General features: G+C 39.2%; 2 protein-coding genes and 1 long non-coding RNA gene across 7 annotated transcripts; all 3 read left to right on the top strand.

Moving 5' to 3' along the window:
• The first annotated feature begins 2,357 nt into the window (after positions 1-2,357).
• Positions 2,358-24,230, top strand: mbd2 (methyl-CpG binding domain protein 2). Its single transcript, XM_037265498.1, has 7 exons — positions 2,358-2,831; positions 6,190-6,349; positions 10,305-10,445; positions 10,876-10,966; positions 11,038-11,215; positions 17,322-17,464; positions 23,678-24,230. The coding sequence occupies exons 1-6, from the start codon at positions 2,722-2,724 to the stop codon at positions 17,437-17,439; spliced, it is 798 nt and encodes a 265-aa protein (XP_037121393.1). The 5' UTR covers positions 2,358-2,721; the 3' UTR covers positions 17,440-17,464; positions 23,678-24,230.
• Positions 24,231-67,420: 43,190 nt separating this feature from the next.
• Positions 67,421-286,699, top strand: dcc (DCC netrin 1 receptor). 5 transcript variants are annotated; one of them, XM_037266286.1, is made up of 29 exons: positions 67,421-68,027; positions 136,256-136,618; positions 141,784-142,071; positions 148,151-148,301; positions 148,846-148,982; positions 169,733-169,887; positions 170,485-170,605; positions 190,996-191,155; positions 201,598-201,752; positions 202,112-202,260; positions 203,292-203,430; positions 209,057-209,106; positions 221,278-221,419; positions 223,204-223,314; positions 223,960-224,154; positions 226,195-226,290; positions 229,603-229,775; positions 230,815-230,953; positions 236,229-236,336; positions 238,511-238,705; positions 238,811-238,843; positions 242,122-242,187; positions 247,933-248,095; positions 251,914-252,143; positions 252,228-252,344; positions 257,192-257,341; positions 261,314-261,622; positions 275,614-275,762; positions 281,838-286,699. In XM_037266286.1, exons 1-29 carry the CDS (start codon positions 67,910-67,912, stop codon positions 281,925-281,927), a joined length of 4,452 nt encoding a protein of 1,483 aa, XP_037122181.1. In that variant the 5' UTR covers positions 67,421-67,909; the 3' UTR covers positions 281,928-286,699. The 5 variants fall into 5 exon arrangements, with proteins under 5 accessions (XP_037122181.1, XP_037122180.1, XP_037122179.1 ...); XM_037266285.1 differs by having other exon boundaries at positions 229,537-229,775; positions 251,914-252,137; XM_037266284.1 differs by having other exon boundaries at positions 229,537-229,775.
• On the top strand, positions 77,629-83,625 carry LOC119131654. The gene is made up of 3 exons (XR_005099693.1): positions 77,629-77,839; positions 83,270-83,271; positions 83,611-83,625. It is a non-coding gene; the product is annotated as an uncharacterized LOC119131654 (long non-coding RNA).
• Positions 286,700-286,989: the final 290 nt, after the last annotated feature.

The following is a 286,989-nucleotide window of genomic DNA, read 5'->3' as shown; positions in this document are numbered from 1 at the left end:
TAGATTATGAAGCCGTTTTTCAAAGTCAATTTTTAATCTACAACGGCATTTTGTCTGCCCAAATAAGTCTTCCTTAAGGTACAGAACAAATGCCCAAGACTAATTTAACGGCAAATTGAGATCTCAGCAGAATGTGTTCACGAAAGCTGTAATAAAGAATGATTGGCGCTCACCGACACTTTTATATCAGGGCTGAAGAAATCACTCGAGCGTCCGTCTTTTTCATATGCTCACAGGCATATGATTATGACATGACTACGTGTTATGTGCAGCCATTTTTGTTTTTGTTTTCAATTGTAAAAGTATAACGTCAGGGAAAAAAAAAAAGTACAGACAGCTGAGAAATCTACTCAAGTACAGCCACAGAGTTTTTGTCCTTCTCATCACGGGCAAATTGCACATAGTAAAGTCTCTCTTACAGGGCCAGTGAAAAACATCACTGTGGGGCCCGCCACCTCAGTGCAGCAAATATAAAACCCTTTTTTTCCAAGGGTCTCTGTCAGTCATGGCCACTCAGAATTGTCATTATCTTTTGGGTCCTTACTGTACCCTTGTGGCTGTAACATCTCTGTGAATGTGCTTAAATGGTCCTACCATGATCTGAAAAAAATGGCTGCGTACCGAGGCCCCCAATCCAACCTGATTACCTCAAGAGGTGCTGTGAGCAAAAATGGGCTAACCAGCATAGAGTTGGGCGTGCCAAACTCGTGGCATCATATAAACAATAATAAAATGTGTACGTGCTGCCAAAGGTGCATAATTATAATGAGGAAAGTATGTAAATATGTGTATTTTCCTTTTATTATGTTTTTACATACAATTTATCTTGTGTGCAATATCTCGTCCTTTGTCTCTCTGCACTGCTTTTTCTCACCTCACTCCACCTGACAGCCACTTCCAGCCATTTTGTAGTTTGCAGTCAAGCCACTACATCAGTCACAATCATCTCTCCCCTCACTGCCAGAATGTTTTTTATCATTTTCATGCAAGACTTTCAAAGCATTCTTACTAAGATCAATCTTGCGTTCTGAATGCCACCTGTTCCTGATAGAAAATGGATTTCAAACCTCTGTGGATACATGTGTCATTGGCACTTTGGGTATACACAAACCAGGCCATCCATAAAATATGATTTATTGGGATGAGGTGCTTGAAATTGGACTTCATTACTTTGTTTCCATCAACTGTCAGTCGTTGTTATTGTCTCCATTGGTTGGCCGCGTGTGGCAGGTAGCTGGCCAGTAGATGTTTTTTTTCCATCTTGGCTGGCCGAGGGTTCCATTGTAAATTGTGTTGTTCCAGTACAACAATAGAGAAGCAACTGGATCTTTTGGACTGTTTTGGGGGAGCAGTCGTGAATCATACTGTCATACACATGTGCGGGATTCACAGGAAAAATAATGTTGATAATCGTGGCCTGCACGGTGTTTGGTATGGAGGCTTACAATGCCCAATTTTTTTTGCATGTAAGTTAAATTATATAATTTATATAAATGGTGTACAATGTAACCTTCTTTTTAAAACCAAATTGTTTTCCATACTATAAGATTTTTCTTATAAATATTTATTGAGAGCTTGGCAGTTCATGTAAATGATGCAGGAAAAAAATGCTTGTTGCCTATAAAATACTTTGGTGCATCCAAAATGCAAAGCCCTTTAGGGTGGTGGGAGATGAGATAATAAGAAGATTATGCAGAGGGAAAAAAAGGCCAAAAGATGGAGAGTGAGAAGGAACATAATGCTATGAATTATGGACAGTAAATTTTATGACTACAAATTGAATGCTGAGGGATCATGTCTATGAAAATTATTCAATTGTGATAGTGGAGGAATACATAGGATTTGTATTTTGTTTTAGTTTGTTTGTTTTTAGTGCATACTTTACAGTATTTTTCCATGTACAAACTTGATGGGACAGTCCTGCCTGTCAAGGTTCCTCGGCTACTGTAGGCCCCTTTTAACCTCTCCCATAATGTGACGGGTTTGAAGCAAAGATGAGAAAAATGAGGACAGTGTGGTCACTCTGGCTATTTGTCCAGGCACCATTGATCTCTGCTGTAATCATAATAATTCACCCCCAAACAAAATGTATGTATTTAATGCCATGGTCATTTATTGGCCAGTCTACAATTTATTGATTCATCAAATAATTTGTCTTAATATAGTAATATTATTGTCGTTTCCCCTAATATATGCATAAAAGTTTCAGAGCTGTTAATGGATTTGCATTTTAATAGGCCGACAAAGTAATTTTTAAATAAAAACAGCAGGCCTTAGTTTTTTTCCCCCGTTTTGCGTTTGAAGTCCTGCGGTTGTTGTGCAATTGCTTTGAAAGAGATCAAAGTGATTGGTCGCTTTCAATAGAAGATCTCAGAGGGAGCGATCGAGCAAGATAGACGTCACAGGCTCGCAGCTTGCCGTTAGCCCATTTCGGACCTCACCGGACGTTGATTTATTATTTCGGGAGGCAAACTGAAGTATATTATAGAGAGAAGGTCGTTTCATTCCCGGCAGCAGACCACGCGGTGCACTTTTCTTTCACATAACACAAAACAAGCAGCCAGGGTGGAGGCAGGGCGAGCCGGCATAACGTAACATCTGTGACGTCAGCGCTTGTTCCGCCGGGTTTGCCGTCTCGCCTCCACAGTTAGGCTGGAGGGCCACTGAGCGAGATCAATTGACTTGAACGTATCTGAATCCTGAGATCGCTAGTGTGTACTGATGGAGAAGAGGAGGTCGGACTGTCCAGCTCTGCCACCCGGCTGGAAGAAGGAAGAAGTGATCAGGAAGTCCGGTTTGAGCGCTGGCAAAAGCGACATCTATTACTACAGGTACACTAGACTGCCCTTCTTAAAGTATTGGTCAGTTATCAGCCACAGACAAAGTGTTGGGTCCCCATGACCTGCTATTACGAGTTAACATCTACTGTAAAGTCTCAGTCATCATAATGTTTCAAATTCTAAACAGTCCCAGCGGATGATGATGAGTCGTGTAACTATTGAACTATATTATTACTTGCCCCTTCTGGATCAACACGTGTCGAGTGTATTATGCATGTATATACTGTGTATTGCGCCACTGCCTATCATTGTGTCATTGAATGACTGCATAAACTTGTCCATATACACTACCCTGGTATTAGCGTCATACACTGACTAAGTGGAATACTTCCTGCTGCTGACATTTCGACCCAATTTTTGCCCAGCTCATAAATGTTGCTCCAACTTTATAGATTCCAAAAACTCTACTGCAATTATCCAGCAAGGTTTTATTTTAAACACAATTTATTATTTAGTGGTGTCAAATTCCTCACTCATGTATTACTAGCAAGTAAAAAGCAAAAACAGCTGACCATTTTGTAGGTAAACTAAAGGTAATGTAGTTATAATTAGACATTATTTTTATAATCAATCCTAAAAGTAGATCTTGATACAAACACAAATTACATTTACCAAACAACGACGACAACATGGACAATAATGAATTCAAAGGAGAGCTGTGAAGAACAGCTGCGGTCACTTCCTGTCAGACTCAGCTCAGTTGAAAGCATCTGGGCTATGTCACTTCCTGTAACCTGAAGTAGCTCATGAGCTGTGTCTTGGCTTTGCTTTCAGTTTGGTTTGTAATATGACTCATCAGTTCCAGTCAGCAGGTTGACTTACTGGAAGAGCTGTGAAACTCAACCACAGCCCATGGTGTCGGCAGATTTTTTTTCACGTTTTAGTGTTAAGATTACCTCGAGGGCTATTTTGTTCATTGAGAAGCTAAATTTGTCCAAAAAAAAAAAGAAGGAACTATGACATGAGGCAACATTTTAATACCTGTTGATTGGTTAGTTAAATTTGATGAATTAAAAACAAAACATGCATGTTGTGAGGCGGCTCGGTGGCGCACTGGGTAGCACGTCCGCCTCACAGTTAGGAGGGTGCGGGTTCGATTCCACCTCCGGCCCTCCCTGTGTGGAGTTTGCATGTTCTCCCCGGGCCCGCGTGGGTTTTCTCCGGGCACTCCGGTTTCCTCCCACATCCCAAAAACATGCTTGGTAGGCCGATTGAAGACTCCAAATTGTCCCTAGGTGTGAGTGCGAGTGCAAATGGTTGTTTGTCTCTGTGTGCCCTGCGATTGGCTGGCAACCGGTTCAGGGTGTCCCCCGCCCACTGCCCGATGACGGCTGGGATAGGCTCCAGCACTCCCGCGACCCCCGTGGGGACTAAGCGGTTCAGAAAATGGATGGATGGACATGCATGTTGTCATACATGGTGCAACAGTGATCGAGTGCCTGGCATGTCTGCCTCTCAGTTTATAGGTTGGGGGGTCGAATTTGGGCCCGGGAATTCCTATGTGGCATGTGCACTGCCCATATTCTCCCTGTGCTTACGATTCTTGCTTCCTTCCCAGAACACAAGTTAGGTTTTGTGCCTTCTTGTTTTTATTTTGTGTTGTTTACTTGTATGTAGTATGTCGTGTACTATGTCTTGTCACCGTGGGATAGTGGAAACGTAATTTCGATTTCTTTGTGTGTCTTGGCATGTGAAGAGATTGACAATAAAGCAGACTTTGACTTTGACTTAATTGTAAACTCTAATTGGTCACCAAGTGACTGATTAATGTGAAGGAGGTACTGCTTTGATGCTCAAGTCTGAATTAACACATTTGTTCAAATTATTGTTTTAATGTTATTATTGTGATTATTAATAATCATTTATGTGAAGATACTAATCATGTTCATGATTTCTCTCACTTATTAGGTGTCCATAATGTACATAACTGGTGAGCCATCTGTAGAACAGGTCCTTGGGGGCTACCTGGTAACTCCTGCTCCAAAATTGCCATTCATAAGAATTAGTATTTTTGTATGTCAATATCCATCCATCCATCCATCCATCCATCCATCCATCCATCCATCCATCCATCCATCCATCCATCCATCCATCCATCCATCCATCCATCCATCCATCCATCCATCCATCCATCCATCCATCCATTTTCTATACCGCTTGTAAATGGATTGAATTTATATAGTGCTTTTTTTTTTTCTACACCACATGGTGCCCAAAGACCTTTACAATGCCTCACATTCACCCATTCATACACCAATGGCAGGCTGCTGCCATGCAAGGCACCTGCCAGGTCCACACTTGAAACAAATTGGGTTTCAGTGTTTTGGTCACCAGGGTTGAGGATCGATTCCACAAGCTTTGAGTTGAGAGGCAAACACTCCCACTACCACTGAGCCATGCTTGTCTCCATTGGGGTCACGGGCATGTTGGGGCCTATCCCAGCAGTTGTACACCTTGAACTGGTTGCCAGCCAATTGAACACATCCACACTCATCTACGGGCAACTTGAAGCGCTCAATTGGCCTACCATGCATGTTTTTGAAACGTGGAAGGAAACCGGAGCACCTGGAGAAAACCCACGCAGGCTCAGGGAGAACATGCAAACTCCACAGGCAGGGCAAGAGCTGGAATTGAACCCGTACACCCTGAACTGTGAGGCGGGCATGCTAACCAGTGTTCCACTGTGCCGCCTTGTATGTCAGTATGTGATCTGATTTTTTTGTTCTTTAATAGAGTTCAGATGATTGAGGGTCTCTGGCATCTTTTACACAGAGATTCCACAAAAGTATTGAGTCACAACAGAAGATGTGTCAACAGGCTACCTTTCCTTTATTTTTTTTGTTTGTATTTTTTTTACACAGAACCCAGCGCAATTGAGGATTACAGCAACTCTTTGCTGAAAGCAGACGATTTATTGTGATGTCAGCGCAAGCTCTAGTGTGACTTATAAAATAGTGTTGGGACAGTGATCGTGCTTTAAACACAGCAAGGTGGGAAAAGGCAGTCCCATGCTTGAGCATTAGGATTTGTCTGGTCAGCCACTCCAGCAAATGCCAAAGCATTTATGTATAGGGCATTCTTCCAAATTCTCTTCTGAAGGGGAAATTTTGGCAATGTGATGAGGTACCTCAATATGGTGTCAATGCCTTTTTTTAAGGAACAAGCAGAAAAAGGCTTGAAGGCTGTGCATCTATTAATGTTAGTTTTTGAATTTTTGCGTACAAATAATCAAGAAATTTGTGTCTAATATCCATTTTGTGAACCATTCAATTTCAGCAGTTCACCAGATCAAAGTTAACCCAGTCAAATGTGTCCTTCTGACATTCTCCATTTGTCTTTATGTATTTAGTCCTACAGGGAAAAAGTTCCGGAGTAAACCTCAATTGTCCCGTTACCTTGGAAACAAAGTAGATTTGGCGTGTTTCGACTTCCGGACGGGGAAGATGATGCCTGGCAAACTGCAGAAGAACAAACAGAAACTCCGACATGACCAACTGAGCCTGGCAAAGGTAATTCGGATTGAGTTGGCTGTTGTGAGTGGTTCTATAGCTGCGTGTCACCAGATTATCAGATTAGCACTTTCTTAGTGCTGAACCAAACCATTACATAGTACAAATCTTTGATCACACATGATCACACATCATTCTTACTCAACACACTAAAGAAAAAGCTGTGGTGGATAAATTTATCAACTGGTGTGACACGCACCTGCAGGAACGAAATAAAACTAAAACGGTAGAGACGTGCTGCTTGATCTCAGAGCAGTTGGTGGCCAAAGGCTTTTGGATATCTATGGCCAGGACATCAAGCAGGTGAAAGGTCATGACTCGTCAATATTAAAAAGGCTGTGTGAAATGATATACCGTTTAAATCCACACACAGGAAATCGTTCAAAATTACATACAAGGCATTACACTTTTATCATGCTTTAAACCCTGCGTCTTAAAATGTGACACTGTTAATTCATGAATTTTTACTCATGAGCCTCATGCCAATAATTATTTTTATCACATCGGATCTATGTAATTGCCAAACGTGTCTCAGTGGACTAATAAAACTGTGTAAGGTTGCGCTCCAGCTGATTGATATGAAATCTGTCATGGTTTACATAGAACTTTATATTCAGATTAGGATGAAACTGACCGAACAGGCTGAAAATGCCTTTTATATGTTCCTATTCTGATCTGCCGTTTAAATGCATCACTACTATAATCACAACAGCCATTTTATAGTCATGTGACAGTGAAATCTATTCTTGCACTGTATCCCAGTATTCCCGTTGATTACCGTGACAGCTGCAGGCAGGAAGGAAGGAAGGCGAAATTCCTGCTTTACACAGCGCAGGTGTAAAAGTCTTGGCGCTGAAAGAGCTGTGCAGTGCTGTCAGAGTGTCCTTGAAGGGTGGCTCGCTTTGTTCAGCATGGTTGACAGCTTGGCATTCACACCCATTTGCCCCATGGTGTCAGATGGGTCAGGGATGATTACACTGTTCTTGCTAAGGTTTTTGGTTTTTGCTGTAGTTTTGTTTCAGTATTGGTGTAAATATACTTTATATAATTATAATAATGAAGTACAAAATTGGTTTTGTTACAACACTACTAATCTTCTGCTTATTTGTGTTTGAACATCAATGGCCCAATTTCAAAGTCAAAGTCTGCTTTATTGTCAATCTCTTCACATGCCAAGACACACAAAGAAATCGAAATTACGTTACCACTATCCCACGGTGACAAGACATAGTACACGACATACATACAAGCAAACAACACAAAATAAAAAAACAAGAAGGCACAAACAATGAACAATGAATAATAACAGTGATGAATAAATAATAAATAAACAAATAACACAATAAATAAGAGGAGCAAAACGGAGCAAGTGTGCATACAGCAGACAGTCAGAATATAGCGCAACCTTCAGATCAACAGTCTTTTTGGTGATCTTTTTTTTTTTTACCCTGACCCAAAACTGATCTAGTATGGTCAAGTTTGTGATTTGGGTAATTGATTTCAACAACTCTCCTGAGAAACCGTCACCGTTATGTGGGCTTAAGACTGGCACTAAATACACAAGTTTGTAAATGTAACTATGAAACAAAAATCACTTGAGAAGATTTGAAGTGCACACTGAATGTACCAAAGCGTATGTTTTAGTTGGAAACAAAACAAAACACAACTTTAAGTTATCTTTTAACATCTTTGTTGATTTGGCTGAATGCTTGTCCTTGTAACGCTGGATGTAAAATGTCATAGCGCCCTCTAGTGGCATGAGGAAACCTCTACAGTAGCTGTAGCAGGTCTATTTCCAAATCGAGCCAAATCGACTGCCTTTAACTTAAAAGCGGTATCATATGCATTTCTTTTGTCCCCCATAATGAGGGTTTGTGTATAAAAGCTTCCTTTCTCCAGGAATGTCTGGCTTGATCTCGTTCTGTCTCTTGTTCGTGTCAATTGTGCGGCACTATTTGCCTGGCGGATGGATATGCAGTCAACACACCACTTTTCTCCCCAGTGATCGTGTGTCTGGTTACATATCCCTCCACCCCAGCAAAGCGATGCCGCACAACAGCGGTCCACTACCTTTTTACTAACGAGTGTATTAGACATGATGGCACAGTATGCACTGGTTAGCACGTCCGCCTCACAGTTCAGAGGGTGCGGATTGGATTCCACTCCCGGCCCTCCCTGCTTGGAGTTTGCATGTTCTCCCCGTGCCTGCGTGGGTTTTCTCCAGGCACTCTGGTTTCCTCCCACTTCTCCAAAATATGCTTGGTAGGCTGATCGAGCACTCCAAATTACCTGAAGGTGCGAGTGCGGATGTTTGGTCGTCTCTGTGTGCCCTGCGATTGGCTGGCAACCGGTTCAGGGTGTCCCCCGCCTGCCCAATGACTGCAGGCATAGGCTCTTGCACGCCCGTGACCCCTGTGGGGACAAGCGGTACAGCAAATGGATGTATGTATGTATGTTACAAAAATCACGAAAAATCCATAGATATGCCGCACCGGACTACAAACCGCAGGGTTCAAAGCTTGTGCAAAAAGTAGCGGCTTATAGTTCGGAAAAAACAGTACACTCGTATAGGAGTTACAGTAACTATGTAAAGCCATTGCCCAAAAGCAAATTGCCTTTACAGTTTAACAAGCGAAACAAATTGTCCAGGAATTGATTGTTTATGTTCCAAACGATTGTCTTGGGGGTCATTCTACTTGCTTGAGAAGTTATTACACAAGGTCATAGAGCAGCCTTCCTGTCACTTTTTTCCGGTTCCAACTTTGATGTCAGGCATGTGTGCTGACATGCTTTTAAACACGTACGCTTCGGGTGTGTTTTGTTTTCTGTCTGCACCACAGTGTGACTCTGTGTGTGTGTTTGTGTGTGTACATGCACGCCCAGAAACAAAACATGAGCAATAAGGGAGTTGAAAACTTAAAAAACAGGAATGAGTGTTTCTGACACCCATCAAGATATGAAAATATATCTTATATTTTATAGTTATAGTTTACTTGGTAATCATGAACACTTTTCCCAATAGTGTAATTATCTAAGTCGATACAGATTCTCAACAATAAAAAATGTACCCTACTGAGAGGAGAGCCACGCATGGAATGCAATGACTTGCACAGTATATCATTCAGAACATATTCAGACCACATTAAGTTGTTTATACATGTGTTATGTTATATGTAACATATGACACCGCAGGAAAAAAAAAAAAAAGAAACATCAAACACGAACACTTAAATCATTTTTTTATTCCAGGTATAACCTCAGCACTACTCCACTGTGCACTTAAGGATTTTTCCTTGCTCATTGGATGTTGAGAAAATCATCTATGTCCAGAAGTTAGTTTAACAAACTACATCAGGGGTATAGGTGCAGGGTTCCGAACTAAGTTGTACTTGGAGCGCAGTGGCCACTAACCTGAAATTTTAGAAAATAGAAAATTTGGGGCTGTAAATTTGAAGTTGAAATTGCAAAGTGAATATTCATTGTATTGCTAATAAATGGGCTGTATTGTGGAGCAGAAATTTGTCTGCAAAAACCCTTCCCCCACAAATATTACATTAAATAAAATAAAAAAATCAGCACATTCACTTGTCAATATTTTTAAGTTGATAAATTGATTTGCACTGTCAAATTTTAGGAGCAGAAAAAGAACAAAAAAAAAGCACAGAGGCTTTAAGGTGCCAAATTATTGATTTAATGATTAAATGTGTGTTTGGTTACTTAATGTAATTTCAGGATTATTTTATTGAGAATGCAAAAGTAACGATAGGGCATATTTTTGGTTATTATACCTCGAGTGTTGGTTTATAGTCTTACTTATTGTTGATCTGATCCCATACTTGATGTGTAAATGTAGATGAGTGAGGATGCTAGAACCAAATAGATTTAAGAATAATAGTAATAATGTGCAAGTAAAGTAACACTCTCAGAGACATCAACATTGCCTCATTCTCTGTAGGGAGGTAAGCCTGACCTGAACACGAGTTTGCCCATCAGACAGACGGCATCCATCTTTAAACAGCCCGTTACCAAGATTACAAATCACCCGGGAAACAAGGTAAAGACAGACCTACAGAGAGCGACTGAGCAGCCCAGACAGGTAAGAATGCACATATGCACTTATTCATTTTAAAAACCTGTTTAAGGGCATGTTTGAGTTTCGGCATGTGTTAACATGAATTAAAAAAAAAAAAACATTTTTATTGATTGTATGACTACCTGTATATGTTTCCTATTCCTCATCCAGAATGTTATGTATGGAAACCCTAATAATCATCACATTACATAATTGCCCCTGCATTGAATTATCATTTTATAGATAACTACATATTTCGCTCTCCCTGAAAATTGTCTGGTAAATAAAATAGCAAACAGTCCTGCAAATGCGAGGCAAAATTTGCTTGGTTCAATTTGTTTATTTGTCACTCCTGGGTGATGTTAACTGTAAAACTAACATACCGTCATTTCATAACACTTGAGCACACTTAAGTGTCCATTTCGTAATCAACCCGGTCTCCGTGTCTTTGCAGCTTTTTTGGGAGAGGAGGTTAACAGGTTTGCGATCATCAGATGTCTCACAGGAAGTGCTAAGAACAATGGAGCTGCCCAAAGTCCTACAGAGTCAGTTTACATCAACCTAAACCCAGTACAATGATTTTAGCCTCTGACCTTGGACCTTTCTGCCACTGCAGGTGTTGGTCTCAACTCAAGTGATGACACTCTGCTGTCAGCAATTGCAAGTGCTCTCCACATGAGCTCTGCTCCTATCACAGGACAGACATCTGTGGCAGCCGAGAAGAACCCAGCAATCTGGCTGAACACGTCCCAGCCGCTCTGTAAGGCCTTCACTGTGACTGACGAGCAAATCCGGTAAGAGGCTCAATTTGAATGTTGCTATTACAGTGAACCCTCGTTTTTTGCGGGGGTTACGTTCCAAAAACAACCCGTGATAGGCAAAATACATGAAGTAGAGAAAATATATTGTTACAAAGACTTTTATGAACCTTTATTGTATTTTTAAACACTGTATTGTACTTTTAAATTCTTTTTTTGTATTTTTAAAAACTTTTGTAAACATTTTAAAGTCAAACTGATTTTCTAACACATTCTCCCTTATTTAAATAAATAAGAAAATAAAGAAAATAAATAAGAGTACCGTATTTTCCGCACTAAAAGGCGCACCGGATTATAAGGCGCACCTTCAATGAACGGCCCATTTTAAAACTTTGTCCATATATAAGGCGCACCGGATTATAAGGCGCATAAAATAGAAGCTATACTGCAACAAACTGAGGTTGACTAGGGTTGCGGTATGCATCCACTAGCCAATAACCAACGAGCCCTCTGTAAACAATCGCGTTTCTCAAACGATCTCCTATAAAATGATCGGAACTGACTAAAGTTCGATCTAACGCATTGGTACTACTTACCTATGTTTCCCTTCCATATCGATCCGTAGATTTACTCGAAACATTAACAGAGCAGCCTATTTTGACATGAAATAGCCTGGTACGTATAGCAGCTATCGTTATAGCATTAGCCATCCGCAAAGTACCACGAGCCTCAGCTCGCAATCTCCCATGAGCCTCAGCAAAGTGTAAACAATCGCGTTTCTCAAACGATCTCCTATAAAATGATCGGAACTGACTAAAGTTGGATCTAACGCATTGGTACTGCTTACCTATGTTTCCCTTCCATATCAATCCATAAATTTACTCGAAACATTAACGGAGCAGCCTATTTTGAAATGAAATAGCCTCGCGGGTACAACAGCTATTCGGTGACGCCCCCTGACTACAGTTGCCGTAATGTTGGGAAGCGATGCGACCTTGTAATTTACTAGTCGTACTAAAACGTACTGAAACATTTTGGCAGAGCACTGTGTACAACCAGTATGGATCAACAAATTCATCAATTGATCCATATATAAGGCACACTGGACTATAAGGCGCACTGTCGGCTTTTGAGAAAATTTTAGGTTTTTAGGTGCGCCTTATAGTCCGGAAAATACGGTAAATACATATATTGTTATAATATCCGCACAAGATTTTCATGAACCTTTATTATAGTTTCATACAGTTTATTTTTTTAAACATTCTATTGTATTTTTATACACTTTTGTAAACATTTTAAAGTCAAACTGACTTTCAGAAACATTCTTATTTATTTAAATAAATAATCAAATAAATAAGAGTAAATATATTGTTACAATATCCAAACAGGACTTTTATCATTCTTTTATGAAGTGTAAACGTGTCTGGCTCCTCTCTGCTCTTGCGTGCTGGCCGGCTGACGCGCCCCCACGGTCCAGCGCGACGGCATCCGCACAAGACTTTTATAATTTTATTTTTATACACTCTATTGTACTTTTAAATATGTTATTATATTTAAAAAAATTGTTTTAAATATTTTAAAGCGCAAAGGTGTCACGGCTCTGCTCTGCTCCTGTTGTGCTACCGGCTGACGCGACCCCACAGCCCAGCGCAAGGGCATCCACACACAACGTTTATAATTGTATTTTTAAACACTTTATTGTACTTTTAAACACTTTATTGTATCTTTAAATACTTTTTAAATAGCTTTAAAAATCTTGCTCTGCGCTTCTGCTTCGATGACGCATGATGCGAGCTCTGCTCTCCTGCAGTCATTCCAGCCCTCCTTAAACTTTGTGTGAGCCATGTTGCTGCCTCGTTCCTGACAAAATAAGTGCAAATCAGAGATGCTGCCGATTCTGCTGATGCGAACGTGGAAGTGGAAGAGTGGATACGTAGCACGACTGCGGGAGGCTGAGATAAAGCGTGGATAGAACTGCTCTTGTAAGCCAATCAACGGCAAGGATAGAGATCAACATGTTCCCATTGGTCTCGTCTCCTCTACCGGCAAATAGTGTGCTGTAAAGTCATATGGGCGGACAAAGCCCCATGCTCCAAGTGACGCCGCAAAAAGCCGCGATGCACCGAATATAGCCGCAATATTTTTTTTCATAAAAATCTGCGATGAACTGAGGCCACGATAGGTGAACCGCGAAGTAGCGAGGGATTACTGTACTACGTTGGGGGCTTTTCATATGTGGATTAAAAGTGACATAGGCTTTACAGCTGTGTTTCCCAATGTTTATTTATCTTAGGCACATGCAGTATTTTTTTTTAACTCCAAACAAAAATCTCACAAAAAGGCAACTTCATGGAGAGTCTGGCTGCAGATCAGATTTTTTGCTTATTCTGCAGCCTAATGGAAGAGCATTTAATTGTTGTGCCTGTTTAATTGTTGCCGGCATATCCATCCATCTATCCATCCATCCATCCATTTTCTGAACCACTGTTCCTCATGAGTTCCGAGACGGTGGAATCCTTTTTCGCACATCTGCCTCACAAAAATCAAAACTACAAGCTACATTGTAGTTTTGATTTTAACTCTGGCCTTCCTGTGTGGAGTTTGCATGTTCTCCCTGTGCCTGTGTGGGTTTCCCCCAGTTAGTCCGATTTCCTCCCATTTTTCAAAGTCATGCATGGTCGGCTGATTGAGCACTCCAAATTGCCCGTAGGTATGAGCGTGGACGTGAATGGTTGTTCATCTATGTGTGCCCTGCGATTCGCTGGCAACCCGTTCAGGGTGTCCCCCGCCTACTGCCTGAAGGCAGCTGGGTAGGCTCCCACACGCTCCAGCATGCCTGCGACCTGCATGAGGAGTGGTTCAGTGGTTCAGAAAATAGATGGATGGATGTCCATAAAGATTAGAACGGAAAAAAAGGGTTTCCTCTGTGGAGTTCGTTCCTCACCGGAAACATATCCAACTTACTGCCGGGAATGAGGAACAAACTTTTAACAGAAATGGACGGAACATCCCATACTAGGGCGTCTGGTACTCTTGGCGCACCCCCAACAAAATTGGTCAGGGTACACAATAAAACGTCTTCTTAAAGTCAATAAAACACTTGCAAACCGGTTGGGCATATCTCACATGCACTCTCGAGGACCATGCCAAGAGTGTAATGCTGGCCAGGAAAAAAAAACACTCTGCTCCTTTTGAATCTGAGATTCCAATACCCGACAGACCGTCCTCTCCAGCAACCCTAAATACACCTAACCAGGGACGCTGAGGAGTGTGATCCCATGTACGTATTTGAAATACACCATCCGGTCCCCGTTCTTCTCCGCTCGGGTACTATTTTTTTATTTATTTAATCCCATCCACCAGGGACATGTGGTCAGGGCATGCAGGGGAAGCAGCGTCCCAAAATGTGAAAAGAAAAACTTCACCTATATGTACAGTTAGCCAGCACTGTCACGACTTGCACTAGTCACGAAAATAGATTTCCAAGTCTTGACTTTCTGTCTTGGTGTATTTTTATTTCTGAAGAAATTAATGTAAATTTATGCCAAATGGCAAGTTGTAATGGTGCTTCTACATTCATTATTATAACAGCACCATTTTATTTTGCGTTTTTATTAGCTTTTGTTCTGGTAAAAATACATATTTGATGCATTTATTCAGTAAAGGGTGATTATTATCTTCAATGTCAGCATTATACATTTACACATGTGGACAAAATTGTTGGTAGCCCTCTAGTAATTAAATAAAAACCCACATTGGTTTCCGAAGTAACTTGACTCTGACAAAAGTAGTTTTGTCCATGTGCATTTTTGCATGCAGTAATCCCTTATTTAAACTAGGACTATGTTGAACAGCTGGCTTTGTTTTCACCACATCATCAAACCACATGAAATAATCACAATTCTAAATCAGTATAACAATTAGTGCTCAAGTGAGCACATCCTGTGGTTAGGCCATTTTCTTTAACTCCCTTTTTAATCCCAGTGGATCCATCTGACTGTGCGCCATGTCCAAGTTGCTCCAATAACTGTGTCACTTTGTTGAGCAGGTTGTTTACTGTGGCTTGAGAGCCAACTGCCTGTTGTGGTTCAGAATCGTGCAGCGTGGGGTCAAATTAAAGCAGCAGTCAAAAGTGCATCTAATTAGAGTTGTTTAAAGACAAAACACAGTTGCTGATACAACATATGGGGCAACATGTCACATAACTTCAATGGGGATTGATTAGTTGAATATTGTAAAGGAATATTTATTCAAGCGGTCTTAAAATGTGAATGCCTGACGGCAGGGGGCACTGTGGAGACACACTCGCTCTCACTGACAACTCCAAGTGTGTATAGCTGTCAGTCCAGTGGAGAGGGAACAGCTGGTTAAAGCCATTACAGCAGACTTAGTGGAATATGTCTGTCTCCACTCCTCTCCGCTTTGTAACTTTTCACTAATTTCCTTCCCGTAATTTCTTTCGCCTATTATTTCCTGACCATTTGATGTATTCTGACCTCTGTACTTTCCTATTATCGCTTTATTTTCTCAATTTTCTTTCCTTTACCTAATTTGTTTCCCAAATGCCTTGTCTTCTCCATTTATAACCCCACTCATAATTTCAGTGCCACATATTTCCTATATTTTATGTTTGTCTTCACAATGGCTTTGTTTTTTTCATCTTCATCACTCTTCCTTTTTTCAACCCCTCCTCCTTCGGTCTCCTCTGATATCTCCTCAGTCCCTCCAGCATTTATGCCTCCTGTGCTCCCCTTTTTCTTATCTCTTTCCTCCATTAATTTCCAATTCTCTCCCTCTTCCCCCTCTCCCTCCCTCTGAATGTGCTTGTCATCCTAAATCGTTCTCATTCCTTTTCTCTCTTCCCTGCACTGCTCTTCTTACTCTGCCTGTGGACAGATACTCGTTCAAATTGTTTAGACCAAATTGTCCAGGGAATGGTTAAGTTTCTACTCCATTTGTTTTTCACCTTTTACAGCCCCAAGATATTCTCCAGGACTTGTTCCATCCTTACTTACAATTGTAGAAAACTTTGAATGGGTTTTTCAAAGTTATTTAAAAATATAGTTTATTACAATAAATACAAATGTTTCATCGGTGACAGAAAACACAGTAACCAAATATTTATCGTCAGGCTAGCGAAAGGAAAATACTGAATCGCAGGTACTACATTGAACAATGGCTAAACAGTGAGCACAACAAGCAGATAAAACATGAATTACAAAATAAAAGACTCAATCAAGAACTGCGTGGAGACGAAAGTAAGCGATGCGATAATCCAGTGTCTTCCTTCTTCTGCTGCACCTCTAAATCACACTGATTGATATTGACACCACGTGTGATGCAGGTTGCTTTGCCTATCAATGCTTACCAAGGAGATTGTGGAAAAACAATGACGTGCAGGAAGTGAAAAAAACAACAATTTTATTTAGCTACAAGTGTCAAGCAAACAAACCTCCGGGTATGTTTTTGTTTGTCAGAGAATAGCAGTGAGAATATAACAAAGATGCTGCCCATAGTCAAAGGTCATTTTCTGTAGGGTTTTAATTTTTTTCAATCTCAATGCTCCTCCATTTTATCAGTGCTCCTCCATGTCTAGTTTTAAACCTGTTGTATTTGCTGATAATCTGAAACAAAAGGGAGGTTTTTTGTTTTTGTTTATTTCGGCTATTACATTGTCACCATTCATCACAATTTCATTTCATGCACTGTGTTTACATGACTTGCCGAAATGGGCAATTTTGCGTATCTAGTCCCGCCCTGATTTCAACCAGCAATTTTCATGATAGCTCCATAATTTCACTTTGCTACCACAAAAAAAGTACAAGAGTGACATTCTAAGTTGTATACAGCAACTACATGGTGCTTCTTTTTTTTTTTTTTTTTTGTCCAAGTGTCTGAATAATCAGGATTCTTGAAAGTTCATGATCTGGATATTTCAGAGTTCATAATAATACAAGTTTCTGGTATTGCAACAAAATCTAGGGCATTGCTTGGAATGTTAAGACATAATATAAGCAATATATAATAATGATATATATAGCAATGAACTCTTCACTGTTTTTAGGGTTAGGGTTAGATATGAGATATATATTATGAGATATTATATGAATTCCACTTATCTATATTTATGTTGAAAATGTAGGGAGCAGGAGCTGAAGGTGCAGCAAGCAAGGAGGAGTCTGGAGGAGGCACTAATGGCAAACAGCTTGGCACGGGCTGCTGAAAACAGCAAACAGATGTCGGAAGAAAAAGCGACTTAAAGTCAACAAACAAGAAAATAGACAGGTAAACGAACCGGTCCGCACCTTCCATAATCCATATTTATTATAATTATTGGCATCCTCAATTAAGATGTTTTCTTTAGCTTCTTACAAATTCACTTTTTTTCCCTAAATACTATAGGACCATTTTTTTAAGAGAAAAATTACAACGTTTAAATCAAACGCATTTATTTAGTGAAAAAAAAGAATTACCGCATGAAAAAATATTTACAGTACATCATGTGTGACACAATTACCGTAATTTTCGGACTATAAGTCGCGTTTTTTTTTTCATAGTTTGGGTGGGGGGGCGACTTATACTCAGGAGCGACTTATATACATACCGTAATTTTCGGACTATAAGTCGCGGTTTTTTTCATAGTTTGGGTGGGGGGGCGACTTATACTCAGGAGCGACTTATATGTGTTTTTTTTTTTCAAAAAATTTCAAAAAAAAAATGAAACCGCGATAAACGAACCGCAATGTAGCAAGGGATTACTGTAATTTGAATTTCAAGTGACGACAGCAGCGCGAAACCATCTGCGTCACTCCAATTCATTAAATCCATCAATCGTCCTTTGTCAACAATGCGTGCGCGCCGCTGACGGCTTTTGCACTTAAAAATATTCCACAGGCCCATATAACGATATATAAATTATATATCAAATAACTATTATATAAGCAATAATGTTATCAAACCATCTGTGCACTCTAAATCATTAAATCCATCGATCAAATTCCTCGTCCTTTGTCAACATCGCCGCGCGTGCGCCCTGACGCCAGCCTCGTCGTTATTCCACAGATTTACTATATAACTATATTGTAGCGTTAACAAAGTTCAAGGAAAGACGTGGGTTTGGTAAACGGCTCTTTATTTAACAAAACAAACTTACAGGCGTGTGGCGGCGTGGACGTCCAGCCACGAAAGGGGACGAGAGCTCCATACGATAGGACCGGGCGTGCGTAGAAGCCATGACCGAGATCCATGCACCGTCCTCGGACAGCCACCCGGCTGAGCGCCGGCCCTCGACTTCCATCCACGGAGCTGAAAGGCAGCTCGGTAGAGTAGGACCGGGCGTGCGTAAAAGCATTGTCCGAGCACCATCCACCGTCCCTGGACAGCCACCCGGCCGAGCGCCGGCGCCCGACTTCAATCCACGAAAGTGAAAGAAAGCTGGACGAGTGACGCGCGACGTCGCGCTGCTGACGTCAGCAGCGCGACGCGACGTCGCGGTCGCGCGTCAGCAGCGCGACGGTTGTTTACATAAAGGACAAAGATCGACTCGTCCAGCTTTCTTTCACTTTCGTGGATTGAAGTCGGGCGCCGGCGCTCGGCCGGGTGGCTGTCCAGGGACGGTGGATGGTGCTCGGACAATGCTTTTACGCACGCCCGGTCCTACTCTACCGAGCTGCCTTTCAGCTCCGTGGATGGAAGTCGAGGGCCGGCGCTCAGCCGGGTGGCTGTCCGAGGACGGTGCATGGATCTCGGTCATGGCTTCTACGCACGCCCGGTCCTATCGTATGGAGCTCTCGTCCCCTTTCGTGGCTGGACGTCCACGCCGCCACACGCCTGTAAGTTTGTTTTGTTAAATAAAGAGCCGTTTACCAAACCCACGTCTTTCCTTGAACTTTGTTAACGCTACAATATATATTATCTATATATAGTAGATCTGTGGAATAACGACGAGGCTGACGTCAGGGCGCACGCGCGGCGATGTTGACAAAGGACGAGGAATTTGATCGATGGATTTAATGATTTAGAGTGCACAGATGGTTTGATAACATTATTGCTTATATAATAGTTATTTGATATATAATTTATATATCGTTATATGGGCCTGTGGAATATTTTTAAGTGCAAGAGCCGTCAGCGGCGCGCACGCATTGTTGACAAAGGACGATTGATGGATTTAATGAATTGGAGTGACGCAGATGGTTTTATTAACGTGTTATTTATGTAATAGTTTTTTGAATAACTCTGAATTTTACGTCAGGGCCGTTCTCAGCTCTTAGTTTGTGTTTATGTCACGTTAGCATAGCTATCGTTTAGCCTGTTGTTGCTCGTTCATGACTGTTCTTGGTGTTGGATTTTGTCGAATAAATTGCCCCCCAAAATGCGACTTATACTCCGGAGCGACTTATATATGTTTTTTTTCACTTTTTTGGGCATTTTATGGCTGGTGCGACTTATACTCCGGTGCGACTTATAGTCCGAAAATTACGGTATATGTTTTTTTTCACTTTTTTGGGCATTTTATGGCTGGTGCGACTTATACTCCGGTGCGACTTATAGTCCGAAAATTACGGTATTCTAGATGTTAACACCTTTGCCAACAAAACAGTACTTAAGCTTCTCCTATAATGTTTGACAAGATGGGAGAAAACAAAAGAGGGATCTTCGACCATTCCTCTTTGCACAATCTCTCTGAAGCAGATGCCCAAGTCTGGTCCTCAAGAGCCCCTAGCCAGCCTGTTTTAAGTTTATCCCTACCCCAGCACACCTGATTTAAATGATCACCTCACGATCCTGATCATTTGAATAAGCTGTGTTACAGTGACAGTAACACATTGTTACGGTCCACGGTTTTCATAGCCATTTTTAGTCTTCATACACTTTCAGTATAAGATCAGCTATTACTGAAGTTGCCAGTGGGTTCTTTGTACCATAGAAATTGTTTTGTACAAAAAACTATTTTTAACCCAAAATTTGTTGTTCTTAACCCGCTATTTTAAAAGAGTGACCTAAAAAACACAAAACCACACATAAACTGCACACTTGTTTGTTAGTAGGTTCCCTGCAACCTGGTTAATCTGATTTTTATTTTTCTCCTAATTGAACTAATTAAAATCAGTTGATGTGTGATGTTGTAGACAGAAATTGTGTGTGGCTGTGGCTGTTTGTGTGCGTGCATGTCTCTGATGTTTACTCTAAAAGCCGACAGATAAGAAGGAGTTTTAAAAGCACATTTGTTTTCTGCGGAGGGAAAATAGTCGATTAATGCAGATTTATGCAGATTGGCTGGTTGGAATTCGATTGGGCCGAAGAGCCGCTGAGAGTCGAGGAGTGATTACTAATGGGTGTTTATAACTGGACCAGAGTGGGCAGTGACCAGCTAATGTGTGTCTCCAGCGTTGTGTAACAAGAGTTTTAAATCTTGGCTGTAATCACACATTGTTTGTATCCCGTTGCTAAAAGTCTGCTTGTTGCTTTCTGCTCTTTTACAATATTTACAATTGTTACCATCTGTAATGATTCATAATGATGTGCTCTTGGATAAAAGTAGGTAGCCACGGCACCGTAGCACCATGTACACTAACCCTAATTAAGATATCAGTAGGAATAGCAATTAAATAGTTGAGTTCTGGACTAAATGTGTTTTTTTTTTCCATTTAATATGAACAAACGTAAAACTCATCTTTATTAATAAAGCATTTTAACAACTGTGGCTGGAACAAAGTATTTTCCAAAACCTTAATTAACTAAATGAAATATATTTTTCTAAATAAAATGTACAAGATCTCCCTTTGCATGGGTATTTAACAAACAGGAGTTGCAGACTTTTATTCCCTCTTTTTGCACATGTTCTGTGAAGCAGTTGGTGCATCAGAGAGAGGAGGAATAAGATACAAGTCTCCAAGGACGAGTATACAGGCGCTGAGATCGCAGATGTGGATGGCCGGGACAGCACAACTGTAATCTCACAATCACAGCATGACATCCCTTCACGTTATGAGTTTGAAAGTAAACAACAACTGTAGTTTTCTAACACCTGATAATTTGTCCAATTTTCCTGTCGCGGCGCTCTTGCTTCACTTCATTTGTAGCACTGATTCTCCATCCTCTCTACTCTCCTTTGGAATTATTTTGACTCCACATTGGGGTTGAAGCTCCTCGCCATCATAGAATTATAGACCAATGGCAAAAATAGAGCTTTTGTAAACATGCTGCTGTTGAATGGCACATACAAGCGTTGATACTCTCACAAATTAATGACAACGTTAATGACGTAACAAGATGCCAACTCACAGGTGCCGTCTTTCATCTAAAATTATTCTATATTTATTTTCTGTTTCGAAAAATCGTATTCTGCTGTATAATAATCGCTCATAAATCGTGTTCATGATTCAAGTTTTATTTGAGTTAATATTGCAAAGTTTTAAGTATGATGCAAAACAAGTCAAATTAAAATAATATGATGATTCTCATATTTACTTTTTTTTCAATTTAGCTGCCAAGTGCAAAAACGTTTTTATTTTAAAATGATTTATCAAGTGCAGGTAATTCAAATTAAATGTCTTTCATGACCTACACATTTTCAGGACGTTTTTCCTTGTAGTTTAATTAAAAACAACGCAGATACATGTTGTTTATTATCTTTTACATTGTATTTATTATCTGGGTATGAGCTCCAATTTTATTGAAATTTTAAAACTAAATATTTGCTACACCTAAGTACCATTGTGTCTGATAAAAAAAGAAAAAGAAAATAGAAGTCAAGTCTTAACACACTTAACTCTACACTTAACATTCATTCATGGGTTTTTCATTAAATAGTGGTACGCTGAAGAGAATAAAGCTATTTAATCTTTTCTTTTGACTCTGGGGAAAATGGATTGTGGAAGTTTTCACTCTGCTTGAATTCTCTTTAAAATGTGCAGGCTGGCTTTTTATCTGATCGAGACTGAGATGCCCGCTGCTGACTTGGAAAAGACTGAGACGCTTTTGATAGGAAAACAGTGTCGGATATTCACGCTTAGTGCGTTTGTGTGAGAGGGAGATTATTTGCTTTATATCTTGTAATTTCCAAAAGAAGCTGATTCAGACTCCTGCGGCATTTTTCAGCTCTTAGTAATTAGTGGTTGTTGAGAAGAGGAATTATCTCCTTCAAAAGCCTCTCATAACGCTGATAACTACTGAGTGCATGTCTGCTGTCAGTCATCTGAATTGCCTCGATTGAGCAGCAGATTATCAAGGTTTTGTAATTATTAGGAAGTAATTAAGACTGAGCTGGGGATTGTTGGTCTTAAGTTTGAAATTATTGAAACGCAGGGCCATGAAATTATTGTGCTGCAGCGATAATGGAATATTACTAAAGAAAAACAATGGAGCATTATAACAGAACAATGATGTAGGTTTAGTGGATGCCACAGCTCTTATTGAAAAGAAAAATAATCATCACAAATAAGAAATACAAAAATACTTGCGAAGTCAACACCAGCATGCATTGGATCAGTGTGAAATGTTAGAAACGGTGACTGAAACATAATAGAGAGAGAGAGAGAGAGAATTCAAAGTCAGCTAGATGAGGCATTCACACTCAAATGGGCGCTTTAAATTTAGAGATTCGGCTTGACAGAAAATTATTTGACATGGCACCAAACAGAAAGAAGATGATTTTTATATTTCTAAAGATACCCCAGAGCCAAGCAGTTGTAATTATAGCCCAACCACCATTGTTAATGCACTCATAGGGGAGAAGGTGTCAGAAGGTTAATGGGGAAGCTAATGGTTAGCGTGAAGGCTCTCCACATTTGTTTTAATTTTTTTCCCCTTAGAAGCTAATGTTTATTGTTCTGCAACATCTCTCTAGACTGTCAGTGCTGAGTGTTTTCATTAGGAGTGTTTTAAGCCTCTGAAGGAGTCATTTTGGTCTGAGTGGAGTGTTAAAAGTAGAGAGAAGAGTTATATTCTGAAGCAAAAACAAGGTTCATCGAACATTTACCTTTTGGTGTTAATGGCGGTGTCATGCCGGCTCAACGCCGGTCATGAATACAGAGCCCATAACATTTGTTTTGCTTGTATTTAAGAAAAGAAAAAAACCCACAATAGTATACTCCACAGTAATGGTACCCATGCTATACAAATGGTGAGAACTAAAGAAGGGCCATAGAGACATAAAAAAATGTCTGGACTTAATATTTGTATGTCAACCTGTTCCACATATTTGCATTCTGCAGCTCTGCACAAAACTACAAGATCTCTTGTTCTTGTTGTGTCAATAAATGATACAAATATTTCAGGTATTTATGTGTGCGCTAGCAGTAACATTTATGAAAGAAATAAGTATTTTCATACAATGAATGATTTATTTTAATGATCTCAAAGGAGTGTTTTCTACAGATCACAAAAATGCTAAATTATGTGAAGTAAATGGTCTTTTTCAAATGAAGTCTTAAATTTAAAGTATTGGTTGATTGTAGTACACACAATAAGTCCAATGTATGTCTCTCTCTACAGGGTTCCTCTGTTCACCAGCCTCAGGTTTATCATTCTCTTCATCTGGACCGAAACAACAAACCAACACAATTCGTGCAGCGTTCCTCTTCAAACAAGTCTTTCCCCTGGGTGACATCAGACCGGATATAAAAAGCCTCTCATTAACATGATAACAAGTAACAGTAACTATTGTATATAGCAACAGAGAGTGCTCTGCGAAAAGAGGAAAAAGAGCAAGCCTCTGATCAAAACGTTCCGTGAACTTTTAAAGAAGCTCTTATTGTGTGTCCGTTTCAAACTTATTATAAGTATTTTTAAAATGAGCATCACCCTCATATTAGAAGATAACAGGTTGCAAACTGCTGGACGGCCTTTGCTAACTGCTTAATTTACTCTTCCTGTGCTCTCTGATGATTTTTGATGTCGAAATTTTGTTCACATTCAGGGTTTTTCATTGAGTAATGAATTTACATGAATATGAAAATGAAAATTTATTTAATGCAAATTTTATACCTTGACAGAACAGTCATGTACATTTTTCAGACTGCCGTAAATAAATGATTATATTCGCAAATGTTTTGTCGGTTGATGCATTTACCTGACTTTGTCTCAATGTAGCTTCATTTAAATATAGCGTAACTTGTTCTGGTCATATGTAATATGTATAAAGAAAACAATTGTATATGGTTATGATCAATTTAATACATTTTTGATACCTTATTAATTCTTATAATACATTAATTTTAATATTGTTACTTTTAAACAAACCCACTTATTGAGTTGCAACAGTTTTAATCACACTAATTACATTTATTTTTCCAATCGCAAAAAACAATCCCATTCATCCAAAATGTAGTAGGCCTTGGACATTCTTTTTCTTTTGTATTCAAGACTCTTGCCAGTTTGTTTCCTCTCAACCCTTTACATCCTGATGAGATCTCTTACCGTTCAAGGTCCCACCCATTTTTCACATTTTGTCAACAAGGCTTTCTGAGTAAAACATGGACAGGGCAGATAGCGGCCCGTCTGCCCCTACTGAACAAAAAGAAGGCATGAAATTAATTATTTCATCTTTTATTCAGAAGCTAAGTTTAGGGGCTCATCTCAAGTGTCTTAATTCCTAATCTCCAGGGGTGTCAAACTTATTTTGTTGTGGGCCGCATCACAGTCATGGTTTCCTTCGAAGGGCCATTGAAATTGCCAACCCAAATAAATGTCTGAATGTCTCAAATTATATATAGTGTACGGTACTCAACAAACTAGTGAATGACTAGATGAATAAATAGTTTTCAAAACAGAGACTAAGGAAAACTGTTAACATATTTTAAAAATATGAATGGTAATAAAAATTGCTAGCAATAGATCTATTTTTTAAAAGTGAAAACAATTAGTAATTTTAATATTGCCATATGAATTTGATGCACAATTTGTCTTTGTGGGCCATATAAAATGATGTGGTGGGCCGTATGTGGCCCCCGGGCCGTGAGTTTGACACATGTGCTCTACACCCTTCAAAACACTGGCCCTGACCCGGAAATTATTGTCATGTGGCCATATTAAGAAGCATTTCGAGGAGGTTTTATTAAATCGACGGACCTTTGATGTTAGTTTATTTTTGTCATCTGCTATAAACATCAGAAGACGTAAACATCAGATATTTATAGGCAATAATTGTATACTTTGTACGGTCAATATGTTGCATTTTTGCTGAGCAGAGGTATTCACACACCTCATGATTGGGAGATTACGAGCCATTTTATAATAACACATAATGTCAGGACCAGTGCTTTGGAATAGACGGATGTAAAATCACCACACTTTGTGGGCAGCGGATGACAGATAAAACGTGAACAGAATCTAGAAGAAGAGGTCACTTGTAAAAATCAGACCATCGAATGAGAGATGCTTATTGGATGATCTACAGTGCATTGTAATTTCTAACTGAATATTTTTTGTACGACTTGATCTTTGCTTTTTTTTTCACTCATTCTTGGCGTGATCTTTTGACTCCTCACATGAGTATCGACAGAAGAACCGGGGAAAAAATTCGGTGGAAGTCTTCTAGCAACCCCACTGTCTTGCGCTGTTGGAATTTTTTGTCCTTGGCTAAAAGCAGGCAAGTGGCTTATAGTTTGCACAGCAAAATGTTTGGTATGCAAATCTTCATACACAACACTTAAATCTGGTGCTCTTTTAATAATTTGTCAGTACGCACATGCATCTGTGCACTACTTATGTGCTTCTCTGAACGTGTAGTAGTCTGGGCCTACCCTATGGTCTTCTAATTCTCTTTTTTTTTTTAAAAGAATGTTTGAAGTATGAATAATTTATTGCTTTTATCAAGGTTTATTTAAATAAAGTTGCATATCTGCATAACAGTGGAGGTAAGGAATGTTTTCTAATATTGCATGGCATGTAGAGACTGAGCAATCCCAGACCAAGCAATTGTATTAAACACAGACTGAGCCAAAGAACCTGCCAGCTTCACTCACATTTGCATGTGCTAATGACACCGTGATGACATTTTAAATTCCTGCTTCATTGACCGTGTGGCTTTGCAGACTATTGAACAATTGTTTCAGGGCTCAATGACCAGCTACTTGCACCTTGCGAAATGGACCCATTTGACTTTTCTACTTTGAATAACTTCTTTTCTGAGACATTTAAAAAAAAAAAAATACATCACAAAGCGCTAACAATGACAATTTAAAAAGAAAATTAACATTGATAAATCCATTAATTTTTTTAGGGTCACGTGAGATAATCTGAGTTATTAGGGTGACATGACCACTGTTAACCACTATTACTGTAGTGTTTTTTTGGTGTGCATTCTCACCATATTATCCCACTGGTAATACCCAAGATGCCTCTACAATTCTTGGAATCCATGTGGTAACTCAACAAAGGTAACCAAACATGAAAAAGAAGCACTGTGAATTCTCTATGGATGCACTGTGTAACATAATCGTCTGTAATGTATATATGTAACATAATGACACGTTAATCATAGTTGGATGTGGTTTTCGTAGCATTTTTTCTCTTTATTTACGATTCCAATATTCTACATTCACTTACTGCAATATTTTCAGATTCCTCTTCATAAAAGCTTCCATTTCATCTCTAAACTTTTGTCAAGAGATGGAAAGTAACAAAACACAAAGGTGAGGTGGGCGTTTTACTATACAGTAATCCCTCGCTACACCGCGGTTTCACTACATCGCGAATTTTTTTCAAAATTAAAAAAATATTAAAAATCAAAATAAAACTTTTAAATTGAGGAATTATGGGACGAAAGTGGCCCACACGCCAGCAGAAGACAGGGCGTGGCCACACAATTACAATGCGTACACTTGTACCTTTTTATTAAAAAAATCTTATAATAATAAGAGTTCTAAAAACATACTTAGTCTTGTACCTTTTTATAGAAAAAATGCTATAATAATAAAAGAGTTCTAAATACATATTTACACAATGTATACTTGTACCTTGTTATAAAAAAAAAAAATAAAAGCTGTTCTAAAAACATATTTACAGTATGTGATAAGAATTCGCCATGTTATTTATGTTATTCAGCCGTGCTTTGATATGAGGTAGGGTGCTTTATTTTGAAGCCCGTTTTCAGGCGATACCACTTCCTGTTTCACGTTCGTGCGCATACGTTAAAGTGGTACAGCAGTCGTTGACGATGTAAGTGGGTCGCCTAACAAGAAAAATGAACGATCACATTTGTCTAACCTTTAGGACATTGTAGTATTGCTCCAAATGTTGGTTTACATTCCTTTAGAGGTCCGTTTTCGCGTGTTAGCACGATCGCAAATTAGCATCTTTCCGCTAACTCGTTAGCCTGCCCAGTACTTCTTGTTAACATGTTACACGCACACACGTATAATATTTATATTTTCAATATTTATACAAACTTTTCTGTGTGTTATTTGTACTATTAATGTATTATTTACATGTTTGAAACAATTATTTAATGTTCTAATAATAAAATATGCACTTAAATGGTTTCATATACATTTATTGACACACAAATACAGATGAGCGGGTGACCCTACTTCACCGATTTCACTTATCGTGGGTGGTTTTTGGAACCAATTATCCGCGACAAACGAGGGATTACTGTCGTCCAGTCCATCATTAGAGTTCATCCACAGCCTGAGTAACCATCCATCATCATCAGTCCGTCATTTTTTTACAAATTGAACGAAACTAATTGTCAACTCACCATTACTATTTTAAGCTCGTCAATCATCAAAATCCGTCCATGTTTTTGTAAACTAAATTTCTATACTGCATTTTCCCCACTTCTGCTCTAGAATAAACACACAAGTCAAGGGACGACTGTTGGATCAATCCAGGTGAACAGACAGCAATGGTAGGAGATGAGAATGAATCATCTGATTTTGCCTGAAGCCTGATGAATCACTGCTGTGGGATGTTTGTGCTCCCTGTGGTCTGGACTGGTTGCTCACGTGTCTGTCGTTGTGTGATCAACACTTAGGTATTGGAGGGTAAGAGTGAATGTTTCATCCTTTGCTAGAAGAGTGATGTCTGTGAGTGGTGTGTATATGCATCAGAAATATGTTTGCATTCACATTTCTGAAATTCAAAAGTGACATTTATATAGCATACGCAAAAAGCTTTTACCTTCAAGACACTTACCACGAGTATGAAGCTATTCTCTTCATAATTAGGCAATATACCATACATTTATTATTGCCATAGTAAAATGTTTATAATGATGAACATTTAAAAAACAATTGATAATAGCAACTAGGCCAGAGGTGTCCAAACACGGCCCTCAATGGCCGCTGTCCTGCCTGTTTTACATGTTTTACATTACCAGTTCCAAATGATCTTCTCACAGCAACGTGTAGAAGCTGGATAATAATCCCAAGGTGGACTAGGCAGTGCTAAGGTGCAACAGTCTACCTGAAGGCATGTTTTACAGATTCCTTGATGATTTGATTGTTGCAATGTCTCACAATTGTGTGGAGTTGTTTGGTAAATCAAGTCATTACGGAAATTGAGGTAAACCCAGCAATCAGTATTGGGATTGTCGCTTGACATCAACAAAGCCTTACATCCATGCAGACCTCCACGATAGACAACCTAATATTGATTGCGCTGTGCAAACTTGATCCATTTAGAGTTGTAAACAGAAAATTAAGTGTGCACAGCGCACTGACGTTCTTCAGCTTTTATCAAATGATATCAGTGCAGGAAAATATATGCAATTACAGCACGTAGTATATGTAGCCAACTGTGAATAACAGGAGGGACCTGCAGTGAGTTGTAAAAGCAACAGAGTGGGTGATTGGATCTGTACTACCCTCCCTCCGAGACCTTTACATCGGCAGACTCCTGCAGAAAACAAGTGGAATTATTACGGACCACTCCCATACCAGCCACTCACTTTTCTCCCACCTTCCCAATGGAACACACCACAAGACATTAAAGTTTAGAACCCCAACCCTCAAGAAGAGCTTTACCACCAGGCTGTGGGACTCTCGCCCAAGACGCAGTTTGGTTTAGGGTTGTATTGTAACATGTGTGATACCCAAATGTAAATAAACAATGCCATAGACTTGGTTGTCCTTTGTTGTGCCAAATATAATAGCTTTACTTTGATGATGATGATGGCTGTGTTTTGAAAAGCTGTCCTAACACCTCAGTTTTCAATATTTTACAATGTCAGCATATCAAGTGTGAAATGGTTGCCTTTGCTGTAAATAAGCATAGAGCCAATGGTAACCTCAAAAAGTGAAATTATGATTATGAACACATTTATGATGCAACACAGAAGTAAATAGCTTTTTAGTTGCCTATTTTTGAAAGCTTGTGCAAGAGTGAAACTGTCAGAATTTGTTTGCATCATCACAATTTAGTTAATTTGCATAATAAGTGTCCCCACACAGAATTTCTCAGCCCATGATTTAACAGCTAGGCTGGATGACAATGTCAATTAATGGCTGGAGTCTGGCCATAAAACTGAAAGGAAGCACTATCATGTCAAAGCCAAATGATAAATAGATAAATCTGCATTTTTCACTCAGATAGATAACCTGGAAATGCTGCCATTCAGTGAAGCTAAATTGGAATGTGGTTTATTAGTGTTTGGTTGTATGTGTATGTCTACTATATGCGGCTTGTAAGGCCAGTAATGGCTTTACGTAATTCATTTGTAGTCTGGACGCATGGGATTACCTCTCTAGTCTCCAGAAGTCTTCAATAACACAACAAGTTGCAGATTTGTTGACCCCAGGTAGCTACATATATCCACACATTCACTAAGTTGGCAGCATTATTCATTGTCATCCTTAGAAATAAACACAATTCCATTTTTATTTATTTTGTCTTAGTCAACAAATTGTCGTTTTATTTTTATGTTCATGTTTGATGGAGTAACCCCAAATATAAAAGCGTACACTATACTTGCCTCAGTTAAAGGTTATAGTTTCATATCCCTGCTCAGACCTTTTTGGGATGGTTTTTTGTGTGTGTTTTTGCATACTTTTATGGGATTTCTCAAGGTATGTGACAACTAATACAACTACCGTAATTTTCGGACTATAAGTCGCGGTTTTTTTCATAGTTTGGGTGGGGGGGCGACTTATACTCAGGAGCGACTTATATACATATAAATGTTTTTTTTCACTTTTTTGGGCATTTTATGGCTGGTGCGACTTATACTCCGGTGCGACTTATAGTCCGAAAATTACGGTAACTATTCAGTGCAAAACCATGTATGCTAAGTCTATTGGAAATAAATTGTTCACAAATGTAAATGTGCATGTGAATGGTTTGGGAAACACTGCTAATCTCAAAATGAACAGGTTCAACGTTTATCTTGCATTACCAATGTCGGGATGGCTTTAATAGTTGCCTTCATATACAAGGCAATAGAGTGAAGTGATGACATTGCAATGTGCTAGTTGGTATGAAGATGAAAAGTGGAAGGAAAGTCAAGAAAAAGATTTGATTTTCAAACAAAAAGAAATGAATGAACTGAAAGAGGTGATTAGAGGTAAAAAGATGAGCAAGGGGGTGCAGGAAGAGGAGGCATTTGGGGGAAGGAGATGGAAGAGACAAGGGCAAGTTGCTAATTTTGGTATCTCTGAAGCAGCAGAATCTTCAGGGTCAACAAGCCACCAACAGAACTTTCACACTGTAATGGACAACCTGACCTAAGCATACGCGGCATGAACCTTGGGTGGGGGAGCTTAAGCTGTTCTGTTTGACAAAGCCTCTGTTTCTGCCCGCATTCAATTTTGCATTTGCATTTGGGGCCAAGGAAGATTCTCAACAGGGTTAATGTGTGTTTGTGTGTGTGTGTGTGTATGTATATATATATATATATATATATATATATATATATATATATATATATATATATATATATATATACACACACACACGTATATGGGAGTAAAAGTTTGTTAGCTATGTCTTGCACATCCGTTAACCACTGCGGTTGCTGGTGATGTTCCGAGGCGAGTGTTGAGGAAAACCAGGGAAAAAATAAACAAATATATATACATATATATATATATATATATATATATATATATATATATATATACCGTATTTTCCGCCCTAAAAGGCGCACCGGGTTATAAGGCGCACCTTCAATGAACGGCCCATTTTAAAACTTTGTCCATATATAAGGCGCACCGGATTATAAGGCGCATAAAATAGAAGCTATACTGCATCAAACTGAGGTTGACTAGGGTTGCGGTATGCATCCACTAGCCAATAACCAATGAGCCCTCTGTAAACAATCGCGTTTCTCAAACGATCTCCTATAAAATGATCAGAACTGACTAAAGTTCGATCTAACGCATTGGTACTACTTACCTATGTTTCCCTTCCATATCGATCCGTAGATTTACTCGAAACATTAACAGAGCAGCCTATTTTGACATGAAATAGCCTGGTACGTATAGCAGCTATCGCAATAGCATTACCCATCCGCAAAGTCTCACGAGCCTCAGTTCGCAATCTCCCATGAGCCTCAGCAAAGTGTAAACAATCGCGTTTCTCAAACGATCTCCTATAAAATGATCGGAACTGACTAAAGTTCGATCTAACGCATTGGTACTACTTACCTATGTTTCCCTTCCATATCGATCCGTAGATTTACTCGAAACATTAACAGAGCAGCATATTTTGACATGAAATAGCCTGGTACGTATAGCAGCTATCGCAATAGCATTAGCCATCCGCAAAGTCTCACGAGCCTCAGTTCGCAATCTCCCATGAGCCTCAGCAAAGTGTAAACAATCGCGTTTCTCAAACGATCTCCTATAAAATGATCAGAACTGACTAAAGTTCGATCTAACGCATTGGTACTACTTACCTATGTTTCCCTTCCATATCGATCCGTAGATTTACTCGAAACATTAACAGAGCAGCCTATTTTGACATGAAATAGCCTGGTACGTATAGCAGCTATCGCAATAGCATTACCCATCCGCAAAGTCTCACGAGCCTCAGTTCGCAATCTCCCATGAGCCTCAGCAAAGTGTAAACAATCGCGTTTCTCAAACGATCTCCTATAAAATGATCGGAACTGACTAAAGTTCGATCTAACGCATTGGTACTACTTACCTATGTTTCCCTTCCATACCGATCCGTAGATTTACTCGAAACATTAACAGAGCAGCCTATTTTGACATGAAATAGCCTGGTACGTATAGCAGCTATCGCAATAGCATTAGCCATCCGCAAAGTCTCACGAGCCTCAGTTCGCAATCTCCCATGAGCCTCAGCAAAGTGTAAACAATCGCGTTTCTCAAACGATCTCCTATAAAATGATCAGAACTGACTAAAGTTCGATCTAACGCATTGGTACTACTTACCTATGTTTCCCTTCCATATCGATCCGTAGATTTACTCGAAACATTAACAGAGCAGCCTATTTTGACATGAAATAGCCTGGTACGTATAGCAGCTATCGCAATAGCATTAGCCATCCGCAAAGTCTCACGAGCCTCAGTTCGCAATCTCCCATGAGCCTCAGCAAAGTGTAAACAATCGCGTTTCTCAAACGATCTCCTATAAAATGATCAGAACTGACTAAAGTTCGATCTAACGCATTGGTACTACTTACCTATGTTTCCCTTCCATATCGATCCGTAGATTTACTCGAAACATTAACAGAGCAGCCTATTTTGACATGAAATAGCCTGGTACGTATAGCAGCTATCGCAATAGCATTAGCCATCCGCAAAGTCTCACGAGCCTCAGTTCGCAATCTCCCATGAGCCTCAGCAAAGTGTAAACAATCGCGTTTCTCAAACGATCTCCTATAAAATGATCAGAACTGACTAAAGTTCGATCTAACGCATTGGTACTACTTACCTATGTTTCCCTTCCATATCGATCCGTAGATTTACTCGAAACATTAACAGAGCAGCCTATTTTGACATGAAATAGCCTGGTACGTATAGCAGCTATCGCAATAGCATTAGCCATCCGCAAAGTCTCACGAGCCTCAGTTCGCAATCTCCCATGAGCCTCAGCAAAGTGTAAACAATCGCGTTTCTCAAACGATCTCCTATAAAATGATCAGAACTGACTAAAGTTCGATCTAACGCATTGGTACTACTTACCTATGTTTCCCTTCCATATCGATCCGTAGATTTACTCGAAACATTAACAGAGCAGCCTATTTTGACATGAAATAGCCTGGTACGTATAGCAGCTATCGCAATAGCATTAGCCATCCGCAAAGTCTCACGAGCCTCAGCTCGCAATCTCCCATGAGCCTCAGCAAAGTGTAAACAATCGCGTTTCTCAAACGATCTCCTATAAAATGATCGGAACTGACTAAAGTTCGATCTAACGCATTGGTACTACTTACCTATGTTTCCCTTCCATATCGATCAGTAGATTTACTCGAAACATTAACAGAGCAGCCTATTTTGACATGAAATAGCCTCGCGGGTACAACAGCTATTCGGTGACGCCCCCTGACTACAGTTGCCGTAATGCTGGGAAGCGATGCGACCTTGTAATTTACTAGTCGTACTAAAACGTACTGAAACATTTTGGCAGAGCACTGTGTACAACCAGTATGGATCAACAAATTCATCAGTTGATCCATATATAAGGCGCACTGGCCTATAAGGCGCACTGTCGGCTTTTGAGAAAATTTTAGGTTTTTAGGTGCGCCTTTTAGGGCGGAAAATACGGTATATATATATATATATATATATATATATATATATGTATATATATATATATATAAGCCATGTTGAAAAAGTTTGTAGTTAAAAGTTTAAAGTTTATTATTAGTATATGAAGTGATGTGGTCCATTGGCTTTCTGTTTATTTTGCTCATATTGAGCTATACAGGATCATGTTGAAATCCTAATAAGATTGCACTCTCACAATACCCTGAATTGAAAGAAGACAAACAGCAGTGCTGGGATTCTGGTCAGGTTGGGCTGAAATAGTCAATCAGACCCCATGTCTATGTGCATTGTCTAAAAAAACAAGCTGTCATCTACAGCCACAGTTCTCCTTCCATCCTATAATCAGAGCCTGTTTCATATGTACAAAAGACAAGAAAAAAAACACAGGAGTCTTATTTACAAGTAATTGCATATTAGACCAGAAAAATGTGAACCTATCATATGCACTCAAGGCAAACAATACGTATTAAAACTGAAACCAATTTCTAAAAGTGCATTGACATACACATCAGTCTAGCCAATGTTGAAAAATCATAATTGGATCAGAAATTGAAATTTTATAAAGCGCCTACAAATATTTTTTTTTACTTGGTAGTTCTGATACCCAATTTGATTTTTAAAGAAACGGTTATTTATTCAGTTCAACTCTCAGTGTTCAAATCATGGAGCTATAGCTCAAGACTTTGGATATGTACACAAGTTATTTCAGAACCTTTGCAGAATATCGATAAAACTTCGACATTCCCTTACCATTGTCTGATGACCGTTCTGTTTTTTACGCAGCCACTTGTCCCAAGTGGTAAATAAAATGAATGGCTGAAACCATGACTTGATTGAGCAAATATACGCCAAATACATGTAAACATGAAAAGTTGTTTCCCCCCTCTTCACTATTGAATATATAAAATAGTCTGAAGGTATAGGTCTGTATTTTATTTGTCCATTAAAGTATAACAAACAATAGTTGACGGAATCAAGCTTATTATGGTTCCCTCACTGCTTAAAAATGGTTTCTGTTCTCAAAAGAACCCCAAAAGGAGGTGAAAGCTGCTTGTCACAATGAAGTACAGATGAAGAAAAATATGGCCAAAGGTACCTGATCATAAACCAGTCTTGTTCCTGCCCACCTTCTTGCTCCCTAATCTTCCCTGTAGGAGGTGTTAACAGCCTTTAAAGAATATAATCTTCTCTCCATTCTAATTGGTGCGCTTAACTCTTGTAGAGTTAAGAGTTGGAGTTAAAATGATTCAGAGTAGCTTAGCAGCTTCAACGTTGCGCCCAGGGGAACCTATGTGTGGCAGTTCTGGGGAAATTAGAAATATAATTATGGTCAGCATGAGTGTGAAGCTTAAGCTAACAGGGATCAGCGACACACGGACATACACGCGCACACACATTTGCACAGTAGTTAATAAAAGGAAAAGTACTATATGTAAGTCTAGTAGATTATGTTAATTGTGTTTGACAGGACCTGAGGGAAAAAATGCAAATTAAGGTAACTAAATAGTTAAAAATGCTTTACTCCATGTCTTAATCAGTTTGTGGTTTACTCCTAACAACCTCATCTGGGCCTATTAATAATAATAATAATAATAATAAAGATTTTTATTTTATAAAACAATTATAATATAATAACATAATATAATAATAATAATAATTATTCTATAAAATAATTATCATTATTATAAAACTAGTGGCGGCACTGGTTAGTACAGGTCAGAGGGTGCGGATTCGATTTCACCTCTGGCCCTCCCTGTGGGGAGTTTGTATGTTCTCCCCGTGCCTGCGTGAGTTTTCTCCTAGGTTCTCTGGTTTCCTCCCACATCCCAAAAAACATGCTAAGTAGGCCGATTGATCACTCCAAATTGCCCATAGAGGTGAGTGGGAGTGCGTATGGTTGTTCGTCTCTGTGTGCCCTGCGATTGGCTGGCAACCAGTTCAGGGTGTCCTACGCCTACTGCCCGATGACGGCTGGGATAGGCTCCAGCATGCCCGCGACCCCTGTGGGGAAAAGCGGTACAGATAATGGATGGATGGATGGATGATATAACTAATGGTGGCACGGTGGAGGACTGGTTAGTAGCATGTCTTCCTCACAGTTCAGAGATGCAGGGTTCGATTCCGGGTCTGGTCTTCGTGTGTGGTGTGTACATTGCGTGTTTCCTTTGGGTACACGATACCTCCAACTTTCCAAAGACATGCATGGTAGGTCGACCACTCCGAATTGTCCGTAGGTGCGATTGTAAGTGTGGATGGTTGTTCACCTATGTGTCCCCTGCGATTGGTTAGTGACCAGTTAAGGATGTACCCCACCTACAGCCCAAAGACTGCTGGGATAGGCTCCAGCACGCCAGGCAATCCTTGTGAGGATAAGCGGTTTAGAAAAGAGATGAATGAATGATTGTATTACTCTAACAAAGAGCACTAAAATATACTGAGGTGAATAAAAATAAAGTGTTTATTAAAATTAATACAATTAGCCTGCGTTTCAATTTTGACCTTAATGGAAACATTTGTCTTCAAAGCTTTTAATTGTGTCGCAATCAATTCCACAGTTTAGATGTGACAGCAAGAAAAACAAAGTATATTTCATATAAGGTGAATTTAATTGACGCCAAGCAGCAACATCTTAAATACATGCCGTGTTACTTGTCATAAAATTTGAAGTATCTAATAGTATCTAATTCTAATAATAAGTATCTGGTATTTATTTGTTTATTTATTTATGACTCTATTTATATTGCAAGTGACAATGCCTGATCAATACTAGACTGATTAACAATGCAACACATTTAACAAGCTGATTTCATTTCAAGGATGTTATTTTGATCGTCTCTGGGCATAATGAAATTTGATTTTCAATGATATCTAATTATACAAAGTCAAAGGTGTGTGTCTCCCCTCCCCCCCGGGAGTACATGTTGAAATTTTGAAGACACGGTTCTGGCAGGGCAATATGGTAAATGACCCTTTCCAAGTTGAATCCTATCAAGCTTTTCCGTCTCATCTCTGTCCTGTCGTCATCGTCTCTTTGAAGTGTTTGAATTGCATCTTAAACAGTCTCTTCAATATTTCATGAGCGAATGATTTGATGACTGCTGATGAAGCACACATCTTATCCCCTCCCCCTCTCGTCTATTTCATCATCTTTCATGTCCTCTATTCCTTCTTGGAGAGCAATGACATCATCTGACCTGTCACTCCATGGCAACTGTCAATTAAGCGTTATAGCAGTTGTGTTGCGAACATAAACCAGAGACTGAAGACGATTCTATTTTTGGTGTAATTGTAATTCTAAAATCAACAAAATATGATTATCTTTCTTTCTTATCTACAAAATAAAATGATATTACTTTAAAACTACTTCACTCTTGATGACGACTTCACTTCACCTCTTTTTGTATGTGGATAAATCCACTTAAATCTTTAATCCTGGTGAAACGTTTCTATTATTGAGGCAAACATTGATTTGAACACACCACTGAGGATTGAACTCAAGCAGAATGTCAGTTGTTTTTGTAGTGTGGCTAAACCCCAATAGTCAATTTTAATCTCAGCAACAGGATACAAAAGTCTAATGCTTCACTCGCATTTTTGACTGTGACCAACCACTATGCCTCATGTAAAATGATCTATCAGGTTCTACAGTTTAACACACTGGTGTCAAACTCAAGGCCAGATACGGCCCGCCACATCATTTTATGTGGCCCGCGAAGACAAATTGTGCGTCAAAGTCGTGTGTCATTACTAGAATTGCAAATTGTCTTCACTTTTAATAATATCTTTTTTTTTAAATATTTGACCAGTTTTTACTCGTCTGATTTGAAAATGAGTTATTTGTCAGTTGGTTTTCTAGGTTTTACTGTATATAATATGAGGTGCTCATACATTTATTTGAGTTGACAGTCATAGTGGCCCTCCGAAAGAAGCTATGACTACAATGCGGCCCGCGAAAAAAATGAGTTTGACACCCCTGCTTTAACACATAAGAAATTACCCTTGGCTAGAATGTATTCAATTTACAGCTAGTAAATTTACTGTCCCCTCAAAATAACTACACAGAGCTCTTATTGTCTGAACCGATGATAAGAAAAGTGAACCACACTCTGAAGTGAAAATAGCTCAAGTGACTACATTTATATGCGGTCAATATCATTTTAAAACCTAAATAAAGGAAAAGTGTGGTTGTCAGAAATCCAAATTCTTAGCTTCATCCCAATATTGACTGCATGTAAACAAGTAGCCATCTTTTGCCATGGGGCTCATTAATGTTATCAAGTCTCAGGTATGAATGAGGAACAAATGTGTTGAATTTGACTGCATCGCTCTCATATGGCACTTCATGGCAAAGAACCGTCTGAGGATCTGAAACTGTTGCTCTGCAGAAAAATGACCAAGGCAATAGGAAGTTTTCCTACGCTCTTAAACTCAGCTAAAGTGGCTCCTCGGAATTAGAGGCGCACAACCGACTATTAATTATCTACCAATATGTATTCCCCGAAGCCTTTTGCCTCTCAGCCCCAAACCGACTCTAATTGCTGTGTTTTTAATACAGTATATCGGTGTGTGTATGTAGAATTTGTTCTCTTTCCTCACCTGATATTTTAATAGCTTGGCTGGATTTGACAGGAATAAAGTGAAAAATTAATGCTATTTATAAAGGTGTAATTTGAAAAACTATTTCGAACTCACTAGGAAAAAATGTGCAACATCCTCATCCATTGTAACACTATAATATGGGCTTATCTCACTCATGATGGATGTTCAGTCTTACTTCATTGGGTTCTATCTATTCTACTCGGTTTAGTATCTGCTGACTACTGACTACTGATGGACTGGCCAAACATGCATCCTCAAACAGGAGCACAAGGTCTCTAAATGGCTCTGTGATGTCATAGAGGATCCAGTGGAGCCGTGAAGCTCTGGTGAACACCATGCCCAAGAGAGTGAAGGCGAGCTGTTGTCGTTGACATTGCCACACATCTAATTATCACAATGCAAGAAGATGTAATCTTAATATGCACTTCTGTTTCTTATGGATACATTCCAACTGTACTGCCAGTGGTATGCTAATTTACTGAAAAAATGGTTTGTAAATAACTATAGTCTGCAGAGTCATTCTGTTGTGAAGCTGTGGAGCTCATCCACAATTCAGAACACACACACGCACGCACACACAAGCAAACGGATGATCGGCCATGTGTGGAAGACAGATTACTCCCAATGACACTAGTGTTTACACTTCAGGGATGATTTCAGACTCCCTTTACTTGCAAGATCAACAACACTATCACACTATCGTTTGTTTCTTTGGAATAAAACAATTTGTGGAAGAATTTAACAAGCATGATTTAATTGTTTGAGTATTTAAGCATGCTCGATTAAAATTCCTATATTTTATTGGTTATCTAACCAATCAATACCACTTTTGACATTTTTTTATGGTATGACCCGACCCGACCCCGGATAAGCGGAAGAAGATGGATGGATGATAGTAGGCTATCAATTAGTTTTGTTTATTTTATGACTCCCGTCTGTTGTGTAGAGAAGCAGTTTGTAAACTTGTCTTTATGTCTGCGTGGTGATAGTTTAGATAATTTCTTCTCATTATGTGTAGCTAATCAATAACACTTGTGTAATTCCCGAGCCAGTAATGCCTCTCATCATAATTTGTGTTTTGTTCTATGATCTTTTCCATCCTTTTCCCTGAAGAATAATGGTCCACCCAGCTTTTTGATCTGTAACATTATATTTTGTTGGGTGTTCAAGTTTGAGGCAGACATTTGTATAAAACAATATGGCAAATGAAAAACACTACATTCAACAAAACCAATATTTTCAGTTGAAATAAGATTCATTCCACACGGGCAAATTCCAGATCCATCTATATCACAGGTGTCAAACTCAAGGCCCGGGGGCCAGATACGGCCCGCCACATCATTTTATGTGGCCCGCGAAGACAAATTGTGCATCAAATCTGTGTGTCATTCCTAGAATTGCAAATTGTCTTCACTTTTAATATCTTTTTTTTTTAAATATTTGACCAGTTTTTACTCGTCTGATTTGAAAATGAGTTATTTGTCAGTCTGTTTTGTAGCTTTTACTGTATATAATATGAGGTGCTCATACATTTATTTGGGCTGACAGTCATAATGGCCCTCTGAAAGACAACAATGCGGCCCGTGAAAATAATGAGTTTGACACCCCTGATCTATATTGACACTGAAATGGACCTGAGAATCACCCTGAGAATCAGAACAATTAGCAAAGTTGAAATAATTAACTAAGTAATTTAAAAAAAAGCTCCCACAAGGACTGGACATTAACAACGTAGGTAGGGTAGACCCACAAAGTCAAGAGCTCCTTATTTAACCTACAATTTCATAAAAAGGAAAAAAAAGTACCAATTGTAGCCTTACAAAAACTTGGGCAAAATGTCTACAATATCTTTTAACACTATTGCTGATTCATCTAATATATATTTATATTTACTTCTGAAGTGGATTTCTTTTTATTTCTGGGAAGACTAATTCCAAATAAACACCTGAACATCTTATTCTAACAGCTAGCAAAGTTCTTCAGGTTGATTTATAAAAAAGACAGAAAAACATCATTTTAATTCAAGTACCCAAGTACACATTCAGTAGTATCTTAATTTAGAGTTTTATATGATGGCAAACATTACTTACTTAATGCAAGCCAACTGAATATTTCTAGTGCTGTACTCAATTTTAATAATATGGGCGCCTATCTTTATCTGTCATGTTATATCAATATTGCCATGTACCAGTGAATTGTAAATGGGCTATATCGTACTTTTACAATGTCACCTTATTTCACCATTCATGCAGTGATTAATGATGGTGGCATATGTTGCCATTAATGGAATTTAACCACTCGTTTTCACACTAATGGTGTAGCAATCAGGAGCAAGTGAATGTTCAGCATATCGCTCAAGGATACACTTCATATATGAATATCGGGTGTGGCTTATGTCATGGTTACTCCTGCACAAATCACGTTGGGATCATCATCTGTTGCGTGTTGTTTGAGATAACCGTCGTTGAGCAAGGAAAACAAAATGTGGAGTAACAGTTGGTTCTTTAGTTGCAAGATCTTGGGTTGTTTAATGGTGGTCAGTACACATGGCACTACAGCAGATGAAACAACATCCCCCATTCTCCAAGTCAGAAGCTTTTATACTGTCCAGAAAAGGCAGGAAAACGTCACCTGACCATTTGGTATCTATGTTTATTGGAGATTCACCGCCCTCTGGATGTGTGTGTGTGTGTGTGTGTGTGTGTGTGTGTGTGTGTGTGTGTGTGTGTTGGTCTCTCTTCAAGATGAAAACTTGTCTTCCCCAGATTGGAAGTGAGTCTCATTATTCACATTCAGTAGTAATGATTACAAAAATAATTCAAGTTTACTAAATAAATTGTTTTATAGGTTTGAAACCTATAATTTTCAATAATTGATCATAATATTCCTGCCCTGTAATATGTTAACTATATCCAACTGCCAAGTACAACCTGCCTGACGCCTTGGTTGGTGAGTTACATTATCCATGTGGTGCAGGCTTCACGTTCTCCTCTCGACTTTACTGAGTATGAACTGACTGCGACTTTAATGAATATGACTTCAAAACTGGCTGAGATCCAATATAGCCATTCTCTTTGCTGTTTTTTGTTTTTATTTTTCCAATTACCCAGGTGGGTGGATGGGCAGAGCCTCCTGCAAGACCCTAATTATGAAAAAAAACAAGAAAAAAAAACAGAGGAATAATGCTGGCCCATTATCTACTTGCCATTATTTACCAATGTTAGTGCTTGTTTTGGTGCTTGCTTATTTTGACTTGCTGGATGACTTGTTGTCTTACTTATTTAACTAGTTAATGTAAGAAGTTTCTCAAATGCTTCTTAACTTGTGTTATTCATTTCATCTTATTTTCTTATTTCTTCTTTTTCTTCTTTTATACTTCTATTGCCGTATCTTCTGGATTATAAATTGCTTCAGAGTACAAGCCATAAAATGCATAATAAAGAAGGAAAAGATAAATCACACTGGAGTATAAGTCGCATTTTTGCTGGACATTTATTTGATAAAATCCAACACCAAGAACAGACATGCCATCTTGAAAGGCAATTTAAAATGAAAATAGAATAGAGGCAACAACAGGCTGAAGAATTGCATAGTATGCTAACGTTACATGACACATAAACAACGAATTGAGAACGTGCCTGGTATGTTATCATAACATTAAGAATTATTGAGATAACTAAAGCATAAATAACATACTAACAAATTTACCAAACCATCTGTGTCACTCCAAATCACTAAATCTTCATCCTCTGTGTCACTTTTAAACAACTCTGCTAACTCCGGAGGTAGAAGATGCGGTGCTTCCTCTTCTTTGTCACTTATGTCAGACTCATCATCAGTTTCAGAAATGATCAACACAGGCCTAGAGCGCCCTGTTGCAGTTTAGTGTGAAAATAGCATGTGAAATTATATAATAATGTGTTAATAATTTCACACATACCGTATTTTTCGGACTATAAGTCGCGTTTTTTTTCATAGTTTGGGTGGCGGGGCGACTTATACTGAGGAGCGACTTATATGTGAATCTTTTCACAAATTTTCAAAATAAAAAAAAAATAAAAAATGGAACTGCGATAAACGAACCGCGATGTAGCAAGAGATTACTGTAATTTGAATTTCAAGTGACGTCAGTGGCGCAGCACGGCGGTTGATTACATAAAGGACAAAGATTCGATCACAGGATGACGAAGATGACGAAGGGCCCCACGTACTACCGGCATCATTAGCGGCTTTGTTTGTACACTACCGTTCAAACGTTTGGGGTCACAAAATTGTTTGGGTGACCCCAAACTTTTGAACGGTAGTGTAAATATTATAATAAAATATTATGAATTAAATATTATAAATTAGATCTTATATTTGTATAGGCGGCTCGGTGGCGCACTGGGTAGCACGTCCGCCTCACAGTTAGGAGGGTGCGGGTTCGATTCCACCTCCGGCTCTCCCTGTGTGGAGTTTGCATGTTCTCCCCGGGCCCGCGTGGGTTTTCTCCGGGCACTCCGGTTTCCCCCCACATGCCAAAAACATGCTTGGTAGGCCGATTGAGCACTCCAAATTGTCCCTAGGTGTGATCTTCCTAAGTCCCGCATCAAAAGTCTACAGTTAGTACAAAATGCTGCTGCAAGGCTGCTCTCACGGACAAGAAAATTTGATCACATTACCCCAATATTAGCCAACTTACATTGGCTCCCGGTCCATTTAAGATGTGACTTCAAGGTTCTTCTATTAACCTATAAATCACTGCATGGCTTAGCGCCTTCGTATCTCGTCGACCTAGTTGTTCCTTATGTTCCGTCTCGTAACCTTCGTTCGCAAAACGCTACCCTTTTAGCGACACCGAGGGCCAAGAAAGTGTCTGCAGGGTCTAGAGCATTTTCTATCCGGGCTCCAGAGCTTTGGAATGCCCTCCCAATGGATATTAGGACTGCTACCTCAGTAGAAACATTTAAGACACGTTTAACGACACATTTCTATGACATGGCCTTTAACTAACTTGTAGTGGCCGATTCGGCCGGAGTTTGTTTTGTTTTCTCTCCCCCCCCCCCCTCCCCGGCCGGGGAGGTGGTTAGGTGGCACCCAAGCTGACAGCGGCTATCTGGATTCTCGTGGGCCAATTCAGGTTGGGGGAACTGCAGCTCAACCTCCACTGCCAGGATAGTAGAGGGCTCCTCCGGCAGCCCTTCGCTCTGACTTGGACATCCACTTTTTTGATTTTCATATTATGTATTATTTGTGCCCTCTCTGCATCCATTACAACCTGGTGATCCTGAAAGGGGGATCCTTCCATCTGTGGTCCCTTCTCAAGGTTTCTCATTTTCCCCGGGCAGGGGTTTTTGAGTTTTTCCTTGCCCTTTTGGGAGCTTAAGATCAGGGGATGCTTTGAGAATAATTGTCAATTTTTGTCTATGTGAAGCCCTTTGAGACTGCTTGTGATTTAGGGCTATACAAATAAACTTGACTTGACTTGACTTGACTTGACTTGAGTGCGAGTGCGAATGGTTGTTTGTCTCTGTGTGCCCTGCAAATGGCTGGCAACCGGTTCAGGGTGTCCCCCGCCTACTGCCTGATGACAGCTGGGATAGGCTCCAGCACGCCCGCGACCCCCGTGGGGACTAAGCGGTACAGAAAATGGATGGATATTTGTATAAGATTATATATAATCTATGAATATAAGTATACATATATATTATAAGATTTTTTACACAGAAGATTATATATATAATCTATAAATAATTATCTAAATAAATATATACACTACCGTTCAAAAGTTTGGGGTCACCCAAACAATTTTGTGACCCCAAACTTTTGAACGGTAGTGTAAGTGACACAGAGGACGAAGAGTTTGAAGGATTTAATGATTTGGAGTGACACAGAAGGTTTGAAAAACTATTATGGCTTTTACGCATGCCCGGTCCTACTCTACGAAGCTCTCTTTCACCTCCGTGAATTGAAGTCAGGGGCCGGTGCTCGGTCGGGTGGCTGTCCGGGGACGGTGGATGGGGCTCGGACATAGCTTTTACGCACAACCGGTCCTACTCTACGGAGCTCTCTTTCACCTCCGTGGATGGAAGTCGGGGGCCGGCGCTTGGCCGGGTGGCTCTCCGGGGACGGTGGATGGGGCTCGGACATGGCTTTTACGCACAACCACTCCTATTCTATGGAGCTCTCTTCCACCTCTGTGGCTCGAAGTGCCACCTCCGGGGATGGAAGTCCACGCCGCCACACACCTGGAAGTCGACGCCGGTGCTTGGGGCCGTGTGGCGGTGAACTATTTATGTTATAGTTATTTGATATATATTATTTCGTATAGCAACTTGTATATGTTTTTATCGTTACAGTTCAGTAGTTGTTGGCTCGTTGAACTCTTGTTTTGTTAAATAAAGAGCCGTTTACCAAACCCACGTCTTTCCTTGTACTTTGTTAACGCTATAATATAGTTATATACTAGATCTGTGGAATAACAACGAGGCTGATGTCAGGGCGCACGCGTGGCGTTGTTGACAAAGGACAAGGAATTTGATCGATGGATTTAATGATTTGGAGTGACACAGATGGTTTGATAATATTATTGCTTATATAACAGTTTGATATATAATTTATATATCGTTATATGGGCCTGTGGAATATTTTGAAGTGCAAGCGCCGTCAGCGGCGCGCACCCATTGTTAACATAAAGGACGATCGATGGATTTAATGAATTGGAGTGACACAGATGGTTTTATACACGTGTTATTTATGTAATAGTTTTTTTTAATAACTCTGAATGTTACGTCAGGCCCGTTCTCAGCTCTTCGTTTGTGTTTATGTCACGTTAGCATACCTATCGTTTAGCCTGTTGTTGCTCGTCCATGTCTGTTCTTGGTGTTGGATTTTGTCGAATAAATTTCCCCCAAAATGCGACTTATACTCCGGAGCGACTTATATATGTTTTTTTTTTCACGTTATTGTGCATTTTATGGCTAATGCGACCTATATTCCGGAGCGACTTTCAGTCCAAAAAATATGGTAAATCGCTCCAGAGTATAAATTGCACCCCCGGTCAAACTATGAAAAAAATCTGTGATTTATAGTCCGGAAAATATGGTATACTTATTTCTAGATTTTCATTTTTTTCCCTTCATTCTATTGTCATTTAACTTGGTGTGTTTCCTGCGTGCCTTTTACACTTGACGACATGCAGCCTCAGGGCCTCCATAAAACTTCGACATTGGCCAGAGGCAGAGTGGTTATACTCATGACCGTAGGAAAACAGTGCATTAATTCTGGATCTTGCGTGATCCCTGTTGGATATATTACAGCCTATCTGAAGATCTGATGTATGTGTAATGCAAAAAGGTTCCATTTAAACTCTTAAATCTGACAACATGAGAGCTAATCTACTCATATGTAATGTCTAATCCACATTGATCTGCAGATGATCCGCAGATGAACCAAGATCATGGGATTAAATACATAAATCTTGTTCACCAAAAGTAAATGCACTGGCACATCTGCTTCTTAAACCATATCTTACCCTGAACTTTTTATCAGTGCATACATTGATGGAAAATTGATTCATGAAAATAACAAACAGAAATTTTTAGTAGATGATCATTACGTGTTAAGTATTGTAATTTTACAAGACATAGACATTAGGGGTGTAACGATTCATTGATACACATCGATTAATCGATATAATGCTCTACGATTTATTGGCATCGATGCTAAACGTAAACATCGATTTATATCGCCGTGTTTGACCTCGGACATTAGACGCGACTTTATTTTGAAATCCAGTTCATTGTTGCTTGCTTCCTCTTTCCGGGAGCAGTACGCGGCGTGCTGTGTTGTGAGCAGAGCAGGCACGTGAAAGGGGAGCCGACAACTACGCGGCTCCTGGGCTGGTGCTATGGCTAGTGTCCAAGAAGACGAGGAAATTCGCACTTTGGATTCCAAAGAAAAGATGGCTCAACGGACAATTAAAATTATTGTAAATAAATAGTTCAGTAATGCACTTTAAAGTTAATGGTATTACAAAAAAAGAAAGAATATTCATTTTTCTTTACTTATATGAGAAAAAATATAGGAATTTGATCAAGTTCAGTGTTAAAATAAGCACTTTGTATACTACAATACTCTTGTAATTTCCTAAATAAAGAGTTTGCAGTACCTTGTTGATTTTGCGTATGAATTGTTATAAATCAGGATATTGTTCTATATTTTTTATTTAAAAAAAAAAATATATCGATCGTGGAGCACTATATCGTGATGTATCGTGAATGAATCACAGCAGGCTTTAAGATATCGGCAAATATCGTATCGTGGTTCTTTGTATCGATATGATATCGTATCGTGACAAAACCCGCGATTTACACCCCTAGTTATAACTTGTGGTCAATCAATCATCTTCAGCCTCAAGCTCATCGAATATAGACACAATTGGAATCGTCTTCCGCCTTTCATTGGCCTGTTGGATTTTGTCCCAGTTCTTTATCTTTAATGCTCAGTATGCTAATAATAATCACCAGGAGGCTGCCTTCTCAGTTTAACTATTTAATGTATGCCAGAAAGATCGAGACAGCTGTGGAGCCTTCCTACGCTTATACTACTCTTGGCCGCCCACCTGCAAGAGGCCGAATCTGCCTAGCCAGTGTGATAATGTGTAATTTAGCAATCTTAACTGAAATGTAAACTCATAGAGAAAGGGAAAGCCAGTGAAAGCAAGAGAAGGGTCACAGCACGATAACGGCATAGCTCAAGCTACCAAACTAATCACATGTGCCAAAGACGCCTATTCTAACAGGCCCCACCTCCTGACTCACCCAAACAACAAAAGACACCTTCAGGGTCTCATAGACAGTTGGATCTCTAAAAATCTTGCTATAATCCTTGTGACAAATGAGTTTTATTCCAATATATTATTGTAATACGTATATTGTTGCAAATTATTATTTACCAGCAATTGTGTTCTAATTGGTGTTGAGCGTTTCAGAATGTTTGCAAGGCCACAGAGACATTGTTGGATTTTTGGTCCACAATTTGGGAAGCGCGCTATCCGCGCCTCACGGCAAAAGCCATAGCCACTCACCTGTTATCCAATTTACTCACCGCGTGCTCGTTTTATTTCTTCAGTTTTAGGAAAAGGCTAAGACACCGAAACAAAATTTAGACTTACGCAGGTTGGTTGAGTTCAATCACAATTCTTGTTAAGAAAGCTCTGTTTTCAGGAAAGTACAATACAGCGCTGGGCCTTTCGTGCAACCATGCTCAAGAGCAGAAAGTCTCCATTCAGAAAAGGCAACGTTCAAGGTTCTTTGGTCATCTTACGTATATTCCGTTGCACATGCCAGTGTGGGCCGAGTTTGATGGGTGATGAGTCAGGGGGTGTGGCAAGTTCGCAGGAGATTTTGATTCCATGGGAGTGGGTGCTGGTTCGGTGAGAGCTGGTTCCGTGGGGGTGGGTGCTGATTATGGGCGATTCGGTGTGTGTGGGGGCTGTTGTCTTCCATCCCGTCTTTCGGCCTTGGCGATCACCTTTAGCCGGGTTCTTGGTTGTTTTTCCTGCTGCCGCTCTTCCTCTGGCACCCCGGTTTTATCTCCAAGTGTCCTTCCTGTAAACCATTCTTGCACATACATCCACTTCGCACACCGCTTATTCATCATTCTTTCAATTTTGTCATTTTGTACGGAATTATGTGAGCTTTTGGCTGTGACATCATCAATTTATTAATGTTCCCTGACTATGCAAAGTTTGTACTCACCACTTACCATGTTTTTGTTTGTTTGTTCTTTTGATACTCCATGTACTTGCTTACGTCATCATATTCTTAGTTTAATCATGCTTTCAACCATATCTTTTCTTTGTTAGGCAAAATATTTCCCTCTGTCCAGAACGTTCAGTAGTAATCGAAAACTGGTGTCTAGCATTAGTCAAAACATAAGATACAATCAAGTACTGAACATTTTTAGACGACTTTGGCAGTGTCCGTGATTTAGAAAATCATCAGGCATGCATTAAACAGTTCCTTAAGGGTCATTAAGCTATTCAGGCAATATATCAAAAAACATTCGTTATTTCAAAGTGCTCAGAAATAAATATCAGATCATAAAGTTATAAAAGCCTTTGTCATTACCCCCTATCAAAAATGTCTAGTTATGTCTGCTTTATTGATTTGGTGTGAAGGTATAATTATATGCTTAAAATGTTTCTTTTATTGCTTTAATATGTGAATATACTTGTCTGCTTATGTACTTTATTCAATGAGGTTTGAGCATATCTGTTTTTGTAGCTAGGCAGGACTTTTTGTATTTCGAACCCATTCCGTCAACATCTAAAATGATCATAGTGGTTCTCTGAGTGTGATTGGACGAATGAGTTGGGGGTAGCACTCATAGCGAGTTGATGATTAAAAAGAACATAAATATGTAGCTACCCGACTATAAATAACGGATGCCAGAATATAAATATGTAGCTATCCGACTATAAATAACGGATGCCAGCTGTGCGCATTGAACCTTAGTAAAACCTTACTCTTGGTAAGCTCATATATGTAGTGCTGACTACTTAACTGTCGGTCCGGACTTTTAGCTCAGTGGTCAGTGATGGTGGCAGTGTGGATTCGCAACCCGAGTGGGGCGGCACGTAATAAAGCCACCTGTTACAGTGGTGCTGTGACCCGGACTGGGAGTAAGATGTATGTGGGGTGAATGTAACAAATAGTAACTGTGTGTGTGTTGAAGTCAAACCTCACTTCTCGTAAGATCATAGAGAGTGCTGACTGCTTAGCTGTCAGCATGGATTTTTAGCTCAGTGGTCAAAGCTCTGCGCTCCCAAGCCAGTGATGGTAGTGGTGTTAGGTTCATTCCCAGTGTAAAGCATCAACTAATAAAACCAAAATAAGGTTTTGTTTTTATACCAGTGCTATATGTTTTTAGATGGGATCTATTGGTAAAGTTGTACATGTAAAATTATTATTGACTTTTAAAATGATTTTTTTTTTAATCTAAATTACAGGTGTCAAACTCAAGGCCCGGGGGCCAGATACGGCCCGCCACATCATTTTATGTGGCCCGCGACGACAAATTGTGCGTCAAATTCGTGTGTCATTACTAGAATTGCGAACTGTCTTCACTTTTAATATCTTTTTTTTTTTAAATATTTGACCAGTTTTTAATCGTCTGATTTGAAAACGAGTTATTTGTCAGTTTGTTTTGTAGCTTTTACTGTATATAATATGAGGTGCTCATACATTTTTTTGGGTTGACAGTCATAATGGCCCTCCGAAAGAAGCTATGACTACAATGCGGCCCGCGAAAAAAACGAGTTTGACACCCCTGATCTAAATGATCTTGGAATGGCCGTGAATGTGGTTTCATGTCATGCTGCAGTTTGTTACATATACAAGACACTGTCATAAGTTGTATAGTATTTTGCACATGATGATCGATTTCGATAGTAACAGGTAGGGATGCACCGAAATAAAAATTCTTGGCCGAAACCGAAAACCAAAAATGAGGAAACCAAGGCCGAAAACCGAAAACCGAAACACCGAAAGAAATGATTATGCCAGTTATTAGAACCACAGCATTTATGGCTACATGTGTACTAACCTCACTAAAATCAAGGCATTGCAATAAACCAGTTACAAAAGTATGAAAATATTTATTTAGCACTGACATTACAACATTGCACAATATAAATTCAAATTCAAAAATAAAATGAAATAAAAATAAAATGTTTAACTTGACCCCACTCATGTGTACATTAAATAATAATTTACAGGCTTATAACTGACTGGCCTGCTGAAAGACTGTAAAATTAAATATGTTCTCTTGGCAGAATCACTGGAGAACTTTCTTGCCTTTTCAAAAACGTTTGCCACAGACGGAGTGGGCGTGCTCGGTGTCAGTTTCCTTTTCTGTGTCGCCTTCTTCTCATATTCAGAATGGCGATCGGGATGTTTGGATTTCAGGTAATGAATTAAACCCGACGTGGAGAAACTTTTTGCAGATGCACCCCTCTTGAAATTTCAGCATTGCATGTTTTGCAAATCGCTATCCGTGGGTCTTTCTCTGAGATAGTGAAATCAGTCCACACCGCAGACATGCTGGCTCTTATCCCGTTTTCTCGCGTGCTGGCTGCGCTGTTTGCTCACGTCATCACAAGTTTCGGCCGTGTTGTTTCGGTGATTTAGGTCTTTCGGCCAAAAACCGAAAATGCACTTTTGGGTCATTTTCGGCCGAAACTTTTCGGTGGCCGAATTTTCGGTGCATCCCTAGTAACAGGAATGGGTTGATCAGTTCAATAATTTATAATGATAGTTACACACATGGATATAAGGTAACATGAACACCACCAGTTCCATATGTGCATTCACCAAACCCCTCTTTAGTGAAAAATAAATTAATTTTATTCAAATTCAAGACATCAATGTTTTTTACTGATGCACAAAATAAGCTGTGCATGAACATCACCTTGTTCAAAATACAAAACCAACACAATGCATGAACTCAAAACAAATGACATACCTGCAAATCAGTGTGACTTCTGCTGTTGCCTTTGCGAGTCCAGTTCAGATAGGCGTCATCATGAATTTACACGATAAATCAGGTGTGTTCGGACCTCCGCAGTGGAGGCTCTGCCGAATCCCTGAGACCGACAAACCGATTCCCTAAGTAAAGAATCACTGAGCTACATGTACATGTATTCTGTGATTCTTATGATTCTTATTCTTATTATATTCTTCCATGGGCATAAGCCAACGTAGTTGATTTTTATGATTTATTTTAGAATACATTGGACAGCTACATGCTTTTTTGACTGCCACTCAAATCTGTGATGTACGCACCCTCAAGTCAGACACACTCATTGGGTGGAGCAACCATAAAATTCCCTGTAAAAATGTGGTCTTGCGCGTATTATACTAGACTAACGAATAGTCTTAAGCATTTTTTCCTCTTCAGCGCCCCGTGAAGGTGAAAAAACATTTTGCATTATCATATTGCACTGCAGGCGGCTGAGTGGTTAGCACGTTCGCCTCACAGTTAGGAGGGTGCGGGTTCGATTTCGCCTTTGGCCCTCCCTGTGTGGAGTTTGCATGTTCTCCCCATGCCCACGTGGGTTGTCTCGGAACTCTGGTTTCCTACCACATCCCCAAAACATGCTTGGTAGGCCGATTGAGCTTTTTAAATTTCTCGTAGGTGCGAGTGCGGATGGTTGTTCATCTCTGTGTGCCCTGTGATTGGCTGGCAGCCGGTTTAGGGTGTACCCCACCTACTGCCCGATGACTGCTGGGATAGGCTCCAGCGCGCCTGTGACGCCCGTGGGGACAAGCGGTATAGAAAATGGATGGATGGATATTGCACTGCCTTATCACACTGATGATTGAACCTCGACATATTATATTATCTGGTGAAAAATATTGTTGCCAGTAGATGTTTTTTCAACTCTACATGGCTTTTAGCTCTGAACATGCAGCAGGTGGCTATGAGTTGTTGTTTTTTTGCTTCAGTGTGAGTCTTCAAATATGTTAAACTGAGGAAAGTTGTGCACCGCTGCTCTATGACACGACAGGCACACTTCTTTTTTTATTGATAGACCTCCAACCATGCGTTCATTCATAAAGCACAGTATTCTTATTACTTTTATTGGATTTATTTCATACAGAATATAAAAAGAAATGCTCTTTCAAGCGTAGAGTGTTTGATGGAGCGGTGCGTACATCAATAGTGAACGTGTCCCAAGTGATGATGACACATCTACATTGTGAGGTATTTTCATATGTTCTATTTTTCAAATGGATTATTATGACATTAAAAAGTTTCATAAAAACGAACTAAAAGCCAGCCTCATACTTCTTTTAATGAGGCATGCCTCTTGGTGATTGCGAACAAATTCCAAGGATACCCAGTTGGATGTTTCAGAAGTACAGACATATGTTGGTAGTTAAAGAAATGCGACCGGGAGAATTTGGCTCTAGAATATGTTGATAACAAAGACCCTTCAGCCTTCATCACTTGTTCTCACCAGATGTGTTATCTCATCATTAGATATGCCCTTTTCTACTGCATAGTTCCAAAAAGCACGAGAATGTGGATTTCTGCATACATTATTCATAAAATGTAATCTGATCTTCATTTAATTACGGTTTGATGTTTGCATGGTGCAGTGTGAGGAACCCAAGTGCACAGAAGTAGTAAGGTAAATCTAAAAAAAGTATGAAAAACTATGTGGACCCCTGTGGAAGGTAAACACACTGTTATATTGGCGAAATAATTACTAAACCAAATTAGCACAATGGTCAGAAAGATTAATGATGAATGGAGAAAACTTGTTGCGCTCAATATTCAAGGAGGTGTCAGAGCGTGTCAGAGGGAATCGATCTCTGGCACATGCCAACATATCTGCTGGCAAACTAAAAGTGCACAATTACATAAATAGGTACGTAAAAGTAGAACTCTCCATTGGGGAAGTTACTGCTGTCCAAACAGAACCAATGGTTTGAAATTGGAATTACTGGAAGAAAATAAAAGACTCCACACCACAATCAAAATCTCATACCTGTGAAGATAGTTGGAAAGCCCATCATGGTTTGGGTCCAATGTTTCATGGTGATGATGGATTAAGAAAGCTTGATAAAGAAATCTGTTTTCCTACTCTTTTCAAAACACATTTAAAGATCAATTTAGATGTTTCTGAAGGCCTCACATGATTTTAACTGTATACACACCAACGAGGGCACATGGAAGCCTCCAAGGACCGTATAAGTAGCCCGTGGCCCTGGTCTAAAAATAACTCACCAGGGACGAGACATTATAATTTTCTAGGAATGTTGAGAAAGTGATTATTTGAAAATGTAAACACTGGCAAATATATATATTTTGAAAGAAATAGTGTTATAACACTTACCTGTTTCAGACATCATGATTAGTGTATGCAAATTAATTTTTAAAGGAGATATCACAGTAATTTCACGAAATGTGCTTTTTCAAGTGGGTATCAAACTGGTAGCTCTTCACATTTATTAAGCAAATACAGTAATCCCTCGTTTATCGCAGATAATTAGTTCCAAAAACCACCCGCGATAAGTGAAATCTGCGAAGTACGGTCACCAACAAGAAGTACTGGACAGGCTAACGAGTTAGCGGAAAGATGCTAATTCGCGATCGTGCTAACACGCGAAAACGGACTTCTAAAGGAATGTAAATGAACATTTGGAGCAATACTACATTGCCCTAAAGGTTAGACACATGTTTCCTCATTTTAGAAGTTTTATTTTTACTTTTAAATGTTTTTTTAATTTCGAAAAGAAATCCGCGATGTAGTGAAGCCGCGATAAATGAAACGCGAAGTAGCGAGGGATCACTGTATTCTCAAAAAGGTTAATGACCCTTTGTATGCAGTGTACAATGCAAGGGGGTGGGGGGTTTAAAGAAGATACAGAATGTTTCACTGGATTTGTCCAGTCCCACACACACACACATATACAAACATTTTGAGAGAAGCGATAATCACACAGCTCCTTAAATGCACTTCAGTGGCCGCAAGCAGCAGAGCCAACAGAGCCAAAAAAAGAGGCAGTGAAGCAGCTTTACCTGCATTGACATACAAAAGAGAGACTGCACGATAGCGTTAAGGGGCCCCGATGCTGGGTTACTCACGGAAAACCTTGCATAACCACAAAGTGAACTTTCAGCAGTGCTCAAGTGTACTGATAAAGCTACACTAATTAACCTAAATTCATCTTGTATAGTGGTGATTTAACCTAAATTCATAATGTTAGCTATTAGATCTCCATCACTACTTTAAAAATTGTTTGAGCATTATTTTGTCATGCTAATACAGCTTTATAGCAACATGGACAGACAGCGCAAAGGTTGCTTGATAAAGAATTTACATCTTGCCCTGAAGATTGATATAAAGGAGAATTCATACAATGGTAGAAGCTACCAGTTCAGTAAAGTGCTGTGGTAGACCCATAAAAAATACATCATGCTGATAGTAATAAGATGCTGAATTCACAAGCCAGAGACTTGATATGATGGTGGTTCTGACAGCGTAGTCTGGCATCCAAACCACTGCTGTTGCTTGACAGTGAATTTGGCTCTTCATCCAGCCTTGCTGATCATGTCATGGGACGAAGAAACTGTATGGGGTTGATTTCAGGCAAATTAGCCCGCAAGAGTAGGGCAGGATAGTTCACTTGCGGACAAAGGGAGATAACAGAAGATATACTTGGTTGTTTAATTTATCACTTGAGTAAACACTCTGGAGACCCAACTATTCGTGTTTAAGTCAATAAAAAGTCAATTCTCTGAATTTTTACAAGGTGCCTGCTGTAACACTGAAGTTGTGTTAGGATTGCTACAACTGCAATTCTGAATACTGAACACTTCTGTAAATGTTGCTTTACGTCATCTTAGGGAGCATGGGGGACTACAATTAGGACCCAGTTATGTATCTTTCTGGTGCCTTTCTTTTCCAGTTGACTCCTAAATTATGTGTTACACAACCACAAATTTAAATTAAATCATATTAAAATGACTGCAAAGAAAAGGGCAAGAAACAGCTACATTACAATGCCAGTTATTGGGTGCTTCTTTAAGGCAATGTTGGTAAATAATAATAATAAGCATATATAAAAGGGTCCACACAAAAATGCCATTGCCAATGATCACAAGCTTTATTAATTAACTGTCTCAAAATTGATTCTTGGAGAAAGAGTTCAAAAGACCTCTCACACTTGATGCATGGTGGAAGATTCACACCTGTACAGTGTCAGTGTATATTTTGTACATTGCTTTTGTAGTTAAATAACAGCCATACATCCAAGATACACTCAAAAGGCAGAGGAGATCAAATATGACCTTGTTATTTTTCTCCAAGGATGAAGGGAAGAGAATATTCACTATCAGCACTGATCTAAAGGCGCGAGTGATGTTATCAACGGTAAAGGTGGATTTGAGTGCACAATATTTCATTGCTGGGCTTGCTGAATAAGGATAGCAACAGAGATGTTCCATATTTTATTATTAACAAAATATGTTAAATTATACGGTGGAATTGAGGAAAATAACTGACGTTGTTCTGAAGTGATTGTGGTGAAACTGGAAGAGAGAGTATACGAGGGTGACCAAAAGTGTTGTTTAGACTAGAGTCAAGCCATGAAGACTCAAATGAAGAGGAAGGCCAGGCTGACACCTGTTATGTCAAAATTGGGTAAACTATTGTTTCGTCCAAAGTTTGAGTGCTATTGACAAAACTAAAGCTTGTATCTCACCGAGCCCTTAGTGCAGGGGTGTCAAACTCATTTTTTTCGCGGGCCGCATTGTAGTCATAGCTTCTTTCGGAGGGCCATTATGACTGTCAACCCAAATAAATGTATGAGCACCTCATATTATATACAGTTAAAGCTACAAAACAAACTGACAAATAACTCGTTTTCAAATCAGACGAGTGAAAACCGGTCAAATATTTAAAAAAAAGATATTATTAAAAGTGAAGACAATTTGCAATTCTAGTAATGACACACAAATTTGATGCACAATTTGTCTTTGCGGGCCACATAAAATGATGTGGCAGGCCGTATCTGGACCCCGGGCCTTGAGTTTGACACCTGTGCCTTAGTGTTTGCATGTGTAGTGAATGTTGCTATTTTGTCAGGGTTCCTAAAAGGTTGCAAATAGTAGCAAACGGTTGCAAACTATTTTTTTTCTAGTGCAAAGAAATGTTAAAAATTTGATGGAGACAACAAAAACTGTTTGCTATAACTATTTAAAAATGTCTGGCGAACATCTTTCCAACTGTTGTTCAACAAACCCTGACAAAAAAAAAATTTGCAAGGTGCATTAACCTTTGCTACTCAGTGAGATACGGGTTTAAAGTGATGAAAATTAATCATTTAGAGTTTCACTAATTAATTCTGAGATAATTTTGTTTGTTCCATGGGAGAGGGATAGTAGGGATATCTCAACTATAAGTAACGAGTCCAGTGTAACTCCAGTGAAGGAAGACTAATTGGATCTCCAGTTCTAACAGCTTAAAAAGATATGTTTTTCTCTTGAGAGTTCCATCACATTCATTTGGCATCACACTCACAGGTACAACTTTCTTGCCACCGATGTTTCTGAGCAACGAAGGCACAAACCAAGGCTTTCAGTATTTTGGATTTGCACATGAATTTACCCACAGCAATCATATCAATGTGTTAAAAGCAAATTCAATGAAACCAACACATTGAGTACTGGTTAGACGAGAAGAATGCTTATTTACACCTTTCCCAACATTTCTTAATAAATGAAAATATACTCTTTTATATGACTTTTCCATTACATGTATGTTGAACAGAAAGGAGGTTAAGACATAAGAGGCCCTAACATTGAGAAGACTGTACTATGCTTGATTTCCTCTTGATCTTCATTACCATTTGTGATGTGCACAAAAGAAAAGCACCTGTGTATCGGTAGCGGAGTAAAGGGCAAAGCAGTGAGATGGAGGAGAGGATCTTCCATTATAGATTTGACCTCAGGGTCACACACACACGCGTGCGCACACACAGGCAGGCTAAAGGGAGGTTGACTATTAGGTTGCTCTCCATCACTCAGCCTGCTGACTGTCTCCTACTGATTAATATGCTCTAACTAACAGTCCATCAGTCTCTCTGTCCATATATCTGTACTGTTGCTATATTGTAATTTACGTAAATGTCGCTGATTATGCTCAACGAGCTATCCTGATGTAACATCGAAGGCAATTGGGATTAATGGAGATACAGTATGTCTATTATGTTCATACTCAAGGCAGGTGGGTTTTATCGAGGAAAGACAGTCACGGTTTTTTTCAGCATGAATGACATCAGATAGTATCACACATAGTGAGGTGAGGTTTAAGCTTATGTTAGGAAAAAAATAACATTTTCTTCACCAACTAGACAATGATTCCCTTTTTTCTTTTTAGTTGGCCTTGTTTCTTCTCAATGTTAAAATCAATGGTGGTTTTGTTTGGCAAAACAAAGATTAATTGTAGCATTTGTAAAGACCAGTACGATAATGAACCTACTGGGACAGTTCTAGATTTGTAAGAAGTGGTGCAACAAATGCCAAGACTTCCTGTCAACTGGCAATGACATCACAGTTGCCAGGTCTTAGCCAATCACAGCTCAGCTTCAGAAAACTGGCTAGCCATGATTAATGAATGAGTTGGGCTCCACAGAACATATTACTACACAAAAGATTTTGGGGTTGACTTCCTCCTTAACATATATAAGAAATAGTTCAATTTAATCAAAGCAATCAGGTTGCATGGCCGTTAAAGTTAGATAATTTATTTTGTTTAGACTATAGTCTTTATATTAATTAATGACAAAAGGATGCATAATAGTAATTCAATATAGCACAAAGGCGTTCTAAATTTCAAACAGCTTTCCATTCAGTTGGGTTGAAAAGGTCAGTTGGGGTTGAATACTCTTGCAGCGAGTTGACCATCAATTCTACGCTGTATAGCAATCTCCTCACTGCCACGATGAAGTGGCACTTATTGAAACGCAGTGCTTGGATACGGTTTTGCCATCTTGTTTCTTCTCAAGTTCTACAGAATTTGAATTGACTAAGAGCCTTTCCCTCATTGAATTTTATCAACTTTTTCATGCTTCTCCCTTTGGCTTTTGGCTGAATGCCCTGAGCCTTAAGGTACCCCCACCACACACACACACACACGCATACCTCATTTTTCTGACTTCAACTGCTCTTAAAGGAGATTGCAAGAGAGCAGTAGCCAGATTTAATATTGCAGGAACCGACAGTACAATACATGATCACTCGATTTGTCAAATAACTCAATTTCTCACACATTAGGTGGTATATGCCCAAAACCGTAAGCCTTCCTTACAAACTAAATCTCACCTCTTGCAAGTCAGAAGAACTTGCTGGGTCGATTACAGGTTTGTCCTTTTGTAGGAATGAAATATATTTCCAATCGTTTCGATGCTGCAAGTATGTGGCTGTCCAGCTTTACCATTTGGGACTACTGCAGTGTGTATGATTGCAGACATCATAGCATAGCAGATATTTTCTGGTCATCGCATGAACACCTGCATTTAAGTTTATTTTCAGAGGTGTGATTCATTCATTCATCTACGTATTAGGTCACGTTACAATCTCGGCTACGCCACAAAGATTACCAAAATGAGAGCACAGCATACAGCATTGTACATAGCTAAATTACTCTTTCGAATGTTTGGAACTCCAGTTTCATGTAGACTGAAAATATCTGTGCAAAAGATGGCCAAGAATGTGATATTCTTCAATGTAGAGATTCTTTGTCGTCCTGTTTTTTTAAACATATATTATTTAGCAAATTAATTACATTTATTTATTTATTTATTTATTATTTCATATCATTCATTCTTCCCTTAGCAGCAAATCAAGGAAGCATAGTATTCATGAGCAAAAAGAAAAATCAGCTTTTTCCTGATACGTATAATATGGATGTGCATGTTATTCTTCAGAAATCACTGTATTCCTTTTGTGATTTTTTTTTAATATATATTGCCATTTTTTGGGAGAAAAAGATGAACAGATTTTGATTCTACAGACCAATTGATAATACATATCCTTGAATTCTCAAATGGTTGAATTCTGCTTGCAAGGACAGTCGATTTCAGAAGTTTTATGGTGTGTGGTTACTGGAATACTTGTTGACTTGACTTGATTTACATTATGTTGTTTTCTCTTGGTTTGTAAATGAATCCATCTGGTGTGTGTTCGCGTGTCCATGTTTGCGCGTGCATGTTTGTGTGTGAGTGTGTACGTGAGTGTGTGCGTGTGTGTGATGGTATAAGGGTAAAGCACAGCAACTTGCACTGGCTATCTCACAACACCTCGGAATAACACCAAGAGTCTGTCCAGCTTATCCAACATTACACTTATAATCTTCTTGCTTTAGATGAGAAATTAAATTCAGCCAAACTATAAAATCTTTTTAAAATTTATAATCAAATCAATATGTGTTATGATATCAGACCATGCTAATGTCTCAGAATGTTGGTGGTTTTGAGCATACTGAATGTATAGTAAATAGCTCGCTATGTAATTATTTTATTTTTATATTATGTTGTGTCTGGTCAGCAATTTTAGGTCCATCCTTTGAGCTGACACCTCATTTATTTTCCTTCTTTGCTTCTTCCCTTTCCTTGTCTGTGTATGCGTTTGGTGGGAGCTCAAGGCTGCTTTTTAGTCTGGCCACGTGCGTCTCGTCCACAGCAGCCGGCTGTTCGATGAGAACATTCAGCTAAATGTCTGATCGATAGAGGCTGGCAGCGCTCTCTGCTGCTGCCGCCAGAATACTGAGGAGGAGGGGGTGGCGCCTGTTAACATTGTCGCGGTAATGGTAGCCATACTGAAAATCAGGAACACCTCATGTTTGATCTCTGTCTGTGTCTCTGATGTGTCATTAGGTATTCTGTTATTTGAATTTTTTACGTGATGTGGTAGGAACATTAACAGATGCTGACTAATCTTTACTCTCATTTTGATGTATTTTTTATTGTTTGCATATTTTAAAATTAGAACACGATGGTTCAGCTCCTAGTTATGGTGCAATGCCACTGTTTTTCTTTTTTATTATTCTTGAGAGGTCTTTGATCCCCCTTTTTTTTTTGCCCAGCAGGATGATTTTGCGTCTGACTCATGAATTCTATTTTAAGAATAGATCATCAGCAGAAAACAAAAACATATAATTAATTCACAAGTGGCAAACGGCAACATGAGATTACATAATGCAATATCCATAAAGTCATCGTGCTAGTCTTCAGGGTTCATCAGGGTTCAAAAGGTGAGTTGGAACATCATTTGGGCGAGAGGCAAGGTACAACCTAGACTGGCTGCCAGCCATTCGCAGAGCATACATGGACAGCTATCTTTAATTTACCTTAAATGCTTGCTTTTGGAAAAAAAAATCTATAAAAGCACAGGAAGCGCATACAAACAGAAATCAATTGCTAATCTACCATGCTTCTCCTAAAATAGGAAAAAAGGAAACCCATTTTACTATCAGCACTTACCAGAATGGAATCTTTTAAAATTTTTGTTTATAGTTGCGGTTCTCATTTAATGTAAAGGCCATTTTGAAATCATTGCTTTAATATTCTCCTTTATTCTTCTTTCAATCTGGCATAGGATTTGCAAATCTTTCGTGTAATTTCTACTGGGGGCCCGACGATTTCATTGGGTTGCCAATTAAATTGGCCAATGATGACCCTTCTAACATTCAGCAATAACATCATCGTCAGTTTGTCTGATGTTTGCCCCTTGTCCATACCTTTATGTCCTCTTACCATTCCCAGCAATTGCACACAATAAAATAGTATAACAATTCTCCTTGAGACTCTGCTCAAAAGTTTCAAATGAGAGCCTCAGCAGTAGCAACCATATCAATTAAAAAGTGCAGGAAGGTACCGCACATTTCAAGGGAAAACTGTTCACATGAGCTGAGAATAGAAATCAATAGCTTTGAATAAAACACGGCTTATGACATTTAACTTCAATAAGGCCTCTTTGACGATGCTCTAGTAGTAGCACCAGCAGTCTTTTTTTAAAATTGGCAAGAAACCGGCAGGTTGTCCTTCCTCCACCTACATTCACCTTTGCAGCACTCTTGTTCATCAGATAATCACCAAGGTCTGCAGAAGCTGGATAACAATCCTCATCATTTGAATCAGGCGTTGCAAGAGGGAGACATAGAAGATATGCAGAACACTGGATCCTGAGGACCACAATTGGTGACGCCTGGTCTAGTGTATCTTGTTCATATGTCAAGGCAGTCACATACTGTACTAAATTAAGAGTCAATCTGGTTTAGAACATACTCCATCAATTTTTAAGGAGGGCAAACATGACTCTCCTAAAGAGGACCTGAGCATACTGATGTAAGTCATCAAAAAAAGTACTTGTTATGTTTGGGAGGTTGGTAAATCACTGCTCATAATTGTCGGTAACAGTCAGGAATCGACAAGATCCACGAAGTGCCATGGTGGTGTAGTAATTCAATTCGAGTTCTGAAGAACAAAGAAATGAAGAAACTAAAAAAACGCAAACAATAGTGACACGTGTCTTGGAGGAAGCCCTCTCTTGAGCACTCAGCCTTGCGAGTCTTGAGATTGGAAGTTGGAACACAAGACAGTCACTAATATGTAACCTTGTGAGCCTCGAGGTTTAAATAATATTAAAACATCCTAAGGGGAAAATCAATGGAATGAACAGAATAACAAATGAAGATGACTGAACTAATTAAATAAGCCCATTCCCGTTATGTTACCTACTGCTGGAGAAATTCTAAGCCTCATATTGAACTCAGAATTGCCCACAGTCGGAATGGTTGTTTATTTGTATATATGCCCTATTGATCAGTGAGTAATAGAGATAGGTTCCTTCCTTCCTTCCTTCCTTCCTTCCTTCCTTCCTTCCTTCCTTCCTTCCTTCCTTCCTTCCTTCCTTCCTTCCTTCCTTCCTTCCTTCCTTCCTTCCTTCCTCATCCATCCATCCATCCATCCATCCATCCATCCATCCATCCATCCATCCATCCATCCATCCATCCACCCATCCATCCATCCATCCATCCATCCATTTTCCATCCATCACTTTTTATTGAACAGGTCAAAGAAAGTGTCATTTGAGGCTACTAAAAATGTGCAAGTTGAAACATTGTGTGTCAATGAAAATTGTAGTCTTGTTTCCTTTGACGCAAAACAAATCAGGACATTACGAAAACGGATGAATCATCAGAGAATCATCTTGACAGTTTAATTTTTGTCCTCTTTTGAGGAGCACCTTGAATTTTAGTCATAATGGGCATTTGAATTTATCATTCAGTTTTCGGTATATACTTACACAACAGTTCAAAGGTTTAGGGTCACCCTGTCAATTTAGTGTTTTCCATGAAAACTAACGTAATTGCAGAAGGGCTTTCTAATCATCCATTAGCCTAGCACAATTAGCAAACACAATAGACCATTAGAACACTGGAGGGATGATAGCTAGGTAGATACTGCATTAAAAAACAGACATTTGCAGCTAGAATGGTCATTTACCACATTATCAATGTATTGAGTTTATTCCTGATTAGTTTAAAAAAAATAGCAATTCAAATTTAAAAATAAGGACATTTCTAAATGACCCCAAATTTTTTGAATGGTAGTGTATATTATGGTGCTCATTAACTGCTAAAATTTTCTTTAAGTGAACTATTATACATTGTTAATTTCTTGTAAATTACAGAATTACATTGTGACATTTCTCTCCGTCATGGTTGGTACGAAATAATAATGTCAGACATTTTCTGCTTGCATTCTGAATGAGAATGAAGCTGACCCAATTAATTATCTCCCATTAAAAGAACTCATTAGTTGTGCAGTGCATTTGGAGTCTGAGAACAGTTGATTAATTATTGTAAAGAACATTTTTTGACTTGACTTCCGTTTAAGCCAGTGATTCCCAACTTTTATTGAGCCATGGCACATATTTTAAGTTTGAAAAATCCTGTGATACAGCAACAAATAAAAATTATCCAAAAAGTGGATACAGATGTAATTTGCCTACAAAGTACTAAAAGAATTTTTTCTGTCAGTATGAGTCACTAAATGAACCCAGATATATTATTTATTATAAATGAACAGTTTTCTGATTAATTAAGTGAAATTTGATCATTTCCCATGGCCACTGAAGTGCACTGTCACATTGGTTGGGAATAACTGCTTTAAATGTATCCCTCAGCGCTTTGTCATTTCTGTCCCTCACCTCATCCATCATTGTCTTCATCTCATCATGTCCACTCTGACCATTACTCGGCCGTCCCATCCCAGTGTTTCTTCTTGTGCTTATTTCCTCATAAATGCTGAGGACTGCTGCCTGGCCCGAGATTACTCCGCTTGATCTGGCTTTAAGGATATTTACAGTTGTATGTCAGTAGCTTCTCATTCAATAAGTCAAGCTTAGTTAAATAAAAAACAAGTTTGGCTAGACTTTAGTTTGCCTCAGACACCAAAGAATCTCACCAAATGAATGAATCATTAAAACTTAACAAATTAACGAATTAAAATTGTAATAATGATGCAGATCGGACACATTTATCAGATGACAACCTAAAATCATGTCTATGTAAATGCTCTAATTAGGGACACACGTTCTTTTGAAAATTGCAGATTACCCTTTTTCATAGAATGTGCTTCTGCGTGCTAGTTTTGTAAACTGCTGATATTACTCTCACAACTTGTTATAGCCAGACGTTGTCAACCCCGTATATTCATTGTATTTTAAATAAGATTATTATTATTTTTTGTCTGTTTATGGTGTTTTATCCTATCTTGCACCCAGTATTGATCTCTGTGATAGTGTGCTGAAGTAACATGCAGTGGGGGGAGGGGGGGGGCAGCAGGTAGGGTGGGCTCATGGATTTTTTTTTCTCGGGGCTAAAGGGGGGCTTGACCCATACAAAGGAGGATATTTATACTGTACATTACACAATACCGTCTACTCCAGAGTATTGTCATTACAGCCTCGTGGAACATTACATTGATTTCTATGCTGTAATGAAAATAAGCGAGTGGTGAGATTTTTGTGTCAGTCTCTCCAAAGCAGTGGAATTAGAGTAAATCCTTTACATCAGATCCCCTACTGAAGTGATGGAAATAATTGTTTAGTACCACAAAAGGATCTGTAAGATTGGCAGCATGACTTGCGTTTGACCATGTGTAGGATTTTTTTCCAGGCAATCATGTTATAGTAGGTTCCTTTTTCAAGTTTTGTATTGGGATTTTCTTCCATAGCAATTTTTTTTCTTCATTCGACTCGTGTAAACCTATTTGTTGGTTTCACTTAACAACCTTGGATGCGTTTTTTTTTTTTTTTTTTTTTTACCCTGAAAGCTCTGCAGGTTTGTGCTTTTGAAATCCTTTGGGGAAATATTTCCGTGGACGCAAACCCATTAAAGAGCTTTGCTATAGAGCTATATTGCAACCCGATAAGCGCAAGGCTACCCGCTCACCTCACGACTGGGCTGTGCCTCGCAGCATCACAGCCCCATTGTGCATTGTGAGGGTCAATGCTTGACAAAATGAAACAACAGTTACAGTAAGACCCACCGGCGTGTTTCATAAAAGAAGCCCATATTCATCATTGTCTGTTTTATATTGGTGAGAACGAATTGGTATTTCCCCGACAAAACCTCCCTGCCATCCTAGATATCCACGATACTCAAACAAAAAGCACAAATACACACACACACAGACACACACCACACACCTGTTTAATTTCCCCTTAGACATTAATATCCGTTCAGAGATGAAAACGTGCAACACATGAATTGAACTGCACCCTTCTCTGACATGGCTGTGTTGGCATATCTGAGACAGTCATCTATATATTCAACACATACACACACGCACGCACGCACACACTCACACACACACACACACACACACAAACGCACACACACACTCGCGTAATGCGAATATGTAGTCGAGAAGAATTGACAATAAAATCAAATCAAGGAATTATTGCTTTTTCTTTACCATACATTGTTGACTTATTTCCCCAAGCCTTCAGACTGGAGGAAATAGAATTTTAAACTGTTTGGATTTCTTTCTTTTCAATTCAACCCTGTATTTATCCAGGTAAAGCGGTTCAGAACAGATACTCATTTGCAATGCTGAGTAGCAGCACATAGTAGCAGAGTCAAACAAAGCAAAAATGGTGGTTTGAAAGTATAAATTGACAGAAAGGTCTTTTGTCAGTCTGGAGATGAAAATCCTTTGTCCCAAAGGTATTTGTTCCCCTGGATAAAGAAATTCTGCAACACAGGCAATGTTAGATAAAGGGTGAGGCACTAACATGCTGACATAATCTTTGAATTATGGCCAGAACATCATCTAACGCAGTGTTTCCTAATGTTTATCGAGGAAAGGCACTTAATTTAGGGGAGGTGTGGATGGTGTCCTTTCTGAAGGATCTGACGTTGAAGTAACCATTTACTCACAACATTTATTATTATCACTGACAATGAGCACCATTTCTTGTGTTATGATCATACAGTAATAATGCAATTCAACTGATCATACAGTGAATGTGCTGTTCAGTTCAATTCCATTCAATATTGTTTATATTGCGCCAAATCACAACAAACCTTGTATAAGGGTACTTTACGCGTGAAGCAGGCTTAAGGACTAACTGATCAACAACTGTACAAAACAAACACGCACGCACAAACCTACTTACTACTATAGATATATACTACTATATTCATACATTATGTGTGTGTGTGTGTAAATATGAAATATATATATTTTTATATAAATATATATGTACGTATCTTTTAGTGGTGTCAGTTTAACAGATTATTGACGCAATTAATCCAACTCCCTTTCAATGCCACTAATTAATTTAATTGTGCGATTAAGGCATAATACAATTTTTGCTTTTTTCATGTATTGTTGCCGCAGTTTAACAAAGACACCTCACTGGATCTTGCGGAACTGGAAATAAACATCAAGCACGCCATACTGGTGAAACTAGTCTAGGCTTGTTAAGTAGAGATTTCATCTGTTTTTAGAAATAAAAGCATCTTGGCAAGTGCTATGTTCATGTTATACTGCTGCTAAGCTCAAAACAAACTTTAAAAATGGTTTGTTGCACTATAGGCTGAGTCCTTGTTTACATTTCATATGCATGTTGAATTTTTTTTATATTGCCCAAATTTTGAATTCTTAGAATGGACTTTTGAGGAGCTGTTTTTGTGACTTTTTAAAATTTAAACCAAAAAATGTGTCAAAATCAATTCTCTTCTTCATGTTAAGGGAATCAACATTTGCTAAAATAATGGCACAGAAAAAAATATGTAAAATATATAAAACATAAACAAATATATATATATATATTATAAGTGATTAATCATGATTAAATACTTTAATTACTTGACAGCACTCGTATGATATTTATAAGTGGTGCTTTGATCCTCAGAATGTCTGGTTGAGTCAAGCTGTTTTATTCTTGCACTCGTATTATTCTTGCACCCATATGCGCTGCTGTGACAAGTGAATTTCCCCGGTGTGGGATGAATAAAGTTCAATCAATCAATCAATCAATCAATCAATCAATCAATCAATCAATCAATCAATCAATCAATCAATCAATCAATCAATCGATTCTTGAGCACCACACCACTTTTTCTGTGCATTCAAGACATAGAGTGCTCCTGTGCTCAGCAAAAAACTGAAACAAAACCAAACAAACATTCATTACCGTGTTTTTCTTGGACTTGCTGTCACTTCCAAATTTCACCCAAAACTGTCATGAGCCTCACCTATGGTAGTGGTAAAAAAAAAAAAAAACACGCAAAACTCCCAGGGCAATGACTTGAGTGCAATGACAAAAGTGGTGGTTGCATTACCAATTAAACTTTGAGGTTAAGCAAGGCTGCAAAGTATCATGCAGTGGGCCTCAAATAACCTGCAGATTGTGAGTTTGGGAACCCTGGACATTTTTTTTCTTTTCAAAATAGTGTATTTATTTTTATTCTGGTGTGTTTTGGTTCATTTTAGGGAAAGTCAGTGAGAAAGAATGTGCCGTTTGTTAGAGCGCTTACATTTTGCATGTCCTTCATGCATTGTCAATGCAAAGTCATGTTAGAAATCGGGGATTTTTCTATGCAGTACGACTCACATCGGCTGTCTGGGAAGTGTTTAAATTCCCGCTGTGACCAGAGAGGGCAGGAGAGTTCAGATAATCTCTCCCTGCTGCTGTGCCCTCTACACATGGGCTCCTGCTGCTTCGCTCCGTAGGGCTTGTTCTGTGCTACAACTCCAGGCTTTACCTCCACCCACGTTAGATCAATGGTTGCGTACGGGCTCTAGGTACCCCCCGCCCCTCTTTTGGAGAGAGAGAGAGAGAGAGAGAGAGCGAGAGAGAGAGAGAGAGAGAGAGAGAGAGAGAGAGAGAGAGAGAGAGAGAGATGTCCGACTCTCTCACTCCACTCCACACGTTACGCGTCTCTCTCCGTTCTCCTCGGCAGACGGAGCAGACCTCCGTGAAGGCACCGTGGATTTGAATCCTTTTTCCACCGCACTCAACTGGGAACCCACCGCTGCGTCGTGCAAGGAGTGATGGAGACTCTGCCGTCATAGTTTCTGGAACTTATTTTCTTCTTCAATAGAGAGGAAATTAACTATCTTGCACATCTGTTTGGAATTCACATTTTCTTTTTGGGGAGCCCTAGCCCAACCTGTGTGGGTTAATTTTTGAGGAGACGAGAGGTTCTTTTTCCTCCTCTTCATCCGCCTAACCCAACATCCTGTGGCTCCCGTTGCACATTTTTTTATTTTATTTTAAAGTGGCAATTAGATCCCATAGAGAATTTTCAACATTGCGGAATTTGAGGTTGGGGGTCCCTGCTATTCATTGGGGCTCATCGGGACTGGATCGGGACACCATGGAACTGTTTTTTTTAGGATGTTATGGAGATGTTAGCGAGGTGCTGAGGAGGACAGGAGGACTCAACCTGCTGTTGATCTGCTGCTGTCTCTTAGCTGTTCACAACTCTGCGCATGGTGAGTAAAAATAATCAAATAAATAAATAAATGCGTCAGACAGTGATTGCTCCAAACAAAACGGCAATTTAAAGGTATGTGGTATCTTGCTGTTGGCAATGTTATAATCTTGAGGGCATCTGGTTCTGACTTTTTGGTTTGAGTCTGTTAGACCAGACCAGAGTCAGTCTGCAGTGTCTCACTAATTTTAGGGACATTATATTGGACCTTACCCTGACCATTTGCATGGCTTTGATTGGATTCAGCAGAGGGTGCAGCATCATCAATTTGAGGCTATTTTTAGTCTTCAAGGGGTTTAATCACATTTAAGTGCATGTTAGAAATACAAATCTTCACACAGCTTTCACCAGAATTGTCTTTTTGGAACCTTGTGTGTTTCCTTTATTCGTATTGACCTATCTGTGAATTAAAGTGCTGTTTTCAGGATGGTACTGCACATCTTGCATGCTATTTTTTCTGTTGGTCACCCCCACCTGTCATCATACCCCCATTTGCTGAGTCTGGTTTAGTGGGTTTAGTTCTGTTTTTGAAACACTGAAAATCACTACATTTATAAACATTATCTCTATGCTTAAACACATGATGCTTATTGTTTTGTAATGGCTCTTTGAAACGTTTTCTTTTCTGTTGCAGGTAGTTATACTATCTGGATAGTTTTCAATTTAAGTTGCACATTTTTGCTCCTCTTATTTGTTATGTTATTTGTTTATTTATTATTTATTCATCACTCTTATTTATTCATTGTTTGTGCCTTCTTGTTTTTACTTTTTGTGTTGTTTACTTGTATGTACACTACCGTTCAAAAGTTTGGGGTCACAAAATTGTTTGGGTGACCCCAAACTTTTGAACGGTAGTGTAAATATTATTATAATAAAATATTATGAATTAAATATTATAAATTATATCTTATATTTGTATAAGATTATATATAATCTATGAATATAAGTATACGTATATATTATAAGATTTTTTACACAGAAGATTATATATATAATCTATAAATAATTATCTAAATAAATATATACACTACCGTTCAAAGGTTTGGGGTCACCCAAACAATTTTGTGACCCCAAACTTTTGAACGGTAGTGTATATTGTGTACTATGTCTTGTCACCGTGGGATAGTGGGAACGTAATTTCGATCTCTTTGTGTGTCTTGACATGTGAAGAAATTGACAATAAAGCAGACTTTGACTTTGAAAGAGTTTTTGAAAAAGACAGGTTTAGGGTTAATTTTAAGAAGAAAACGTGCAGTTCAGTAGGCTTGATTTTTTTAAAAATCATTTATTAAGACCCCCTTCAGTCAATACATGAAACTTACATTGTGACATAAAGCTTAGTATTGTTACATAAGGCTAGATGCCTTGCCCAAGCGCACCTAAGCCATAGTTGGCAGGAGAGCCTGATTACTACAACGTATATGTTTACGAGGTAACCTTTTAAGTAACATAACTGAATGTGAATACACTGACTATGTGTCTATCCATGCATTTAGACATGATACCAAATCACCAAAATTATAGCCTTTTTACGAATTACATAAAAAAATGTTAATATCTTGCACTGTTCTTATAATAATCATAGTGCATTTAGGTTATATTTGTCTTGATTATGCACATTAAACTCATCAATCAGTATGTGCTTGTTCCTAATAATATAGGGTGTTAAACAAATGGATGAGAGTGCAGCTTTGAGAGTCTTCTACTGTCGATAAATTATGTCCAAGCACTTTGAATAAGCTAATTGGTGGTTGGAAAGTGTAGCCCCCCCCACACACACACACACTCACACCCTGTTGCCGCACTTGTCTGTGTCAGTGTGTGTGTACGTGTGTGTGTACCTGGGGTGATATTCCTTCTGCAGCTCGACTGTGAAATCCTTTGCTGCATATGTAGCCTGCCTGCACTTATCTGAATAGCCTCTACATCCTTGGACGCACATTCTCCCTCATTCATAATGTGTTCTCACACATGCTGTGCACCAGAGACAAGTTGAAATGCAGTGTTGGGGATTAGCAAAATTACAAGTGTTACTACTTTAACTACATTTCTCATTAATGTGGTTGTAACTGTTGTTTTAAACGTCAAATAGCTTTTCAGTATGGAAGCTACTTTGGTGATCACATAACGTGGTCATGTCAGTTTTCCCCAGGCAGTTCACAACGATAAACCACAAAGCTATTCGAGACCTCCTCGCTCAGCCCTCATCTCCCGAGAATAGCGGGGGTCCACTGTATTTAGCAAACATACAGTAAAGATAAGAATTGCTCATGTCTCTTGCTGACACACACATTCTTGTGTGTCTGTTTGCGATGATTTATAGGGCTGGACAGGCATACATAGTCGCATCACAATGCTTTGTTTACATTGGTATTTTGTGATTTTATATGCTCTGCAAATTTGTCATGGTTATCAGGGTACATTCAGGAATCTGTAACCAGAGGAGGAATGATAAACAGGCTGCGTTCATTTGGCACCTTTCTACTTTCAAAATACTCAAATGCCTCATGCATACATTCACACTATTATATTTGGCCTGTAATGTTGCCATGGGAGGAAGGTGAATGTGTCAGTCATACAAAGATGACACAGCAACAGAATCAATTGAAGGTTCAATATGTTGATTGACGACAGACAGAGATCAACAAGGGGAAATGGGGATATTGGAATTATTCCAGTTTCTTCATGTGGAGCATTCCATCATTCTGGTGCCTGTCCAGGTGTCAATTTTTGATCCGTCATGAACCCAGCAGGAGTATTCACTAATGTATGATATATCCTCCACAGCCATTCCCAGGCATTTCATTTCCTATTCACACCTTGCTTCCAGTATCAAATCCTTGTCAGGCGCGTCAACAAATCACATCTCAGTCAGTTGCACGTGTGCTCATTTGTGCAGCAATACAGATGTATTGTGTACATTTGTTCCCAAAGCGCTGTTTGTTTTTGTTCTGAATGCTACTTGTAGCTTCATCATTGAAGTTTGACTGCTTGTATAGACTTTTGGATTCACCCTGTTTAATCATATTTAGCCTTACAATTTATTACAATTTATTTGGAATTTGACCTACAAAATTATGTCAATTTTGCTTATTGATTTTTTTGGGGAACAATCAAGCTTTTCATTTAAATTTGTTTAAGGAAGCACAATTCAACTTCATTGGACAGATTTGTTTCAGTGTCAGTCTGAGTCTATATCATACAATCATGAGAAATATTCATAGTACACATCTCTGGTGTCCATTTCTTTACATAATCTGTGAGGAAGTCTGAATACAAATACAGGCTTAATTGGGAAATCAATGTTCAATAATAAAACAAACGAACGAACGAACAAATAAATAAATAAAAAAAAAAAATAAAATAAAAAAAAAAAAATAATAATCACTGTCGTAAAAAAAAAATCCCAAAATTGATATTGAATATTCTCATTCATTAAATTCATTCATCACGCTGCAATTATGTGATGCTAAAGCAATCACATCCAGCATACTCACACCCTGATGGAAATGAAACCTAGATCAGGGTTTACCATTCCAAACAAGGTGAACAGAATTTTTCATTGGGGGAAAGGTGACCTGCATTCAATTGAACAGTCCCTCGTTGACTAGTAACATTAGGACTCGGCAAATTTAGAAAAATTACACCAATAAAATGTCATGAAACTATTTGGGCGACAGACACTTTACCAGCATTTTGTTTCACTTAGCAAATAAACCCAAACAAACCAAACCCAGTGTTTCCAGTTTGATGGGAAATGGTTCATGAGCTGTACACTTAACGTTTTGTCTAATAGTGAAGAACTGTTTTCAAACCAAAGATTAATTTCAGTCTGCTACCACAGTGGTGTTGGGAGCAGAAAGAGGACAATCAGATCATCTCTGATGCGCAAAGCAGAACTCCATCCTCCTCAATTTACCTCAAATAATACACAGGCAGTCTCTTGTTTTGCATCTTAGGAGTTTTTGCATGAAACCTATCCACTTTTATTGCCATTCACCCTTGAAGGCATACACACGAGAAGAATAAAAAGCACATGCACGTATGTGTTCCACACAAAAATGACTGATGGGATGATTGTACAAATGTTATCATGGAAATGACTTATGTATGTATGTAGAGCACACGTACGAATTCATGTTTATGCATCTGCCCAATGCCCGTCCTTGTTGTATACACTACTTGTGCAAGCCGACTGTTTCTCGAGTTTGATTATTTCAGGTCAGTGAAGTAGTCAGTGTTAGTCTTCTGGCTGTGATGTCTTTTACTTGGACTACATCCTTCCATCCTCGACTTGAATAACGTGCAAAATTAAATTGCATGCTGAACAGAATCAACAGTCCCTCTGTATGAGGAAATGCTAAAGTATAAATGCTAAAATGAAATGCTAGAAATATCCATTCAGCTGAGGGACATTTTTAATCCAGTGTGGGAGTTGGACAAAGTATCTCCTTGGTCAGCATTTGTTCTTAGTGCACGTTCAGTGAGCTTAGCCTTCCTAATTCATCATTAAACTTGACGAGAGGATTGTGAACTCAGCGGAGCAAAGAGCATATCTTTAGCGTCACCTTCACAATTAACCCTAACACACAACACACGCACGCACACACACACACACACACACACAAATACTGAATCATTGTAGAAATAAATTCATTCAACAACTGATCACTAATAAATAAATACATTTTAATAGCGCCTGCTTCACCAGATGGCACAACCATAGACGGGTGGGTTTGAGTGTCAAGGGCAGAGTCCCGCATGTACGATTGCAAGGTTATATCCAATTGGCGTGGTCAACCACATCACCCGCAAGAGGAGATCTTGTGTATTAACGCACTTTTCACACGTTTCTACTTCAGCCAATGTCAAGGACCATCTACGCCTCAACCGCACGGATTGTAAAGGGAATGAGTGGAGCTGTTTTGGTTGGCTCCTACCCGCAACGGCGCATACGCCCTCATTTACCTGCTCTACTATTTTAAGAAAATACCAAAATAAAACACAGACTGAGCTTTGCACTAAACGTGCACTGGTTACAAAAATGGGGCCTGGAATGCTCCATTTAGATGACTTTGTAACATTTTACTGATGTGTATTTTAACACTGCAGACATCACAACAATTTTCATAAACCTCAAGCATATCACGTAATAATGAGAAAATACTGCTACTAAGAAACATGGAATCATTATATCAGATTTGTTCTCAACTGAACATGCCCAGATTTTACTGAATAAATGAATACGAATTACCCTTCCAAATGGCTGAGAAACACAGTTTAAACACATTGTAAACTTATGAATAGTACATATTGACCTCTAATGTGCATTAGCAATCCCAAATGGTGATTAAAGTTTTCATTTGTAATTATCTTTACAACCGTATTTAGTGTCTCAGAGTAGGTCTAAGCCACAACAGCAAAAAAAAAAAAAAATCAAAGACCAGGAAAAAGAGAGAAAGGTTCCTATTTAACATGTCGGAGGCTCAGACCAAACTGATTATTCGATTTTTTTTTCACCTACTATGAAGACTAGGTCAGACACTTGGGCCTATTTTGTGTTTTTAATACTGCAAATACAAAATTATTCCAAGTTAATTACCCGTACAATGAATGCCACAGGGTCTCTAAATTCAATTTGGTTGTTTGCACGTGCAAAGTAACTTAAATCGTCTTGACTTGAAACAATAACCTCAGACAACCAGAACTTGTGGGAGTTTGATTTCTTTTATGGTGTGTTTTAGATGTAGAAACCCCAGAGGTAGATGTGTTGACTCGACTACAACATGTTGTACTGACTATTAAATGTTCTTCTTACACCAGTGCCTAAAGCATGAAAGAAGCAAATTATCTTTGTAGACTTTATGACTCTTGTTGTTGTAGTAGAATAGAATAGAATAGATCTTTATTGTTATTGTCACATGTACAACGAAATTAAAAGTGCCTACACTTGTGAAGTTTGCGGACACCACCGTGGTGGGGCTCATCTCAAAGGGGGATGAGTCTGCCTACAGGGACGAAGTGGTGCAGCTATCGGAGTGGTGCGGAGAGAACAATCTGCTCCTTAACACGGCTAGAACCCTAGAATTGGTTGACTTTAGGAGGAAAAAAACGGACATTCCACCATTTATCATCAACGGGGTCTGTGTGGAGAGGGTGTCCTCCTTCCGCTTCCTGGGAGTCCACATTGAGGAAGACTTCACCTGGAGCGTGAACACCTCTGAGCTGCTAAAAAAGGCCCAGCAGAGACTCTATTTCCTAAGGGTGCTCAGGAGGTACAGCATCACACAAAGACTGCTGGTGTCCGTCTATCGGTGCTCCATAGACTGTTGGCGAATCTGCTAGTCCTTGATTTAATTGATCTGTAGCGTCTGCCTGATGGCAACAGTTCGAAAAGAGAGTGGCCAGGGTGGGAAGTGTCCTTCAGAATGTTCTGTTTTTTTGAGACAGTGGGTTCTGTGTAGGTCTTCCAGTGTGGGAAGAGGGCAGCCAACGATCTTCTGTGCTGCGTTGATGACCCCTTGGAGCTTTTACACAATTAAAAGTGTAGTTGAAGATGGATACTCAGAAGTTTGGTACTTTGTCAGTGGTTGTTACATGCGACTGACAACAGATGGCACTTGGGGAAGGTGTCATCCTGTCTAAAGGGTAATGTGCGCACTGTTGCCTTGTGTGTTATCCATATGCACAGGTGGGTTTATCGGATGGAGAAGACGTGCACAATGTCAGCTCAGCAAAGCTCACATGAATGTTCTAATCTTCTTTTCTCAGCTACTCACTCATTGTTTGAGTGTAGTTAAGAGGACGCACAAATAAGTCAAATAACCCCAAACTGGCAAAGAAGTTATCATCCCCAGTCAAGAGTTACTGAGAGTGCATGATGATGAGTAGAGCTGTCAAAATTAATCGATTATTCCACAAGTAATCGATTACCAAATCAACAACTAGTTTAATAATCGGGTAATTGTTTACGGGCATTTTTTTCTACATTATAGTTGTCAAAATCCTCTTTTGTCACCCTCTCAACAGTAATTATTCAAAGATTTTTGTAGTCATTCATGATAAAAACTAATTATCATTTTTTCAATTTCAAAACACTTCCAAACGTCTTATATTACTTTAGAAAACAATAATCGCACCAGTAACTGAATCAGTTTGCTGAGTACAACATTAATCATTTTAGCGTAATATTCTCTAATTGTTATTTTTTCCATTATCTAAACAATACAAAAAAAGAGTAAATGGATATATTGGTCTTGTAATACACTTTTAAGCAACATTATTATTATTCAATCTAATAATTGATGGAATAAGCGATTCTAAAAATACTCGTTCATCCATCCATCCATTTTCTGAACCGCTGTAGTCCCCACGGGGGTCGCGGGCGTGCTGGAGCCTATCCCAGCCGTCATCGGGCAGTAGGCGGGGGACACCCTGAACCGGTTGCCAGCCAATCGCAGGGCACACAGAGACAAACAACCATTTGCACTCACACTCACACCTAGGGACAATTTGGAGTCTTCAATCGGCCTACCAAGCATGTTTTTGGGATGTGGGAGGAAACCAGAGTGCCCGGAGAAAACCCACGCGGGCCCGGGGAGAACATGAAATTAATGTATTCATGGGACCCATCACAGCCTGTACTCGCGACTCGAAACACAATATGGACAGTATAAAAAGACTACTTTGGAGGCAAAGTGTCCCAGTCATTCGATTAGAAGGGATGAGATAGTGCATTTTTATTATTGTGTGAAATAATTTTGAAAACGTTTTTGTTTTATATATTATCTAAATATTTCTAAAAATATTTTATAAAGTTTTTGAATATGAGTTATTCATATATCATATGTATTTAAACAAACTCCTGCAAATTGACTGAAAGTGACTGATGTTTAAATAAAAAACAAAAAAATGCAATTACAATTTTCATCATTTTCCCGAGGCTTTCTATAGGACACTTTAGCTGTGTTTAAACACTAAGTATTCCATTTGTGTTTGTTGCTCTTTGGTGACTGTTTCTTTTTTTAAGACCTTCAAGAAAACCCTGAACCCTTAATGCACCTAATGCATTTTGTGTCTCCTTTTAATTTCGGAACAGAAAAGAGCTGTAATAATTCCAATTTAGCGTGCAGGAATACTTAATTAAGGGTGTCCTCTGAACTCAGACAAATGCAGACACTGCTACAAAAACATCAAACTGTGAAGCATCAGGAGTAAAATTTAATCAAGAATCATTTTAAAGCTAAAAGTCCCATGCTGTAAAACATTTTCATTAAGGGCCAGCGTGAATAATAAAGTCAAGGATGAGCCATTGGAGACACTGCAGGCTTTTAAAACTTACAGATGCATATTTCCATTCCCAGCCAGCTATCCATGGACACAGTTGATGTGTGGCTTGGAGAGAAAGATTTTAAAGTCTTTACGCACCGTGTGAGCTGCTGCTCAGGGCCCACAGTGTGCTGCTGCTGTAACAAATGACGTATGTGCCACTGAGGTCTGGGAGGTTGATTGCTGGGCCAAATGAAAAAGACCGTGTATGTAATCAGCACCAGAAGCGAGAGATTAATAATATGGTAAAGTGAAAATGACATAGTAGCTGATGCTCAGCTGAGTTTAATTCAGTACCTCACTCTGCTGGTAGACAGACTGTCATTTAATTTGAGTGCGTGTGCTTATGAACGCAGCACAGCTTCCTTCATTAGTCAGTTGTCAACTTATAGCAAAAAGAGTGTAGTAAGACAAATCATACAAACTGATAGGTGTGTGTTGTTTTTTTAAGCATAAATGTAATTTACAGTGAACATAGTATACGTCATAGTTTTGCCAATCCTTCCTTCGATCTCAACCTTGGCACCCTTCCGTCATTGTCACGCCGGCCTTATTCATAATACAAATATCCGTCTTTCTGTCCACTTATTTTAAAAGCGGTTTCGTCATTGCTTTTGTCATGATGGTCAATCGTTATTCCGATCATAAATAAAAGGAAACTGAGATACAGTGATCCCTCGCTACTTCGCGTTTTGTTTCCAAATTAAAAAAAACATTTAAAAGTCAAAATAAAACTTCTAAATTGAGGAAACGTGTCTAACCTCCAAATGTTCGTTTGCATTCCTTTAGAAGTCCGTTTTCGCGTGTTAGCACGATCGCGAATTAGCATCTTTCCGCTGACTCGTTAGTCTGCCCAGTACTTCTTGTTAAAAAGTTAAAAGTTAAAGTCCCAATGATCGTCACACACACATCTGGGTGTGGTGAAATTTGCCCTCTGCATTTAACCCATCCCCGTGTGATTTTAATCCATCCCCTGGGGGAGAGGGGAGCAGTGAGCAGCAGCGGTGCTGCGCTCGGGAATCAGTTGGTGATCTAACCCCCCAATTCCAACCCTTAATGCTGAGTGCCAAGCAGGGAGGCAATGGGTCCCATTTTTATAGTCTTTGGTATGACCCGGCCGGGGTTTGAACCCACAACCTTCCAGTCTCAGGGCGGACACTCTACCACTAGGCCACTGAGCTGGTATGTTGGTGACCATACTTGGCGGATTTCACTTTGTCGTGGGTGGTTTTTGAAACCAATTATCCGCGATAAACGAGGGATTACTGTATATCATGACGTCATTTTTGAGCACTGTTTCAATGGGGGTATTTAAAAGCACGCGTAGCCCTGTCGTTCAGGCACGGTTTCTTGCGAATGTTTCAAAAACCGTAATTTTGATCTTAACCTTACTTAGCCTTGTGGTCTTGTGACATACAACAACAAAGTCAGCTTTCTTAACCAGTTTGGTGTACCTTTTGAGTGGATTGCAAGACAGGCTCGGCGGTTCGTTCCGTCCCAGCACTGGTTATTATGTTAAAAGCACAGTACACAAAACACAATACTCCCTTAAAGATTAGGGGTAATGCATGCACATCTTCACACATTTAATTTTCTACCAGGCAAAGGGTGTTCTATCGCAATTCTGCCTGAGACACACTGCTGTCAAGTCAACGGGAATTGGAACGCTTCTTCTGTTCTCACATTCCTTTTCTCCTTCCATGCCAAGGTTTCAGAAAAAAATATCACAAAAAGACTCAAAAAAAAAAAAAAAAAAAGCCAAAGGAACAGTCAAAACACAGTCACAGAGTTAACTCCTTTGATTCTGCCTGAAATGAGGTCTCCTGACAAATGATGCAGCAGAGATCAACTCAAGAGGAGAATATCCAATTCAGGTCTGCTGCGGTGCACTAATATACCCATGCCAGATATAACGGTTCAAATGTTCGAAAGTTGTTTGAACTGCAAAGAAATGTAGTTAGACTTAAAATAGTAAAACTAAAATTGGTGGCATTTTACTTTTACATTTTTAAACATCTTTCATGTACTCACTCAACCAGTAATTTTTTTGTTTTGTTTTACTTTTATTTTGTTGCTAAAAAACTTCTGCTCAACAATTCAGCCGACATATCAGTAATATAGCCTCAAAATAACAGCATTTCCCCACTTTTGCCACACCTGCAACCTTCACCCTTCAAACTCATGAGGAAAAACTTGAATGCTCTTGTTTTTTTAAACAAGGAATTACATCAAAAACACGACTCAATGTAGTCCTCAATGTGTATATACACTTAACTAAACATGACAAACTGGCAACTGCTCCAAAGCCAAACGCTCAGTCTGTGAAATCCAAAGGAAAAGTGCTCAAATACTTACCAAAGATTACCAGACAGTACCGTATTTTCCACACCATAAGGTGTACTTAAAAGCCTTTATTTCCTCAAAAACAGAAGGTGCGCCTTTTAATAAGGTGGGCCTTTTTTGTGGATCAAATTCCAAAATCTGTCTTCCGTAATATACCGCCGTAATACGAAAACCCGATGAACCAATCAGAGGACATTACATTTTATGTAGATCAGGGCGGTAAATCAATCACGTACGTACCTCCACTGCCATTGATAAATAAATACTATCGTTTGTGCAAAAAACACAGCATTAGGACCCTCTAAAATGGCATAGACAAAGAGACATGCTTACGAGGCACAATTAGAGCTTTCTGGAAAGCCAGAAGAGCAACGTGACAACGACAAGACAATGACGAGAGGAAACTTGGCATGAACTTGCGCAACTGTTTAATTTGGATACAGAAGATGAGGACTTGGACAGATTTGCGTATGAATATCGATTAACAATAATGTGAGTACAGTAGAGTCCATGGTTAAACAGTAGAATAAAGTACAACCGAACTCACTGTCTTGCTCCCGTGACGTTCTTTTGTTTACCGTAAATCATGGCATGCATGGGCCCTATAATGCGGTGCGTCCTATGTGTGGATTAAATAAAAAACAGACCCCGCAATTGAGTTTGCGCCTTTTAACCCGAAGCGCCTTATGGTGCGGAAAATACGATAATTATCATACTATTTGCCACCAACCAATAGATTTTTCCCTTAAAAAATATTACACCATTCATTCTGGTGTCTGTACAAGTGCCTGCATTGAAAAAGTAACCCCATACAAAGGTCTGCAGTTATGCTGAATAATCAAAAAATTGTGCCTTTCATTTGAGCTTCCATATTCAGCGTTTTGGTCCAAAATGAAGTTTCCAAAACTTGTCTTACTGAAATTTTAATTATCTCAAATGAAATGATCTGTAATTTTAAAACAAAAGCATACAATCAATAAAACAGGTAACATTTGGAGCCAAGTATATTTTAATTAATCATCTTGTTTGTGTTTGTTTTGTGCCTGAATGAATGGGGGGAGGGCACAATAACAAATGCCTGTGAGTAATTTCCAGAAAGATAATTTTGCTAAGCTCTTAGTATTAACGTTTCATTTATGTTTTGTGCTCTCGGCCGTCTATATTTAACATCAGCGACTTGGCTCTGACACTCATCCATTATTCATGGTGGAAAACCTGCATTGCCTGCTGGAGAAGCGCTAAAGCTACCCACACCTTTAATTCTCTCTCATTAGTACCTCTAGAGGCTTTTAGATGAATTATTTGTCCTCATATTCTTACCGGCTGAAGTGATGTCTTCTACGTGAGATTTTCTCCAGAGAAAGTTAGTATGAAACACATCATTCACATTTTTGTGTACAATAATACAAATAAAGAATCTAAGTAATCTTACGGCCTCGTCATCCTGAAAGGGGAGTCCCTCATCCGCTCGTAGCCCCTTTTGAAGGTTTCTCATTCTTTCCCCCCTGATGTTTTTTTTTAATTATTATTTTTTAGTCATTCTTTGCCCTCCTGGGGATTAAGCTCAAGGGACATATTTAATATTTGTCAAATGTGGGATATGTGAAGCCCTTTGAGACTTTTCTAAAATAGAGGACTATATAAATATTTTTTTCTTGACTTGACCGAAAGTTGAATTGTCGAAATCTTTTTCTCCAGCATGGTAGAGACAGTGAAGAAAGATGATCACATTTTCATCCTGTATATGTTAAATGAACTTCATTTGCCTTCAGAGGCGGGTAGTAAAGCAACACACCACATTTTCCTCATTACATTTAATTGAGTTAACCTTTTGGAAAAATGGTACTTGTTGGAGTAGATTCAATGCATCATACTCTTTCTTCATACACAAGTATTTATATTAATAAGGAACAATATTCTTGCTTTGCGACACTAAGCTACACTGAATTTGCTACTTGTAATTGTAGTGCCGTAATGTTGACACGGACGAGGTGAGAGATTCACATTATGCTAGTAGGGTCATCATAAGAAATTGATTTTTACCACTACATGGAACACAAAATGAATTTAGGATGCAACAAAATGATGCTCAATAGGAAAGTAGTGTACTAGAAAAACATGGTGAAGCACACAAGATGAAACGTTGCTGATAAAACAATTAGCTTAGAGTTTTTGCAATTGCTGCCAGGCAGCCTTGGGGACTAATTGCCCGTTTTAAACAGCAATCCATTACAGTTACAGAAAAAAAAGAGTAATCAGATTAGAGGTACATTGATTTAAAACTTAGGTTATTTAGCGGGAATACATTTTTTTTATGTGACAGTTGAGTCCTCACCCTCTTTTAAATCAGTTGGTCTAACAACCCTTCTCTGAGTTAAGTCAATATCTGGTCACAAAATGGCTCAATAGGCTGCCATTGCTCATTCCACATAAAGTTTTTGTCTGCCTACAAGCGAACGACTTTGATAAATGTTGGTCTTAAAGTCACTTAAAAGTCACTAAAAGGGAATGGAGGGTGACTGTTTTGTATTGTACCGTATAAAAACAAAACAATGACTTATTCATCAAAATAGCAGCTATCAGATTAATGTGGTCAGGGTAGGTGAGAAGATTGGAAGGCTGTGCGAGGCAGTGCGCACCAATTGCTTTCAGCGACGACACACTCATTATCTGATGTGGGCGTTTTGCGCATGCCCATTGCTGTCGCTTTACATTACTGATATACATGTTTTATAACACATGTACTGCATATGCTGACGTTCAACAGGCTGTCCAATGTATTTAATGAATTATTAATTAATACTTTTTGCCATATATGAGTGTACACGGTTGAGCCTGGAAAGTACAGATACCTTCATTAGACTTCTATCTATCTATCTATCTATCTATCTATCTATCTATCTATCTATCTATCTATCTATCTATCTATCTATCTATCTATCTATCTATCTATCTATCTATCTATCTATCTATCTATCTATCTATCTATCTATCTATCTATCTATCTACATATATATATATATATGAGGTCATCTGGCAATGACTAGCACTTAATATACAAATAACAGTAAGGCCAAACTTATTTTTATATTTTAGGCTACTCTTCTATTTTGGGTTCATATTTTTATGTCTGACTACCTTGGAGTCAGTGTCTCATCAATCATGTCACTGACAGAAAGAAAACCATGAGCTGTCAAAATAATCCGGGCAGCTGGTGACGTATGGGGGAGCTAGTAGAACTATTTGCTTTTTTGTGGTTAATGTCGTTAATTGAATTTTAATTCTTTTTGTATTTTTCATCATAACTGGTACTGCAATATACAGTATATCTGAAGTTGCAAATTCTTCTTTTACACTTTTTTTCTATTTGATAATTTACTTCAATTGAAATAATGATAAGTTAGAAATTACTTACCAGTTCCTCAGTGGTAGAGTAGTTTATTGCCCGAGTACATTTGAAGTGTTCCCATGTTTTTATTCTTTTGATTGGGATTCAGGCTTCTGGAATCAAATGTATGACACTGCAACAATCAGATAGAGTGGTGCAGTGAGTAAGGCAGCTCACATCGCTACATCAGCAATAATAATAAATAGGAGAAATAACTTTAGAAAGCACCTTCTAACTACCGAGCTGACTCAGCAACACCGTTTATGATGTGCAAATGATCAAATCAGTTTGGTGGACTGAAAATGCCTCGCCTGAAACTTTTTCAGTGGGAACTACGAACAAAAAACAAAACAGCGACACAAGAATCAGAATGTAGCACAGCTCTCTTGGTGTAAAGTGGGAACACCAACTGTTGGCAGCTTTCACATTTATGCAAACGCTCGAAGCCAAATGGAAGAAACGTCTTTTTGCTATCACATACTATGACTTTTGCATTCATTTTTCCAAAAAAGATTTGAATATACAGTAATTAAATCTGTACTTTATAAAAATATACAGTAACTGCATAATTAAATAGAATTCAAAATAATGTATTTATACATTTCGATGCTGCTTTTTCTGTTGTGCTCAACCTTGGCCAGGTGCGATTCTGAATTCCGTTCTTGAGTTCTAAGCCGGACATACCCATCTGAAATGTGATTGCCTGCTGCATTCAGAGTGTGTCCTGCCCCGAACCAGTGATGGGAAACGAAGCTTCAAATTTGCTTCATGAACCTCCTTGCAGCGGTTCCCAACCTTTTTTGCGCCACGGACCGGTTACATGTCAGACAATATTTTCACGGACTGGCCTTTATATAAATATATAAATTAATAATACATTTATAATAAAAACTGCACAAAAATAAAACTCACTATTAAGTATCTGCTCCGTAGCTTTGAGGGCTTGACTGGGGAAGCATGTTACGTGACCGGGACGAGTGTCTTGACCTGAATTAATTGATCTTCGATGAAATTTTTTTTTTCTGTGTGGCCCGGTACCAAATGACCCACGGACTGGTACCGGTCCGTGGCCCGGTGGTTGGGGACCTCTGCTTTAGAGGACACTCTTATTAACATTGGGCTAAAAGTATACTGACTTGCCCTTTTTTAACCCCCTATATTTAAACCAATAGTGACATCTTGAGGAGTCAAAAAAAACATGAAGTTCCATGAAGCAAATTTGAAGCAGTGAGATTCATAACACCAACTCCTCTCAGCTCATCAGTACGGCACTACTATAAGTGAATGTCAGTCGTAATTTTGAAGTGTGTTGAGTTGACTGCCACCATTAAGCGCTTGTACTTCACAACTGTGCTCACAAGTCAAAGCAAAGAAGATGAAAAACTCGTAAATTCGGTAACTGGTATCCGAAGAAGCCCTGGTATGCTGCATTGGATGAATTAATAACATATCTATTCTGCCACAGCTGCTTGCGATCAGAGGGTATTGAGGCTTAGCCACACAAATAAAGGTGAGCTGAAAACAGAATGCTCCATCTCTGAGGTCAGGGAATGATGCATAGTCCACCGTGTTTGGCTGGAATCCAGAAACCTTCAGTGCTTAAACGTTCACCTCTTGTGCAGCATGGCTACCTGATGAGATGAATCTCAACAACTGCAGCGGTTTCATCTCATAAATATTAATTTTGCAAGCTGTGGCGTCATGCAAGAGAGCAGGACTTCACCAGCCCCCCCATCCACACAGCTTACTCCCCCACCATGAACGCCCAGCAGAGCAGTTGGGATTTATAGCCACTTATAAAGATTAGTGATGCGTCCTGCATGCAGCACACACAATCTTGCTCTTTCTTGGTATTTCACGCACACATTACTGAACGGGGACTCATACACACTTAGTATCTCTTGTCAGATGAAAACCTATCTTCATGATGCAACTCCTGTTTTGATTATATACCTTTAGGTGAAAGTATCCCCACAAACAAAAAAATATATATTTTCACGAGACAGCAATGATTTATGTAAACACACACTTACAAATGGTCCCTTCCCCCTCATCTGCAGGCCCAGTTGGGTTGACTTCAGCCATTCTAATGTAGAACACATGTCGCTATTCACGAGTCCAAGACGAGACATATAGCTTGCCGTTGTGCCTCTAAGCATTCATGTAAATCTAGATGTGGCTGGATAATTTGGAGTAAACTAAAAACTATAGTTGTATTGTGTTTGTTCATCATTTTTTAGATTGACTGTTGGTTCAAAATTTTGCTTGACTATTCAAACGTCCAACCGACACATATCTGAAAGGACTCTTTTTACATCCATAGAACATGTGAAAACTAGTGATGAGAAATGAAGCTTCAAATTTGCTTCTTGAACCAGTTATTGTACTTTTTCACTCCCCTAGAGGGCACTCTCTGTTCAACACTGGACTTAAAGTACATATATTGACTTACCATTTCTTAAACTCTTTATTTAAACCAACAATGCCATTTAGAGGCATCAAAAGTACAAGTGGTTTATGAAGCAAATTTCAAGCTTCATTTTCCTATGTCTATGTAAAACAACCTCACATGCAGATGTCGTTATTACATGTACATATTGTATATCATATATCATTACACAAATGTCAACTTGGGGAAGTAACAGTGCAGCTAAATATAATTTTAAGTGAATAGTACAAATGGCGGCTCGGTGGAGCACTGGGTAGCACGTCCGCCTCACAGTTAGGAGGGTGCGGGTTCGATTCCACCTCCGGCCTTCCCTGTGTGGAGTTTGCATGTTCTCCCCGGGCCCGCGTGGGTTTTCTCCGGGCGCTCCGGTTTCCTCCCACATCCCAAAAACATGCTTGGTAGGCCGATTGAGCACTCCGAATTGTCCCTCGGTGTGAGTGCGAGTGCGAATGGTTGTTTGTCTCTGTGTGGCCTGCGGTCGGCTGGCAACTGGTTCAGGGTGTCTTCCGCCTACTGCCCGATGACGGCTGGGATAGGCTCCAGCACACCCGCGACCCCCGTGGGGACTGAGCGGTACAGAAAATGGATGGATGGATGAATAGTACAAATAAACTGGGCTTACTTGCCAACAGGTATACCATCCAGGCTCCACCCAGAAAACTGAAGACAGAAAAAAGCAGAGCAGACAGGCATAGAACACATCATGCAGTTGTTGCATGTGGCTGAAAAATAAAATACTTGATTTTTTAAAATGTTATTTATTTATTTACTTACTGCTGAGTTACTTTCAAGGATATACCGTATTTTCTGGACTATAAGTCGCACCAGCCATAAAATGCATAATAAAGAAAAAAAAAAAAGTCGCACCAGAGTACAAGTCGCATTTTTGGGAGAACTTTATTTGACAAAATCCAACACCAAGAACAGACATGATCAGGCAACAACAGGCTAAATGATACGGTATGCTAACGTTACATAAACACAAACGAGGAACTGAGAACGTGCCCGACTGTGTCAGCCTACATCAACAAATGCTCCGAGGACGTCAGCACCACTAAGAACATCATCACCCGAGCCAACCAACGACCCTGGATGACTGAGGATGTACGTCATATGCTACGAGCACGGAACTCAGCCTTCAAGTCTGGCGACAAGGAGGCACTGAGGACAGCGAGAGCCAACTTGAACCGTGCCATCAGGCTAGCGAAGCGAAGCCACAGTCGGAAAATTCAGGATTTTTTCCACGACGCCAATAACACCAGGAGTATGTGGCAAGGCATACGGGCGATCACGGACTACAACTCACCCTCCCCCCCGGTGGGTGAGGTTGATGCTGACTTCCTAAATGGTCTAAATAACTTCTTTGGGCGTTTTGAGGCACTAAACAGCACTCCGGCAGTTAAAACTGTTCCCCACCAGGAAGAGGAGGTCCTCTGCCTTGACTCAGCCGACGTGTGGAAGACTCTGAGAAGAGTCAACCCACGTAAGGCCCCAGGCCCCGACAACATACCTGGGCGGGTGTTCAAGGAATGTGCAGGCCAGCTGGCTGGTGTCATCACAGACATTTTTAACATCTCGCTGGACCAAGCCAAAGTGCCAGTGTGCTTCAAGGCTGCCTCCATCATTCCGGTGCCGAAGAAACCTCAAATCACCTCATGGAATGACTACAGACCTGTGGCACTGACTCCCATCATGATGAAGTGCTTCGAAAGGCTGCTCAAAGATCACATCGTCTCCAGACTCCCCCCAACATTCGATCCGTTCCAGTTTGCCTACCGGCAGAACCGCTCCACTGAGGATGCCATCTCCTCCGTTCTTCACCTGAGCCTGGCTCACCTGGAGGAGAGGAACACCCACGTGCGGTTGCTGTTCCTGGACTTCAGCTCAGCGTTTAACACCATCATTCCACAACATCTGGTGGAAAAACTGGAACACCTGGGCTTCAGCACCCCCCTTCGGAACTGGCTGCTAGACTTCCTCACCAACAGACCTCAGTCAGTCCGGGTCGGACAGAACACCTCCGATGTCATCACCCTCAGCACAGGCTCCCCTCAGGGCTGCGTCCTGAGCCCCCTGCTGTTCACCCTGATGACACACGACTGCGCCCCCAGGTTCACCACCAATCACATCGTGAAGTTTGCAGACGACACAACGGTGGTGGGCCTCATCAGGGACAACAACGACCTGGACTACAGAGAGGAGGTGGAGCAGTTGGTGGGCTGGTGCAGAGAAAATAGCCTGATCCTGAATGTGGAGAAGACGAAGGAGATCATCGTCGACTTCAGGAAGAACCAGCCTCACCACGCTCCACTGATCATCAACAGCTCAGCTGTGGAGGTGGTCAGCAGCACTAAATTCCTGGGAGTCCACATCACAGACGACCTCACCTGGACTGTGAACACCACAACACTGGTCAAGAGGGCACAGAAGCGCTTGTACTTCCTGCGGAGGATGAGGAGAGCCCACCTGCCCCCACCCATCATGAGGACGTTCTACCGAAGCACCATAGAGAGCATTCTGACAAGCTGTCTCTCGGTGTGGTGTGGAGGTTGCAGCGCCTCCGATTGGAAGAACCTGAGGAGAGTGGTGAGGACAGCAGAGAGGATCATCGGGGCTCCTCTTCCCTCCATTCAGGACTTGTCATCCCAGCGCTGCGTGTCCCGAGCCCGAAATATTATCAGTGACCCATCACACCCCCACCATGGACTGTTCTCCCTGCTGCCCTCTGGGAAGAGGTTTCGCAGCATCCGCTGCAGGTCCACCAGGTTCTGCAATAGTTTTTTCCCTGCTGTCGTCAGACTGTTGAACATTCAAACGTAGCATTCCTCTGCACACTTGTAAATACTGTTTTTGTCTCCTGCACTGTTCACATACTTTATCACTGCTGCACCTTGTACTTTATAATTATCTTATTTCATATTTTTATATAGAATGTCACTTTTTTTTAACCAGCCGAAATACCTCTACATTGCTGAAAGCCGTATGCAACGAAATTTCGTTTTGTACACACCTAGTGTTGACAAAATGACAATAAAGTTCTGTCTAAGTCTAAGTCTAAGTCTAACATACCAACAGTTATTCAAATAACTATAACACAAATAACACATTTATCAAACCATCGGTGTCACTCCATTTTATTGAAATCCATTGAAATCTTCGTCCTTTGTGTAAACAACGCCGCTGCTGACCCTGGAAGTGCATGCGGCACTGACGTCGGACACATCGTCAGTTGCGGTTCCAGTTATTCCACAGGCCAAAATAACTATATATAAACTATATATCAAATAACTATAACATAAATAACAATTTTATCGAACCGTCCGTGTCACTCCAAATCATTAAATCCATCGAAATCTTCGTCCTCTGTGTCAATCTCTGTCCTCTGTGTTATAAACAACTCCGCTGACTCCGGAAGTCAGTGAATGGATTCAGACTCAGTCAGTGGCAGTTCCAATTATTCCACAGGCCTAGTGCAATCTCATGCGGTTTAAATTGGAAATAATATGTGAAGTGATCAACTATACTAGTAAGTAATGTGTTAAGGATCAAGTAATAATTTCACATATAAGTCGCTCCTGATTATAAGTCGCACCCCCGGCCAAACTATGAAAAAAAACGCGACTTATAGTCTGGAAAATACGGTACATATATTGGTGACATAATCAACAATAATAAATCATATTTTTTTTCCCTTAATTTTCCTTAAGATAAGGAATATTCTCGTACTTTGTTGCCAACCTCTTGAACAGAAAGAAACATGTTTGTAATAAGAACCGCTGGCAAATGACGTAATATTATAGCTCACAGCACATTTTATTGTCGCTTTAAGGACAATTTTGTAAGCTGTAAACACAAGGAACGCTGTAGCTCCATAAAAACTGCCATGTGGGACTTGTTGCGGAGCTGACAAACTCAACTCTGTGTTATTGAATTTCAGTGTACATCTCATTTCTCTTGTGGATTCATAATACAATTGATATTGATTCTGAAGACAAATTATTTCGATCATATACTGGCATTTAATGGGAGGGTTTCATTCTACACTACTTCCCTATTGTCTCCATTGGCATTATGGAGCAATGTGGAAAAACCCAGCCATGTTTTACAATACAGGGCTCCCCGGTTGTTCAAAACATGATTATTTGAACCCCAAAACGCTGGTCAAATTAAATATGCGTTGTTCAAAACATTGTTAATTGTGACGTTAGATAATGGCACAGTCAGTTTATCATATGCTTAAAGTGACTGGTTAATGCCAATATATCCCACAATTCCCCATTTTGTTTCCCTTCGTTTTTTGCGAAAAAATGGTAAGGGTAAGGAATCATTCTGCTTATGAGGAAAACATAATTTTGCTTATGTTTGAAGTCATGGTGCGTGCTCGACACTCGCCCGGTCACCAATGACAAATCGAAGCGTAGAGTAGCATGGGCCACTCCGGTGAAGAGCCAAACCCTGCCCTGGGGAACTCTCCTAAAAACCTTGGCGACAAAGCACAACTGTCCATCGGCAAATAAAAAAACCCACCACAATTATTACATGACAAATTGATGTTTATTTTAAGACCACTTATGCCACAGGAAAGTTATTTAGTGTTCAGCACGGCTTGGTTTGTCTAATTGCTGTTCATCTTTTAAGATTACAGTTCCTTCATGTCATTTGAAAAACTTGTCAGAAATTGGTTGCCAAGTGAATTATTACATCCGTAATAACACACTGTTAGTGCTTGAAGTCTGAGACTCCATACAGCAATTTCTTTTCCCCTCTCCGGAGACTCAAACGAGCTGCAATGACATCACTATGTCAATCAGCACAACCTGTCACTCCTCATCAGGATCCAGCGCATGTCACTGAGAGTGTGACCCTTAGAGAACCGGTCACTGTGTTTAAAAGATGAAAATCTTCACCGACCCGGAAAACTTTCATGTCTCAATTTGTTATAACGGAAGTAAACTTCAGAGAAATGTCACAACGGCTTAAGCAGCTACTGTAATACAAGCACAGTAGAGGGACGCCTGCAGCCACATCAGTAGGTTCCCTGCATGTAACATCCAGTCATGATGTTAATTTGCTGCCCAGAGCGGTGACATCAAACGACATCAGCAACAGGAGGTGACACTACAGCTGCAGGATGACGTGGCGGTGACATCATGGGCTGATTATTTCCACTGATGGTGACACAACTTGGATTGCATTCAAATATATTTTTGAGTTGTGCTTTTTTTGCACTTTTTTCATGTATAAAAAGTGTAAAAATGGATTTGGAATTTGCTTCATTCTGTCCTAGATGTTAGTATAAGCTGGGTACACACATTCGGGCAAGTATGAGAATTTTTACAGCTACCGTATTTTCCGGACTATAAGGCGCACCGGACTATAAGGTGCATTCAATAAATGGCCCATTTTAAAACTTTGTCCATATATAAGGCACACCGGACTATAAGGCACACCATTAATGCAATCACAATATAATAACTTGAAATAGTGAAAACAATAACAATATATCAATAATGTTAATATCACACAACACACAAAATAAACATGTAAAGCTTACTTTAAAAAGTACAAAACAAAACAGTCAGATCAGTAAACTTTAAAAGTTAAAGTTAAAGATTAAAATAATAACAAATTAACAATTTTATGAAAGTTGAATGACTTTTTTATTAGATGTATTAAGTTTGTTTTATTGTTGTTATTGTTGTATGAATAAGAAGGGTGATATTAGTGTTTGTGACTGCAGTAAACAGGCCAGGTTGCATCATGTCAGATTTTTAATCCAAATCAAATCATTCTCAATTTTATCTTTTTTATTTCAACTTCAGACACAACAAATTAGTTTATAATCACAAAATAATAATCCATAGTCTTTTTGATTCATGATTCATAGTCTTTAACGGGCCACTTATGATTGATTTTACAACACAATGCTTCAGGCCAGTTTAAATTTAGACGCGATACGCAATTTAGACGGAATTTGGTCCATATATAAGGCGCACCTGACTATAAGGCGCACTGTCGGCTTTTGAGAAAATTTGAGGTTTTTAGGTGCGCCTTATAGTCCGGAAAATACGGTAATTTGACATTTTCATGAAAATTACTTTTCGATTTTCAATTAATTCACTAACCCATCGCTCGTACCAAAACATGTAAAAGAGCTCATTTTTCAAACCCACTATACCGCTTGCTTGCACACGCACTCTCAGACAGCAATGGTATCTCATTATCTGTCTTTCTGACTTGCTCACACACATTCAACATTCATCAACGGGAATGTCACAGTAGTAGGTTTGAATCTTCTTTATGTACTGCAGGTTACTGCTACCCAACCACCCGCCCCCACACCATTTGGTAACAGGCCACAGAGATAGGAAAAAAAAATCCAAACTTCACCCACTCTTTGTGATTAGTTACCGATCAGGAGATATGTCAGCACGCCTCATTGACGAATGGTTGCCGGTCTTAGAAAAATCCGTAATAACGCGTACCAGTCCTTGGCAGAAAAAAAATGGGGACCACTGCTGTCGACTGCAGTACTCTCACAGACACCATAATACTTTTTCGTTCTTGGAGCATATCCAGAATGTTTACATTCTTCATAACTTTAGTGTTTGGCTGATGAATTAAGGGCACAACAACATATGAAAAGCACTGAAACACTTGAATAGTATGTAAATTAACCAACCGGGGAAGTTTTATCTGTGCAAACTTATGATTACTACGTTTATTTGTATATTGCTATTGCAGCATTTGTGCATATTAATAATACATATCCACAAAATTGTATTTCGCTACAAATATAAAACAAATTCGGACTCCTTTGCAATATTGCAGAAAAACGCAAGTAGGTGTTTGTTGCCCCCCCCCTGAAAAAAATCGACAATGGGTGAATTTGTGAATAGTGAAGTGCGGAAAACTGTGATGCAGGGGTTTCCAAGTCTGGTCTTTAAGACCCTATCCAGTCTGTTTTTAATGTTTCCCCGGTCCAGCACACCTGAGTCACATGATCAGCTCATCCGCAAACTTTGCACAACCTTGATCATTTGAACCAAGTGTGTTGGAACAAGCAAAATAGGGGCTTTTGAGGCCCGGACTTGGAGACCCTGGCAAACAATTTGCATTTTTGCACACTGCCAACGTTAGTGTTTCAAACCGGATTCAAATGAGTGGCAACAAATCATTAAACAATAATTAAGAATTGCAAATTATTCTCTGGAGAATTCAAAGACCCAACTGTGCCAATTAAGTTGCCCCCCTTCTTGCTACAAAATTATCATCAGTTGAGGGTGATGTACTGCTCCTCTCAGTTTCTTTGTTTTGCACATTTTGTCCTGTCACAAAAATACTAGTGTTATTGTGAATTTGACTCCGGTAGATCTCAGCCTCTGTTCAACATTTAGGTGACAAACAACATTCAGGACGTGCGAAAATTGATCTACCGTAATTTTCGGACTATAAGTCGCGTTTTTTTTCATAGTTTGGGTGGGGGGGCGACTTATACTCAGGAGCGACTTATATACATATATATGTTTTTTTTTCACTTTCTTGGGCATTTTATGGCTGGTGCGACTTATACTCCGGTGCGACTTATAGTCCGAAAATTACGGTACTTTTTTCCTAAATGTTCAATTTAGAATCCTTTCCATCTGTATCATCTTGTGTCTCCTACCCCTGATTATGCTGTTAATATGCTACTCTCAAAACCCTTGAGGATATTTAGCAATACCAGACATTGGAGACATTAAGTCTGCTTGGTAGCTACAAAAACCTCTTAAATAACTTCACATGCAATCCTAGAGTTGCACAAAATACAATATTCCAATTCCGCATGTTGCCTTTTCTGTGTAATACTGGATTTTTTAGGTTTAATGAGTACGTTCAAGCTCTTGGGGATATCTTTGAGACTTGAGGCTGTTCGTCTGCTTCCTTTGATCTGGATATAGTTGCTGTGTATTTTAAAGGTTGTTTTTTTCTCCAGTAGCCAACAGCATCGGCATCTCCCTTCCTCCTCATTTAAGCTTTGGATGAAATATTGTTGTTGGTTTGGTTTTAATTGAAGCTCAGATTGTAGACTCATTGTACCTTTCATATGACCTTTACTTATCTTGTGTTTTTAGAACCACAATTATGATTTCCAGTGTAGTACAATTGGCACTTCATAACTCAAAGGTTGCCTGCTTTCAGTACCTCCATGACCATGTTGAAGTATCCTTGAGCATAATACTCAACATTGAGTTGCTCTTGAAGGTGCACATATGTAAATGAGGAGAGGTTCAAGTATTTTTAACACCTTGAAGTTAGAACTTCAATTTCTTTTCAAAATAAAGTTTGAAATATCCATTCCTAACCTACCTATACCACGATTCGCAGTTGTGTAATGAGTACCATTTGGATTATTGCAGAACTCACTTTCATATATCACATGGACAAAAATTTAGGGACTGCAAGCCAATCCATTGACTAGTCACTAGAATATACAAGCAATGAAAGGGAAAAAAAATCTATAAAATCTTCCAGCATTCAATGTGACTTTCAACATGATTTTGGAGTGTTTTCTTGGGGCGGGGATTCAAGCTTTTAAGTCAGGCTACTCACAACATTTGTGAAAATGTCTTCGTAAAATGAAAAAGTTTACCTCAAGCTCCGATTGATTAAGAAGTATGTTTCAAGACCACAATTACTTCTCGAAGGCACATGTTCCTTCATATGCAGCTTTTCTCATGACAAATTAGATAGCCTAACAAGATTTTACAGACTTGTTTACTGTGTGAGGCATTAGTCCTGGCAGCTCATTGGCTGCTCTCCAGGTTCTGTTTTACCCAGAAGCTCTTTTCACGCTTCTGTTTGAGAAACACTCACAGTAGGTGACAGAGACACCGCCAGAGCCCGTTGTTGCTTTTGAAGTAACTGTCAATCATTTATCAAAACCAGCGGTGATGTTTGTAACCCCCCCCAGATAAATTCATCCAACACTGTGACATACCAGACCACCACTGGGTTGTATAATCTTTTTCTGCAATAAGGAATTACATGAACAAAAAAGGCATTGTTTGTTGAGTGTTTTTATTTTTAGCATTATGCACTTGGGTACCTGTTCTCCAGTTCTGACTGTGGTAATGCCAAGTGATGCTTTTCATAGGATAGCCACTTGAGGTTTCCTGGCAAATCGTGAATAGTGGTTATAGTGTCAGTGTTGACATTAACATGTCCCTGGCATTCAGGGTATTGGTTGCACTGAGGCTAAAATATGTCATTGCTGTGGTTATGTAAAAGAACAAGGAGTCAAAAATTCAACTCGGTTGGAAAACAGATGGATGAAGCATCAACTGTCAAATCATTGGAACCGTCTCTGGAATTTAGTCTGAAGATTTGTTTTGGGATGTGAATTGAAACAAAGAATAATTCAGCTAATGACTTGATTAAATTTTAGCAATAGATAATAAGTGACTGAAGATGCTATTACAAGAAGTAAAAATTCTACTTTTGTCTTCCACATCCAAACTATTTCATAGTGTTTTTATTACTATTAAATACATGCATAAACAATGCCTTTTAGTTAATAGGACCGTTTGCAATGGGAAATAGATTGTTTAATGAAAATTGTTAGACAAGGTATAGCAAATTAAAATGCACTGTTTGAATTGAATGAAAATGGAAAATATGTAATATTTCTACTTATTTCCCAGCAAATCTAAATAAAATAAACCTAGGCGGGGTTAATGATCCTTGTCTTGCACAATGTTAAAGGCATATGAGCTGCAGATTCCCACAATTCATCGCTGTACCAATATAGAAACACATCATATTTTATAAAAATAATCAATCTGCTCCAGTTTGTCATGAACCAAGCCTCACTCTATAGGAACATGGCTCTATGGGTTGCATTATTTTGGATTGGAACAAGACTTGCGTGTGCAAGCCATTATTATTGCAGAGGTTTATTTGTTTAAACAACAAATATTTGTATCACATCAGTGGCAATGGTAAGGGAATTTAAGAATCCTGATGAATTAAGTTTTGTTTATCTTCTGTATAAAGATCCATGTAAGTATTATGCATTGCGATTAAATCTGAAGGATAACTGAGACAAGCTGCAACGTGTGTGTGTGTGTGTGTGTGTGTGTGTGTGTGTGTGTGTGTGTGTGTGTGTGTGTGCATTAAAAATGCTTGTCCTCATCTCCATGACAATCAACACCCATGATCCCATCTGTCTGACACACGCACATGCACACTCACACTGACTTCATACAGTGCTGTTAGTCACACACAGTCAGGGGGTCATGGCAGATGTTGTGGGACAGAAGAAGAAACGGAGTAGGAGGTCACCATGGGTTTAGCAGATGGGCTTCTTGCCACAAAGAGTACCACTGCACTGATTATTCTTGTGACTACAAAAATGCTTTTTTTTTTCAATACGTCTTTTGGAAGGAAAGACTACTTTATGTCACTGAATTCAATGTTCTCTCCTAATTTTAAAATGTCCACAATATAGATACAGGTATAAACCAAGGTCGCGAGTACCGAGACCGTGGAATTAAGCTGGTTTTGGCATCAATATCTGGTATTGGTACTTGCCATCCCTACTTAAAAACATCTTTAAACAGCGCTGTCCCTTTTAAAAATTCTGTTGGTACAGTAAACAGTGTATAGCTAAGCACACAGTCTCTTAATGTCAGCCACAATATCCAGTTCTATGTATATCTATGTTGCATGAGAAAAAACATGATGTCTCAGACATCTGTCTTCCTTCCTTAAAAATAAATAATATTCACACCAGCACTGACCTCTGACAGGTCACTAGATGCAGGCATGGAACAAGTGAAGTTTGATGACGTAAATGTAGTCCTTTGTGTATTGTCATAGCTCTACAATATTAATTATTTAATTTATTTATATAATTATTTAGGATGTGTATTTCTATACAATACAACCATATGAAGGTGGACATGTTTGTCAGAAGAAACACAAGTTTGGCACTACTTTCAATCCTGACTTAGACTAAAGAACTTTTCTCAACACAAGAAAACAAAAGAGAAAACAACTTTCCAAGATTACAGGAAGCACGCACGCACACACACACACACACAAACACACACACACACACACACACACACACACACACACACACACACATACAGAAATGGGAGGTAACTGGACAATAAACATCTGTTCAGTCTTTTATAAATGCTGTCAGCCTGCCACTCCTTTCTTAACACTGCTACTCCTGAGTGTGTATGAGTGCGTGTGTGTGTGTGTGTGTGTGTGTGAGGGATTAACTGCTGACTTCACTTTGTTTGCCTTTGCTCGCATGAGCGTGTGTGTATGGTGGGATTAGTTGCCAGTTTGTGCGTGTATGTGTGTGTGCTTGTGTGCATGTAGTACAATAGGGGCGGGATGACAGCTCTCTGAAAATGCTCTTAAACCACCGTAACATTTTAATCTCGTGTAAATCATAATTTAATTAGAGAATTTGAATACGAGTGTGTGCGCACGTGCGTGTAAGCTTCTCGCCAGTATGGGTGGTCAGTTTAACTTTTGTTACGCCATGCATGAGATGCATTTAAAATCTGAGTGTTTATGTTTGCGTGTGTGTATTCAGGGATTTTCAGGAATAGAGGATGAAGGAGTGTGCGGTACTTTGGGGATTGGAATTGTGTGTGTGTGCGTGTGTGTGTGTGTGGGGGGGGGGGGGGGGGGGGTTAGAAAGCCCGGCAGGATAGCAGACTCTCATCATACTGCACAGTCTGACCCTTGATCCCTTTGGAGATTCTCGAACCATCTGCACTTTACATATATTACACATTTGCCTTTATTATATCTTACAGTACAGTTACATACCAAACTGTGACATTTACTGTAATTAATACTGCTATGTTTTGCATTTATGGATAATTTCCATGTTTAATGGGATAAAACTGGGTTTCTCTGCACACAAACTGTTTTAAGATGTATGTTTGTTGAGGTTGGTGTAAGTCCAGAGACAGCAGGGGTTTTTCGATCCTCACAAAGCCCAGCAGGACAGCAGGTTACCGAGCACAGTAAATGTGCCAACCTCCTTAAATCCTCTGGAGGTTCTTGTGGCCATCTGCACCTGCCGTTTTGAAGGGCTGTATGTAAAGTACCAGAAGAAATGAAACTTTAAAAACTAAGTTATACCTTCCATTTGCTGTGAATATTGAATATTTTACAATCAAAGGTTTTCATTGGCAATTAATGCACAATTTGTTTCTAAAGTGATATTTTACTTACAATTATATAGTGTGTCTGAAAAGTGGGTGCAAGTGCAGTACAGTGAGACATTTAAAAGACTATTAAAATTAAAATAAATCTGTTGCGCAACCACATTATGGACGGTAACATCATGGATGGAAACTTTGTGGCGCATTGTTGGGAAAACTTTACATGGACCTGCTAGCAAAATGATTTGAAAATCTAAAAAAGCTACACTATGCTATTTCAACCTCAAATGTTCCTCAAGCTCCCATACTCATTCAATCACACATTAGTGATAATGACGTATTATTAAATATATAAATAAATATATAGATAATAAATAAATAAATAAATAAATAATTATAAATATAAATATATATATATATATATATATATACATATACACACACGCACGCACGCACACACCCACACACATACACACACACGTATCAGTGATAGTGTAGTGCTGCATTCCATGTATCCCCTGCAGGTTGGAAGACTGTATGAGTGGAACAGTGCAGCATAAACTAGTGTGTTTTATGAGGCATCTGATGTGCTTCTCCTGATGTGTGTTTTATTGCTCATGTTTGAAACCTTCATGTCCTACAATGGCAGCACTAAACGCATCTGCTGTGCACTTGGAAAACCAACAGGGGAAACACAAGAAATTCATATTTCTTTTTAAAGAGATGACTGATACCCTTGTTCTTGTCCCTCCCTTACATCCGCTGCAGAGATTAGTGAACCATAACAATCACTGTGAAGATTTTACCGCATTTGATAAAGCATACATTTCCTATGCTTTTCTTTATCTGCTTTCCATTAATTCAGCTCCATGTGATTCTAACACTTGCGATTAGAATTCAAGCAGAAGTGTGCTTGATTTATACCCAGGTTTTACATTGTACAATACCAGAAATTCATCCATCCATCTGTACCGCTTGTCCCTACGGGGGTGGCGAGCATGCTGGAGCCTATCCCAGCAGTCATTGGGCAGTAGGCGGGGGACACCCTGAACTGGTTGACAGCCTCTTGCTACACACATTGGTACACAAAGAAACAATAGCAAACAATCAAGATTGTTTTGTCATTTATTTCATTTTGTAGGTTCCTCAATTGTGTTATTTTTATTTATTTTTTCTTTTCGCTCATGTTAATCATGAATTTTAATTCACATTATCCATGGGTTCAGTCCAATCCAGATTGTTAAAATTGTATTTGTACCATGGATTTTTCACAATATCACACTGTTTTGATGTGATATTCCACAGCTATTGTTCCTGCAATATCAATAAGCGTGAGCTAGAAGGAAATCATATCAAAAGAGAATGAGAGCAGAGAATTTCCAAAGTTTGAGATCATTTGCCCATTGTAAATACCTATTCTAAGTTAAATAACTGAATATAATTGAATACAGCCTACTGCTGCTAGTTAGGACAAAATGTGATTCAAAACACTTCATGGTTAGGATAAATGGAGGATGGAAAAAGCTGATGGTGTTCTTTAATTCACTGTAGTGAACAACGGTAACAAAATACAGTAAACACAAGCGCATTCTCAGCCGACTTGCCGATGGTCCGTCACTGAACACACACAGAGGGTAAAGCCGGTGAACAGCTGCAGTGAACAGTATATTAAAGTAAATTAACATCAGGTTGTTAGTCGCCACAATCATGATCCATAAATGAATCGGTCGGTCAGCCAATTCTTCGAGGACAAATACCGTATTTTTCGGACTATAAGTCACGTTTCTTTTCATAGTTTGGGTGGGCGGGCGACTTATACTCAGGAGCGACTTATATGTGTAATTATTCACAAATTTTTACTTGATCATTAACACATTACTGACTTACTAGTATAGTTGATCACTTCACATGTTATTTTCACTTTAAACTGCATGAGGGCACACTATGGCTGTGGAATAATTGGAGCCTCACTGACAATGAGTTCCAATCACTGACTTCCGGAGTCAGGAGTTTTAATGATTTGGAGTGACACAGATGGTTTGATAAAATTGTTGTTGATCTTGTGGAATAATGTAAACTGCAACTGACGACGAGTCTGACGTCAGCGGCGCGCTGTACACGCGGCGTTGTTTACATAAAGGACGAAGAATTCGATCGATACGTAGATTCATTGATTTGGAGTGACACAGATGGCTTGATAAAATTTTTGTTTATATTATAGTTATTTGATATATAGTTTATATATCGTTATGTGGGCCTGTGGAATTATTTGAACTGCAACTGACGACGAGTCCGATGTCAGCGGCGCGCCGCACACGCGGCGTTGTCTACAGAAAGGACGAAGAATTCGATCGATGGATTCAATGATTTGGAGTGACACAGATGGTTTGATAAACGTACTATTTATGTTATAATTATTTGAATAACTGTTAATGTTACGTCAGGCCCGTTCTCAGCTCCTCGTTTGTGTTTATGTCACGTTAGCATACCGTATCGTTTAGCCTGTTTTTGCTGGTTCATGTCTGGTGTTGGATTTTGTCAAATACATTTCCCCCAAAATGCGACTTAAACTCCGTTTTTTTCCCCTTTATTGTGCATTTTATGGCTGATGGGACTTGTACTCCGGAGCGACTTTTAGTCTGAAAAATATGGTACTATTTGTCATCTTCTTCAGATGCTTTGGAAAATTTGCTTTTGCTGCAACTACTCATCCCACCTTTCTGAAAACAGCAACTCTTTATTTTGACTGACTTTTTAATTAGAATTAGAGTTAAATTAGAATTCCAATCTACTAAAATAAAAGTGAATAACTGTACTAAATATAACTGAGAAGAAACACTTCTGCTAAGTAATTTACATGGCCACAGATGGTCATTTTTATATTTCTATAATGGCACTGAAACACTCTCACGAGTGTTGTAAATTGATGATGCTTTTTCTGCTCAGGATATCAGTTGAATTAACAGAATCAGTTTATTGAATGATCCCTTTCTATATATTTCTTCTCTGTTTTCCTTACCTTTGTCATCCTTTCAAAGGGTAAGAAAAAAGTAAAAGAAAAAAGTTCCAGCAAAAAAACCAAAATTTAAGCTGGTAGTGGTTTACAAAATGAATTTTTATTACATGTTGAAAAACAGTTTAGTCCCATTTGCATGCATCATCAATAATCACTGTCGGGGCATCATTTCATTAAAATAGATGCTTTCTCTTGAGACAGCTACGTTACAATGCACATGTTTCTGGATGAATTTCAGCTGCTTAACAGTCACATGGCAGCAGTCAGCTCTGGCTGCAGGTTTTGCTTCTTATTTGGCACGGTGAGTTGGCAGAGGAAAGGAACCAAAATAAAGCAGTTAAATGGAAAATACCAGTCAACCATTATCAGCATTGCTATTAAGCACAGACACGCACGCATACACACACATGCACACACACACACGCACACACACACACATGCCCCCGTACACACACACAAACGCACGCATGTACGCAAACACACACACACACAAACACACACAAGTCCACTGTCTTTTCAACACTTCAGTTGCAGCGATGAATGAAGATTGATAATCTGGTGAGAGAGGGAGAGTGAAATCGAGCAAAGCTTGTCATTCTCTGTGTGTACTGGTGTGCGTGCGTGTGTGTGTGTGCCTGTGTGTCTGTGTACGGGGGCATGTGTGTGTTTTATCACCCCAAACCACTGTTTGTCAACCCTACTCTTATTGGATCAAACTATGAATACATAAATAAACAAGCTCTTCATCTGTAATCACACCCATGCCTCTTGGCTGCTTCACTTAATTATGCATGTTTATGTAAATGCAGAGTGTTGATGAGATAGTAACAGATATCACAGATTGACTCTAATGGATTCAGTGAGAGAGAGAATTAAAGGGCTTGGAGGTGAAGGAACCCCTACCAACAGGCCCACCATGACAAACGCCTTCTCTAGCTGCGTGGGACTCATGGGGATTTTTATGCAGCCTGGCAGACCTGTAATGATGGTGATGTCATTTTAAGCTAATGAACAACTAATACAGTAGATTGGTGGCTGCTGTCAGAGAAGACAGAGTGGATCAAAAATCAATCTGATCCTAAGTCTAGTAACTGAGAAGGCATGATTCAGTTTGACCAAAGACATCACATCTACCACATATTCATATCAGTGTAGGGCTTGCTGCGCGTTTTCCAATTTGGCAGACCGGTGTCCGCCAACTGGGCAGGCTGGCTCAGCAAGAAGAAACGTCTTGGAGATGCGCCTGGTGAGAGACAATTTGGTCGCAGAAAGTCGATCTAAACATTATGCCTGCTAGTGTCGTGCAGGGTAGACAGCTCTTCTAGTGTGATATATTTTATTCATAAATATGTAAGCAGCGAGCGTCAAACCCTCTAAATTTACAATAGGGTGGCACAGCCATGGGGGGTGCATAAGAACTGATCTGTGGTAGGGGACAGACTTACAAGGAGCAACAATTTGATCGCTCTTTTTACTTTTTACCTCATTTTTTATTATTTCGAATTTTGTTACTGAATCAATATTTTATTTGCATATAACATTTATTTAAACATATTCACATTCACTCGCTGCCATGGTAACGAACATGACAACGCAGAGAGGCTGTCTAGGAAGTGGTGAATTTGCATGAGACCCTTTGCTGTGTACAGAGCTGTAGTACAAAATGTACTGTGATTGTTGAGTTTATCCAGGGATCAGTTTTAATTTATGAAATTATATGTCTTATGAATTTTAATCGGATACCCCTGCTCCAGCAAATCTCCTACTAAGACGTGTACCTTGTCACTTGTTATTTCTCCCATCAATATTATCAGTGGTGGACCATTTCTATGGGACTCTGCCTTTCAGTCGGCCTATGCTGCCTCAAGTTAAAATGAGTTAATATAAAAGTCCCTCCATCGCACATATCACTTAAATCACAATTAATCAAAGGTTCCACTGAGACCTAAAATCTTTCATTCCTGTATTTTGAAAGTCGATCAACTTTATGGATATTTTAGTACATCTCCTTGAGGTTTAGCTTTTTGAGTATTAAGAATAACTTGATCACATACTAACCACATATTTTTGTATGCTTTTTGTTAGTGGTATATCTCAAATGAAGAAATAAACCAAAAGATGTAGTTTCAAGTTTTGTGGTGCAGTTCTAAAAGAGGTGTAAGAGAGATATTTATTGTGTGTAAGAGAGAGAGAAAATGAGAATGCAGGCAGATTGACAGACAAATTAGTCTGTCTCCACACATAGAAGACAGCCTGATTACAATCAATAATCTATCAACTACTGCCTGACAAGATGTATTAATCACAGGGCAAGCAAGTGCGACATAAATACACAAAGATGACCACAATGTGCAAGGCATCACATACATCAATGGTGTTTAGATTTCAGGAAGTAGATATTGGTTCAAACTGATGATAAGTCGAGTCAATCGACCTTTTCACCGTGGTGCCACACACACTTTGGAAAGCTGAGAGACTGAGTTTTCTCTGGTGACAGCACTAGTAAATGAACCTATCTATAATATTTGACCATGTCAGCTCAAAATGGCTTGAATGATTATTTTAGCCATTTTTCTAGGAGTTCAAATGCTGCTTGGATTAATGCCATGTGTGCTGTTTTGATGGTGAAATGGATGTTGACTAGAAGGCATCATGTTTTGCTAAATTACTCCAAGTCAACCCAATCAAACATTTCATACATATTTATGATGAAATGCCATCCACAAACGTGATGATGGCGGTCTGGTTCCCAGTCTGTCTATTGATGTGGCTGCATAGCCTATCGGCAGTGTTGCTCTCGTCTCTGGAGAATTAGTTACAAATTCTTATCTCTAACTTCTGATTCATCAATATGATTTGTTTTCCAAGGAAAAAACCCAAACCATACCAACGCCTCAAATTTTGCATCCCAAACCTAGCTTGTATAAGGTACAATGACTCTTTGGTGTTATGCACGACCATTGTGAAGATTAAAGGACACATTTTATCCAAAATGTGTCCAATGAACACTTGCTGAAAATCAGCTCGATTCCCATCAGCTTTGTATGCAAAGCCAATTCTGAGACACTCATTTAGTTGTGTTAGATTTTCTTACAACATATTTCTCAAGTCATTAAACTAAAAGAATTATAAGGAGATTTTTGAACCACAAAGTAGTAGTTTGACATGGCAGGGGCAAATGCAATTTTTGCCATATTACACTAATAGAAAATCCTTGTGATTTGTTTATCTGTCTTTTAATTGGAAGTATAAATTGAAATTTTAGCATTAATACATTGAGTCAAACATAATTGTACTATACATAATCCACTTGGTTCAGAAATCAACAATATATGCATGGACATATGCTTTATAGTGACACATATGGTTTGTGGTTCACATATGTGTCAAGGTTATACTATAGTTCTTGTCTCATCTCTGGAGGCTCGATTTTGCTGGCACGATTTTGTGCGGATCTGACAGAACTACACAAAGCACCACAGCTTCAGCCAACTAACCAGAGCCATGTGTATATGCATACAGTATATACTATTTGAGGGCTGTGCACAAATGAGTCTTAACTCTTTCGATTGGGCATGGCATATTAATAATCGATTTATAATTTATGCACTCTGATGAGATGGTGTGATGTCACGGTAAATATAAAGAAACACACATGGGGAATTTTCACAGTTGGTATCAACAAACTGTTAATGTGTTTTAATTACACTGAGTTGTTTCCATCTGGAATCACGCCAGCTCTTCCTGTGGAGTCGCCATCCTGATCCAAGATGCCTGGACGGCCCCTCCATATGTTGACAGGATGCTTTGAGCTTGCTTGTTAGCCCTCGCTGTCAAAAAAAAAGAAAGAAAAAAACTCAAGGTCAGGCAACGGCTCGTTAGGAACCTTAACAGAAAGACGGATCTTTAATGAAGGAGAGCATGGTAACGAGTCCTGTGAGGGTTGCTTAAATTCTCTTCAGATGTTTTGGAACGAGCCAGTCATGATATCATTCTCCTTAATGAAAATTGTTTTACCACACTGATTTGTAATCATAAGAACCTAGGAAAAATGCACATTTAAAAAATATTTCTAAATACAGTTGACTCTTTATTTTCCTTGAGTTATCTTTTCCTCAAAGTCTGACCAAAAGTGAATTTTATGAAAATGTATTCATCATATGAAATAATGACTCAGTTAATCTTCACCCCCCCCCAAATAATATCACTTTTACTGAAAACGTATTATGATAGTCAACAAAGAGGAAATTGGAGGGAGGAGGAGATGTCTTTGTTTAGTGGCTTGTTGAACAGTCACAATCAATAAATAGTCATACAAAACTTTCAAAATACTTCTGATAAATGATGCTCATTTAAAAAAACAAAGTTTTTATTGGCACGCTTTTTGTGTCATTGAATTCCATTAGAGGTTGCTATGGACCATTTTGCACTGTACGATAACCAAATGTATACATACAAATTGGGACACATTTATGGGAAAATACATCAAAAACCAAATCACACAAAAAGGTAGGACATACACAAACCGAGGTTAAACTGTAATTATTGGTTTGGTTGAACAGTTGCAACTATTTTGTTTGGTTGCATTACCTTCTCACATTTTGTTACCATTGCTGGTAGATATTAACAACACTGGACATTAAAGTTTCTGCCATTTTTAATGAATATCACATGGCCCAGAGACACCCAAATCTGTCTAAAATGCCTCAATTGATGGTTGAAAGCCAACATCCACCCAAAACTGCTATTTGTAGAGGCGACTGTTTGTGTTTGTGACAAGTCTCTTGGTGTTACTCATTTGTGTTTGTCTTTCGCCTCTTGTGCTGCATTATTTATTGTTTGGTGATGAATCATTGTTGAAAAGTGTCTGAAAGCATTCCTGGTTTAGTTCCTTGTTCCTATAAAATAAACCTGAATTGAATCGGGCCAAAATAGTGCAGCTAGGCACACGCTAGATGAGAGGTGTCAAACTCAAGGCCCGGGGGCCAGATACGGCCCACCACATCATTTTATGTGGCTCTCCAAAGCAAATTGGGCATCGACTTCATGTGTCAATATCAAAATTATAAATTGTCTTCACTTTTAAAATACGGAGATATTACATGCAATTGTTGTTAGCATTCATCTATTTAAAATATTTGAACAGTTTTACGAGCCTCTGATTTCAAAACTACAATCAACATCAATTTGTTTATAGTCATAGTGGCCCTCCGGAGGATATTATGACTACGGTACGGCCTGTGACAAAAATTAGTCCAACACATCTGCTCCAGATGATCACAGATGATTCATTTTGTTATAAAAAGCACCTTTCCAATGGCTGGGTTACACATTTCTGTTGGTGGGAAGTTTGTAGCACTGGTAAAACAGTGAATGCAAGACACTGTCACTTGGTTAAGACAAATCACAGGGATTTGTGGCATCCTATGTCACTCTGTTTGATTAAATACACTCGCATTACACAAATGAAACTCTTTGTATTCTATATTTCACATACCTGAACTTTCCATCCCACAAAATGTGATGCTCTCTAGCCATCGCTTCAGAGGGCGTTTCATCTGATTAAGAGGGAGGTATTTCATTAGATCTGCTCTAAAATCAAATAGTTCTGTAATGAAGTGGAATTTTTTTCTCAACGCACTATGACTGAACAAGCTCAAGCTGCTGTAGTGTCTTCAATCTCCCTCTTTTTGGTCTGTCTTCTTTTTTCCTCTCCCATAAAAATGACCGCACAGCTCCCCCACCCATATCTTCATATCCGCATTTACTGCTCATGCTCATCTTACTTCACCTCCCTTTTCATGGGATACCCATGCCCTCTTCTTCTCATTCAGTCAATCGTCCTCCCCCATTTACCAATTTTCCTTCCATTACTTATCTTTTGTTCTTCTTCCACCTCCCTTTTCACCTCTTCTTTTTTAGCAAGAGAACAAATTCTACTACTTCTGTTCCACTCTCCCTCACCCCCCCTCCTCAGGATTGCTGTGAAATAAAAGATTACAGGCAGACGAGTCATTATTTTCAGTGATGGCAGCCATACATCACTGAAAATGCACCAGCGAGAGAGAGAGAGATGAGGGTGGGTGGGTCAAGACTAAACGGGAATGAAGAGACTCTCGTACTTTCCTTTTTCTGTCTTTTGTTTTCATTCTGTCTTTGCTTGGCTTTCCTCTCTCCCTCTGAACCAGTCTGTGTGAAATTAATGGTGACTACCAAGGCTATTATCAAACTCAGTGCGTGTTTGTGGTGATAGAACACAAAAACAAACACAATATAAAAACAGATGTGCAAACTGCAAATTTTTTTTACAAAGTCACTATGGATGTATTGTATTTATTTTTCACTCGAAGTAATTTATATTAGTTATGGAAAGAGGGCAAGGTTGGGAGGACTACTTTAAAAATGTGTTACCTATGGTTATTCTTCAACTGTTAAAAAATGTCATTATAATCTAAGCAACAAAATATAAAACTAATTTACATATATTGTTCACTACTTCTAGATACTCCAATACTTAATTTGCTAAAGATAAAATTAACAAACTATCAATTGAATTTTAGATTTCAATAATGTAGCATTATTAACAGAGCTCATTCAACATTCCATGAGTAAAAATCTAAAAATCACAACAAAGATTTTCAAAAAGACATTATTGTAGTACTGTGACTGCAGTGTGATGACACATCAAACAAATTTTGATGCAGAAACCAGTCAGTTAGTATCTACTTATAAGTAAGATTTGTATTAACAGGCTGTCAGCATAAAGCATTTCTTTCTTTCTTTCTTTCTTTCTTTCTTTCTTTCTTTCTTTCTTTCTTTCTTTCTTTCTTTCTTTCTTTCTTTCTTTCTTTCTTTCTTTCTTTCCTTCCTTCCTTCCTTCCTTCCTTCCTTCCTTCCTTCCTTCCTTCCTTCCTTCCTTCCTTACTTACTTACTTACTTACTCACTCACTCACTTACTTACTTACTTACTTACTTACTTACTTACTTACTTACTTACTTATTTATTTATTTGTTTATTTAACATTTCTTCACTCATTTATTTATTTATAGACTTTTTATCATGTTGACATGGGACATATAACAAATGTTGTTCACATAGAGAAAGACGACGATTTTGATTATTTCAACGAGATTTCAATGATTTATGTATTACTGATCGGTGACTCATCGCAAAACAAAAGGCTGGTTAACTTGTTGATTCACACGGGTTATACGCCAGAATAAAGGAAGAAAATAAAAACAAGTATTGTTGACACATAGAAAGACTTTGACAGCCAAACAAATTTGTTTGAGAAAATTGAAGCTGGCATGTGGACCAGGAGGAAGTGTATATATTGGGTCTGGTCAATAAAGAGACAGTGACGTTGGTTGGCGTGTTATTCCGACACAAGGGAGCTGAAAAGTCACAAACAATCTGAACAATAATCACCCCGTGAACCTGCCGAGAGACATCTTGACAACTGCCACACAAATTCAGTTGGCATTTTCATGGGAAGAAAAACCACGATGATCTTCTCACTGATGCAGCTAATCTAGAGCGCGTGAAAGCAGCAGTGACACTTCACTTCACAAACAATCTTTGTATTTTTGTTTGAAGAAATATCGCCAGGACCATTCTGGCATTGTGATGCTAACAGTTATCATTTTCATGGGTCATGTGTCAATCGGAATGTCTTTTTAGATGTAGCTATTTCACGCAACAAATTAGAGGTGGACAATCTAAGCTATTAATCAACAATAAATCTGTTATTAAATTGATAAGAATGATTTTTGACAGTCAAATAATCATTTAGATGCCTTTTTTATCAAATTCTCACAGTCTCAGCTTGTCAACACTTAATATTTTCTTATCTCTGTCATTCTCAATGAGATTTATTATCTTTGTGTTGAATCAAAATAAAACATTTGCTTTGCTTTCACTTTGGAAAATCAATTATCAACATTTTTGCCCATTTTCCAACATATTACAGAACAGCGCATTAACTGAATCAAAGTTATATTTTATTTTTTGTACTATTAACTTGAAATAATGTATTGCTGAATAAAGGGATGCAAATAGAAACAATTTTTTTTCAGATCCATTGTTTAATCAACTAAATATTTAACAGAATAATTGATTATTAGTTGGAGCCCTACAAAAAAGTAATTATCAAGTATGCTTTTGTGACCGACCTGAAGGGTTTTTTTCTTTGGAGCAGTACAAACCATTACGTTTTGTTACGACCCAGTTGGTGGTTTTATATTTAGAGCATTTTTAAATGGAATAATTTCTGAAGGTTTCACGACTGTTGAATAGTCAAATGGTGCTACTGTGCATTTTGTTCAAGAGAAGAAAAATGTTTTAAAAGCAAGTACATCTGGGTTGTACAGTTTTGATGATGTACCAAAATACGACAACACAATGATAATGATTTCCACTTGATTGATATACACAAAGTCATTCTCAAAGTGCCTGAAAAATATCAATTAAACTTTTAATGACTGGTATGTTTTATTGTTGCTATTGTTATTTTTTAGACTGAAGATATTGACATGACTGACTGGTGTTATGGGGCGACATGATAGTGTAGTGTGGTTTTGTCTCAACCCAGAGGTTGGCGGTTTGACCCCTATCCATTGTGGAACTCCATCCATTGTGGACACTGAACCCTCGGTTGCTCCTGATGGTATGTCATCAGCAGACAAATGAGGAAGCAGATGTTTTACATCCATAGTGAATGCAGTCCTCTCTGTATATCAGTTCACAAAATGTAATAACATTGTTATTACAATACTCACTGTATGACAGTCAGAAAACACAATTCCTAAATAGCAACAGCTCATAATGGTGACAGTTTTGCTTCTGTGTTGGAGAACTGTTGACTCATTGACTGTGAGCACAGCACTGGCAGGTTGGTGGTGTAACCATCCCATCTGTTCAGCCCCTGGGCCCTGACGCCATGCAGGTCACCTCTGCTTTAGTACTACTAATTAGCTTAATGAGCCCATGTCTTGGTGGGCTGACAAACAAGTGCAACCTGAACGAGCAGCTCCACTTTGCTGGAGCAGAGAACACACATTGCCTGGCAGCTTCTGACCTAAATACAATTCAAACACACATTCTCACACACTCACACACATACTGCTCGTTTCACTGTATGGCTCAAATTAAGTCACAGAATAGATCTAATCACCCACTGACTTTTGTGTCAAATGAAAGTTAGAGTTAATTGAATCCATCACACATTGATGCCATTGAAGCAGATCTAAGCAGAACTAACTTGTCCACATGGCTGGAACAGGTCTATTCAGGTAATGAGTTCTGACTGCGTCATGAATATTAAGCCCATCTCTTCAAACTTTGTATTGTGGACCTGTCACATACTGTCTGGAAAATGCAGGATTTAAATGTCAAACTGCTTTAATTTCACAGTCATCACTTTGTGTTAAAATCACTCAAGAATTGAGTCAACCAACTAAGTTGTCAGGGCAACAATACATTAGGATGTTATTTCTTATATAGGGCTGACGTCTGCCGGTCGGTTGGCTGGATGGTTGGTCGAGAAGCTCTTGTTTGACAAAATTCTTTGGTTGAGCGAATGCTGATGTGAGTTTCGTGGGAAGAAAATGACTTCGGGTTACATTATTATTATTATAGGTGCCGGAAAGGGATAAACAGACTGCAGAATTTATTATGAATTAAAATGAAATTTAATAAATCTAAATATATGTCTAAAAGTTATAGTCATGAAATCATTTACCAACCGGTCAAGAGGTTGAAGGTAGTAAAGTGTTTGATTGATGTTTTACTATTACAACACAGGTGTCAAACTCAAGGCCCGGGGGCCAGATACGGCCCGCCACATCATTTTATGTGGCCCGCGAAGACAAATTGTGCATCAAATTCGTGTGTCATTACTAGAATTGCAAATTGTCTTCACTTTTAATATATATATTTTTTAAATATTTGACCAGTTTTTACTCGTCTGATTTGAAAACAAGTTATTTGTCAGTTTGTTTTGTAGCTTTTACTGTATATAATATGAGGTGCTCATACATTTATTTGGGTTGACTGTCATAATGGCCCTCCGAAAGAAGCTATGATTAAAATGAGGCCCGCGAAAAAAATGAGTTTGACACCCCTGTATTACAACATTAGACATGCTACAGATGAGGAAACATTTTCGTAATAAAATGTGATACTTAGAGCCAAAAGTGAAATCATAAGGACATTGTTAGTCGAAACACATCAAGAGCCCTCTCACAACCATGAGATTTATATGGTTCTCATTTATTTTTATTTTTTTTACCATACACAAACGCAAGATAAAGAGTTGTACCACAATGCAAAAAAGCACAGCTCTAGTTTGAAGGTGGTAAAAAATGAGACGAAGATTTAAAGTAACACAATCTCTGTATAGTATTCTTGGGGAAAATGAAGGAGAGAACACAGCAGTATTACGATATGGATGAGCAGGTTTCTGAAGAGGAAAAGTATCATCCAGAGAAAACGGCACACCTGATGGGTCTAATAAGGCAGTCAGCAGTGGCGCAGCTGCTCCCGCTGAAAGATTCAGCCCAAAAACGGCAAGGTATTTCATTGGGCAGCTACTGCAAATGTCATCTGAACAACCTCTGGTTACTTTGACAAGAATCACGTTTATGCCATTTTCCCCCAAAACAGTTGTCATTGTTATTAAAAACTTTGGTAGAAAAAAGTTAAGATTGACATGATGCAGCAGCACATTTGGAAGGGAATACCGGGATGCTTACAATATATTGGCACTCTTGCTGGGTTGTGTAGATCATGAAATGAGGCCACTGTTAGTTTTGAGGACGCATCAACAGGCAGATGTATTTTTTGGGGCAGCAACGTCACTTCAGACCTTTCAAATGATATCAAGAGTCCTCAGATTTGACAACAGAGATACCAGATGCAGATCTGACAAGCTTGGCCCCATTAGGGACGTCTGGGATGGATGGAAGCGCATCCTTCCACTGATATTCAACCAAGAGCCAGAGGTGACAGTGGATGGACATCTTGTTCCTATCTGGGGAAAATGGTGCTTCCCCCAATGACCAAGGAAGGAGCATATAAACAGAGTCCAGCTCAAATGCAAAAAAACAGCCAACATTTGTTTGGTACAAACAACACTGGCAAGACAAAAATCTGAACACTGGATGATAGATTTTATTCACCAGGTATAACCTTTGAAAAGAAATTAACATGATGGGAAAAGTCAAGAAAAATAAACCTGAGTTTCCTGCTCAAATCTTCCCTGTGTGGAATTTGCATGTTCTCCCCGTGATCACGTGGGTCAGTGGCGTAGCCAAGCCGGGGCGAGCCGGGGCGGCGCCCCGGTTAGGACTCCCTGCGCCCCGGTTGAAAAAAATCGAGCTTTTTCGATTCTTCATTTTTATGCCGTTTATTTCTTTCGGTCTTGCGCGAATGTGCTTGCGCTATTCTATGTGCGCGATGTTATCCATTCACCGTTTGCCTCCCGGACCCGGATGTTGTTTTAGCGATCAGCGAACGGCGTGGGTGATGTTCGATTTTTTTTCCTGTGGGCGCGCGCCCCTACTGGAAAGATTCCTGGCTACGCCACTGACGTGGGTTTTTTCCGGGTACTCCGGTTTCCTCCCACATTCCAAAAACATGCTTGGTAGGCCGATTGAGCGCTCTAAATTGTCGCTAGGTGTGAATTCAAGTGGGAATGATTGTTCGTCTCTGTGTGCCCTGCGTTTGGCTGGCAACCAGTTCAGGGTGTCCCCCGCCTACTGCCCGATGACTGGAACAAACAAACAAAAAACTGGTGAGCCGTGATTGGCTGTGACCTGGCAACTGTGATGTCATTAACAGTTGACAGCAAGTGGCAAAATGACCAACCCCTGAGATAGATAAGAATCGGTGTATTTTTAATTCATATTCTAGAAACAAAAATTAATCAGAACACTGTGTTGCGACGAGTTGGATTGCACAGAACATATAAACTAACGTTTGTGGTTGACTTGCCCTTCAACTACTAATATGGCGAATAAAAACTCTTGAAGTCTTGAAGTCTTGAAGTAATATGACTTTCCATAGGTTAAGTGTAAACTTTTTTTTAATTTGAGGTGAATCTAATACATCTAAATTCGTCTGTCCTCATTTTAAAAGTCCTTTCGCCATCGCTTCCATCACTGGTCAGTCCCTCCATCCATCGTCAGTCCGGGAAAAAAAATCATTGTCCAAACTCTCATGAATAGGATTTTAGAAAAATCCCTTTCCTTCATTTTCATTTTAAAGCAAAGTTTCTTTTAGTTATAAGATTTGTCCTGTCCACAACGTTTTTCTTTCTTTTTTAAAACTTTCCCCCATCCAACTTATATTTTTCATCTACATTGTTATCATGAGCCTCTACAATGAGTCACCATCATCATCACAGTATTCTCTTGAGGCCTTAATCATCCTGGAGACTTGTCGCTAATGTGTAATTGTTTTCTTGCACTCTGCTAGACACAGCTGGTTGGAAAAATACTATAAGCACTATATGGTCTGTAATCAGTCATAGCTGAGTTGGAATAGAGTATTATCACATACCCGATAATACTGTATGTTAGATTTCCCATGCCTTCTACAGTATATAACAATAGTGACAACAGCTTTCTGTTGCAAAAATGATCTTTTGACACAAAAATGAATGGTGGATAAAAAGAGAGCATCCACACACATACACACAACTTGATTAAAGCTTAAAGCATTTTCTTGCATAGCTCAAACCTGAAACATACATCGCGGGTTTATATCATTGTGTATGTTGTATGTATTGTGTGTGTGGGGAGGAATTATGCATGTACAAAGCTCTCACTTTGCTTCGAGCTTTTTCTGTGGCTCCGCCATAATCCCCTGCAGAACCACCACCGATGATGATGCGTTGACCCTTGAACATATGCTGCGGGGAGTGTGCGTGTGTATGCATGTGTGTGCACAGTTGTGTGTGAGTGCTTGCATGTGTGCATAGTATGTGTGGCAATATTTATTTTCCTGCGAAAGGGGAAGTAGAGCTGGACAAGTTGATTTGTCGGACTGGAACCAGACACGGAATGTACGCTTGGAAAACAAAGAGTGTGCAACTGTGGGAAAAACCATCCGTAGCTCAAAAGCAGTGATCGTACATATTAAAAGTGAGAAAGAGGCATAAATGAAAGAGTCATCCAATATCAAGATCTCATCTCACTGCCACTGACAGTGACTACTACAAAGACACCATGAAAGATGCATGACAACTTGATGGTGTCACAGCCACTATCATCTTATGTATTAGTAACAAAGTGTGCGATGCGTTCTTAACTCAGCTTTTGTAACGTTACCATAACAAGTTGGCCCCTTTCCCCCATCTAAGTGTGACCATTTTCCAATTCCATTTTTTTATATTTGTTTTCGGTGCACCTAAATATTATTATGGCAAATTGAAAGTTTTCGATCAAAGTTGCCTGGAAAACAACTTGAAGTCGCTGCACACTAAGGTTTTGATAATCCATTCATCCATTTTCTATACCGCTTGTCCCCACGGGGGCGTGCTATCCCAGCAGTCATTGGGCAGTAAGCAGGGGACACCCTGGATCGGTTGCCAGCCAATCGCAAGGCACACAGAGACGAACAACCATTCGCACTCACGCCTAGGGGCAATTTGGAGTGCTCAGTCGGCCTACCAAGCATGTTGTTGGAATGTGGGAGGAAACCGGAGTGCCCGGAGAAAACCCACGTGGGCACAGGGAAAGCATGCAAATTCCACACAGGGAGGGCCGGAGGTGGAATCGAACCCGCAGTCTCCTAACTGTGAGGCGGATGTGCTAACCAGTGCGTCACCGAGCCGGTTAGTTTGTTATTCATTTTTTTCTTCAAAAATGCTTCCTAGAGTAGAGTAGAGTAGAGTAGAGTAGAGTAGAGTAGAGTAGAGTAGGGTAGGGTAGGGTAGGGTAGGGTAAGGTAGGGTAGGGTAGCGTCGAGGAGGGTAGAGTAGAGTAGAGTAGAGGAGAGTAGAGGAGAGGAGAGGAGAGGAGAGGAGTGTATTGTAGAGTAGTGCTATTATAGAAACTCTACAGTCCACAGCAATTCATTGTGTGATATTGATCAATTTGTAATGATTTCCAACAAGTGGCCATCATTTTAGAGCACAAAGTACAAAACAGATATGTAGCCAATACTTTAGACGTTCTCGCACACTACGAACGTGGCCAAACCCAGTTGGAACGGACAATAAAAAAACACACTGAAACCATTGGGCCCTGCACATCTACCGATGTGCTGCGTTACAACTTGGCAGCTCTCCATGTGCTAGTCAGAGGTACCCTGATTGCCATTAGGTACCGCGACAAGATTCTGCATTCTGAGGATTCCCTCGTTCCTTTTGATGCATGACGATGCTAGGCTTCATGTGGCTGCAGCAGTTCCCAAAGGCTCTAGATGCATCTTAGGGTGTATTCAGACCTGACTGTTTGGTCTGGTTTAAATGGACCAGGATTCGATTGTAACGCTGGTCCGGACCTTTTGTGCAGGTGTGAATACACGCAAAAGAATTCTGGTGCGGATTAAAGAAACGGACCGAGACCTACTTTTTCAACTCGCTTCCAAACGAACTTTGGTACGGCTCGCTTCAGGTGTGAATACAAACAGCGAAGTTCCGCACCAACAGCACAAATATGCTGAGCAGGAACGCAGCGCGTAGGACTCCCATGTTTTCCTCTGTTTCCACGTTTGTCCAATGGGAGCACAGATTGCCACAAGCATGGATGTGTATACAGTAGTCCCTCGTTAATCGCGGATAATTGGTTCCAAAAACCACCCGCGATAAGGGAAATCCGCGAAGTACGGTCACCAACAAGAAGTACTGGGCAGGCTAACGAGTCAGCAGAAAGATGCTAATTTGCGATCGTGCTAACACGCGAAAACGGATTTCTAAAGGAATGTAAACGAAAATTTGGAGCAATACTACATTGTCCTAAAGGTTAGCCACATGTTTCCTCAATTTAGAAGTTTTATTTTGACTTTTAAATGTTTTTTTAATTTGGAAAAAAAATCTGTGATGTAGTGAAGCCGCGATAAACGAAACGCGAAGTAGCGAGGGATCACTGTACTTCACTTGCGAAATGCACAGTCTGAATAGGAACCGCACTAACCGAAAAAAATTAAGTCCGCCTTTGGTCCGGACCAAACATGCGGAAGAAAGGACTTTTCTGGTCTGAATACACCCTTACTCTCAAGCTTTGCCCTCCACGTCTGTTTTGTATCCTCCTGCACAGTCCACTTTTTCAGACTTGAACTCATTTGGCAGCACCTCGAGCAAAAGGCACTGCGGTTAAGGACAATTAGGAATCTGTAAAGGAGAGGAAAGATGGCTCTAGTGACAGCAGAATGATGGGAGGAAAGGGAGAGGGAGGAGATCTCATCATTCCCTATGGATGCACCCCTCCTCCATTGTCATGCTTCAGCAATTGTGATTGACAGCATGCAACCCCCCTTGACACACACACACACACACACACACACACACACACACACACACACACACACACACACACACACACACACACACACACACACACACACACACGTCTTGAAATATACACTAAATATGAACCACAGAGGCCTCTAGGTACTTGTGGGTGTTTGTTCTTTATTTGTGTACGTTTGTTCTTGTCACGAGTGTGCGAGTGTGCATATTTGTGTAAGAGTCTTGCTACAAGTTTATCCATTCAATTTTTCATACTGCATGTCCTCGTTAGGGTGCTAGAGCCTATTTTATTCGACCTCGCGTGAGAAAGGGGAAAAGCCCGTGGCAAATGGACATGTTTTCACGTAACCAAAGTAACCCACCACGTGTTTTTGGACTCGGATTCATGTGTATACCACACACTGTGAGTTGAACTTTGCTACTTTATTGAGTGACCACCAAACACATAGACACAAACAACCATTCAGAGTCCCATTCAATTTGATTTTTACGAATAGTTATGTTAGCAACTTAAAGTTTTGCATTCGCAAGCAACCGCTATTATACTTCTGCCTTCCAATTAAAGTCTAACTGATACAGGAATATAGTGTTTGCTCTTTTTTTCCATTTTCAATGTAAACACTTTTTAAGGAAAATCTGTTTTTTGGTGAGATTTTTTTTTAATGCACTACTGGTGACTCATTTTGAATCATTTATGTTTGATTCCTCATTAGCAAAAGAGTTCCTGTCCGCCATGCTTCTCTTTGTGACCACTCCTCTTTTTTTATGTTGTTTTCTGTGAGGCCCTCACTTTTCAACCCAGGTCAACATGCTATTGACCTCTGATCTTCAATTGCAGCTCTTTAATTTCCTTATTTTACACACTCAGACAATGTTTTGTCTAGTAAGGATCCACTGCTGAATGGCAGTATTCCCTGTTTGTTTCCTGCTTTAATAAAGAACACACACACACACTAGCTACCTTGTGTGTGTGTGTGTGCGTGTGTGTGTGTGTGTGTGTTTGTGTGTGTGCGTGTGTGTGTGTGCACGCGCAGAGGAGGTTGGTTTGAAGGCAATGACGGATGATGGTGAAGAAAGAGGTTCCCTCTGTCTGTTAACACCCATAAACTACCAATCTGTCAACCTTACAACGTGTGTATTTGCGTGTGTGTGTGCACGTGTGTGTGTGCACGCGTGTGTGTGCGTGTGACATATTGGCTGTCCACTGCTTGGTCTCAGGAGACGGCAGTTGGAAAGCCTGTGGCTTCTGTCTTGATTGGTCACGGATGTCAGACACACATGCGCCTCACACACACTGAGATATCGCCATGTAATGTGTGCGGCGAATGTGTTGCATTGTCCTCAAAGCAACAGACGTGACTGTGCGTTGATGAGGCTTCAGCATCTGTCAAAAACGACAAAGGCGCTCATTTAGAGTCCAATAAACAATCTGTTCGATGACTAGTTGACATCAGCAATTTGCATAGTATTGCTTCCAAACTCATTTTTAGCAGAATACACCGGGGCGCACACATGAGATAGAGGAAATTGACGAGACTTGACATCTAAAATATTGGTAAGTAGTAATACATGGAGGTCAAGAACACGTTGCACTCTCTATCGTCCCCTCAGGTTTGCCCTTTGCTAAGAACACATCGAGTCACATTGCAACTGCAGTTGAACTGCCGCAGACTTGCTGTTCAGTATGCTGCAAAGGAAGCTGATAATGTCCTGTCCTTGACTACTTTGGAGTCATTTCTCATTGAAGATAAAAGCCATGTGTAAGTGGGTTAGTTAGTTCGGCCATTGTGTAGTTTTAGGGGTATTAATTCGCCCGATACAGTTCTTTTTTCTCCTGAGGAAAGTAGTTTATTACAAAGCAAAAATGAACAAAGTCAGGGATCAATTTAAGGCAGAATGGCATCATAAAATGAAATTGCTGACATTGTTGTTTTGTGTATTTTATCCCCAGTTAAGGCCAAAATTATGCCTTGACTGGCCAGCTGTTTGCGAGGTTATGTTAGATTTCCTAGTTTTTCTTAAATGTCATCAAAACATTATGGCCAAAATAGTGGAAACACTAAATACTCATCCTACCGGCATCTTACTTTGTTTACTTGCTCATCTAAAGTACAAGAATAGTTTTGGAGAAAGATCCAATAATCCCAAAGATACATTTTAGGAATACCGTAATTTTCGGACTAAAAGTCGCTCCGGAGTACAAGTCGCATCAGCCATAAAATGCCCAAAAAAGTGAAAAAAAAACATATATAAGTCGCTCCAGAGTATAAGTCGCATTTTGGGGGGCAATTTATTCGACAAAATCCAACACCAAGAACCAGAGATGGGGACTCGAGTCACTGTGACTTGGACTCGAGTCGACTCGAGTCGCTGTTTTGATGACTTGTGACTTGACTTGACAAAAATAAAAAAACTTGAGACTCGACTTGGACTTGGAAGTTAAAGACTCGGGACTTGACTTGACTTGGGACACGATGACTTGAATGACTTCAGTGTTATTTAGTTTATGTTTTCAGTTTGAATATAAAATTAATAATACATTTAAAAAAGTAATATCGATAACACGGTAGGAGCGCAGGCTGAGAATGGCGTTGTCATGATTGGATCGCTACCCTGTCAATCAATCAGTCGTGCCCTCTGTACCTACCTAACGTGTTTATTGGAGAATCACGCCCCTTTATATCAGACATGCACAAACATGTCAGCGGGAGCGGTACCGCGAGTCATCACCTTCGACTATCGTAATTACCTTTATGACGGCAAAAGACGGACAGCACAGTGCAAGATATGCAACAGAAACATTTCAGACAGCCAGACGACAACTTCAAACTTTGTCCGTTTGAAGTTTATAGAGCTCTGGTGTCTCCAGATGTTACAGATGAAACATAAAATGTTTCTAATGCTCTTTAATGTGTTTCTTCTTTCAGATTTTTTTCAGATTATTTTTTCATATTTGCAACTCAAATGTGTTAGACACTGTCGGCAGACGTTCATTTGTTTAGATTGAGCTGTCAATCATTGTATGAGGTAATTTCTTTTTTGTTTGATTCCATGGTGTATTTGACTGAATATCAGTAATTACAGTGCAAATCCAAATTATTGTCATATTTTTTAAACAGGTTAGACCAGGGGTGGGCAAACTTTTTGACTCGCGGGCCGAACTGGGTTCTAAATTTGGACCGGAGGGCCGAACCAGGAGCAGATGGACGTAGTGTTTGTGTGAAGTAATATAAGCGACCTGTAAAGGTCATTGCATAAAAGATTTTGGCCTTTAGTAGGTAGTAAAGCATGGATATTCCAAACAAGTTTTTTGAAAACAAATGCATTTATTAACAGCATTAAAAAAAAAAAATCACAAAAAAACTGCTATCAGTGATTCTCATAAAATACGACACTATTATTATGAATAACAGTCTCCATCACTTCAGTGCCTGCAGGTCAGATTAATGAAAAATGTTTATCTTATGAGATCACATCAAACTCTTAGGAGAGATCCGTTTACCTCGATCTGTGACGGGTTGATGTGGCTGAACGTCACGTCGCGTACGTCGAGCCAAATTGGCCACTCTTTTAACATTCGGCACTCACTTCTTTTCTTCGGGCCACTCATTTTAATGGAAGGATTCCAGGGGAAGGTTTGTGGGTGGCTTTAGCGTCAAACTGTATCTGAAAGCTCAGCGAGCGAATTACAAGAATGCTGTCGTCACAGCCCACGCTCTAAATTCGGGACTGATACAAATAGAGCGCGAGTGCGCCATGTCCGTACTACTGAGTACGTACGTACACGCACTTGTGAGTGTGCACCGAGCTTTCTGACACGGCTTCCGGTAGTAAATGCGCAGGCGAGCGGTTCCCCATCTACTGGGGAAACGCAGTCATTGCAGGCAAAATGACAAAAAAAAAAAAGTTTAATAATACAATTAATTCAGGGTTGGCGGGCCGGATTAAACGGTCCCGTGGGCCGGATGTGGCCCGCGGGCCGTAGTTTGCCCACCCCTGGGTTAGACACATTGGACAATGATGGTTACTTAAAGTTACTTATATCTTGTCTTTTCACGTTACTAAAATCAGATTCTGTGGGTAAAATTGCAATAATAAGGCGACTTGACTTGGACTTGACTTGACCTATTTAAGGACTTGACTTGGACTTGACTTGACCTATTTAAGGACTTGACTTGACTTCTTGCCCAAGAAAAAAATGACTTGGGACTTACTTGAGACTTGAAGGTTAAGACTTGAGACTCACTTGAGACTTGCACATGTGTGACTTGGTCCCATCTCTGCCAAGAACAGACATGAACGAGCAACAACAGGCTAAACGATAGGTATGCTAACGTGACATAAACACAAACGAAGAGCTGAGAACGGGCCTGATGTAACATTCAGAGTTATTCAAAAAAACTATTACATAAATAACACGTTTATAAAACCATCTGTGTCACTCCAATTCATTAAATCCATCGATCATCCTTTGTCAACAATATTTAGTTAGCGGCCTAATTCTGAAAATGTGTCTGTTATGACTGGCCATCCATTTCTACTTCATGTCAAAATGCAATTCAGTACGTTATGGCTACAGTTGAGTGAAGTCCATTTTATTTACTGTAATTTTTGGACTATAAGCCGCTGCTTTTTGCACAAGGTTTGAATCCTGCGGTTTATAGTGCAGTGCGGTTTATCTATGGATTTTTCTTGATTTTTATGATATTTTAAGAGGATTTGTTTTGCTAATACAAGTGATAGAAATGAGACAAGGCAGCACAGTGGTGCACTGGTTAGCACGTCTGCCTCACAATTTGGAGGATTTGGGTTCTATTCCACCTCCGGCCCTCCCTGTGTGGAGTTTGCAAGTTCTCCCCATGCCTGTGTGGGTTTCCTCCCACATCCCAAAGACATGCTTGGTAGGCTGATTGAGCACTCCAAATTGCCCATAGGTGTGAATGCATGTGCGGATGGTTGTTCGTCCTTGTGTGCACTGCGATTGGCTGGCAACCAGTTCAGGGTGTCCTTCTGGTCAATGACCGCTAGGATAGGCTGGGGAGAAATGAAACAGATAATGGATGGATAGAGAAATGACATTTCATTTCAAACATCTGATGCTTAAAGTCTGGTATGGCTCATATACCGTTTTTTCCGTGTATAATGCGCCCCCATGTATAATACGCACCCTAAAAATGGCATGTTGATGCTGGAAAAAAGCCTGTACCCATGTATAATACGCACCCAATTTTTATTTTATTTTATTTTTTTTAAGTCCCAATGATCGTCACACACGCAGGGAGGCAATGGGTCCCATTTTTATAGTCTTTGGTATGGTCTTAACTAGGCTGGATGTATTTTTTTTTTTTGGCGTTGATTTCTCCAATTGGTGCGCGCCGCTGACGGCGCTTTCACTTCAATATATTCCACAGGCCCATATAACGATATATAAATTAGATATCAAATAACTATTATAGAAGGAATAATATTATCAAACCATCTGTGCAGTCTAAATCATTAAATTCATAGATCAAATTCCTCATCCTTTGTCAACAACGCCGCGCGTGCGCCCTGACGTCAGCCTTGTCGTTATTCCACAGATCTAGTATATAACTAGATTGTAGCGTTAACAAAGTACAAGGAAAGACGTGGGTTTGGTAAACGGCTCTTTATTAAACAAAACAAACTTCCAGGCGTGTGGCGGCGTGGACTTCCAGCCACGGAGGTGGAAGAGGGATCCATAGAATAAGACCGGGCGTGCGTAAAAGCCATGACCGAGGCCCATCCACCGTCCCCGGACAGCCACCCGGCCGAGCGCCGGCCCTCGACTTCCATCCACGGAGGTGAAAGAGAGCTCCGCAGAGTAGGACCGGGCACGCGTAAAAGCCATGTCCGAGCCCCATCCACCGTCCCCGGACAGCCACCCGGCCGAGCGCCGGCCCCCGACTTCTATCCACGGAGGTGAAAGAGAGCTCCGTAGAGTAGGACCGGGCGTGCGTAAAAGCCATAATAGTTTTTCAAACCTTCTGTGTCACGCCAAATCCTTAAATCCTTCAAACTCTTCGTCCTCCGTGTCACTTAGAAACAAAGCCGCTAATGATGCCGGTAGTACGTGGGGCCCTTCGTCATCTTCGTCATCCCGTGATCAATCTTTGTCCTTTATGTAAACAACCGCCGCGCCGCGCTGCTGACGTCACTTGAAACTCAAATTACAGTAATCCCTTGCTACATCGCGGTTCGTTTATCGCGGTTTCACTTTTTGAAAAAAAACACATATAAGTCGCTCCTTATTATAAGTCGCCCCCCCACCCAAACTATGAAAAAAAACGCGACTTATAGTCCGAAAATTACGGTACAATACATACAGTATGTATTGGTTGAGTAGTATTGTTGCTGTAAAACGTTTGTGTAACACACACACAAACACACACACACCTCAACCGACCATTCAATACTGTCTGGCGGTGCTTGTCAAGATGTGACAGAAAATATGATAAGGTGTCAGTCGATAAAAATCCTCATCTGTCTACACCCTTACACTCCCCATGCTGCCATAGACACACACAAGCACAAACACGCACACTGTGTCTTCCTGTTCACTCTCTGAGGTCAGGTGTGACGATTCCAAAGAGACAGCTTTAACAATGGAGAAGGAACAATGAATTAGCTCCATGCACACCGGTCATCTCAGACCTCTTTTCGGCCAACTGCCAATTTGCCATCTTCAGCGATAGCATCAGACGCAAAACAGTGTGTGTCAGTGTGTATTTAGACTTTAACATCACTTTGTATTGTAAGCAACTGTACCTAATGTCCCCAAACAAAGTATCTCATTGTGTGGCTCGGAAATGGTAATATGAACACAAAGGTCCCACTCCGTTGAGTTTCTTCTGAAAGGGACAGGAGAATAAATCTCTGTACAGTCACGTTTCATTATTGCATTGATGTTAAGTATTTCCAACTGTCAATGTCATAACATAACTCAGTCACGTTTTATTTGGAGAACAATACATACTCTGAGGCACTATTTTGAAGCGCTGCACTTGAGTAAGGTCAACACAAGCTTGGAGGGCTCACTTTTATTTGACCTTCTCGTTATCTTGTTTCTGTCCATGATGGTGGTTTGCGCATAGTCACACATGAACTGTGGGGACGCGTCAAACTGCAATAATGCATCATCAAACTGTGATTACTACTTTTTTTTCCCATCATTCCAGGTAAATAGGATTACCGTATTTTCCGCCCTAAAAGGCGCACCTAAAAACCTAAAATTTTCTCAAAAGCCGACAGTGCGCCTTATAGGCCAGTGCGCCTTATATATGGATCAACTGATGAATTTGTTGATTCCTACTGGTTGTACACAGTGCTCTGCCAAAATGTTTCAGTACGTTTTAGTACGACTAGTAAATTACAAGGTCGCATCGCTTCCCAGCATTACGGCAACTGTAGTCAGGGGGCGTCACCGAATAGCTGTTGTACCCGCGAGGCTATTTCATGTCAAAATAGGCTGCTCTGTTAATGTTTCGAGTAAATCTACGGATCGATATGGAAGGGAAACATAGGTAAGTAGTACCAATGCGTTAGATCGAACTTTAGTCAGTTCCGATCATTTTATAGGAGATCGTTTGAGAAACGCGATTGTTTACACTTTGCTGAGGCTCATGGGAGATTGCGAGCTGAGGCTCGTGAGACTTTGCGGATGGCTAATGCTATTGCGATAGCTGCTATACGTACCAGGCTATTTCATGTCAAAATAGGCTGCTCTGTTAATGTTTCGAGTAAATCTACGGATCGATATGGAAGGGAAACATAGGTAAGTAGTACCAATGCGTTAGATCGAACTTTAGTCAGTTCCGATCATTTTATAGGAGATCGTTTGAGAAACGCGATTGTTTACACTTTGCTGAGGCTCATGGGAGATTGCGAGCTGAGGCTCGTGAGACTTTGCGGATGGCTAATGCTATTGCGATAGCTGCTATACGTACCAGGCTATTTCATGTCAAAATAGGCTGCTCTGTTAATGTTTCGAGTAAATCTACGGATCGATATGGAAGGGAAACATAGGTAAGTAGTACCAATGCGTTAGATCGAACTTTAGTCAGTTCCGATCATTTTATAGGAGATCGTTTGAGAAACGCGATTGTTTACACTTTGCTGAGGCTCATGGGAGATTGCGAGCTGAGGCTCGTGAGACTTTGCGGATGGCTAATGCTATTGCGATAGCTGCTATAGAGGCTTTGCAGTCACGTGGTTTTATCACGTGATTTTGTGTTATGCCGCCATCTTGGCGGTCAACTCGTCAGCTCGTTCCTACGTGTTTGTATGGATTGTCTGATTTCTGCGCTACGTTTTCACCGATTTCTTCCGAATTATGGCTGATTTGCTATCCAACGAAGTTAGGCATTTGGATGAAGACTCCAAGAAACGTTACAGAGAGAAGTTGAACCTTGTTGGCACAACGGATCCGTACCTTTTACCGAGAAGCATGCTAAAATCGCCCGAGCATTTTGCAACAGCCGACCTGCCTGAACGCTCATATCCAGATATTTATAATTACCTCGTCGATTTGTTTTGTAATGGCATTTCATAACTTGACATATTAAAAAACTGAATAGAGTGAAATCATTCAGATACTGTACCTGTCTGTTCAAGTTGCTACCATTTTTATTTTTTGTTTATTTTTGCATGATGCCACATCTGATTGGCTTGAAAACTTAACCAATGTAGATTTTACCTTGTGCCAAATGAAGTAACAAAAACCCTCTTGTTAAAAAATGCTACATTAAAAAAAAATTGTTTCACAAGGTTCATAATTTTTTGGGAAATTTCCTAATGCATTCACTCGAGAATTAATTGTTCAATTCCAATATGAAGTTCAATATTTACATTGATAACGTTTTCAAGCCAATCAGATGAAGCATCATGAAAAAATAAACACAAAATAAAAACGGGGGGGTGAACTGAAGAAATCATCCCATTCCCTGCCTTGCTGCTCTTGCTGCCTTTCTAAAAATGCACCCAGCATTTTCAACAATCATATTTGTATCATCCCATATTGTATTATTTCACATTTTGTGAAACAAATCAGGGGTGAATAGTTTGTTTACATACCTGATATGAAGTCCTCATTGCATATCCTTGTGTAAATCGTAGGTTTCCATCGTTCACGACGAATATCCGCGATCCATTTATCACGTTTTTTCATGTTCGCCGGAAATCTATAGAAGCTAAGATTTGGTTTATCGCCTCGTCTATTGCTACATCCAACAGCACAGCAGGTATCCGGCATTTTTAAGCTCAAATAGCAGCAGATATAACAAGAAAGCGTGTGTGAGTCGTTGACCGGCACTGAAAAGTTGACCGCCAAGATGGCCGCCAAGCTAATGTGGGTAGCTTGATGACGTCAGCTGCAAAGCCTCTATACGTACCAGGCTATTTCATGTCAAAATAGGCTGCTCTGTTAATGTTTCGAGTAAATCTACGGATCGATATGGAAGGGAAACATAGGTAAGTAGTACCAATGCGTTAGATCGAACTTTAGTCAGTTCTGATCATTTTATAGGAGATCGTTTGAGAAACGCGATTGTTTACAGAGGGCTCGTTGGTTATTGGCTAGTGGATGCATACCGCAACCCTAGTCAACCTCAGTTTGATGCAGTATAGCTTCTATTTTATGCGCCTTATAATCCGGTGCGCCTTATATATGGACAAAGTTTTAAAATGGGCTGTTCATTGAAGGTGCGCCTTATAACCCGGTGCGCCTTTTAGGGCGGAAAATACGGTATATAAATGATCATTGCCTTCGAGCAGAAGAATTTGTGCAGATGTACTGAAACATGTTTTTGTGTGGAGGGGCCCCACCACAATATTGAGAAAAGCTATTGAGACAACAAATCAGTGACTTACAGTCATTGATATCTTTTGACATTCAGCATTCATTAAGACTCGGGACCGTATTGGTACCTAATGTTTGTGTACAGTATATCTTCTATATTCTGTAAATATGATTATTCTACTATGCACCCTCAGGACATTTTAGTCTCAAATTAACTTTGCAGGTATGTTTTTGGAATATGGTAGGAAGCCGATGTACCCCACCCCCACCCCCCAAAAAAAAAAACGGATGCAAGCACATTTACTGTATAACACTAAATGTGAAAGGCTGAATAATTTTCTCATTATTATGACTGCCATTTAATTAAACAATGAATAAATAAATATATAAATAAATAACATGGGGGATTGGGTAAAAATACGCATATAAGCAAAATGTATTGTCATAAATAAGCCGGGGGTGTAGGTTTAAAAATGTCTACAGATGAATTTGAAAATGGCAAACAGTGAAATCCAAGGGTGTACTTGTATTTATTATAAGTCATTCATTTTGATGAGTCAGCATTGCAAACTCAATCAACATGGCAATATGTACATCAGGCTAGCCTCAGTAAATTCCATAGTGCAGTACACATACTGTTGAGAATTACATCAGAATTCATCCAAACCACTTTACCAGGCACCACATGTAAAATTATGGAATTGATTAAACTACCAGCTGACATTAAATCCAAGTTGCATTATGAGATCTCGTTCACATTAAAAAAGACAGCAGAAAACGGAGCCATATCCAGCTTGCATGGCATCTGGGGTTACATGTGCCACAACGACCGCTGTCCTTACAAGCTGGGAGTCATGTTCCCATGAGAGTGATTCATTTCCATAAATCATTTATGCACGGAAAACAGACAGCAAGTCCTATTTGCATTTTGCTGTGTACGTGTGCTTGTATGCATGTATAAATGGGGTCAAATCGTAACATTTTACACGTACTTATTATATAGTATGAAAGAGGTCAATGAATGCTAAATCATGAACTAGAGAAAATCATAATGCATACAAACAGTTATACCACTTCAACACATGCAAATGAGGATTGCATTTGCATGGTTACAAATGTTGAGCCCCTAGCTACAATGTATTGATCCAATGTTGGCCCTGCTATTCTAGAACTGACACAATGATACAACAAAAAATAAAACACAGGGAAATTGGAGCCTGAGATAGGTAGAGCTCTCTGACAGTTCGTAATCAGAATTTTAACTTTAAATGTAAGTTTCAAGCCTATGAAATGAAGGGTCATTAACTCACAGTTTCATTGAGTTGATCACATTGTATTTGTTCAAGCCTTGGTGTTTTAGTTGGTTGGAAGTATTCACTTTGGTATTTCTGTTCCTTTCACATTTACTACTTGTCAGTTTTTATTCCAGTGATGATCCTTTTATTGTTCTAGGCAGCAGCTTTATAACTTGTCATCCAAACCTGCTTCTTCTAATGCGAAAACTGTAGGCCACATGGTTAACTAACCTTTTCCTTCCACATGATTGTGGTTTATAACAACACAGTGCTCGTGACTGTGGTGGCACACAGAGCAGCTCATATGTTGACCTTCAACCTCTGGAAATGGCTTCCAGATGAAGTCGTTTTCTCAACTGGTGGGAGCAATTTTATGTTTCCGTTGGATTAGGCTGAGGCTTGCCACAAAAGCCTACATGTGTAAGATGCAGTTGATAAAATTTTGACAAGAAAATGTCTTCTTTGTTCTTCTAGTATTCAAGATATTTCACATATTTTAACATGTTGTAGTTGTGTACTGATTTTTTCTTGAGCCTCTTTTGGAAAGTGAAATGTAAATGACCAGAAATAAAACGATTTAAGAAAAAGAGGTGGAGAAGTAGAATGATTTAAAAAAAGAGATATGCCACCGCTTTCTATTTTTTTCAACTGCATATCTCTATCCTTGAAAGGCCTTACGCTACTTTTTTCAGTCTGGATTTTAAGGAAGTCAACGTGTGATCAAAGACCAGTACAATCGCTCTGACACCATTTTCCCTTTTAAAATGCTGATTTGCTCCTTGAGATTATCCCGCTGTGAGCTCACCATCTCTGTGTGAATCCTTTTTCTTTTCTGTGATCACAACCGGCAGTCCTCTCCCACTAGGGGTCGGCATGATACATGGCTCAAGTGAATTTGATCAATCTGACATCTGAATGAACAAGGTTATGTTGTGACGTTTTGAGCCAATGAAGGATTTATTCAAGCTGGCAAAAAGCCGCAGAGGATGGAAACAATTCAGGTCCGATTCTTTGCTGTCTTGGACATAAAACAAATTCTTCTATTTCAAAAATGTATGTTATGGAACTTGACTTCTTAGTCAAAGTCAAAGTCTGCTTTATTGTCAATTTCTTCACATGCCAAGACACAAAGAAATCGAAATTACGTTCCCACTATCCCACGGTGACAAGACATAGTACACAATATACATACAAGTAAACAACACAAAAAATAAAAACAAGAAGGCACAAACAATGAATAAATAAGAGTGATGAATAAATAATAAATAAACAAATAACATAATAAATAAGAGGAGCAAAAATGGAGCAAGTGTGCATACAGCAGACAGTCAGAATATAGCGCAAAAGTACAGGACGCTACGCAGAAGGGGGGAGAGAGTTCAGGATCCTAACAGCCTGGAGTATGAAGCTTTTGGTGAGTCTGGTGGTGCGGGAGCGCAGGCTCCTGTACCTCTCCCAGAGGGCAGAAGATCAAACAAAGAGTGAGCGGAGTGACTCACATCACTCACAATCGCGGTCGCCTTGCGGGTGAGACGGGAGGTGTAAATGTCCTTCAGGGAGGGGAGTGAAGCACCAATAATCTTACCAGCCGTGTTCACTATGCGCTGCAGGGCCTTCATGTTGTATTCAGTGCAGCTACCACCCCAAACAGCGATTCAACTGGAGAGGACGCTCTCAATGGTGCCACGGTAGAATGTAGTCATGACGGCCGGAGGAGCACTTGCTCGCCTGAGTTTCCGCAGGACGTACAGGCGGCGCTGAGCTTTCTTCGCCAGTGATGCGGTGTTGGTGGACCAGGAGAGATCCTCACTGATGTGGCTTGAATACAAATAGTTGGTTATATTTAGTTAGCGGCCTAATTCTGAAAATGTGTCTGTTATGACTGGCCATCCATTTCTACTTCATGTCAAAATGCAATTCAGTACGGTATGGCTACAGTTGAGTGAAGTCCATTTTATTTACTGTAATTTTTGGACTATAAGCCGCTGCTTTTTGCACAAGGTTTGAATCCTGCGGTTTATAGTGCAGTGCGGTTTATCTATGGATTTTTCTTGATTTTTATGATATTTTAAGAGGATTTGTTTTGCTAATACAAGTGATAGAAATGAGACAAGGCAGCACAGTGGTGAACTGGTTAGCACGTCTGCCTCACAATTTGGAGGATTTGGGTTCGATTCCACCTCCGGCCCTCCCTGTGTGGAGTTTGCAAGTTCTCCCCATGCCTGTGTGGGTTTCCTCCCACATCCCAAAGACATGCTTGGTAGGCTGATTGAGCACTCCAAATTGCCCATAGGTGTGAATGCATGTGCGGATGGTTGTTCGTCCTTGTGTGCACTGCGATTGGCTGGCAACCAGTTCAGGGTGTCCTTCTGGTCAATGACCGCTGGGATAGGCTGGGGAGAAATGAAACAGATAATGGATGGCTAGAGAAATGACATTTCATTTCAAACATCTGATGCTTAAAGTCTGGTATGGCTCATATATATGAACAAAACAGGATTTTCCACTAATTTTAGCTGGTGTGGGTTATATTCAGGTGCGCCTTATAGTCTAGAAATTAGTGTGTGTGTGTGCATGTGTGTGTGTGTATGTGTGTGTTTCAACATACTGTATTTGTTATTGGAGTATCTAATCCAAAAATAATTAAAAGTACTGGAATCACATTACTTTAACATGATGGTACATTGTTCACGTTAATAACTACATCTTTTCTCATCTAACTATCGAAATAAATTTTTAACGTAACTCTTCTAGCCATGTTTATCAGCTGTTTAAAATGAGTTAGAGGTTATTTACAAGCTACGTACTTGTTTCTTAAATTCTCTGAATACTCACTCTAACTTTTCATTTTTGGATGGCTACATTTAGTTTGATTTGTTGATATGAATACTTTTTACTTGTGTACAATTTTTGGCTACTCTAATAACCTCTGATCATACCAAATTCCCACTTAGTCCCTATTGTACATTTATAATGGCGGTTACTCTACTGTGTGAATGCAAGGGCTTAAGTTGTTTTGACTTTTTAATTGCTTCTGTACAAATTGTCTCTTGAGGGTAGGGGTGGGATTGTTGAAGAGTATCGTATTTGTGTTTGGCAATGTGTACACTGCATCTGCTACAGGCAAGAGTTCAGACTCTATGGGCTTTTGTAGACAGCGCACGTGCGCTTGGCATAAAAACAGCACATCTTCATTTTCATGTCTAGTTGACCATGTTTGGGAATTGGCAGACCACATTGCGCCATTCTGGGTGTTCCAAGATCTTATACTTTTACACTCAAAGTAGACTAGACTTTAAACTAGGTGAGATCCATTCCAAATCAATACATGGATGCAATTCCCGGATGTTTTCCTTGTCAGCTATCTCAAACCATGGATTACTTGGTTGGTTACTTGTGAAGCCTTGGCCAGGGAGAGAGCCGAAGTTGAACTCTGTGCTGATGTCATTGAAACATGTCACAGGGCCAGGGGAAGTTAAAAAGTACACAGGCGTTCCAAATTACAGAGATTCGCCTTCTTCAGTAGAACGTTCTTGTGTACGTTCTTAGGAAGATCATATTTGATGTGTTTACAAGACTGTACTCAATGTTCTTCGTATTGAGAAACTGTCATCTTGTACCCCTTAAACAGGAGACATATCAGGATTCTTATAATTTGTACTCTTGGTCGGGAAATATGTCCAATTGTCAGCAACCATGCACCTGACCTGAGTAAAGCCTATACCCTATCAATGGATGAGCTTGACATCATTTGTGCTCCTGCAGAAGGGGATACCTACTTTGGCACAACACTGGCTATACTCCGGCGCGAGCTCAATGATACGCATGCCTTTGCCATGCTCCTTTATGATTTTGTGTTTCATATCGATCGTTGTAGGAGACATACTCGACTACACTACGTATTTTTTACACTGCTAATGCGCCGAGACCAACATGAAATGGCAGCATAAAGGAGATGAGGCGGGGGTGGTTGGTGTGTCAAATTGGAAGTCGAAAATTGATGCGTAAGTAGGTGCAAAAGAAATTGCGAGGCTGCAGTTCGTATCTCGAAAGGTTCATATGTATCGCCGTTTGTAAGTAGCGGTACCACTGTACTTGATACACGCCACAGTAGGAGGGTACATGCGTGCTGGCTCCCTTGAGACAGGACTGCCCCTACCCCCATGAACTTCCTGCTTTCTTGTGGCCATTTTAAGAAGGGTGGAAAATATTCTGCGATTCTTGATCTTTGGGGCATTTTGACAAAAACATGTAGTCAAAACACCCTTTTTTAATTTATGCAAAAGCGCATTTCTCCTTTATGCAAATCTGATGAAGAAAAACAAATCCTTATGGATAAATACTGTATTTAAATAATTAATAATTAACATTTTCTCTCACTAGACACGAACAAACACACACACACACGAAAAAGAATTTAATGAGAGTTCTAGTTCTGTAAATAGTAGTGTATGTGGTTGTATTCGTGTGTGTACGTGTGTGCGTGCGTATATTTGTGTGTGCATGCAAGGGTTTGTGAAACTCAGATGTGAGATTACAGAAGGGATTATGGGAATTATAGTTCAATGAGACACAGAGGGTGGTTGACAGGTGAGACTTGTTAATGAAGGCTTAATGTGAAAATGCAAAACACACACACACACGCGCACGCACACACACACACGCACACACATGCACACACACACGCACACACACCAATGCTGTCCAGCTGGTGTTTGAGCTCCGTGCAGATGGGATCATGGTTGGGAAATATGTCTGATGGCAGAGTAGTAGTTTGGGTTTTTATGCTGAACAATGGTTGGAATAGACAGAAGAACGCAACACATGGATAGTTTTCTTAAGTATATATCCATGTCTGGACATGTCGACTTCGAAAGTTGTGCTGTGATTTCGTAAACCTGGAGAAATGTCCTTTACATTTTTTTATTTTTTAGATTTTAAGGAGTTGGTTGCCTTTCCATTCCTAATACTTAAATAAATAATAAACAAATAAAGTAGAGCCTAAACATAGTCAAACATATTTGATTTATTAATTAATTTTGTAAAATATTTTTAGACGTTTGTTTACACTGATGAATTCAGAGAGACATTTGACCATGTTAGGAAATTTCAAAGTGTCTAATCTGCATTTGCAATATCAGTCTTGCAAAAATGCGTCTTGCCTTGCTGCGTTCCACCGAAATATTGGGGACACAATGCTAGATTTAGACTAGAATACTCTCTAAATGAGCTTTTTGGTAAGAGTATTCATTTGCCACTATTAAACTTTCATTTCCCGCTTCCTTTCCCTCCTTCCTTCAGCTCAGTTTTCTTTTTCCAGTTTCCTCCTTTGATTTTTTTCCTGGCATGCTTCAGTTGGCACAGTTTAAGCACACACGCACGCATTCACGCACTCTTGCACCCGCGCGCACAGACACACACACACACACACACACACACACACACACACACACACACGCGCACACACGCACACACGCACACGCACATACACACATTCTTGGATGCTCCCCAGCGTCCTAATATAGTCTTCTTTCAGGCTCTAAACCGTGATGTCAGTCACTGGGAGAGTTGGTGTGTGTTTTCAAATGGGTTTGGCTGTCGTCCACATTGCTGTCATCAACTTGCATCCCTCCGTTGAAATTCCCAAATAACTCTATATCTTTTGACCTCTCTATCGCTGCTATAGCACGGTTTTCAGAGTACCACAGTAATGCAATGTAAGACCTTAAAAAATGACTGATAGACATTTGCAGATTTTTTAAAATATTGTAAGTATACATATTTTAGTCAGTAGCTATATGATTTATTTGCTTAAATCTGATATTTAAATGTTGTACTTGGATTACATAGGTTTGGCATTATAATGTGTTATATCTTGTGCTGCATGCTGAAAACGCAGATATATGCTGTGTTTGGTACCTGGTGATACTTTATTTTACTATTCTCTATTAGGCCATGAAAAAAGGCGACTCGGTGGGGCACTGGGTAGCACGTCCGCCTCACAGTTAGGAGGGTGCGGGTTCAATTCCACCTCCGGCCCTCCCTGTGCGGAGTTTGCATGTTCTCCCCGGGCCCGCGTGGGTTTTCTCCGGGCACTCCGGTTTCCTCCCACATCCCAAAAACATGCTTGGTAGGCCGATTGAAGACTCCAAATTGTCCCTAGGTGTGAGTGCGAGTGCAAATGGTTGTTTGTCTCTGTGTGCCCTGCGATTGGCTGGCAACCGGTTCAGGGTGTCCCCCGCCTACTGCCCGATGACGGCTGGGATAGGCTCCAGCACGCCCGCGACCCCTGTGGGGACTAAAGCGGTTCAGAAAATGGATGGATGGATATTAGGCCATTAAAAACTAATTATGGTGCTCTGAGGCCATAACGGCTTACTTCCTTTCAGGTTAGTTTTTCATATACTGTACATACTTAGCCGTGTACATGTTTTTCTCTTCTTATTGGACTGTCTAGGTCTCTGGGCAGTAACATCATTATCCTGTGTAAAGGCTATAATAGAGATGTCAAAATTAATCGATTAATCGACAACACACCGATAATCAAATGAGTCCCCTCATATTTTAATCATCGAATAATCTTTCATCTTACTTTTTAGTTCATTTTTTAAAGCACTAAATACTACGAAATCAACACAAATAATCAGTTTATAAATAGTAATTGGGGAAAACAGTTTTTTGAAACACACTTTGATTCAAATAAAAATGTATCCGATTAGTCAATGGATTAATCGATAGAATGATCGATTCTAAAAATATTCCATGGTGACAGTCCTAGACTATAACATCCTCTGCATATATATGTACAGTACAATAGCAATATTATCTAATAATTCTGCTAAAAGCAACATGGTTGCTTTTCAAGTATTAGATACAGAAAGCCAAGACCTTTTTCTACATAATGGAACTGTTTTTTTTTTGTTTTGTTTTTTGTCGATTAAATAAAAGTAATGAATTCAAATGAGGCATGAATAACTGTCATAGAGAATCTTGACAGTAAGGAAAGGATGTCCTTCCTCCACACTTCTTGCCTCTCGTAATTTCTTTTATTTGTTGGAAGAAAGTTTGAAGGGGGACCTAGCAGGTAAACAGAAGATCAAGGACTGAGAAGCAAATATAATAAATGAGATTCTTTAGTATGTCCACGCTTTTCCGCGCCACATAAAACATGGGCCTTGAGTTTGACGCTTGCCAAAGATTCGACCTTGTCACCATGGCAGCCATATTATGCACCCACATATAGTACTGAGAAAGTAAATTATGGACAAGTTAAATAAATACAGTAATCCGATCGCGAATTAGCATCTTTCCGCTAACTCGTTACCCTGCCCAGTACTTCTTGTTACACGCACACACGTATAATATTTATATTTCCAATATTCATACAAAATTTTCTGTATATTATTTATACTATTAATGTATTATTTACATGTTTGAAACAACTATTTAATGTTCTAATAATAAAATATGCACTTAAATGGTTTCATATACATTTATTGACACACACAAAATGTACAGATGAGCGGGTGACCCTACTTCGCGGATTTCACTTATCGCGGGTGGTTTTTTGAACCAATTATCCGCGATAAACGAGGGATTACTGTATATATATATATATATATATATATATATATATAAGAATCTGTGACACTGATCACTGTGTAAATGAAATATGAAGAAGAAAAAGATTTCCAGGCAGTGATATGAGAAGAGAAATGGCAAGCAGACAGAAAGTGATAACATCAAACTGCAGGACAACTAGGACAAGGACACACTGATGAAGTGTGTGTGTCTGTGTGTGTCTGTGCTTGTGTTTGAGAAAGAGAGTGAGAGAGAGGGACCGGTGGGAGTGAGTAGAGATAGAACTGTCGAGATAGTGATTTACCGATAGAGAGAGAGAGTAGGGGGACTGCTGAAAGGGAATCAATAAGAAGGAAACCATGAAGCAAAAAGAGAGAGAGAGACATAAATGAGGAGTCGAAACGAAAGGAGCTAAAGATGGATGGATGAGGATTGAAGGATGTGCGACAGCAGTCGATAAAGACGAAAAAAGTAGAAGATGCGTCATAAATCTATAGGCTTCATTGCATTAATTGTGATACTTTTTTTAACCTAAACATTTGGATGTTAACTGTATTTTATGAGTTTGTGTTGAGACATTTAGTTGTGGGATGAACACATGAAAAATTAGTCTTATTTCACTGTGGAGGTTAAAAAGAAAAAAAAGAAAATTTGTGGAAAAAATATCAACAACAGAAGCTAATTATTTTTAACGTTTCGATGAAAATAAATGTTAAAAGAGGTTATGCATGTTTTTTTACGAGTGCTCAATTGGTGCTGAAACACAAAGGAAATTCACACACATACAACCAGGGAAATTGTACAGAGGCATTTTCATCCTTTACACCTCGGTTGTTTGATCTTTTTAAATAAGAGTCAGTTACCCATGATGTGACTCCTTTAACTAAATCTACGATCAGTTCCCAAGAAGCCTGCAGGCAAGAAGTAACGCCTTTGACCATACAAACTGCTTCTCTGATCAGGATGAAAGGCTGTTTTACCGTAGTCAACATCAAACGCAAGTCGAGATGTCGCAACTGCAGCTCACTGCCATCTGAGCTTTTTGCAAGTTTGCATTAAATATAAGGACATGAAAACAAACAGGTTTACAGCGATGGGGTGTCATTCTGCAAAATGATGCACTACAAGTTAAACATATTTTTCGGATGATAAGTCACACTTCTGTGGTAAATGTATTTTAGAAAAACAGAGACCAAGGACAGTAGAGCTCAGACTGGCACCCATTACTTTTGGAAAAATGTCACCCAAATGGGCTGACCAATAGTAAAGCTTCATGAAAATAAATATTACTTTACAAAATTGTGACATCGGCACCTCAGTATAAGTTGCAGGATCTGCCAAACTATGAAAACAATGTGCTATTTATAGTCTGAAAATTATAGTAAATATTTTGCGTATATGGTACTTTCTCTGCTTTGGAAGCTGTCCTCTGTTTTATCCAGAAATGCGAAAATATACGATATGAACGTTCATAAAACGACCATCCAGCATTGTGGAAAGCATTGTAGACTGTGACATGTAGACTGCCTTGATTTCAGTGAGCAAGAATGAGAGATATCAAAAAAGGTCGACGTGAACTGGCTTACTGGGCTTTGTTGGTGATCTTGTTTTGTTAGGTCACTGTGGTGCCATCTACTGTCCCTCACACAAAATTAATAAGTAAAAGTAATAGAGACTTGCAGTCCATTGTTTCCAAATTCCAGAATAAATTTGAATTGAGGTTAAACCTGCATTTTTAAAAACAGTTAAAACACACATCTTTATGGACAGCTACCCTAACAACCGTAATAAAAGCAGCATAGTTTTGGTTGTTTGACACTGAGAATAGTTTCCAAGTTAGTTAGTAAAGATACACGCCTTGCATGTCGAGATAACTGCACTGATTTGGCTTCAGATTTACCCTTTTAAATGCTTGAGAAGAGTCCTATTAGAAGCAATGGAACTGCACTTCCAATTCACCTGCAGCTTTTATTGCAAAATCTATAAACCATCACCACATCCATAGTTTTTTTCCTTTGTGTTTTACTACCTTTGTTGTCTAACAATCTCTTTATGGTCCGCTACCGTTACAATCGTAGTTTGATCGAATATAAGGCGGCCTCTGGGATACAAATTGGCTCTTGGCAGTAAACAACACCTTTTTCAGAGCAGTTTAGCTAAACATTAATGTGCTACGGAATGAGCACCAAGTGTATTTTGATAAAGCATGTTGACAGGAAGGCCATAAAGTGGGACACATCTGTCATTTCAATAGACAATGTTTGTTTTACTGATGCACACCGGATTTCTATGTGTCTTGAGCTCTTTACCACACTTTTAAATTCATTACACCTTTTGTCTTCCTCTTTTCTTCTCCCTGGCTGCAGCCTCAGAGGCCTCATCATCGTCAACATTATCATCGTCAATTAGCCCTGGAGGTTTCGTAGACTTCACATTCACTAAGGAGCCTCAAGACACGGTAACGGTGCGAGGCGGTGTGCTACAGCTTGATTGCCAGGCATACTCGGATATGGCGTTTGGAACCCCTACCATCACATGGCGGAAGGACGGTGTGCTGCTCAGTTCCCTGGTGGATGAACGACGGCAGGAGATGGCCAATGGATCGTTGCTCGTCCAAAATATAGTGCACACGCGGCACCACCGCCCTGATGAGGGGGAATACCAGTGCCTCTCCACACTCGAAGGACTAGGAAGTATTGTAAGCCGGACTGCGAGAGTCACTGTGGCAGGTAAGGCAAAACATTTTGGGGCACCAAGGGGGATGGGCATGCAGCGTCTTGAAAGAAAATGAGAAAACGTTGTGTGGAAGTAACCTTAACTTGAGAAAAAATATTTTGCTTTTTGTTTCTACGATAAGCCGATAGAAGGAAGGGCCATGTAGTTCATACGCGCATCACAGTGCTTCATAGAAAATGTAATCTAAAATAATCCAAATCCCTCCATCCAACCTATATGACACTGACATAGCCACATTATGTAATATTTCCTCCTCCCCTAACTCACTTAACTGTTCATGCTTACCAAAGTAAATCAATAAAGTGTTTACAAATCAATACAATTGATGGATAAAAGACACCAGATAGACAGAAAGATATGCACTGTGTGCATTACTTACTGTAAAATACTGCTCTGATGTATTGTTTCACATTATATATGCATCTGAGAAGTAAAAAAAGAAACAACCCCCCCAAAAATTAACATCTATTTTGGGGAACGTGATGGACTCGTGATTAAATACAGCTCATGATTAAATGCAGATCACTCTGTTTTTTAATGATTATGCTATACTGAAAGTACTTATAGTTTAGTGTGTGTGTCCACTAAATACCACTAAAAATAAAATATAAGTACTCATTTATAAGTAAATATTACTGTATTTTGAAATTTGGTCCATTTATTTACATGTGGTTTCATTTTCCTTTAAAAATATTTGCCTTGTTTGTGTTTGCTAAAAACAATCAGGCAAAATTCTGTTGTATAACAACAAATGGCCACTTTGCATATCAGCATTTGTAACTACTATGTGAACACATTCTGTGCTTAATTTCCAGGTTCATTGCATGTACAGTGATATATTGGTGCCCAACTGGGCAATTTGTTTTCCGGTGTTTTTCTCTTGACATGCCTTAAAATATGACGCATGGTTTTAAAAAATAATGAGACAGGCAGTAAAAATATTTTGATAAAAATGGACTAAGAAAAAAAGCTGACAGAAGGGACAAATAATACATTACAAGGCAAAATGCTAATGAGAAGAGGAAGCTTAAAAATTCAATTAGCAGCTATGGCGTCTCTGTGTATGCAAAAAAGAGCCGACTGTAATGTGGGAATTAATTAGCAACACTGAACACTAGGTGGGTGTGTATTTTGAAGATTAAAGGAGCCCTCTGTTTCAGTGTTTAGCATTATATTTTACCAAATGTAATAAAGCTACTTGTCATCTGTAGGTGACGTGTGAAGAATATCAATCATTCAAATTATTTAAAAACTGCACAAAGCAAAACAATTTCAATTTCTTCAATTTCACAATGTCTCCACTCTCCCTTCGTAATACTTGCCAGCTACTCAGTACGAAATAAGTATCTTGAGCCTGTAGGATTCAGTTGTGAACTGAGCATTCCATCCATTCCCAATTAGTGATAAACTCTCTGTAGATTTGGACTAATTCCATTTAAAAGCAGTTAGGGGAGAGAGGCTAAAGTTTGACCGGCAAAATGGAGATAATAATTGTTCCCATGGCTGATATTCAGAGCAATTTTAGCCCAGCATCCCTCTGCTGCTTGCCTCTGTTTGCTGTGATTTGCATGTTATTATCCATCTGATTTATTTAGTGTGTTTGTCAAACACTGTTGGAAATTGTAGAGAAGACAGCAACCTCTATCAGAGACGAATGGAGGCTTAAAGATTTAGGGTCTGAAAGTGAAGCCATGTTCAGGTTCAATTTCTCCGTTCTTGATGCTTCCCCCCAGTCCTCTTCTGTCCTTCCTTTCATGTCCCCTCCTTTTCCCACTGGTGGTTTGACCCGTTTCCCCCTGCTCTTGCCAAATTCTCTTTGCTGCTTTAATTTTTATTCTGTGTGATCACTTGTTCCTCTTTTCATGAAGTTTGCTTTAGATCATCCAAATCTGGCAACATGGTCCATGATCGTTTTAGATCAGGCACTAACCGGCTGATTTATTCATAACTTAAAACACGTAAACATTGAAAAATAAAACTAACAATGTCTACATGTTTATACATTTACCAAGTTCATTTCACAACTTAGCTGTATTATTATTTTTATTTATTAATGTAATACATTATTCATGTGTCATTTTATAAAATTGGAGATTTGCCACATTTGTCCAATACTGGACTTAATTCAGGACCACCCATCCCTAAATGCAGATCACGCAGCGTGGTTAGGCACTCATTTTTCTGTGCAAGTGCAATTGATTCGCATATCTGCTATCATGAAGCATGCCACACACACGCGTACAGCACCAAATTCGCTCGAGGAAGGAGAGAGGCAATGATAGCACTCGATATCTTTGACATCAGAGGGATGCGCTGGCCGGCACTGGCAGAACCAAGAGTGAGTTGACATGTCGTTCGAAAGACACCCTGAGTCGGGAGCAAGTAGGAGTAAGACCAAGTAAGCTTGTTTTTAACTGGAAGATAGATGTTGATAAAGTAAAACTGTGCCACAAACCAGCCACTCTATCTATTTGCAGATCATTTTCCCCCAATCAATTCACAGCGGGGGTTATTACATTTTTTTGAAGATGAAACTAAATTCTTGGGTACTGATTAATGTGAAACGCTACCAATTTGATAAACAGTTCTGAAATAATACAGTTGCTCAAATGATTTGAAATAATGTTAATAATTTTATGTCATTATTAAGCATTAATAATAATCATTTTTGTAAAGGTACAGATCATGGTCATGATTTCGCAGAATAATTAGTAAACAAATATTAACACGTGACACACAAGTAGAGAAAGATACCGTATTTTCCGCACTATAAGGCGCATCGGGTTATAAGGCGCACCTTCAATGAAAGGCCCATTTTAAAACTTTGTCCATATTTAAGATATACTATACATTTGGCCCGCGGGCCGGACTTTGGACACGCCTGCTGTAGTGGCTCAATATTGGTCCATGTATAAGGCGCACCTGATTATAAGGCGCATTGTCAGCTTTGGAGAGAAATGGAGGTTTTTAGTTGCGCCTTATAGTGCGGAAAATACGGTAATGATGGTTTAAACATGACAATAGCTATTTTGTCAATGACACTCCACTGTGGAGTATATTGGTTAAAGCTTTACCTTTAAAACAACAGCTGTTTTTATGCTGGCAGACAAAGGGTTATTTTAAAATCTGTGTCCGCAGAGGAGGTATGCTCTTGTGTATATTGGTGCATAACTTAGTGGCACAACTTGATTCACATGCAAACAGACAGCAGCAGAGCTTACATAAGACACGCAAGTCACATTGTTCCCTGTCACCTCTTTTCCTGGTGATGTCATAGCAGCGCTATGACCTTGCTGTTGTAAAGAAAAACAAACCTTCGTTGGGTAAAACAACAAAATAATAATAGGTTTGTCATGCACAAAGTAGTAATAGTGTCAAAGTTGCATAAAAGTATACATTCAGAACAATATTTGTCAGCGGAAGCCTTCCTGATTCACAAATTGAGCCCCAAAATGGAAAGTTCAAGTCTGTGCAGTTGTAACAAAATTTTAGTTGTGCAATGTGTACCAAATGAGACTACAAAAGTTTGTCAGAATTGGATCTGCTTTTATCCATTGTGTACTCTGGCAACTTGAACCTTTTCAAAATAATAAGTTTTTAGAACCCAAGTTTTATTGGCAACCAGTCCAGTGTATAGCCCGCCTTTCTCCATAAGTCAGCTGAGATAGGCTCCATTTCACCCGTGACCCTTAAAAATGGAAGACTGGATGAATGGCTGCGCAGAAGTTTTTTAAAATACTTGCTCGTAACCGTCTGTCACCAGGGGCACTAAATTCATGGAGTGGTTCTCAGCATGAGGTTGATGTGCAACCAGCAAACTGGCGAAATGTTCACAGTTTATCACGCCGTTTCAAAATGACTTACAGGGACATGTGAACCCTGCAGCCTCAATGAAATAAAAACAACACTTAGTTAAGTCTTTTGAGAATGAGGCCGGCATTGGGCAGCTTCTGTGTTTATGTGGCCACAGGCTCTTTGCTCTTGAAGTGGATCTGACCAGACAGAAAGCGGCAGGTGTGCCAGACACACCAGGCTCGAAAGTGTTCATCCATAATGTTTGACTTGTCCTTTTCTCTTTGTCTGGTATGTGTTTATCTTCCTGCTGTTTGGAAAAAAAAATCTTCTTGCAACACATGTTGTGTGTCCTTTCCGTTTTCTCTTTCATTCTTGTTGACCTGAAACCCTACACTGTCAGCATGTGCATGTGTTGCCTTTCACCCTGTTTATGCTGTGCATGGATAGGTTTAATTGAGTTAATATTTGTGACTACATTATTATTATCAATCCATCTATGCATCAATTTTCTATACCGTTTGTCCCCATGGCAGTCGGCGGGGGATACCCTGAACTGGTTGCCAGCCAATCGCAGGGCACACAGACCACAACAACCATCTGCACTCGCACTCACACCTAGGGGCAATTTGGAGTGCTCAATTGGCCTACTAAGTATATTTTTGGGACGTGGGAGGAATCCGGAGTGCCCGGAGAAAACCCACGCGGAAATGGGGAGAACATGCAAACTCCACACAGGGAGGGCCAGAGGTGGAATCGAACCCGCACCCTCCTAACTGTGAGGCGGAGGTGCTAACCAGTGCCGCCTCACCGTGCCGCTATTATTATCATTATTATTATTTGAAGAACTAGTCTATCAATGCTAGAAATTATTACATTCTTTGTCAGAACTGGTCATATTTAGGAAAATTATCTTGTTGATTTATCACTTTTTGATTGATGAAACTTCATGCTAGACTAACTTCATAAAGACCAATCGGCCAATATTAGTTTGTTTGTTTTTTATCCGAAAAAAATCATCAACTTTTTGTTGTCTTTAGCTGATTTTGGCAGATTTTTTTCTCTTTGTTGCAAACGTAAACAAACACTAATGGACCAAACAGCGTAAAAAACATTTAATCATTCAAATAATTTGCAAGTGTAGTGAGGCTCAGCTCTATCCACTACTCATGTTGATTTCAGCATTTGACCTAACTTGACTAATATCACAAAAAGAATACAGTCAAAAACACTGCAATGAAGAGATGTTTAAGACAGTCAGTTAATCGATAACGTTTTTTCACGCTGAAATAATGGTGCAGAACTCTCAAATGCAGAACACTTTGTGTCCACATTTTATAAATTGTTCTGTCTTGTTTCGCTCCAGGTCCGCTAAGAGTGGTTGTCCCCACGGAGTCAGTCTCATCGTACCTCGGCGACACAGCGCTGCTGCGTTGTGAGGTCTCGGGGGAACCAACGCCCGTCATCCGCTGGCAGAAAAACCGAGACGATCTGCCAATGACATTTGACCCTTCCTCCCGCCTGGCGGTGCTGCCATCCGGTTCGTTGCAGGTCAGCCGTGTCCAGCCTCCAGACTCAGCCACCTATCGCTGTCTGGCAGACAACCCTGGCAGCACAAGGACGGGGACAGATGCTGAGCTGCGGGTTCTCCCAGGTGACGCCCCTACCATTGATGCACTGCAAATACAATTATTGACACTTTGTCGGCTCAGATGTTCACACATTGTTTTACAGTACTTGCTGATTAATAAGCATTTAAAAACTAAATATTGAGAAATCTTGCCAATATTAAACACAGATGTATGTGTATGCTAGGGTCAAAATGTGACTTTAATGAAAGCCTTTTACAAAAATTCAACCAGTAAGCATGCCAAAGAGTGTCATGGATTGGGAAGGCCACAGCAAGAGAAAAGGTCACGGCGATACAACGACCTAACTAATTGTGTGTGCCAAGGAGGCCTAATCTAACAATCCCTCTTGTTTGAGGGACCTTAAAAGTCATTCAAAAGTCGAGCATTCGGTGAAAATGTTGTATATCCCCCTGTTGAACTGGCCTAATGGTCAGTTAATCCCACCCCGTACATACATGGGAAAGTCCTAAATTTAAATGTGCATATGGTCCCCTGCAAGGCAAAAGTAGATTTTTTTCATGGGAAGGCAAAAACAACAAACGATATTCCAATCAGTCAGTCTGTACTATACTATCTCACGAGTGTTGTTTTCTTCCATATCTTTCAAATGAGGTCAGTTAACAGCAGGTGCTTCTCCAATTGTGCATCCAGATAAGAAGGTGACTTCCCTTATGATTCTGTTCTCACTGCTGGACAATTCAATAAACCGAAATGTGAAGTACAGTGAAACAATTACTGCACATACATACAGTGAATATAATACTATGTCTGCAAGTTGAAAGAAGCAAGGAGTTTGTCAGTCTCTGACATTCTATACTCTTCTGACACACACACACACACGCACGCATGCACACACAAACACGCATTTATACATAAGGTACATACTATGTACATAAAGTGGGCTGTTTTTTATCATCCGGATATGTGGCAATGTTAGTTTTATTTCTGGTTCATCATTTGGGTTCCAAATTGTACATTGTATTCTTTCCCTGGAGGTAAATTATGGACATTTAACTTCAGGGGTGTAAAACTCATTTGTTTCACGGGTCGCATCGTAGTCATTGTTTCCTTTGGAGGGCCATTATGACTGTCAACCCAAATAAATATATGAATACATCATATTATATGCAATATAGGCTACACAACAGACTGATGGAATCAGAGACTAGTATTATACTAGTATACTTGTAGTAACAAAATGGCTATTGTTTTATTTTATTTTTTTTATTTTTGCAATTTTATTATTGACACATGAATTTAATGTACAATTTGTCTTCGCGGGCCACATAAAATGATGTGGCAAGCCAAATCTGGCCCCCGGGTTTTCAGTTTGACACCTATGTTTTAGATGAAACATACTGTCAATCAATCAATCTCTTATCAATCAATCTTTTATTTGCCAAATTTGAGCATGCCAAACAAGGAATTTGACTCCGGTAGTGCTCTAATAAGACTGCATTAAGCAACAGTTCTTACAAACACATTTAATTACAGAATCCTTAATTGACTTTTTCTGTGGCTTTTTGTAGTATTCCTTCATGAGTCACCCCCTTTCTGTGTCAGTGAAGAGATCAGAGACACACTGTGTTCAGTGATTATCTCTATGATCCCTCACTCCTTATTCTGTGACCAACAAGGAAATCTGCTCCCTCGACATTTTTTTTTTCACCTGTTGTGTACTTGTGCTCAGCTTGTGTCTGCTGATGATCTTGTCCTCTTTTTGTCTTTTACTTTGAAAACCCTGAAATCCCACATGTTTATCCAATATTCATAGTGTGCATGTGCTAGCTTTTTGAGGGTAAGTGTTGGTGGGCTGGTTTCTATTTGCCATGATGTTACTGATGAAAATTCCTCTCTCGATGTACTTTAGAGCAGGGGTCCCCAACCCCCTGGTCCGTGGGTCACTTGGTACTGGGCCGCCAAGCTGCACAGGAATAAATAAATTGTATATTTTTTTATCGACGATCAATTAATTCTGGTAAAGACGCTCGTCCCGGTCACGTGACATGTTTCCCCAGTCGAGCCTGCAAAGCTAGCAAAAATGAGTAAGAATTTATTTTGAAAAATATAAAAAAATTGGCAATTCTCTCCCAATTACATCCGCCGCTGTGTCTCTTGACACGAGACGCTCGTCTCGGTCACGTGACATGTCACCCCAGTCAAGCCCGCGAGGCAAGCAAATATGAGCAAGAAACAGAGACGTTTGGAAAGCTTCTTCGGAAAGGGAAAAAAGCCCAATGAGGAGACTGAAGAAAAAGAGGCTACCACTAAGAAAAGGAGAGCTGCATTTAAAAGAACATTTCTGGAGTCCTACTTAAATTATGGATTTATCACCACAGGTGACTGACGCGCCAAGCGCACTCGGCACATGTGGCGACAGGCTAACTAACGAGGCAATGAAGCCTTCAAAAACTGCTTCGGCATATGGAGACCAGGCATCCTGCATTGAAAGACAAACCTTAACCACTTCGGGTGTCATTGTTTCCGATTACGCTTAGATGGGACTGGCTCGTTTCTGAGAAACAAGCTCGGTGCTCCCAATAATTCAACGTAATGGTGAGTTTTATTTTAATGCGGTTTATATTTGTTTTTATGCCAGTCGTATAATTTTAGTTCATCGTATTTAAATATTTATTATAAATTTATATAAATGTATTATTTATTTACATAAAGGCCGGTCCGCAAAAATATTTCTGACACGTAACCGGTCCGTGGCGCGAAAAAGGTTGGGGACCACTGCTTTAGAGAACCGTGCAGCTTGCGGGACCACCTGAGGGCAAACACATCACTGGAGACTGATATGTGTGTGCGTGTGCACTTGTTTATCAACGAAAGAAGTCAGATAACCAAATTTGGGGTTCTTCTCGTCTTCTTTTATGATTTTGCTCATCTTGTGACGTCACTGATTCAAGTCCTGACAAAGGCACAAAAGACAAGGTGCAGTACGGCAAACAATTGCTATTCAAGCGTTCAAATGAAAAAAACAAAAGCCCCATTTTTTCTGAACTGAGTTAAGAGTTGTTTTTATTAGTGGGTCCAAGTTAGCATCCAAGAAAGATGCATTTTAGCTCTTATGTCAGGAACAGGGACAGGGCGACCAAATGCAGCACGAACCTTTATTGAAAAGGGGGAAAGGGGAAGTGGAAAGCTGGACTCACGGTCTGGATGGCGTGGCTGAGTAGCAAAACGCAGCGCGTACTCGTAGTTGGAGGCAGGCAGGTGGTCAAGGCAGGTAGCGATCAGAACGTGGTCAAGGACAGGCGAGTGGTCAGGACAGGCAGCAAGCAAAGCGAGTCGGGTCAGAACACAAGCACGGTCGGCAACGGGAATCGTTCAGGGCACAAGAGCAGTGGTGTCACGGGCAGGGTAAGCAAACGAACTGACAACCACTGGCAGAATACACAGAATTTAAGTAGGGGGACCTAACGAGCTGTAGCAGGTGCTGCTAATTACTTGATTGAGGCTTGGCTGGAAGTCAGGTGATGCAGGAACGTGACATCTTAAACCTTAATCCTTTATTTAGATTGAGACTAATTCAAATCAAACATGGTGGAAACATGCTGAGCTGTATCACCAAAACTCTTAACTTGCTTTTTTGGCCAGCAAGACACATGACACATATCCCATCTATTTGAAACCCCGCAAGAATCCTCTCAGACCAATACTTTGTTCGTTTCTATTCCTCCACTGACTCCAAATTGTCTTGCTCATATCGCCGCCAAAGTTAGAAAACATGTTTTGGGACTGAAACAGAACTGAGGAGAGGTGCTACCATCTCATTTTGTGGCACACTATTTTTAATTGACTTATATGTCAACATTCTCTTTAACAACCAATCTGATATAATAATGTTTTTAAAGAAGTCTCAAAAGGGTCCTCATAAGCTTTTCATTTTCATTGCTAGCTCTTCGGGAGTTTAGCATGATTTAGTCTTTCCATTCTTCTTTGTTGTAGAAATTAAGGACACATCAACCATATCAACCACAATGCAACTCAACTTTACATAACCCCTTAGATCTGAAATACTGTGCAGTAGGATTGAATCTATCAAAAATGATGGTTTTGAGTTAAGACAATGTGTGTTTAACAATGGTTAGTCAATCAGTTGAGAATAAGAAAATTGTAATGGTTAATATTTTTATGACATTCATTATTTATGTTGTGGTTGCGCGAGAGCCTATCCCAATTGACATTGGGGAAGAGGAGGCGTCAACTGTCGTACTAAGTTGTTCAAGCCTTCAATGCAGAGCAATGAATCAAGGGAGTGAACCATCATCCTGTGAAATGTTTAATGAAACAAAAAAAAAAAGTTTTTATGTCAATGATTTTTTATTCCCCCAAAATGTTTGTGGACATACAGTAATCCCTCGTTTATCGCGGATAATTGGTTCCAAAAACCACCCGCGATAAGTGAAATCCGCGAAGTACGGTCACCAACAAGAAGTACTATGCAGGCTAATGAGTTAACGGAAAGATGCTAATTCGCGATCGTGCTAACACACGAAAAAGGAATGTAAACGAACATTTGGAGCAATACTACATTGTCCTAAAGGTTAGACACGTTTCCTCAATTTAGAAATTTTATTTTGACTTTTCAATTGTTTTTTAATTTGGAAAAAAAATCTGCGATGTAGTGAAGACGCGATAAAGGAAACGCGAAGTAGCGAGGGATCACTGCTTAGTTATTGTTTGGCTTTCACCGCATCCTGAGAAGCTAGTGGACACAAAACCTAACATGGTAACATAATTCAGCAGGATAATAAATTGAGAAGGGCAGGTGAGCGGCGTGGGAGGGATGCATGCCAGATTGGTAGAATAAATGCTTGTGGAGAAAGAGGAGTGCATGGGTGAGTGTGAAGTCAAAACAATGCGCAAACCCAGAAAACTGGGTGAGGAGAGTGTCAGTGGAAATTCCAGCGTGCATCTCTCAAGTGTGGATAGCAATGTGTAAAAAGTGAAAGGGCTGAGAAGCTGTCAAAAGTTTACATGAAAAATACAGACTTCGGATGCCCCCGATATGAGAATTTTCAGTAGATAATGAAAAACCACTGAAAGATGGAAAGTCTAATACAATGATAATTTGTTTATATTTTTTGTCTGTATTTTTTTCCAGTATTCGATGCAACGCAATATATGATCGAGGTTACTGGTATTAAAGCAGTTTACTTTTTAATATTTTTATTATGGAGTCAATGGTGCTATATTTCTTTTATACAGTAACTGTGTTCATGTGTTTTCTAGTATGTATTGCTTTCTGCCTTTCACACAGTGACATAGCATAAATGATATTTTTTTAGTATGTCACTGTAATTACAAGAGTAAAATCTTATGATTACATTTTGTTCTTGGCTAAGCTTGATTGGCTTTATGAACATTGGTTTAAGGTTGTTAAATTGTCATTAAATACTGCTGACACATTTATTTTTAATGACGAGACAAGACTTGGTGCTTGAATTTGGTGCTTGAATTTGGTTTCATGTTGTCAAGGTTTAATTTATTTATTCTTATTTCTTCATTTATTTTGTTTTGTTGAGTAAAATATGTTGCAAATAAATCTACTTTTCAAAGAAATGAAAAATAACATGTACAAGATGTTCAGGAAATCTATCTATCTATCTATCTATCTATCTATCTATCTATCTATCTATCTATCTATCTATCTATCTATCTATCTATCTATCTATCTATCTATCTATCTATCTATCTATCTATCTATCTATCTATCTATCTATCTATCTATCTATCTATCTATCTATCTATCTATCTATCTATCTATCTATCTATCCATCCCCCTCTCTGTCTCTGTCTAAAGGGGGAGGTGAAACGAACTATTGCTCAAATATTTCATGAAATGCTGAAGAAAAACTTTGCATATGCGGCAAGATGTCTGAAATCCTTCAGCTTAAGACATCGGAGGTTCCCTCAGGGAAGGAAAGTTCTATATAAAGCACTTACTGATGAGAAAAGTTGTATATTTTATGCTTTCATACAAACTCTTAAAATGGGGCAACTTATTCTTTCGTCAATTACACTGAGAACAAATATACCGTTGTTTTAGTCTTGACATCAATGTTTACATCTTTCTCCATCTCTTTCACGCAGAGCCCGGTATAAACCGAAACCTGCAGTTTCTCCAGCGTCCTTTGAGAGTAACCGCTCTGCTGGGTTCTGACGCCGTTCTGGAATGTTCTGCCACTGGCTACCCCACTCCGAGCATTCAGTGGCGGAGAGGTGAAGAAGTGATCCAAACATGGTATGTTTGTGCTCTTATTCCACTTGAACCCAACGGGTAGTAGAAGTTTCCGAAATGACACACATTGGGTTTCTTATACTCTCATCCCTTTTGTAATTCTCTGTAATGATTGCAGTTATCATTCAAGAATTACATTTATATTAACATGTAGGCTAGACTCATGCTGATTTTAAAATATGTATTAATGTGTGCCGATAGCTACAGACATGGTTTGCTCATCCAGCTTGTTTTGGTAAGTTTTGCTCTAACCAAAACATTGTTTCTGAACTGCTCTAGTTGAAGCAGCGCTAAAGATAATCAACACACAAAAATGTGAGGAGTCGAGAAATTCTGCAGAGAATGAACTACCTCCAAGGGAGTGTGAGCACCAATGGAAATTTTATCACTGTATTAACAGTTTAAATAATGTTTCCTCATGTCAACCAGTATCCTCCTCTATGAGCCCAAAAATGTAGATGAACAGACAAAAGAGATACCACTGTGGGGAAATTGTGCACATGCAACTTGGGATCATAAACTAATGCAAACTCTTTTCTCCCTGTAGGAATAAGAAGTATTCTCTGTTGGCTGGCAGCAATCTGATCATCAGAAGTGTCACCGATGACGACTCTGGCAGTTTCACCTGCACTGCTGCCAACAAGAACCACAACATCACTGCAAGTGCAGAACTGAGTGTGCTGGGTGAGAAACTACTTTTTATCTGACTATATTTTCATTTTATCTTTTATGTTAACATTATGATAAGCTGGGAAAATAGGATATGAATAGAGAAAGGATATGGCGCAAGAACACTGAACAAGGCATCCCGTAATTTGTTCCAAAACGTATTGCTTTAGTGAATTACATTTTCATTCACATACTCAGTAAAACATAATTTCAGCGAGGGAATTAGGGTTAGGGGGATCAAGGTCTGTTCCCAAGGAGTCCTATAATGGTAGTCCAACAAAATTTACTTCATCGACAATCTTCAAAAACTCAAGAAATAGTCATCATGATATCCGTCCAGTGAAAGGTTGTGTCACATTTGAAAGCCCCCAAGGGAAGAAACAAAACAAATCCCAACTAGAAACTGTTAACACTTGCAGATCCCTAACATATAACACGAAAGAAAAATATAGCAAAAAGTAATCTTTATCCCTCCACCGAGGAAAATTCCTCTTACACTGAAGAGTATCCTGGGGGGAAAGAATAACATCCCAAAATCAAATGGTGTCATAAAATATGTAATGTAAACCTCGTGTTTGCTTCAGGAGGCTATCGTAAATAAAATAAGTTCGCATTTATTGTCTGAGTGCCTCTTGGCTGCTTGTGGCCTTAGATGCATTTAGCATTCAGGTGTACGCACACACGCACGCACGCACACACACACACACACACACACACACATACACGCACACACACACACACACACACACACACACCCCTTCGTAATGCTATCACCTCACAAAATAATGTCCACATGCACTCATAACTGTGGCTACGTTCAGTGCTTTAAGTTAGCTAGTACACAGTGGTGTGGAGTACTAGCACTTCTCAAAAACCTCTAGCTATCTGGACTTCACAAGCCCACAGTACTCTCTCGTGTGTGTGTGCCTTGGGAGGAAGAAGGAGTGAAGAATGTAAATTTTTTTTGGATACTCAATTTGACAATTCTGAGAGTGCTGTGCTCCCCAGCGATTAATTTCTGAACGCAACCAGAACAAGGGCTGTGCAGATCGATACAAGTATTGATAGAATCAATACTAATGTGAGTATTGTTAACACATCGATAACAAACAACTGGTATCGATCCTTCACATTTTTTTTTTATGATTTCAGTGATTTTCAAATAATTAATGTTTATTAATTATGATGATGATGATGATGATGATAGAACTTTATCCATCCCGCAGCGGGGAAATTTACTTGTCACAGCAGCGTACAAGAGTGCAAGAATACAAGTGCCAAATTTAAAAAGGATAAATAACAGACAAGGACAAAGACAAGTGCCACTAGTAGCGGTAGAGACGAAGCACAATTTTATCAGGCGCCACGCATAATTTATGTTAATTAATGTTATTTTAAGAGTCATAAGATGCTTTGTTTAAGCTTTTTTTATTTACAAGCTAGTTGTTTATTATTGTGGTACAACATAAAATATTCTGAGTGAGAATAGCTTGTTAATGTCAGGTAAACTATCTGCAAGCAGAGTGTGCAATTTTTCCTGATCGGCAGTACAAGGCCAGCAGAAAGGAAACCAAAACAATGGTAAATAAGATTGCCCTAATTATTTTATTTAACGACCAAAGCAAAACAAGCTAAGATAAGGTGTCTGAACAAGAGCAATTTAAGTGAGGCAGAGAGAGTTTTTCGTAAAAAGGTAAAGGGAATGTCAAACCAGTCAATGAGGTATTCAGTCAAACTTTATATACAGCAAACTTTATATACACTACGACATAGAATACAAAAATTGCACAATAACACAACGTTGTTCAAACTATAATGTGCATATTTACATATCCCTGTCCACAAATTCCTCAAACTTTATTTACGGCAAACTTTATATACAATACGATATACAATACAAACATTGCACAATAACACAACGTTGTTCAAACGTTAATGTGCATATTAACATACAGTATCTCACAAAAGTGAGTACACCCCTCTCTTTTCTGCAATGTTGTAATTATATCTTGTCATGGGATAACGCTGAAGAAATGACACTTTGATCCAATGTTAAGTAGTCACTTCCAACACGATAACGACCCCCAAACACACCTCCAAGACGACCACTGCCTTCCTAAAGAAGCTGAGGGTGAAGGCCAAGCATGTGCCCAAACCTAAACCCTATTGAACATCTGTGGGGCATCCTCAAACGGAAGGTGGAGGAGCGCAAGGTCTCCAACATCCACCAGCTCTGTGATGTCATCATGGAAGATTGGAAGAGGATTCCAGCGGCGACCTGTGAAGCTCTGATGAACTCCATGCCTAAAAGGGTTACGGCGGCGCTGGAAAATAATGGTGGCCACACAAAATATTGACATTTGGGTCGAATTTTGACATTTTCAGTTGGGGTGTACTCACTTTTGTTGCCAGCATTTTACACATTCATTGTTGTATTTTGAGTTAATTTGAAGTAACAACAAATGTACTTTGCTATCCAAGCTCTACAGTGACTACTTAACATTGGATCAAAGTGTCATTTCTTCAGTGTTGTCCCATGACAAGATATAATTAAAACATTGCTGAAATGAGTGTACTCACTTTTGTGAGATACTGTATCCCTGTCCACGAATCCGTCGAATTCTTCCTCTTCCGTGTCCGAATTGAAGAGTTTTTTTGAACAGTTGAATGATATACAATACAAACATTGCACAATAACATGACATTGTTCAAATGTCAATGTACATATTTACATATCCCCGTCCACAAATTCGTCGAATTCTTCCTCTTCCATGTCCAAATTGAACAGTTGGGCGAGTGCGGCATTCATTATGTCCGGCTCCCTCTCGTCATTATCCGTGTCAGTGTCGCTGCTATTCCCTGGCAGTTATTACTCCTGCCTTCGCGAAAGCTCAGACCACAGTTGAGATTGATATATCAGCCCAGGTGTCCACAATCCATTGGCAGATAGTAGCATGCGTGTCATTTTGGCGTCTTGCTACACACAAGTGGTGTTGTTGGACGAGGAGGAGTAAGCACAGTATGAGTGTTTACCACTATTACTTTGGTGACGCCCCTGACCACGGTTGCCGAAATGCTGAAAGCGATGCGACCTTGTAATTTACTAGTCGTACTGAAACATTTTGGTAGAGCGCTGTGTACAACCAGTATGGATCAACAAATTCACCAATTGATCCATAAAATACGGCACCCAGGATTATAAGGCGCACTGTGGTTTTTTGAGTAAATTAAAGGCTTTTAAGTGTGCCTTATAGTGCAGAAAATACGGTAACCAATTAACCGATGATATGGAGTTTTTTTTTTATAGACAACAGATTTTTGACAAATGGGAAAAAATGAATTATTTTCAACACCTTGTCGGGATTTCTTGGGTCTGTTTGCCTCAGGCACATGAGCCTGAGGCAAATTTGCCTTCATGCAATTATTGTTGTTCATAACAGTGATTCAAGGGCTACAATGCTTTCAGGTCGTGTGTACCATTCGACACCCTTGAGTTCCTACTAGTTGAGAGTGTAAATTGTTGATTGTCTTTACATGCTTTGTCAGTCAATTAAAAATGTTTTCTCTGTGTCCCACCAATAATAATAATAATAATAAATTATATTTGTAACGCACTTTACATTTGGAGGAATCTCAACGTGATACATGGCAAGTAAAAACAAGAAAACAAAGAAAAGACAAGTATAAAACAACTGGACGACAACCAGGATGCGGAAAACAGGATTACGGAAATGCTAGGGTAAAGAGGTGAATTTTCAGTCCGGTTTTGAAAGAGTCAGTGGATTGGGGTGCTCTTAGGTGGTCGGGGAGGGAGTTCCACAGTGTTCCACCAATGCTATTAGCATGCACTCACTTACTCTGCTGCATGCTACTACTGTGTTGTGTTCATTATGGGTATGGAGATTTAAATATATGCCTACAGATATTTTATCACATTTTTCTTAACTACTACTGTATGTGTACTGTCATGGAATGAGTGGGGCAGGGCGACCAAATGTAGCTAGGACCAGGGTTTATTGAAGGGAATGGGGGAAGATGAACAGGCGGAAAGAGGCTCACAGACAGCGAGCGGGAAACAGAATTCCACTCAGACCAAGAATAGACTAGGGAGAGGGTCTGACCGAGAGCCTCCACATGAGACCCGGGGGAAATAGACGAGCAGTCACAACAGGCGCGGACACAAACTGGAAGCAACAATTGACAGCAACTGGGAGAAACACACGGGCAAGGTTTAAATACATGAGGTAACAAGAGGGAGCAGGTGACAGTCATTACAGTGATAAAATCGGTGCGGCTGAGGAAAGTTGCCGGCCGAGCGAGCGTCCTTTGACGCGGACGTAACATGTACACCAGCCTCCATTCAATGTTGCCATTGAGTAGCCTCCATTCAATGCTCTTATGACGACAGCTTACGTAATTATTTTATGATTAGTCCTGTGGTGAGTCAGCCTCAAATAATTCGCCTTTCAGCAAATAGATGTCTCATTTTCATCCAACCATCTATTTTCTGGATGTCCTATTTGTGGTCATGAGGAAGATGGAGAGTATTCCAGGTGACTGTGGATTAAAGGCAGGCAGCACCGTGGATTGGTCACCAGTCAGTAAGTGCCTCTTCAGGCAAAATAAACAACTAATAATTATTAATTGCTGCTATGTATGCTTCCACCCAAAAGTAAAATAGACAACAGTTAACCAAGCTGCACAATAATTAGATTTTCCCTTTTGGTGCATCGCTAAACTTGGATCAGCATTGCCTAAAGCATTGCAGCATTGCAGAATGATCAGATCACGTGTCCAGTTAACTAAACAACACAATTAAAAAAAACTGTTTATATCCCTACATTTGTTTGCGCAGTCAAATGAAGACTTTGGAACGGGATTGAAAAGATATATTGAATTAATGTAACGAGCAAAATACAAAACAGCATGTTCCTAAATATTTGCTGAAAGTGTATACTGGAAAGGTCATAGCTTTGCCTTGGCCAACGCTGTTCGGGCAAGTGTGTCAACAAGCAGAGAAAAATTAAAATGCATTTCTCATTGTGAGAATTAAAAAGTAAAATCGTCATCATTATTGCAAGTGTTAGTACAAAGGAATGCCTCCTCTCAAACAGCCACCTGCTACTGTGAAATGCCCAGGGCTGCCATTTCAGAAAATGTGTCTCTGTAATGTTTATATAAAATGTATATTATGGAAGAAGACTATAATAAGAAACTTACAAAAAAAACAACAATGTGAATTTACATTACAACTTCAATCAAATAGCGTGCGAGCACGAAAATCAAAAAGTTGAACTTCCTCAGCAAACTGATGCATGTATTTGACAATCTCAACAAACTTTGCCTGCATGAGATTTAACTTTAAATTGAATGCAATTGCAATCAAAATGATCTCATTTGTTTCCACGAACAGAGATGAAATCAAATAGAAGCAGCTGCTGTTTGTTCTACTCTGGAGAAAATCTTCAAATTAACCTTCGGGTGTTTGCAGTTTCCCCCCAGCTGGGCCTCTCCACTCTTCTGTCCTTTCATGTCTTTGTCTCAGCATCTTCTTCGAGTGCGTCTGTGTTCCATCACATTCATATTCTGTTTACACGCGCCTGTCATCAATCGCTCCTTGCAAACACAATCATGTTATTTTCAATAAGAAACAACAGCATCAATCTTTTGAGAGTAATTTTCAGTCAGTCATGTCAACATTCGTGTCATGCAATAAAAGGTTAAGAATTTTAAGGATCCAAAACATTGCATCCTGCCGCGCCTTTAAAACATATTGTTTTATAGACATTCAAAACGTGAACAACATGGTCGAAAAGGTTAATCTGAAGGTCATTCTTTTGAAACTTTAAAGTTCATTTCCAGGCAAGGATTCAGAATTCAAAATGACTTGGAATAGAAACATCTTCTCACAGCATGAAAATCCAACATATCTAAAAAGATGTCCAGACGTCAGTAACTAAAGCTGAGCATACATTATGTGAATCATTTCATGCTCAATTCTAAGTGACTGATTTACGACTCTGGACTGATTTCAAGTTTGGTCAAGAGCTATGTTGTGTATAGGGTGATACAGGCGACAATTTACAACTCGTTGGCTCGTCAACAATTTGGTCAGTGCCAACAGTGATCTTGTACAGTGGAAGCTGAGTCGAGACTGGGTTCGTCCATCTCCGAGCTGTTCCCCTTCACTTAAAAAATTGGTTAACATACAGATAAATTCATACTATAAAGTTGTTTCTATATTAGCTTGGTCTCTTTCTTTGACGTTTTTTGGGGGAAAAGGGGCACTCAATGAATAACTTTGTTCGAATTCCTAGTCTGTAGAAAACAAAAATCCCTTCTTGATTTCAGTGTGTTTCTAACATCAACAGGGTTAATGTGCAACAACCCAAATATACTGCATGAGCACTCAATTTGTTTGACTCTCCCAGACGTTCCGTTTTGTGTGAGCAAGTTACTCGTTAGCTTTGACCTTCAGTTGCAGGCGATTAATCTCATGCATTGTCAGTTGGACTTAATAACTGTAAATTGTAAAATGCATGCACAGTGCAAGCTGCAACTTTACAAGCTGTGCTCTGTGGTTCTCTGGTTTCTCTTATCTCACATTATAACATACTGTAAGTTCACTGAGCGGTGCAACCAGCCTGCTAGTTTTGACCACGCTAAAACCAGCGTGACACATGATACACATCTGCACTGGGGGATATTAGACCTTGTGTTGGTAAGTTTTCGCAGATGCATGCAAGAGTCGCCTACGAAGGGGCGAAAGACCGGTTTGCTCCATTGTAGGAAGATTTATTCAGCTCATTCTCACTCGCTTTAAATGATGTGCACTCACATCTCACATGGAGAAATCTGTGTGCGGAAAAGGATGTAGCAATGTGTGTATGACCTGAGCATTGTCACCGCACTTGGCCAGAGTGGCAACAGTCAATGTAAGCGACAATGTTAGTGCACGATATACATCTGTCGCTCATCCCAGATGAAATTAATCAAAATCGCGGCCGATGTACTGTGCCGTGCTCAGAAGTGATCCCAAGATAGACTGACTTTCTGCCACCAAATTGTCAGGTGCCCCAGGTGCATGTCAAAGGACAAAAACATATTGTACCGGTACACCCAGCATGGTGGAAGGCTGGCTTTCTGCCAAATTGGCAAACAGGCACAGCGAGCCTTGCGCTTGCACGAAAATCTGAATATTGCACCATTCCTTCAAGTGGTACTGCAAAAATAGAGCCCTTAGTAATTTCCCATGAAATAACACAAGTCACCAAAGTCCATTTTCTGTACCGCTCCTTTTAAGCATCATGCCATGGCATGGATAACTACACTCTGAATGGACGTAAATTGTGGATGTAAATTCATCTCACACCACCTGTACAAAAGACAGCTATGTAACCCACGACTGAAAGTCGCTCCGGAGTACAAGTCGCATCAGCCATAAAATGCACAATAAAAAGGAAAAAAACATATATAAGTGGCACCGGAGTTTTAGTCGCATTTTGAGGGAAATTTATTTGACAAAATCCAACACTAAGAACAGACATGAACCAGCAACAACAGGCTAAACCATACGGGATGCTAATGTGACATAAACACAAACGAGGAGCTGAGAACGGGCCTGACGTAACATTAAAAGTTATCCAAATAACTATAACATAAATAACACCATTATCAAACCATCTGTCACTCCAAATCATTAAATCCATCGATCAAATTCTTCGTCCTTTATGTAAACAACGCCGCGTGTGCGTCGCGCCGCTGACGTTGGACTCCTTGTCAGTTGCAGTTCAAATTATTCCACAGGCCCATATAACGACATATAAACTATATATCAAATAACTATTATGTAAACAACAATATTATCAAACCATCTGTGTCACTCCAAATCATTAAATCCATCGATCGAATTCTTCGTCCTTTATGTAAACAACGGCGGGTGTGCGCCACGCCGCTGACATCGGACTCGTGTCAGTTGCAGTTCAAATTATTCCACAGGCCCATATAACGATATATAAACTATATATCAAATAGCTATAATATAAACAACAATTTTATCAAACCATCTGTGTCACTCCAAATCACTAAATCCATCGATCGAATTCTTCGTCCTTTATGTAAACAACGCCACGTGTGCCCCCCGCCGCTGACGTCGTCAGTTGCAGTTCAAATTAGCGAGTAATCCCTCACTACATCACGGTTCGTTTATCGCGGTTTTACTACATCGCGGATTTTTGTATTTTGAAAATTTGTGAATAATTTCACATATAAATCGCTCCTGAATATAAGTCGCCTCTCCACCCAAGCTATGAAAAAACCCGCGACTTATACTCCGAAAAATACGGTACTTCATAACAAAAACTTTGAATGTTTGCACTGTCTATATCAGACGTGGGCAATCTACGGCCCGCGGGCCACATCCGGCCCACGGGGCCGTTTAATCCGGCCCGCCAAACCTGAATAAATTGTATTATTAAACCTTTTTTTTGGTCATTTTCCCTGCAATTACTATGTTTCCCCAATAGATGGGGAAGCACCCGCCCGCGCATTTACTCCTGGAAGTGCGTGTACGTACTAAGTAGTACGGCACTCCGCGCTCTATTTCCATCAGTGCCGAATTTCGAGTGTGGGCTGTGACGTCAGCATTCTCGTAATTCGCGCGCTGAGCTTTCAGATACAGTTATATGCTAATGCCACCCACAAACCTTCCCCTGGAATCCTTCCATTAAAATGAGTGGCCCGAGGAAAAGAAAGGTGGACACTGAGTGCCGAATGTTAAAAAAGAGTGGACAATTTGGCTCGACCTACGTGTGTGAGCAGACGTTCAGCCACATGAACGTCAACAAAGCCCCTCACAGATCTAGGTTAAGGGACCGACACCTCGGCTCTATCCTAAGAATTACCACTACAAATTTTACTCCAGACCATGATGCACTTGCAAAAAAGGGAGACCAACAATACTATTGATTTCTTTATTACTTTATTTAGATGTATTCTTTCACTGATTCTTCAAGATGATGTATTTGGTCAGAATGTTTGCCGTTTGTTGTGATTTCGCCTCATTAGATAAACATATTTCATAAATCTGACCTGCAGGCGCTGAAGTGATGGAAACTATTATTCATAATAACAGTGTCGTATATAATGAGAATCACTGATAGTAGTTTTTTGGTGAATTTTATTTTTTAATGCTGTTAATAAATGCATTTGTTTTCAAAAAGCTTTTTTTGAATATCCATGCTTTACTACCTACTAAAAGTACAAACCTTTTATGCAATGACCTTTACATTACTTCACACAAACACTACATCCATCTGCTCCTGGTTCGGCCCCCCGGTCTAAATTTAGTGCCAAATTCGGCCCGCCAGTCAAAAAGCTTGCCCACCCCTGGTCTATATCTATCATATGTAGGGCATATTTTGCCCCGGTCGTCTCGCACAAAGCACAGTCTGTGTGCATGAGTCGAATTTTCTTTCTTTTTGTATTTTTGTATTTTCCTAGACGTTACACAGGTAGAATTGGGCATAAGGGGGCGATTGTGTGGTTGAGTGCCATTGTGGGATTGAATGGAGCCCGTGTCCAAGCCAATTTTTACGAGTCCCCCCAATTTCCAGTAAAATCAGGGCGGTTGTAGTGCACACAGTGCTGATAATACAGAAGAAGAAATAGGCTCGCTGGGGTCTGTACATGACATTGGTGTAGGCAAAGTGCATTTTTCTAGTTGAGCTGCAACATCTCCCTTTGCGGAAAAATTCACCAAATTTCAAATCAACCAAAATCATGTTATACCATCTACGCCACATATTAGACTTGTTCTGACTTGGTCTTAGGTCTGGTCTACACTCTATGAATATAGAGCCCTATTTATTCTATTGGTATTAAAATGCACTATATATTCAGTTCAAATGTTATGAGATGAGAAAGATTTCAGTTTTCCAATTGTGAAATTATTGAAGACTTGTTATTTTTTCATGGCATACGTTTTTTTTTCAATGTCATCCAAGAAAGCAGTCCTGTGGCATGCATCATATGAAATTGTTTTTCTCTCAAGTGGCGGCCGTTAAAGACTGATGGTTCGCCGTAGCTTAGTGATAATATTTGTATGCTCACTCCACAAGGCAGTGACCATGATTAGATGATAAGGATAATGGATGTACGTTATGTCCTATAATAATGAGAGCGACCCGGCTCATTAGCTAGTTCCTATTAGAAATCTAATGAACCCAGAAAAAGGCAAACAGAACTAGCACAGGTACTATTACTCATGTCACCGCCCGTTTCTCTTAAATTTATAACTATCATATAATCCTCATCCTACATGTTGCATGAAACCAGTAAAATGGTGTAAGGAATGTAATGTATGTTTTGCAAAATTAGCTCTCATCTATTCATGTAAAATATCATTGCTAATAATATGTTTAGGTGTTGGGTAAATGTCGCATTCCATGAAATAAAATGTCATCTTGATATGCTGCTCTGAAAAATCCTAAAAGTTGCTGCCACACTCAGTTTCATTTCAGGCCACAATACACAGTAGTTAACCACAGATGTGACGATAACATATTGCTTTTGATTATTATGGATGTGAGCGACATATTCATGACAGCATACTTTTAAAAGTTAGGAAAAATAATGGGCAGATAACAGTATATTCTGTATTCAGTATTTTTCACATTTAAAAGAACATGCATTTGTGGAAGCGCTTTGTAAATAAAGATTTATTTCACTGAAAACATTTGCTTGTGAATCAATACGTATGTTGTGTATCAAATCATATGTAAATATTGCATTTATCTACAAATACATATATATATGTATAGATAGCAGCAGGGGATGATGTAACCCTAATGATGTAACAATATCTTTGTTAATTTTCTTTCTAATATTAAAACAATTTCTTTCTGGACTTCAGTGTTCAATATCACCTCCATGGCCTTGACAATAATGACCCACCAACTCCACATAACATTTCCACAACTGATCTTTGATCATAAATGGGCTACATTTAGTAAATGTATGCAACAGTTTTACTCGGCATACAATTGGTTGTTTTTGAAAATCTGTGTAAGATTTAGCTCTGCCATGACCAGCTGGAAACATTTCACCTGCTATCTGTGTAATTTATCATCTGAGAGCCAAGATGAGGTTGGGGGAGGGGCAAGGCAGCCACCTCGTGAATGGGATGTTGTGTCTCAATGGTTTTATCCCATATAAATCAAGAATTTCCAATATATTGCAGATCACATATGCTTATCAAAAGACTTTAAAGTTATCGATGACAGAAGGGTTATGTGGGGATTTTCTTTTAATATTGATGAATAAAGGAAAAATGGGCTTCGTGCAAATGGGGATTTCCTCATCAGAATTTTCTCAACGCAAAAGCATAAGCGCTAGAGCACCACTGGGAGTCTGTCTATGTGACTCCACCTCTTACAGTAATGTATTAAATAAAATAAAATAAATTAAATTACGATGGCGTGCTGATTTCACCACACAAGTATTTTAAATGGGTAAGACCACAACTGCTGAGCAAATGTACACTTTCATGTTCCAACTCCCATGTTATGCCTCTGGCTAACTAATTTACAGTGATACAAGTGTGAAAACGACTATAAGATACTTCTTCTGCAATATTACAGCCACTGTGACTTACTTTGTATTTAGAAAACATTCAGATAGATGGCAACCCCTCCTGCTGTGAGGCTGGCCGGCGTGCCGCCACTACCCAGAAACATTAGCGCAGATGAGGAGACATGAAAGAAAAAGGGGGCAGTGTCACAGAACTCCTGCAGGGAAGGAGACCTCTACAGTAATCAGAGAGGAGGATTTCTGTCCGCCAAAAAATGCATCAGGCAAACCATCAGGTGGAATAAACTAAAAAATTCTGTCAGATATTTTACTTCATCATCTGTTGTGCCATATTGTCAAACATCACCTACTTTCATTTTCAAATTTTAATTCTGACTCACATCTTTTGCTAGAGTTAATAGTGTTCCTGGTTCCTACCCACAGAGCAAGGAAACTCACTATTTGGGTGCACAAAGCGTAGCTAAATGCTGGACAATAAGACATTTAAAGAACGTATGAAATAAGCCCTAATTTGCCGATATCAGCACATTGTAGCAATTACTTTAATTGCATCACAGATGTTGCATTCAGACTCACATTCAAAACAAGGATTGCATTGTTTTTTTTCCTTGGTACCTAAAATTGGTACCTTGTTTTAGTTTCCACAGTAAAATTCACATCTGCATGAACAGTCCCCTCACTGTCTCGCTTTTGCTCTGTCAACAGTGTTTAGTTTTGCTTGTGAAGCAGTCTGTTCACTATTGTTGTTTGACAGAACTCTGTTTTTTAACCCTCCCCCTCAATGTCATCAAGAGTTTGTATGTGTACGGATTAATGCCTCTTTGGTCTTGTGTGTTCAGACTGTTTAATCCATCTCAGTGTGTTGAGAGTCGTGCCCCTCCTCAATTCATTCTGCCCAACTGCAGTTTTTTAATGTGGCTGCCCAGTCCAGCCAGTTGATGAATCAAATCAACCTGACGAGTCCCTTTGTGTCTTAAACTTTGTAATCCAGGATTTGAACGCAATCAAGTCACAGAGGGGAAAAGGGATTTTACATGACTTTTCATTGTGGTTCAATCTGATTTATATCATTGGTTATAGCTACTATCCTGCTCTGTTGCGGTTTAAAAAAACCCCGGATCAAAACGGACTTAGCACGTTGAACGTGACCTTGTGGAAAGACATCTTGCCCAGCTTGTCCGAGACAGAACAAATGTGTGCTCATCAGTTACAGACATCTGTTCATATTTACCATCTGTCTCTCTTAGAGTGGCAGATTTTAGGGATATTTGGAATGAATCCTTCGGTTTTCGTTCCTCTTACTGCCTGCTCTCTTGTTGTCTAGCATTTGTAATCCTCTCATATTTGGGGCTTTTTTTTTTCCTGAGGGTAGACATCAGCCGTTACAGATTTTGACTAGTGCCTGAGTTGCACATTTGAAATTAGTAAATAAAGTAATAAATGTTTGTTCTCTTATAAGATGGCATGGTAGAGCACATCCGCCTCCCAGGTCAGAGATGCAGGGTTCAATTTCTGCCTTCCTGTGTGGACTTTGCATGTTCTCACTGTGCCTAGTGAACTCAAATCAAGCTAACTTTATAAATAGAACACGTTAACAAATGTAGCTGTGCAACAGCAACAAAGTGCTGTATGTAAAGGTTGAACCTTAACTACAATCAATCAATACCAGGTAGCATGCAGGAGGTTCAGAGTTTTATTCCTTCCCACTTTACAGTCTGCCATGTTGTGTGACGTTAGATTAGAGATTGAATGGCTAAAATTGCTTTAATAGTGGAAATGGTCTCGTGCCAAGCAAAATGGACGGAAAGTGCAAAGGCAAAAGTTAACAAACTGTCGCCGTTGTAATCAGGTTTTTATTCACAGGCACACACAACAAGCACTGATATGCCCCGCCAAAAAAAGTCTTGCCTAAAATGCTCCTAATTATTAAAAACTGGTTCGGTTATTTGAAGTGGTTGGTTATTCATGGCTTCTTGCGCTGTAATTGACTGATGACCAGTCCAGTGTGAAATGCGCCTTTTGCTCAAAGTCAGCTGGGATCAGTTCCAGTTCATTTGTGGCCGTGCACAGGTTTATTTTTCCCTCATTGTTGCTGGCTACTGACCACTTATTGAACTCTTGCTGCCCGGTTTGATTTCGTGTTTCTTAGTGATGTCACATTTGTAAGCTTCTTTCCGTTTTCCTTTCAGTTGTTTGTCTGCAATGGCTTTGTCCCCTGCAAGCTTTAGCTCTTCCTCCTGACAGACAGCTATGGCTGAGACAGACAGTTATGTCTGGCCTCAGGTGTCCCATCCCAGTTGTGTCTCTCAGCAGGAACAAAACTACACTGGGCTGTCAAACAGCATGAGCTTCAGAGTTTATTACCCATAACAAACATTCACAGTCTAATCCTGCTGCTATGTAACGGAATAAGCCTAATTAAGCAGAATGAGTTCCTGTACCAAATGCATGTAAGTATTATTATCGTTATTTACATTATTAAAAAATACAGTGGCGCCGCGGAGGAACACTGATTAGCACGTTCGCCACACATCTCAGAGGTGCTGGGTTTAATTCTGGTTCCAGCCTTCCTGTGTGGAGTTTGCATGCACTGTAAGAATGTGAACGATAAATCAGTTCTTAGCCGTGGCTGCTGCATGTCTTATTCATTATGGAGTGTTTCCTTGTTACCCTAATTTCGTTTTTGTTTCGAACTGAATGTCAATAATCCAGCCAAGGAAACCAAGGACACGAGTGTATGCCCTTGTGTGTGTTGCTGTGCTGCAATTGATCGGACAATACCCTTTAGTCACGCATTCTGTCTCAACATTCTCTATTCTTGTCAAGTCACGGTGAGTTTAAAATGATAATTCAAATAAAATTCCAAGCATAAGATCGGGTCAAAGACGAAGGACTTTACATCATTTTAATATTAAATTATCTGGTCGTATAGACAATTTTTACATAGATGAAAGTACCGTATTGACCCGAATATAAGACAACCCTGATTATAAGACGACCCCCTCCTTTTCAAGACTCAATTTTGAAAAAATACTTTTTGAACACCAAATTTAATTTTTATACAGAAAATAATTACAGTACATCTGAAACAAATGATTATAAAAATATATTCGAGAGAAAAAGCACGTTATTTTGCCTCATTCAAATCATGCAAAAACTGTCTATCACATCTTAATATCCGAACATTTAAATATGTAAACTAAAGTGCAATCACATTTGTAAATGAATGGCTTCTGGTTTTTGAAATGTAAATTAACCAATCTACTGTGATAAAACAACAAAATCGCAATAACTGCATTAACCATCAAAGTGAAGTCTAACTAACGGTAGCCTTGAAACAAATCTGAATACGGAAAAACAGTGCAATAAAATAATGCAAACTGCTACCGCTATTTTAATTTTTCTTCTTCGTGACCTGGGGAGTTAAGTTCAGCATTCGCTTTAAAGATATCTGGCGCCATCTAGCGTTGTGAATGGGTATAATGTCTAGACCCCGAATGTAAGACGACCCCCACTTTTTCAGTCTTATTTCAATGGAAAAAACATCATCTTATATTTGGGCCAATACGGTATCTATTTTTTTTCCACAACTGCAAGCTACCCTATTACATATTTGAAATAAATAAATAAAAACATGGCTTTTTTTATGCGGTTGCTGGCTTCCCTAAAATTATCGGAGTTTACCATTTTTTGTCTTCCAGTTACGCTTACACTTTTGGTCACTTTAGGGTTTCGTTTTGGGCTTGTGGTGTTATCCCAACATTTCTAACAGCTTAAAATGCTCTTTTTGCATCTGTTTGAAGTGTAAAAATGAAATATATTGCATGCTAATTCAGGCCGATAATCCACATTTGCCAGTTGCATGATTTGCTTTGCTATCTCTCGGTGGGAGTACAGAACCATCTCGTTAGCGTTCATGCAAGTGAACCACTACATCAGGAGTTACTCGTTAGTATGAATAATCCAATTCTGTAGTAGAAAGCTTTCACTCAATAGCATGACAATGCAAGGTGGAAATTGTTTCTCTGCCAGCCAATGCGACAGCCTTAATTAAAGGAATGTCGGGAGATGACTGAATGCATCCTCAGCCCTCTTGGGTCCTTCATCCCCTGAAGCCACTTGGGCTCCTGGTAATGACTAATAATGGGCAGCGAACTCGTGTGGTGGTTCTGGAGCTCAAGTTTTAGATTCATTCCATCAAAGATCTACTTCAAATGCTGTGATCTTGGGCCTGGAGCCCACAGGAAGCCAATGCAGAAACCGTCAATTCTAATTGGACATTGTTGCCCTGCTAGTTGGTAGATGTTTAGCGTCTTCACATTTCAACTAGCGCATGATAAGATACGAAGGCCCAGGATTCCCTTTCTGGGACAGCTTCTACTGGACATTGGTAAAATTGGGGATCTGCCGCGTAGAAAGGAACCCCGTGCTGAAGCAATGCTCTCAAACCACTTCATCCTCTGGTCGGCTGTGTTTTGGATTTTAGTTTTTTTTTATGTTCCAAAGTTCAACATTGATATCACAAGAAGTCAGAGCGCAATACATTGCTCAGAATACGTGCAAAGCCGCCAAGCGGAAAATTCTTAAATAGCCACACCCAGTTCTCCCTCTGAAAAGACTGACTGTGGACACATTCCTACCATAGATATTTGATTCAGTTTGGGTAATTTTCCTAAGGTAGTCCATTTCCTAGTTCACAATAACCGATGTTTCCAATCATCCCATTGATTACATTTCTACCAAAACAAGCAACATATTCTTTTCATAAAAGTATCTCAAAACTACAATATCAATATATCATGGTACATCAACATCAAAGTATTCACCTTTAAAGTGTAAAAATAATATCACAATAATACAATGAAAGTAAGACCAAATCAAAATATTACATAATCGCAAAACAAATGCACATCAAATCAAATGCAATCATGTAAGTGATACCGATTCCTTCATGATTAATTAAGTATTCTGATCATAATACAAAATCTTTCCATCAGTATATATGTATATATGGCGTCTTTTTACTTGCTGAATACATTTTAAGCCCTTTATGAAATGATTTCCAATTGTATACCAAGCTACACTATATGTGAGCTGTGTCTGACACATATGCCTTAAGGGCTCCATATACTCGGACTCAAAATACTAAAATACAATGAAACACAATAATGGTTTTATGAAGTTTAATCACAGTAAAGAGGAAAATCTCACACTCACACGCGTATAATTACCTGTACTTTTCACATTCTCAGGAAAAAATACCGAGTGCTATTTTTACAGCCAGACAAAAGCAACTGAAATTAGTGACTCGGGATGAATGACTATGTGCTGTTTAATCCTTTTGTTTTGGGCTTTCTTTTCATATTGGATGTATATCGACATATTTTTCATATATTGGATAATAATTCTCAGGTTTTATTGTTTGATTTAACCCAAAACTATTGACAAATGGTAATGCGACAGTACGTGCTGTTCTAAGGTCAAGCTCTTGGTTGTTTTTGTTGCGAAATATCACAGCCTTCAATCAACTAGCGCCATGGCATTTGAAAACAAGTTCAACTCTATTCTATTCTTGTATGATAATTGTTTTTCAGGTCATTAGTTACTTAGACATCACAAATTCTAAGGTGTGCAATTATGTTTTGCCGATGCACTTAAAGATTGGCAATTGATGGATAAGTGCAGATATAAAGAGGCTGCTAACGAGTTTATGTTCACATGGGGAGAAGTAAGGGTTTAACTGAATGGTGCCTGAGTGTCCTCCAGTAAATTCTCCCTGGATTTTATCATTCCACACAAAGACAGACACACACGTGCAGATGCTCATTGAAATAAATGATAGAGCTCATTTCCATTTGAATGCTGAGTGTGAAGTTGGTGCAGATAGAGGCAGCATCATTGATACTAAGCTATCTATAATGTGTGCATGTGCTTACGTATGTGTACATTTCTTTTTCTTAATCGCTTGCTGCTCATTGTATGATCAGTAGCACAGTATCCAGGTGACAGTGTGTGTGTGTCTCCATTGTCCAGACAAGCCAGACTCTGGATTGTTGCCTGTGTTGGAGGTCAGCTGGTTGTTAAATTTTCATATTAGCATGTGAATAGCTCCCCTCAGCTGTTTCCCTCAGGAAGCAGAACCATATTAATGTGTCTTGCCTGTTGTCATTTGAAACACAAAGGGCCACTAAAAAAGACTTTTGTAAACATGTCTCCTCTGATGGCCAGGTAATCAATGTTAAACCTGCAGGGTCTTTTTTTTTTCATTTTTCCCCCAACTAAAAATGCTTCTGTGGTCTCAGGATTACAATCTGGTAATTTATCATTTTGACTACAGCTGGGAATGTATAAATAAATACAAATTCAACCTACATTTTAAGGAGTTTTAAATATTTCAAATAAAAATAGTGTACCTTAATGGCAGTCATTGAAGTCAGTCTTACTTTTCCTTGATTAAGCTTCTACAATGACCAACACAGAATTCATGCCAAATGTGCACCATCAATCAGATGATGTTTTGGACGCCCGCTACTCACAGGAGATACGGACTGGGCCTGACAGGGAATAGTGAAAATCCGCTTATAAATAACATCCACTATAATTGCATTGTGTGCCCAGAACAACTACGGTTATCTAAATATAATGCTCTATTTTACGGACATATGCCTTAATAGGTATGGCCATTGAAAGAGCAGATTGCACAAGGTCCATACTCATGTTTATCCCATAGAGCATTTGCAGTGGAAGAGACATACTGAAAACTTGGAAGCTTTTCAAAGAAACAAACAAATTGGCTAGAAAGGAATGGATGTTGTTGAACAGCAATGTGATGACCCTGCCTCAGAGAAATGTAATTAAACCAGGCCACTATTTGCCATGCCACTACTGCATTTTGTATTTTTTGAGACTTTAGTAATTTTTTGTAATAGCTAAAGTAGATGAGTGGCCCTCCATGACCTGTCCTAATGTTAATTCAACTCAAAACCAAGAATAATTTTGTTAACTGAAAGCGGTGGGAGATCGACAGATATTTTCAATTAAACACTCAAAAACTGTCAGTGAGTTTCAAAGTCATTGCGTGGAATGAACTGACATGTTCATATGAGGCATAAGTCTGATCTAAATAGAAAACCAAATTCAGCAACTTACATACCAAATGATACGTTTGTTCTTCAATGCTACAAAGAGTAAGCTGAGAATTCAGGAGTATTCTTCTGTTACTTTTCAAAGAAACAAACAAATTGGCTAGAAAGCCTCAGTGGTTCATGATGCTTCATTTCACCATGGCTACTAAACTTGAAAAGCAATCGTGCAAACACATGACGTGTAGAGACTGACACACAATAATCAGCAAGCCACTGAAAGCACAGAGTCCATTTTAAACTATTGTGGTTAATCAGTGCAGGTTCTGAAACCAATTACCAATCAGGCCACTATCCCTTGCATCGATTGGTCAGTTAAGTCAGGGACAAGGGCCACCAATCAGGGAGGAGCAGGTGGTTATTTCCTAACCCATTACACAACAAAACCAATGGCCACAAAATACTACTTAAGATAAAAAACTAAATAATTATTTGTACAAAGAGTATCAGCCACATGTCAAACACACACAAAAGAACCCAATCCCAGATCACTCCTAAAACAATATCCTAGTCTGTCTTTTGGGACTTCCCAGGCTCGAGACGTGTAGCCCTCACCAGAGAATCCACTCTGCTCAGGACTCACCTAAAAAATAACTTTAAAAAAAGGAATGACTACAAAAACAGCAATTTATGACAAGATTTGGTTGACAATGTAAATCAAGAATTGATTGTATTTCTGTCAATGTTATCTCTCATAAATAGGAAAATTAAACCTGTTTTTAGGTGCAGTCCTACGACACCTAAAAACGGGTTGGATAGTAGTCGATTCCACACCGGAATGGACAATTCATACTGGAATTAAAGATGTATTTCCTAAATATACATTTCTTTTTTGAGCTGATACTTTTATTAATTTGAGTGTTCTTGGGTAAGTTTCTCGTCACCCCCCCAAAAAAAGAGAGACGGAGGATGTTGTTTTCATGTCTTAGGCTAATTCCTGGATATGTGTTTCAGTGAGAGTTGTTGTGTCTCTGTGTGTCATTGTTGCTGTTGTGAAGCTGCAGCAGCCTTGTGTTTAAAGGAAATCATTATCCCTTAATTAGAGCATTACTGCAGTGATAAAGTTACACCTCTAGATAATGATGTATTGATGGGAAACACATACGACCCATCTAATAGTTCCACTTTCCATCATTTCTGCATGTTCATGATCTGATTACACTATTTTCTCTTGTTTTAAGAATTTATTTTTACATCTCTAACTCATCTTACCAGTGCTCTTTTCATTCTTTCTGCCTCTCATTTGCTCTGTTGTTTTGGATTGACTACTTTTTCATTCTCCCTGCATTCTCGTGTATTATTTATTTATTTATTAAATTCTTTCAGGGCTTCTTTCTCATCTCAAGACATAGTTTCTGTCTCATGAAACACCTCATTCTCCAGGATTTGTCTGTTCAGTTAAACGTTGACCTGAGATCATGCCGTCACATTTTACTGCCTAACACGCTTTACAAGACCGAAAACGTTTAAAAACGAAAGGTTCTTAAAGATTAAATGCAAATATATTTTAGTGGACTTTACATTAAATAGAAATGAACTGTACTTGAAAGAATTGGAACATGGTGTATGGTGTAGAATTCTGATGGATGTTGTTGAACAGCAATGTGATGACCATGCCTCTGAGAAATGCAATTAAATCAGGCCACTATTTGCCATGCCACTACTGCATTTTGTATTTTTTGAGACTTTAGTATTTACATTTTTTGTAATAGCTAAAGCAGATGAGTGACCCTCCATGACCTGTCCGAATGTTAATTCAACTCAAAACCAAAAATAATCTTATTAACTGAAAGCAGTGGGAGATTGACAGATATTTTCAATTACACACTCAAAAACTGTCAGTGAGTTTCAAAGTCATTGCGTGGAATGAACTGACATGTTCATATGAGGCATAAGTCTGATCTAAATAGCAAACCAAATTCAGCAACTTATATACAAAATGATACGTTTATTCTTACATGCTACAAAGAGTAAGCAGGGAATTCAGGAGTATTCTTTTGTTACTTATGTTTGTTTGGTTGTTTATTTGTGCAGTTCCACCTCAATTCCTCAACTATCCAACCAACACTTACGCCTATGAATCCACTGACATTGAGTTGGAGTGTGCCGTGACAGGAAACCCACCACCGACCATACGCTGGATGAAGAATGGCGAGGAGGTTATCCCCAGTGACTATTTCCAACTAGTGGTGAGCCCAAAGGAGCACAGAAAAAATGTGTGCCATTCGATTGCATTATATTTTTAAAACATATTCTACATACTATATGAAAACGGGATTAATGGGAGGGCCCTGTAGTTGATGTACTGTAGGTGAAACTGTTATTACAGTGATCCCTCGCTACTTCGCGTTTCGTTTATTGCGGCTTCACTACATCGCGGATTTCTTTCCAAATTAAAAAAACATTTAAAAGTCAAAATAAAACGTCTAAATTGAAGAAACATGTGTCTAACGTTTAGGACAATATAGTATTGCTCCAAATGTTCGTTTACATTCCTTTAGAAGTCTGTTTTCGCGTGTTAGCACGATCCCAAATTAGCATATTTCCGCTAACTCGTTAGCCTGCCCAGTACTTCTTATCGGTGACCGTACTTCGCGGATTTCACTTATCGCGGATGGTTTTGGAACCAATTATCCGTGATAAACGAGGGATTACTGTAGTTCACTGGTTACCATTGAAAGTCCATAATTCCCTACCATACAATAACACAAATGAATGATTCAATCACAAATGTTCTCATTGTCCGTTTTCGGTTCGTAACTTCTTGTCTGTTTGTTGTATTTTAGGATGGCAGTAACCTGCAGATTCTTGGTTTGGTCAAGTCAGATGAAGGATTTTATCAGTGCATTGCAGAGAATATCGCCGGCAGCTCACAGGCCATGGCTCAACTGTTGCTCCGAGAGCCAGGTAGGATTTTTTTAACATACTAAGATACACAGGTGGGCATTCCGTCCTAGTGACAGAATGGTCCATCCGTCCGTCACTGACAGACAGTCAGTCAGACAGACAGACGCCTGTGTTGCGGCCGAAGGGCGATGGACCAGAAAGTTCACAAAAAGGATGGATGGAAGTGTATTTTTGAACTCCTTTCTGCATTTCTTAAGCAACAATAGATGACATAGCCACCAGAACTGCTCGTGAGTTTTGCTGCCTTCTTGTGTAAATGATTGCGGCTAGCATTTTATTTCTCCTTCTTGTGGGGGGGATTACGATTCACTGACACAGGGAAGTGATGACAAAAGTGCTTTTGAAATGCAGCGTGCAAATGGATAGACAAATATATTGTGAATAAGGACGGATTGACGATGACGGGAAGTTGCGGACGAAGGACGAACCGGAAAATTTAGTAAATTGCCCATGTCTGCTATGATAGCTGTATTTTCATCATCAGTCATCTCCATGTCCAAAACACCTTATTGCATGTTTCTACCCCACTGTGCCTCAATCAGTTAACAAAGAGACCCTTTATCAAAGAGACCCTTTATCACACAGACATAATTAAAAATAGATTAATGCACTGTAGAGGTAAAACATTGAGCTCTCATTTTTATCTAAGTATGCACTCAATGGCTACCTGCTGTTAAAGGATATCCATCTACCACTGAGTAATCGTTGTACTTGGTAAAAAGCAAACTGCAGTCATACTCCCCAAAATAGAGTTCAGAGCTTTGCTTTTCTACTGTATCTGAGAGGGTCCCATATTTTTCTACAATAAGGTCTGCACAGAAAAATGCAAAAATAAAACCCTATCAATTAAAAATGAAACTCTGCTTTAGTTAACATTAGTTTATTTTGTAGATTTTATTCAGGTTCAGTTATTCTTTTAAAATGATCTTAGATTGTGAAGATTTCATCTTATACAAATCACATACATGCAAACACATATCTTATAGTCTTAAATTAGGCTCTTTCTTTCTTTCTTTCTTTCTTTCTTTCTTTCTTTCTTTCTTTCTTTCTTTCTTTCTTTCTTTCTTTCTTTCTTTACTGTTCAGTTTGTTGCTATTCCCTTGAGCCAACAGCACAGATGGCAACATACAAGCGCGTTCACACGCAGGCACACACACACACACACACACACACACGCATGCACACACACACACAACCGCACACAACCGCACACACGCACGCAGAGACACAAGCGCACACACACATTCACACACACACACAACCGCACACATGCGCACACACGCACGCAGAGACACAAGCGCACACACACATTCACACACACACACACAAGCACACGCACACACACACACACATGCACACACACACACGCACACGCACACACACACACACAAGGAAACATTAGAAGGGTCAGATGGTTGTTGTTATCGCTTGGTTCTTATCGCCACGGGAAACGAGCATCCCAGCAGTGCCCAATCAGCGGTCCCATGAGAAATCAGTTTCTGTGTGTTTGTGTGAATGTCAGCATACCACCTTGTTACCCTTGACAACTGCAGGCCACTTGATCCTTTGAGTGACTCTTGAGACAGACAGACACACAGACCTGCATGTCCATGCAAACACAGACAGCTATGAGTTAACTTCCTCAGATATTTTATTTCCTGCATAGTCTTTATTGATACCATTCATTCATTTATTTTCCAAACCGCTTATTCAGGGAAGCACAGACAGACAACTACTCACACTCACATTCCTAAATAAAACTTAATAAAATATCCTAAAAAGAAGTCCAGCAACGTTTTTTGAAAAATGTAGTGAGCTAAGCTACAAGGTATGATAATTTACATGCAGCTTCACTGCACCGAAGACACTAAGACGAGTGCTCAGGGGAGGCAGGGGATACAGAGACTCACCTACACCCTGAAAAATGCAGGGGAAAGAAACCCCTGTAATGATTAAATAAAAAGTTCAGTCAGTAATAGTTTTCTGGTTAGTGTTTTATATTTTCTAATTGAGATTAATGAGTTCCATGATTTCAGCATCTTAATTTCCGGATTTTTTTAGGTTTACATTGGCGAGTGCCTGTTTCTGTCCACCCCGCTCCATAACCAGGATAATGTGTTTAATGTTTGTGTGTTACATGTTTTTTTTTCTGCTCATAAATGCAGATAAAAAAATGTCGTTGAGACAGACAGTACAGTGCCTCGCTAAAAAGTGTGTGCATGTTCACATTAGTGCTCATCTACTATGCAGAGTAACTAAACTGTATGGTGTTTCATCAAATTATGACAGAAGTGGCACAATAGTGCTGTCACAGACATATTGCAGCATGTGCAGACTGCCGGAAAAAACACATCGAGCTCTGAGAGCAATGTACTGCGGTGAGACACGTTTCTTGAATGGTAATTAAAAATGAAGTCTCCATAATGTGTTCATTTTTTCTGCATTTAACTGTATAATAGACTCATAACTACGTACGTATGCGAATTGTTGTAAGACCAGTTTTATTGCACCTTTAATGTGATATTTTACAAGTAAACATGCACTATTTCCATGTTAAACTGATTTACAGTTGTACTTGATATGCAGATAAATATATTCTGAGACCAAAGCTGATATCCATCATTGCACTGCGTGATTGAGTTGCAGGTGACATTTATGCGTCTGTGTCAGTTTCATTGTGCTTTATTTATTCCCACGCGACTATTTTTCATCTTTTTGTTCTTGTATTTAACGCTGACTCAACTATTCAGAGACACCTTGTAAAATAATTCTCAATGTGTGAGAATAAAAATAAATCCTTGTGTCTTCACAAAAAACAAGATTTAAAGAAATATGAGCAAATTTAGCATTTTGCGACAAACATGCATGGTGAGGCCTCATCATAATGCCGTCTGAAACATTAAATCACTACACTATACAAGTTGCAGGGAATCAGTAACACATGAATTGAAGGTACTGTATTTGTTGCTTTACCAAGTGCTTCTCCATATGATCATGTTATTCAAATTGAAAAATAGCAGATCAGGGCTGGTGTAGAGTCCCATTAGCTGAGTTTTGAGTGAATCCACGTGTGAGTGAATTACGTCCATACAAGCGATACGTTGAGTCGTCCTTTATTTCATCCAAATTCCAACAGAAAATTACTCGGCACAAAAATATATTAACTGCACGGTGCTTGGACGATAGAAAATCTGTGTGCCCACAAAATCCAAACTAACAAGTCACAGCTGCAAGATAAGAGTGTGGTCTTATAGGGTGCGTAATTATTAAGACTGCCCTCTACTGGTGCACAACACAATTCACACGCCCACTGAATAGTACAGAAAGAAGAAATCCGCCACTAAGCCCATATAGCTGATCAGATAAGTCTTGATAGAAATGTCAGACTCAGTCTGAACTCAATACAAGACTTTCAGGAATCGAGTCAGTTATGATATGTATACTGGTCTGAAGAATAAGTACAACAGTGTTCAAATGTACTACCCTGGCTTTCTCCCACAGTTAGGGTCCTTAAATATTAATATCAAGTTTGCTTTTACATGTTAGGCGCATATTATTATTTTTTTCTCCGAAGCTCAACAACGTTACAATAAAGTTTGACATCGAAATGCACAAATGCGCGCAAACTAATTGTGGATGTTATCGCGCGCTGGAGCATCTATGACCCTTTGCAACAACAAAACCTTGACACTTTGGATTACAGTGACATTGCTGTTGTTGAAGAGCTAGTGAGAATCCTGGATCCACTCAAAACTGCGGCTCTATGCAAACAAAAATGTCCCACTTTATCACTTATTGTGCCATTAAAGAGTATGATTCTGGAGGCCATTATTTGTTTAATGTGTAGCACATTTTATATCTTATTTAGTTATTCAGTAAGAGGGAGTATTTCATCTGCAAACTGTTATTGAAGAAGTACTGGAAAAGTATTACTTTAAAAAGAGTTTTTTGTTCAAATATTCAGTAAGGAGAAAGAACTGTTATTGAAGCTCCATTTGAGAATTAGCACTTTTTTTTTTTTTTTTTATTCCATGTAAAAGCGACTTTGGGTTATTGAAAAGCGCTATATAAATTGAATGAATTATTATTATTATTATTAAAAACGAAAGTTGAATCAGTTAGAGCAAAGATCTCAACTGCAGCTGTTATTATGACAAATGAGCCTGAATCAAAAGTGACTGCTGTTTCTATTCACATTTCCACTTTAAAGCTAAATTGCAGTGTGCTCTATCAAAAGAAAACATTTTAGAAACTGATCAAATTTGATTAGGCATCGTTTTAGATTCTAAATTTTGCAAAATTCTCGTTTCATCTCGTGGACTCAATTTCCTGAGACATCTCCTCTCATGGGATTTGTGTCTCGTCCCATCCCTTTTTTTTACTCTCAATTGGCCATAGATGGAAATTTGAGTGTAAATGATAGTCTGACTGTATATCAGCCCTTGGAGACTAAATTATGTAGTAACTTATAACCTGTGTTCTAATGGCCAATGCCATTTTTGTAATTATCATTTACTGATGAGTTAAGTGGATGTTGCAGATGGGCCAAAAATAGAAGCAAGCAAGAGAGAGAAAGGGACAGGGAGCAAGAGAGGGAGCGAGAGAGAAATATTCTTATTTCAAGTGCAAGTTAATATATTCATATAGGAGCTACACTCCTCTCTCCTTTACAATCTCCCCATCCTGCTCTTGACCCTTCTGCAGTACAGTTTTATTTAAACCCTGGTCTGGATCCAATGTGAAATCTGAACCAGGCTTAAGAGAATGTATTCTGCAAGAGAAAGACACGAATGAGAGCAGGTGCTAAATTGAAGCAAAGTAAGAGAAAGGACTAAATGATTGACATTGTTCATGCCGTGATCCAGAAATTATAATTTTATTATCCCAGTGCCCTCATACCCATCAGTGAATACTTCAGTCATGTTCCTCTTTATCATTTAGTAACTATGAGCGCTTGTCTTCAACTACTTGTGACTTGTTTTTATCAAGTTGCTGCTTTAATGTAAAAACAATCATACCTCCATCACATGTTTTCATGAAGGGCGGCTCGGTGGCGGCACGGTGTAGCACATCCGCCTCACAGTTAGGAGGGTGAGCATTCGATTCCAATTCCGGCCCTCCCTGCGTGGAGTTTGCATGCTCTCCCCGTGCCCGCGTGGGTTTTCGCCGGGCACTCCGGTTTCCTCCCACATCCCAAAAACATACTTGGTAGGCAAATTGAGCACTCCAAATTGCCTGTAGGTGCGTGTGTGGATGGTTGTTCGTCTCTGTGTGCCCTGCGATTGGCTGGCAACCGGTTCATGATGTCCGCCGCCTACTGACCGATGACTGCTGGGATAGGCTCCAGCACGCCCATGACCCCTGTGGGGACAAGCGGTATAGAAAATGGATGGATGGTCGGATGGATGTTTTCATGAATATACATGTCACACATCTGTACAACAGTTGGTTCGATTAAACATAGAGGCATGCATACACCACATTGGAATAGATTACGTCGCTTGTTAACAGTTGACCGGAGATCTTCAAATTATTTCAATCAGGGTTAGTTAAAATGAATAATGATACCGTGTAAATTTAGCATGTATGTAATTTACATCTTCATCAGAGCAGTGGCTCCAGAAGGAGTGAAAAGCATCTAGCTGTAGATCATTTTGTGGTTCGTAAAACTGGTTAGTTTGAGGATCAGATTGAATGACTGAATGGAGAGCAGTAAAATAGGCAGCATATAGAAAATGGAAGAGACCGAGCAGAGGAATTTCAGTCGCCAAACTCAAGCCTGTGGATTTTAGAAAGATTGAGGTAAGGAGATGGACAGAAAGAGAGAGGAAATGCGAAAAATAGAAATGAATGCGAGTGAGAGAGAGAAACAGGAGGGTCAAGCGAAGGGCAGGAAGAGTTTGAGAGCAATGGAGAGCAAGATGAGAAAGTGTGTCATCCATGACAGATTTGTATTCCACTGTTAGTGGCTGACCTGAGTAAACCCGTCGCACCCACACGCAAACACACAAACACACACGCACACGCACGCACACACACACACACACTCCTGTTGAAGATTGGAATGTGGACTGTGTCCATGTATTTCGGGTGACAGTGTAAAAGCATTCCTCAATGTGTGAGAGATAAAGTGTGTGTGCGTGTGTACGCGTGCGTGTGTGTGTGTGCATCCATGTGTGTGTCTGCGTGTGTGCATGTAGTCTGCAGGGGGATGGGATGTATATGTGGGTGTGGACCCTCTGTCTGTTACCATGGTGACAATGGACCTTCTAGTCTTCATTTTAGCGTGTGAAGGTAGCGATACATATTAAGTGTTTGCCTGACAGCACGAGAATGAAGACTTCTTGCTTCCCCGCTTGACTGTGTGTGTGCATGATTTCAATGATAAGGCAGAACCATTGTGCTGTAGTAAAAAGATACAAGGGAGTATCCTGCCACAGGGTTTATATTTGAAGTTACACATAATTACATTCTAGAATATGGAGCTTTTTCATCAATATAAAAGAAAAAGAGGGAGTATTTATGTTTTTGTTTTTTTTAACTCATTTTACAACATTACTCTTGAAAACAAGTGCTTTACAAATTGTTTGAGTCTGAGAAAAAAATTGGAGCCTATAATGACCGGGTCCAAAGTGAAAGTACTGGTGGTACAACTATTTGCTAAGAGTAAGATGTCCCATATCAACCTATTCCATCCATTTATATCAATTGACTCCAAAATATTAATAGAAATGGTTACAGTGAGCTGAACATGCTGACTGCCTGCTCAGTGTCAGTTCAAGCCACAGAAAGTGGTCACCAAAGTGACACCTACAAAAGGCTTCAAAGCACCCGGAGACGACAGATTTAATGAAATTCCACTCTATAACACCTGTTTGATACGGCTAGAGTGTCAGACTGAGTTCTACCTTCCTTTCACCTTCACAGATACGGTGAATCAGAATAGGATAGAATACATGTATAATTCAAGTAGAACAAAATAGAATACACACAGGCAACGTGTTTAGAGCGTGAAAGCGAGCGATGACACTTCCACAGTCGGGTCTCTGCTGCTGACTGTGCTACAATATTCCCAGTAGTACTTTAGCTACTGTATTAACCCTCCTATATAATTACAAATCTGGTCCTTGGGGTCAATTTGACCCCAGGCACATTTACCTTCAGAAAATAATTCATAATAATTTCAATTTATTATTGATGCAACCATCATTTGCGTATATGAAACCTAAGGCAAGGCACGGCAGCTTTGTTTGCGTAGCACATTTCATACACATAGACTGGTTCATATAACTAAAGACATTTACAAATAAAAGAACTAAAGACATCTTAAAACAAAATACTGAAATAAAAGGGAGCTTACTAAAATTACTAAAAGAACATAAAGTGGTAGAAAATTATTTTGGAAAATTGATTTTAAAAATGCTTTGAATTCCTCAATATTGGGGGCATCGTTTTTAACTTGGATTTAATAGCATTCATACTTGGGGCTGACACTTCTGTTGGAAGCTTATTCCCTTTACATACGTACATCATAACGTGCTGCTAATTGTATAGCTTCACCATGTTTACTTTGAACTCACGTCGCCACTAATTGACGTTAGAGATACTGTAAACTTATAGTTATTCCATTCCAAGTCTGTTCTACAGCTGCCTGCAAGCCTGTGTAAAGCCTTACAGACTGGATTAATATGTTCTGATCGCTTTGTTCTGGTTACAACCCGAGCTGCGACGTTCTGAATGAGCTGTGGCTGTTTGAGGGAGTCCAGTCAGAAGATCATTACAAGAATAAAGTCTGCTAATGGTGATAAAAGAGTTTCTCCTTGATTGCTTGAAACGTGCAGCATGGAAGCATGGGTGCATGATGTGTTTGATGAATTGAGTTCTAAAATGATTCAGAGGGTTCGATGCAGTCTGTTGTCATATTTATAAATCAAATACAATGACATCCACCACACGTCTGAAGATTAGAATGTCTCTACCTGCATCATAATCAATTTTATCAAAATTTCCGCTACATCACCTGAGCAACAACTTAGACCTCCTTCGAGTTGGTCTAAAGATTAGTCTACTTTCAACCATTACATTTTCAGGTAGACCGGGGTCATGCAAAAGAAAAGGCCATAGGCCCACTGGAGCAGTCAGTATGGGAATTTGGAATTTCCCCTTGTGGTACGAAGGCGTAAGTAAGGAGCATCCAAATGTTATCTTCAAAAGGTTCCATACAGACAAATTGAAGGTCGCAAGGGCCACTTTGACATTCTTTGACTTTAAGTTCTGGTTCCTCGACATATCGGTTTAATGAGCAACTTGTAATAAACCGAAAATCTTAAAATCACTTGTGAATCATAATTTGTAATTGAGGTGGTATATTCTCAAAGGAAGTGTTGTTATTCATGAGGCATTATCAAGAGAAAATTTGTTAATAGTTTAGTTTTAAATTGTTTCTTTGCTTGTGCAGAAAAGCTGTACATACAATACTAGTCGTAGTTGTTAGGTACGTTGCACCATGGGGTGGATGTGATTGTTGCAATCATATCCACCAACATTCATACACAATAGCATTGCAATTCGTCTCAAATGTTATTTATGTTTTTATGCCCTGGCTTGCTAAAAATGGACGGGAAGCCACAAGTAGCACCCAAGCCATAGATTGGACACAACTTTCTTAAGTCCTTTAGTGAATCATCCTTCCCTCATCAACTTCCTTCATTTTGTTTTTTTTAATACATCACTTTCTTCGTTTCTCATTAGGCCTCACAAGGCCTCTTCGCACTACCATTATATGTCAATCATTCATGTCCTGTACAGCAGAAGATCTCAAACAGGAAAGCATGGATGAAGGGAAATATTCATCTTTCCTCCTTTCGTGGGGACTGATGTTTTTGCGACGCCTGCTTTTATCGATTGTAGAAAATGGAAGGTCATCCATATGGCGTGCGTGTGTGCTTGTTCTGCATGTGTGTGAATGTGTGTCCTAGCAAATCAATCAGGTGGAGTTGGAGGTTTGTACCTCACTGCCTCCACCTAAATGTGTCACCATGCTGTGTGTGCGTGTGTTGTCACTTACAACATTGATCTGCTTTGTGATGAAACACCTTGCCTTCATTCCCTTCCATCACTCATCATCGGGAGGAAGACAGCATGTTGAGTGTTTGTGTATGCATGACAAAGTTATTGACTGACTATTGTCGTTCAGACTGAGCTTTGCTCTTAGAAGCGTGCTTACAAAGGGAAAAAGCGTTGGCATAAAATAAATTGAACAAATACACTGCAAATTCATTGTTTTTAAATTTGGCTTATTCTTTTGTTATGGAACAACTTGGCTAAGCACCATCATAAATCAAAGTGTCAATTCATGAATGTAGAAACTAATGAAATGTTTGACTTGACTTCCTCTACATAAACACACAATATAACATTTACCTGTGGCACCAAAATTCTCTGATGCAGTTCAGAGTCAGTATTTATCTTATTATGACAAAACATTGCAAGTAATAAAAAATACGTCATACCAGAGAGGCTGATTGTTAGATGTATTAATGTAGGAAGATCACTACAGGCAGCACCAACAAAGTGCCGTTTAATGTATTGTAATCATTTATAAACCATCAAAACAAGAAGAAAGAAAGGAAAAAACAAAAACAAATTAACAAACACAAATCAAACGGCAAAAAAAACAATAAAAAAAGAAGGAAACAAACGAGTAAGGAAAAAGAGCATAATGGAAGACTATAAGTCTCTACAGGTGATTTGTTTAACATTAAATATTCCTCACTATATAAGGTCACAGATATGAGTACATTTATTTAAGAGAATAACTGAATCCAAATACAATCAACTAAAATAAACCAATGATAACTAAAGCAGAGTAAAAAAATATATATACCTATTTTTTTTTTTTAAACAGTTTTTGCTGGATCATTCAAACCATAATGTTTTGGGGGAAAGGCTGCTTCTGATAAAGATAAAGGGATAGATGGAAACCTTCAGTTCACTTCTTACTCTTTTAGGCTTCCTGCAGAGACACTGGCGGAAATATGCTTGGGCCCCCCCAGGTGTCAGGTCAGATTATTGACTTTTGGAAATGTTTCAATTTTTTTCAGTATTTTTTTTCCCCACATTGCTCGCCGGCCCCCGTAGTGAACATAAAATGAATCTCGGTCAGCATTTTCCAATGAATTCTTTGAGTTTGTAAAAAATATTTTTTGTTTGGTGAACCCCCTGAGATATGGTTGGCCACATCCAAACAGATTAATAAACTTGTTTGTTATTCTACAGTATCATTTCACATGGTTTATTACAGAATTTGTTCCAATACACGATGAATTACAGCATTTAACAGGATGTCATGGCTGTTTGACTAGGGCAGTGAGCTCCTAATTGCTCATGATGAGCTAACACCAGCAGTGTGTGAATATGAGTATAAACGGGTGAATGAGCACTGAGGAGACATTGTGAATTACTTTGATTTATGTGAACATTAAGGTGCCGTATTAATATAACTCACACTATCAGCTCTGCCAGAATTCCACTGCACATAGGAACCTTATATTGTGGTGTGGGTTGTCATAGCAACATCATGAAATTGCGACATAATCTTTAACATATTGCAGTCAGTACCAGTTGAAGGGATTTAAAGGGATTAATGCATGCCTAAAATTTAGAGATGCAATGTTTATGGATGCGGCATTTAGACAAGGAAAAAGTATTTTGCTAGATTGACACTCACTCAGTAAGTAGAGTGCAAACCTCTGCCAAAACTAAACACTTCTAATTTGGATCGGCACCAAATAGTGCACCTTCATAAATAAGTACCTCTTACACAAAGACAAATTTTTTGCTGAAATTACTTGCTGCAATATTATGGTAAGTATGGAAGATGCCTGGTAATTATAGCAAATTAAAAAAAACAATGATGACTATATGGTCATCATACCATGACTGTTTTTGTTTCTTCGTATTTTCTAAGCTCCAATTCGGGTCTTACTCACACATTTTTTAACACAAAATTAGCTGGTTTGATTTTGGGATTGTATTGTTTTCAACAAATTATTATTCACACAGAGCATCATATGGACTGGTAGATGGGAAGAAAATCACTTCAACAAAGTTCATTCTTCTTTCAAACATTGTGCACGAGGAACTGCGTGTACACTGTCTTAATAAAGTATTGATACCTCTGAAACATTTTACCTTACCAAATTTGTGAGTATTTTGTTGAGATTTTATTTTGTTGAATTTATCCGCCACACCTTAAAAGCCAGTCTAGGCACCACATTCAGCTCCCTTACACTTTTGAAGATGTCACGCTATATATGATTGGCTGAAAAGACAGTCCGGTGACGTTTAAGATTGTGCTTGGTCTGTTTTGCGGAAATGGGATTGTAGTTCAAACACGGACGATGTATTCGATAAAAATTTCTAAAAACAATGTGCAGTCGGTGGTTATTTGATTTATTGATGCTTTCTACATTTGATTTTGATTTGTTTTTTCTAGAATTGTCTTTAGAAGCTTTCTTCGTGACGTCACCAAACACCGGTCCGTGACAATATTGTCTGACAAAAATCCGGTCCATGGTGCTAAACAGGTTGGGGATTGCAGCTCGAGATGACACTGTAGGTTTAAATAAAGGAGTTTAGAAATGGCAAGTCAGTATATTTTCAGCCCAATGTTGAACAGACTGTGCCATCGAGAGGAGTCCAGATTTCAACTGGTTCGTGAAGTAAATTTGAAGATTAATTTCCCCCCAAAGCAATAAATACAAAGCACTGTGTGGTGGAAGACAAATACTACTCATCACCCTGAACACACCATCCGCACTGCATGTGAAACATGGTGGTGACAACATCATGCTGTGCAGTAGTTTTTCTATTACAAGGATAGGAAAGCTGAAGAGAGTTGATGGGAAGATGAATGAAGCTAAATACAGGGCAATCCTGCAAGAAAACCTGTCAGAGGCTGCAAAAGGACATTTGTCTTCCAGCAAGATAATGACCTTCAACATAAAACCAGAGCCACAATGGAATAGTTAAGCTGGAAGAAAATGTATGTGTTATAGTGGCCCAGTCAAAGTTTAGACTTAAATCTATGGCAAGACTTGAAAATCGCTGGCCACAAATGCTCTCCAATCTCCAATAAATCTGGCTGAGCTTGAACTATTCTGCAAATAATCGGCACTAAATTACATTGTAAAAATATGCAGACATAACCCATCAAACCTTGCACCTATAGTTGCAGGGTAAATTGGGGCTGAATGCAGTGCATGCCAACTTTTTCAGATTTGTATTTCCCCAAAATGTTAAATCCATACATTATTTCTGTTCAGTGTAAAGTTTATGGTTTTAAGGTGGCAAAATGTGAAAAACTCAAGTGGTATGAAAATTAGAAAATCAATTTACAAATGCGGCAAAAGCATACACAATTTTGCGTAATCCACGAATCTTATTACAGTAACATTTCAAACATGAATGATCATTTGATGGATTGGGGTCGTGGCTCAGACTGACTGTAGAAATAGCGGCTAACAAGCAATCTTAACCTTTTGAATGCAAACTTTGGGTCACGGAAACATCACAATTTAAATACTATATTAAAAATCGGTGTGGTAGTTCAGATTCGAACTATAAAACATGAAAAATCAAGCAAAGTTTTCTTTTGAAGTGTTAGATTTAAAAAAGAAATATCACATTGAATAATGAATTCATGGACAGAATGAACAAACATTACTCTTTGACGGATTCAAACTAACGACATTGTTATATTTGCAGATCCGGATGTGAAATCCTGTAAATGAAAACTAAACTGTCAAATGTCTTGTCATGTACTGATCTTTTTATGTCAAGCCTAAAATGATCAATCTACCTACCTATAGCAAAACAAAAAAATAGAGAAAATGAGATCACTGTCCCAATACATAAAGGTAAGGGCTGCTCTGAGAGCTTGGATCATTACGGGGTGATGATAGCCCCCTGGTTTGACAGACAGCCTACAATTCCTGCTTTCAGAGTCATTGCATCACGAGTCCCAATGCACAATGGCACAATGCTTGCCAGGAAAACACCTGGAATTATTACACTGAATTTTGCAGTGAATTTACTGGCACGCCAACAAAACCCCTTTTGCCGTCCGACAGATAACGCAGCTCTCTCGGGATAAATGAAAAAATGAGCAACTATACGCCATCCATCCATTTTCTATACTGCTAATCCTGTTCAGAATTGCAGGGAGATGGAGCCTATCACTGCCAAATTGGCCACCAATTAATCATAAGCATGTAGAGTCAGAAAACCATTCCCACTCATATTCACAACGTCAGGCAGTAGGAAACTGAACCCACATGGCGTCTATCTAAATCAAGTGTAAGTACCACGATATCATCCATGACCAAAAAACATACACATGAAAGCAAATTCAAAAACAAGAGAGAGGATCTGTATTATACCATATGATAGCTCCCTCACTATCATCTATAGCAGGGGTCTCAAACTCCAGTTCATCCTCACGTTCTGCAGGAGCCTGATAATTGAATCAGGTGTGTTTAACGAGGGAAACTTGGAAAACATGTAGGAATGCGGCCCCCGAGGACTGGAGTTTGAGACCCCTGATCTAGAGGAAGGGTAAAATTGGGCTTTACAGTCTACCCAAATTTAATGTGGATCAATTGTTGATGCACTATTATGTAGTAGATTCTCTTATCATTTATTCATATATAATTTTTTATATTGATGTATTTTCACACAGTCCTGGTGTGCAGACATTTGTTTAGAAACTGAAAGACATCTAAACGATGAATCGAATATAAAAAAAAATATTTGATAATCGATTAGTTGTGGATTTGTCAATGATACGTTGCAATTCTAATGCAAAGATGGTATTCAGTCACACACAGAGGTGGAGATTTAGGTGTGTGTGTGTGTGTTTGTGTGTGTGTGTGTGTGTGTGTGTATGTGTGTAGTGTGTGGTGTGGTGTGGGGTTTTAACAGCAGCTGGCTGAAATGAGCCCTGAAATTGAGTGCAGGGAGAAAAAGAGAAGTATGAATTTTGAAGCAGGGTGAAGTTGGAGAGTGAACAAGCACAGCAACCTCTTCTGCATAAATAGAGGTTAACAAAGACAGCCACACATCAGATGAGAAAGTGAGATTTGGGTTTTATGATTGACTTTCTTTCAGATTTTAGGTGTCAATTACCATCAAACATGGGAATGCTCTTCTCCTTAAGGAGTAGTAAAACATCAGAGCAAGTAAATATTACTTAGATGACTGATATAGAACAATGGGCAGGCCAATACAAAATGAATGATTAAAGCCAATAAAATATCTATATCAAAATTACTGTATTTCCCGGACTATAAGTCGCTCCTGAGTACAAGTCGCACCAGCCATAAAATGCATAATAAAGAAGGAAAAAAAACATATATAAGTCGCACCGGAGTACAAGTCGCATTTTTGGGGGAACTTTATTTGACAAAGTCCAACACTAAGAACTGACATGAATAGGCAACAACAGGCTAAACGATACGATATGCTAACGTCACATAAACACAAACGAGGAACTAAAAACTTGCCTGACGTAACATATTAATAGTTATTCAAATAACTATAACATAAATATTAAGTTTATCAAACCATCCTCCAAATCATTAAATCCATCGAAATCTTCGTCCTTTGTGTCACTTAGAAACAACGCCACTGCTGACTCCGGAAGTACTACAAGCGGCGCTGAGGTCAGACTCATTGTCGATCGCGGTTCCAATTATTACACAGGCCTAGTGCGCCCTCATGCGGTTTAAAGTGAAAATAACTTGTGAAGTGATCAACTATACTAGGAAGTAAGTAATGTGTTAATGATCAAGTAATAATGTGTTAATAATTTCACATATAAGTCGCTCCTGATTATAAGTCGCACCCCTGGCCAAACTATGGAAAAAAACTGCAACTTATAGTCCGAAGAATACAGTATATAGATTCTTTACATGTGAAAAAATGTGATTTGATTGTCAAGATCGGACTGTTTATCGCTGCTTACAGAATAGTTGGTTTCTTTGTTTAAAAAAATAAATATAATATAAAACACAAAGTGCAAAACCTGCATAGACATTCGCCAGCTGAGCTTCAGGGTATGAATTAAGAATACATTTTTTTATTATAGTATTTTTTTATTCTTGTAAAGGTTGTGTCAATTTAATGCATTGATTGTTTTTCTTAAATAACAAAAAAATGGAAATAATGTAACACTTGGCAGTCTAAAACTCTCAGTGGAAACCAAACTCCCTTAAAGGCAGCAGAAACAATATAAATGCAGAGTAGTTTGTAGAAAGTCAACATATTGATGGATAAACAGAAGGTTCTTTGTGTTTGTGTGTATGTGTGTGTGTGTTGGTGGATGCACGTGTCTGTGCATCTGGTTTGTATTCAGACAGATTGCAGTGTTCTGTCAACATTCATTGTGACTTTTTTGTGCTGTTCTTCTTTTGTGTCTGATGATTATTTTGCTTACTCATCCATTCCCGGCCAAGTCATTGTGCTTGCTACTTGCACCCTCTTTGGCTTTCTGGCCGGTTCGCCGAGCAGGAACAATTCCACCCTTCTGTATGCTGTATTAGATGCTGTATTAACACTCCTCACTCGTCACAACCTACTCTTTGTTCTGGCGTTACATTTTCAAGCTATTTAGAAATGAAATTGTCTTTTTACGGGCGACCTATCACCCGAAACACTTTTTTTTTGGTGTTGGTCTCCTCTTACTTGTGAGTGTGCTTTTAGTGTCATGTACAGAAATTAAGCAACAAGTACTTTGATCCTAGTAGCAAATTGGATTTCAATCAGTTAATGATGCAGAGGAGATTAGCAGTGCCTGGGATGTTTAATGTCAGTTTTATCTTTAAATGCTTCATTTGGTTTGCGTGTGTGAGTTGTTTTCCCCCGAACTATTATGCATTCATCCATTTTCTGTAATACTTTTCCTCTTTAGGGTCACAGGTGCGCTAAAGCCTATCCCTGTTGGCATTAGGCATGAGAGAGTCTAGTCTGGTCTCCATCGGGACAAATGGCACATATGGAAAAATAGGAAGACAATATAATGTCAGGGTCGTAAAAGTTGCAAAGTTTAGCAACATCGTTGAGAAATGCAGTGACCATGTCGCTCTGAGTTGGCAACACCCAAGACACAATTATTAGCGGTTGCTCTTTTGTACCACTCACACATGCACTTCAAAATAAAAGCACTTTCAAAATAAAAAAAACATATATTTTGACTTTATGAAGACTGCAAGGACAGTCATTCTATTCTATTCTATTCTTTGTGCTCTGAAATGGACTGTCCTAAGGCAGGAGGCAATTTCAATGTACTGATGTCTCTGTGAAGAAGAGCAGCAACATGAAGTTGTGTGTTCTTTCTTGTATGCCCCACTCGGAGAAGCACATATCACACTTGATCTGTGGGTTTATGTGATCAGCAAAACCAACTGTCGTGCATACTAAATATTAACCGTCCGTTCGTTCGTCCATCTGTCCGTCCGTCCGTCCATCCGTCCATCCATCCATCCATCCGTCCGTCCGTCCATCCATCCATCCATCCATCCATCCATCCATCCATCCATCCATCCATCCATCCATCCATCCATCCATCCATCTGGGTGACCATCTAGTCACCAGCCAATCGCAGGGCATAAATACCAACTACAATAGAAATTAAAAATAAACACATAAAGCGCCATACTGGTCAGCACGCCCGCCTCACAGTTCAGAGGGTGCGGGTTCAATTCCACCTCTAGCCGTCCCTGTATGGAGTTTGCATGTTCTCCCCGTGCCTGCATGGGTTTTCTCCAGGCACTCCGGTTTCCTCCCACATCCCAAGAACCTGCAAGGTAGGCTTATTGAGCACTCCAAATTGCCTGTAGGCGCGTGTGTGGATGGTTGCTCGTCTCTGTGTGCCCTGCGATTGGCTGGCAACGGGTTCAGGGTGTCGCCCGCCTACTGCCCGATGACTGCTGGGATAGGTTCCAGCACGCCCGCGACCCCCTGGGGACAAGTGGTACAGAAAATGGATGGATAAATAAATCACAGTCCAGAGAATCTAAATTGAAAATAATGATGTGATCAAACACTTGCTCCAAGAAAAGTTTTGAAAACGTTATTTGATTTTTTGTTGGCTGCCAAATGCAGTCGATGTAGCGAAAATAAATATTTAGTTTGTATTGATACAAATAAATTATGGGTTTACATAAGGGTCCATGACCCTGTTTATGTTTTGTTTTGTAATGGTGTTCCCTCTCTCTAAAGTGAGAAATGGAACTGTTTGTGGGTTTTTGTTTTGGTATTCCAGCCACAAGGATTTTATTTCCTAAAATGTCTCTATTATGCATTCTTTTACAATCAAATACAGTTCTCATGTGTCTTAATTGAAGGTCTGACTGGTTTCAGTAAAAATACACCAAGGATGAAGGATGGACACTTAACATCCACTTTCAAACTCCCCGGATCCCAGTAGGACACAGTGCCCTTAGCATTTGCCTAAAGTGCCTAATTGGCGAGCCGGCTCTGCTGCAGGGCATGCCGACTTGAGAAAGGCTTTCAATTACCAGGGCAACTAGAGGCACAGCTCAGGAATGGCTACTTGTTGAGCCCAGAGTCTTAAAATAAGAGTACTAACTGAACTGTCTGCGGCACATTCGAGTATGTGCCAATTATACTAATAAAACTCCAAGAAAATATTGCAGCCCTGCTTAACTTTTCATTAAGATGTTATTATTCTTTTGGTTCCTTTTCTGGCTTACAGTAGCTGCCAAGTAATGGGCTTGCTTAGGCATTGCAGAAAGTACATATAAAAAGAGATTAGGTTTTCCAGTAAATAAGTAATTAAGGATAGGTTCAGCAAGAAAAAAAAAATAGGTGAATTTGACCCTCCTAGCTTAGCGTGGGCAGAAAGGGACATCTTTCACATCAGTGGGCTTGAGTGTTGACAGTCGAAATATTTAGCACGGTAAGAAAACTTCTCTTTACACAAAAAAGGTCTCTGGATGAACAAGATAAATTCCATCCATCCATTTTCTGTACCGCTTGTCTCCACGAGGGTTTTTTAAATTTGGCGTGCTCAATCAGCCTACCATGCATGTTTTTGAGAAGTGGGAGGAAACTGGAGTGCCCGTAGAAAACCTATGCAGGTTCGGGGAGAACATGCAAACTCCACACAGGGAGGGTCGGAGGTGGAATCAAACTTACAGCCTCTGCACTGTGAGGCGGACGTGTAGTGTGACACCAAGATAAATTCCAATATATCAAATTACTATGCAGATAATACTTTGGTTTTTGAGCAGTGACACCAAAATGTGTGTGATATTCCCCAATAATTACAGTAAGGGGTGATAGCCTATCATATCACAGTACATGATTCAAGTGACACGATTAGGATTTTTTTGATTATTCAATTTAGATATGCGTCATGGTGGCAGAAAGCAGAAAAAAATACATGTGATTAGATCATATCCATATACTAGTGTTGTCACGATACCAACATTTTGATTTGGATTCTATATGTGCTTAAAGTACCTCAATACAGGTACCGAAACAGTACCTTGATAAAAAATCTAAAGAAATCAGCAGAACTTACAAAAATAAACTGACAATTTTTTTCATATTTTTTAAAATTATTATTAATTCAAAATATTAGGATATGCTTCATCAGAAAATAACATTTTAAACATTAACACTTCACACCAGCATATATAAACATCATTCAACATTATTGAACATAAAAATAATGCCTGGCTTTTTATGTAGTGTGACGTCTACTGTAATATAGTATTGAGCAAGTTATGAGGATTGTCATGTCCAGAAATGCAGCTGTATAATCTCCATCCTGTTTGGACACCCAAATTAGCACATTTGGAAGTTAAAAATGCACTTTTAATTTGAAATGTGAGCTCAATGCCTGCATCCTGTATAAATGTCAATTTAAATGCATTTATGCATTCACTGTTTAAGCTATTATATTGCATACCATATTAACCTATTTGATGGAGTTCAAGTCAACTATTGTTGATATTAACAATACAGTTTCACTGTTAGTGTCAGGCAAATATGTTCATATAATTGGTAATGAGCACATTGCTTTAAGTGTGTGTGTGTGTGTGTGTGCGTGTGTGTGTGTGTGTGTGTGCGTGCGTGCGTGTGTGTTGTCCGCCCCCAACTCGTGAAATGCCCTGTCAAATTCTACAAATTGGGAACAAAATAATTCACACTCTGACTTTTTAAGGGGAGTGTAGTGTTAAATCGCAGCCTGAAACTGGATGCTGGTCAGCGAGGTGCTTAGCCAGTTTGGACGTATTCCCATCTCGAGCCACGGTAGTTTTAAAACAAGCCTTATAGACAGACTTTGCCATGTCGGTCACTTTGCTGTCCAAGAGTTCCAAAAAGTTCAGAATGACACTTTGCGCATTATGCTTTTCAATAAGCGATGCGACAGCGAGGCCTTCTCTGCTTGAAGCCAACTTTTTGTTTTATGGTGGTGAAAGCTGAACCATTTTGTCGTTTTCATCTTCTCACAGTGCATACATGCAGAAGCACGCCTGCCAAGCACTTAAAGGCATTTCCCACATTTCAGTAGACAGTATTTTTTTTAAATCTGGTGCTAAAAAAAATGATACCATGCCGCCAAGATATCACGGTACTATACTGGTACTATTACCCTGTATAACACAGCGCGGAAGTGAATAGCAAGGCATGCATAAAAATGATGTTGCTCAATGTTGTCACTTGTGTTTGTTTCTAGTGTGTACTCGTTCATTGACATGAGCCCCTACTAAATGCATAAGCGCAGTATCATCTGATATTGGTAACATTAAAGTAGATTTAAATGGACTGTTAATAAATTGACTTGGATGTTCAAGAACCCAGACGGGATTTTTAATGTCATGATTATCTTTTCGCCTCTAAGTTTTAAGGATTACTTAGTATATGAGATGCCTATGTCTATGTTTACCTACTTAAATTGTCTTACTAACTACTGGATGTATATGCAAGAATTTCTGCCACTATTTTTTCTTGTCTGGGATCTTCTTTACCATTATTCTTCTTCCTCCTTTTTCTTCCTTCTTGTCTCTTCCATGTCTTTTATGTTCCTGATTTGTTCCTATCATCCATTATTTTATCCTTTTGTGTTTACTTTGCTTTGCCACCTCATTGCTGCTCCTCTCCTCCATTTCCTGCTGCGATGCTCTCCCTGTCCTCCCCGCATCTGGTCCCTCCCTCTACCCTGTATGAACCGTTCACAGAAGCCACACCCGCTCAGTATAGACCTGTCCACACACCTCCTCCTCCCCGCCCGCCTCCTGCTCCGCCTGCTCCTTCTGGCACCCCTTTGACTTACACCTCCTCCTCTGATCCCCCACCAGTGTCCCCCAGCCCAGGCGTTGCCCTTCCCTCTGCCCCCCGCGACCTGGTCCCTGTCCTAGTGTCCAGCCGATTTGTCCGACTCAGCTGGCGACCCCCAGAGGACACCGGAGGATCTATACAGACTTACGGTGTTTATTACTCCCAAGATGGCATTGAGAGGTAAGACTACTTTATTTGTCTTGATTCACTTTGTCTTTGATTCTATATCTGTAACTTCCAGCCAAAGAGTTTCATGTGTCACATAAACAGTTGATATACAGGAACACATTTGTTTCGGCTCCCATCTTTCAAAAACTTTTTGCTGCTTTTCCTGAACTCAAATATGATCGTTTTTCAACTGTATGTAAAATGAAAATACTTCCTATTTCAAAGGAGACATGTTCATCAAAATTGGTATGTGAGTCAAAGTTTCTAGAGAGGCCTTTTATCGACATGGGAAAAGTCTTAGCACTTTGTTAAGCTAAATGAGAGCAAAGACTGTGAGAGAAAAAGAGAGAAAAGTGCTGCATTTAATTTTTTGTTCAATATAAGATTATACGTGAGTACACAAATGTCCCCTGTGTGTTTATTATGATTATATATATATATATATATATATATATATATATATATATATTCACAATTTACAATTCGAGGTTTCCAACAACTAAAGTCGCAGTCATGGCAGCTGTTTCGAGAGATAGAAATATCAGTTCAAACAGTCAGAAGGCAGCTATTGTAAATTGACAAACTATTGCCCTTCAACAATTTAATTTTCACCTTTTTAGTAAACCCTGTGTTTGGTTTACTAAAAAGGTGAAAATTAAATTGTGGTGGGGAAAAAAAGTGCACAACAGCTCTCCTTTAGTGATTCTTCCAGAACAAGTTGAGTAAAGCTATATTTTTTGGGGAAGGGCTCTTTTTTTTCCCTCCAGCATGCTTGTGCCTCAGTTGCACACAAAAATAATGATTGGATGAGTTTGGTGTCGAAGAACTTGATTGGCCCACACATAGCCCTTACCTCTTGTACTTGGAATGAAGGAATTGTGAACCAGGCCACATCATTAGTAACCTCTGACTGATCTCTCTGACATCAAGCCTTTATGACTGAAAATGTTCCACTTTCACTCTTACTAAATAGAATGGAAATAATCCTTAACCATCAAACCCGATGTCCAGATAGGTACGTATGTATTGTCCTACTGCTTTGCCAGGGATGTAAAGAATGCAAGATAATGCTTATGTTGCCCTAGATAAAACTAAATCTGTTGTCTTAATTTGCCAAGTGCAGAGCTATCAATACTATGCTCAGATGATTTCACCCTGGGGCCTATTTTAATGCTGACTTTCCACCATCTCTGTTCAAAAGAGCAATAAAGAGAACCTTGTGCTATAGCTGTGATCCATGAGGAGAACTTAACAGCTTCAATTAATTGAGCACTAAGTAAATGCGGACTGCAAATGAAAAGGTAATCAAAGTTTTAGTAGCAATGGCTACACCTTCCTTGTTTGGAGTTGGTGGGCAGTTATTTTGGAAGAGATGTACAAACTTTGTGTGCTGCCTTCTGAAAAATCCAAGGATGTGGGGTCACTTTAACACTCCACCTTTATTTGAACTCTTAAAACCAACTGTAGCTGTAAGTGTGCCACAGACAGACGGACAGATAGACAGAAAAAAAGATTACCGATTAATCGGCGGACCAATGTTAATAATACATATGTATTATACGTATGTATTTTTTTTTGTCACTTCCAACAACTATATGACCTAAAGATACATTTGACTGTTTAACAACACTTTAATTTTCAAATAGAGAGCGAGAGATGTAGGGATAAAACATGCAAAAAATAAGTGAACAAAACATCTAAACTATTCAGAAATTATTTAAATAAAATAAAAAGTAATCATTTTATAAATTAAAATTGTTACATATTGGAAGTAATGTACAGGTGGAACAACTTTTGCAATGCAATATAAACAAAAGCTGTGTACCCGGTTGTCCATGGTTTCTGTACCCCTGGAATAGGACTGCAACAATGTGAAAATAATGTTTCTTGTTTTAATTACTTTGGGCTGGCTCAAAAAGTAGTTGAATCTATGCTATAGTCTTGAAAGTGCAGAAGCCATTCATCTGAAAGCTGCTGATAGAAAGGACTGATAGTGTAAGTGGTGTATACTAACGGTATGTCAGAGACGGTACTTATATCCCTTCATTACAGCTCTGCTGCACACAGCAGCTCTGAATGTTTAGTAAAAACTCTCTGGGTGACATTGGCAAGTCCCCCGCTGATGTTAAATGGTAACCTCTGACAGTTGGGAGCTCCAGCTGAATGCTTTCACATCCAGGCTTTTAAGCTTTGTTACCTGAGGGACTGAGTTGCCTGCAGTATTTTAGGAATCTAAGTGTTAGGATGGACTGTAAAGCCTTTGAGTTTTCGCCATGAAACATCACAAAATGTGCCAATCATAAAGACTTAGAAAATAAGGCAGATTATACAGACGCTTTTGTCAGTACTAATAACTTGCATGAAAGTAGAGGGGAGTGAGGGAGAGATGGAGAGTAAATGTTACGGTTAATTAAAATCCATAGATACAAGAGGGCAGATAAAGGGGAGAAGAGAGGAAAATATTTATTTCCTGAAAAAATCCAATTTGTTACTAAAAAACCCATAAAATACAAATAATTTTTTTTTAAAGAAATATTGTATTTTACTCTTCAATAAATGGACGGAGAGTTTGAATCAATACCTTCTTATCATGATTACAATTTAATTCCTATATGAATATTATAATGTTAGTGATATTTAACAAGGTTTTCTTTTGGGACGTAGATGAAAAAAAAAAAGTCTCTTTGCTAGATCCCAAAAAATGAACCCGGCATTTGTCATTGTTTTCCTTCACCTTTTCAGCATTATAAGAGTGGTATGGTTGGTCGAACCAACCAATATGTTCTGGGCAGGATCTTGACAAATTCAATTCGGTTATTCCAGATGCACATAATTACGTGGTGTCAAGCTTAATCAGAACTCCTGTCCTCAATGGTTCCTTTCCAGCCTGTTTTTGGTGCAACTCTACTACAACACTCCTAATTCACCTCATCAGCAAGCTCTGTAAAAGCCTTATAACGACCCTGATGATTTCAATCAGGTGTGTTGCAGTGGGGATACATCTAAAACAGGCTGGATAAGAGCCCTAGAGGACCGGACTTGATGACTCGTGTTCTACAACTTCCAAAGGCAGGCATGAGCACTCCGCATGCTCTTTATTTAAAACTGCCCGAGGGTTTTATATATCCGGCCCTCCCTGCGTGGAGTTTGCATGTTCTCCCCGTGCCTGCGTGGATTTTCTCCAGGCACTCCGGTTTCCTCCCACATCCCAAAAACATGCTTGCTAGGCCGATTGAGCACTCCAAGTTGTCCCTAGGTATGAGTGCGAGTGTGGATGGTTGTCCGACTATGTGTGCCCTGCGATTGGCTGGCAACCAATTCAGGGTGTCCCCCGCCTACTGCCCAATGACTGCTGGGATAGGCTCCAGCACGCCCGTGAACCTCGTGGGGACAAGCGGTACAGAAAATGAATAGATGGATGGCTGGATATATACCGTATTTTCCGGACTATAAGTCGCTCCGGAGTACAAGTCGCACCAGCCATAAAATGCATAATAAAGAAGAAAAGAAAACGTATATAAGTCGCACCGGAGTACACGTCGTATTTTTGGGGGGTACTTTATTTGACAAAATCCAACACCAAGAACAGACGTGAATAGGCAACAACACGCTAAACGATATGGCATGCTAACGTTTCATAAACACAAACGAGAAACTGAGAACGTGCCTGACGTAACCTTCAAATAACTATAACATAAAAACAAACCATCTGTGTCACTCCAAATCATTATATCCATCGAAATCTTTGTCCTTTGTGTCACTTATAAACAACGCCGCTGCTGACTCTGGAAGTACTTAGACTTAGACTTAGACTTAGACAAACTTTATTGTCATTTTGTCAACACTGGGTGTACACAAAACGAAATTACGTTGCATACGGCTTTCAACAATGTAGTGGTATTGCGGCTGGTTAAAAAAGTGACATTCTATATAAAAATATGAAATAAGATAAGTATAAAGTACACTACCGTTCAAAAGTTTGGGGTCACAAAATTGTTTGGGTGACCCCAAACTTTTGAACGGTAGTGTATATATTTATTTAGATAATTATTTATAGATTATATATATAATCTTCTGTGTAGAAAATCTTATAATATATATGTATACTTATATTCATAGATTATATATAATCTTATACAAATATAAGATATAATTTATAATATTTAATTCATAATATTTTATTATAATAATATTTACACTACCGTTCAAAGGTTTGGGGTCACCCAAACAATTTTGTGACCCCAAACTTTTGAACGGTAGTGTACATGCGGCGCTGACGTCGGACTTATCGTCAGTTGTGGTTCCAATTATTCCACAGGCCTGTATAACAAAATATAAACTATATATCAAATAACTATTACATAAATAAGTATATCGAACCATCCGTGTCACTCCAAATCATTAAATCCATCGAAATCGTCATCCTCTGTGTCACTTATTAACAACTCCGCTGACTCCTGAAGTCAGTGGATGGTGGAAGTCAGTGGATGTCAGACTCATCGTCAGTTGTAGTTCCAATTAATCCACAGGCCCTGATGCGGTTTAAAGTGAAAATAACGTGAAGTCATAAACTACTAGTAAGTAAGTAATGTGTTAATGATCAAGTAATAATGTGTTGACAATTTCTCATAAGTCGTTCCTGATTACAAGTCGCACCCCCCAGGCCAAACTATAGAAAAAAAAACTGCGACTTATAGTCCGGAAAATACGGTATATAGATTCTTTACGTGTGTGTGTGTGTTTGCGTGTGTGTGTGTGTTTGCGTGTGTGTGGGTGTGTGTATGTATGTGTATGTATTAGGGGTGTAAATCGCGGGTTTTGTCACGATACGATATTGTATCGATACAAAGAACCACGATACGATATTTGCCGATATCTTAAAGCCTGCTGTGATTCATTCACGATACATCACGATATAGTGCTCCACGATCGATATTTTTATTTTTATTTTTTTTTTTTAAATAAAAAATATAGAACAATATCCTGATTTATAACAATTCATACGCAAAATCAACAAGGTACTGCAAACTCTTTATTTAGGAAATTACAAGAGTATTGTAGTATACAAAGTGCTTATTTTAACACTGAACTTTATCAAATTCCTATATTTTTTCTCATATAAGTAAAGAAAAATGAATATTCTTTCTTTTTTTGTAATACCATTAACTTTAAAGTGCATTACTGAACTATTTATTTACAATAATTTTAATTGTCCGTTGAGCCATCTTTTCTTTGGAATCCAAAGTGCTTCCAAACGAATGACTTGAAGCCCAAAGGGGAGCGAATTTCCTCGTCTTCTTAGACACTAGCCATAGCACCAGCCCAGGAGCCGCGTAGTTGTCGGCTCCCCTTTCACGTGCTTGCTCTGCTCACAACACAGCACGCCGCGTACTGCTCCCGGAAAGAGGAAGCAAGCAACAATGAACTGGATTTCAAAATAAAGTCGCGTCTAATGTCCGAGGTCAAACACGGCGATATAAATCGATGTTTACGTTTAGCATCGATGCCAATAAATCGTAGAGCATTATATCGATTAATCGATGTGTATCGATGAATCGTTACACCCCTAGTATGTATGTATATATATATATATATATATATATACGTATATACATACATGCATACACACACACACTTGAATTACTTAAGAGAAATTATTTTAAACTTATGCTCATATCAGCCTCTCCCTTGCTTGTGCATGACTGGTAGTGCGGTGCAAGTGTCAGGTACCAGCACTAATTATCTGCTGCACTGTGGTGAGTGCTGTTTCATCAGTTGCGGTTGCCATCCACCTCCAGCACCGAGGCACTTTTTTGGCTTCAGTTATGGCGCTGTGTGAATAACTGTGCGGCTCCTTCTAGCTTGGTGACCGGATGCCGTTGGTGGAGTGAATTCTTCACAGTCTCTGTTAGTTTTCCCCAGTGTTCCCTTTGTGAAATTGTTTGCAGTTTCACTGTTGCGGTAGAGCAACATTGGCATGGAGCAAGGCTCACATTCTTACTGTTTTGTTGATTTTCAGTTTTGTGTAGTGTTTTTAAAAAGCACCATTTTTCTTCTGCTTCCTTTTTTTGTTTTACTTCTTAGTCGTCGTCATCTTCTACCTTGACTGTAGTGTATGTATAAGTACGCCAAAAATACAAAAATCTTAAAAAAAATATACATCTTGTCTGAATAGGCAGATATGACAAATTCTCTCAACAAGAACAAAAACAAAACAATTTGACAACATTTTAACACCGCTTCAATAAAAAACAAAAATTAAAACGTATAAAATAGGCCATTTACTGTATATGATGAAGACCAACTCACAGACACTGACTTACCTTCAAAACGATCTGAGTTTAAATATTCACTACGGAAAACAAGACACACAGAAGCAGCTACATGGCAGGTGGCCTTACGTCTTGCTAGAGCAGAAATGTAATAATGGGAAACTAACGGCCTCGAAAGTGCACAGATGGTTCACATAGTCTTTGTGAGAGGAGATGATCAGCTGCTGATTAACAACCTTGGTGCATCTCATGATGCTTGACCTGTTCTATCTGAACAAGTGGAGGAGGGATGTGTTGTACATATCACACACTTTAAAGATATACTTGCTTTACTGAGGTTCTCCTGTATATTTTATTAATCATTTTGTGACTTGATTAATACTTTAAAGTGATGAGTACAAAGTGATTTAGGTGGTGTGAGGAATTGTATTTTTTTCCCTTACCCCATGTTTTTATTAATGTAAATTATTATAAAGAAATTACAGTGATCTCCATATTGAAGGATAAAAATGAAAATACAGTGATCTTCTTTTATTGCTGATAATTTATTCCAAGAACACCCATGATAGGTGAAAATCTGCGATGTGGTGTCAATACTTTTACGATATCCGCACAAGACTTTTATAATTGTATTATTAAATACTTTATTGTATTTTCAAACACTTTATTGTATTAAACATTTTAAAGTCAAACTGACTTTTAGAGACATTTTTTAGTGCATTCTTTTCTGCTATGCCACTTGATTCCCGTTTCCTGATTCGCTGTTTAGCGAAAGCCTGTTTTTATGACCTGCTCTGGACGCTGCACGACGCGCGTCAACTTGCCTCGTCATCCTGCTCTGCTGGCATTCCAGCCCTCCTTGTCTCCTTTTTCCTTTCCCCAAATAAAGAGCCTGTGTTGCATTTGTTTGTCCTGTCCTGCCTCGTTCATGACAAAAAAGCGTGAATCAGAGATGCTGCTAAATCAGTCTGCATTATTACGTAGCGGACTGCGGGAGGCTGAGATAAATTGTGGTTAGAACTGCTCTTACAGCTCCAAGCCAATCAGCGGCAAGGATATTGATCAATATGTTCTTATTGGTCTTTTTCGTCTCCTCTATTGGCCAATAGTGTGCTGTAAAGTCAAATAGGCAGACAAAACCCAAGTGTCGCCGCAAAAAGCCGCGATGCGCTGAATTATCTGAAATAGCAGTATTTAATACAAAACCGTGAGGCCGTGAAAGACGAACCGCAAAATAGTAAGGGATCACTGTATACAATTTAAAAATAACACCATTAATGCAATGTCTGGAACGACAGCAAAATGCAACCATAGTTTCATAGTAATCATAGTTTGTTTTTATTGTCCAAGTACCGTATTTTCCGCCCTAAAAGGCGCACCTAAAAACCTAAAATTTTCTCAAAAGCCGACAGTGCGCCTTATAGGCCAGTGCGCCTTATCTATGGATCAACTGATGAATTTGTTGATCCATACTGGTTGTACACAGTGCTCTGCCAAAATGTTTCAGTACGTTTTAGTACGACTAGTAAATTACAAGGTCGCATCGCTTCCCAGCATTACGGCAACTGTAGTCAGGGGGCGTCACCGAATAGCTGTTGTACCCGCGAGGCTATTTCATGTCAAAATAGGCTGCTCTGTTAATGTTTCGAGTAAATCTACGGATCGATATGGAAGGGAAACATAGGTAAGTAGTACCAATGCGTTAGATCGAACTTTAGTCAGTTCCGATCATTTTATAGGAGATCGTTTGAGAAACGCGATTGTTTACACTTTGCTGAGGCTCATGGGAGATTGCGAGCTGAGGCTCGCGAGACTTTGCGGATGGCTAATGCTATTGCGATAGCTGCTATACGTACCAGGCTATTTCATGTCAAAATAGGCTGCTCTGTTAATGTTTCGAGTAAATCTACGGATCGATATGGAAGGGAAACATAGGTAAGTAGTACCAATGCGTTAGATCGAACTTTAGTCAGTTCCGATCATTTTATACGAGATCGTTTGAGAAACGCGATTGTTTACACTTCGCTGAGGCTCATGGGAGATTGCGAGCTGAGGCTTGTGAGACTTTGCGGATGGCTAATGTTATTGCGATAGCTGCTATACGTACCAGGCTATTTCTTGTCAAAATAGGCTGCTCTGTTAATGTTTCGAGTAAATCTACGGATCGATATGGAAGGGAAACATAGGTAAGTAGTACCAATGCGTTCCATCGAACTTTAGTCAGTTCCGATCATTTTATAGGAGATTGTTTGAGAAACGCGATTGTTTACACTTTGCTGAGGCTCATGGGAGATTGCGAGCTGAGGCTCGTGAGACTTTGCGGATGGCTAATGCTATTGCGATAGCTGCTATACGTACCAGGCTATTTCATGTCAAAATAGGCTGCTCTGTTAATGTTTCGAGTAAATCTACGGATCGATATGGAAGGGAAACATAGGTAAGTAGTACCAATGCGTTAGATCGAACTTTAGTCAGTTCCGATCATTTTATAGGAGATCGTTTGAGAAACGTGATTGTTTACACTTTGCTGAGGCTCATGGGAGATTGCGAGCTGAGGCTCGTGAGACTTTGCGGATGGCTAATGCTATTGCGATAGCTGCTATACGTACCAGGCTATTTCATGTCAAAATAGGCTGCTCTGTTAATGTTTCGAGTAAATCTACGGATCGATATGGAAGGGAAACATAGGTAAGTAGTACCAATGCGTTAGATCGAACTTTAGTCAGTTCTGATCATTTTATAGGAGATCGTTTGAGAAACGCGATTGTTTACAGAGGGCTCGTTGGTTATTGGCTAGTGGATGCATACCGCAACCCTAGTCAACCTCAGTTTGATGCAGTATAGCTTCTATTTTATGCGCCTTATAATCCGGTGCGCCTTATATATGGACAAAGTTTTAAAATGGGCCGTTCATTGAAGGTGCGCCTTATAACCCGGTGCGCCTTTTAGGGCGGAAAATACGGTACTATGTATGGTAAAACACAGAGGGATTTGTCTCTGGTACACTGACAGAGCTAGAAGGGGGCCAAGGGCACACTGTCCCACTGAAATATGGTTGGAAAAAGAGGGAAAAAAATTCCTCGCTCTGCCAGTGCTCTGGCAGTTGAAGTCACTATAGTACGATGGCAAAAATGGTACTCCAACTCTCTAACTCTTTCTTTCTTTCTTTCTTTCTTTCTTTCTTTCTTTCTTTCTTTCTTTCTTTCTTTCTTTCTTTCTTTCTTTCTTTCTTTCTTTCTTTCTTTCTCTCTCTCTCTCTGTCTCCCTTCCTTCCTTCCTTCCTTCCTTCCTTCCTTCCTTCCTTCCTTCCTTCCTTCCTTCCTTCCTTCCTTCCTTCCTTCCTTCCTTCCTTCCAAAAGATTGTCTTGGAAATTGTGTGGGTAGTGTTTGGAAAAAAAAATAGGTGATAGTCTCGTCATATTACAAGTTCTAATGAAATGTTAAATGCAAAACTTTTTAAGTGTAATATATCATCGTACATTATTATGGGATGCCAGGCTTGAGCACCTGCTTTGAACACAGCTAGTTGACTGAGATAGATTGGTGACGATGTAAAAGTCATAAGCGTGATATTCACATTCTCATTTCACGTCTCATCAACAGAAACAGACATGAACACTTAACTTTCTTGTCAGCAATGACATGCGGGAAATTAAAATTCATTAATTTTGAATACGGTTAACAGCCATACAATGCTGTTCAGTATTTTTAAACAGTTAATCTACATCTCTAAAGACATCATGAAGTCCAAAAATGGATTCCCCTCATCTTTTTCTCTCGTCAGTGCAAGAAGTGCAATTTGAATGATACGCCATGAAACGGTGTCACTTGCAGCTAGTTTTGTCTCATCTCTGCTTTGGTAATTAATTGCGAGAATGCAGTGATGCTGTTATCATTGGATTAACTGTAGTTACTGGCCGATTGGCTAAATTACACCTAGATTATCGGCATTGTTACAAAATATAATGAGGTTGTCTTTTTAATGTTGTGGAATTTTAAAATAGGATATTGATTTTGTCATTTTTCAACAGGCTAAATGGAGTATTAGAGCATTAGACAGTTAAGGCCATCTAGATGAGTCCTAAATGCAAATGACAGTCTACAACATAATCGTATTTGAGGAAGAAATTGAATCTTGATATGTCGAATGACAAAATTATCTTTATTGTTTTCCTGTTACAGGGAGAGGTCAGTAAATGTGTCGGAGCCTGAGTCTTTGGAGCTGATGGTTTCCAACCTGAAGCCAGAGGAGACTTATAGCTTCAGAGTCATTGCTTACAATGATGTGGGACCAGGAGAAAGCTCCAGCGCCTTGAGGATCACAACCAAACCAGACCGTGAGCTTGTTTTCTGATTTCTTTTCTCTTGTGTGTTTATACATGTTTTGTTATTACACTGAGTTGGGTCTTGTTAAAACAAAAAAAAGGAGTTTAGTTTAATGTGAAATTACAAGTCAATTATTGCAATGTTTATCAAATATCAGGAGAAGATACGTTTGGGTTGGAGTTAATATTCAGTCTGGAATTCAAAATATTGGAATTTCTTAAAATGTGTTTCTACGTTTTGCAACAACCTTGTATGAGGGTGATACACAACACACATAACATGTATATGTATAACGCATGCGTATGTGCACACGCACACAGACACATCCTGATTTTATAAGAGCTGTGTCCCCCCCTCTTCTTTCATACAGTCCAGGTACCCAGTAGGATACAGTCACTACGTGCTGAAGCTCTGTCGCCAACCTCCATCCAGATAAATTGGGAGACCCCCAGTGCTCCAAATGGACCTATCTTTGGCTACAGAGTGCTCTGGACAGAGAGCCTCTCAAGCAAGGAACAGGTCACCACCATACACTATGCATGCAAATCACACCCTATTTTTACATAATTCCAATTTATAAGTGTTTGGGGACCCCTGTACTCATCTGCATGTGATCCTCCATGTAGATGTAAATGAGGTGAAAACAGTGTGATTAGACAATCAGGAGTGTGCGCATATCTTCCTTGTCAGACGTAATGCGTGAAACAGATTACGCTTAAAACACGTTTGTCCCGAATATAATATGCCTGATTGATTATCTGATGGGTCATGATTATGAACCGCACTAATTGTGGGGTCTAACGAGCAAACGTATCGTCACTCGTGCCAGTTAACAAACTTTTAGGTGATGTAAAGCCGAACAATTAAATATTAGCCATGTCAGTTAAATATTAGATTAGATATTAAATTCCAAGTCTGGCACATTTTTCCATGTCTTTTTGGTTATCTGATGTGGCATTTTATCATTTTTGTGTGTTTGATTTAAAAACTTAGCAATCAGTCATTTTCCCATTTGTTTGCGTTTTTGTTTTTTGATGGGCAACTAAAAATGGAAAGTGAAATTCACCTACAAAGATTTACAATACAGTTGGAATTTGGCAGATTATTCTGCGCCAAGCTGGGCGTTTCCGGGTAGCCAAAATGTGCGCAATTCACGTTTGACAATTTGGGGACAGAAATTCATCCAAACTACTGTATGGCTAAATCTAATTCCGGCACAATAGGTGTTCAGGCCGACAGATTTTGAAAAATTGAATTGACATGAATATCAGACAGTGACACCATGGAAATAAACAAATATGCTATTTATTATATGATGTTCAGCCTGGCGTGACTTGCATCTTTTTAATTGAGTTACATGTCTACCGGCTGCCATCAGCCATTATTTTCTCTATTTAAACTATTCTTTCATTCATTTATTGTCACTGCCTGCCCAATTTTCTGTTGGAATCGTTAAATTATATTTTATACTGTATATCAAGAATGTGTCTTTCTTTGGTAAAAAAAAAATCGACCAAAAAGTCGAATTCCTCTTATTTGTGTGTGTTCAGAGTGTCGATGTCAATGGACTGAACTATAAGATGGAGGGACTCAATAAATTCACACAGTACACCGTTTCTGTTTTGGCTATTAACCGTTTTGGACCCGGCACTGCCTCAGAGAACATCATTGTCACCACACAATCGGATGGTGAGTGTTTTACCTTTTCGTTTTTTTAATTTGATGAATATTTTTCTTTTAAATCTTTGAGCTAAGCAATCAATGCTGAATTTCAAGTTTTAAAATTCCTGCTTCTGAAACCTTTAATCTCTATTAAGCTTTTTGTATCAAGACTTGGTAGTTTCATATGACGCGCTTCATGGTTGCTGGGTTAGTTGGTTAGTCTGTGTGAGTGTGTGTGTGAGTGTGCATACGTGTGCTTGTGTGTGTGTGAATCTCTTCTGCTGTCAGTCGTTTCACTGGGGACCTTGGATTTTTAATTAAGCACCTCTCAGTGTGACACTCTCACACACAAACGCACACATGCACACCTCTGTTCTCCTCTTTGTATGCAAATAATATGTCCTTGCATGATTGTTCCCAACTGGGATTTAAAGTCCTCCATCTTTTTACAATGCGCAGAACATTTACAACAATACACTTATCTTAACTTTTTAAATTTTTGTTTACAGTATTACATTTCTGGGCATCTTGACACATACCAAAACAAAGTTATCATTCCCCCTGCTATCCTTTTTTGTCGTTGACGTTTTATTCACTTGAATACTGGAATGGATGAAGATAGGCAAATATTTTGACAAATTAAGTTGTTCTAGATTGTGAATTTGTTAATTTCTCTTACTTTCAGTCAACAAGAGACAGCAATGACAATATGAAATAAAAATTCAACATTAGAGTGACTATCTCATTAAATCATGCAAGAAGCCTGAAGCGTTCGTTATACATTTTTGTAATTTACGATGATTGCAGTTCAATAGTAAAGTCGAGCTTTGAAATGTGACAGCTGTTAAGCAGCTTCTCAGATCATTGAGCTTTAAAATGCGGTAGTTTACAACAAAAAATTAATAGAGTAATACAGTGTTACAGCATGTCATTCACTTTTTTTAATCAGTAGAGTGATCACAGCTGTCTTGTTTTTTTGTGGACCACTTAGAATTTATGCATAGATTGATGAATGTCAGTGTGTCTTTTTCAAACTGAGAGCTTCTGTCTACAGCAAATGTTATTGAAAAAAAATGTTACCAAACTGTACAAGCAGATGACTAGACAAAACGACTTTAAAGCTAAACTGAAGATCTATGTTTATCCGTCCGTCCGCCCGTCCGTCCGTCCGTCCGTCCGTCCGTCCATCCATCCATCCATCCATCCATCCATCCATCCATCACACACAATAGTGTGATGAAACTGTGAAACTTGAATTAAGCAGCAAAATTCCCATATGTTTATCCCTCTCAGGCCATTGTGCTGTCAACTGAAAATGACGCCAAAGTTGCCAGGTCACAACCAATTACGACTGAGATTCAAAAGACCGGTGAGCCGTGATTGGCTATGACCTGAAACGGCAACGGTGATGTCATTTTCAGTCATAAGCAAGTGGCAAAATGGTCGCAACCTGAGGTGGATAAACACAGGAACACTGTGTTTCGGCAGGTTGGGCTGCACAGAAGATAATATTACAAAGAAAATTTGGGGGTGAACATCCTAGTCCACAATTAACTGAAATGATATAGTATAAGACCCTCACATTTTTCAGTAAAATCAAGTAAAATGTTACTGTGCTTTAGTCTGTATCTCTTGTAATTGCTATGACTGGAATATCTACCTGGACATAAATTTGTACACCTAAGTCCTGCCCAGGAGGTAATGTCATCATAAATAAACTTGCATGCATAGACAGTGAAAGATAATGGAGTCATCTGTCCAGCTCCAGTCGCACGGCACAATGATCTGAGACTAAGTGAGCACAGATACTGACTGGTTGTATTGTGCATCTCCCCATCTGTGGCGCTGTGATAACCATGACTTGTGGCCTAATTACTCTCGCTCACACTCAAGCACACATTCGTAAGCGTACACCCACTCACACAGACACACACGCAATGAGCAGCTGAATCAATAGATAAGCTGCGGACAGTTAATCAGGTAGGTCGTAAGACAGTGTTCGTTCAAAACATCCATCCATCTTCGTCTGCTTATGAAGAGGTCACGGGGGCAACAGCTCAAGCAGAAATGCTCAGACTTTGGGATCGTGAATTACCAGGCAAGCCAAGAGACAAAATGTTCCAGCTAAATACGTCTCAAATGCCAAAATGCTAAAATTCACAAGGCCACTGTTGACAAATATTAACAACAGCTCCTGATCTAAAATCCTCAACCAGACAATGAAAAACTAAAAAAGGAGAGGCATAATCTAAAAATTTTAACAAGGAACAGGAGGAAACAAAATTTAACTATTCCAACGTCCAGTGAAGAGAAACAAAAATCCACAATATCACAAAATTATAATGATATTTTACACTGATTGTATTAGCCTGAAAATCCAGACTCAACGCTGTGCTAGCAATTGAGTCTGGTCACAGTCACCTGAGCATACAGAGAGCAGCATGAACCAATCAGCAAAGAGCTGAAATAAAACAAATAAAAAATTGCAGAAGTGGGAAGCAAGGTGAGCATGTCTTCTTTCGAAATACACTGCTCAAAACAATTAAAGGAACCGTTTTTTTTATCAGGGTATGGCATGAATTCAATTAGACTTTTCTGATAAGGTTTTGGTCTGGTACGTGGCAGAGGGGGTTGTTAATCAGTTTCAGCTGCATTGGTGTTGATGGAATTAACAACAGGTCCACTAGAGGGGCAACAACGAGATGGTCCCCAAAACAGGACTGATTTTGCAGGTGGAGGCCATTTCAAGTTCCTCCCTCTTGATCTTTTTTAACTGTTTTTCCACAAGTGTTGGCTTTAGCTAGAGTCATTATCACGACTGGGAGCATGAGGCGATTTCTTAACCCTCCTGAAGTTGCGCAGATTGTCCAACTCCTCCAGGATGGCACATCCATGCGTGCTGTTGCACGAAGATTTGATGTGTCTCCCAGTACAATTTCCAGAGCATGGAGGAGATTCCAGGAGACAGGCAGTTACTCTAGGAGAGCTGGACAGGGCCGTAGACGCTCCTCATTCCATCAGCAGGACCGATATCTGCTGCTTTGTGCTAGGAGGAACAGGTTGAGCACTGCCGGTGCCCTACAGAATGACCTCCAGCAGGCTACTGGTGTGAATGTCTCTGCCCAAACAGTCAGAAACAGACTTCACGAGGGTGGCCTCAGGGCACGACGTCCTGTAGTGTTTCCTGTGCTCATTGCTCAGCACCGTGGAGCTCGATTGGCATTTGCCATAGAACACCAGAATTGGCAAGTCCGCCACTGGCGCCCTGTGCTTTTCACAGATGAGAGCAGGTTTACCCTGAGCACCTGTGATAGACGTGAAAGGGTCTGAAGAAGCCAAGGAGAGCGCTATGCTGCCTGCAACATCATTCAGCATGACCGGTTTGGTGGTGGGTCAGTGATGGTCTGGGGAGGCATTTCCATGGAGGGACGAACAGACCTCTGCAGGCTAGAGAACGGCAGTCTGACTGCCATTAGGTATCGGGATGAAATCCTTGCACCCATGGTCAGACCCTACGTGCAGTAGGTCCTGGGTTCCTCCTGATCCACAACAATGCCCGGCCTGTTGTGGCAAGAGTATGCAGACAGTATCTGGAGGATGAAGGAATTGACACAATTGAATGGCCCTCACGATCACCTGATCTAAACCCGATAGAACACCTCTGGGACATAATGTTTCGGTCCATCATACGCCGCCAGGTTGCTCCTCGGACTTTACATGAGCTCACTGATGCCCTTAGACAGATCTGGGAGGACATCTCACAAGACACCATCCGTCGTCTCATTAGGAGCATGCCGCGACGTTGTCAAGCATGCATACAAGCTCGTGGGGGCCACACAAGATATTGAAAAGAATTTTGAGTTGCAGAAATTGAATTTAGGCAAAAAGGACGAGCCTGCCATATCATTTTTTCACTTTGATTTTTGGGGTGTCTGTATACTGAGCCCTCTGTAGGCTGAAAACCTTTATTTCCATCAAAAGATGTGGCATCCTTTTGTTCCTGAGACATTAAACTGTCCATATCAGTATAGATATCCCCCCAAAAACATTTTACCATTGAAATCTGAATTGTTTTCAAAGTGTTCCTTTAATTTTTTTGAGCAGTGTACATGGTTCCAGTTGCAGTTTTAAGGGTCATTTAAAACTAAGTTTAATGCTGAATGAAAAAAAAATCGTCTCTCCTGCTCATCATTTTGAATGTTGGATGAACAAAAAAATACATTCCAGCACATAAACAAATTTTATAGCACCCATAGAAACACATGCAAGCACATGGAGAACATACAAACAACACACAGAGATGTTACAACTGAAATTTAAACCCACATCTCCTGACTGTGAGGCAGGCGTGTTTAGCAATATTCCACAATGCTACCTCTATCAACTCTCCTTGGACAAAAAAGACATTTTAACATACGCATTCTATAATTTAAAACAATGTAATTCTGTATGTGGCCGATAACTTGGTAGTTACAGTATATTTTTAAGTTATTATAATTAATATGTAAAATATTAGGGGTAACCCCTTCACATGGTTTCTTATTTTCAAGGGGCTCCTATACAATATATAGAATAAATTAGCCATTCTCATTTCAGTTCTTTCAGCGGTGCCGTGTAAATAAACTTTGTTCAGCATTCCTCCACACCCACTCATTCCCATTCCAGTCACAGCAGCAATGTCGCTGCACAGCACATCACTGAGGCGGACTCATAATTGGACTCAGACCCACAGCGTCTGATATTAGAAGCTGGCAAGATTGCAACAGGGATGAAACCATTAGTTTAAGTGGCTATCTGGTATTCCTCTTATAGGTGTCACAAAATGAGGTTTAATCTTACTGTGCAAACTGCTTGACTCTGTTAAACCTCTAAACCTTACTTGTATTCGGGTCACAGCACTAACATAACCTAAAAGCACATCTCCATACCAGGCTTTTACACATGGCCTCGATACGAGAGACGTGCATACTTGCAAGAAGAATACCATCACTCTAAATCCCTGAGAGTCATGTTTGGTTATACGCTGTTACAGTTGGGGCTTCTCATGATATGTCACATGAATAATGATGAACACGAGATGTCTGCAACTGTTTGTATTTTGTTTAGAATGGAAGAGCAGGGAGATTCTATTTGTTTATTGAATGTGCTCCTGTTGCGACAAACACATTAAGGTACCTGTGCTATTGTGTTCAGCGTTAATGAATTTCAATGTCAGTATTGAGGCTTTTAACAAGACTAAGTAAAATAATCTGTCCTTGAGATATAGTCATCATTTCAAAAAGATATCTATCATCAGGAAATGCTTATGTAATAGATGGCAGTTTGCACCGCACAAATGTGCATGAGTAAAAGCTCACTTCTGAGAGCCTTCAAAAGAGAGTGCTGGGTTTGTGGCCCGGGCTTTGCATTTGCAAGATAGTTATGCGGTGGCATTGCAGGTCCAAAGCCCAAGTAGGTTTGGCTTGGATGCAACATTTATTTTTTGGGCAAAATGATAACATTCGATGCACGGATGCCTGAACTTATTTAAAATAGTTTGTAGTATTTATATACAGTATGCGTTACACTATTTATGTCTGAATTTTCAGAAAATAGGTGATGCTTTTGTCTTGTATTTTCACCTTTTCACCACTTGTATTTGTTTCCTATGCAGTACCCAGTGCACCTCCCCAGAACATCACCTTAGAGGTTGTGCTTTCCAGGGTAAGATATCTAATTTTCAAATCTTTTCAACATTTTTTTTTAAAGATATTCCCATTATATGTTGTTGTCCACCGTGTCTTAAGGTCTTCACGTGCATAGGTTTAGCTTCTATTTTCAATTTGAACCCCCCAAAACATGTCGTGTTTTGGAGCCTCTGATGCAGGTCAGAGGAGAATTCATTCATAATAAATGGAACAAGGAAACATTTAACCAATAAATACTTGATGCTCAGGCCAAACAATACAGAGAATTAACACCACCACCTATATGCTAAACATGCCAAGATTGATTAATTTTACCTGTATATCATAATATACAAACATAAACTTTATTTAATTTTAGTATGCACAATGACAGACGTTTAAAACTGACATCAGCTTTTAATTAAGTTCGTTGTAAACTACACAAACGATTAACATGATTTTACCGGCTGTGATTGATTATGTTTATTCTGACTTTACAAGTGTGACATTGGCATCAGTCAACCGTTTTCCTCTTGTGAACAGACCTCATTTTACTGATTGATATCCACCGCAAATATGTTCACATGTTGCCACGCTCATACACTATTCACATTGATTCATGGGAAGGTTGTTAAAAAAAATAGCATTCAGAGACAGAATCAGACAAAGGAACGTAATAATCATTGTGACAGACATACCTGGAACATGGACCCAAGGTCTTGCATCATGTATTTGTCCACAAGCTTTCAATTTGAAGGCTAAAATGCTATTCTGTTCTCAGCAATAATTAGATACACTAATTATTGTGATGCTAACCCCTGAGCTTCATGATTTTGCTCATTGTGAGCCGTTCTGCTGACTCCTGGATTCTGCGTGTGTGTAGAGTGAATGTGTTAAATTACTACATTTTGCCTCCTTCTAACTTTACATTTTATTTCTAATTCAGCCGCTTGGTAATGAAATGCTTTCTCCATATGGGAAAATGTCACTCTTTATGGGGTCTTGCTCCCGGTCATCATAGTAACAAAATCCTTACTTGCCATTGTGGGTGAGCCGGGGTAAGCCATGATATAAAATTGCCCTGCCACAATCCTAGTGTGAATTATATAGTACATCCAGATTGCTAAGAATGGATGCTACATGTACTATAATTCACTATCATTTGTGTATTTTGACATTGTTACTCCTTTGCATAAGAGAGTAAGTCTAATTTAAAAACGTAAATGGCCTTCCTCCTGAACTGTATAATTTTTCCTGACATATATTTAGTCCACGCAATTCACCATCAGAGAATACGAAAAATGATTCCAAATATAATGTGGACGGCTCATAATTCATGTCCATAAAGAGGTGGTTCAGACTGTCTGTGGAGAGCTGACCTCATTTAGTTTCTGTCTGCTAACGTTCCTGAATGTGATTGATATTTCTCTGCTTAAAGGCCTGATCGATGCATGATGTCAGAGCTGCAGTTTGATGTCGAGAAACAGTGAATAGACTTTTCTTTTCAAAAGACTAAGTTCAGATCAACAATAGCAACACTGTTGTTTTGATAAGTCATGATCATTCAAATTATTTTATTTGTTTTTTAAGTGTTGCAGATTTAAAATTATTTATTTATTTATTTATTCATTCATTTACTTATTTATGAACCTGTTGCAGATTTAAAATTATTTATTTATTTGTTTATTTATTTATTTCTCTGATTAAACACAAAACACATTATTCTTATTGTGTTTTCATACATAAATCATATTTAGAACTTAAATGTTTTTTTTGTTTTTTTCAGAATGGTCAGGGCCAGCTCTTCTTTCAGTCAGTGTCCCAGCTGGCTTCGATATATTTGAGCTACAAGCATCCCTGCTCATGCATGCGGGCGATGTGGCTATGAAAAGCTTTTGAAATGTGAATCAAAATGAAAAAGGGATTTGCACACCTGTCCCAGCCTTAATAATGTACATGCACATGATGTGAACCAAATTTGGTATTTGTTTGTCTGGAGGCTTAGCAGATGTTGCCATGCTGTTGACAGAACAATGTCAGACACATCAAAAGTAATGAAATGCTGAAGAGCTTCCAAATGCATTTTACCGATGTAGCGGGTAGAAGTAGAATAGTTTATGCTTATATTGAATTATCAAGGGGCACTTTATCCAGCGGAGAATTGAGGAAGATGAATAGATTACATTTCTTATGAATTTAGACTAAGCATCTGGGGGTGAATGAGCTTCGCCTGTTGTTCCTAAAGGCTCTTGATGTTGTAGGGCTGTGTCTTGGTTGACAAGTCAGAGGCAACATCGTCATCAGTCCAGGGTAGTGTCTCTGGACTGGTAGACAGAATAGTGGTCACCCTTTTTTAAGAAGGAGAACCAGAGGGTGTGTTTGAACTGTATGGGACCACACCCATCAGCCCCTTTGCAAGGTCTTTTCAAGGGTTATTGAAAGGAGGTTCCATTTTGAAGTCACTTCGCTGATTCAGAAGATCCATGTGGTTTTCATCCAGGATCAGTGGACAAGCTCTCGGCACTCAGAAATATCTTAGAGGAGGCCCTGGAGTTTTTCCCATTCAGTCTACATGTGCTTTGTGTGCTTGGAGAAAGTATTCACTTGTATTTTTTAATAATAAGAATAAAGATGCTAATAATAATAAATTTTATTTATAAGACGCCTTTCAAGCCACTTAGGGCCTTAATGCACTTTTTGTGTTCTTCCTATTTTACTCCCGTAGTCATATTTATTGGTTAACTAATCACCGCATTCCAGTGTATCTTGCTCCACCCTTTAGTAACTACAATGCTAGGGTTTGTATCACAATGGACGGCGGGTGCAACAAAGTACGAGAGTAAAGATCAATTCTTGACCGAAATCGCAAAAACAACAATCATAACTGCGAAGCGTAAAGTACAAATTCAAAGTGTATTCACTAAAACCTGTGCTATGAAAACAGGTGGTGACGCACAATCGCTGAATTTTAACATGAATGTTTTTGCACTCTCGGAGGAAGCCAGACTATAACCAACACAAACTCGACACCATATTTAATTTTTCACAGCCGAAAATAATTTAAATTATATGCATTCTGTATCAGTGGTGTGCCCTCCACTGTGCTGTGGCTCAACTAAACAAGCAACATCAGACAGAATTCAAGTCCAAATAAGAAAAATGCAGCAATATTGGTTGGACCCAGTCAGTTGTTAGCAAACTTTGAATCCCCCTGCTGTTTAAAAGTTGGCCCAATCAAACCAGCTTCTCAGCAATCAATTTCCAAATCTGCCGTTTCCAGAAGATTCCTCTACTCAGTGGAGCATGACTGTCAAAAGGACTGCTTTTGTTGTATGCTTGGGTGATTACTGTGTCCTTGTATGTGTATTTGCTTTGAATTCTCTTCGGTATCCAGGCTGGGTATTTTTCTGTCTGGACTTTTTTAGGCTCGAGATCTGGATGGAATTGTGAAAACATCCACTTTACTATTAATTTAACACTTTTATTTACTTTACTTACTCAACTTTTATTACCAAACAGAAGCAGTTTAATCGGTTTCCTGGTGTTTGTTTGTGAGATTAAAACCAATTTAAATCGTAACTAATGGAACAGCAAAACATCCTACTGAAATTACTTTTATTAAATTACGTTATTTTAGTTTTACTACCTCAAATATTTTATCACCAACTGTTGTGTTTTTTTATTTCACGTTGCCCTATTGGACCCCCCCCCCAAAAAAAACTTATTTGGCTCGTGATTTCTTCTTTCCTCGATCATCGAGAGAGTCTGGATTGACATCTTTTTTTTTTTTTAAACAGATTGCATGATGTCACTTCTGTCCCTATTAAGTTTCAGTTTAATCTGAATCATATAATGGTACGACTGGAGGTCCATGATCAAAATCCACCACAATGATTTCCAGGGAATTTTCTTGCTCCTTATGTACTTATAGCTGCACCTCCAGATCAACTGTAAGTGTCCCTGACAGCATTCCTAGCCATCCTCAAACGCTGGTCCAATTTGAGCCTTTTCAAACTGTTTCAAAATGTGTTGTTTTTGTCAACAATACATTTGTACACTACTGAACGTTCTTAGGCCATGAAAAATATAAAATATAAATTAGGTGTTTTTAAGGTTACGAGGGTTAGCCTATTCTTCTATTGTAATTGCATGTTATTACTACAGTAGTAGTGGTTGTACCTCAATAACAGGCTTTTCAAATGTTTCTTCGAGCCATGTTTTCTGAGCACCAAACATCCTAGAGATTAAAAATGTAGTTTTCTTTTTGTTTTGTTGTTGTTTGAGTGCTGAGGGGACCTCCCACATTTACTGCAACTGTCTGCTTTGCAGAGGTTTCAATGTTTTGTGGTGTGTCTTCAAATGTTTCTTCAAATCAGAAGTCTTTGAAGTCAGACAACATTTTGTAACTACCAGATTGTAAAACAAAGTGCAATACTTTTCCTCTTTAGCGGAGACAAGCTGAAAATAGTGACTGTATTTTCAGCTTATAAACATGAATCTCTCGTCTTCTTCCGTTGTTGTGAATGTTGCTGGATGAATGGTACACATGAGTTCTCAACATTCTGAAAATGTGACTTAACACATATGCGATGTTACTCGTCAACACGGAAGAAGTAAGCGTACATACTATATACTGAAAATTAACAAATATATTTTATCAAGGACAATGACAAACACAGTAACATACAGTGACTTATACAAGTATGTTCTATCAGATGACTATAAATAGGAACCTTTGATTTCTTTTTAACAAAAAAGTAAAACGTTATTCAGGTGTTTCATTACTCAGTTCACTGTTCATCAGTGGGTGATACATTAGTTCTTCTGCCGGCCAGTACAGTCCCCGCTTGAACTGAACTGAGAAAAGAAAAGAGTTCATGAAATAACTCCATTCCGTATGTTAACTCAAAAGATTTGTTTGTTTGAATGAATCAATCAAGGATGTCACAATACTAATAGAGCTCAAATCTTGATATAAATGCTCATGAAAATTGAGGTACAAATGAAACTAAGAAAAAAAAGAGGCTATAGGAATAATGAGCAGCAGCTGCAGCCAAAATAGGAAGGCATAAAAGAATGCGGAGAAGCAATAATAGCTGCAGTTATAATAAATGAATGTGTATCCCCGGTGACAATAACCAGCTTGTAGGGTTGAGCAGCGGTTGCATTGCAGTTGTACAACTTGACTGCCAACAAAATATAAAGAAGTAGGAACGTTGGTTAAGCAAGTGTGGCAGCAGCCCTATCATATTGTAAACTTACCACATATCATTTAATAAGCACCAGTGAGAGCTGTTAAAAAAAATTTGCTTTTTAGAATAGAATAGAATAGAATAGAATGCCCTTTATTGTCATTTTACAACTTAGTTGTACAACGAAATTTGGAGAGCTACTCCCTTTCTAGTGCAAAACATTACAAAAATTAAAAAAAGTATAAAGGAAATCTAAGAATAAAAGTGAAAGATCTTATTTACAGTATGAGTATAAGTCTAAGAATAAAAGTGAAGATCTTATTTACAGTATGTTCAATGCGGGTATTTATATTAACAGGAATAATGACACTCTGTAGAGCAGGGGTGCCCAAACTTTTTCAGCTCGCGAGCTACTTTTGAAATGACCAAGTCACAAAGATCTACACACTAAAAAAAATTTATATATATATATATATATGTCATCGTGAAAAAAAAGTCCCACTCCCATTCCCTATGAAAGTGATACTTCTTACTATGGCCAGCTGCCCCACTCATTTTTATACCCTTTCTTAAGTTTAAGAGAAAAAACAGGGTTCTGACAATTGGAGGGAACTCGCGAGCTAGCGTGTTTGTGTTGTGTTGTTAGCGTCGTTGTTTGTACACGCGTCACGTGCGAAAAAAAAATAAATTAAAAAAATAAAAACATTTTAATATCACGACCAATAGTGGCTTGGCGATCGACCGGTCGATCGCGATCGACGTATTGGGCACCCCTGCTGTAGAGCATTGACATCAACCAAAGATCAAACCAAATTGTAATTATGTCCTTTTATTAATGGGCAAAACAAATACTTCAAATGTATGAATTATTTGAAAACTGACATTTTTTTACATTTGCATATGCTTGAAATAGGTTACACCGGTGAAAAGTCTTAATTTATTTTTGTCGAAAAATGTGTCAACTTATATTGTGATCATAAGTGGAAGAATTTCAAATCTGCATGGGTTCCTTTCGCGCTGGACTATGCACCACCTCTCTATGATACCTCATTTAAAATATGTAAGGTAGTTTTCACCAAAAAAAAAACATATAAACAAGTAGTACTGTTTATTACTGTGATGGCTGAATACCAATTAACATAGGCAGACTTTTTAAATTAATGTTTTTGGTTAAATCCAATCAGATAATGTATCCAAACAATGTGCAATGTTATTTGTTATTGCTAAATATGTCCAAAATTGAGTTGACACCTTCTCACTTCTCGAAATAAAGAGGTTATTCATTCTCCTTCATGGATGGTTTGCCACTGTGTCCCTCTGTCGGAGTTGTTCCAACATGTATTTAACTTCTGTATTGTTTCCATGGAGACCACATATCCAACTGTGTGCTGTCAAAGTGACTAATTAGTTAATGAAGCGCACAGTGATGCCAGGCCTGAGGAAGGGAGGTGAGCAAGAAGAGGAAAAGACCCAATATGGAGCTATTTGGCAAATAGCATCCTCTCATCTCGCCTCCTCCCCCTCCATAATCAGTTCTGCTGTAATCAATTAGCAGGGTGAGGAGACGCATGGGGAACAGGTGCACGCTAAATGTTAATGAATTCTTCGGTGGCCCGTGTCACTATAACATTGGTAGATTGTTTAACTGTACTGCAATTCACCCTGGAACTTAAACTTTTTTCAGTACATTTAAGCAACAGATTTGGGCAGAGGCAGCATTTTGTGCAGCATGTGGCCACTTTGCTTCTATCACAAGAGCGAAAGAGCAATTATGAGAAATTCCATTATTTACATGAAACCAAAATCAACTAGAATTAATTGTAAATGTGTTTTTAATTAGATTTTCTTCAACCCTTAGATGCACAAGTGACTGTACCCTACACTCTTCCATAAGTATTAGAATTTGTTTGTATGCCATTTTTGTCATTTGGGTAGCGTAATTCACTTCTATATTAGGTATTATAGCTAGGACCACACAACAATGATTTCATGTTCGAAATATCTTTATTTTGAACTTTTTAACTTCTTTGAAAAAGACAATTACCTAGAACAGTCATAGAGAAATGTGAACTTTGTGAATACTATGTATGTGCTTGCGTGCGTGCGTGTGTGTGTCTCTCTCTCTGTCCTTCTGTCTGTCTGTCTCTCTTTTTCTCTCTTCTCTCTTTCCTCTCTGACCTTCCATATTTGTGCACTTCATCACCTCTTATATTATATTGTGATAAAGGGCTCCCATGCATCTTTTGGTGAGACAGTACTGCTAAGCCCTTGTGCAGGCCTTGCTCCCTGAAGATATGTGGCTCTCTCTGTAAGTTAAAATTTAAAATGCCATTGTCAAAAAAAATTTTTTTTGAGGAATACCTGGAATATGAAAAGATTAAAAAAAATTGTCATGAAGATATTTAAAAAAAAAACAACCTCACCGGGTCATTTTTTACCCACGTATGCATCTAAGATTTAAAACTAGGTGCAGGGTATCAAACTAGGGTCAGGGTTTCAAACTAGGCTTTCAAACTAGGGTTAGGGTTTCAAACTAGGGTTTAAAACTTGGGTTGGGGTTTCAAACTAGGATTAGAGTTTCAAACTAGGGTTTCAAACTAGGGTTTGGGTTTAAAACTAAGGTTTAAAACTTGCGTTGGCGTTTCGAACTAGGGTTAGGGTTTCAAACTAGGGTTTCAAACTAGGGTTAGGGTTCAAAACTAGAGTTTAAAACTAGGGTTCGGATGTAAAACTAGGGTTAGGGATTCAAACTAGGGTTTCAAACTAGGGTTAGGGTTTCAAACTAGGGTTAGGGTTTCAAACAAGGGTTAGGGTTTCGAACTAGGGTTTCAAACTAGGGTTAAGGTTTCAAAGTCAAAGTCTGCTTTATTGTCAATTTCTTCACATGACAAGACACACAAAGAAATCGAAATTACGTTCCCACTATCCCATGGTGACAAGACATAGTACACAATATACATACAAGTAAACAACACAAAAAAATAAAAACAAGAAGGCACAAACAATGAATAAATAAGAGTGATGAATAAATAATAAATGAACAAATAACATAACAAATAAGAGGAGCAAAAATGGAGCAAGTGTGCATACAGCAGACAGTCAGAATATAGCGCAAAAGTACAGGACGCTACGCAGAACGGGGGAGAGAGTTCAGGATCCTAAAAAACTAGAGTTAAAGTTTCCAGGTGGACAACTGCCACTACCACCAGGACAATAGTTTGAGTCCTTATCATCAGAAATTTTGGACTTAGAGTCCAACCCTGTTACTGCCTCTCCATCATCCATCAGCATCTGTAGAACCATTTTAGCTGTATATTGAGCAGCTATGAGACCTTGGATGAGGAAACAACATGAATAATGCTTTCAACTATTGAAATCAAACAATATGTAGCTATATAAACAAATGCACTCACAGAGAGAGTGTGTGCGTTTGTGGATATCCGTCTGTGCGTTTGTGGGTCATCGTTGAGTAACTGGAGCTGTGGCAATAAGGTGGCCCTTTCCTGTTGTGACGATCATCCTTGAGCTATGATGAAGAGGTGAAAAAGGAGTCACGTCAAGGTGAAAAAGGAGTGCTTATCAAGCCTAATATCAGGGACAACTGATTCGTGCTGACCTAGTGGGATATGGCTTCAGCTATTGCTAAAACGAATTCGTGTGTGAATGGTGAGGCCATGGGGAACAACTTCCAGATGCCATTGAAGTAATTCTGGTCCACCATCAGGAGGGGTTGCAGTGCATCATCATCAACACTGTTTATAATTGAGGTCGGTTGCTGTTGACCTTGACTCGGGATGCTACTGACATTCTTGCCAGTGAGAGGTCTGGGGACCCTGAGGTGGGCTCTCTTAAGTCCGGGGTTCAGATCATTTACGTGGTTAAAAAGCTTGGTGGCAGATCTCTAGGCATGAATGAGACCCGATCAGAGTTCCTAATGATGTTTTGGGCCTCCCTTGTTTGACACACCTCTGCAACACTCCGATGAATTTGAGAACAGTGCCTCTGGATTGGCAAAGCAGGGTGGTGATCCAACATTTTAAGGCGCATCTTTGACCCTCCTTTCTAAACTATTGCACTTATTGCATCATTGCGCACACATACTTATGATGGGCCCTTGTGCAACCAGTGTCAGAGTTTGGTCTGAATTGCCATCTTCCGCCACTTCATCATGGATTCTGTTCATAACCTACGAGCACAATCTCTACGTGCAGCCAAAGCATCGAGGTGGTCCGTTCAGGTGGCTGCAGTGTTACGACTGCTTCCTGCAGATGATGGGCTTCTGTTAGCTTCATCAAGCTCCAATCTTTAACACTTGCTGGAGCGGTTCAACTGTGAGGGAACTGGGATGAAAATCAGCACTTTCAAATCGGAGGCCATGTACTCAGTTTGAACATCAGATTGAGATCATTCCCCAAATGGAGGTGTTCAAGTAGGAATTTAGAAATTTAATCATGACTGAGGCAAAAATGGAACTTGAAATCGAAAGGTGGATCAGTGCAGATTTTGCAATGATGCAGACTCTGTATTAGTATGTCAGGGTGAAGAAGGAGCTAAATCCAAAGGCAAAGCTCACACTTTAGTGAGCAATATAAATTCCGCCTTCACCCATGCTGTGGGTAATGACTGTAAATGACAAAATCACGAATACAAGCAGCTGAAATTAGTTTTATCCACACGGGTGAAGTAAGATGCTCAGTCAGCTGGGAGCCTGTACCGCTGCATTAAGAGGAGCCAGATGAGGTGGATCTAATTAAGATGTTTCTTGGGCATCTCACAAGTGAGGTGTTTTGGCCAAGTTCCACGGGAAGTAGGCCTGGAGAAGACCCGGGACATCGCACAGTGTGTGAAAAGTCAAAGTGATAATGGTGTGTGACCATATGCAGGGCTGTGGACTCGGACTCGGTCGGACTCGGTCATTTTTGCCGGACTCGGACTCGGTGCTGATTTTGACCGAGTCCACCGAGTCCGACAATAAAAAAAAAAACGTTCAATTTTATTTTCATCATGCTGCTGAGAATGCGCGTCGGACACTAACAGCAATGCCAATCAGCCAAGTCAGCGTAGAGCGCCTGTTTTCCGGGCTCAAGTTTATCATGTCTGATCAGCGCGGCGCGATGAAGGCTGACTTGGTTGAGGCGATTTTGTTCCTAAGAACAAACCCAAGTCGTTGAATTGAAACTTGAAAGTATCTGTTTATTGTATTCGTTTATATGGTTAATAAAGACAAAGCCATCACAAAACTGTTGTAATTATTTAGATTTTGATCTAAATTAGCCTTGAATAAAGACTAAGCAGTCACATGAATTAACAGAAAAAATGGACAGCCGGACTCGGACTCGGACTCGGTGGGCAAGAGGCCGGACTCGGACTCGGACTCGGTGCAAAAATCCGACCGAGTCCACAGCCCTGCTAAGTACATACGCACAGAAAATAATAGACGTCACTCACATTGTAGTACATTTTTAGACGTGAATGTGGGCTAGCTCAATTTAATGTCCATGTTCTGCACTCTGGGTGGCGCGGCTCAGGTGTTATCGTTTTTTTACAATCGTCCTAACACAAATTCCAATACCTGTGTCAGATTTCCAAATGAAACGGGAGATAGAGGCTTGCAGACGGCGGGTGGTTCTTCACCTGCACGTCTTATTCCTCTCACTCCTCTCATTTTCACTCAATGGAGAAACTCCATTGTCCTCCACATCAACAGCTTACTTGTGGCTTATTTCTACTGCTCAGGCTGAGTGGAAAGTAACTACAGAAATGATAGGTTTCTTTTGTGAAAGTGTGGCCAGGCAGCTGCAGAATAGTGCAAAGAATTGCACCAGCAGCAACAACATGTCTTGTTTTGCAAGTAGTGTGTTGATCATTTGGAAATTGAGGCTAAGTAGTGAGTTGCAAAAAAAGAGTGCTGGATACTGAAAATGTGTTATAAAATTTCAAATTCAGTGTTAAGCATGGTTTGTTTTGCAAACTTTGAGACATTTCTTGATCGATATGAATAGTTTTAGAAATGGTGCCACAAGAATCAGTATTGCAGTTTAACCATTCAGAAAAAAATACTAATACATTTTGTAATCCATTAGTCTTCATTAATTAGTGTGCGTCAGCCAATGCGTATGGGATGGCTGATAGCAGATGTCTCAAAGCATTGCACACTTGGGTCTTGGCAAACATCTGTTATTCGTGTGTGTGTGTGTGTGTGTGTGTGTGTGTGTGTGTGTGTGTGTGTGTGTGTGTGTGTGTGTGTGTGTGTGTGTGTGTGTGTGTGTGTGTGTGTGTGTGTGTGTGTGTGTGTGTGTGTGTGTGTGTGTGTGTGTGTGTGTGTGCGTGCATGCGTGTGCGTGCGTGTATTTGTCCTGGTAGGTCGAGGTGCATTGTTAACATGCAAATAAAGCAATTAGCATTCACCCAACATCCAACTATACAAACATCCACATACTACAAAGATAAACACATGTAAAACAACTACTGCCTCAAACTGGACTGATTTAAAAGCAAATTATACTGTACTGGTGCATTAGAATAGTAAATTACGAGTTGAAATGGATTTTATTTTGCTAGGGTGTGTTATCCTGGGCGGCTCGGTGTCGCACTGGGTAGCACGTCCGCCTCACAGTTAGGAGGGTGCGGGTTCGATTCCACCTCTGGCCCTCCCTGTGTGGAGTTTGCATGTTCTCCCCGGGTACGTGTGGGTTTTCTCCGGGCACTCCGGTTTCCTCCCACATCCCAAAAACATGCTTGGTAGGCCGATTGAGCACTCCAAATTGTCCCTAGGAGCGAGTGTGAATGGTTGTTTGTCTCTGTGTGCCTTGCGATTGGCTGGCAACCGGTTCAGGGTGTCCCCCGCCTACTGCCTGATGACGGCTGGGATGTGCTCCAGCACACCCGCGACCCCCGTGGGGACTAAGCGGTTCAGAAAATGGATGGATGTGTTATCCAATTTTTGGAAACGCAACAGTTCTTGATCACTTAATTGTTCCCCAGTCACAGTTCATGTTGTTTTATATGATTTTCAGAGCATAAAAGTATCATGGCAGCCACCTCCACGCAACGCACAAAATGGCATCATCAGCGCTTACAAGATCAAATACAGGAAGACTGGTCGCCGTGGAGACCAAGAAGCCATTGAACCAAACAACCTTTGGTACCTTTTCACAGGTGAGAATCGATCCATCTTGTCCGCGTTCTCAAATTAAAGGAAAGGTAATGGAAAAGTTAATGAAATTGGAGGAGTTTGAAGGGGTTGGCGGCATTATAGGCTTTCGCGTATGAGTCTGTAACAATGAATGCTCAGGAACTCTTTAATACAAAACATTTATCAGCCTCAGGCTTTTTAAAATGTGAATTGAGTTCACATTGTGCTTTTCACTCCTTTTTGTTTTCTCTTATTTTCTCATCTGAAGTATAAATTAATTAAAAAGTCCCAATGATCGTCACACACACATCTGGGTGTGGTGAAATATGTCCTCTGCATTTAACCCATCCCCGTGTGATTTTGATCCATCCCCTGGGGGAGAGGGGAGCAGTGAGCAGCAGCGGCGCCGCGCTCGGGAATCATTTGGTGATCTAACCCCCCAATTCCAACCCTTAATGCTGAGTGCCAAGCAGGGAGGCAATGGGTCCCATTTTTATAGTCTTTGGTATGACCCGGCATACCTCTACACATACGGTATGGATAGTATTTGTGTGGCTGTATTTTTCATTCTGCCACAAGCTATTTTGCCAATGTAGATTTGCAGGATTTAAATGAAACCGATCTTCCTTTTCATTATTTTTTTTACTGAGGTTATCTTCTTGATGTTAGCTCATTTCCCAGAGTCAGAGTATGTTTGTTTGTGCGTGCGTGTGTGTGCATGCCTGTGGGTGTGTTAATGTGGGTGGGCTGTGTATGTCTGGTGGTCATCAGCAATAATCACACCAAGAAAGTCTGAATAAATCTTCACTATATTAACACAAATTTTATTCATGTCCAATCTATGCTCAGTTCATTCATAGGTAGCAAAGGTCATTCCTTGCCTCAGTCAATAACAAAAGAAAATGACAGATTTAGCTGAGATTAACGTTATTATTTTTCAGTGGAAAGGTGTTTCCCACTTCAGAAAAACATGAGTATCTCTTCAAATTGCAGACTGAATATATAACGATGAATCACATAAAAAGTCACATGAAAGTCAATGGCAAGCGGTCGTTGTGAGGAACGTGCATTGAACAAGAATTATTTAATTCTGCATTTTTTTATTATTACTGATAGGACATTAATTGCTTATCTTTGAGTATTTCTTGTCAACCATTAAGATTAAACTGCAGTCAAAGCAGAGAAAAGGTGGAGGATCATCTAGAGAGGTGGAGGCATGCACTAGAAAGGAGGTGAATGAAAATTGGCAGAAGTAAGACAGTGAATAAGCATGAATGATTTGGAGGCGTAAGAGTGAGGCTACACAGAGAAGAGATATTAAAGTTGGAGAAATTTAAACGATTAGTGTGGTAAGGAGGTGAAGAAACAAATCCAAGCGTGTGTGAATGGGTGCAGAAAAGTATGTGGTGTGTTTTGTGAAAGAAGAGTCTTTGATAAGATGAAGAGGAACGTTCTATAAAACATTGGTGAAACTGGCCGTGATGCACCGATTAGAGATAGTCACACTGAAAACACAATACAGCTGGAACTGGCGGAATTTAAGACAATCAGGTTTTCTTTAAGAGTGACCAAATTGGAAAGGATTAGGAATTAGCTCATCAGAAGGACATCTGAGGTCAGATGTTTTGAGGCCAAAGTTTGCAGAGAGCTCAAGCTGAGAAGTTTGGACACAAACCTTTCAAGAAGAAACTCGTGATCGAAAAAAAAAAAAAAAACTTACGTTATCTGTTTTTAAAATGAAATGCACATATAAAATGTCTGTGACTTGTTGGAATTTATTTTCGTACAATCTCCTTTTCCCCTCCAGGTCTGGATAAGGGCAGTCAGTACAGTTTCCAGATCGCAGCCATGACGACGAATGGAACAGGTCCACCCAGTGAGTGGTATACAGCTGAGACACCCGAGAATGATTTAGATGGTGAGAAATCACAGAGCCAATATATGTGTGTGTGTGTGTGTGCGTGTGTGCGTGTGTGTGCGTGTGTGTGCGTGCGTGCGTGCGTATGTGCACGTGTGACTATTTGGGTTTGTGTGAGTCCAGTGATCTGTGAAACAACATGTAAATACCTCCACTATCCCAACATACTCATAAATATTTAAGCAGTTTAAAGGGCAAGACACATGAATAGATGGAAGTTTTGTTAGGGAGGGAAGGGGGATGAATGAAAAGGAGAGCAGAAATACAATCCAATTCTACATACTTAATGAGTTTCATAAATGATGTACGAAGAGAGGGTGTAGATGTTTTGTAAGAGTTTTCTCTTACAAAACATCTACATGTGATCCCAAAAGAGTTATACTTAAGAAATTCACTAAATGTAAACAAAATTGCCTCTGGGTAGAATTTGACTCTTGCGCATCTTTACAAATAGAATTTTTGATTTAGGCCTAAGTATATCTTTTGTTATTGAATTTGACAGAAAGAGCTAGGTGAGGATAACGAGACCATACGATCACAATTAAAAAAAAAAAAAAAAAAAAAAAAGCAGACAAAGAACACACACAGGAACCCCAAACATTTGTTCTTTTTGGGGTGATAATTTGCTATTTGTGTTGTTTACAGAGAGTCAGGTTCCAGACCAGCCCAGCTCTCTGCATGTTAGGCCGCTTCCCAACAGCATCATCATGTCATGGACTCCTCCCCTCAGTCCCAGCATTCTGGTCCGTGGTTACATCATCGGCTATGGGGTGGGAAGTCCCTATGCGGAGACGGTTCGAGTGGACAGCAAGCAGAGATATTACTCCATTGAAAACTTAGGTGAGAAGAGAGGAGAGTGACACACCTCCTGAACAAAGGTTATACAGAATTCTATTAAAATTGTGATGCAGTGCAGATGCAAATGGCACAATTAAAGTGTTTAGCTCAGCATTCAGCATTGTGGTGATGTCCAATAGGAGAGGGACTGATAGAGTGAGAGCTAATATTAATAGATCAACCTGTTACTTACTGGCTGGTGGTTGCTTGAGCAAGGCAATATAAAGAACATTTTAAAATAAAAAAATGAAATTTGTAGTAAATTAATGTTTTAAATGACAGTGTGCTATCCCACTTTATTTTTATTTTTTTAAGTTTCCCTGGATCGGTATGCCATAATTAACCAATGAATTAAAAGTTAAACATACATCGCTTCTTTTATAAGCGTCTTCACAATATCTCCCCCCGTCTTTACGGTACAGGAATTATTTTTCGTCATGTTTTTTCCTCTTCATTTCAATCGACAGCAATACACAACATATCAGTAGCCCAGTCGATAAATAACATTTATTAAACTGCTGCGGATTTGCTTGATTTTGTTAACTTAAGCCCTTGATACCATGATGAAAACCACCGAGAACATCAGTAAAATGCAACGTTGAGTGCAAAGATTTCTAAATTTAATATATTATTTTACAATTTAGTGTCAACGTAGAAATATTAGCTTGCAGTAGAATCTTTGACGGTATTTGCCTGCAAGGTTCCATAAGGCTTAACCTTTTGGGACATCTCACTTGGATGAGCTTGTTTTTCTTTTTCTTTGGAGTTCTCAGTGACACCATGCATCGGCATATACGTATCCTTGTGCGTGTGTTTGTTTGTCATAGCAATTATGTGCACTGTGATGCAAGGCATCTACAAAAGAAACAACAAAGAGACTCTCTGAGATGGTTGGGTGTTTTCTTTTGTCTTTGCATTCCTAATCCTTCTCTCAATTTCTTTTGTTGTATAAACACACAAGTAATTGCTTTATTTAATGATTACATGCATCAGCAACAACACCTACTTATCAACAGCAAATATTTAATCAACAATATTTTTTCACTCCCCCCATAAATCAACATGCTTGTGCCAATATTGACATAGCAGCCTAGTGTGTTGTAAATTAATTGTGATGATGAAATAACTTATTCCATTCTAATCAATAATTTAGAAGAATTTAATAAGAGAGCTGCTTGAGGTGGAAATCATCTCTTCCTTCGCATGCAACAAGCAATTTGCATGCCAAAAAGACGTTAACAAATTGTGTGAATGCGTTTACGCAGATGCAAATTCCCATCTCGGGTCTCTAATGGAACGGTAATGAAAGAGTCATATTGCATGCACAGGGTGGATGGAGTCTGCATACAGTATGTACATGGCATTTATAATTCATGGTGATCATTAATGCACGCAGTGAAGTGCTTGGGGAGCAGAGAGGGTGTTTGTTTAACTGATGCAAGTGTTGGACGCTTAACAGAGAACATGCAGCATCATCACTTTTTGAGCATGGCTCCATAATAAGGCACTGCTTGACAATTACGTGCTCCTATCGTAATATCCTGCTGCCATCTCTCAGATGGCCTGAGCAAAGGGAAAGCTTTAAACACGTTATGTTTCAAATAAAAAAAATGCTTTTAGACTGGACAAATATTCTAAGTGTTATAGACGTTATCCAAGTGGTTGTGATTAGGCAAGTCATTAAATGCATTTAAAAAAAAAAGGAAATATATCTGATTTCAATTACAGAACATTACTTTTCATACATACTTACTAACAGGAAGCCCTGTTTCATGATGAAAGTGTGTGAGAAATGTGTCCACATACTAAAAACCTCCATAACATACTCAACCTCTCAGTTTTAGCCATCAGTATTTTGCTGGTTTTCATTATAGTTGTCTTAATTAATAACTTTCCAATTATTTCTCCATCAAAATGTCCAGATTATTGCTGCTGAGGACAAAAGAAAACAAAGCAAATGACTTTAAATGTTTCATCCATGAGTGCATAATGAGCTGAATGTCATCTAAAGGCTCTCTCTCTACCCCTATTTCTGTCTGACAGAGCCAAGCTCACACTATGTGATTTCCCTGAAGGCCTTCAATAATGCTGGAGAAGGAGTTCCTCTGTATGAGAGTGCTGTCACTCGATCCCTGACAGGTAGGATATTTCTAATCACAGCGACTGTGCAATATGAATCAATGTAGTTTAGCCGTTGACAAAAAATTGAGAACCTATAATACTGATGCTATTAGTAGCATTGACAGGAGTAGAAATTCTCCCAAATCACAGCAATTTACAAGACATTAGAACAGCCAAATGTACAGTCCAATCACTCAAACATACTTTGTTCTTGAAAACTGGCTAATGTACTTTTTGTTCCTTTATAAAGCCTCCTAGTATTTTTGGGCAATTTCTTTCTCTAACATTTTAACTGGACATGAATCGTACACATGTACAGTAAAGTCGAATAACATTTTGTCATATCTTTAAGTGACAATTTATGGTGACACCTACTGCTTTTCATGTTCTTCCCTTTACTTCTACAACCAGCAGTCTATATTTTCTTTTTTGTCTTCCTTGTCTTTGAACTAAGAAGCAGGGCGGCATGAAACACAAAACTTTGTTTTATATAGTTGTAGTTCTCCATTCATAAATCTGCCTTAAACTAAACTTTTTCAGTCTCACAATTCCATATGGTGCATACAGATGGATGGTATGATTATGATATACTCTCAAAAAAAGACAATTAGAAGCTACCCAGCACACCACCATTGTTCTTAACTCATGTTTGTTTTTTGTTTTGGACTGGGCAAAGGAGCTGGCATGGTGATTGTGTTCAAATTTAAGCAATCAAATATAAAACTTGAAGAAAAAAAATTAATCAATTCACTGGGGTGGTCTATTACTTTTATCATTCCATTCAGGCATCATGTATAGGCTTCAGTCGGAACGGCTAGGCTGTGCATAATCTGTCTTGTCGTAAATTTGCAGTGACATTCTTGTGTACGCACTAGAGAACGCCTGCCTCTAACCAGAACTGGTCTACGATAGGAGACCTTCTTCACATTTTTTCCGAAGCTGTTGCTTTCATTTAAAGTATAAAACCAATCTTTGCTACTGTGATGATTTGAGGACCGACCTTTATCTTGGTACATCACATAATGTTTACATTGATCAAACGACTGTCAAACGGTCTAGTAGCACATATAAAGACCAGACTGGAATACCGTATTTTCCGGACTATAAATTGCTCCGGAGTACAAGTCGCACCAGCCATAAAATGCATAATAAAGAAGGAAATAAGTCACACTGGAGTATAAATCGCATTTTTGAGGGAAATGTATTTGACAAAATCCAACACCAAGCACAGACGTCATCTTGAAAGGCAATTTAAAAGAAAAATAGAATAGAGGCAACAACAGGCTGAGTAATTGTACGGTATGCTAACGTTACATGACACATAAACAACAAACTGAGAATGTGCCTGGTATGTTAACATAACATATTAAGAGTTATTCAGATAACTATAGCATAAATAACATGCTAACAAGTTTACCAAACCATCCGTGTCACTCCAAATCATTAAATCCAATAAAATCTTCATACACTGTGTCACTTTTAAACAACTCCGCAAACTCCGGAGGTAGATGATGTGGTGCTTCCTCTTCTTCGTCGCTTACGTCAGACTCATCGTCAGTTTCAGAAATTATCAACACAGGCCTAGAGCGTCCTCTTGCGGTTTAGTGTGAAAATAGCAGGTGAAATTATATATTAATGTGTTAATAATTTTACACATAAGTCACTCCAGAGTATAAGTCACACCCCCAGCCAAACTATAAAAAAAACTGCGACTTATAGTCCGGAAAATACGGTAAATCACATCATGTAATCAGTTACATATGTATGCCTGTGTGTGTGTGTGTGTGTCTGTGTGTGTGTGTGTGTGTGTGTGTCTGTGTGTGTGTGTGTGTGTGTCAGATATGAGTCCTAATTCGTTCACTCGTTTGATTGGGCATTTAATTTCCATTATCGATTTGATGGTGGTTGGTGCATGGTGTGTTGTTCTTTGTCACTTCCGCTTATTTCCTAATAAGAAAGTGCATTAGTACATTTTCATTTAAAAAAAGGAAGTATTCAGTGCTAATAATATACACTGCCTGCCTGCCTGCTCCTCCAATTGAATTTGCCATGTTATGGTCTGGAACCCTGAAAGAATATGTGGGGGTGTACCCCTTAAAACGTTTCTGTTGTTCTCAGCTTTGAATATGGAGTCTTTTATAACCCCGAAGTCCATTTAAATTCTGTGAACCTGAACCAATGTTATTTTTTATTGTTATTTTCTTGGTCTCTAACTGTTTCTGATTTCACTAGGTTTGACTGTCCGTAGGTCAGAGCTAGCAGAGCTGGAATAAGCAGACCATTTGATATTTTATTCTCCACTGTGCTGTGCTCATTCCAGCTCTATGATGACATCTGTCATAGCGTCTGTTTTATGTTCTGCTTCCTTCAAGTGCTCCTCAGTGATCACGCTTACTACTGGTTGGAGAAGTCACTTTTATAACTCCTGTAAAATGTTCAGGTGGGGCATGTCAGAAACATGTCAGCTTCTGAATATTTGAGCTTCAAACATGGGGGGAAAAAAATAATAAAACTCATAAAAACTCTGAGAAAGTAAGATGTTCCTGATTGGCATCAATCAATCATGCTCCTGTATTTTCTCGCCCTATTAATTAAAAAAGGTGGAGGTTGTAGAAAATGTTTCTGAATGCACATGAAGGACGCATGCTCTTTGACCAACTGAAGACACAGTTCCAAACAGATGGGTGTCATTGGCACAGATGGTTCTTGACCCAGAATTCTTCCAATAGCTACAAAACTCTTCATCACGAAGATATTATCACTTTGTGAAGAAATGTTGAGCTTTAAACATTCTCTTCATAAAGTTCCATTTCAAAGTTTGTCAAAGAAAAGCAAAGTCTAATTAAAGACTTCTGTTAATCTTGTCCTGCTACCACAAAAGCATATTGATTTTTATTTAGATCATTTTAATAACAGAAAAAAACATGAGGGAAACAGCACTACAGAATCTGACTCAATCTTCTTTTCAACGTTATAATCACTAAACTGTTGATCAGTGTCTTCAGTATGTCTTCATTTCTTGCTAATAGAGGCAACTATTGTCTCTAATTGTCTTCTTATTATTGTCTTCTCTCCCTGTACTCTCCCTCACTCACCCACATTTTGCATCCTTTTCTTTTTCCGACATCTTTAACTAACATCCCTACCAACTGCATGTCGCTTTCAAATAATCACATATTTCTTTATATATCACATGTGCTTGATTAAAAAAATATATATAAATGTACGACGAACCACCTGGTCATATGATCAACCCCACATCAGACCCCATTGACCCATCTGAGGATGACCTTTTCCATCTCTTTGATAAATACCCCACCCCCATGCCAGACACCAGCACGCCCATGATACCCCCTGTTGGGGTCCAAGCTGTGGCTCTTTCCTCGGATTCAGTCCGTGTTTCATGGGCCGACAATTCCATGACCAAGAATCAAAAATCATCTGAGGTCCGCTACTACTCTGTCAAATGGAAGACCAGCTACTCCACCAGCGGCAAGTATAAGGTAAACACAGACCGTTGAAGCACAGAAAGTCTCCATTACTTCCAGTGAAATATTCTGACAGACTTGAGTTACAGTGATCAAAAGAGACTTGTAATGGCACTAAACTTGGCATAGCAAAAAAAAACCTCTCCCAAATTTCACACTTCCTTCCAAGGGACTGATACATTGTGGAGTCAAATTAGCATTGTTTCTGCTTTCTGCTGGCTTCTGTGGGCACAAAGAAAGCTTAGTTGTCCAAATGCTTTGTTTATAGTATGCGAATATTCTATAATTGATTAGCAATGGGTGGAAAATATTTTTTAGACTTATACCACCTTGTGAGCTCCCTACACAAACTAAAGTGTTTGTATCCTCAGTTTCTTGCTCATCAATAAATGTGCAAACAGCACTACTAAGCAAGTAGTAGTGGCGCTGCTGCTGAGTGTGTAAGTTTTATGAATCGTACATATGGCAACATAAAAAATGGGATATACATAGTAAGAGCATGCTTCATTTTATTGGAATATTTGCTTCCACAGTATGGTATTCCAGCACTGTCAGTACTGACTTGACAAAAAACATTTACTTCTCAAATGCAGGAAAACAACCAAAAAGCTATTTTGAATATGAAACAAAAAAAATAAGACAGAATGTTGGAACTGTGAATGGTAAATATCAAGTAAATCTGTCTGAATGGATTGAAAATATTTTTTTAAATCAGATAATGCACAAAATCTTAATTTGTTCTTTGACCAGAGTGTACACTGTCTGTGATTTGCTTTCAGTTTTGGTAACAATTTGCCTTTGGAAATTCTGCACTTTATACAACAAATTTGTATGGCCAATTGGCCATCCATAGCATTGTCAGAGTAACAGATTTAATTATTTAGTTGACGTCTGCACACTCTTAAATCATCTCATCTGTAATAAATCAAAAGACAGTGAGTGGCTGTGATTTTTAACCAATCACAAATATTTGAACAATGACAATTTGGGTGGGGTCTTCCTTCTTTCCGATGTGTTAACGCAATTGATAAATAATGTTGCTTTTGATGTACAGTCTGCAGACACCACCGCTCTCAGCCATACAGTCACGAGCCTCAAACCAAACACTATGTACGAGTTTGCTGTGATGGTGACGAAAGGTCGGAAATCCAGTACTTGGAGTATGACAGCACATGCCACCACCTATGAAGCAGGTACGTCACACAAATGCATGCAGGCACTCACATCAACACACACACACAGTAAATATATGTATTTTTTATTTATATGTTAGATTGTTTTAATCCATAAGAAGGCTATGACTTGACATACAGTGAACTAGGTTGGCACAGTGCGTTACAGTTCAATGTGTTCACTCAACGGCGAGAGCAAGATTTTAAATGATGTTATTGTGTGTATGGAGAGGAACATTGATTTTGACTATACATACGCGAAAACAGTTTTCCTCAAAGAACAGTTTGGCCGTTTCCACAACCTTCTTAAAAATTATGATGTATTTCAGTGGGGTTTTAACTCGTGATTAGAAAATGAATCTTCAAATTGACTGTAATTTTTTACTTCTCTGTTTTTGTTGGCAAACAAAGAAAGAAAGGGGTTTAAGAAATGGCAATTCAGAGGACTTTCCACCCAACATTGACCAAGGAGTGCCATCTAGATGAGTCAAAAATACTGGTTCATAAGGCAAATTCATTAGTTTTAAGTACAAATTAGGTTATATTGTTCGGATAAAAGGATGAAATTTGCTTTATGAACCAGTTGTATATTTTTACTCCTCGAGGATGGCATTGTTGGTTTAAATAAAGGGGTTTAAGAAATGGTAAGTCAGTGTGCTTTCAGCCTAATGTTGAACAGAGTGGTATCAAAATATACAACAACTGGTTCATGAAACAAATTCCAAACTTCATTTTCCCATCACTGCTGCGCACCATTCTGTCTCAAAACAGTTAAATATACAATGGGCCATTAAAACATTTTTGATCCTTTTAATTCTCAAAATGTTGAGTTTAATGTGTGGAATATATACAGCAGGGGTCACCAACTCCGGTCCTCAAGGGCGCCAATCCAGCCTGTTTTAGATGTATCCCCCCTGCAACACACCTGATTCAAATAATCAGGATCGCTATCAGCCTTAATAGAGCTTGCTGATGAGCTGATCATTTGAATCAGGTGTGTTGTTGCAGGGCTGCACCTAAAACAGGCTGGATTGGCGCCCTTGAGGACCGGAGTTGGTGACCCCTGATATACAGAGTATTTATATATTTACCCATTTGGAATATAACCACATTTCACTGAAATGATGAAAATTGAGTAAACCAGATCAAAGATTTTGTCTGAAAATTGTTACATGGTGCAGTGCTCCAACCATCATTCAAATGTTTAACTTGCCCCCCACCCTTTTTGCCTCCCTGAAAGGCGATTAGTTCTATAGGATTAACAAAAACCATGAGTTTGGTGTTACTAATACCACCCTGCAGCAACAACTCGACAACTGTCTATAACAATGAAACAGAACTGACTGGAATCAAAATGTCAAGGAATCCCTTTCAGGGTGTTTACAATCATGTTTGTTGGATTTGTCACCCAATTAAGCGTGAACGTCATTACCCTACCAGTTCCCTTGAGGTGTGCTGGAATACATTGACATTCAGAAGGAACAGATGGACGCAGCGCACTCACTCCCTGCAGTGGCCCACCGGCTTTGCATATACGCTCACAAAGCACACGCGTCTCATCGTCGTCTCATCTTTACAACAAAATGGGAAATACTGCATTTTTTGGATCTCATTTCATGTGTCCATAATTGTTTTTACTGTGTGATAAAATTTACTATAGTATGCCATGGTTTTAAAAAATCTCCAATAATTAAACAAAAAAGGATTCCTGCGATAACTTGCTCATGTTACGATGGTGTTGACATTGCAGAGACATTACAGTAGACCTAGCTTATATTTCATTTTCTAAAAAGGCCTGAATGTCACATTTCATTGACGATGCTATAAAATTGAGATCCTATTCATCATGTTCTCTGCTACCTTCGCCACATATAAAATAAAAGAGAAAATTACTTTCAGCTCATCGTAACAGGGAATCACTCCCATGATGTCTTTCTTGACGCAAGTCACTCTTTTTTTGGGACAGGGTGTGGCTTCATACCTGTACTGACCGGGAATCGAAACTGAGCTATCTACATGAAAGGCAGCAGCATGTAGGCTACCACTAAATGGTGTGCCAGACAGACAACATGATAGTACATATAATTTTCTGCCTCCGACATCTTAGTGCCTAAACAAGCACTTTCTTTAGCTGTGAGACCTCATGGTCATATTCCATTACTAAAGTGGTTAAATAAAACCTCAAACCTGTTACTGCTTTTTTCACCTTAAAACTATATCTAAATGATATCTTGTGTCTTGAATGGTATCTCTTTCTGAACTACATATCTCTCAAGCATTTGTGTCCTCACATCTTGAATATTGCAGTAACCAAACTTGATCGTCAAAACTTCATTAGACTGTCTCCAAATATGTCAGAATGATTAGATCACAGGTGTCAAACTCAAGGCCCGGGGGCCAGATACGGCCCTTCACATCATTTTATGTGGCCCACGAAGACAAATTGTGCATCAAATTCGTGTCATTACTAGAATTGCAAATTGTCTTCACTTTTAATATCTTTTTTTTTTTATATTTGACCAGTTTTTACTCGTCTGATTTGAAAACGAGTTATTTGTCAGTTTGTTTTGTAGCTTTTACTGTATATAATATGAGGTGCTCATACATTTATTTGGATTGACAGTCATAATGGCCCTCCGAAAGAAGCTATGACTACAATGCGGCCCGTGAAAAAAATGAGTTTGACACCCCTGGTCTAGATCCTAATCACTCCTGTTCTGTCCTTGCACTAGCTTCATATTAAATTTTGGATTTAGTTCAATTTTTCACAGGACAGGCTCCTCCGTAGGTGGTGGATCTGGTGACATTTTATTGTCCTGTTGGGTCACTGCAGTCTGCTGATGGCCTTTTACTCACTGTCCCTCACACAAGATTAAAACCTAAAGATAATAGAGCCACTAGAAGGCGCTTGTTGTTGATTCCCCTGTTGACATTATTACGTACTATATATATTGTTAACTTTATGCACTGTATAAGACAAAACGCGACATATTTTTTCCAAAAATGTGCAAACTGTATTAATTACACCAAGCTCACCCCCCATTTATATTTATAAATAATGAATATGATGACAGTATATGCCACCATTAGAAAATGCCTTAGTCTGCCACTCTCATTCTGTATGACTACTGACATGCTAATGTGACTTAGAGTTCAGGGCAGTGTGATTGGGTAATTGACCTCATTTCAGTGTGGTGCCATCTTTGTGATTCTGCTGGCTGGCATATGTGAAAGCTTAATGAGCATGTTTTGACCATTCACACGATTCATTTTTGATGAATTCTGACGTGTTGTACTATGATAAAGCAGCTCCATTTTATAATACTTGGGCAGTGCTCTTTTAGTAGTTTGTCTGTATAATCTGGTGTGATTTGGCCCAAAGGAGGAAACAGTTGAAAGAGTACTGTATTAAATGTTGATTAACGTTATAGATTACAGTGCAAGTGTTTCAGATGACTCATTCAGGGCATTGGATTTTTTTTTTAATTGGCACTTTTTAGTTGATAGAAGGGTGGCACAGTGGGTGACTGGTCAGCACGTCCGCCTCACAGTGCAGAGGTTGTGGGTTCCGGCTACGGCCTTCCTGTGTGGAGTTTGCATGTTCTCTCTATGCCTGCGTGGGTTTCCTCCAGGTATGCCGGTTTCCTCCCACATCCCAAAAAGATTCATGGAAGGCCGATTGACCTCTTCAAATTGCCCGTAGTTGTGAGTGTGAATCGTTGTTTGTCTACATACGTAGTATGTGTGCATTGCAATTGGCTGGCAACCAGTTCAGGGTGTCCCTCCCCCCCGCCTACTGCCCAGTCAGCTGGGATAGGCTCCAGTATGCCCACGACCCTTGCGAGGACAAAGAGGCTCAGAAAATGGATGGATGGATGGATGGATGGATGGATGGATGGATGGATGGATGGATGGATGGATGGATGGATGGATGGATGGATGGATGGATGGATGGATGGATGGATGGATGGATGGATGGATGGATGGATGGATGGATGGTTGATAGAAACAAGTGTAAACTTGAAACACGAGTGCTGTGTAGTGGCTGTGACTACTCAACACACATCACAACAAGTAGCAGTTTGGTGATACTGAAGTGGCTTCAAACTATTTGTATCCACTCCCAGTTAAAGATTACCGTCAAACTGAATATAAATCAAAGAGTGAATATTTTTTGTACAGTATTTTAAAACAACCAGGTCGCCTCATCCACTTGCTTAATGCTAACATAACAGAAAGTGCCATAGATATGGTCTCACTATTAGCATCTATGCTGCGGTTTTAAAAACTTTTAGGCAACAGCGATACCAAGCCAGACAAACAATATAAGAATATTCAGCGACATATCTGATTTAGCTCCTATGAAGAATGACTAATGCTGCTGAGGAGACATTTTATCTCTCTCCATGCATATCCGTATATCTGTAATATACTGTCCTCAGGTGGCTGAGGCATTCATACCAAAACGGCACAATAAAACAAAAAGTATGACAAAAACTTCATCTACTTCGTTGTGATTTTTTTCACTACTGTATGACTTTAATTTGAACCAGCAGATAAGTGCTGTCTTTAAAGCCAACTTCTTTCATCTTAGGCATGACTGGCTACCCTAAATCTCTCCTTTCGCAACAGCACTTAGAAACAGTAATCCATTCCTTTATTATATCTCAGCTAGATTACTGTCATGCACTTTATTTTGGAGTCAGCCAGTGGGGAGTCCAAAATGCTGCTGCTCTCTTCTTAACTCGTAGGGAGCACATAACTCCAGTTCTGGCTTCCCCTCATTGACTCCCTGTATTACATTTAAGACTTCATTTTAAAATACTTTCAAATGGTCTCACCCCATCTTAGCTCTCTGAGCTCCTCCACCCCTACACACCTGCTCACTGTCTCAGGTCTGCGAACCAGACACTACTAGAGGTACCAAGGACTGAGCAGAGTCTCAGAGTGGTTCAAGGTTTTTCTTTTGCCAGTCCCTCCAGTAATTAGATTTTTCTCTTTGTCCAATTTCAAGACTTGTCTTAAAATTCTTTTTTTTTCTTTTTTCTTACTACATGAGAATTGGCCATTGTTCTCCTGTCTTATAAACCAGCAACTGATTGCCATAATTACTTTTTCATTTCCTTTTAAAAAGTCATCTGTATGATCCTGTATGTGAATGCCCCTAAATTGTACAGTAGTCCTGCAATTTGAGTAAGATTATTCAAATCAAATTTCAACTGAAGCATGCAATTTATGAGAGTGAAACGTGCTTTATCTTGCTTGAGTTCATGATTTGTTCATGCTTTGTTGGCAGCTCCGAGCTCTGCTCCCAAAGACTTGACAGTGATCAGTCGGGAGGGGAGGCCCCGAGCCATTTTAATCAGCTGGCAACCACCGATGGAGGCAAATGGGCGGATCACAGGTGAGTGTTCAAGATAACATTACAAATAATTACTATGTCTACTAGGAGAGGTTATTATGATGTTTGATTAGCCCACTGAATGTTAAGATATGACATGCAGTACTCCTCATAAAATCAACACTATTAGAGAGTACAAGTGTTCAGTTGGCTCCTTCTGTCTAGTGTGTTTATATATGCACACACACGCGCACACATTTTCTCTGGACAATCTTGTCTGTTTTAACAAGCTCTGCTGCAGTATCCCATAAAATGAAATCTCCAGAAATTGCAGAACTGTACCGCAAAAATCACAGAAATCATTACTATTATTATTTGCACATCACAGGTATACATTTGTTTTTTGTTATTCCCATTATGAATCTTTCTTTTGGCGTATGTCTCAAATAGTCTAAATAGAATTTAAATTCTTAATTTAAATAATGCCATGTCTCACTGAAAAAAATATTTGAATATAATTTTGAATTTATATATGATTTATTGTTCACGTCACATATACACACTAGAGCAGGGGTCGGGAACCTTTTTGGCAGACAGAGCCATGAATGCCCATTTAAAAAAAAATAATTTCCCATGAGAGCCATACCATTTAAAAAAAACGATAGGTTAAATACAATTACCGTATTTTCCGCCCTAAAAGGCGCACCGGGTTATAAGGCGCACCTTCAATGAACGGCCCATTTTAAAACTTTGTCCATATATAAGGCGCACCGGATTATAAGGCGCATAAAATAGAAGCTATACTGCATCAAACTGAGGTTGACTAGGGTTGCGGTATGCATCCACTAGCCAATAACCAACGAGCCCTCTGTAAACAATCGCGTTTCTCAAACGATCTCCTATAAAATGATCAGAACTGACTAAAGTTCGATCTAACGCATTGGTACTACTTACCTATGTTTCCCTTCCATATCGATCCGTAGATTTACTCGAAACATTAACAGAGCAGCCTATTTTGACATGAAATAGCCTGGTACGTATAGCAGCTATCGCAATAGCATTAGCCATCCGCAAAGTCTCACGAGCCTCAGCTCGCAATCTCCCATGAGCCTCAGCAAAGTGGAAACAATCGCGTTTCTCAAACGATCTCCTATAAAATGATCGGAACTGACTAAAGTTCGATCTAACGCATTGGTACTACTTACCTATGTTTCCCTTCCATATCGATCCGTAGATTTACTCGAAACATTAACAGAGCAGCCTATTTTGACATGAAATAGCCTGGTACGTATAGCAGCTATCGCAATAGCATTAGCCATCCGCAAAGTCTCACGAGCCTCAGCTCGCAATCTCCCATGAGCCTCAGCAAAGTGTAAACAATCGCGTTTCTCAAACGATCTCCTATAAAATGATCGGAACTGACTAAAGTTCGATCTAACGCATTGGTACTACTTACCTATGTTTCCCTTCCATATCGATCCGTAGATTTACTCGAAACATTAACAGAGCAGCCTATTTTGACATGAAATAGCCTGGTACGTATAGCAGCTATCGCAATAGCATTACCCATCCGCAAAGTCTCACAAGCCTCAGTTCGCAATCTCCCATGAGCCTCAGCAAAGTGTAAACAATCGCGTTTCTCAAACGATCTCCTATAAAATGATCGGAACTGACTAAAGTTCGATCTAACGCATTGGTACTACTTACCTATGTTTCCCTTCCATATCGATCAGTAGATTTACTCGAAACATTAACAGAGCAGCCTATTTTGACATGAAATAGCCTCGCGGGTACAACAGCTATTCGGTGACGCCCCCTGACTACAGTTGCCGTAATGCTGGGAAGCGATGCGACCTTGTAATTTACTAGTCGTACTAAAACGTACTGAAACATTTTGGCAGAGCACTGTGTACAACCAGTATGGATCAACAAATTCATCAGTTGATCCATATATAAGGCGCACTGGCCTATAAGGCGCACTGTCGGCTTTTGAGAAAATTTTAGGTTTTTAGGTGCGCCTTTTAGGGCGGAAAATACGGTAAATGCATGTATTTTAATTAAGACCAACGATTTTTTGAGTGTACTAATGTATTATTTTTAATAAAGTTTTTAACGGCGCCAAAAGAGCCATATCTGGCTCGCGAGCCATAGGTTCCCGACCCCTGCACTAGTGTGTGAACTACATGCTGTATTCTCTGTTTGATAAACACATGATCATTTTTATTCACCCAATTCAGGTTATATCCTGTACTATACCCTCGACAAAAACATGCCAATTGATGACTGGGTAATGGAAACAATCAGTGGCGATCGACTGACTCATCAGGTCGTTGATCTAAACCTTGACACAGTGTACTACTTCCGGATCCAAGCTAAGAACGCCAAAGGAGTTGGTCCATTGTCCGAACCGCTCCACTTTAGGACAGCCAAAGGTAATAAAAATATGTGGAATATGTGCAAGCCCAAACATTTATCTATTTACGTGCTCCTGTGTTTTATTTGGTTGTTTTGTTAAAACACTCTTTGTTTTCTTTCAGTGGAGCATCCAGACAAGATGGCAAATGATCAAGGTAGGGAGGTTTAAAAAATGACTGCACGAAAGAACAAAAGGATTATGTCTTGGGAAATATTAAAGAAAACTGTAATAAAATACAAAAGAAAACTGTAATAAAACACAAAAGAAGATAAACTGAGAAGATTAATCCTTTGAGAAAATGAAAGCAACCAATAGAGTACACAGGAAGTTGAAGAAACAACCTGCCCAGGGTAATGTTTTTGTTTTCTTCAAACAAGGAGGATTAAAAGGGAGTAGATGGAGAGGTATTCGACATTATTAATGCCCACATATGGGAGACAATGGAAAAGAGCTGAAATTAGCTCAATCTTAGTAGACGCTCTGCTCTCGGGTTCCCTTTATCAGTCCCAGTAAACTGAAAGCAAATTGGGTTTGGTTATGCTGCTAATGAGGGAGCTTCTTTGGTTTTACTAAACTAAAAGATTCCCACTGGAGTAACTTTAAAATCATAAGAGACAATGTAATATGTGTGATGTTATGTTACAAAATGTACAATTACCATTTGGTAAAAGAAATGAAACATTTGATTCTTCACGTTAAGGGTTTTATGAAATTGAGAACTATACTTTAGGCGAGACGTAGTCTATTACAATATAGGACATTTTATAGCACAATGTAGAACACATTTTTTTCATGCTCGCAACCTCTACCAGTTGCAGTCAATTATGATCACTAACTACAAGTTTATTACGGCTTGGCTTCAAGTTAGAAAGAAATTCTCAGAGTCCCAGCGTAACTAATGAAAAAATTTAGATTAATCTTTGGATATGTTTGAGTGTAAGGATCCTATTTTCATGCCCACCTTTTTAACTTTCATCTTCACCCTCTTCACTTCCACTCAATTCAGGCTTTCTTTTCTTTGCTTCACTTTCCTCTTCACCATCAATCAACCCCTTTGCAGATTTTTTTTAAAGAAAGGCGTTCCATCTCTTCCAGGGTAGGGCTGTGATGTTTAGGGATGATGGTGATCCCCTTGGATGGCTTGACCGCTTTGAGAGCTTCTTTCTGTTTAATCATCATCGCTTGATCGTCGAAGTTGTTGACATGTTGACATGGCCATATTGTTTCGCAAGATCACGCACTCGGCGCTCATGTTTTCTAAGGATTTCTTGTTTTAATTGTAAGGAAATCATCACCTTCTTCCTTTTTTCACCACTACTACTATTTGCGTTAGCCTTCTTGGGATATGATAACATGGCACTGACATCATCGCAACGTGCTGCCATCTAATGGGCTACCATGATGACATCGTATGTTGGGAATTACTTCAGCTGTTGAGTCAAACATTTGATCAAATTTAACATCGTATGTTGAAAAATGTGTATGTTTAAGCAATTATATGTAGAGGTTTGACTGTATCTGATTATACACACCATGTTCAAGAATAAGATGAAAACGTCACAAAGAATTCATTGTATTGAAGTTAGGCTCGCATGCACAGAACAGAAACCAATGTCCCATTCAAAAGAGGTAACCCGATCCCGTTTACATGACAAAATATTCGGGTTAGAAAAGGAGCAACCCGGCGCTCTTATTCTTAATTTTTAAAACCTGAATGAGGGCATATTCTTTGAAAACCTGAATACCGCCAATATGCGGGTTTTTGAAATGGTTGTTGACTGCAAACACAGTCACTGATGTCATATTTATCAATGAAATTCAATGACATTTACCACAGTGAAGAATCTGTTTGCCTGCTCCTGGATCAAATCCCCCCAAATTGTGTAACACCACCTGCAACACAACTCAGACCTGTTTTTACCTGGTCTAAACACTACAGTATTTTCTGCACTATAAGGCGCACTGGATTATATGGCGCACCTTCATTGAACATTTTATTTTAGAAATATTTTCATAAATAGGGTGCACATAGAATAGAAGCTACTGAATCAAACTGAGGTTGACTGGGGTTGCGTTATGCATCTACTAGATTGTGCTGTGCTAAAGGGAATGTCAAACCAGTCAACGAGGTATCCAGTCAAACTTTATATACGGCAAACTTTATATACAATACGACATACAATACAAAGATTGCACAATAACACACTGTTGTTCAAACAATAATGTGCATATTTACATATCCCCATCCATAAATCCCTCAAACTTTACATACAGCAAACTTTACATACAATACGATATACAATGCAAACATTGCACAATAACACAACATTGTTCAAACGTTAATGTGCATATTTACATATCCACGAATCCGTCGAATTCTTCCTCTTCCATGTCCGAATTGAATTTTTTTGAACAGTTGAACGATATACAATACAAACATTGCACAATAACACGGCGTTGTTCAAATGTTAATGTACATATTTACATATCCCCGTCGACAAATCAGTCGGATTCTTCCTCTTCCGTGTTCGAATTGAACAGCTGGGCGAGTGCGGCATTCATTATGCCCGGCTCCCTCTCGTCATTATCCGTGTGAGTGTTGCTGCTATTCCCTGGCAATTCAGTTATTGTTCCTGCCTTCGCGAATGCTTGGACCACAGTTGAGACTGATATATCAGCCCAGGCGTCCACAATCCATCGGCAGATAGTGGCATGCGTGTCATTTTGGCGTCTTGCTACACACAAGTGGTGTTGGACTAGGAGTAAACACAGTATGAGTCTTTACCGCTATTACTTCCGTGACGCCCCTGACCACGGTTGCCGTAATGCTGAAAGAGATGCGACCTTGTAATTTACTTGATGTACTGAAACATTTTGGTAGAGTGCTGTGTATAACCAATATGGATCAACAAATTCACCAATCGATCCATATATAAGGCGCCCTGGATTATAAGGCGCACTGTGTTTTTTTGAGTAAATTAAAAGCTTTTAAGTGCACCTTATAGCGATATAGAAAATACGGTAGTTTACTTTCAGTTACCAAATTGTCGGGTGTGTTCCGCATGAAATAGAAAATGCCATTAGTGTGCTGGAATGCCCAACGAGGTGGAGCGCGGTCAGCCAAATTCTCAAACACAGTTAACTAGGCTTGCTGCGGCCTGTTTTTATACCTGAGTGCACGTGCTCCAGTCTATGAAAATATAGTCTCATGTATAATTTAGACCTAGTGTGGAAAGAAAAACTTTAAAACATTTAATGAGACATTAAAACATTCATGTCAATAATAACTTCTTTTTTTTTTAACCACAATTTTTTTATCAAATTATAAATTGTCATTTTTTTTAGGTAACATTCTACGTATCATCATTTTTGTTCTGGTTTGGTCATTACAGTTTGAATTAATTTGAAATTCTTCTGCTTTGGGTCTTCCAGGTAGAGGAGGAGACCACTCCTACTGGCCATCTGATAGCAACCTAATTGACAGGAGCAGCATAAATGGTAACACATTTACTACACCAGAAACTTGACTGAACTGGACTGTACCATCTGAATTAGAGCTATGTCATATATAATTTCTCGTGTTTGCGTGTGGGTCTAAATTTACTATAATTGCACACTAATCAGTTATTTACATTATTTTCTATTTGTTGTCGTAGTCTGGTGTGGGGACTATCAAATCACATTAATCAGTGTTTGAACCGTATACATTTACATTTTAAATTTCTATAAGTTGTTATCATTGCAAATTTTCATGGAGTAATATAGTGACCCACTGAACCAGTAATTCATCACTGTATGTGAAATAGCAATGTCATATGATTCACAGCCTGACCTCATATTTTATCTGTAAATTTATCATTGTATGTTTTTTTATTGCTGTTACAACAACAGTTATTATTTTTCCATTTTTTTGAGACTCTAGCTTTTCATGTGTAATGACTATACCTCTTCAATTTAAGGTATAATTCTTTGTCATTTGAAAGAGGCTGATCTTTTTTCAAGGCAATCACTACTCACTCAATGCTACTAGTCAAACTCCACTCAACTCATGTTTATTTATAGAGCTACTACAACTGCAAACAGTGTCCATCATTTAAAAATCAGACATCAATCAAGACAGTTAAAACAATAAATTAAAACCAAAAATAGTACTCACAATAAAACACTAAAACAATCAGACATCAGTCAAGACAGTTAAAACAATAAATTAAAAACGAAAATAGTACTCGCAATAAAACACTAAAACAAGAGTGAGTCAAAGTCTCAAGAGTAAAAAAGGCAACAACGGAAAAAAAAATAGCAATATTATCCTTACCTAATTCACTCTACTTATATTGCGCTTAAAAGTAACTGACGTATGGTATGGTATGGTATGGTATGGTATGGTATGGTATGGTATGGTATGGTATGGTATGGTATGGTATGGTATGGTACGGTACGGTACGGTATGGTATGGTATGGTCTGGTCTGGTCTGGTATGAGATGGTATGGTATGGTATGGTATGGTATGGTATGGTCTGCGATGAGATGTGATGGGATGCTAATGCTATGATATGGTTGGATTGGGGACTACCATATATGTAGTACAGTTACATATAATGTAGGTATTTGAAGGCTCAAAATAAGTGGTTTCGCATCACAGTTTGTGAATAAATATTTGCATTTTGCATTTTGTATAAACGTATCAAAGAGCAATACTGCAAACAGCTGCTTATGTGGCAAGCACAAGGTCGCGGAGTAAACACGAACATTGCGCTCCAGCGACGACGCCCACTATGTTTATGTAACTTAGTACCGGGTGCTAGGTGTTTTTTGTTTTTGTCTTGGACAGTGGTGTTGATTCATTGTACCTCACTAAGATAATATTACCCTTACGGAGGGCTTGGCGTCTGTTAATCATGACCACCGTCAAATTTGTGGCTTGTTTGTCACAATGGCAAAAAGAGTACACACTAACTTGTTTCGACTGTATTCCGAATATAAAAAAAAAAAAATCAGAGGACAGGTTACCCTGACGAGTTGAAAACGAGCAAAAGTAGTTGGCAGATAATTGTGATGTGTTTGACAACACGCCAACTGCAGACGTAGTAGCATTGTTTAGTGTTTGCACTCTCATCTCATGAGCTCACCAATCCTGTCATAATCAATCGGAGAAAAGAGCCCCGATACTGAGTGAAAATTTCTCAACGCAATTTAAGCACTTTACCGCTACGTATGATGGTCAAGCTATGGTGCAGTTCACATATATTTTGGCAGCTCTAATCTACCTTCATCATCATTGCATGAGCTGCTAATGAACACATTTTGCCTGGCTCAGTCCAGGAGCATAGTTCGTCGTTTGCTTGCCCAAGGCAAATAGTCGGAGCTCATTTAGTCGCAGTTTAGTTCCCTTTTGACAAATGTTATGTAATTTAGGCCATTTTGTCCTGCTTTTTTCAGTTTGTTACAATGATCTGACATCTTATATTAGCCTACTAATATTTACCACCAACAATTTTAAACATTAGTGTTTATCATCATTTAAAAAGTGTGAATTTAGGAAAATGCTCTTATTTCCTGAAATGGGTAAAGTACATAACATTCCTTCTTGAGAATTATTATCTAATAAATCAATCATATCAGCATTTACTGTAATTGATAAGAACATTAATAAACTTTTGACAAAGTTTATCTTTCCAACCATGTTTATACTCACATCGTAACAATTATGATTATAAAGTAATGATCATGTAGTGCAGTTAACAGAATTATTTTCATCCTATTGCATAAAGTACTGCAATTATTGCCTCACTGTAATATTATTAATATAATTTTAAAATTATGGAATTCAGAAAAATATCTTATTTTGTCTCCTATATTCATAATTGCTCTATGATCAAGCATAAATTTACTTTATTCGAATACTTGATTATTCAATAGAATTTTCAACAACATACATGAACACTAAAACATCTTTTCTCTGCTGCCCTACACTCAACTTCCATTGTTGGGTTATATTTTATTGTTTGGTAAAATGATTGCATCAAGTCCCTGGAATAAAAGGGTAAACAAAAATTGCTTAAAATTTGAAAATGGCTCAAATTAAAACATTGAACAGCTGAATAACCTCTCCTCAAAGAAAAACATATTTTTAGACCTGTATTTTTCTGGCCTTGCTTGAAAATAAGCGAATCGATGGAGATCAGAAGTCAATGTGTGTAGCTGGTATTACTTTAAGAGAATCACTGCAGGGTTTGAGAATGATCTGATTTGTGTGTGTGTGTGTGTGTGTGTGTGTGTGTGTGTGTGTGCATGTGTCTGGAGACAAATGTTTTGTCGGCATTGTTGGTGGTGCTCCTGCCAGAGGCAATCATAAATCCATCCTCTCTGACCTGAGCCCTCCTACGCCTGGAGGATGCCAGGTCACTAAGGGCAAAGGCTCATTCCTCAGGTTGTCCATATTTCATCTTTAACACGTCTTTGTCTTTATATTGCTAAGTTTCCACTCACTGAGAAACAACCAGCTGAGGGATTCAACTGTTTCGATCAGGTCACAGCAATGTGACACTTACTGTGATCTGACCTGTTGTGTTCCAATACGAGCTTATTTGAAGACACCTCAGCAGCACAGTTGCCTGCTGAAGGACAGAGTGACCGAAACTGTGTTCACTCTTTCCCATAATTTCCACAGATTGTCTGGGGGCTCTTTACTGCTTAGACCATTAACTAATAGATTCTAGAATACCTCACCTTGACGTAAATGAATAAATCAGTTCATGAACATTTTTAACTAAAGTCATTATGATCCAAAGCCCAAATAGTGAATACCCTTTTATTTAACTCTTAAAATACTTAAAGAAACTCAGTTGGTTAGTGGGTACAATTTACATTGAGTTTGGTATTATACTTAATGTATCTGGCATTTTTTTCACCATTAGAGATACTTTTATATTGTACATTAAGTGTATTTTCTGATGTTGAGGGGAATTTTTTTGGGATATTCTGAGTCCTTTGCACAATCAAAAAAATATATAACTGATATTTGAAGACGCTAATGTTTTTTTGTTTTTTTTGTCTTGCGAGAGATGGATTTGCAGTTGACTGGGGTCCATTCCATAGCCAACTCGCTTCTTGCCACATGTAAACTGGAATAGGGTCCAACCTTTTTACAGTAGATTATACTCTAATGTATTGTGCTTAATTACAGCAAAATGCTCTATTGATTTTCAACATTCATTGCACATTAAAGTCATTCTTTGAACTGCAGAAAAAAAATTATGCACTTAAAGTGATTAAAAACGTTTCCGTTAGCATGTTAAAATTTGTAGATCCATCTCAATGATGGGAAGAAGGAAATCATTTGTGGGTCATTCAATATTTTAGCTGTAAATTGTGACATTTGCTACTAAACGCAAGAATTCACTGTGGCTTTTGCATTATTAGCTTTTGTGTGTGTGTGCGTGTGTGTGTGCGCGTGTGTTTGTGCGTGTGTGTGCGCGCGTATATATTTATTTATTTATTTATTTATTGTTATGTGGTTTTTTATTTGTTTATACATTTACTACATTGTGTTGCTTTAAGAGTGGAATGAAATGAAAGGTAGAAATACTAAGACACTAAGGTGATGAAATCTTGTCTTCAGGACCTGAAAGTTTTATTGCACTCCCATTTGCTTCAGTTGTAAGATGTGATGGATTGTGGTTTTTATTGAGAGAGACAAGTGATTTTAGGAAGACCGAGGGTTCAGAGAAGGAGTGAAAGAGGTAGAACTGCCTTTTTCTCTGTGTCACAGTCATTTCTGTCTTTCCTCAGTCTCTTCTCATGTGTCTCTTTCACCCATGCTCCACTTTTTCTTGTTCATTGTTTCATCTTTTTATTCCATTTTAAGTTTTTGACCCTGTTCATGCTTTGTTTCTGCTGACACTCTCTTGATCTCAGTCTAACATTCTGGCATGCTTTTCATCTCTCTCCAATGGGGTTTTGTTGTCGAGCTCTTCTTATTTTCTCTCTCTCATTGCCCAAAGGCCCAATAAATTAATTACGGCACATATTATAGATTACTATCACCTCTTTAACATCTTGAACAGCATTTGTGATGTATTGTTAGATTAAAATGGAAGTATTTTACATTGATGTGCTCATTAGAGTCGTTTTAGTGCCGACTTAAATATTTCATCTGGGTTATATTCAAACTTGAGCCAAAGTGGACCAAACTACACCAGAGTCTAACATCTGAGACCACTCCAAGTGATTGGTTTGTGTTCATCAAGTTTCCAATAGTCATTAAGCAACAGAACATGTGCAATAGTGCTGAAATGCAGATCTCAGAATTGCACAAATGATGTAGAGTGACTTATACAACTACGAATACAGCAATAATGGCACGGCAGCAAAGTGGTAAAGTGTCACCAAAGTCGTTTTAACACACTGAGATGGATGGATGTTAAAGGAAAAGAAGCTATTGAATATCTGCTGGTTTTGTGTGCATTATTTACAGTGTGCTACTCCAAAATGTGCCCATTTTCCATTTATAACCAATCCAGCGCTTAACAAATAATCAAACTAAACTTACACTTCAAATATCACAAAACATTACTACGAAGGACAGTATCTAAAAGATGAATGTTTTTAACAACAAAGGCGGTTGCTGTTAACCACCTTGAGTTTGATGTAGTAAAAAATAATTCATAAGACTAAACTGCACATACTTTTCAGCCTCAGGGGTTGCGCATTATGTATGCAACAAAAGAATTGTGAATGAATAATAAAATAAAATACAAAAGGACTCCTGATTCCTTAGAACATGGTACTCTGGAACATCTGAGAAAGGGAAAGTGTAGTATTTCCACTTGAGCAAAGTAAGAAACTGTGGGAGTCTTCAATTTCACTCACATCTGAGAGAGTGACACACGTATGTGTCATGTCATGTTTTCAGCGGGTTGACGACTCATCATGTGTCCACCAGAGAATCTCTTTTTCAAGCTGGAAACACAGTCTCTATTTTGAATTTGTGTAAACTAAACACAAAAATATTAACTTTTGTGACTCTGAGCTATTGGCAGAGTGTCATATAGCATCAATAATGGTCCAAAAAACAATCTCACAGCATAGTATGCATTCAAACTTAAAGAAAAAGATCCACCAGAATATATTACCGCAGGAAGTTGATCAGAGCGCATTCCCAGAACAAGGCAGCCACACTATTTGCAACATTAATTGTTAATGGTGTTATATTCATATTAATCTCTATTTCCTCCTTTTCAGAGTCTCCCATTGGTCAAATGCATCCACCATACGGCAGTGCTACCCCGCAAAATAACAGTAATCTTTTGGTCATCATTGTGGTTTCTGTGGGAGCCATCACTGTGGTCGTAGTGGTTATTGTGGCCCTCATCTGTACACGACGCTCCTCCGCCCAACAGCGCAAGTAAGATACTGATTTCATCTTTGACACGTCACTGTGCATCTGTGAAAGTAAAAGAGCAGATGGCAAATGATAGACCCTGATTGTTTTGTATAATGTAGCGATTTCTCCTTATTGTAGTTTCAGACTACTCAATTATTATACATAGTATATAGCACCTGTGTCAAACTCAAGGCCCGGGGGCCAGATACGGCCCGCCACATAATTTTATGTGGCCCGCGAAGATAAATTGTGCATCAAATTCGTGTCATTACTAGATTTGCAAATTGTCTTCACTTTTAATAATATCTTTTTTTTTTTAAATATTTGACCAGTTTTTACTCGTCTGATTTGAAAACAAGTTATTTCTCAGTTTGTTTTGTAGCTTTTACTGTATATATAATATGAGGTACTCATACATTTATTTGGGTTGACAGTCATAATGCTTCCGAAAGAAGCTATGACAACAATGCGGCCCGTGAAAAAAATGAGTTTAACACCCCTGGTATATAGTATATCTAAATCCATAATATATATATATAGATAGATAGATAGATAGATAGATAGATAGATAGATAGATAGATAGATAGATAGATAGATAGATAGATAGATAGATAGATAGATAGATAGATAGATAGATAGATAGATAGATAGATAGATAGATAGATAGATAGATAGATAGATAGATAGATAGATAGATAGATAGATAGATACACACACATGCACGCACGCACACACACGAACACACACACACGTTCTGCTGATCTTGGCCCACTTTATTTATGATGGATGGAAATATCTGACGGACTATATTCTTGTTAACATGAGGGTATTTGCCTTCAGGCACAATATGATGTATAACTGTAGCATGTAAAATTCAATGATATGCATCATCCAGGGCCAGGCAATAGCCCTACAGCTTCCTGGGGTCAACTGGCTGAACATATGATAATTCATTACTATATATGTCCAACACCTAAATGATTTATACCAAGGGCAGAACAAGACTTCAGTCCACAAACATAATGATTTTTTATTTCAAATTTTTTTACATGCTCTCATTCAACCAGTCTTTGTGAAACAGTTTTGAAAATATGAAAATCAGCTAATTAGCTCGTTGCAAGCAATAGGTAATGCAGCCACTTGTTTATTTTTGTTTTAAATGGTAAGTTTATGACACCATCAGTGGAATTCAGAAGGGAATCTCCTTTGACGCTTGTTAGGGCTGATTTATTGTAAAAATAGATTTCATAAATGTTCTACCACCGTGTGTAGCCCAGTACCAATTGGGACTACGGACTGGTTCAGAGCCCGTCATGAAAACAATTTGAGAGGTCCACCCAACATATTTCATCTGACTGTTGCTCAGTGCATATTTTTCTAGACTCACTGACCTCTCTATATGAACTTAAAGGTACCCTCGGATTCCGTTGTTTCCATAGTGAAGCAGTAAGTTGTGCTTCTTTCTTTTGTCAGTTTGACCCTGCAAGTGGCAAGCAGGCTACAGCAGCTCTGTCCATTGTGTTCCTTCACCATGTGTTTTTTAATACGTGTTTTATTTGTAAATCGGTATTTACATGTCCGACATCCTTCGTGCAGCCAGGGCAAGGGTTCAAATCTGCTAAGTCTTGCCATTATATTAACAGTTATTTTGGGGGCGCATTTTCAGTCAGCATGGGTGAGCTTTTCAACTCCGTCCATGGCTCTATTGTCTACTCCTGGTAGCAGATACTGTCCCTCCAACACTCTGGTATTCTCCATGCCAAGAAACATGATCCCGGCGGAGATAAGGAGGAAAAGAAGAAGCTGTAGGGCTGATGTCAAACACACACACAGAGGGAGCGAGAAAGAAGCGAGATTGAGGGGGACAGAGAGGGAAAGAGAATGTGTGTTTTTTTTCACAATATTACCTATTGTGAAAACCCTGGGCACATAAAAAGAGCAGACATTGAGCTTCAGCCGTCTGTGTTTGGCCATTCAACATACCTGAGGACTTCTCACATGTCAATATTGTGGTGCTGTACATCCCTCCCGCCCCAACTCTGCTGTTGTGCATGAGCGCGTACACATCAGCATGTCTGTGCTGCAGACAAAGCACCTAGAGGCCCTCATCATCATATCCGGCAACTTCTATCACGAATCTCTCTCTGGCACACTTCCCAACTTCACTCAATGTATGGATTGACGTAGAAGTTGAACACTAGACCTAAGTGTGCTAACGTCAGAAATGCATACAGTGCACGGGCACTACCGTGGCCACATGAGAAAAACATGAAGATATGGGGTCTCATTTATCAATGCTGCATATGTGCAAAACAGGGCTAAAAGATGCGTATGCAACTTCTGTCAGGAGGCAGACAGGACAATCAAGTGCGTCACAGTTTTTCTTTATTGTTTTCAAGGGAAATGGATGAAATAATGAGATTGACAGGTGCAGGTGATTGACTTGGCTGTCTTTTAATTTATTTTGGTTTCATTTTGTTTGTGACCCTAAAAAGCCGAAGAGGGGGAAAAGCCCAATGTTTGCCAAGCACACCACGAGCGAGAGCATCCGTTCCCCCTCATTTGACATCGAGATGTCCTGTGGACAATACTTGGTTCTGATGAATTTGAGTCGTTCTCTTAATTTTCTAGTGTCAATACTGATGGAAGGTCCATAATTCTCCGCGTTACTCTTAGCTGCCTGTGTAAGACGAACAGGTGTGGCGCATAAATCAGCCTTGCATCCGAATTAAATCGATCCGAGTCTAGATGTCACTTTCAACATTTAAGGAATAAATATTATCAATGCTGCGTATGCACCAAACACGCAATGCAACACAATGTCCTGCTTAAAAGATTAACCTTTCAAAAAGAAAAGAAAATCTGCTATAACCCATCCGTGCACACAATTTGGAAATCGAGTGATAGTGTATTGAAGATTATGACTCACACGTCCTCTTTCATTAAATATCAAACGTTAATCGTGGAGTAGATACAGTTTACGCAAATTTTCACTTTGTCTTCCTTTTAAAGTGCCCTTCAGGGATAAATAGTGTTGCGTGTGGGGCTGGCTCAGCTTCCTACGAGCAATCAAATTCTGGTAACACCCGGATTTACTGCTCCCAAATATAAAGGAACAAAAAATATTAATTTCTCTATGGAAAACCCACAGCAATCCAGACTGTAGTCAAGTAAAGTGTTTTTTCCAACAAGAAACTCTGACTGACCCCTGAATTGAAGACTCTACTGAATGAGAAAGAGTGTGCCTTCATCTCAGGTTATAAAGAGGAGCTACAAAGAGTAAAACGGGAGCTCAAGCTCAGTATCAGGATGTGCAGAAATGACTGCAAGCAGTGACTGGAAAAATAAATGTCTTAGCAAAATATAAGAGAGGTATTCAGCAAAAAGAACCATATTCTCTCCTGTGTGAACCTTGCACTTTCAGAGTATTATTAGTCAGTCGGTCAGAAGGAATTTCCACATGCACCCTACATGAATGCCCACCTTTTTTCTATTCTTATTATTTATAACGAATAATCTGTAGGAAGCAGAACTTACTTTTTGAAGTGAAGCCTAGTTACAAAGTACTGTACTATTGTATGGAAAATATTTTTTGTTTTATATATAATTCATGAAATTAGTTTAGTTAAATTAGTGAATTTAGTTTAATTATCATGCCTGGTGTGCAACTTGTAAAAAGCATACAGTACCAAGGTTCTTCTTGTGTCATAATATTCACAGTATTTTTCAACATGGATCCACCCCGTTGTGCTTTCTCATGATCAATTCATTTTCCCACTTTAGGTTCCATAAGTCCACATCAACTGATCATTTTTCGCATGGTGCTGCCCTTTTGCAGGAAAAGAGCAAGCCATAGCGCCAATAAGAGGAAGGGAAGTCAGAAGGATCTACGACCTCCTGACCTCTGGATCCATCATGAGGAGATGGAGATGAAGAACATTGAGAAAGCTCCCAGTGTGGCCGCGTCTGGGCACGATTCTCCCATCCAGTCATGCCAGGACCTTCCCCAGGTTGCCCACAGCCAATCAGAGAGCCAGATGGGCAGCAAGAGTAGCCACTCAGGTGCAGATTACATGTGTATCACATTTTGCACATCAAATCTTAGCTGAAGATAGCTTAAAGAATATATAGCAGACTGTTTTAACATTACAGGAGCAGACGGAGATGAAGCATCAAGCTGTATTTCTACTCTGGAAAGATCCTTGGCTGCCAGGAGAGGAACACGAGGCAAAATGATGATTCCTATGGATTCCCAACCAAGCAACACACGTATGTTCTGTTTTGCAACTTTTCTTGGAGTTCATTTAATTGTTACCAAAAAGATAGAACATAGTGAGTCCCTTCGTTGAAAAATAATTTATGCTGGAATGCAGTGAGGACAAACTCCCATTTGACATTTTAATATAAGGGATAGAAAGTCACAATTATCAAAAAGAAGCATTTGACTCGTTGAGGTTAAATTATTCCACCTCCGGCCCGCCCTGTGTGGAGTTTGGATGTTCTCCCCGTGCCCACGTGGGTTTTCTCCAGGCACTCCGGTTTCCTCCCACATCCCAAAAACATGTTTGGTAGGCTAATTGAAAACTCCAAATTGTCCCTCGGTGTGAGTGCGAGTGCAAATGGTTGTTCGTCTCTGTGTGCCCTGCGATTGGCTGGCAACCAGTTCAGGGAGTCCCTTGCTTACTGCCCGATGACTGCTGGGATAGCACGCCCCCGTGGGGACAAGCGGTATAGAAAATGGATGAATGGATGGATTATCAAATATCACATTTCATCGTGTAATCAAAGTTTGTATCATCGGGTTGAACACCCTGCTTTATAAAGACTTTGCCAAAATATTAAGTACATTAACAAATGAGATCCAATTCAATAGTTGCATGAAATGCTCTGAATTATTCTTGGCAGTAGAAAATAACTGATATTTTTGTTCCAAGTGGTATAGTAGTGCAAATAACACGTTTTAAAGTCCCATACCAACATCAAAAGCATGGCTCGAGCGACGGCAATGTTTTCCAATATTTATCTGTCTATTGCATTTTCCCTTGGTTCCTCTAGTAGGAGGAGGTAATTACATGTTTTATTGTTATTTTTATGAATACCCACTGGTAGTGTCAGAAAATGTCTGAGACAATTCTTGATTGCTTTTGTATCAACGGTCATTATTTTCTCTCATTAATTTTTAGTTTCTCTATCTGGGATGTAGAATATAATATTAATTAATTTGTTGATATTCATATTTAAGTTTACATCTTTGACTTGCGTTTCACATCCACAATTGTATTTTCTGTTTAAATATGTAACTCGCATTGTAAGACATTATTTGATTAAGAAATAAATAAAAATAAATAATAAATAAAAAATAAAATAAAAAAATAAAAATATCTGCTGTGTCTGAGGAACTGACCAGTGGTGTCACCTAGCTGCAAACTCCCATGATAATACTGCTGACGTGAGCCTTCAGGCCAATCATGATGCATATTCTGAATCACTGCCCACACTTCTGCATCATCAATGCTTTCTTCCTTTATTTGTTCTGACTTTGTGCCTGGCTAGGTAGCTTTGACCATGTTAACATGAGTCTCATCTTCATCTCGAGACATAACAGAAATCAACATTGGCACTTAGGAAAGGGCATCTATGTGTTTGCATCTGCCGCTAGTTTACGGAGACAAGAAATTAATTTTTGTAGAGTGATTGAGGCAGTAAATCCTTGATGATTTGACTTGATGAGTAATTGTACGGTATGCTAACGTTACATGACACATAAACAACAAACTGAGAATGTGCCTGGTATGTTAACATAACATATTAAGAGTTATTCAGATAACTATAGCATAAATAACATGCTAACAAGTTTACCAAACCATCCGTGTCACTCCAAATCATTAAATCCAATGAAATCTTCATACACTGTGTCACTTTTAAACAACTCCGCAAACTCCGGAGGTAGATGATGTGGTGCTTCCTCTTCTTCGTCGCTTACGTCAGACTCATCGTCAGTTTCAGAAATTATCAACACAGGCCTAGAGCGTCCTCTTGCGGTTTAGTGTGAAAATAGCAGGTGAAATTATATATTAATGTGTTAATAATTTTACACATAAGTCACTCCAGAGTATAAGTCACACCCCCAGCCAAACTATAAAAAAAACTGCGACTTATAGTCCGGAAAATACGGTAAATCACATCACGTAATCAGTTACATATGTATGCCTGTGTGTGTGTGGGTGTGTGTGTGTGTGTGTGTGTGTGTGTGTGTGTGTGTGTGTGTGTGTGTGTGTGTGTGTGCGCACACGTGTTTGTGTGTGCGTGTGTGGTGTGCGTGCGTGTAGATAAAAAAAACACAACAATGCAGCCCTAAAATAATACACTTTAGGTGACATAGTACAATAGATGCTGTTTAACACAGTAACAAACCTCATTAAAGTCGTACAACAGCTTAAGAGTGACACAGTAATCAAGCATCTATGTAAAATATTATATATTACAGAATACCGCTCTGGGTTACACAAAGCTCCTTTGTTAAACTGTTAAACAGAAAGCAGGGCCAAAGGTAACAGCTTCTCACTAATACCAATATTTGATTACACAGTATCACAGCATTTTACTGAGTAATCTTGATATTACATCACACCTCAATGATTCATAAAAGGCAGCATAGTAGGAGGACGATATCACATTGTGAAAAATGTAAAGACTAACGTGAGTCTTCGTTAAAAAAGTAACTCAGCTCGGTATGATGTTGCCACAATGTGCTTTAATGCCTCCCCTACTGTAATATATCTGTGACGAGGTTAATTCAGTAATATAGCACCTATTGCCGTTTCTATGATACAGTTAGACGGCACCATAGTTACAGTAAATTCTGTCGCTATTCCCAGATATTCGCAAAATCATAGCCGGCCGGTAATTTAAGAAGCAACATTTTACTCTTGAATGTGTTTCTTTATGTTGCTCTGCACAAAGCTGCCAAGTTTCTAAATGTATTCAACCATGCCCATGATACTGACATGTGAGACTGTCAATTTCCTCTGCAACATTTCATCCCCAAGGTTAGGTGATATAGGAAATGGGTAGATGGATGCTTTTCTGTCATTTACTGTCACAGAGCTCTTAAAATGTATTATGCACTCACAGCCCGGTGAGTGACAGCATTGGTTATGGCCTTGTTCACAGTTAATGCCTGTTAATCCTAATCATGTTAATGGTTTCTCAGTTTAAATACTGTGAATAAGCTTGATTTTACCTTTATACCTTAATCAGCACTATAAATTTCAATTTTGCTGACATGATTTACTTGCCTCAATTCCTTCTTGCGAGCTCATTTCATACACCTATCTGCCAAGTTTCAGTCTCCATGGAGCGGATGATCCGTTTGTCATTTCTCTGATGATTGTTTGTCACCTAAGTCTTTTCTACTTTCAAATTCTGTTTGTAACTGTGCTGCTCCCGCTCTACCTGTGTATCTGCAAGGATTCCTAGCCTACTGTATCTTATTTTAATTGTCACCATCTTGTTTTGCTGTTGCACTCTACTAATGCTGTTTTAAGAAATGCAATCAGGTTATAGCCCCATGTTGTTGTTTTTGTAATGCGTGAGTCAGTGGGTGACTTACTTAGTTTTTGCAACGTGACATGGCATACTGGCTATTCGTGTAAGTGTGCATTTGATATGTGGGTCACCCAGACATAGGAAGGCCTTCAGGCTTCCCACACAGAACTTTTCTCAACCTCCCCCTGCTCTTATTCATTTTGTCAATCCATTGCTATCTTTTTCTCAAAACTAAACTTCTGTTGGGGGGAAGGGTGGGGGGTGTCCATTGCATATTCTCTCTTTTCTTGTTAATTTGATGAATGTCAGTCATGACCCTGTGACTTTGTTTTATGTATTTATTATTATTAAGTCTTGGAAGCAATTTGTCATTTAACCCTGTAAATGATCACCTGCTATTTGATTCAAAGCATTATATCACCTGCGCCTTAAATTTTACCAGCTTTTTGTGAGTCTAAAATCTATCTTTTAGAATCAACTTTGCTGATGCGCTGGGCGGCTGGGGTATCTAACAAATTCACAAATACGCCGAACTTGCATTGGTACAATAATGAAATCACAGCCGTTTTACACTGAAGGCACTCTACCAAAAGAGGGCCCCTTATGTTCCTCAAGTTTGTACACATCTGTGATGTGTTCCTTTATTTTATTTTCTTCTATCTTCTGTTTCCAATATGTCACATTTTGTCTTCCATGCTTAACTCTTTAACCTTTCAGTGTCCCTCTTTGACTCTTTCTCTCACTCACACATAGAAATGCACAAATCTCCATTAACCTGCAGCTTCCCCACTGCCTCACCCTGATCAATAATCTCAGTCAATAACACTATTGATGACCCTTGCTCATCTGTGGTCATCTTGCTGCTGTAATCAAACTCTGCTTCGTTTAAAGTGATCACGCAGTAAACCTTAGACAAGACACAAAGATGCACACAAATACAACCACACACAAACACGCACTAATCTCTTTAAAGCTGCTGATCACAGCCTTGCTGCATTCAGATAATCAATCATTTCCAATCAATACATGCATCGATCAGAGTTTAGTGGAATCAGACCTGGAGGCCAATAAACCTCTCTGCCTGTCCTTTACAGGGTTATTGCAAAAGCTTTTTGGGTATAATCATTTTTTACTCTTTGAAACTTAGTTTTCAAAAATATTTTTTCATGACATTCTATTTCATGATTTTGAGCCGTTGCAAATGGCACCCAAAATGTCTTCATTGTATAACAAGTCCAACTTTATTTGTGTAGCAACATTTTTATAAAAATAAAATCCAACACAAAGTGCTTGACCTCATACAATTTTATAATAGATTAAATTATAAAGCTTTCAGTTCAGCAGGTAATAAAATAATCAGTGTTACTACAATTACATAGAAGTTATAACTGGTGTCTGATCAAGGCAAAATGGCCACCACACACACATATATACATATCTATATATATATATATATATATATATATTTATGTGTGTGCGTGTGTGTGTGTGTGTGTGTGCGTGCGTGCGTGCGTGCGTGCGTGTCACTTGTACTGACTATTGTCCTTTTCTTTTTTATCTTTTGTCAGCGGTGGTCAGTGCCATTCCAGTGCCATCTCTTGATTCCTCTCAGTATCCCGGCATACTTCCTTCCCCTTCATGCAGCTTCACGCACACCAAATTCAGTTTAAGACCGATGCCATTTCCCAGCTTGACTGTGGACAGAGGATACACACAAGGTAAGACCACAAAAAGTCGTCAAAGTGGAACCTTGGGTTATGGACGACCATTTCTTATGAACAATTCAGGTTGCAGGCAAAGTTTTCAAATAAAACTGTATCTATTTGCATGCACAAGTGTACTGAAAAATCTTCCAAAGATATATGGGGGACATGAGTCTATTTACAGTATTTCACCTTTATTTGTAAAGCAACAAACATGACTACTGTGAGCGTACTTGGCACCAAAATAAAACAGAATTTATGGTCCTTAAGCAGCATAGACAGGCAATCCACTCTATTTGGGTTGTCCTTGCACACCAGCAGCAGTTTTAAAGACACTTGTAAACATCAGCGAAAAAAACACAGCACAAACAGGAATGGTTTGCCACAACACCTCTTGACAATAACCCAATTTGTTACAGTACCATATCTACGTATGTGTATCTTTTTGCTCACGATTTTGAAATCGATATCTAGCATCTGTCGACCTTGATGGTTCATTTGTGTTGCAGCAGGGTGACATATAAAAGACTAAGAAAGAAAGAAAAAAAGACTAAGACTAAAAATTCCTGTTTTAGATTGTTTTGAAAAAATAAGGACATTTCTAAGTGACCCCAAACTTTCCATGGTAGTGTATTATATATTGAAACTGAAGAGGAAGGTTGCTTTTTTTGGCCAATGTTAATTCAAGTATTATGGTAATGATACTTGATCATATAAATCTTACAGATTAAATTGTTTGTATTTGTGTACTGCAAAATATTTGAAATCAATATTTTATGCATCATGGAGAATCCTATACATAGAACTGACTGTGTAACCTTGTATAATCTCCAGTGTTCCTCCTGTCATGCTTTTTGTCTTATTTGAGACAATTGTACTGTAGCGCTAAATGATGCAGTAGGGAGCAGTAATTCAATAATAACCTAATTTCTTGTCAGCTTGTATCAATGACTTGGAGACAGCTGAGAAACAATAAGGAGCCTCAGAGTCATTCAATTAGCTGACACCCTGGGAGGACTGATCACTGGCAACAAAATGCAGTTACAACCGTCAAGGGGAACACAAAACAATACTTGAGCCTTCTGTCTATCACACCTTGTATGACATTGTAAAAAGCCCCAGGCTGCGGGTGCTTTATTGTGAGCAATATCACAAGCAAACTTGCCAACTTTGGGTTGTGAAAAATGGGGAGATATTTTTCATTGGCCTAAAGATTTTTTTTGCCTTATATTTACCACATAAAGGAAAAATTATACATACACTTATTCAATATATGACTCATGGATAATAAATAATAATGGATGAATGAACAGTTTTATGTCATAAAATTAGTACATAGTACCAGTTAAGGCTAAATAATGTTGCAGTAAAAATGCATGTATACTACAATACAACAATGCAGTATTCAATGCATGGCGGCACAGTGGGGCACTGGTTAGGACATCCACTTCACAGTTCAGACGTGTAGGGTTCGATTCCGGCTCGGGCCTGCCTGTGTGGAGTTTTCTACGGGTTCTCTCAAAACATGCATGGTAAGCCTGTTGACCACTCCAAATTGTCTGTAGGTGTGATCGGTACGACCTTTGTGAGGCGGTTTAAAAAAATATGGATGGATGGATGGATATTTAATGCACATCAAATTAAAGTGTGTCTGTTCCACCATCTTACTGAAAAATAAATAACATACAATATTACATACAATAACACAATATAAATACACCTAATTTAAGCAAGGCTCAATAGGATGAATTAATAAGTGAAAATATTTACAAATTATTTCTTTTAATTAAATTCTTTCTATTACCTACCCTGTCCGTCATTGTAACGCCTCCATTCATTTCAATGTAAATCTTTTGCACCGCTGAGTTGCCGCCATCGGGTTTCCATAAAAACCAGCGCTGATATTGATTTCTTTTTTTCTTTTTTTTTTTTTTTGTAAAAGCTGGTGGTCACCCAGGTTTATTAAAAAAAACATATAGAGAAGAGGAAGCATTAAATCTTCTTCAAAGTATTGATGAGGCTATCTCAGGATGAGTGCTCGGACAGTTTTGCTCAGTGCGAAACTGAGGGAACAGTCTCCCTACTCAGCAAAGAGGAGCCATGTTGCATCACATTCCTCACAATGGAAACTATTTATTTCACTGTCAAAATAGAAATAAAAAGTTTGGCTTGTTTTTAACATCTCTTACTTGCTCATTTGTTGGCATAATCCCTCCATTAGCGCAGCACCATCTGCCGAATTCCCAAACACTGTAAACTAGAATTGGCCCGCCACGAAAATGAAGATGCACCAGTTTTGTGATGAAAAGTATACAAGTATTGGAAAGTGGATGACTGTTCATTTGGCACATTACACAGCCAAATCAATGGGTTTTGTTTATTCTATTGAAAAAACATTCATTGCTCCTCACCAAGGTCCTCACTTTTCTTACCCCAAGTGTATATGCACAAAAGCCGAAAGTGGTGTTCAACAACTCTCAAACTGTGTCTATTCTCACAAGTGGAAAATCTTACCTTGACAAAGTATGCATGTGAGCCATGCTCATCAATGCTATGTGAAGGCTGATTCATGGGGATGAGCAAAGCAAAATGGAAGTAAAGCAATTTCTCAGAGACGGGATTCAAGATGCATATTGTTGAGAAAGAGTCGAGGAGAGGCATGTTCTTGGTGGCCTCGGTAGCGCCTCAATGGACAAATGGAAATGCAGCAGGTTGTAGGAGGTCACTGCTGCAGTGAGTGCAGTGCAGTGGTTAAGACAGGGAGGAGAGTTGGGGAAATGTTTAAAAAGTGGTCTGGCTTGAAAGTAGATGCCAAACTAACAATTTGGGCCCATTTAGTGTTACCACAACTAGACCCAGTTGAGCACGTACGTAAATTAATAAGCAGAGCTTGAGGGTCTCTAAATTGCTTGCATTGCAATCAGAGTCAATTAGTCATCATTCAGTCAATCAATCAAAATATGATGTATTTCACCGAGGGGCAATGTAAAATCAATGAGGAGCAGCGTAATTAAAAAAGGATGGACAAAACATCAACGGCATAAAATATACACAACGTGTATATTCTGCATCTAGTGTATGATTAAAGGACCTCTCTGTTGGTCGTTGCCACTTATTTTATAGTCCTGGTCTTGAAAGTTGTCTTAAAAAAGAAAAATTCTCCCAAAATAGTCTGTGAGCAGTTTTCGAAAAGTTTGCGCATGCTTTTGTGGCAGATTTTGAAACTTCAAAAGGTGACAGCCCATTGCTATTGTTTACTTGGTGTTGTTTGTCATGAAAGTTCTAAAATTAAGCAAAACAAAACCAAGTGGAATGGACCAAGACCAAAGAAATGTAATTTGAAACAATCATTCTGACTTCAAAAATGAAGGGTTTTGGTCAGGTCAAAAGAAAAGGCTTAGTTTAACCAAGACTATCACCGCCCACCTCTGGAGCAAGGGATTCTTTCTGGAAAAAAATAGAAATGAAAAATAAAAATGTATTTAATGCTATGATGTGTGTTTGGGGTCATTGTCCCAAATATAGAAATAGACATGGATATCATGTGTGTCTAAGTTTCTTACTGAATTTTTTTGTTAATTGTGTTGAATTGCTAATAGTCTTCCAGCCAAGTCCCTGATGATGTATGTGCTAACTACTGTGTGAAGAGGCTTTAAGACAAGCTTTCCGACCATATTTTAGGGATTTAAATATATGCATGCATAGTTCCAAAGGTATTAACACCCTCTGAGCAGAGAAATGTGGTGATGACAACTGTAAATTGGATTCCAACTTAATTAAAACTGAAACTGCCTTCATGGAAGGCTAAAACATACTGTAATGTAATCAGTAATTATTGTTTTTAAATTCCATTTTTTTGTTTCTGTACTTAATTAGTAAACTAATTGTGTCCTTCCTCCTCCCTGTCCCTGCCATCTCATTTGCCTTTCTTATACCATTATTCCTATCTGTCATTCATCTGCGTCGCTTCATTTCCGTCCTCAACAGTCATATCCACAGATGCTTCCACCAATCCCCTTCTGCAGCAGCAGTCTCCACCACAACAGCCTCCTCCCCTTCTCCCTGGCTCCTCTGTGAGCTCTGGAGAGCATGTACCAGGTATTGGCCCGGTTCCTGGGGCCCCTGCTGCCGCTACCGCTGTTGCATCTGAGGATTCTCAAGCAGGTGCAAGTCGTACTATACCAACCGCATGTGTGCGACCAACTCACCCACTTAGAAGCTTCACAAATCCTCTGCTGCCACCTCCAATGAGCACCATTGACCCAAAGGTCTACACCTCCATGCTGCCACAGTCCAGTAAGTCCAAACAAGTAGTGTGTACGTTTTACCAAGGTTTATATAGTATGTAGTATACTATTAGTGTACTAACACTACTAGTATACTACATACTATTAGTACCGTATTTTCTGCACTATAAGGCACACCGGATGATAAGGCGCACCTTCAATGAATGGCCCATTTTAAAACTTTGTCCATATATAAGGCGCACCGGATTATAAGGCGCATAGAATAAATAACTCAACGTTCCTCAAACGTTAATGCAATCACAATATAGTAACACTCGAAATAGTGAAAACAATAACAATATATCAATAACTCAACGTTGCTCAAATGTTAATATCACACAACACACAAAATAAACACGTAAAGCTTACTTTAATAAGTTAGTCCTCATCCACGAATCCATATTGGTCCATATATAAGGCGCACCGGATTATAAAGCGCACTGTCGGCTTTTGAGAAAATTGGAGGTTTTTAGGTGCGCCTTATAGTGCGGAAAATACGGTAGTAGACTGCTTTCAACCTCAAAACGCAAGCAACTTTTCTTATGTTTAATGATGTGCACCAGTACTGTTGAGAGTTCATCGCCTTGGTTTAGAGGTTAAGTACATTGGGATTGTACATTGTTGTACAAACTTAATTGCAATGTAAACCTGTGATGGGTAATCAACCGTGTTTTTATGTGCTTGCTGGTTGTCAAACTTGCGATTTTTATGCGATTTAGTACACACCGCCAGGACTCTATCTGGGTATCTTTGGTGTGTAACACAGACTTAGTGAGAATCATTTTAATTTTGAACTGATCCATCTCTCCAACTCCTCATATTTGTACATTGGTGGTGGCCTCTTTCTTTGAGTGGTAGCTGCTACCACAATTCAAAGTGGTAGTTTGGTGCATATTTATAGACTCTTAACTTGGAACAGTATCCCCAAAACTCCTACTTTGCAAATGGCAATTTAATTTAAATTATTTTGAATGAACTTGTTCAACATTAGCCATATTTCTTGGCAGATTCTTATTATTTTCCTTCTGTGTCTCTTGCTGTCATTCTTTCTTATCACCCGCAGCAACGTGAACAGAAATCACTGGGCTGTGTGTGTACTTGTGTGAAGGTATAGATGCATTACGTTTCTGAATTCTGTTGGTGTATATTACTGCTCAGTGTGGGCGTGCACTTTCATTAAGGTTATGTTTACATGCCCAGGTGGCTTCAGATTAACATTGATTTTCAGCTCCAAGGCGCCTTGCAAAGGAAAAGAAAAACCTGCGGCGATTCTCAGCTTCTCTAAAGACCCCAAGAATGGCAATCAAAGGCCTTCACCAGCCCACAACCCTCCTGGGCGTGCCAATATACGTATACACCATCCCCTACTCACCCATAGAGCACACAGAACATCTCCTAACAAGGGAGAATAAAGCTGAATCAAGCCAGCGCATTTATTTTTAGTCTTGTTTATGTTTATCCTGGGGTGAATGACTCCCTTGGTGAAAGATTGTTTTTCAGTTTAATTGGACTGTTGTGGAGGTGGGAGTAAGAGAACAATGGACACAACATTTTAAGATGAACATAATGCTGAATGGAGGGGAACAGTGGCTTCACTGCTGGTTAGCAAGTCGCCTCACAGTTCAGATGTTGTGGCTTCGAGTCCGGCTCCAACCTTCCTGTGTGCAGTTTGTATGTTCTCAACTTGTATGTTGGGTTCCTCCGGGTACTCCGGTTTCCTCCCACATTCCAAAAACATGCGTGGTCGGCCCACTGAGTGCTCCAAATTGTCCAAATTGTAGTTGTGAGTGCGAGTGTGGATGGTTTTTCGTCTCTGCGTGCCCTGCAATTGGCTGGCAACCATTCAGGCTGTCCCACGGCTACTGCCTGAGGTCAGCTGGAATAGGCTCCAGCACGCCCGCGACCCTCCTGAGTATAAGCAGTGCAGAAAACGGATGGACGTATAATAAATAACAAAAAGATATCTAAAAAGCACAAAGCTGTGTTTGAACGCTAACATGAGTAATTGTCTTTACTAATGGCCTTTCCAAAGCCCTGAGCATTTGTGGCCACAGAAGCAACCAATTGAAATGAAATCTACCAATCCTGTCGAGAATGGTCTAATATCTCACTAGAATTATGCCAGAACCCTGTTGATTGCTGCAAAACATGTCTGGTGGTGCTGAATTATCCTTACGCCAATGTCAGTTGTCACATGTATACTTATGACGTTTTGTGCATTTGAGGGGACCAAAAATGAATTCAAAGTTGAGCAATCAATTCTCGTTTAAATCATTGACAATGTACAGTCAAAACTTTGTTAGACCACCCTTGTTTATTCACTTTCCTGTTTTATTTTAAAGAGCTGGTGTTAAGCCATTTTCCATGGTTTTCTTGACAATAAGGAAAATCACTCCAGTTTTCATACCAATATCTATGATATTGTCCTGCCACAAAAGTGCTTTCAGGTTAGGCATTACAAATTTTGTCATCTCTCCCAAGAGGAGTGTATGTTATCATTGCAGGAGGTAACCGCCTCATCCTGAATGCTAAAACACATGATTAACAACTAATCATTGTGGAGTTGTAAAGTTAACGAGATGACTTATCTTTACACCCCAGTAGGAGCAACTGAGTACATCACTCAGAAACACAAGTGACAAAGAGTATGAAATATGTTCACTTTGCTGAGCTGGTTTCCAAAAATGCAATGTTTTTGCGGTACCATGTTTTGCATCCAGTCGACTGTTTCATTTTTGACATTTTCTGTCTGGGATTGTTCATTATCTGCACATTTTTTATAATGCTTATCCTATTGTGTATGGCCCACAACCATTGATCCATCCGACTGTCGGCAAAAAGATTTTGAGTACACTCTTCACTAATATAAATGAAGTTCATTGCCTAAACTCATTCATTCAATCATCATTCATTTATCATATTCAGCTATGCTAATGTTAAGCATTTCTTTGCTTTACAGTGTACAGATGTGAATAATTAAAAACTGATCAGGAATCATACATAGACTAAGCCCAAACTTTGAAAAAACACATTTGGAAAAATCATCATGATCTTTATAAAGAATGAGGGTTCGGGTTACATAGGGTTAAATACATATGGAACCCCGTTATTGTAGACAGGCGCATGTGCGCTCAGTGAAAAAACAGTCCATCTTGATTTCCATGCCAGGGCAAGTGTAATTAACCATTTTTGGTAATATTGCAGACCGTGTTGCATCTAAATGGGCGTTCTGGCGTAATGAGGGAGTTTTATTATTCCATGCCCCTGGTAGGCATATAATAAAAGTAAAGTAGGCTAGAATTTCCACCAGCTAAAACCAGGCAACCCTTAGTTGTGGCGCAGGTAGTGTAATGTGATTTTGATGGAATGAGTCCCAGACAGATTCTGAGCTCCACAGACATGTGTAGTAGATGTCATTGAATTTAATTCTTAAAAATGACAACGGTGTGCGTCAATCCCTCAAAATTATTGTAGAAATCAGTCCATTGAAGGAATAAATATTATCATTTTAAATGTATTTACATACCCTGCTGACTACGGCACAACTGTAGGTGGGGGACTGGTTGTCACACATGGATGTACGATCAGGGTTAGAAGGTGGTCTCAAAGTGCCCACTCCACAGCGGCCAACTTTACATCATCCACATGGGGAGATCTTTTTGCAGTTCATTTAAAATGTAATTTGCCGATCTCATGGATAAACTCCAGTGAGTCATTCCGCCTAAACCAGGCACTTCTCATGGGCTGATTTTAAAGGAAATGAGGAGAGCCACATACTAAAGTGCATGACAAGTTGTCTGTGTTCTTTCCCACAATGGCACAAATGCATCTTTTTATCTGTCCCCTCTCTAGCAAAATACCAAAGGCAAGAAAACACCACCCATGCCCACAGTTAGACTGTGTTTTGCGCTAGACTAGCACAAATATAGGGCCCATTGTGTAGATAATCATCAAAAATGTCTGCTAACTCATATAGCTAATATATTACTGTACATATGTGTTCTAAAAAAGAAAAGAAAATGTAAAAAATGCACACAAAAAAGTGCAGTTTAATGCGGGAAACTCTAAGACACAACAAATGGCTGCTATGTGCATTTCATCCCACCTCAGCGGAGTGAATTTGCTCTTATAAAGTATTATCTGCAGCATTTTGACAAATACATGGGATATTTCAGTCTACATTCCCAAATCATATAAAATACTATTTTTCCTTTAGTCTTTGTTTAGTTGATAAACCAGTTGTTCCAAGGATGTGAGATAAGGTCAGGAGGTTAACAGGTTAACATAGGTTAATCATTTTGGAACAATGTGCAGATTCTAACCACACGTTATGGAAATCAGTGGTCTCGCTCCCACAAACCCATAAATATCATATCAAAATTTACATAGCAAATTAAGCTCTTATTTTCCTGACAGGCAATTGCTTACGTTTCATTTTTGTACTTAATCAGTTTTCCAAAGTCATACAGCTGGATGACAAGAGCTGTTTACATGCCTTCCCAGCATATCTCATTTCCATTTACATTGTAGTTGCCATGAATTCATAACATTGTCAGATATGGTTCAAACCAGATATTGTACAACCTGGAATAGATTGACAGCAGGATTTTTATTAGAACCATCATGCAAAATGATATGACATGAACATCCCTGCTGTTGGCAAACAGCGAAAAGGATGCAGATTTGATAGAAATTATGCTGTTGAATGAGTAAATGGCGAAATGGTTAACTGACACAAAACATCTGTGTTTTAATTAGATTTACTATATTTGGGGAAAATGGAAATCTACCGTATTTTCCGGACTATAAGCAGCTACTCTTTGTACAATCTTTGAACTCTGTGGTTTATGGGCCAGTGTGGCTTATCTATGGATTTTTCCTGATTTTTATATCATATGATTTGAGCATATTTTCTTACATATGGAAATCAAACATTAACACACCTGTGGATTAAAGTCCAGTGCAGCTTCTATATGAACAATTTTAGCTGGTGTGGCTTATATTTGCATGTATAGTCCAGAAATTACAGTAATTAGAAAACAGTTAGTTTGGTACCTATAATATTGACATGACCCCTTTCTTAATATGCCCCTCTTTCTAAAATGATCAGAAAACAGTTACATATGTAACATTTGTACACTCTTACCTGTCACACTGAAAATAACGTTTTACAAAAAAGTCAAACAGGGTCACAGTGAAATATTAGTAAGCAAGTCTGCATCACTGTCAAGAGGTTCTGGGTTAAAAAGTCTGCTCAGGTTTTGGCTTTCATCCATAGTCCAGGTTTTCCTTGCAAGTTTGGTTAATGAAAGAATCTAAATTGTCCATAAGTGGGAATGTGAGTGTGAATGGTTGTTTGTCAATAAAATGTGCCACTGGTGTTCCCAAAGTTAGCTTGAATAAGATCCTGCTCAGTTGGGATCATGAGGACAAGAGGTATAGAAAACAGATGAATGGATGGATGAATGGATCAAACGGACAGATCAAAAATATACAGAAGATTAGGACAAGGAAATACTAAACTCCTCTGTGAGCTGTTGAAGTTGACTGTGCCTTCAGAGACGCAATGATACTTTTAATCTTTTACTGGATTTACTTCAAACCATTCTCAGGATCAATAACACCCCCACCCAACCATCCTCCATCTTCACCTCATAGTGCTTTATATCTCTCAATCTTTCACCTCTGCCCAGAAAAACAGACAGACAGCACTGATGTGACCCCCGGCAGTCATTTCACACCTTCAGTCTGACGTGTCTGGTAAATATATCCACCTCTCTAGCAGACAAGCCGCCAATCTCCCCAAACCTCCACCTTTCACTGACAAATCCCCTGAGGCTCAGCCAGACACCATAAAACTGTCTCTTATGGGGGGGTTCTACTGTGGAGGTGGTATAGCACTTATATTGCACAATTGCACAGTGTTTTATTTCTAGAACTCATTTCCTCGAATTTGGTCTGACAACATGTGCGCAAGTGTTATAAACAATTTTTTTCTGCTACATTTTGAGGTACGCGCGGTACTCAGCATTCAATCAAATTGCTCTGATGTCCCCTGCTTACAGAATATCAGGAAATATGGTTATGGCATATAGAACTACATATTGACCAGTAATTTTATTAAACTAATTCTAGTCCCTGAAGGAAAAAATACTTTGCACATGACTGTTGCATGCATGCATGACAACACACACACCCAAACTGTGTGTTTATGATATGCTATGCTATTGCCCACCATCGAATTTATCTGGCAGCTGTCAAATAAGTGGAGTATCGGCACATTTTTCTTCCTCACTTAAAGCACTCAGTAGCAGTTCTCCTCATGGGAAAGTTTGATCTGAGATTTAAACACAGAACTCCCCAATGTACGAACCACATTTCACTGTGCCACCTATCAAAGTGACCTTTGAATCTAAAATGTATCCATGCGACTGGATAAAATCAATATTCATTACTTTTGTTAGTAACTCTTGTGGAAAGATATCAATACGTGTCAGACAATGGACCATGATATTGAACACATACTGATTGCTATCTTTACGATTTAGCTTGGCAGAGACTTGATGTGAACGGAAGGAATATTCCCTCATTCTTTCCAAACACACTGTGCTCACAAAGTCATTAACCATCTTGGCATGAGATCAGTCAGAGAGATGTAGTCATCCTTTGATGGACTCATGCGCTTTTATTTTATTTTCAAAAAAGAACTGCGCTGTAAACTTTGACAGAAAACTTTGCTATTAGCTGAAGGCCGTGAAGCACAACACACTTTGCATTAAACGTACTGAAATGTAAGTTTTATCCACTTTGAATTGTGTGAGTTTTTGTGGGTCTGCATTGAGGTACAACTGGACTGAACATTAAAGTCACTTAGTCTCCAGAAGAAGGGAGAACATACAAACTCCATAAATGAAAGCTGGAGGCGGAATTGAACCCACAACAAGTCTGCAATGTTTCAAAGTAGCTTTCGACTCCCGTGAGGATAAGAGCTTCAGATAATGGATAGATGGATGCTTAAGAATACTTAGCTAATGAAATGCAGTGGGAAAGTTGCATTTATAATTGCAGTTTGAATTAAAATCCTTATTGTCATTGAGAAACACATCTTTCACAGCATATTTTGCTGCTGTGATGAATAGCATCTATTCCCTGGACAACTTCAAGTTGTTTTGTTGTGCTATGAATTTGGTTGACAGTAGGAGTCTAAATCCAACTTTATCTTGTTTGTCTCTGTAATTCACTGCAAAGAGGATTTTTCCCCAGTGTTTTCTTCTTCACAGAAGCAAGGGTGGATGTCTATTGATCAAAATTTGAATGAATGCCCGTGCAGCGAGGACGGGATTCTGAACACAAGAGGCCTTGGGATGTGTTGAGCTGTGCAGGTTATCAGCAAAAAGAGAAAAAAATCATAACTATTCGGTCTCTTTATGTCTGTGATTGTCAGTCTTTATTTTGTACATCCCTACTTGTGCTTTGAATATCTAAGTTTGACACAGTACCGTATTTTTCAGACGATAAGTCGCGTTTTTTTTTCATAGTTTGGGTGGGGGGGCGACTTATACTGAGGAGCGACTTATATGTGAATTTTTTCATAGATTTTCAAAATAAAAAAATAAAAAAGTGAAACCGCGATAAACGAACCGCGATGCAGCAAGGGATTACTGTAATTTGAATTTCAAGTGATGTCAGCAGCGCGGCGCGGCGGTTGTTTACATAAAGGACAAAGATTCGATCACGGGTTGACGAAGATGACGAAGATGACGAAGGGCCCCACGTAGTACCGGCATCATTCGCGGCTTTGTTTGTAAGTGACACGGAGGACGAAGAGTTTGAAGGATTTAAGGATTTGGAGTGACACAGAAGGTTTGAAAAACTATTATGGCTTTTACGCACGCCCGGTCCTACTCTACGGAGCTCTCTTTCACCTCCGTGGATGGAAGTCGGGGGCCGGCGCTCGGCCGGGTGGCTGTCCGCGGACGGTGGATGGGGCTCGGACATGGCTAATGTGCACGCCCGGTCTTATTCTATGGAGCTCTCTTCCACCTCCGTGGTTGGAAGTGCCACCTCCGGGGATGGAAGTCCACGCCGCCACACGCCTGGAAGTCGACGCCGGTGCTTGGGGCCGTGTGGCGGTGAACTATTTATGATATAGTTATTTGATATATTTTATTTCGTGAAGCAACTTATATGTTTTTATCGTTACAGTTCAGTAGTTGTTGGCTCGTTGAACTCTTGTTTTGTTAAATAAAGAGCCGTTTACCAAACCCACGTCTTTCCTTTCCTTGTACTTTGTTAACGCTATAATATAGTTATATACTAGATCTGTGGAATAACGACGAGGCTGACGTCAGGGCGCACGCGCGGCGTTGTTGACAAATGACGAGGAATTTGATCGATGGATTTAACGATTTGGAGTGACACAAATGGTTTGATAATATTATTGCTTATATAATAGTTATTTGATATATAATTTATTTATCGTTATATGGGCCTGTGAAATATTTTGAAGTGCAAGCGCCGTCAGTGGCGCGCACCTATTGTTGACATAAAGGACAATCAATGGATTTAATGAATTGGAGTGACACAGATGGTTTTATAAGTTAAAGTTAAAGTTAAGTTAAAGTCCCAATGATCGTCACACACAAACCTGGGTGTGGTGAAATTTGTCCTCTGCATTTAACCCATCCCCGTGTGATTTTAATCCATCCCCTGGGGGAGAGGGGAGCAGTGAGCAGCAGCGGTGCCGCGCTCGGGAATCAGTTGGTGATCTAACCCCCCAATTCCAACCCTTAATGCTGAGTGCCAAGCAGGGAGGCAATGGGTGCCATTTTTATAGTCTTTGGTATGACCCGGCCGGGGTTTGAACCCACAACCTTCCAGTCTCAGGGCGGACACTCTACCACTAGGCCACTGAGCTGTTATAATAAACGTGTTATTTATGTAATAGTTATTTGAATATCTCTGAATGTTACGTCAGGCCCGTTCTCAGCTCTTCGTTTGTGTTTATGTCACCTTAGCATACCTATCGTTTAGCCTGTTGTTGCTCGTTCATGTCTATTCTTGGTGTTGTATTTTGTCGAATAAATTTCCCCCAAAATGCGACTTATATGTGTTTTTTTTCACGTTATTGTGCATTTTATGGCTAATGCGACCTATATTCCGGAGCGACTTTTAGTCAGAAAAATACGGTATTTGTTGCAGAACACGAAGGCTTTTAAATGTCCATTGATTTTCATGAAACTGTAGTTGTGACACACCCGGTCAGACAAATCTGAAATTGTGCTCTGGAAGATGGAAGGTCGATAACGGGTTGATAATAGACGGGTAGGCTGGTATATATGTGGATAGATGTTAGGGGTGGGAGAAATAATTGATGTAGAGTGGATTCCTGCCATGCGTGGAGGCTAAGGCCTGATCCTGACCGATTTCCACGCAAATTTCCCATTAATTAATGCTCTCTTACAAGTGATGATCATGGGATTGGGGTCTGTGCATGTAATTGTCCACGTTTTGAAAAATTGCATTTTTCTATACGCTGTCTTTAAAGGGCTTGTCCACACTAATCATCCCATCATACATTGTCTTTGTAACGCACTGAGCCGCAATTTTGAGAAAGCCTTTATGATGTATGCCTCTTGTTCCATCCATGCACTGGAATGTATAAATCAATAATCTTTCTAGCACTGTGTTTGTATTAGATACATTACCAATAAGATAGCAATCCCAGTTAGTAACAGTATGCATATGAGAAATTGTATTTGTGTTACTGTGAACATTTCCAGTTTTTTAAGTGCAGTTCTAATAAGTTCTTGTTTTTTCAAAAAAATCTGTGTTTGTCATTACTAGCGTCAAATGAACACAAACCGAGAAATGTACTGGCTGTCTGCCCACCGTCAAATCCATTTGTGTTCACGGATGAACTGGTAGATGGTTAGTCGGTCAGACAAATTACTGCAGGGCTCAGACTTCCGTTTCATGTTTGACGGTCCACTTAGTCACTTATGAACATCGCTATTTAGATCAATCAATGTCAGTTATGTGTAATCAGATCAAACTGACCCTGCCCGTACATTCAGGGACCTCTGCGTTCAACAGCAGAGAGCATATTGTTCACTAAATTAGTGGCAAGATGAGGCCTGACAGTTCAATGGAATAGTGGTTAGTATGTCTGCCTCTCGGCCAGGGACTGGGTGACCATAGCGAGTTTCGGTGTTTTCCCAAAAGTCCGGTCTATTTGGGCGCAGACCCGGGTACATCACGGCCCCTCCAATCAAATCACTCATTGATGAATAATCCCCGGCTAAATGTTGAATCCAGCCCACAGCCAAAAGGTTCTAGGATAGAATCTTGGCTGGAGCCTCTTGAATGGAGTGTACATGTACATCACTCCATGTGCTTTTTAAGGACAAGTAGTATAGGCAATTGTCACTCTTTGATGGAAACAACTCTGAAACAATCCCACATCCTACCTTGATGAATGAAATATTCAAGCTGAAAATCTTCATTGACTGCCTATCCTGCTTTCTTAAATGGCCTGTCTCATCTCTTCCACAGTCATGACACAGTGCTGCAGTGGCATACAAAGGTCATGGTGATTCCTGGGGGAAACTCCTTGATTGCATGCCTCACCCCCAATGCATATTCGCAGTTAGGCCAAGTCGCCCCCAGTCATCCATTGAGTATGTTGGGTTCCAGTTCAACTGAAATTGCCAACTGCAATAACACTTGGAAATAGCAGCAGGGGAAAAGAAATCCGTGATATACTGGGGATATACGGTATTAGTGAAATTTGGGGAGAACGACTCAGCTGTAAGTAATTCTATTTCCAAATAATTAAAGCCACGCTTGGTCAGTCGCTCCTGTGGCATGGAAGTCCCGAGTTTTGTTGGGTTTTTTTTATAGGGAGAATTCTATTTCTTTGAGCTTGAAGCAGCGAGCATCATACCGTGTAACTGAATTGTCATTATACTAAGTCTAAACATTCCTTATTTTTAGTTTCTCTCTGTCTTGTCCATCTTCAAATACTACTAAATTCTAGTTCAGAAGAAATTCAAATCGATTACTGAGTTCTTCAAGGTTGATACTGCAGGCCTCAATTATTCTCTATACACAATCTTCTTGTTCGTGCAATTGGCTTTCCTCAATATTCACAATTCATTAACAGAATTGTGCATTGCATTGTGAATAATTAAATCATTTTTCAAATCAAAATCCTTTCAGATCACAAAAGCGTTATTGAATCCCATTTTCAAATCCTGCACACATTTCTGAGACGTTCTGCCCTCAGGATAAAACTAAGTACCAAATTTAATAAAGTTATAAATGTGATCCGTTGAGTTCAATTGCAATTCTGCATGAGATTTGATTTCCATTAAAAAATCTCCATCCAACAGGTGGTGAAGGTCTGCATAATGTCACACTTCTCTTGGACTACTTTCACAGCATCATGGCTGAATTTCTTTTTTGTGTCTTGTCTAAAAGACTAATGAATTTAACCTTACCCACTGAGTACATGGAATCTATGATTATCCTGAAATAGCATGTTTACTAATTTCAGAAAAAAGATATTTTGGGGAGCTTTCACCAAGATTGATTATTTTTGATTGAATTTTGTTGTGCAAGTCAGTGACAATGTACGCTTTTGTTGTATGCAAGTATCTTGACCAAAAGTTTGATTGCAGCTAAAATGTTTCCAGTATTTTCAAACGATCTCCTCTGGTTGTAGTAACCTAGATGTTCCTTCAATGTTCAATTATTTCCTCATGTAAGCTCTATAAAAGACACAGTTCTCATGGTCAGATATCAGTAGACCTAATTTTCTTCAAACTGAGAAGGTGTCTTCATTTCCAAAGCTTGATAAAGAACAAACAAAACAGTAGCAGGCTTATCGATATGGATATCAGACCAACCATTTTCTTTTCACAATTTCTCTGTTTGTGGAAACCACCCTTTGGTAAGGGATCTCCCATCCTTCTCAACAATTGGACCACATTTATTCTGATAGCTTTCAGGGCCACGTTGTGCTCTTGTCATCTTCAAATGATCTGGAACAGATGTCTTCAAACAGACAAATCTCTTTCTGTGCAAAAAAAAAAAAATTTATATGCATCATCCTTTTGATGGGACCGTGAAGATGGAGTATTATGGTCTGACTGAGCTGAGTCAATAGCAAAAAAAAATCTTCTCTGCACCGACTTTCTCTTTTACTTCTTTAGGTTGTTCTACGGTCTGACTTTGTTACTTATTTTTGATCTATGAATCTATGGCCCGCGTTGACGGGACTCTTCTTCGAATATGGCCCTCTAGTTTTCTTGTTCTGTGCTACACTCAGTTGCACTTCATTTAATTTTTATAGCTCAAAATGATATTAAAATATATACTGCACTCCAACTGCTTTACCTCCTGTTAATTTAAATAGGGATATATTAGCCTATTTTTGTGTTTGTTATTACATTTTCAGATACCTGGAAGCTATGAATCTTCGTTTTGTGTGCGTGCGTACATGCGTGCGTGCCTGCGTGCATGCGTGTTCCAGTTCATTGAAAAAGTAGGAACAGCTAACAAGAAAGATCAGTATTATATAATGTGATGAGTCATTAAAAGTAATTGGATGTACAGTCTTGGCATTATGAACCCTATTTTTGAAGTTTAAAGTACTTGTGGGAATCAACTGGGAATTAGTGTGAAAATTGAATATGATGGAACGAAAATGCAATATGCTTTATCCATCCAAATTAGTTTTCGCAGCTTACTTGAAGAGTAGAATATAATTAATCCATCAACACGGTTCTCAATACGTTTGATACTGTAATTTGGGCTGCGGTATGCCTTTAAAATAATAGTACCATAATATTTCAGTGTATCTAGTGTATGTATAATATACAACAGACTATAGAAGTCATTAACGTTACACCATTCTTGAATTTGGTTGATGAAGTTAACATTCGTTGAGACCAATCATAAGTACCAACAGTGGACTGTTGACTTAAACCTTGTGGGGTGCTAGCTACATTCTCAGACAATCATCGGGAATCTTTTTTTTTACACTGTCTAAGACGGATTGGTATGCCACACGTCAAACAGAAAAGATGTACAGTAGTTAAGGTTTTGAACTGCCTGCAGAAATGTAGCTTCTATGGACACACTTTAGTAAACTACCAGCTTGCACTGCATGTTATTGGACCAGCAGTGTGTTATATTTATTGCATTGTGAACTTTGTTTTTTCTGTTTGTCTTCCTCTTTTTTAAATGTCACGAGCTGTTTGACAACTAATTTTCCCCAGAGGGGACAATAAAGGTTTCAATCAATCAATCAATCAATCAATCAATCAATCAATCAATCAATCAATCAATCAACCAATCAATCAATCAATCAATCAACCAATCACTACCACAATATGTAATAACTTAAGTCGCTTCTGAAAAGTTATTTGATGTTGAAAACAGTGACAATTCGACAATGTTCCTGAGATATAGTTTATACCTTTATGTTAAACTAGTGATGTAACTTTTTAAGTTGCAAGCTACTGCCCAGCAATCGGATACCTTATGTGGACTTCAGACTGACTATACAGGTAACAATAACTAGTCAGATATAAGCGGAGAAGAGTGGGATGTGTGTCTGTTGAATGTTTCCCAAAAAAGCTGTTTGCCTCTCTTGATTTGACAATTATTTGTTTCCTAACTGGATAGGTCGGAAGTGTAATTTAATTACACTGTGATGAGTATTGTTAAGTTTGAGTACTCATCAGTCTTCTCAAGTACTTACTATTCTGATTCTCAAGGAATTTTATGTTCCTAGGTTGGATGTAATTATAACCTCTGGAACCTCAAGCAACTTTTTAATTTATTTATTGTTGGGGTATTTTTGCCATCAGAATATTATGCATTATACAGCGTATATCAAAACATCTCAAGTGAAAGAAATTACATGATATGATTTGTCTGACCCTGGTTGCCTGAGCGTTGTGTTGCAGTCAAATATCTTCTCTATTTACACAGCTGGAAGTCTTCCAAAGCCTCAGGTGAAGACAGCTTCTTTGGGTCAGGCGGGTAAAGCTCGATCACCACTGCTTCCCGTCTCAGTTCCGACAGCGCCCGACATACCGGAAGAAGGAGGAACAAAACCCACAGAGGATTCAGCTGCCAATGTAAGTGGAGACCAAAGCAATGTTGCAAATGTAGAAGAGTGGCCCTCAACGTGTAAAGGTATTCTGAGTTGATACTGCCAAAAAGATGTGAAGGCTAAGAAGACCACAAGGCTTGAAGAACATGGACTAAGGCGGAAGGTAGAGTGCCCTTGTGAAGAGAGCCATAAAAAGAGGCAGAGACTGAAAGAAAAAAGATGTTCAATTGCCGTGATTGGCGAAGGGCTAGCAAGGCCTTTTCTGCTGACCTAGATGTTATCGGGATAACTGACCTACATTTACAACCAAGATTCATGTATTTGTTGTATCGATTTATTCCCAACAACCAAAGCTCTTTACTTCATAATAATTTCTTGTCAGCAGAGTGTAAATTTTACATTTTTTGCACAATGCAATTTAAGTATATATATGTACATAGTATATAAATATATACACATATAATTATTTTCTGTATAATTGTCATGTTTTGTCTACATTTATTATTTCCACCCATAACAATTTGTAATTTTATTATTTTTTATAATCTTATTTTCTGTACAATTGTCATGTTTTTTCTACATTTATTTTTTCCATCATCACAATTTGTAATTTATTCTTTTTATTATTATCTGTATATGTGTGTATGTATATAGACATACACATACATACCGTAATTTTCGGACTATAAGTCGCACCGGAGTATAAGTCGCACCAGCCATAAAATGCCCAAAAAAGTGAAAAAAACCATATACCGTAATTTTCGGACTATAAGTCGCACCGGAGTATAAGTCGCACCAGCCATAAAATGCCCAAAAAAGTGAAAAAAAACATATATAAGTCGCTCCGGAGTATAAGTCGCATTTTGGGGGGCAATTTATTCGACAAAATACAACACCAAGAACAGTTATGAACGAGCAACAACAGGCTAAACGATAGCTATGCTAACGTGACATAAACACAAACTAAGAGCTGAGAACGGCCCTGACGTAAAATTCAGAGTTATTCAAAAAACTATTACATAAATAACACGTTAATAAAACCATCTGCGTCACAATTTTTAGAAAGGATTATTCTCATTTGATGTCTTTAAGTTCATCCGCGTTCTGCCGTTGAAGCGGGGTGCATTCAAAGACCAGTCGTACAGACGGAACACTCAATCACTTCACCAAAAAGCAACGATGTAATTACGTATGTTCCCCCCCATTTTGAGAACGGTGAGTCCTGGACTCAGACTGGCTCTTTTTCTGTCTTCCTGGGGGTCTGTTCAGGTAGTGTGGTAAATTTGAACAGGTTCCCTCATTCCTAGGCCAAATTACAGGGGGGGAACATATCTTCAAGGCGGCCCCGTGAGGAAATGTTCCCCCCCACACACATTTTGAGAACGGTGAGTCCTGGACTCCAACTGGTTTTTTTTCTGTCTTCCTGGGGGTCTGTTCCGGTTGTGTGGTAAATTTGAACAGGTTCCCTCATTCCTAGGCCAAATTACAGGGGGGGAACAGATCCTCACGGGTGCCCTGCGAAGATATGTTCCCCCCATTCAAAACGGTGTATATGTGTGTGTGTTTAATTAATGAGGTGCACTTCGATTTACATGTTTAAAAAGCTAAACCAATACATATTTTAGGAGAGGGTTACAAATGTTCCTTTTAACTGTTGTATGACTGAGTACCGTAATTTTCGGACTATAAGTCGCACCGGAGTATAAGTCGCACCAGCCATAAAATGCCCAAAAAAGTGAAAAAAAACATATATAAGTCGCTCCGGAGTATAAGTCGCATTTTGGGGGGCAATTTATTCGACAAAATCCAACACCAAGAACAGTTATGAACGAGCAACAACAGGCTAAACGATAGCTATGCTAACGTGACATAAACACAAACTAAGAGCTGAGAACGGCCCTGACGCGGCGATGTTGACAAAGGACGAGGAATTTGATCGATGGATTTAATGATTTAGAGTGCACAGATGGTTTGATAACATTATTGCTTATATAATAGTTATTTGATATATAATTTATATATCGTTATATGGGCCTGTGGAATATTTTTAAGTGCAAGAGCCGTCAGCAACGCGCACGCATTGTTGACAAAGGACGATTGATGGATTTAATGAATTGGAGTGACGCAGATGGTTTCGCGCTGCTGTCGTCACTTGAAATTCAAATTACAGTAATCCCTTGCTACATTGCGGTTCGTTTATCGCGGTTTCATTTTTATTTTTTTATTTTTTTTTTTAAATTTTTTGAAAAAAAAAACACATATAAGTCGCTCCTGAGTATAAGTCGCCCCCCCCACCCAAACTATGAAAAAAACCGCGACTTATAGTCCGAAAATTACGGTATATGTATATAAGTCGCTCCTGAGTATAAGTCGCCCCCCCCACCCAAACTATGAAAAAAAACGCGACTTATAGTCCGAAAACTACGGTATATGTATATCCATATACGTATATGAGCGGAAAAAATGAGAGAAGGAAAGGAGGGAGATTCGAGGGTAAAGAGAATGACAAGATGAAATTAAGGGGTGCTGGATGTCAAACCTTGTTAAATATTCATATCGACTCAATGACAATAGAACAGGACAAGTGGTTGCCATGACGACAAATAGGAGAGGACCGAAAATGATAGTAAACGAAGACAGAAAAGTCCAGAACCAAGGGATCGAGGACATGGATGAAAGGATGGAGAGAAATAAGACAGGATGAGTGTGTAGCCATGACAGCATGAGGAGAGGGCCCCTTCGAGAGGGAAAGATAAGAGTAAGAAAGAGGGGAAAACGGTAAGGCAGATGTAAAGAAAGTAGTGTAAGGGAGAGTCAGTCTAAGTGTTCGGTGTCAAAAAAGAAAATGTGTTGAGCGTTCAGGGGAGAGTGATAAAGGTCAACAAAGGTCACTGCAAACCATCATCCCTGTGTACTCTATTTCACGCGTGCACAACTAGTTCTACACAGACTGTGAATTGCACTGACACTTTCATGATTTTGAAAAATATGATTGCTTCCAGAGATAATGAAAATCTAGAATTGCTTGGACTCACTAATCACTAATCTGCACCTCTCTTTGGTTATTTAGATTTTATATTTGGCAGGTGACAAGGTATAGCCTTGGTTGAAGGCTGTGCACTCTGACTGCTGTTATTTCGGACGACTTGCAAGTAACAATCGCTATATTAGCTTCTGCCCCTTAAAATGGAGGATGTCTTATTTGTACAGAGATTAAGTTAGAATATTCATAAACTACCATCTATGAATCCGATCCCTTTTTCAATGTAATATTGTTTTTATGTCACAATGTCAGCTTCAATGTGAACGCAATGTCCCAAGAGAGTGTCTTGCGTCAATAAAATATTTATTTTATCCTGAAAGAGAAAAGAACAGTGAAAATGTAACCTTTAGGTTTCTTTTAGTTATTTCGACCTTATATGTAGAGTTTGTGTCATTGTACTGCTGGGTAACAGATCCAGGTCAGCTGACAATCAGAGACAATATGAATGGGCATTTTGTCCAATCGATGTGGAGTTATGGGTCAACAACTGGGATCAAAAAGTAACTGGGCTTTTTATAGCTTTTATTTATAGGAGCTATTATTTCCATTGGAAGTGGACAAAGTACAGTTGACAGTGGCACGGGACTACATGACCTTTTATAGCTCTACTCAGTGTGAATGATTGTGGAAGGTTAAATTGGCAAAACCTGTGCATTAAACAAAGAAATACCGCATATGGCCTTTTATGTGAATCTTGTGCATATGGAATGAGAGGAAATAGCAGAGTTACGTAAACATTGTCAAAATTAATGACAAATTCAAAATGGGAAATTAACTTGTTCATACCTGTCATTTCTGTTTCTACTTCCCACTAAGTTCCCAATAGATGCTGATAGATTTAATTTTTGTACCTCAGTAATATGTTTAGTTGCCTCTTCCACTAACACTTCCAATTCCATCACTTTAAACTTCATTTTTGCATTTGCAATATCTCTTACAATAAAGTACAAATTAGCAATCTAGGTGTTGACTTTATCTAAACACAGAACCAGTTATTTTTTATCGTGATTTCAATATCAATAAAAATTACTGTGATTATTTTCTTCCATAATCAGCCATTCCTAGCACTTCCGCAAAGGTCTCAGGACATTATTTCAAGATGAATGCTTTATAATGAAGGACCTTTTCATTGAGCATTTATGCGCTTCTACATAATATTGTATTTTGAAGTACTTTTGCACTTTAAACAAGTCTTTCATCAAATATGTGAAGTATTGGTTAGGCGGTAGCAGAGAAGATAATTGGCCATTCATTTCTTTTCTAGAAGGACAGGTTTGCCTCGCAACGACACTCTTTTAATGCTGTGTTCGTAAGAAATACTTTACACACACACACACACACACAGATGGAGTCTTTTAAACAATCCCACTCAGATTTGACAATTTCTATAGCTTAATCTGACATGTAATTAGCAAACCGTCATAGAACGTTGAGAGGTGTGAAGTGTAGTTTGCTGTTTCTTCCAGTAGATTTGCAGACATGGACATGATTATTTTTGTGTGGATGATTAAATACATGAACCGATATTTCTGATTTTTTTTTTCTTTGTAAATGCTTTCAAAGCTGTAGCGGTTCATTTCCACCCTTGTTGTGATTGAACATCCATCACTGTCAGCAAGAAGCCAGCTTTAATTTATTTATAAGAGCAGCTTCAAGTACAACACCACTCTACTAAGTAACAATAACAAAACTTTGACAAGAATAGATGCAGAATGAATCGCCATTGAGTTGGTGAAGTATACAGCAGCGCTGTATACATTTACAAGACGAGTTTTGTTTTGGAGGATGAAGAGTCGAAGACAAGTAAAAATGTCATCCAATGTGTGTTTATTTGGGCAAGAAACTTGATGTTCATTCTCTGCTGAACTTCATTTAACAGACAGCAGTTTTGTTGTTTCTTGAGTGTTTTCTACTGTTTTATCATACTGTCACAGTAAGAGTGATGTGTGTTGCTCTGCTGAAGCATGCAAGCAATCCAGCGTTTACGGTGAGGACTATTTGTCACTCTTCTGACACAACAATGTTTTTAATAAGTTATTTACAGTTGACCACAATGACATGTGAGATTTTACTTAAGGTAAGCCATTTGGAAAAAGAAAAAAAAGAAATTCCACAAGACTTCTTTAGTTAGAACAAAACGGCAGCAATCCGTCCGCTTAATGTTTTAAAAGAAACGCCTGGCTTTTTTATAATGTGGCGTAAGCTTTATATAAATATTCTGCAATTATTATAGAACAATTTTTATTTATTTTTCAGAAAACATGTTATTTGCTATGTTATTATTCCTAAACATTTTTAAAACTACTTGAAGAATGATTTGCAATATCATATTGTAGCAAGCCTTCAGTTGTGTTACGTGGATTGGTGCTACATTTTTAAAATTTCCGACTGTTTGCAAGGGAATAAAGATATCCAAATGAAAATGGATAAGGAAGTATGTTAGCAGGAAGTTTGGGCTGGCGACTGTGAGTGAATAAGCGAGTTACTTTTCACAATCGAGCACAGCAAGTTGCAAACCAGAAATGATATTGACTTCATCAATAAATCAAAGTGGACTCAAATATTATCAACTAATTGCATGAGGCACTGGCAGAGGCCCCTACCCCAAGAATTGTCCCTTTCCCATGAGTCATGCTATGAGCCAATAAACTACCCATCTCTCACCCTATTACTGTGATCACCAGTCTGGTAATCATTGTACATCCACCATGTTTGTGTTGTCCTCAGTGTAGCGTGCTGCATTATATTTGGAAGGACATTTGAGGCTTACGGGGCCTAGGCAGAAAGGCTACAGGGAAATGTGGAACTGAAGTCTGTCCTCTAAAAGCAAATAGATGGGGCAGCCCAGAGGGTTAAAAAAAAAGATACAGAACATAACAGACACTGACGACAAAGGTTTTTAGTAGGGGAGGGGTGTTTGGATGTAAGTTTGGAATACATGGGAATTTGGGAAATATGAAATTTTAACAATATCTGTGTACATATAGACAAAGAAGTACTGATAACATTTTGTTATACTGTATATTATTTATTTTTCTGTTATGATTTTTTTTTCAGGTGTACGAGCAGGACGACCTTTCGGAGCAGATGGCTAGTTTAGAAGGGCTGATGAAGCAGCTAAATGCCATTACCGGCTCGGCCTTCTAAACCCTCCCTTTTAAACCCTCATCCCCCAGAGCAGGAACACTTCTTCAAGCTTTGATGTGTGTTCACAAACAGCTGCAGCATCTGAGTTTGAAGATGCCACTGGGGACTTACACCTCGGTTTGTACTGGGTTAAACCACATCAGACATCATCAACTCCAGGAACAAGACAGTGGTGGAGGGGCTTCCTCAGTGGGCTGCTTTGGATCTTCCAAGCTGAAACTACAAAACTAGGAAACCCCGATGCCTACCACCTTGACTTAATGAAACAAAGGGAAGGATTATACAATTCTAAGATCTTTACTTCTTCTCTTCTTTGTGGTATTTATTAGCTCCTCACTATTCTCCTACACTGAGTTCTCTGCAATTCAGTTACTGTGACTGTACCTCAATTATTTTTCATGATTGCTATTGGGAGCATTTTCCTTTTTTTTTTCTCCTAACAGCAATGTGAATATGGTTTGCCACACAGAACATTCAGTGTGAAATAGACATTGTCTTTCAAGTTTCATTAAAACTTTCTGCTTTTTTGGGCTTTTACCCTACCTGTTGGAAGTCCTCCGACATTATTGGGATGTTTTCCATCAGTCTTGCTTTCATCCGAACAAACTCCTTCCAAATGCGAATCACTTTTCCTTTTTTTAAATATTGGAACTCTGGCTGGACTCTTATGCGTCGGGGAGATATTGCCAAATCATCTGTAGACTTCATATCTATCACTGCTCTTGACCAAGCTTTTAGTCCCGCAAGATCTGACAAACTCTGTAAACGGGATTGACAGGATAGGTGTTGTTGCCAAAAAAAGGGAACCTCCTGGCAGCCTTCCTTTAAAATTCAAGGCTGGCATTTTCACTGACAGTTTTATACTGACCATTGCTGAAACACAGTAAGACCATCAAGATGGATGAAGTTGTACAATACTTGGTGTTCATCTCAATTTCGACATACGCAAGTCTGTCAGTTGAATGTTCTTCTGTGGTGATTGGGCCTAAAGTTTATTGCAAACAGTAGCGATGAGAGTGAATATGATAACTGTTTTTATTTTTTTACTTTTTTAGTACATATTCAGTGGGAGTCTTCTTAATAAGTTACTCTTTATTTTGAATGCCATTAACAATGTACCACATTCAGTCTTGAGTCCCCACATGGTCACAACTTCACTTTCAGTACACCTCAAAAGGGCCAGGTTTTTATACAAAATTAAAAAAAAAGAAATATAAATACCAATATGAAATAATTGATATTTCACTAAGTGTATTTTTCATAGTTTCCGTTGCGTTTGACACATTACAAGCTTCTTCGTCATGACTCAGAAGGGAAATGAATAAGGGAAATTGTTGATACCATTTTGTTAATGCAAGCATTTGTGGCTGACACTTGCTCATCCAATCGACAGTATTTTGGTTTTAGTATGACCTTTAGGAGAGTGGAACACATCCAGCCTTTAGTACCTTTGAACTGCTTTGTATTGACAGCAAAAATGAAATGTGTCCAATTAAATGGGTCATTAGCAGAGGCTTTGTTTACTGTTGCGACTGAGGAGATTCATTTGTGAAGTTCTACAAGAAAACACACAGAAGCGAGATTTTTGCAACAATCGTTAAAATTCGGCCATTTTTCAAAACATGAAATAATATTTTCATTAGCACGCTGGTTTGGAGCTCGAGTGTGTGATTAAGCAACTTGAGAAGGAAAATATTTTTTGTGGGTTTGCAGAAAGAAGCAGGAAAAAAAAGCTCTTTCAACTTAAAATGACAAGTCATTCATTAATCAGGTGAGGTGAAGACAACAAGCCATCAATATGCTTCATATTTGACTGTGTCACCCTATTCTCCATATTGTAATTTACAGACCTTTATCTCAGTGTGATGAAAAAGGAGAATCCTGCGGGAGGCTGAGCGCGCTCAGGCAGAGGAGCCACATTGATATTCAGGGATGGCTTGCATGTGTGAGCAGGGCACAGAGGAACGAGGCAGCGAATTCATTATAAAGACGTTGCAAACATTATGATTCAAGCTCACGCTCACTGGGCCGTTACAGCGGCAGGGAAAAGTCCCAGGGACAGAGGCGATAGAAAGGTAACATCTCTGCTGAATGGATGCAGGGATGAAAGGTTACAGAGGGCAGGCATGCAGGCAGTGTGGGGATCAAACTCATCAACCTGCTCTGGGAGATGAATCCACCGTGAGCTAAGAGCTTACATTCTCCTCCGAGTCCTACTCCTCCTCTTCAGTCCGACAACAGTGCAGGAAAATAATAATTAAAAAGAAAAATGCAGTATGGAGGTATTGAGAAAAAGTGGGCAATTGTCTGGTAGATTTATTAACGTTGTTATTTGGGTCTATTTTTTTTTTAAGTTCGTAAATTTCCAGTCAGGGAACTTTTGGTGTAAAGATCAACGTGTCGAGTGTTCACATTTCCCGATATGAGTGCACAATATGTGTTAACATTAAAGATAAATGTCCATAAATGTTCAACATTACATGCCAGTAAATAGCAATTTACAAAAAATTGCAACACAGTACATCTGCAAGTTGATCGCATAATCTCGTAAATGAAAAAGGCTCCTCGATGCTTGTAAATCCAGGACAAGTTGAAAGTATTCACCCAATAATTAAAGTTTACCAGAAGCAAACAAATCCCCGTTACATGGAATGTGTCAATTAGCTCTTTCTGTTGCGTTTTTACAAGATACTCCGACTCTTAAGTGTTCAGGATCTGATAGTGTTGTTGCTTCCTTTCACCTTGGTTGACTGCAAAAACAGTGGGATTTTTTTTTTTTAATAATTATTGTTAAAGAGCAATAGCTCAGTGTACCCCAGCGAAAGTTGCCTTTTTACTAAAATAATATCTTTTTAAATGTCTTTATTATTTCAAGCCCAGAATCTTAACGCATATTACATGAACTATTGTGTGTCAGCTCTACTAAAATGAATTTTGAACCTCGTGCCAAACGTTTTACATTCATGTTATCGATTGCTGATTTAGATCAGAATAAAGATAATAAACATGAGATTCCATAACCCACAACCTGCAGAATGCATAGTTTACCTGATCCTGCAGCATTTCAACGAGTGTTATCTTTAATGAGTAAAAAAAACAAAAAAACAAAAACATTGCTTTGGTAAGATAGTTTTTTTGATTTGGTTGAAATCTTTTTGCTGGGGAGTTCATCTCTTACTTTTGAAACGCAGCACAAAAGGAACATACTGTAGGCTATATTTTGACAACAATAGAACCTGCACACAGAATGACTGTAAATTCTCTGTCAGAAGGTTTTCATTGAAGTGAACGTGAAGAGTCCAAAGGGAAGAGAAGCCGAACTAAAAGCTGACAGGACAGTTATGAATTGGGAAAACAATGCTCTTTTTAAAATGTTGGGTTAAAAACAACCCAACTTAGGTTAAAAATTGGACCGACCCAGAAAATTGGGTCAATTTGATCTGCCCTGGGTTCCTTGTCACAAAACAACACATTTTTTTGTGCTAAACAACCCAGTAAATTGACCCGACCTCCTTAATCGGTCTAATTTTTGCCCAGTGGTTTTAAGAGAGCAGTAAATTTTTAACCAATGAGGGGGGGAAAAGCTAGTTGTAGTGATGGCAGACATAAAATGGAACAAAAATAATATTAATAAATGGCCCAGAATAATTCCTAATGACAATGTCATAAGATTCTGTAGTTATTTTGGGAAAATATTTTTTTCTGTGTTGCTGACATTGAACTCCTTGTCTGTTTCATAAATAGGAAGGCTTCCCTTTAAAGTCATAAATTAAGATTGACTCTTCTTTTTTTTTGGTCACTTATTTGTGTATTTGACTGTAGAGAAATATGTTGCTGCAGCAGAAATACAGTACAGGCCGCTGCTGGTTATTTTTTTATTTTTACTGTGTATAGCGCCACTAGAGTAGCAGTAACTTTTTTATAATCAAATTTAATATATTATTATTGTTATTTGTATCCTTTACTTTATTATGAGCGATCATTAAAATGTTTATTTATAACCATGTGCTATTTCTGCCGATGTACATTTTGTTTAGTAAAAAGAAAAAAAATATGCACTTTGGAGTTTTATTTATTTCTGTTTGTTTATTGCTTTAAAAGGTGTCTAATGTTACAAACAGTATTAAGTTACAAAATAGTTTGCTTCCCTTATGAGGACACACAGTCACCACTATTTTTTGTTTATTTCAGTCTAAACTTTGTAGATTGAGGTTCACATCTATGCAGTCATCCCTTATAACAATAAACTATGAATTGATAATGACATACCCTGACCAGTGTGACTCCTGAAGTGATGTTTTGTTACTTATATCAAATACCTCATCTAATATTTTATACCAGGGGGGAAGAAACAGCTATTTTAATAGGCAGCAGTCACCTGTATTGTTTTGTATTACTTTATTGTCTCTATTTTGTATGCTTGTACCTTTCCCCCCAATGTTATGTCACCTGGTCCTGTAATCCCATAAACATGCATTAGTTTCATTGCATCCAAAAGCCAACTTTTCTTTTTATTTTATCTCGGCGCACCCCAGAAAGGCAGTTAAGTATTGAATATGACAGTAAAGAGCTTGAATTTGTCCTGTGGTGACTGTGTGAAACTCAGAAACGCCACCTAGAGCTGCTTGGGTGAACATTCAGGAATGCTCAGCTTACAAAGAAAAACGTTTTTCCCCTTTTGGACACTTTACCCTTAAATAGAAGAGATTGGTTATTCCAAAGGGGTGAAGTTACAAAAAAAAAACAATTAACAGAGTCAAGTTGGCCAGAGGTGGACTATGAACGTGGTCTGATTTTGGTTTGCGTGCCCCAAAAGAGATGGAATCAGTGCAATGATGGGCAAGAAGAAAGTAATTGTGTCTGAATAGAAACAGGGGGAGAAAAAAAGAATTGGACTCAACTATGGTGAAAAGGCCAAATTAAAACCGCGCTTATCTCTCCTCACACACACACAATGACTTCATTTCATCCAGAACATCGGTGTTCAACAGAGGAGCTGGCAGATGGGGCAGCATCGAGTAAATAGTTTCACTTCATCCTTTTAAAAGTTCAATCATAGTCA

This window comes from Syngnathus acus, chromosome 12, assembly GCF_901709675.1.
Source record: "Syngnathus acus chromosome 12, fSynAcu1.2, whole genome shotgun sequence".
Taxonomy (NCBI): domain Eukaryota; kingdom Metazoa; phylum Chordata; class Actinopteri; order Syngnathiformes; family Syngnathidae; genus Syngnathus; species Syngnathus acus.
This window is presented reverse-complemented; position numbering and strand designations above follow the sequence as displayed.

Bases quoted from the DNA above. Each gene is read 5' to 3' on its own strand.
- mbd2 (XM_037265498.1), top strand. From the start codon at position 2,722: ATGGAGAAGAGGAGGTCGGACTGTCCAGCTCTGCCACCCGGCTGGAAG. The intron at 2,832-6,189 runs GTACACTAGACT...TTATGTATTTAG, and splicing joins AGCGACATCTATTACTACAG to TCCTACAGGGAAAAAGTTCC. The intron at 6,350-10,304 runs GTAATTCGGATT...CATTCTCTGTAG, and splicing joins ACCAACTGAGCCTGGCAAAG to GGAGGTAAGCCTGACCTGAA.
- dcc (XM_037266282.1), top strand. From the start codon at position 67,910: ATGGAACTGTTTTTTTTAGGATGTTATGGAGATGTTAGCGAGGTGCTG. The intron at 136,619-141,783 runs GTAAGGCAAAAC...GTTTCGCTCCAG, and splicing joins TGCGAGAGTCACTGTGGCAG to GTCCGCTAAGAGTGGTTGTC. The intron at 229,776-230,814 runs GTAAACACAGAC...TTTGATGTACAG, and splicing joins CCACCAGCGGCAAGTATAAG to TCTGCAGACACCACCGCTCT.